The sequence below is a fragment of the Ursus arctos genome, unplaced genomic scaffold (genome assembly GCF_023065955.2).
Source record: "Ursus arctos isolate Adak ecotype North America unplaced genomic scaffold, UrsArc2.0 scaffold_26, whole genome shotgun sequence".
Lineage (NCBI taxonomy): Eukaryota > Metazoa > Chordata > Mammalia > Carnivora > Ursidae > Ursus > Ursus arctos.
In genome coordinates, this window is record NW_026622941.1 from 39744573 (window position 1) to 40017720 (window position 273148).

Sequence of the window (273148 nt, forward strand, 5' to 3'; positions counted from 1 at the left end):
TTTCAAGCACACATAGAACATTCTCCAGAATAGATCATATGTTAGGACATAAAATAAGTGTTCAATAAATTTACAATAATTCAAATTAAAAAAATTCAAATCATGCAAACTATGTTCTCTGAGTACAGTAGAATTAAATTAGAAATCGACAACAGAGAGAAATATGGGAAATCCCCAAGTATTTGGAAATTAAGCAGATTTCTAAATAGTCTGTGGGTTGAAGAAGATACCACCAGGGAAACTTAAAAATATTTTGAACTGAGTAAAAGTGAAAACACAACATACCAAAATTTATGGAATGCAGATAAGAAATGCTTTGAGGGAGACCTATGTCAGAAAAGAAAAAAGTTTCAAATCGATAACCTAAGTTTCTGCCTTAGAGAGTAAAAAATTAAAAATTAAAAAAAAGAAAGTAAAAAATAAGAAGAAGAGCAACTAAACCCAAGGCAAGCAGAAAAGGGGAAATAAAGATTAGAGCAGAAATCAATAAAATAAAAAACAGAAAAACAATACAGAAAATCAATGAACCAAAAGTTGGTTCTTTGAAAAGAGCAACAAACTTTTTGTTAGATTTACCAAGGAAAAAGGGAGAGAGGAGACACAAATTACCAATATCTGGAATAAAAAACATCAGTATCTACCATATAAGAATTAAAATATTGTAAGGGTATATTATGAACAACTTTATACCAATAAGACAATTTAAATGAAATAGAAAAATTCCTAGGAAGACAAAAATTACCAATACCAATTCAAAAGAAAGAAAATCTGAGTAAGACTTACATCAAGTAAAAAAATGAATTAATATTCCAAAATCTTTCCACCAGCAAGGGCCCAGTCCCAGATGGTTTCACTTGGGAATCCTATTAAATATTTAAAGAAGAAATAATACCAATATTGGACAAACAATTTCAGAAAATCAAGCAAGCAAGGACTACTTCCCAATTCATTTTATAAGGCTAGTATTATCCTGATACCAAAGCCAAAGACACTACAAGAAAAGAAAACTACACTTCAATATACTTTATGAATATTGATGTAAAAATCCTCAACAAAATACTAGCAAATTGAATCCAGCAACATATGAAAAGGATTATGTACCATTGCCAAATAGGACTTGTAGCAGGAATTCACTGTTGAATGAAAATCCTAAAATCAATTAATGTAATACATCATATTAGTAGGATAAAGAACAAAACCCACATGATCATCTTAATACACGAGGAAGAAATATTTGACAAAATCCAACCCATTCATGATTAAAAACTCTCAACAAACTAGAAATAGAAGGGAACTTCCTTAACCTGATAAAGGACATCTACCAAAAACCCGCAGTTAACATCCTGTGTTTATCAGCCGATGCCTGGCTAAAGAAAATATACTATATTCATGCTACAACATGGACGGCACTGGAGGAGATAATGCTTAGTGAAATAAGTCAAGCAGAGAAAGACAACTATCATATGATTTCTCTCATCTATGGAACATAAGGACTAGGATGATCGGTAGGGGAAGAAAGGGATAAAGAAAGGGGGGGTATTCAGAAGGGGGAATGAAACATGAGAGACTATGGACTATGAGAAACAAACTGAGGGCTACAGAGGGGAGGGGGGTGGGGGAATGGGATAGACCGGTGATGGGTAGTAAGGAGGGCACATATTGCATGGTGCACTGGGTGTTATACACAACTAATGAATCATCGAGCCTTACATCGAAAACCGGGGATGTTCTGTATGGTGACTAACATAATATAATAAAAAATCATTATTAATAAAAAAAAAATATATATATACTATATTCATATAGTGGACTATTTTTCAGCAGTAAGAAAGAATGTAACACTGATACATCTGCAACTTGGATTAACCTCAAACACATGCTAAGGGAAAGAAGCCAGGTGCAAAAGGTTATATATATTATATGATTCTATTGATATGAAATGTCCAGAAAAGGAAAATTTATAGAGATGGAAAACAGATCAGTGGTTACATTGGGTAGAGAGCAAGCTTGACTGGACTGTATGTCCGTGATGGGCTGGCATTTGCTGAAGGAAATGATGGCAGCCATCACCGAGACAGCGACCATAGGTGGGAAGCCATGAGAAGGCTTTAAGGAGAGAAGTGTAATGATTTGACTTTTTACCAGGATCATTCTGGCTGCTGTGCCAGGAGAAGACAGGAGATAGTCGGGAGGAGTAGAAGAGGCAGAGACAGTGACACTGGTCCAAAGTGGCTGTAGTGGGGAGAGTGAAAAGTGGTCATTCCATAGATCTATTTTAAAGGTAGAGCAGTTAGGATTTGCTGATACATTGATGGGAGTGATAGAAAAACAAGAGCCAATGACAACTCCCAGTTTGGGGGTCCAGGCTGCTAGAAGAATGGAGTTGTCATTGTCTGAGATGGGCAAGTGGGGGGAACATGTTTAGGCAGAAAGAGTAGGAGCTAAGGTTTAGGAATCTATTAGATATCCAAGCAGAGAAGGCCCCCAGGCAGTTGGATATACAGGTCTGGAATTCTGGAAAGCATTCCAAGTTGGAGACATATGTATGCATCAGTGTATGGAAGTATATAAACCAAGAGATGGATGAGATCAACAAAGGAGCTGGTGGATAGGAATGAGACCTTGAGCCCCTGACATTAAGAGTGTAGGAGAACCAATAGGAGACAACAGTGGAGACTGAGAAAGGGACCAGGAAGAAAACCAGAAGGGTCCTGGAAACCTCGTGAAGAAAGTGGAGAAGTGCTTCACAGTGATGAACAGTGTCAAATGATGCTGATAGGTTCCATAAGATGAGAACTTGAGAAATGACCATTGAATTTGGGGATGTGGAGGTCATGGGCAACCTTGACAAGTGCAGTGTTGGAGAAGGGGTGAGGCTTAAGGCTGATTCTGATGGGTTCGAGGAATTGGGGGGAGAAAAACTAGAGGCAGTGATTGTAGATCCTTCTTTGCTTTCAAGATGAGGAGAAAAATGGGACAGTAGCCACAGGCAGAAGTGAAATCAAGAGAGGTTGTTTTGGAGATGGAAGAATATGTCTTTATACTAAAAGAAAACAATGAATGGAGGGGGGAAGTTGAGGCAGGAGACAGAAAAGAGAATCACTAGACTACTGACCTTGGGTAGGCAAAGGTGGGACATAATATCCAAGCGGAAAGGCTGGCCTTGAATAAGAGCATGGACAGGTTAGTAGCTAGAAGACAGGCGAGAATACGTGGGTTAAGTCACAAACAGGTAGACTGTTAAGAAAGGTCATCCCAAATTTGAAATAGGCAAACAGGATTACTGGGTATCTTTTTAGTGAGGAGCTGTGCTCTGGCCAACAGGCCCTCTGGGGATCAGCTGATTTTAGTGGGCTAGGTATCTTTACTTTACTTTCTGTTTACTGTTGATGAAGATATTTTGCAATTCTGTTTCTACAGAAAACTTAGAACAATGCAAACAGTTCTTGTGTGACAGAAATGCAAATTACTTTTGTCCTGTGGAAAGGAGAACCTCATAGGTTCTGGGTTTGTTTTGCTTTGTTTTTTGCCTTGCAGGGTATTAACCGTTTTTGCGTCTAACCGAGCAGTCTTATTCTAATATTTATAGACAGACATGTTTCCCGATGAAATATATCAACTCCTGTTCCTCAAATGTTCTTTGCACCAGCTTTATCAGGTTTTATTTTGTTTGTTTGTTTGTTTCTCAGTTAATAAATCATACCATATGTTTATTCTATATTTGTATGAGTCATAATTTTAACTTTTTGAAAATTATATTTTAACAATTGGTGGGGGCTTGTAGACAGTCTCTTCTGATTGCATCTATTTTCTCAGGTTGCCAAGTCATGAACTGTGAGTGGGAATGGGGAGGAAATTTGGGGGGTTTGAGGACTGTGAAGAAGATATCAAAAGACTTCTCAGAGAGTGGGAAGGTGAAGAGACTAAGGGAAATACATTGTGACTGCTGAGCACCGTAAGGCCCACTGGAGGTTCATCGTCATGAATTTTAAATGGCTCTGTCTGCATGCCACAGCCATGCCTGCAAGCATGGGGTAGGCAGGGTTAGATTTAATCGGGTTTGAGGTTTTGCTGAGTGAGCACAACAAAGAAAATGGAGCAAGGGAGTTGCAGGTGTAAGCAAGAGTATAATTATAGTGATGGGCTATGAAAGGAGAGATGGGAGGACACAAGGGGGTAAAGGACAGTAAAAAGGTGGAAGGGTCAATGGCTTGTCAGTCCCACTAAAGAAGCATTGTTGGAATTGGCTTTCTCTTGCTGGAAAAGTGGAGGTGGTGGCTGGATACTGGGATGCTTAAAATTGAAATCGCGATGGGGGTGCAGTATGTGGGGTGGGGACGCTTATTAGAGCTAAGAAGTGGATGGGAGGATAGAAAGAAAAGCACAAGTGTGAATAAAGGAGAAGAGATAGAGGATAGTAACTCGAGCAGGAAGTGACACTATGGTGGTTTAGTCCTCATTTGTGCAGACAAAGAGCAAAGGGTCAAGAGAAGGGGTTAATTTATAAAGCAAGATCCTAGGGGCTGTGAGCAGGAATAAAAACTAGGGCACAAGTTCGTCGGATTCATACTAATAAAATTGGAGGAGACCCTAATGAGAAGAGGGAGGATAATATCAGCAACAAGAAAGAAACAGACATTTTGTTGAGGATGGGATCAAAGCTGTTGGAGCTCAGGTGAGATCCCTTAATCCTATCACTAAATTAGGAATCTAGGTTATCTGCTATGAGTGCACAGGTAAGAGTAGATTAGGAGTTTAAAAGATAGAGAAGAGATTGGGAGCAGCTGGTATGCCTTGGGAAATGAGTAAAAGAGATGCGTAAAAGAAATCATACAGCAGTGTGGGGCAGAGAGGGATGTGAGAAGTTCAAGTCTTTGAGGAAGTTGAGAGATTATCTGAATTTCCTGTGTCTCCGTAAATGTGGAAAACACAATGAGCTACTTATATGGTTTAATGTTTATGATTTACATGGATTACAAGGTTGATCACATAGAAATTTTACTAGTGTTTGCCACGACAGACCCTACAGCAATGGTGCCTTCAAGTCTCTTGAGCTCCAGATCCCCATCCTTACTACTTACTAGTTACTTAACTAGCCCTCGCAATTTGCGTATTTCAAAGGTATCCAGAACTCTCTACTGGAAAGCCAAACCCAATCTTACTTCAGCCTTACATCAAAAATATAAACAGAAGTAACCCCCCACCTCCTCTGGTATTTCCTATCATGATTACCAGCCCAGGCTCCAGTGATAGAAAACTCAAAGCCTTTTCATGTCCCTCACTTCCCCCGATCCAGTTAGACAGCAATTTCTACACTGTGACTACCTCTCAAAGCTTGCTCCTCCTCCTATTAGGATTGCTTGCAAACTGTCCAAAATCTCAGGAGATGCCAAACTGGGACGTGGGGGAATGAGGCAGAGTGGTCATGGTCCCCCTCCAGCCACAGAGGGAACCAGCTCTCCCAGGTCAGGGTCGCACACACGCACACACACGCGCACACACACATAGGCTCCGATGGGCGTCCGGTCTCCAGCTACAGGTTTCGCAGGAGCACGGTCTGTGGCCCCACGTCAGCGCTTGGGGCCTTGTTTTAAACTACATCACGTACTAGACTGCTTTCCTCAAGGTGATTTTGTTTGGGTCTTGGGGTCCTTTTCTGTCGCTGGGCTATTGTCAGCCCCTTCTTGTCTACCCAGACTGGATTCCCTAATATAGAAATTTGAGGATCCAGGGGCACCTGGCTGGCTCAGTCGGTAGAGCATGCGGTTATTGATCTCGTCAGGGCTATGAGTTTGAGCCCCATGTTGGATGTAGAGAGTACTTAAAAATAAAATCTTTAAAAAAATTTTCTTTGAGAATCTGGGTCGGCAGTTTTGGTCCCTTCCCACCGTGAGATCCTTATGCATATTGATTCACTCCCTCCTTCAGTTCCCCCCGTGGATGCCTAATCGGCATCTCACACTCACCATGTCCATGGCCAGCCCCGATCTCCCTTCTTCTCATCACCCTCGAACCTGCTCTTCCCGAAGTGTTCCTCATCTTAGTATCCACTCCATTTTCCCAGTTGTTCAGTCCCAAACCCTTGGAGTCATTCTTGATTCTTCTTTTTCTAACAACCCACATCTAATCGACCAGAAACTCTTCTCCTGTTTAGAATCCAGACACTTCTCACCATCTCCTGTGCTACCACCCTGAGCTCCTGCCCAGGTTATTATTGGGGCCACTTAACTTGTTGCCTGCTTCCGTTTTTACCTTTCTACAGTCTATTCAAAGCACAGAGGCCAGAGAGACCCTGTTAAAGTCCTAATCGTGCCATGACTTGCTTAGACCCCTCCGACAACTTCCAGTCTCACCCAGAGAAAAAGCCAAATTCCTGACATGGCCTCTAAGGACCTAGACAATCTGTGCCCCACTCTGTCTCTGACTTTATCTTCTATTGCTTTTTTCCCTCACTCACACTGCTTTAGCCATTGCCTCAGCCTAGACTGCTCTTCTCCCGGACACCTACGTGGCTCAGTCCTTCCTCCACATCCGAAAGACCTTTACCACTTCAGGTAGAAGTGTGCTCCTCATTACTCCCTAGCCTTCTCACTTGGCTTTATTTTCCTGCCAACATTGTGTCTCTTCCCCAAAGACAATATGAACTCCATGAGGGGCTTTATCTTGTCCTCAGCTTCTAGTGCAGTGCCTAGGACATACTAGAGACCAAACAGATATTTATTGAAGAAAAGAAAGAATGATGTAACTTCGCATTTCTAGATGCTCTTTATGTTTTCAGAGCACTATATAAAATGACTGCATTATATAATGAATCTTTAGAGGCTATCCACTCAGTCCGTGATGCTATAACTAGTATCCAGATCTCCCAAATCGCAATCCAGTGATCTGTTTAGAAGGCTGGTTAGAGAGCAGGTATTATCCTCACACTGCAGGTGGGGAAACTCAGACACAATACAGCTAGGGACCTTGCCAAAGGCCATGCTGTTTAACCACACTAGAAACCAGAATTCCCAGTTCCTAGTAGTTGTAATGGCTCTGAGAGTTTACACTCTTGTCACTGACGAGTCATAAAGTCCTTATTTCAATATTTTGTGTTTTTTTTTTAAGATTTTATTTATTTATTCGACAGAGATAGAGACAGCCAGCGAGAGAGGAACACAAGCGGGGGAGTGGGAGAGGAAGAAGCAGGCTCATAGCAGAGGAGCCTGATGTGGGGCTCGATCCCAGAACGCCGGGATCACGCCCTGAGCCGAAGGCAGACGCTTAACCGCTGTGCCACCCAGGTGCCCCTCAATATTTTGTTATTCCTATCTTTACTTTCCTAACCCCCGCGCCCCCCACCCCCGGTCTTTCCTTGTGTGTTTTATTCTGTCCCGGTGTCTGGAGGTCAGAACGACTCTCTTGCTCGCTGAGCAAGTAACCACTACTGTCCCTGACCCTGGACTTGGTCTTCTTTTGGCTTCCTTGACCGTGTGCCTGGGGTTAGGCTGCGTCGTTGCTCAGGCTGCTCCAGCGAAGTACCATAGACTGAGCGGCTGACAAGCAACAGAAATGTATTCCACAGTTCCGTTGGCTGAAGGCCGAGTCCTGCCTGCCAGCCTGGCTGCGTTCTGGGGAGGACCCTTTTCTGGGTTGCAGGCTACCATTTTATTGCTGTGTCCTCACATAACAAGAGAGCTCTCAGGGGTCCTTTGATAAGGGCACTAATCCCATTCACGAGGACTCCACCTCATGACCTGATTACCTTCAAAAGCCCCACCGCCTGGGGCTCCTGGGTGGCTCAGAGGGTTAAGCATCTGCCTTTAGCTCAGGTCTTGATCCCAGGGTCCTGGGATCGAGTGTGACGTGGCGTCGGGCTCTTGCTCACTGAGGAGCCTGCTTCTTCCTCTGCCTCTGCCATTCCCTCTGCTTGTACTCTCTGGCGCTCTCTCTCTCGCTCTCTCTCTGTCAAATAAATAAATAAATAAATAAATAAATAAAATCTTAAAAAAAAAAAAAGCTCCACCTCCTATTTCCATCACGGTGGAGCTTAGGGTTTCAGTATATGAATTTGGGGGCCCGCAAACATTCAGTTCGTTGCAGGCTGTCTGGGCCCTGATCAGAGACTTTGAACCACCTCCCCAAACCCCTCACGCAATTGAGCAAACTAGCATCAAGGGAACAGGTTTCATACTTGTTAAGCGACCTACATTCCAGGTTAATTTTTTTTTCCCTCGAAACACCTTTAGTTTACTACCAGTCATTTCACGCATAGTAAAGGGGAAGAGCATTCTGAATGTAAAATTTCTTTGTTTTGAGCACAAAGAATTCTTTCCTTCTCTTTTTCTTTTCCCACAATACATAACCCGGGCTCTGTCCCTTGGGTTTGGTACAAATAAACCAAGCTGCTGAAGGAACAGGGTAAGCAAGTTCATTTTTGTAGTTACGGGCTGTTCCACATAATTCATTTACAAGGTCAGGGACCACAACTTGCCAAAACAAAGAAGGATGTAATCCTTCTAGAACTCTCGATCTAGCAGAAAGAAGTAGACCTTTTGCGGTTTCTAAATAGCTTATATTCCTGACTCTATAGGAACGAAATATGCTGGGGGGGTAAGGAGAAAAGTACGTGAACTAGAAGGTCAAAATAGCAAAGTGCTCTAAGAGTAAAGGCGGTGAGCACAGGCCCACATATATCAGAACTCTGTACTAGGGGGCGCCTGGGTGGCACAGCGGTTAAGCGCCTGCCTTCGGCTCAGGGCGTGATCCCGGCATTATGGGATCGAGCCCTGCATCAGGCTCCTCCGCTATGAGCCTGCTTCCTCCTCTCCCACTCCCCCTGCTTGTGTTCCCTCTCTCGCTGGCTGTCTCTCTCTCTCTGTCAAATAAATAAATAAAATCTTTAAAAAAAAAAAAAAAAAGAACTCTGTACCAGGCTTCACTGTGTCTTGTGATTGAAAGGTTTGGGGATCATTCCAGGTTTGGATGATTTGGGGAAATAAACATGTAATTAAAGTTGTAGATATAAAAGTGGTTCTATAGTCATGTTTTTGGAGAGAAAACAGTTGTTCAGAAATGAGAGTCTTAAAACCGACCTCCCGAGGAAAGGGATGAAGATCCCAGAGAGGAAGGCCGGACTGAAGGCAGTGTGGGCCAGTGTGTGACTTTAGATAAGTTATTTAATCCCGTGAGCCTCAGTTTCCTCTTCTATAAAATGGAGGTAACAAGCATTCCTACCTCATAGGATTGTCGTGAAGAATAAACAAGTTAAAGCATGTAAACTTCTCCGTCTGGAGATGAAAACCCAGAATGCTGACACTGGTGATGCTGGGGAAGGGGGGCAGTAAAGGAGTTGGGGATTTTTATAACCCAAGAAATAAAAGGATTGGGAAAGAATGAGTTGATTGGGATCGGAGGGCTAGGAGGTAACCCTTTCATCGCCCTGAAAGGCTGAATTGGGAGGAGAAGCCAGGCTGGGCTTTTGGGCTCTGGTTGGCTGTGGGGAGAAGGTTCGGCCTGAAGCCAGAGAATGAACCAAGCTCTGAGATGGGGTCGGGGGAGACCTTGTTATGCCTGGAGTAAAACAACTAAGAGAAATGGCCTGGTTTGGACTAGTGTGGAAGTAGGGGCAGTCCACGCAGTGTGCGTGTACCTGTTTAACGACCAACCGGGAGTGGGGTGAGAGCCTCATTTGTAGTGTTCACTGATTTATTTCCACGGTGTAAATACAACCACCACGGCTGATTTCAAGCTCCCCACGTGATGTCCAGCTGGTTCACAAAAATCCTGAAACTCTAACGATTGGCTCTGGCAGACCAGTGAGTAGGGGGACTAGCACAAAAGCATAAGGGGTTCAGATGACGAAGAAGTCCACTGACTTGAAGAGGGCTGAATGCTTTCAGCCGAGTTAGGCTAACCAGCTGAATAACAGGAGACTGATTCATCTTTAAGGTTTCCAACTGTACAAGTCATTAGCGCACCTAAGAATGGTTGGCTCTGTGTCCCGGGAGGAGGGGGAGTGGGCAGGTCGAGAGAGACCAGGAGAAGGAAAAGGGGAAAGATTATCCTGAGAGTCACAGTCTCTAAGTAAAGCCCTTAACTCTCTCAGCTGCTGGCAAGAAGTTACCATCTCAAGGAAAGAAAACTCTCAGGAGCCTTCCACTTTGGGCTGCCTGGGTCCTTTTTAGGTACATGAATAAATACAATTATTAAATAAACACTACTATAAATAGAGAAGATTTCCAGACTCCAGGATATAGTCCACTTACTAGAATAATAATGTAGAAAATTGAAGAATTTCAGTATAGCAGCTCCTTTTAATCTTCTGCAAGAGAATTTAACCTGTCTGGCCTAAAGGGATGGGGGCAGGGCAGGAACAGAGGGAAGGGTTACTCATTACAGGAAAGATTAGAAAGAGCTTGAGGTAAGTGGGCTTGGCTGTAGTCCACGGAGTGGAAGTATTGGGGAAGGACAACGTCCTCGGTTGTTTTAGTTAGTCACGGGGAGGAAACAAGTCTGAAGTACTGTATGTTTATGGAATGTAAAGCAGATTAGAGCAGGCCAAATGACACGTCTGTGGAAAGGAAATGTGAAGTTTCAGAAATGAAAGCCAGTCTTCTCTGGTAGCGTCCTGGAGCCCTGATGAAGGGGAAGAAGTCCAAAACACAGCTCTGGCCACAGGGGAGGAGGACTTTGCAAGAACGTGTAAGAAAGTTATAAAGGTTGCAGACATGTTCAGGATAAAGAGCAGTAAGTGAAAGCTAAAACAAATCTAAGAATTATTTTCCCCATAAAAGAAAACAACATATTAGCTAGAAGATAACCCACCCTTCTGTATTTACAAGGGGGTGAAAAAAGAAAAAGTCTCAGAATACAGAGGTTTAAAATAGGCTTGTAGGGGCAGCTGGGTAACTCAGTCGGTTAAGCGTCTGCCTTTGGCTCAGGTCGTGATCCTGGGGTCCTGGGATCGAGTCCATTGAGCAGGGAGCCCACTTCCTCCCCTGCCCCTCCCCCTACTCCTGTATGCTCTCTCAATCTCTCTCTCTCAAATAAATAAATAAATAAATAAAATCTTAAAAAATAAAACATCCTTGTAAAGAAGGTGGTTGAACTTAACTGCAAGGAGTCCCAGCTGTCCTTTAGAGGTCTTAAAAGTAGGACAAAGTCTCCTTTTTCTTGCTGTATCAGTAGTAGCCCTGTCTTTTCTAGGACTTCCTTTCCTTGTGAACTAGTGCCAGTAACAGGCTAACGAAGGGCCTAGAAACAAAAGAGGCAACTGTCATTTAGGTATTTATTCTGAGTTCCACCTCTCGTGGTCTAGGGGAAGTTATTTCAATCTCAGGACCTTATTTCCCACGGTTCTATAATAAATCCCTTTGTTAACACCTTATCTTTGAAAACTCCAAGGCACTATTGCAGTAGAAAATATCTTATTGTAAATTGCTATCGAGCACAATATATCCATACCATTATTATTGTAACATGTAATTTGTAACTGAACACAAATACACTCTTTAGCATTACTGGCATCTTAGCATAGAAAACGGGAGTTAGACTGATAAGGTTCAGTTTCCCCTGAATTCTTTCTGCTTTACTCATGTTCCGTGGACATATTACATGACAGTGAGCCAGAGGAGGTCTGCCACTTCTTTCTCTAATGCACTGTAAGGCCCCAGCAAACGTCCCATCTGCAAGTATTTATCTAATGTACTGGTGATTCTTAGAAGAACCTGACCGAATGAAGCATTTTTTTCAACTTTGCTCAGTTTGGAACAGCTCATATGTACAGCAGGAGGCTCAAGTCACATTATCACGGAACGTCAGGACTGGAAAAGGCCTTAGAGATGAAACTGGCCAATCCCCTCATAATGCGCGTGCGAACTGGGCGCCCAACGAGGAGAAGGAAAGCCCCTCCAAAGTTCTATCGCCAAAAATGGCAGGGCAGCGGCTCTCTGTTAATAATAACTCAACATGTTTGTGGTGAATTCTAGAGAATTTCAACTAGAAAGCAAAACTGGCTTCTGCCTCTTCTCACTCAGTAATTTTTAGACCCATAAAGACCTGTTTACATAAAGGTTAAATTTTTAACTGTGCACTCAGGAAAGAGATTTTTTTCCCCTCCAAAACAATCCAGCAGGGGGCACACACTTAAATAGGGATCCCAATGCTTAAAATGATTCTAAAATGCAAGAGGATGCACCTTCATCTCTAATTTTGTCCTCGGCCACCATCACCTCCAACACCGACAGCTACAGACTTTAGTGCGTTGCTGTGTGTATATGCCGTGTGTTGTTTTAGCTCATTTAGTCCTCACAACAGTGTCTCCCACCTCTAACTTACACATTATCCCCATTTTATAAGGGAGGAGATTTAGAGAGATTACAGAATTTGCTTTAGGACCCACAGCTAGAAAGCAAAAACAAAAAGCAGACTCCAAATCAAAGTAGTCAGGACTGCAAAGCCCTTAAACATACTAAAGTTCTTCCGGGGCTATCTGCTTGACTATGAGTTGGTAGAGAGGGAGAAGAAACATAGTTTGTTAATGAATTATATGAGAAACAATCTAAAAATAAAATGCCTATTATTTTTAATTTTTTAAAAAGATTTTATTTATTTGTCAGAGAGAGAGAGTGAGCACAAGCAGGGGGAGTGGTGGGCAGAGGGAGAAGCAGGCTTCTCACCGAGCAAGGAGCCCAATGCCCGATCCCAGGATCCTCAGATCATGACCTGAGCGGAAGGCAGATGCTTAACCGCCTGAGCCACCCAGGCGTCCCAAAATGCCTATTATTTTTAAATTGCCAGACTGAGCTGTTCTCATTAGGATTACCGATGACCTCCCTGTAGCTAAATTTATTGGTCATTTTTGAGTTTGCCGCTTTGTGGACCTATCCATGGCATTTGACCCTGCTAATCAACCCTTTTTCCTTGTTTCCAGGACCTCACTCTCTTGGGTTTCCTCCTAACTTGCTGGCTGCTCCTTTTCAGTGTCTTTCACTGGTTCTTTCTTTTTTCCCAGAGCTTAGAACTTGGTCCTCTTCTCTTGTGTTTCTACAGTCACTCCAGTCACATCTCACCCAATGTCATGACTTAAGGATGGCATTTAGATGTCTATCTCTACCCAGCTCTCTCTCCTTGGAGATCCAGACTCTCATATCCATCTGTGTCCTGGGCATCTCCACCTCCACATGGACATCAACATCTCGACTTAATGTGACCAAAACCAACCCTTGATATCAACACCCTCCAAGCCTACCCCTTTCTCAGTCTTTTCCCTCTGTTGATGGCACATCCATCTCACTCATTCAGGCTAAAAACTAGATTAATCCTTGGCTTCTCTTTCCCTCACATGTGAACCTTTGGCCCTATCTATAGAATGTAGGCAACTCTAACCACTTTTCACTAATTCCTCTGCTACCACTCTGGTCAGAGTCTTCTCCTGATCATCTCCTAAAAGGATTAAGGCAATGAGTTATAATATTAAGATGCTTTCTTGTTTCTACCTGTGCCCTACTATAATCTATTCTCAACACAACAACCAAAGAACCAAAGTGATGTTTTAAGGAAAGGCTATTAGATCATGTTGCTCCTGTGTCTTCAACCCTACATTAGCTCCCCATGTCAGAGTAAAAGCCACCGGACGTGCAGTGGCTTGCAAGAAGCCGTAAGGTCTGGATCTTGTTTCCTCTCCAGGCTCATCCTCTACTATTCATCTTTTCCAGCCAAGCTGGCCTCCCTGCTCTTCCTTCCAGGAACACTAAGGGCTCACTCTTGCTTGGGGGGGTGGGGGTAGGGGGTCCTGTGTCCAGCTGCTCACTCTTAGCCACCTGGCTAACCCCTCACGACCTTCAAGTCTTTGTTCAAATCTCAGGTATCATTAAGGCTAACCCCCCAGTCATCTTGTTTATATTGCAACCCCTCTCCCACTCCACCCTCTCAGCACTCTCATTCCACTTTGCTCAGTATTTTCCTATAGCCGTCCTATGCATTCTTCACCTTGTAATGAATTTTATGATTTACTTATTTACTGTGTTCATTGTTTCTCTTTCTTCCTATTCCTCCTAGGACATACGCTCTATGAGGCAGAGATCTGTCAATTTTGTTCACATGCATATTCCCAAGAACTCAGAAACCGTGCTGAATTTATTTGTGGAGTGAATAAAAAAGTTGAAATGCTTTACTAATTAAGACTAAAATATTTAGCAACAGACCACGATGCTAGTTATTCCAACTTTCAAAATATCTTGCCACACAATAGGTGCTCAATAAACATTTGATGATGGAATGGTGGTACTGTGAAATGGAGTCTCTGCGCACATTTCCACAGCATTCGCTTTGTGTGTATGAGTTGGGGTGTATCTTGAGTTCTGCTTATTTTGTACCCAAAACCCATTTTTCCTTTCATTTTGACTTTTTCTACTTCAGAAAAAAGCCCTATAACTTCTATTCTGTAGAGCAGTCACTTTTGTTCTCTTAATATTTCCATACACTCTATCACCCCGAGAGGGTGAAGAGCTAAGATAACACGATGAAGTTGCAAAGAAAGAAAAACAACTGAAATAAAGGCTGCTTCTGAGAAATAAACCTTTGCAGAGACGGTCAGTGCGGTATATTGACCATGACGCTGTACAAGGTAATGAGGACTTACGGGCAACTCCATTACTCCAGCTGTGTGACCTTAAACTAGTTTAATTCCTCATAGTCCTCGTTTCCTCATCTGTAAAATAGGGATAACTCACAGGGTTTGTCGTAAGGATGAAATGTGATTGATAGAGTGTGAAATTCCAACTGCTCGGAATAGTAAGCAATCAAAAATCGAAGCTATTATAACGAACCGATAAAACTGCGTTTGCACCAACTGGAAGGAGACTGTTGTTAGGGACAAAAGGTTCATCTAAAGGAAGGTAGGAAAACGAGAAAAGAGAATACGGGCTTCAAGCCAGCTGGTGGTAATTAAGAGCTGGAACAGGGAGCAAGGCCTTCTCTCTCCGGAATCCCTCAGCCGCGAGAGAAGCCGGCGCCAGGGCTCTGCAAGAGGGAACGGGCGGCCTCGCAGACCCGCGGGCGGCTGGCAGGCCCGGCCTCACCGGGAGGTGTGCGGCGGGGACTGGCTGTCGGTCTCGCGGTCCGCCGCTCGAGGGTCTGGAGACCCCGGGGCGGGGCGGGGCGCTCTGCGGGAGGGGCTGCGCTCCCTGCACCGGCCCGTTTCCCGCTGCGCCTTTGCCCACCTGACGCCCCCCCAACACCCGTCACCTCCCCCGGAACCCACTGAGAACCCGGCAGATGCTTCGCTTTCCTTTTCCTTTCAATCGCCGTCTCCACTCTCGCCGCCCCAGCCGCCCTTCCCTGGCCCCAGGATGTCTCCTCCCTTCCTGGATCTGGATCCTTCCGAAGAGTTTGGTTTGAACTTTTGAACCCACCAATCAGCGCCGCGCGGCCCTCCTCTCTCCGCGGGCCGGTGCAACCTGGCGTCGGGCCAGGGGCCGCAGGCTGGGAGGCGGGGCCGCAGCGGCCGGGGCGGGGTCAGGGGCCCGCCCCCCTGGCCACGTGGCCGGGGAGGGGTATATAGGGTCCCTCGGGGGCGGGCCTGTCTCTTACCACTTCTCCCCCGGACTCCTTGGTAGTCTGTTAGCGGGAGAACCTTGTCGTCGTCCCCTCGCCTCCTTCAGCCCCTCGGAACCCTATAAGTTTCAGTCATGGTGAGTGGGGGTCCCCGGGACGTGGCGTGGGGGCTGAGAACAGTCTGAAGGGGCGGTGGAACCCGGGTGCACGTGGGGCCGCGTTCCGGACGCCTCCCAGGAAACTGGCTTCTGATGGCCAGGCTGGGAAAGCCGAGTTCACCGGCAAACTTTTCAGGCTCGTAAACGCGGCCAGGACACTGCCTTTGGGGGAAGTGGAAAGCCCTCCAGATCCTAGTGAGAGGGCATCGCCCCAGGGCCCACCACAGCCGAAGGCAGACCAGGGAGCCTTCACATTGGCCCCCAAGGACCTTGTGAAAACTAAAAATCCCTCCCCTCCATTTCCCTAAATGACCTCACCTTCCCAGTGCCTTATGCAGTCCGGTCCCGAAGGTGCATCCACTCCCTGGCGCCCCCTCTCCGGCGCCCGGTGACTCCCTGCTGAGTCACCTGTGGCTGGTCCCTGGGGAAAGCTTCCAATTGCATCAATCCACCTGAAGGATGTAGGCAGCCTGCTCCTTTTAAGGGAATTATTAACCGTCACCTTGTCTAATTTTGCAATTCTCATGTTAATGTAGTGGGATGTTTATAGCTGAAGCTTTGTACTTAGGCCAGGTTTTTAAAAACGATAGTCCCTAAAAAGATGTTTTCTTATAAAACCGCTGAGTAAACAAGTACCAACAGTGTGTTCTTACAGAAGGTCTGTTAGAGGTCTACCCAAAGTAAATCATGTTTTTAAGCTCGTATTTGTGTATCAAAGGTTTCAAAATAGTATCTTCAAAGAAAAGGGGATACAGTGAACAGACCAGTCACCCTCTTCAGAGACCACCACAGTTGTCAAAACTAAGTCTTGCTGTAACAGATTGAGTTCTTTTCAGCAAGGGAGGTGGAAAGATACTGGTAAGACTGTGGTTCAGAAAATAAGGGGGCTTTTTAAAGAAGGGCAGGAGAGCAACAGCAGCAGACGGATTTAGGCAAACACTGGCTAGATTAATAGTTTTTTACTAGAGGCAGTGGCTGCTTATCTAGTGAAAGCTAGACTAAGTGAGTCCATCGCCTGTGTCTCACTTCATCTCTCAAGTGACCAGGGGAGAGTGGAGGGCAAGCAGTGGCCATGGTCTAAACGAGAAAGCAGTTAAGACTGTTGGACAGTGAAAGTTGTTTGGGGCTCAAAAGTTAGTAGAAGAAACGCTTTGTTAGAATGAAAGGCTTTCTCAAATACTGGATCTCCTTGGGCCTGGAGCTGTCATGGACCGATTCTCTCTCCAGCTTTCCTGGGCTGTAGAGTTTCCAAAGTCCAGTTAAAGGTAAACATGATGCAATGGTAAATAGTCATAGGTTCATTAGAACAACCAACTCCCCTTTCTCCCACAGCCCTAGAGCTGGGCGAGTAGACACAGGTAATAATGAGCCCAGTGATGTGGTCAGGAGACCATGGGTGTTTTATGAGGAGTGTAGGTGGGAAGGAGGGGACCATAAGTCAAAGGTTGTGGGTGATTGGGGTTTTTATTATCTCAGGTTATGAAACTAAGCCCTTTGAAATCTTAGTGGTGTTGAGTTTTCTCTAACTAGTTTCCTGTTAGCAGCTTTTAAAAACTTGAAACCTTGTTATTTGGGGAAAATGTAAAAGGTAGGTATTTGTCAGTATTTTGAAAGTCCTCTGCTAGTCTGCAGAGTAGCTCATCTGACATACGGTGAAATACAGTAAACCCCCATTTTTTGTTTTCCTTTTAAATCTGGAGGCCTAGCTTCTATGTTCACGGCCTATTTTACTATGCAGGAATGCGTTTGGAAACTTACAAACGATCTTGTTCATCAAGGAAAGGAAAACATTTTCCCAATATCATTAAATACTTGACACCATACACTTTTTCCCACAGTGCCAGAGATAGAAGTGTGCATGTTTCGGTAGGAAACAATTTCTTAAGCTATTAGTCAAGCCTTGTTGACACTTCTCTGGCTTTTATTTCGATGTGTCTCCAACCCTCCCTACTCAAGATGTGTTGATAGTGAAGGAAAAAATGTTCTTCCTTAAGATTAAGTTCTTCCACAGGGTTAAAAAGCTGCCTCTGACCACAGTTTTTAAACTACAGCTAAGTGCTGCTTATCTGGCATTTTCTCCATGAGTCATATGGCTGTAGTTTGCTGGTTTAAACTGGTTTTAAAGGGAGAAGTAGAAGCTCTTGTCTTTCAAAGAATAGGATTAAAGAGGGACAAGAATGAGCTCAACAGTTACACAATCCCAAAATGAATCAGAGCTGCGGAGGGGAATTTTGCATGCCTTGAAGGGATCAGCAGGCGTGTTTCCCAGGAGCTGGGGGAAATGTATTGCTATAGACCGGCTTCTGTCTTTCTGAAATAGTAGAAACCTGACCTTCAATATCTAACACGACTACAAAGCCAGGGTCTGATCTCTGTCTTGCCTAGTAGTTCATTAACATATCTTTGGTTTTGCAAAGCATTTTCTCTGAATTAGTCAGCAAAGGCTCTTGCTTTTGAAATAAACCTTGGGCAGGAGTGACTTCCAGAAAGGTGATTATCTATCCTGAAGGTTAATTAGTCACTTAGGTGTGAATCATTCCTAAATGTCCCATCTGATCTATACTATTCTGGTATTTTCCTTTCTTCCCGCAGCGTGAGTGCATCTCCATCCACGTCGGCCAGGCTGGTGTCCAGATCGGCAATGCCTGCTGGGAGCTCTATTGCCTGGAACACGGCATTCAGCCCGATGGCCAGATGCCAAGTGACAAGACCATCGGGGGAGGAGATGACTCCTTCAACACCTTCTTCAGTGAGACGGGCGCTGGCAAGCATGTGCCCAGGGCCGTGTTTGTAGACTTGGAACCCACAGTCATTGGTGAGTTGGCTTCAGTAACCCCAGTGAGCGCCCGAGGGTCCGGGACAGGGGGTCTGTCTTGAGGCTCCATGGACACCCTGGGGTCGAGCAGGCTTGTGCAGGCGGTGAGTGATGGGCGGCTGCTTTGTTTTCCTTTTCCAGATGAAGTTCGCACTGGCACCTACCGCCAGCTCTTCCACCCTGAGCAGCTCATCACAGGCAAGGAAGATGCTGCCAACAACTACGCCCGTGGGCACTACACCATTGGCAAGGAGATCATTGACCTCGTCTTGGACCGAATCCGGAAGCTGGTAAACAGTGTTTAATTTTAAGTGGGGTGTGAGTTTCTCTTATAGCTTTAAGAGAGACCAAACTATAAGAATCCTTCTTTGCACCCTGAAATGAGCCATTGAGTGCTCACTAAGTAACCAGATTTTAAACCAGATGGTCCTGGGTTATGCAACAACTGTTCGGGGCAGGGTTAAGTTCTCCATTGCCTATTTCTAAGTCTAACAAAGCAGACTTGGGCAATTGCTCAAGGCAGTTAGGGTGATTTACCTAAAGTCAAGGTGAGGACCAGGGAGCCTTTTAACATTTTTGATATTTAACACCATTAAACATCCTTGTTCATATTAATCAGCTTCCCTATTTCAAGCTTAGATGCCCCTTTTTAGGTCATCTTAGTCACATTGAGTGAGTAGGTGGTGGACTGTGACGTGTACTTATTGATCAAAGTCCTAAACACACACACACACACACACACACTGGATATATATTATATATTACATATATATTGGATTACATTATGTTTGGTACCTTATATTAATATAGGAAGTTCAGAGCACAAGAAGCCAGTATAACACTGACTAGAAATGGCAGACACTGGAAACTTTCAACAACACTGAAAGTGGAATCAAGGGAGCTCCCTTATTACAGAAGCTAGTGTCACTGAAAATTGGAAAGTATTGAAATCTAATCACGGAAAGCAGTAGGCTTTCTTTTCCACTAGAGCTCAGGGCCATGTGGAGTGGCACTGTGTCAGAAAAATCTTAGGCAACAGTATTCACATCAGTAAAGTTGGTAAGTGTTTTGTTTGGATCATTCTAATTAAGAGTCTGGCAATCAGATGACTCTTTGCTCCTCAGGCATGTGGGCAGCTTGTAAGTAATTAACCAAAAATCAAGAATAAAAGCTTGGGTAGAGTAGCTTGTCAGGAAAGTCACATTCTAAGCCTGGCCACAACTGGTCTAGTTTAAAAAGAATGGCCTTGCATCATTCACAGCTTCAGACTTTTCCAGATGTTTATCGTAGTCTTCCTAGCAAAATTGGGGTGATGGTTCCTGCATTCACAAATCAAGCTTCAGCTACAAGCACTGACTTGGAAATCAGGACCTGCCTTTAGGGACAAATAAACCTAGTAAAACCCATCGAGGGCTCTGGAGTAAAGTTGATTGACTACCAGAACAACTGTATTCGTCCTTGGTGTTACTACTGTGTCCACAGGAGGCTTAGTGATTTAATTGGTACTGTGAGTCTGCCGTGTTCATTGATCCCATTCGGAGTATGGACCCGCAGGAGAAGTAAACTGAGGGATTGGCAGAGAATTCCACAAATCTCAGCACTTTGGAGAAGTGAGGATTGTCAGCAGGAAACTTTGGAAAGTGAAAATCATCCTTTCACAGAATGGCGGTTTGTTAACCAGAATGGCGCAGTTAAGCGGTAGAAAGCCCCAGTGACGTTAGGTCTCATGGAACTGTGGCAGCATGTCACCTTTTGCAAATCAGCAGGCTTTCCGATAACTAGTGTTTACTGTGTCAAGCACTATTCCAAGTACTCACTTAGGTTACTGTTCTCCATTAATAAATGAGAAAACTGAGATTGGGAAATAAACGTGGTCGAAGCCACACACAGCAAGAAACTGGTAGAGCCGGATCCGGACCCAGCCTGACTCCTAACACCAGGGCGTTGGAACTTGGCTGTTCTGTCCTCTCCCAGCTCGGAAGGCAGCTGCCAGATCTTTCTAAGACCTCTGTTGTACGGGGCTGGGGGTCCCAGGCCTGCCCTTGGTAGCTCTCCAGCTGGAGAAGTTGCCCTTGCCGGCGGTCACAGCAAGGGCACCAGCGGTTGCCCTCCCAGTGACTCAGACTTGGACCTTGCATCCAGTCCAGACCTCATGATCCCTCTGCAGAAATGAAAACAGTTCATTTTTAAATAGCTGTTTAGCAGATTCCACACCCCCCCAGAAACTGTGAAAAGTTTCTCTGAATTTTAGCACTTAGAAGCTCGTTACAATTGCTCTCTTAGCAAATATTGCTCAGAAGATTAAAAAAAAAATCTCGATCAGGGGCGCCTGGCTGGCTCAGCCAGAAGAATGTGCAACTCTTGATCTCAGGGTTGTGAGTTTGAGCCCCACATTGAGTGTAGTGGTTACTTAAATAAAAACTTGAAAAATTTTTTTTAAAAAATCTCAGTCAGTGTAATTATGGATTCAAAGAAGTCATTGCAATTTTCACCAAGGCTAAAATTAAAACGTTTCTTTTGCAGGCTGACCAGTGCACAGGTCTTCAGGGCTTCTTGGTGTTCCACAGCTTTGGAGGGGGAACTGGTTCCGGGTTCACCTCCCTGCTGATGGAACGTCTCTCTGTCGATTATGGCAAGAAGTCCAAGCTGGAGTTCTCCATTTACCCAGCCCCCCAGGTTTCCACAGCTGTAGTTGAGCCCTACAACTCCATCCTCACTACCCACACCACCCTGGAGCACTCTGATTGTGCCTTCATGGTAGACAACGAGGCCATCTATGACATCTGTCGTAGAAACCTCGATATTGAACGCCCAACCTACACTAACCTTAACCGCCTTATTAGCCAGATTGTGTCCTCCATCACTGCTTCCCTCAGATTTGATGGAGCCCTGAATGTTGATCTGACAGAATTCCAGACCAACCTGGTGCCCTATCCCCGCATCCACTTCCCTCTGGCCACCTATGCCCCTGTCATCTCTGCTGAGAAAGCCTACCATGAACAGCTTTCTGTAGCAGAGATCACCAACGCATGCTTTGAGCCAGCCAACCAGATGGTGAAATGTGACCCTCGCCATGGTAAATACATGGCTTGCTGCCTGTTGTACCGTGGCGACGTGGTTCCCAAAGATGTCAATGCTGCCATTGCCACCATCAAGACCAAGCGCAGCATCCAGTTCGTGGACTGGTGCCCCACTGGCTTCAAAGTGGGCATTAATTACCAGCCTCCCACTGTGGTACCTGGCGGAGACCTGGCCAAAGTCCAGCGGGCTGTGTGTATGCTGAGCAACACCACAGCCATCGCTGAGGCCTGGGCTCGCCTGGACCACAAGTTTGACCTGATGTATGCCAAGCGTGCCTTTGTTCACTGGTATGTGGGGGAGGGCATGGAGGAAGGAGAGTTTTCTGAGGCCCGTGAGGACATGGCTGCCCTGGAGAAGGATTATGAGGAGGTTGGAGCCGATAGTGCTGAGGGAGAGGATGAGGGTGAAGAGTATTAACCTGTCTGCTCTGATTTTACACTCTGTTGTCTTGGGACTGTCTTATTTCTGTTCTGGAAGCTGTCTGTTGTGGCCCTAACTTGTCAATAAAAGTGATGTTTCTATTTTAAATGTCAGGCTGGCTTCTGTATCACAGTAAATACTAGCCCCACTTAATTTAAGGCCAATTGGGTTTGGAGGGGGCTGGCAGAGGACCGACCCAGTCATTTGATGGGCACCGCAGGTGCTCTCTGCGCCAGGCACGGTGCTCAGTGGTTTGTCTGTTTCACTGAAGACCCGGATTGATGAGCGGTGATACGTTCCTATCGTAAGCGAGGCAACGGCGTCAGATTGGGCCAGTGTTCCTCCAGCTTCAGTGTGGATATGAATCACGTGTCGATAATAAGATGTCGATCCGAATCTATAGGTTTGAAGGGGAGCTTTAGACACTGCATTTTTTAACAAGCTTCCAGCTCCTGCTCTCGGTCTGCTGGGACTACATGTGAAGTAGCAAGGGGTTAGGTGACCTGGTAGACGGCGGAGCCAAGATTCAAGGAACCAGCCAGGCTACTGAAACTATTGCTGTCAGGGTTTAATGACGTATTACAGTCAGGTGGGGTGGGAAGGGCTGGGATTGTGCTGATTTATTCCATACTTAGCCAAACCCTACAATGGCAAGTAAGATTGCACTCGAAGTTACTGCTTGGAGAAAGTGGAGCTGGCTGAGACACAATTGCAGTAGTCACAAGTTGTTACAGTATTGGTACTTGACCCAGTTTGTGTCCTGGGGAATATAGCTGCAGCAAGAAAGGAAGGAAAATGGAATGATGTGTGTGTGTAGGAAAGCTTGGAGAGGGAAGATCCCCTAATTTGGACCCTCTTCCAAGTACGTGTGAGAAGCGGGGTGGTTCTTGATGAGGTGAGGGTGGGGGAAGGCGAGGCATGAATGCGCGGCCGGACGTCAGTGGTGGTCATGGGTACTCAGGGACCAGTAGCGTAGCTGGTAAGGTGGAACTGAGCAATGGAAAGGGCTGGGCCTCGGGCAGAAGGGAGGAACCAGTTTTGGTGCTTGGATCCCGCCTGAACGGGAATGCAACACAAGTAGTAGGAGATGGGGACCGGTACAGAGCTGCAGATGTGTTCGCCTTCGCTCCATGACTGACCGTATTTTGTTGGGACAACATGCCCTTCCCTCTTTTCCCACTGGTGTCTTCACCCCTGAGTCTCTGAGGAAAGCATCTAAAAAAACATGCACGTTCCATGTGGGAGCACAGTACTGCCTCGTGCCCAAGGTGCTTCAACTCACTACCGGGGAGGTTCTTACAGCTTCCATCGTTAGAGCCGCCGCGGTCTTCCACAGGGCAAGGTCCAGCCCAGCCCCATCCTTGAGCACGAAGGCAGCTATTGCCACTTACCAGATGGGCCGGATTCCTCCTGCAGCCAGGCCATGGGCGTCTGGGATGAAAATGAACCTCGGAAAGGTCAGGCAGCCCAGCCACCAGAGGGGCACCTGGAGATTTTCCCAATTTAGGAGATCTGCCAGTTGCTGCTGTTCGAGCCCTGGAGGACCCTGGGCACTCACATGCGAGAAGGAGTGGATACATCACCCCGCTTCAGCCGAGCGTGACACCCCGTGGTACCGGAGAGGTCCATTCGCTAAGCCAGCATTTCCCAAGCACAGTGCCCTGAGAATGGTGTTTAGGGGTTGCTAAGTGTAATCTCTCAGTCTTCAAACAAGCTGGTGAAACCTGAAGATAGCCTGGAACCCCTGGGGCCAATCACCCCTGACCAGGAACGACCCCTCCAGTGACCTCAGTAAGCCTTTACAGATAAATTATTTTCTGCATGTGCCAAGATGTGAAAAATGTTGGGAACCTTTAAGCAGCCACAGTGGTGTGGGGGTGAAAGAAGGTGAGAGAAGAATTTGGTTGAGAAAAAATATTCCAGTGGAACAGAGCCCCGGGGAATTGGAAGAGCAAAGTGCCAGTGGTTGGGGAGGGATCTGTCCTTGCAATGATTTTTTTTTTCCCCTCCTGTGTCGGTGAGAGAGTGAATAGAAGTTAGCCTGCAGCAAGAACAAATATACCCCAAGGTCTAGGGCAACGCTTTGTGGCTGACAATCATCTGATCTGCCCTTGAGCACAAATGGAAAGTCTGGACTCAGAACGGCTGCCATGGCTGATGCTGCTGAGACTTGATGGGGATAAATGGAGAAAGGCTAAGAGTGCAGGCTTCGAGATTGTCTGGGGCCCCAACTTCTGGCTGTGTGGACAGAGGGCTTAGGTTGCCCTCAGCTGACCCGAGCAGAGGAGCAATCTGCTGCTGCCCCTGGAGGCTGCTGGCCACAGAGGGCCCCGGGGGCCCAGGCCTGGTTGCTTTGAGCTGGGGTGAGGAGCGAATGGCCGGGAGGGACATGTGCGGGCTGTCTACTTACTGTTCTGCATTTGGGAAGCAGGCCGCAAAGGCCTCTCCTCCAGTGGGAACCTGTCAGACAGCCCCGTGCTGGTGCAGAGGTGGCCAGGTGGGATCCTCTTGCAGAGAGCCTGTCTTCAGGCCTCTGACGTCTGGAAGGTGTGCGGCCACTCCGAGTGGGGTTGTGGGAGGAACGGGAGGCTCCGTCAGGGTAGGAGTGTTTCATGATCTTCGCAACGCCCCTGGAGATGATGTTGTTACAGCATTTCCACAGCTGAGGAAGTTGAAACTCAGCTAAAATCCCTAGCATAAGGCTACGGATCGAGTGGTCAAATGGAAATTTGACTCCAGAGCTCCAATTCCAAAGCCCTGGCTCACTCCACTCTGCCAAGTAGTCTCCCAAGAGGGGACAAGGGCCACATCTTGGGTCTTGTGGGGCCTGAGGCCCGCCAGAGGCCAGCCCTTGCAGGGAGCCTTTGCACGGAGCCCTGGGCGGAGCCACGGCCACTCTCGATTGTCAGATCATTTTCTAGGAGCCGCTTTCCCAGGCCCAGTGGCAGCAGGATGATCCAGAATGGCACTGGTTCCCACAGTCCAGGCTGTGGCTTCTCCAGTGAAGGGGCTTTTTTGGTCCAGGCCTCTCTCTGAGCCCAGCGAATCCATGCTCGGCTCGTGGACAGACAGTGTCTTTGCAGCGTAGTGCTACCACCGGCCTGGACTCCTGCCGACAAGACACCAGCCCCCGTGCGGACGGGGCAGCTCCCGCCCAGAGCACCGGGGCCAGGACGGTCAGCTCTTGTCAGCCAAGGCCACAAGGTGAAGCCGGCAGAGACGACCCCGGCGGGGGGCTCCTGGAGCCCAGTGCCTGGGCAGCACAAGGTGAAGGGAATACAGCCCCTGCGTGCTGGGGTGGAGAAAGTTCCCACCTTTTCCCGCATGGAGGAAGTCCTCTTTGCTGAATCTTATTAGCCTGTCACTGTCCCATTCGTTCAAGAGCCTGGGGTCTCTGACTTTGTCAGTCCTGAGCGGGCTCTGGGAAAACGGTTTTTTCCTCCTCCACCGTTCCCTCCGGGTCTGCAGCAGGAGGGAGACACCCAGCAACAGCGACCCTCTCCAGAGGCTCATCTCTTGAGTCATACATAATACAGAGAATGCTTTTAAACACCTGTCTCACCACCAGAAGGTTTCTTTTTCATTCTCTTCCACGTGAGGACAGAATGTAAAGCTATCCTAATTACACCGGAGTCTTGTCTATACTCATGCATTAGTCTAATTCGCTGAGGGTGTGTAGGTGGGTGAAATTCAGTGTCATTGCTGTCACCCTTCGCCTCCCTCCCCACACTCTGTTCTTACCAGATACCTCATTTGGCTCACAGGAGATGTCTAGCCTGACAGTAAGCTAATACTAAAATGCCCTTGGCAAAGGTAATCACAGCCAGTTACACGTTACAACGATCATTTCCATTTTTCAGTTGCACTCGTTCAGTGTTTTTGGAGAATCTAATTGGTGCGAGTCACTGGGATACCGTAGGGATTCCATGTAGCCTTCTTGTCCCCCCTTCCCCTCCCCACTGTAGAGACAGAGCACAGAGGCGCAACCTTAATTCGAGGCAGCATGGGTCCCACGTCTGAAGACACTGTCGCACGCGGCAGCCACGGTCACGCAGCCCAGCTGGCGGATTTACCTGCCCACGCAGCCTGGCTCTGTTCAGGTGTCAGGCCCCGTGGGCGTCGGGGAAGCGGGGTCTCTCCACCACCAGGGTGAATCAGTCCAAGCTGGTGAAGGTGATTCCCGTTCTCTCGCCAGGGATTGGTGAGGGAACCGGCACGCGACGCAGTGACGGAGATGAGAGGTGAGGTAACGTCTGCTGGTTGGGGGGCGGGGGGAAGAGGCTCTTAGAAAAATGTCCTTGCTCTTGAAAAGGAATGCAGGGAAAGGAGCTTCTGTCTTGCAATACTTGCCTCTTATTGCGTGAGGACATGCTGCCCGATGGTGCTGCAGTCAGTCGGCTTACGACCGTGAGGGGACAAACAAGAGGACAAAAGCTGTCGCTCTGGGTGTGACAGAGCAGAAAGAGGAAAAGAACCTGGGTGTTTGGTGGGCTGTGGAGCCCCTGAATTAACCTTGAAACTTCTCTGCCTCTTGTTTTCTCATTATGGGAGATTGAAAATCCCCTTGGGTTTGTTTTTTTGTTTTTTTCATTTTTTTAAATTTAAATTCAATTAACTAACATATAGTGTATTATTGGTTTCTGAGGTAGAGGTCGTGATTCATCAGCCTTATATAACACCCAGTGCTCATTACATCACGTGCCCTCCTTAATGCCCATCACCCAGTTACCCCATCCTCTCACCCCCTCCCCTCCAGCACCCCTCAGTTTGTTTCCTATGATTCAGGTTTGTCTCCGTCTCTGGTTTCATATTGTTTTATTTTTTCTTCTTTTCCCCTATGATCCTCTGTTTTGTTTCTTAAATTCTACATACGAGTGAGATCATATGATAATTGTCTTTCTCTGATTGACTTATTTCACTTAACATAATACCCTCCAGTTCCATCCACATCATTGCAAACGGCAAGATTTCATTTTTCTGATGGCTGAGTAATATTCCATTGTGTATATTTACCACATCTTTATCCATTCATCTGTCGATGGACATCTGGGCTCTTTCCATAGTTTGGCTATTGTGGACATTGCTGCTATAAACATTGGGGGGCAGGTGCCCCATCAGATCACTACATTTGTATCTTTGGGGTAAATACCCCAAATTGCTGGGTCATAGGGTAGCTCTAGTTTCAACTTTTTGAGGAACCTCCACACAGTTTTCCAGAGTGACTGTACCAGCTTGTATTCCCATCAACAGTGTAAGAGGGGTCCCCTTTCTCCACATCCTCACCAACATCCGTCGTTTCCTGACTTGTTAATTGTAGCCATTCTGACTGGTGTGAGGTGGTATCTCATTGTGGTTTTGATTTGTATTTCCCTGATGCCGAGTGATGTGGAGCATTTTTTCGTGTGTCTGTTGGCCATTTGTATGTCTTCTTTGGAGAAATGTCTGTTCATGTCTTCTGCCCGTTTCTTGATTGGATTATTTGTTCTTTGGGGGTTGAGTTTGATAAGTTCTTTACAGATTTTGGATACTAGCTCTTTATCTGATAAGACATTTGCAAATATCCTCTCCCACTGGTTGTCTTTTGGTTTTATCAACTATTTCCTTTGCTGCGCAAAAACTTTTTATCTGGGGGCGCCTGGGTGGCGCAGTCCTTAAGCGTCTGCCTTCGGCTCGGGGCGTGATCCCAGCGTTCTGGGATCGAGCCCCAACTCAGGCTCCTCTGCTAGGAGCCTGCTTCTTCCTCTCCCACTCCCCCTGCTTGTGTTCCCTCTCTAGCTGGCTGTCTCTGTCAAATAAATAAATAAATAAAATCTTTAAAAAAAAAAAAACAAACTTTTTATCTGGATGAAGTCCCAATAGCTCATTTTTGCCTTTGTTTCTCTTGCCTTTGGAGACGTGTCTAGCAAGAAGTTGCTGCGGCCGAGGTCACAGAGGTTGCGGCCTATGTTCTTCTCTAGGATTTTGATGGATTCCTGTCTCACATTTAGGTCTTGAAAATCCCCTTATTGTTTAGGACATTCTGAGTTGGGTTTTGTATTGCTTCCTGCCAAAAGCATACTATCTCATATAACAGGGTGCCGGGCTGGCTCGGTCGGTGGGCATGCAACTCTTGATCTTGGGGTTGTAAGTTTGAGCCCCATGTTGGGTATGGAGCCTATTTAAAATAAAATTTTTTTAAAAACCTTATACAATAGTTCATAGAAACTTTTGGTAAAATCATTAATAATAAAAATATTAAGGTCCTTTTAAATGTGTATGTCCTCTTTTCCACCGCAAACATAGCCCTGGGAGGACAAAGATTCTCTGTCCGTCTTCCTTTTGTCAGCTTCTGGCCTTCCTCCGCCGGCAGTTCCTGGTCAGCCGAGCTGACTGCTTCTTCCTTTCAGTCTTCTCAGGAGTCTTGGCTGATCTTAGGTCATAAATTGAAAGCACACAGAGAACATCTACCTGTTTGAAAAAGGTACCTTCTCCCCTCTTACAGGCAAGTGTGAACGGAGCCGTTGTCTGATTTGCTGGTGGTGTTGAAGGGCCAGGAGGCCCCCTCCGGGAGAATCCCCTCCCCCCCCCCCAAGCCTAGCCAGGGGATTCTGACCCCAGGGCAGTTCCAAATCTCCCAGAGCCTAAGCAGCTTTGAGCATGACTCTTTTTTTTTTTTTTAAGATTTTATTTGAGAAAGAGAGAGAAAGAGAGCACGTGTGTGCCCAAGCAGTGGGGAGGGGAACAGGGACAACCAGACTCCCAGTGAGTGCGGCTCAATCCCAGAACCCTGGGATCATGACCTGAGCCCAAGGCGGACACTTAACCGACTGAGCCACCCAGGTGTCGGAGCTTGACTCTTGAGACAAGAACCAAACCGGATTCTGCAGGCTCCGGGGTATGACTAGGGATCTCTCCACTGCTCAGTTCCCTGCGTGGCGGCCCTTGGATCCTTGAGAGGAAAAAGCCTGCGAGGTTGTCTCTCCTTCTCTGACCTACTTGGTTTCCGGACTCTTTCTCCCTTCTCTCCTCTCTACCCCACTCCTCACCTTCTCATCTCTCCACTTCTATTTCTCCCTTCCCTCAGTCTCCCACTTATCTCCCCCTTTCCCCATCTCCACGTTCTCCACCTTCCGTCCTTCCAGCCAGACAGGAGGACAGCAGTGCGCTGCAGAGAGCGTTCCCTTAAGGGGTGCAAGTGTTTCTTCCTCTTCCTCTGCCTTGTCCCCTCCCTCCTCCTCCTCTGCCTCCTCCTCCCCTTCTTCTTCTCCTTCTTCTTCTTCCTCCTCCCCCTCTTCTTCTTCTCCTCCTTCTTCCTCTTCCTCTTCTTCCTCTTCTTTTTTGTGTGCAAGTAACATTTTATTTCTTCCCCTGGTTGCTAGTAACGTTGCTGTACATTTTTTGTGAAAATTCACCTTGCCACGCTGGGAGAACTTCTAACAGACACTGACAATGGCCCTATCCGGCTGGGAGAGGATGCGCCCGCTCCCCTCCTGGAGCTCAGGACCGGCTGGGCCCGGCTGTCAGGTGAGTGTCTGCTTGGCCCGCAGGCAGACGGCAGGCAGGGCAGTGTGTAGGGTAGCAGACTCTTTGAACTTGACCGTTCAGTTGTCGCCAGGCCTCTCCCCACAGGAAGTAGGGTGAGATGGATGGCAGAGTGTCATGATTATGGAAAGGAGGCTCCAGGCAGCTGGCCTGGTGTGCAGGAACCCCTGTCCTGGCTCCTTTCAGGGGCATGCATGTGCTCCAGCCTGTGCCTGGTCAGAGAGGGGGCAACCAGGGCTCCTCTAACAGAGGCCATGAGCCAGGGTCCCACCTCTTCACAGCCCATGGAATTGTTAAGTACTGCCTCCCACCACAGCATCTTCTTTAGCAAAGTAGGGGGAGGAGTGCCTGGGGTCCCAGAGTTTCCTGCTCTAACCTTCTGCGGGACCAGCTAAAGCTCATAGACATTGTATGGAGGGAGGGAGTCTGCCAGGTGGGCCAAGTCCACACCTCCTCTCGGGCAATCGGAATCAACAGAGAGTTGGGGTGTAGGGAGGACATCACTGCCCTCCTTGGACTCCCTGACTGTGGTCTCCTCCGAAAGTGGATCCTTCAGCTGCAGATGGGACCACACGTGTGTTCCAGCTCCGGCACCAGCCCAAGACAGGTTGCCCCTGCTTTCCCCGTCCCTTCCCCTCTCTGTGTAGGGACTGCTGCTCCTTCTCAGCCAGAGGATCTCGGCACATCACCCTGTGAAGAAAGAGCTTCAGGCTCCTGGGGAGCAGTGCTCTGGGACCCACCGTGATCATTAAGGAATGTTTCTTTTATTCCCTGAGTCCCCTACTCAACAACCTGTATGCTTGGGAAAAATGTCAGAGATCATTTAAACCAACCCCTTTCTTTAACCATGTGGACAGCACGGCCCAGTGACTGGCCCAGGCCTGGGACCAGGTTTCTTGATTTGTGGTTAGGTGCTCTTTCCTTGCAACGTGAGCCATCTTGCGCGTAAACCCCTCTGCCTAGCTTTCCCACCCTCCGTAAACCAGTCCCACCTGCTCAGGATGCCCACAGCCTTCCCACAAACCTCTTCGGCCCTAGCCTTACTAAGGAGCTATTGTTCTCCATCATGTTCCCTACCGTTTAGCCATCCAAATCCTGGCCCATCCCTCAAGGCCTTAGCATTGACTTAGCACCGAATGTTCTCACTGATCTGCTGTTGGACCAGAGCATCAGGCTTGTTCAAGACTACAGGGCTCATTATCTGCTGGCCCAGGAAGAATGCCTGCCATGACCTCCTTCATCCTTTCCCATGGGGTGGCCCTGCCTCCTCCCCAGGCAGGGACCTACTGACCACTGAATGACCTACCAATTGTAAACTGACTGAAAAGCATCGAGCCCATGGGGGAGCTGCTAGGAAATGGGGTATGTTCAGGAGACCCCATGCACCCATGTTTGATTGGCAAGGCCAACTCCATGTGGAGGCCATAGGCTGAGAGGACGGAAGTTTCTGCTCCAGGATCTCTGTGGAGACAACATTCTCTGCCTCGGAATGGGGAGAAGCTCTCATCAGGCACAGTCTCTTCCAAGAGACCTGCAGGATCAAGTGGAGGCCACGGCGAGAGGCCCAGTTTCTATTCTGACAAGCGGTATGACTTAACTGCAAGTGACCCTTCTTGGTCTCACTCACCCAGTAGCTGGAGCCCCTGCCTCCACCACAACAGCACCAAAGACAGTGGGACTGACCTGCTAGAAAGAAGGTCTGGGTCGTCACGACACTTCACTCTTCAGGGTGCTCCTGTGGGCACCTGCCAAGAACAAGAACATTCCCTTACACAACCCTATTCCCATCTTCACACCTAAAAACAGAATAATCATTCCATAGCCTATAACACACAAATTATTACGGTAGCGCTTTTCCCCCCTTCAAATCCGGGATCCAGTCTAGGTGTATACATTGCATTTAGTTGTTGCATATCTTGGTCTCCTTTTTTGTCTAGAACAATCTCCCACTGTGGTGGGTTGTGGCGGCCCATTAAAAAGATATGTCAACATCCAGGAACCTGTGGACATGACTTTATTTGAAAGAAGGGTCTTGGCAAAATGTAGTTCAGGATCTTGAGATCATCCTGGATTAACAGGGTCCTCAATCCAATGACAAGTGTCTTTATAAGACAGAAAAGAGAAGACATAGACACAGAGGAGAAGGCCGTGTGAAGACAGAGGCAGAGATTAGAGATGCAGCCACAAGCCAGTGAACCCCGGGAGCCACCAGAAGCTGGAAGAGACGAGGAAGGATTCTCCCCTGGAGCCTTTGGAGGTAGAGGCCTGCCAACGTCCTGATTTTGGACTTCCAGCCTCCAAAACTGTGCGAATGAACTTCTGTTGTTTTAAGCCACCGAGTTTGTGGTAATTTCTTATGACATCCCTATGAAATTAAAATGCCCGTCTTTTAAAAAAAAAAAATGACACTGACTTTTTTGGGATGTCTGGGTGGCTTCGTTGGTTAAGCGTCTGCCTTCGGCTCAGGTCATGACCCCAGGGTCCTGGGATGGAGTCTGGCATCAGGCGCCTTGCTCAGCGGGAAGCCTGCTTCTCCCTCTGCCCCTCCCCCGGCTTGTGCTCTCTCCCTCTCAAATAAATAAAACCTCTAAAGAAAAATGACACTGACTTTTTAAAGAGTCTAGGAATTGTTTTACTATAGAACGTCCCGATTCTGAAATTGTCTTCAGATTGACCTTTTAAAGTCATAAATCAGATCAAGTCATTCCCCTGCTTAAAACCCTCCAATGGCTTTTCATTGCATTAAAATAAAATAAGCTATAAACTCTTTACTCTGATTTACAAAGCCCTCCGTGCCCTGACTCCTTCCCACGCCTCTAACCTCCCCTTTCCCTCTCTCCTCCTCACCCACCTTGCTCCAACCTCACCGACCTTTCTCTAACTCCACAGGCGTGCGGAGCTCATCCCAGCCTTACTCCTACGCTCTGGCTCTCCCCTCTGCCCAGGTGACAACCAAATAGAATTCTTGATCTTTGATCCCAGATTGGGGGAAATAGCTAGGAAGGATGTTATTGGGACAATTGGGGGAATTCTAAGAGGACTGTATATTAGATAATATTGTTCTAGCAATGTTAAATTTCTTGAGTGGGTTAATAGTACTGTAGGAAAATGTCTTTGTTTTTAGGAGACATGCTGAAGTGTTTGGTGGTGAAATATCATGATGCCTGAAACTTACTTTCAAAGGAATTGTGGCAAAATATTAACAACTGGTAAGGCCAGGAGAGGGTATAGTGGTGTTTACAGCGGGCTTCTTTCACCTTTCTCTGAGTTTGAAACTCTTCAAAATAAAATGGGGGGAAAGATGGACAATTTAAAGAAAAAAACTTAATCCTGGAATACTCAAATTTTTGTGTGCACTAAAAATCATCTAGGAAGTTTGTTAAAATGCAGATTCTAGAAGATTCAGAAGAGCTGGGCGGGGCTCTGGAATCTACTTTTTAACAGTTCCTCGGGTGACTCTGTCAAGTCATCAGGCCACACCGTGAGAAGGAAATTCACTTAGCATTCCATGTCCATAAGCTGCTCTCCTGTTCTCCAGCTGAGGAGGAGCTGGTTGGAAAGGTCAGGAAGGCAGGCAGAGATGTGATTTTATGGGGCAGGACTGGAGATTGGGAACATAGTAGAAGATGAGGAGGCTGGGGGTGGTGTTTGAAGGCAAAGAACAGAGTTTGCCCTGCTTCCCTGGCTTTTTGATTGGGGGTGGGAGCTGCTGGGGCGGAATGGAGGAGGCTTCTAGAGATCAGGTGCAGAATGGAATCAGGGCTCTGAACTCCTAATGCCAATGTTGCTGTTCTATTTTACACACCCTTTTGAATTTTTCTCAGCTGTAGAAAGAAGGTCAAATAATGGTGAATCCCCCAAATTTCAATGTTCCGTGAACCTTGAGTCTTAGATGTATTCAGACGGCAGAATGTCATTCTAGCTTCTGACCAGAAGGTGGCAGCAACATACCTCTCTTTATTTTCCGGACCACCTGTCATGGGAAAGATTTTTTTTTTTTTTTTTTCAGGTGCCTCAGCGTTCCCTTCAGTTTAATCAACACTTATTTGACCTAGATCCTATGCTATACTCCCCAGACACTACGGTGACTAAGACCTGATCCCTGCCCTTAAAGATCATATTGTCAGGAATGGGGGAGTCAGACTTATAAACAGATTAGTGCTAGTTTACTAGCTGTGTGGCCTTGGGCAAGTTGCTTAACCTCTCTGGGCCTCAGTTTTTTCAACTGTAGAACGGGGATCATAATAGTACCCATGTTGTAGGGTGACTAGGAGAATTAAAAGTGATAACATGTGTAAAATGTATGCCACATAGGAAATGTTAGCTATTACTATATGATAGAGTGAGAAAAGTGATGGGATGGGAAAGATACCCAGAGTGCCCCCTAACTGGGAGGAGTGGAGCCTCCAGATGGAGATAACGGGGAAGGGATTCCACTCTGGTGCAGCCGCTCAGTCCGTGAGGACCCTGCAGCTGGACCAGCCTGGGAGAGAACCCCCTCTGAGAAGCGTGTAGCTGGAATCCTCCCGGCTGAGGCTCATCTTGGCGCCTACGCGGCCAGAGCCCAGAACATCAGCAGCGCCTGACCCACCAGGATGTGCCTTCCTGCCGAGGGAGCCACTATTAGCTTGCTGTGCGACCTCACACAGGCAACTTTGTCCCTCTGAGCCTCGAGTTCTACCTAAGTGATGGGGAAAGGAGCCCACAGAACCACGCGACGGTGCCGAGTTCCACATCTGCACGCTGCGGAGCCTGCTGCATAGTCAGCCAGTTCAGGGGCAACAGGACTTGGAGCTAGGGGTGGAAGGGGTGCACTAGGAAGGCAAAGAGATCTTGAGGATGACGTTGGACTTTCCCCAGGATGTGGACTGGTGGTCGAGCCAGTCCTAGACCTCCGAAGGGCAGGGGGACCCCAGCTGACACTTAGTTACAAGTAATTAGGGCTATGGCATGTCTCCTCTGTGGCTCAGTTTCCTCCCCGTCATCACATGGCAGGGGAAGAAGGCCATCAACAGTGCTGAGCACCTGCTATGAGCCTCATGACAGGCTAATTACCGCATGGACAAGTAGTACACGAAGTACTTAGCTCTCACTTAGATGTCGCAACAGGGATGAGGGAGGTGTCATTATCCCTATTTTACAGATGAAGAAACTGAAGCTCAGAGAGGACAAGTGAGTTGCCCAGGGTCACACAGCTCAGAAGTGCCCAGGCTGGTGGCCTGATCTCTTCTTGCATGACCTTTTCCTTCATTCGACCTTAGCCTCCATTGCCCACTCCCTTAAAAACACCCTGGAAATCTTGCCATTCATAAATATCCCGGCTCCAGAATCACAAATCCATGCATCTTGCTCTCCGAAAACAACTTCCTGCCCTCTCGGTGCCTCTTTCAATTCCTCTGTACTAGGACTGTTCTTTGGCCTTGCCTGGGAGGCCAGCTATGGACCTCTTTACTCTCCCAATCTCCCACCCTCTCTTGCCCGCACGCCCCTTCCTCATCCAGCTTTGAGTCCACGGCCTGGCATTCGGTAGCAGACTTGCCAGTGACCTAAGCTTCATTGCTCGCCTTCCTTGCAAACCTCTGAATGCATCTAACTGTCATTTCACTCCAAGCCTTCACCAGAGCAGTGTGTGTGTGTGTGTGTGTGTGTGTGTGTGTGTGATAATAATACTGGCTAACACTTAACAGCACATACTATGTGCCAAGCACTAAGTGCCTCACATATTAGAACTCAGCTAATCCTCCAACGCGATGAGATAGGTACATCCTTACTGCTCCATTTATGGATAAAGAAAACGGAGTGAACGGAGGTGAAATCACTCACCCAGACCCAAAAGCACACAGCTAATTAAATTGAGGAGCCATGATCAAATGCAGGCGGTCTGTCCAGAGTCCGTGTCTTCATCGTACCTTGAGGAAAGATCAGCCAGGCAGTACCTGGCTCCTTCCACCCTGGGTCCAGAACCGCTCTCAGCCACTAGCGGGGACGATCCAGAAGAAGTCCAGATCCTCACTGTGTTCGGCAGCTGACAACATCATCGGGGAGAGTAATGATAATGGTAAAACTGACTTACATTTCAGCCATTATCATATGTGTCTTAAGTATTTAATCCTCCCACCAGCAGTATGAGGTAGAAGTTTTGATTATCCACATTTTCCTGGGGGACATGGAAGGACATTATAACAAGCCTATATTCCTACAACCCAGAATGTTGGAGTCAGATGGGAAGCTTGGCAGCTGGATACCAGAGCCCCGGCTCTTAACTGTGACCCTTTTCTACCTTTCTTCTGGCCTCTAGGTCTCCCAGGCCCGGCTCTTTCTGAGTAAGGGGGAGGAGTCTTCTCTGACTTGCTAGCAGGCCTGGTTCCCCCACCCAGGCCCTGGCCTCACTCCCTCCGCAGCTCCCAGAGCCCTGCTAAGGAGGCCCTGGTCCCCTCTCCTCTGAGGCACCTGGGTGGTGAGCTGGGAGCTTAAGCAGCGAAGGGCTGGGAACTCCACCTGGAACTGCCTGGGCCCAGCCCAAGGGGCCTCTACTCGACTTCCAAAGGCCCAGATCTACCAGCAGCTCCCTATAAAGACAGAGCCTGGGAAGGACCAGCTCAGACTCCCAGTTTGCTCCCTATGGACAGCAGACAGAGACGGGGCAGGGCCTAGGCTGGGGTCAATGGGGCTCCAGGCCAATGGCAGCTGGGGCTCAGAGCCTAGGGCTGTGGCAGAAAGCACCAAAGCTTCCCCGGCATCCCCCCCGACACACACATACACACACAGCTGCCAAGCCCCTACCCTCAGCCCAGGCTGGACCCCACCCCTCCCCACTCCTAGAAGTCAGGGGGACAGGCCCAGGTTTACCCACCCTGTCTCCTCTCTCCCATCCTCCCTCTTCCCATTCCCCTGGCAACCAAACCAGACCCATCAAGGAGAAGGACCTGGCAGCTGTGCAGGGAGAGACTAATGGCCCGGAAGGAAGGAGGGGCCTGGAGGGGAGAGAAGGAAGGCGGTAGGGATGTGAGCAGGCGGGCGGGCGTTGGCCCATCTCAGAGGACACACAAAGGAGGGGAGGTTCCTCTGCCCTGCAATGCTGAGGAGCTGGCTGGCCAAGGAGCCGCCCTCCTTGCCCCCTCACCCAGAGATCCAGCCAGGAGTCCCAAACCTGCTTCCCCAGATGCCCAGCTCTGGTCCTCAGGGCCTGAGGTGGACCTGTCCGTGCTGGAAAGCCCTGGAGTCCCCGGCGGCAGCAGCCCCATGGCTCGTGGCAAACCCAACGGGCCTCAGCACCGGCTCCTGCAGACCACCCGAGCTGCCTCTGCCCACTCCGGGGCGGCCCGTGCCTGAGTTCTGGAAGCCGCAGCCATGCAAAGGCCAGACGTCAGCCTCCCGATAGCTGGGGGGGGCGGGGGGCAGGAAGGGCTGCGTGGTTGTGCATGTGTGGTGTGTGCACGTAGGTGATGTGGTGCAATTACGCATACACATCTGTTCGTGTGCACAGGCTCGTGGGTCTGCTTTGGGGCCTTCTCTCTCTTCCCTCAGTCCCGGGACCAGGAGCGATGGGCACTTTCTCCTTCCCCATCTCTTCCCCCTCAGCCCCACCCATCCCTGGGTACCTGCAACTCCTCAATACTGGTGACGGGTTCCTGCCAGTCCGCTCCTCTCAGCCTTGGCAGCAGCTGCCGCCCCCCAGCCCCCTCCCCTTCCTACCTCGGGACTCGCTTGGGTTCCCGTAAGGCCCATGACTGAGCAGCAGTTGGTTGGGGGAAGGGAGACTCCAGGAAAGCCAGACAGCGTTCAACTGGCTCATTCTGCTCAGCCTCTGGCAGGGCACGACCCTCCCGAGTGGGACCCAGAGCTGGGCCCGGGCACCCTCAGCCCCCTCCGCCGGGCCCATCTGTGGGGGCCTGCTGTAGGTCCAGGTTTGGGAGCTGTGTCTTTAAGGCTGAGACATCAGCAGGCAACCCCCTGGCCAAGTGTCCAGAGGAGGGGGAGGGGAAATGGCCAGTCCATTAGCGGCAGGGCTGGCGCCAGGCAGCAGACCTCCACAGGGCCCTGGGGATTACGGAGAGATCAGCCCCTCCCCACCCCCCTTAGCTCCCTCTGCCCTCCTGTTCCCCTTTTTTCCCTGGGTGTGGTAACAGAGGGGTAGCTGACAGCAGGTAAACGCGGGGCCTAGCCTTCAAGGGACAAGTGGGGGCACAGGCCCTGGGGCCTAAGCCAGGCCAACTCTCCATCTACCAAGGCCATGTCCTCCCCACTCAGGTGCCAGAAGCCTGCCCTTTAACCTCCAGTCCTCCTGTACCCCCAGTTTTGTCTTGTTTTGTTTTGTTTTTTTTACTGAGGTGTAACTGACCCAACATTCTATTAATTTCATGTGGACAATGTAATGATTCTACATTTGTACATCTCCGATTTTAACAGCTCTTTCAGGCAGGAACCCCAGGTCCAGTCAGGCCCTCGCACCCTAGGCTCCAGCTCTGGATGCTTGCTGGAAGGTGCTGACCCCCAACCCAGGCCTGCCGGTGGTCGCCAGGCCTGCTCCCTTCCCCGCCAGGAACAGCGGGAATCAAGTCGGCAGGGCGCCAACAACCGTGGAGGGAGGGTGCGGCTCTCCTGCTGCTCCGCAGGGGTGGGGCGTCCCCCTCCCCACATAGACCCGCCGTCAGGCCAGTGGGAGGAGCTGCCCGTGCCCCCCCTGAGCCCGCAGGGCTATAAAGCCGCCTCGCAGCGGTCTGCAGCTCCTTCCCAGCTCCCGGACCAGTTCTGCCAGCGGTGAGTGCCTATCCTCGGCCACCATGAGCCACCCGTCGGGCCTCCGGGCCAGCGTCACTTCCACCTCCTACCGCCGCACCTTCGGGCCACCGCCCTCACTGTCCCCCGGGGCCTACTCCTACGCATCCAGCTCCCGCTTCTCGAGCAGTCGCCTGCTGGGCTCGGCGTCCACCGGCTCCTCCGTGCGCCTGGGCAGCTTCCGCGGCCCCCGGGCGGGCGCGGGCGCCCTCCTGCGCCTGCCCTCGGAGCGCCTCGACTTTTCCATGGCCGAGGCCCTCAACCAGGAGTTCCTGGCCACGCGCAGCAACGAGAAGCAGGAGCTGCAGGAGCTCAACGACCGCTTCGCCAACTTCATCGAGAAGGTGCGCTTCCTGGAGCAGCAGAACGCGGCCTTGCGCGGGGAGCTGAACCAGGCCCGGGGCCAGGAGCCGGCGCGCGCCGACCAGCTGTGCCAGCAGGAGCTGCGCGAGCTGCGGAGGGAGCTAGAGCTGCTGGGCCGCGAGCGCGACCGGGTGCAGGTGGAGCGCGACGGGCTGGCGGAGGACCTGGCGGCGCTCAAGCAGAGGTCAGGGGGCAGCGCCGGGGCTGGGCGGCGGGCCGTCGAGGAGGGAGTGGCTCCCCTCCGCTACCAGGCGTGTGCAGGGAGCAGGCTCTCCCGCGGGCTCTCACCGCCTCCCCCGCCCTCCCCCTACCACTTTGCTGCCTCTCTGGGGAGGGGAGAGGTGGGGAGGGAGGAGTTACTATGCCCTGTGTATAAAGGGGTCCCGTCTCAGCTCCCAGCCCGTTAGAGAGAAAGTGGGCGAGTCCACTGGGCAGTTTGAAGACCCCTCCTCAGAGTCCTGGACAGTAGCAGCCTCTAACCTAGACCCTGGGGTGCGCGGGGCTGATGGTTGGGCGGTGGCCCTGCAACTGTCTCTGCCCATTCTTCTTGCCAGGCTGGAGGAGGAGACGCGCAAGAGGGAGGATGCGGAGCACAACCTCGTGCTCTTCCGCAAGGTGAGCCCGGGCCCCATGTCAGCTCAGTCTCCCCACGTCTACCCCCGCCTGCGTATCTAGGGTGGCATGTGTGGGCGCGAGGAGGCGACCAGAAGCCTCCAGAGACGGGCAGGGAGGGTCTGGCCCTTCCTCGGCCTGAGCAGCCCCTCCCGGCTCTTGAACCCCCACTGCCACCCCCTTAAGGACGTGGACGACGCCACCCTGTCCCGCCTGGAACTAGAGCGCAAGATTGAGTCGCTGATGGATGAGATTGAGTTCCTCAAGAAGCTGCATGAGGAGGTAGGTGGACCAAGTGTCAGGGGGAGGCTTCGAAGGTTGCAGGTGGTCTCGTTGGAGCTGGACGGCAGGCGCTGGAGAAAACTGGCGAACGCAGCTGGGGAAGAGAGGTGAGATTCGCTGGGTAGACGCAGCCCCTCAACCCCCCTCTACAGGTGGTTTGACTCCCACCCCTGCGCCACCTGGTGGCGAGCGGCGGAGCTGCACCCCCGTAACTTGGCCGCTGGCTCGGAGCGTATGGGGCGCAGGCCGCGTAGTCTTATGCGCGCTGCGCTCCCTGGCGCCCCCTTCTGTTTATTCGAGTGTTTCTTCTCTTTTCGGTGCGTGAACTGCGCGGCCCGCGTGGGATCCGCGCTGCAATCCCGACAACTTGTTGTCCTGGGCGGCAGGAGCTGCGAGACCTGCAGGTGAGCGTGGAGAGCCAGCAGGTGCAGCAGGTCGAGGTGGAGGCCACCGTGAAGCCTGAGCTGACGGCGGCGCTGAGGGACATCCGCGCTCAGTATGAGAGCATCGCGGCGAAGAACCTGCAGGAGGCGGAGGAGTGGTACAAGTCCAAGGTGCGAGAGCCCGGGAGGGTGAGGGAGGCTCTGGGCGAGTGGGGCGCGGCGGGGAGCGTGCGTCCCGCCAGCTCACGGCCGTGTGGCCTCGCGCGCCGCAGTACGCGGACCTGTCCGACGCCGCCAACCGGAACCACGAGGCCCTGCGTCAGGCCAAGCAGGAGATGAACGAGTCTCGACGCCAGATACAGAGCCTGACTTGTGAGGTGGACGGGCTGCGCGGCACGGTGAGTACCAGACTTCGCGCCCAGGCCCGGGGAGTGGGGGATGAAGGCTGTTCCCCCAGTGACCCCCTGCGGCCCCCTAGAACGAGGCGCTGCTCAGACAACTTCGGGAGCTGGAGGAGCAGTTTGCCTTGGAGGCGGGCGGGTACCAGGCGGGCGCCGCGAGGCTCGAGGAGGAGCTGCGACAGCTAAAGGAGGAGATGGCGCGGCACCTGCGCGAGTACCAGGAGCTCCTCAACGTCAAGATGGCCCTGGACATCGAGATCGCCACCTACCGCAAGCTGCTGGAGGGCGAGGAGAGCAGGTGGGGGGCAGGGCTGCTGGAGGGTGGGGGGGTAAGGATGGTAGGGGTTGGGCGTGCAGGAAAGGGGCGGGACCCCGGGCAGAGTCGCTGACCATTTGCTCCGCTCCCAGGATCTCCGTGCCAGTCCATTCTTTTGCATCCTTAAGTATAAAGACGACTGGTGAGTCTCCCACGCCCGGCTTTCAACCTGCCTGTCCCCTTGTCCACTTCTGCCCCGACCAGACTCTTGCTGTGCCTCTGCTCGGGGATCGAGTCTGTCCATGAACAGCTGGGTCCTAGTCTAGACCCACCCCTGCTCCTCCTGCCCTGCTGCTCCCCTCCCCTCATAGAGGAGAGTGAGGGCTTGAAGGAGAGACCCCCCCAGCCTCCTGTCTTCCACCCCTTCATCCCACTTTTTGCAGTGCCTGACGTGGAGCCTGCCCAGGACAGCCACAGCAGGAAGATGGTTCTGATCAAGACCATCGAGACCCGGAATGGGGAGGTGAGAGGGACACTCGAGCCCAGGACCCCATCATTGCCCATAGTATTTCTGAGTCCCAGCCTGGCTGCAGCTGATTTTAGAGTTTTGCAGGTTATGGTCTTCGGGCGGGAGGGAGACGGGGCGATAGAGAAGGGGGATGGATAGTCAGCTGGTTTTACTGGAGGAGGAGACAGCATACCCCAAAGGAGATCGGAGGGGGGTGGTGCCCACTGATTTGTGCCCTTCACATGCCTTGCCCCCAGCAGGTGGTCACTGAGTCCCAGAAGGAGCAGCGCAGTGAGCTGGACAAGTCTTCTACTCACAGCTACTGAACCCGTCGGTCCAGAGCTCCCTGACCCTGCCCGAGGCCTACTCCAAGTCCCAGACCCTACCACCAGTACTGAACTAGTCCTCTCTTGCTCTGCATGTGTCTAGGGGGTGGCACAAGTCACCCCTTCCCTGGCCTGTGGCTAAGCCCTACCCAGCCAGCAGTAGGTGGCCCTTCTATCCCTGCCCTGACACGTATATATGACCTGTATGTTCCCCTTATCGAGTCCTAGTAAGAGGCCAGTGATCCCCAGATCGAGTCTACTCCTGCCATTATCCCATGACCAGTGGAGTGGGCCAGGGTCTGAGTTTCACTTTTGAATCAAATAAAACCGCTATGAGGAGAAACCACTCCAGTGCATTTGTGTCTGTGGAAGTGGGGGTGCCTGGGGGGAGGGGGCTCAGCAGTATTTTCCCCTTGTCTCTAGTCATTTCTTTCCTGCAACCCATATCTTGGCATCCGTGATTCCTACCTATCCTGCTAGTTCTACGTCCACTCCTTCTCAACGGCTGTTTGCCAGGGGCAGCCCCGAATGTCTCGGTGCTTTCTGGATGTGCCATAGGCCCCTCAAACGCAACACGTCCAAAACAGAACTCCTCTCCCTCTTCACCTGTCATCATGTTCTTTCTCCAAGGTTCCCACTCTAGAAGAAGGCACCACTGAGGACTTCTGCCAAATTAGAACACCTCATCTTCTACCCCTTTTCTTCACCTACCCCCCAATTCTGTTAATTCTACTTTTTAACTTTTTCAAGTCTGTCTCGTTCTCCCCATCCCCACTGCCGCCACCCTCGTCCAGGCCACCATCATCGTTTGCCTGGGTTCATTATCTCCCTCACTGGTCTCTTGCCCCTGGCCTAGCCCCGCCACCCACCTAAGCCTACTTGACACACTTGGCCAGCAAATCAGATTCTGCCACCGTCACTCCCCACCCTGCTGGAAAATGCCTACTCTACAATGCCCTCCAACTCCACTCCATCCTGCCTTTGCCTTCAAGTCAAAATCCACTTCGGAGTTTGTTTACAATAATCATTTTCACTCAATTATTGTGCTACATGCAGGGAATAAGCCAGAGTCCCTGCTCTCAAGGAGCAACCAGTCTGGGGTAGGGGCCAGAGACCGACAAGCAGGTCCTTCCAGCTGTGTGAAAAGCGCTGTGACTGGGAAAGAAGGTAACATTGTGGGGACATGAGGAAGAGCGTCCAACCCAGCCTTGGGGTAAAGGCACAGCTTCCCAAAGGTGGCCCCGTCGCGCGGAGCGGTGAAACGAGCAAGAGTTACTCAGGTGAAGCAGGGAGGGGGGAGGCCTTTCTAGGCAGCTAAGTCAGGACGTGAGAGAGAGCCAGTGTGCGAACCGGAAGTACTTCTATCATTCTGGAATGTAGGACAGAGAGGAGGAACGGCACCGAGGTTGGGAAGATGGCATGAGCACTGGGTCGTGCAGGACCTCACGTCCGTATGAAGGCTTTCTGAATGCATCCCAAGGAAAAGGGAAAAAACAGGGCTTCATTAGGAGGGTCAAGCATTCAAATGTGCGTTTTAGAAAGAGCACTCCCGCTGTGGGTGCAGAAGCCATTAGGAGGCGGAGAACGGGGTCAGAGGCTGTTGGAGTGAAACAAGCAAGAGGCGATAGTGAGCAAAAAAGTGGGGAGATTTGAGAAATATTCAGGGACGGACGCTGTAACACCTAAGGAGACCTCGCCCCCGGGGGCGGAAGGGAAATAAATAGCAAAGAGGACCCAAGGTTTTGGCTTGAGTGAGGCAGATGGTGGATCTTTCACAGAAACAGCTAAGGCTAGAGGAGGGGAGAAGGGGGTCCAGACAACAGTCCGTTTTAGGCCTCCTGAGTGTGAGATGCTATGGCACAGTCAAGAGGAAGGGCTGGCTGGTGGGTGGATCCACAGGTCTGGAGTTGAGGTGTGATGGGACACTTTGAGATACTGAATCTCAGGCCGCTATCTGCTGCAAGTAACATAATATCTCATTTTTTAAGAAAAAGAAAGAAATAGCTCGTGTAGCAAGGAGCCAGAGGTAGGCAGGCTCTGAGGGCTGTTGATTCAGTAGTTCAACGATGTCATAAAGGACTTAGATTCTGTCCAAGGTTCTACTGAGCCTTCCTCCTTGAAACTTTGTCCTTGGGCTAGTTCTCCTCATGGTCCCAAGATGGCTGCCAGCAGCTACTGGGTGATGCTTCCCTCTTCACATCCAGTGGAGGGAAGAGAAAAACCTCCTCTGGGTATGAGAAACAAGTCCTTTCCTTGAGACTGTCGGGCTAAGGCCACTGGTGTGCCCAATCCTGGAGGAATAGCAGTTGCCAGGGAAAGCTACTGATTGGCTTGGCCTCATCATCCGATACGGAGTGGACGCTGAGAATCAACCACAGTGTCCATTGCGAATATTGTTCAGGCTTCCCACCACCATTGCCCTTCACACACAGGTGCACATGTACACACATGGCTTATCCCCCTTGCTTTCTCTCCCTTTCTCTCATTCAGTGGCACTTATTACTTCAGAAGAGAAATATCACTACAGAAAAAAACAGACAAAAGCTTTGGAGTTTCAAATGTTTAGGTTTTCAAGTGAGCACAATTTTAAGTTTGGCAGCTTTCACATCAGAGTCTGAGGCCTGTGTTTTGTACCGGATATAAAGAAGCGAGACTGAGCTGAAGAGAAGGGCGCGGGACCTCCCCACTGTCCCACAGAGGAAACGTGAAACGACCCAAGAACAGTGTATAAAGTGAGAACAGAGAAGGGCCTTGGGGAGACTCCTAGACGAGCAGTGGGAGAGGATCTTGAGAATGAAGTTGTAGAGGGAGACGAGGACAGTGTGGCCTCGGGAAGGCAAGGCAAGAGAAAGCTCTCAGGGGGAGCAGCAGGCAGGCCGTGCCAGAGGACGCTGGGAGCACGGATTGGAAAACAGTTGGAAAATCTGGGCTCTATCATCAAGGGAGAAGTTGGAGACCTCAGGAAGGGCCCTTCAGGGCAGGGCGGGGCGGGAGACAAAACACTGCCCCTTGAAGAGTGAATGAACCCAGATGAGGGAGCAGAGAGCGCACCATTCTCTGGAGGTAACTTGAGGAAAGAAAATAAAAGAACTGGAGCAAAGGAAGACCTGCATTTGAGAAGTGAAATTTTGGAGAAAGGCCAAGCAAGACCAATAATTTTCAAACTGTGGGTCATGAAACATTGTGATATGAATTACTGGGTCAAGACCAACATTTAAAAAGAAAAAGAATAGAAAGTGTTAGGGTTTGGTGAAACTTTTCAATGTATTTATATACATGTGTATTGGCTTGTCATATAAAATGCATTTTTTTAAAATCTTGGATTGTGGCAAGAAAACCCCCAAAAAACAGACTTCAACATGTTTAAATGCTGGGGAGAATTGGAAAGAATCAAGTTGTCATGGGGGGACCCAGTCTCCTATTGAAATGACACAAACTCAGACTTGGCTGTGATTGAAGAGTTTTAGGACAACTCCAAATCCAATTCTAACCAAGGGGGATCGGATGTTAACCTCAGGAAGACAGGGCTGGGATTTGATCGTAATTAAGAAAGCTTATACCACATTGATTTTTTTGTAGTCAGTTTGCTGGAAGCACGGAGATAGCTCCCATGGCATCTATTAAGAAGGTCATCTGAAAAGCAAGGAGGCGCCCACATTTATTTAGTAGCTCCTAAAAGGCACCAGATGTGGCGGGCACGTGGGCAGGAGTGCTGGACCCCGGGGAGGTGGCCACTATTGCAGCAGGGATCATTCCTGAGGGGTGATTTCCACCTGCAGTGGGTGGAAAGAGCTCTGTTATCTGCATTGCAAAGAGCAGAGACTAACCAGACATCTCAGGCAAAGGGGAGTGAATTGTGAGCTTGCACCTGGAAACGAGGGGACTGAGAATTGCAGCTACTGGGGGTGGAGTGGGAGCGGCTTCACAGGAACCCAGAAACGTGTGCGTGACCTGGCCTTCCAGGAAGAATGGACTCTGCAGCCCCCCAGGCCCCACCGAGCCTGAGAAGTGACAGAAAGGCCCCTCGGCAGCAGGAAAACACTGCTCCCTGATGGAGGGTCCTACTGCTTCTGCGGCTCCTGTCACCATGAGCGAACGCCCTCATCCTCCACCCTGGCTTTTGCTTCTCATAGTTCCTTCTTACTCATGGCTTCAGTGGTCCTATGGCTTCCAGGGCCTAATAGCCATGGCATGCTGACTTCTGGGGCTCTCTTTGGTTCTGCTTTCACTTCCTTTCACAGAAGATGCCCACTTTACTACCCTTAGCAGATTAATTGATATTTCCCATTCCCTCTGTGAGACAGACCAACAAATGTCCAAAACACTGAGCTCTTGGGGCCGAAAGGCTGCTCTCGCCCCCTGTGCACTTCCGCTCCCACCGATTAACAAATGGTGATAAATGAGTGACAATTGTTGTCTGTATTTGTTCCTAAACCTGTTTTGTCACATAATCCCACAGTTTAAGCAAATGTTTTTTTTAACTCATCAAAGAATGTGAAAAGTACCATTTTTATTTTAACAGTAGCATGGTGATTAAGAATCTGCATTTAAATCTTGGATCTTGGAGCACCTGGGTGGCTCAGATGGTCGGGCGTCTCCCTTCGGCTCAGGCCATGATCCCGGGGTCCTGGGATCGGGCCCTGCATCAGGCTCCCTGCTCGGCGGACAGCCTGCTTCTCCCTCTCCCTCTACTGTTCCCCCTGCTTGTGCTCTCTCGCTCTGTCAAAAGGATAAATAAAATCTTTAAAAAAAATCTTGAATCTTTACTTGCTAGATGCGTGAAAGATCTACCTAGTGTCTTTCTCTGGGAAAGATACTTGGCCTGTCTTTGCCTCAGTTTCCTCATCTGTAAAATGGAGACAACTACAGCAAGCTAATTCACAGGATTGTTGTGAAGCATAAATGAGATGATTCATGCAGGGTTGAACGGTCTTGGCCATACCGTGGGCAGGAGAACGAGGGGGCATGGTTCAGAGTATGGCCTCCCAGATGGCTTCCCTCAGCAAGGTGGCCTGGGACGGTTCTAAATTATAAACCAAGGATCGCAGCTGAGTTATTCTTCCATCGTATAAACATCACAGTGGTTTTTTTCCATTTTAAGGGGACAGCTTGATACTGCACAGCTTCATACTGTCTTAATTTCCTATTACTGTTGCAACAAATTACCACAAACATAGTGGCTTAAAACAACACACTTATTATCTTCCAGTGCTGGCGGTTAGAAGTCTAAAATGGGATGACAGAGCTGTGTTCCCAGTGGAAACTCTAGAGAAGCCTTATTCAGCTTCTAAAGACTGTCCACATTCGGTGGCCTGTGGCCCTCTTCCATCTTCAAAGCCAGCGACCCCCTCACTGATCCCTGCTTGCCTCTGGTAAGGATCCTTGTCATTACATGGGGCACACCCAGACAATCCAGCATCATCGCCCCATCTCAAAACCTCTCATTTACACCATTAACGTCCCTTTGCCATGTAAGAAAATAGTCAACAGGTTGTGGGCATTGGGATGCAGACAGGGGAAGGCGTTGTTACGCTTACCACGGTCTGCCCTCTGGCTTCCAAATATTCATGTTGGTCTCATCTACAAAATATATTCACCCCCTTTCCGGGTTCCCCAAAATCTCAACCCGTTACAGCGTCAGCTGAAGGGCAAACTCTCATCGAGATGTCATCAGCTCAGAAGTCTCAAATCTCATCACTTCACATCTACGTTAAGTGTGGGTGAGATTCTGGGTATAATGGACCCTGGGGGGTGGGGGGAACTCCTCTCCCTCCGTGGACTTGTGACACTGGAAAACAAATAATCTGTTTCCTAAGATACAACGGTGGGACAGGCAGAAGGAAAGAGCCACAGACATTCCCATCCAGAAAGGGAGAACTGGAAAGGAAAAAGGAGGTTGTGAAGCAAATTTAAAATCCACCTGGCAAAACAACATAAGGTTTCAAGGCCTAGGAATGCTCTTCCGTGCCCCCCCCCCCCCGACCCCGGCCTTGCTTTCCGGCTTCACTGTCTGGCCTTGGAATCAGCATTCCTCTCAAGTGTGTTTTCAGCTTTTCGTTTCCCGGGTGTAGAGTCTGGGGTGGGGGGTCCAACGGCTCTCTTCCGTTTTACCCTCTCTCTGGCTCTTTCAGCACAAGCTGCCGGTATCTCTGTTTACAAGGCGTTCTCGAGAACCGTGTGGATCTCCCGTGTTTGGCTCTGGGATTCCCTCCATTGAACAAGAGACGCCTCCGCCGGTCTTTTTCGACAATCCCATTTCTATGCTTGGTTTCTGCTGACGTGGCTGAGGAATCCGTGGGTCCCAGGGCTAATCTCTCCAAAGGGGCCTCCGTGTGAGTGAGCACTCTGACCTTTGATCCTTCCTAGGCCCTGGCAGGAGATGGTCCAGGGACTTCCCCGGATTTCTCCTCAGGGCACGCCGCCCTCCCAGCGAATGGCCTCATTTCAGCACTGTTTGCAATCTGGGTAGGCTGACAATTTCTAAAATACCAGTTCTGACACCTTTTTTTTGCCTCTTTCCTCTCAGATTTTACGATAAGCAAGAAAAAAAATCCAGCCACGCCTTCCACACCTGGCAACACAGATTAAAAACCCCAGCTCGCCCTCACAAAGTCTGCTTTCCACATAAATGTCAAGCACAATTCTGCTAAGCTTTCTGCTGCTGTATGAAAAATACCTCCTTTCCTCCGACCATCAATAACATACTCCTCATTGCCTTCTGAGCCTTTGATGCCACAGCCCCTTTCGCGGCCGTATTTCACCCAACCGTCTGTTCCTGGTGAGGTAGGTATTCTGTTCCGTGCTCGCTCCACCCCCCCCCCCCAGCCCTCCCTAGCAAATTGCAACATTCCTATTTCTGCTAACAGTCTATTCGAGGCAAGCTGGGCTTCTCCTATCATCCTCCTCAGAGTTATTCCAGACTCTACCCATTACCTAATTCCAAAGGCATGTCCACACTCTCAGGTACCGGTTTCAATAGCACCCATTTCCAGATCCCCAAACCTGCATCGGTCAGGGTTCAACCAGAGATGCAGAACCAGCAGGAGATACATGTTAAGAGATCTGTGGCAGGGAACTAGACCACACGATTGTGGGGGGCTTGCCGGGCAGGTTCAAAGGCTGTAGGGCAGGCCAGGAGGCAGGGGGGACTGCCGCCTTCCTGCACAGGTGGGAGCTGCGCCCACGGGTCCCCCAGGTGGAACGTCATGTTCGTCAAGGAAGCCCCAGCTCTGCCCCGAAGGCCTTGCAGCTGATCAAATCCGGCTAACCCAGCTGATCCAGGATAATCTCCCTTAAAGTTCACTGATTGTGGATTTAATCACATCTAGAAACCTTCACAAGAATGCCTACACTCGTGTTTGGGGACCGTAGCCCAAGCCAGGTCAACACACAAAACTGACCGTCGAACATCCGAATCCCTAGATTAGACAGAAAACATGTATCAACAAATGAACAAATACTTAGCTGCACCCTAAAATAAATAAACAAACAAAAAGAATTCTTAGTGGTCCCAAAATCAAGAAATCGAGATAATTCCCCCCCCACAAAGGTCCTGTTTTATTGTTTTCAGAATAGTCTCAGAAGTCCTCAAAGAATGAAAACTCCCACAAATAACCGAATGTGGGTATTCATAGCAGCACCACTCATAGTAGCCAAAAGGTGGAAAAAATGAGAATGTTCATCAGCCGATGAATGGATAAAGAAAACGGGGTCTATCCACTCAGCGATAAAAAGGAGAGGAGTGCTTATATATGCCACGAAAGGGATGAACGTTGGAGACGTTATGCTAGATGGAAAAAGCGAGACCCAATAGGCCACATATAGACGATTCCATGGATAGGACGGATCTGGAATAGGGAGACACAAAGCAATTGGTGGTTGCCAGGGAGTGAGGGGAGGGGAGAATGAAGAGTAACTACGTAATGGGTATGAGATTTCCTTTTTTTTTTTAAGATTTTTTATTTATTTATTTGACACACAGAGAGCCAGCCAGCGAGAGAGGGAACACAAGCAGGGGGAGTGGGAGAGGAAGAAGCAGGCTCCCAGCGGAGGAGCCCGATGTGGGGCTCGATCCCAGAACGCTGGGAGCACGCCCTGAGCCGAAGGCAGACGCTTAATGACTGAGCCACCCAGGCTCCCCGTGTCCCAGAGAAATTCTTGAACAGGTTCACAGGGGACCATTTAAGAAGACAATTTTCTAGCACTGTTCATAGAAGTGGGGAATGGGTAAGTAAAGTGTGAGGGATGTCTATCATGGAATCCTGTGCAATTGTTGCAAGCAACGAACTAGATTAAGTACAACAATAAGGATGGATCCTAGAAACAGAGTTGGCTGAGAAAAAGTAAAGCCAAAATCATAGGGTAATGCCACTTATGCGAATTAAAAACATAGCCTAGGGGCGCCTGGGTAGCGCAGTCGTTAAGCGTCTGCCTTCGGCTCAGGGCATAACGGCGTTATGGGATCGAGCCCCACATCAGGCTCCTCGGCTGGGAGCCTGCTTCTTCCTCTCCCACTCCCCCTGCTTGTGTTCCCTCTCTCGCTGGCTGTCTCTCTGTCAAATGAATAAATAAAATCTTTAAAAAAAAACCCAAAACATATAGCCTAAACAAACTGTAGTAGATTGAATAATGACCCACTCCCCAAGATGGCCATGTCCTAATCCCCTGAATCTGTGATTATTACTTTGTATGGCAAAAGGGATTTTACAGATGTGACTAAGGACCTTGAGATGAAGAGGTTATATTGGATTATATGGGTCACCCGATGTTATCACAAGGGTCCTCATAAAAGAGAAGCAAGAGATCACTGTGAGTAGTCGATGTGATGACAGAAGCAGAGGTTAGAGTGAGGGAAGAGGAGGCCACAAGCTAAGGAATTCTGGCAGCCCTTAGAAGCTGGAAAAGGAAAGAAATGGGCTCGCCCCTGAAGCCTCCAGGAGGCGCTCTGCCAACACCTCGATTTTAGACTTTTGATCTCCAGATCCATAAAAGAACAAACGGGCGCTGTTTTAAGCCACTACATTTGCAACAATTTGTTACAGCCGCATTAGGAAACTCATCTACAACCTTACGTGTTTTGTAAGCACACATTCATAGTCAAGAACTTCTACCAGTCACATTAGAGTGCTGTCTATAGGGCAGAGGAATAGGAAAGAAATAAGGGGTATGTGTGACAGAATAAAACGAGAGAGGTGGCTCGCATCTCCCAGAGGTCTAGCGAAGACAAACAGAAGGAGGTCGCTCTGACCGCTATGCAGAACACAGGTTGGGTGCTCTGATAGGCATGGCAGAGTTTCTGGACGTTGGCTCTTTTAAAGACTTCTCTGATACGAAAATCAGTCTCCCTTGTACCTTGATTCTGTGAAGGTGATGCCCTGAGGAGCAGGCATAAATATTTTGGTCATTGAAAGGTGTATCCTCTTGGTAAATCACTCCGTTTCTCTTATGAATTTGATTAGTATGAGTCAGCTCCTAGATCTACGCTGGGTAGCCTGACAAACTCACGTTTCCAGGTTTGTGGAGCTGAGGACCAGACCTGCGTTGTCCTGACTACCTTAAACTCCTGTAAAGTCACTATACAGCCAACCTCCATCCTGGCACCTCTCCGTCTTTCAGACTTTGGCCTTCTTTCTCCCTATACCCCAGACACCTAGCTAAGGGCTTTACCCACAGGAGGTGCACAATGCTCGTTAGTATCCATCCCTGTGGGTCTAGTGGCTAGACTCTGGCACCTTCACAGTGCCTGTCAGTGGAAGGAGGGGACTTTCTTTCCCTCAACTGCAACCATCTTTCTAGTTTTATTTCCTACTCTTTCCTACATTCCCTCTACCCCTAAGAGCTCACTATTCTCTGAACACTCCATGTTCTCCCACGGTTTTTTGTTTTGTTTTGTCTTTGTAGAACAGCCTTCTCTCTTTTAAAGAGGAAGTTCAAATAACACTTCTTGGAGGTCTTCTCTCACTTCATGCATTCATTTGATCAATTATTCATCCCTCCATTGACTCATTCAACAAATACTGAGCACTTTACAAGGCAGGCACAAAGGAAGGCATTGAAAATATGATGGTAAGCCAAAAATAAAAGGTCATCACCCTCATGGAGGTCTAGCAGGGGATCAAATTTAATAAACACAATGTATTATGTTCACATTGATGAATAATCAATTGCCAACTGAGACACATGCTCTGAAGAAACAGTGTTCTCTGAGACCACGGAACCAAGGAATCTTTTTTAAAATGAGGGCGGGTTGTGAGTAGAGGGGTTCAAGGAAGGCCTCTAAAGGAAGTAACAGTGAGTATCAATTTGGAGGATGAATAGGCAAAGTGGAAGCAACACAGGCATTCCAGACAGAGAGACTAGAGGGAACGGGAGGAGTTGGAGGAATTGAAGGAGGCCATGAAGTTGGGAGAGCAGAGAGTAAGATGGGGAGTGTGAGTGAGGAACTGTCAAGGCACAGTGGTAACATGACCAGATTTGCAATTTTGGAAAGATTACTCTAGCTGCTGTATGGTGAATGTATTCAAGTGGAGAGCAAGAGAGAATGGCGGGTGGGACACTCCTGCAATCCTCTAGGTGAGATTAGGGTGGATTAGGGTGGTGGTAATGAAGAGGAAAACATGAATTGCAAAGACATGAAAAGTAGTAAGAGGGAAAGAGGTTTTAAGGGGAGGGAAAGAGGAGCTGGAGAATAACTCCTGGTTCTTGGCTTGAGTAATGGAATTGGCGGTAGTCAGGGAGAAAATCTACCGGATCCTGTACACTTGAAACCATCGCCCAGTTTCCCAACATCCATTAGAGGTCACCACCCCATTGTAACCAGGGTATTCTAGGTTCCCTCAGTTTCACACCCCTGCCTGCCAATAACAGGCAGGTGACACCCCTCTCCCCAGTCCTCCAGGCCTGTTCTGCTGAATGAATAAGACTGTTTGAGTCTTCTTTCTTATCTGCAAAATGGAGACCACACCTCACCGGGTTGTGAGGCTCCTGTGAGAAAAAGATGGTTTGTTTATTTACGATTTATTTATTTACCCAGAGAAAGTGGCGGGGCAGGGGCTGCAGAGAGGAAGGAGAGGGAATTTCAAGAGGACTTTCCACTGAGTGCAGAGCCCCACGTGGGGCTCGATCTCACAACCCTGAGATCATGATCTGAGCAAAAATCAACAGTGGAGGCTTAACCAACTGAGCCACCCAAGTGCCCAAAGATGGTTTCTTTTTATTTTTATTATTGTTAGCCTCAGTTCTATTCCCTCCAGCCCTCTGTCCGTTTGGAGGCACCTTCCTCCTCCCAGGCACAAAGTGCAGAAGACGTTTCCTATACGTGTCTGGAACTGCGTCCCCAGCGTTTCAGCCGCTCTCTGGTCAGAGTCGGGTCTGGGGATCCCACCAGCCTCCAACACCGTTAGCCTCTTTCAGGACCGCCAGCCCTTCTCACAAACCCGCGAGACGAAGCCCTCTTCTAGCAGTCCCGAGACCTCGCGAGAGTAGGCAACGCCCGTTGTGGCTGGGACTCGGAGCGCCACGCCTTCCCCGGCCTCTGAACGCCCTCCTCCTTTCCCTTTCCCCGCCTCCCACCCCGCGCTCCGCTCTCGGATTGGCTGACTGAGTCGGGTCAGTTTTTTCCTGGCCAGAAAGCGGCTCGACAACTAGTCCTTCTTCTGGCCCCGCCTCCGAAGCCTGTGGATTGGACTGCTCAGCCAGGTGTCACGCGCCTCCGCCGGAGCGCGGAAGAGCCAATCAGGCGCTCGGCGTATTTTACAAACTGGGGAAGTAGCTGCAGCTGAAGCCAGTCAAGAAAAAGCGAATGAAGTGGTAGTGAGCCCGAGTGGTTCCGAGGAAGGTGCGGCACGGAGATCTTGGAGGGAATGGCGGCTGCGGGGCTCACAGGGAGGAGAGGCAGCTCGGGGTCTTGGAGCGAAAGAGTAGGATCGGGGTGCCTGGAGGGAGCGGCTTCCTGGAGCGGCCTTGGAAGCATCAGGTCTTCTAGGCACATGGGTTTGGGCGGAGGTGAGGGCTTCAGGAATGTCAGAACTCAAGCTCCGAACTGGCCGACCTTTGATCTCAGGTCCTGCTTTCCTCCCCATCTCAGTTGTAGCAGTCATGACCACCCTCCAAGCCACGAAGAATCCTGTCCTCAGGGGTGTATCTCCTACCCCTAGCAAGATTCCCGTACGCTCTCAGAGACGCCCGCCTCTCCCCACAGTCAAACCCTGCGCCCTGGACCAGGAGAACCAAGACCCAAAGGTAAGAGGGGACTGGTGGGTGAAGACAGTAGCTGCAAGCAGACAGCCCATACCACCAATGCACCCCAAAGCTGAGCCCCAGTTTTTGTGCTCCCCTCCCCCAGAGATTGGTGCAGAAGCTCAGCCTCGACTCAGCAGGCCCCGGTCCAAAAGTCACACATCAAACAGAGAAATCAGAGAGATCAGTGGGGAGCACTCAGCTCCAGAACCCCTTGGAGGAACTGAGGCCTAGCCCTGGGGGACAAAATGTGGGGCCTACGTGCCCTCCCCAGACAGGTACCTGTTGGAGGCTTGAAAACACGCAGCCTCCTTGTGTGGGCTTGGGGGAGTGGCTGGGTGCGGTGGGGTTTGGGACCTTTCCACTACTCTGGTCTTCTGCTGACTGTAAGAGTCCTGGACTCTGCTCCTGGACAACTCTCTACCCCTAGAGGTCCTCGCATTCTTTCAACAAAATGGTATCTCTTCTAAAGCCTTTTCCAGCTCCCTCAGTCCCAATCAATTGCTCTGTGTTCTCATACTTGGCAGCATTTCTTTCATAGCGTGTCTGTGCTTTGGCTCCAGCCTGTCACCTCTCTATAGTTTGATGGTAACTTCTTGAGAATGGGGGCTGTCTCCTTCATCTCTGAGCCCCAGTGCCTAGAATAGTGTCTTACATAAAGTAAAGTTCTATGAACTTTGGTGAGCTGAATTCGATAATATGGGTCTCTTCAGCTCACTCGTGATCCTCAAGGTGACCAGGCTTCAGCCCCTGGCCCCCTCAGCCTTCCTCCTTCTTACCTTTCCTTCTCCTCTTCTCTTGCAGAGGCTCCAGGGACCATAGAGTTTGTGGCTGACCCTGCAGCCCTGGCCACCATCCTCTCAGGTGAGGGGGTGAAGAGCTGTCGCCTAGGGCGCCAGCCCAGTCTGGCTCAGAGAGTGCTGATTCGAGGGAGCCAGGGAGGCACCATCCGTAGGGGCCAGGTAATAAGACAGGGTATGAGGAAATCAGGCTGGTGTGGACTGAGGAGGGAATCCTGAGCCTGTGCTGATAGCCTCATTTGTGGTGTCAGGGTGCCCGGGCCTCTGCATATTTAGCCCCTAGAACCCCTGCCCACCGACTGGACCCTGCCAGGGCTTCCTGCTTCTCGAGGCTGGAGGGACCAGGACCCCGAGGCCGGACCTTGTGTTCTCAGAGGCTAGAGGCTCTGGTGAGTGCCCTGAGGGGCTGATGCTCAGTGTTTCTGTGAGCTCCTTCCTGGGACAGAGCTGGCCCTTAGCGGGGAAGAGACCTCCTGACGAGCCAGAGCGGTTGTGGGGGTTGATGGGGCTGATGGTGAGGCCTGAAGGTTTGTGGCCCACCTCTGACTCTGCTGTTTTCTCTTGCTCCCATGGGTCAGATTCAACCTTCAGGACCTTCCTTTCACCCCTCTGCTCACCCCAGTTTCCAGGAGCTAAGAAGAGTGACAGGTGGCAGCAGCCGGTGAGGAGAAGAGGATCATTTGGAAAAGAATGATCCAATGTCTGATATAGGGGTCCCTCAGAGCTAGAGTTTTCTGGTAGCTTTAAGACTTTCCAGCAACCAAGGAGGGGAAGGGGAAAATTGTAACTGCCCAGGGTGAATCCTTGGAATAGGGTTCAGGCCTCCTCAGCCAGGCCTCAGTATGACATCAGTTTTTTTCAGGTTGTGGGGGAAGAAGGAACAGAAATGAGAAAAGCTGTCTCTTTTGTTTAGTGGCTAGAGCATAGACTGGGGCAACAAATGGGATTTGGGTTTGACTCCTGACTCTTAGCACTTACTAGACTGAGCTTGCCTGAACCCCCAAGCCTCTGTTTCTTTAATCTGTCCAATGAAGATAACGTTTGTATCATTAGAGGTGGTTGTGCAAAGACTTAAATGAGATGACATTTGTAAAGCACTTAGCAAAGTGCCCAGCTCATATTCAGTACGCAGTGACTGCTAGCTGCTGTCCTTATTGTCGTCAGGACTTCAGTGAGCCAGAACTCAGGATTGCTCCTGGAGACCCCAGTCCAGTCCGGTGAGTGTGTCTGGCCACAGGGAGAAAACAGGGGCAGATGGGCTGCCTGAAGTTGGGAGCAAGACAGGAGAAAGCTCAGCAGGTGGGGGTGTGGGGCTCAAGGGGAGGGCCACATCAGAAGGAGCCGCAACGGAAGGGACCTTGATAGGCCAGAGGTTGCCCAGTTGCACTTGGGTCAAAGGAGGTGGTCCCCACTTCCACCCTTTCTCTGCCACTTCCTATAAGATTTACCTTCCACTCACTGTTCTGTCCTCAGCTCTAAGAGCCATCATCACACCCCTTGCCCGCTTGGGGTGTTCAGATTAATAAGTGATTACTGAGATAGTGCTGGGCTCCAAGGGGATGTGGAATAGGTGCCCACCCCTGATGGTACAGTGGGGGCCGTCAAACTGGCATCCCCTCTTTGGAGGTTGCGAAACCCTGTGCCAGACGTTGGTGTATGTTCGAGCACTACAACAAACTTCCTGTCTCCTCCTAGCTCCCTCTCTCCCTGAAGGAGAACATGAGGTTTCTACTCGCTCAGATGAAGGAGGAGGGGGCCCCCTAGGTCTGGCCCAGCGGGTACCATTAAGAGAGATAACCCACACCAGGGTGAGATGAGGCCCTTCTGGGATGGGGGGAGGGAGGGGAGATGTTTGGGAGAATTCTCTGGCACTGGCCAGCATGGAGGATTGTGGGTGGGCCTCGGGATGTTAACTGAGTCTGTGTTTGCCCCATGGGCTCAAGTCCTGAGTAGGACTAGTCTCTGCTTAGCAGCTGTCTGGAGCCTGGCGCTGAGAGGTCACAGTCTGGTATATATTTGTATCGCACATCAGATCAGTGCTGGGAGGGAGACAGATCTGACATTCATTGACTGCACAAGTGTTTATTGACCAGTTACTGTGTACCAAGTAGTACTCCAGGTTCTGGATACACAGTAGCAAATAAGTTTACGTTCTAGAAGGGGGAGACCAAAATAATAATAATAATAAAAAATAAATAATAATAATAATAAACAAACCCATATGTAAAACATATAGCCTGTCAGTTGGTGATGAGTGAAAAGAAAGTAGACCCTGAAGGGGGTGTGGAAGTAGGGGAGGGGTATTGCAATTTCATTGAGAAGATGACATTTAAGTGAAGACCATAAGGAGTTGGGGAAGTGAATGGAGCAGATATCTGGGGGAAGAATGTTCCAGGCCAATTGAAATGCAGATGCAAAGGCCTTGAATAAGGAGGACAACAGGAAGTGAGGGTCAGGTGATGGCAAGATCTGACTGGGGAAGGATTTACAAATCAGCTTGAGGCCTCAGCTCTTCCCTGGAATCCGTGGAAAGCCATGGGGAGGGATGATGAACAAGGGAGAGACAGAATTTGACTAGGTCTTAAAGGAATCCCACCGGCTGCTGTAATGAGGAGATGTGGGAACGCAGAGGCAGAGCAATCACTCATCCACCTTGTTCCTCCCCACAGGACAGCAACGCCTCCCACCCGATACCCTCCCCTGGCCGTGCGGTGCCACCTTCCATCACCCATCCATCACCCTTTGGACGGGCTCAGCGTGTACCGTCTCCTAGCCCCTCAGCTCCAGTTTGTATCCAGTACTCCGGGGGGCTGGGTGAGGGCAGAACGTTCTGGCTGGGGTCCCTGCCAGGTCTGGATTTTGCTCCTGTTCAGCAACCCCCTCTCTCCCCAGGCCTCGTATTCCGTCTTGCGACGTCTTGCCATGCGCCCCAAAACCCAGTTCACACCCATCTTATCGGCCCCCAGAGTTCAGCAGGTAAGAGAGAGCAGGGGAGGTAGCTGACCTAGGCCAGGGCGGGGGAGGAAGGGAATGGACGTGTACAGGGAGAGTTACAATGTCTCCCTTCTGTCCCAGGCCCAGGGTTTGAGGGGCCTCTCCCCTCAGTCGTGCCCTGAAGAGCCTGCCCTGCCCTGGGTAAGTATCTGAAGTCTTTCCCTGCTGAGATCCCGGCAGACTGAGGCCAGTGGGCTTTCTGGAAAAGCTACCAACTCTCCAACTCCCCGTGCTCCCCTGCTGCCCTCCTAATCTAAGTTCAGGGCCTCTCAACTAACCGGACCCCTTCCTCGTGAGGGTGGGATCAGACCGATCTTCTTCCTGCCCCACACGGGCTTCCTCACACAGCCCCTCTCCTCTCCCGTGGCAGGAGCAGATTGCAGTCCGATTATTTGACCAGGAGAGTTGTATAAGGGTGCAGGAGGGGCCGGGGAAAGCCCCTGTGGCAACTCCCCACCCCGGTACAACCCCCAAGCTCCAGGAGCTGAAGATGCAGGTGGGTGTGTGGGGGCAGCAGCTTTGATGCCTGATTGACAGAGGAGAGGAGAGGATGGGAGCCGGGCAGTGTGGGTGGAGGCTTGAACCCCCACCTTGACATCACCCTGGGTTCTCGTCTCCTCCCCACAGCGCATCAATATCCTGCAGCAGCTGTTGCGAGAGGAGGTAGAAGGGCTCACTGGGGACAAGTGTGCCCCCCTTAATGGAGGCTCCTCTCTGGATATGGTTGAACTTCAGCCCCTGCTGGCTGAGATTTCTAGAACCTTGAGTGCCCCAGAGCAGAATTCAGGGGCCTTACACCTTCCCGGACTGTCACAGCGCTCGGAGCTACCAGAGCCCTGTCTTCCAGCGGAGGGTGGGGAAGCGCAGCCCTGCCCAGGAGCAAAGCTGGGGCTAGCTCAGCCCTGCCCTCCAGCAGAGCCAGGGCCCCCAGAGTCCAGCCCTAGGAGGGAGCCTGGGATACCAGAACCCTCTGCCCAGGAACAGCCTGAGGTATCAGAGCCCTGCCCTCCAGTAGAGCCCGGATGCCTGCAGGCAGACTCCCACAGGCAGGCTGGACTCCTCGAGCCCTCCCCTAGGATAGAGCCGGGGGCATCAGAGGCCGGCTCCCTGGAACCTAGAAGTGCAGAGTCCAGCCCGCAGCCCTGCTGCAGTCCGTGGGCTCCAGCGACCACTAGTCTGATCTTCTCCTCCCAACGCCCGCTTTGTGCCAACCCCCCTATTCACTCACTCCAGTCTCAGAGGCCCCCAACAGGCCAGGCAGGTAAGGAGTGGGTCAGAAGGGATTACGAACAAAGGAGGTCCTCATCTCCCACCGGGAGCGGGACCCCTACTTTGCCCCAGGTGGTCCCAGGCTTTCTTTTCCCCACCTACCCTGCCCCAGCCTGGCGCTCCTTCGGAAAGAAGGGAGGGCTTGCACCTCAAGCTCCGGGCTCCTACTTGGCTTGGCCCCTGGTGGGGGAGTGGGAAAGGGCCGTACATGGTGGGAGTATAGGACTCCAGAGCCTGCCCTGAAGTCTCTGGCCCTCGGCCCTCAGGTCCCAGCAATCTTGCCCCTCGAACCCTGGCCCTGAGGCAGCGCCTCAAAGCATGTCTGACTGCCATCCACTCCTTCCACGAGGCCCGTCTGGATGATGAGTGTGCCTTCTACACCAGCCGAGCCCCACCCTCGGGCCCCACCCGGGTCTGCACCAACCCGGTGGCCACGTTACTTGAATGGCAGGATGCCCTGGTGAGCCCCCCATTCGCAGCCAGGCTGTGCCTGCACAGCGCGCCTGTGGAAAAGAGGGTGGTGCGTGTGCTGGGGAGGGGCGGGGGCGGAGGGCCAGCCTCTGCTCCTTTGCAGGGGTCATTGGGGAAGGGTTGGCTACCGTGTCAAGGATGGCTGGGCTGTGACAGTCTTTTCTCTCTCCAGTGTTTTATTCCAGTTGGTTCTGCTGCCCCGCAGGACCCTCTGTCATGATGCATCCACTCCTGCCTTGCCTTGCTCCTTCCTTTAGCCCGTATTTATTGTCCACCCCATGCCCTCCACCCTTCAATAAAGTTTCTCAAGTGTCCCAATGCCTGTTTCCCTCTGGGCTGATCTAGGCCAGCTACAGCTGTTGCTCTCCGGTTGCCCACACGGTGGCAGTGTCCTCCAGCTTTCGAGGCAGGCCCTGGGCTCTCAGGATCCCAGGCTCCCTCACCTAGAAGCTGTCCTGAAGAGACATCCCACTCCTGCCTACCCGCCCCTCAGCAAGCTCTAGGAGAGAGAGAGAGAGAGAGAGAGAGAGAGAGAGAGTGTGTGTGTGTGTGTGTGTGTGTGTGTGTGTGTTGGCGGTGTGGGGGATGGCAAATCTGGACCTTTGTGGACGTGCTCTTCTTACTATTTGAGATCAGTGTCCCTCCCAGGAGCCATCAGCAACTCCCTCCTCCCCTAGAGCTCTTCTTACAGCCCCCCTGCATCAGACAGTGAGCAGAAAGCACCAGGCCCCCCGTTTCTGTGCAATCCCCCCTTGTTAGTGTCATGCTGGCCGTTGTTTCCCTACAGGAGGCTCTCCGGAAGCTGATACCCTCCCTTGCCATATCAGAGTAGAGGCCCTGGGCTACTCCCCTCCTCTTCCCCCCAGAGACAGGCCTTGCCGGGTAATAAGTAAACCTTTGCCTCTGGGAGACAGTGATAGGGCCAGAGTCCTTGAGAGGAGTGAGGGAAAGGGTCAGCCATTCTCCCCCGTTCTGGGCACCAAGGTCAGAAGCACACACATTCTTCAACTTCACTTTATTGGAAGAGGCAACAGCAGCTGTAGCCCCAGGGTCTAGGCAGGATGGGGGTGAAATAGGGACTGTACAGAGTGAGTTTTAAATGCTACGAAAGACTTCACTGGTTCCTCCAGTTCACAAGAAGGCTGCTAGGCCGGAGCCTGGAGCCTGAAAATGGAGATGAAGGGAGGAGAGGATGGCGAGAGAAAGTTGTGGTGACAGGGGACAAGTGCCAGAAAAACGTTTCCTCTCCTCCCACCTTAGATGGGCTCCTGTTTCTACTCTCCACCCCCGCGCACACACGGCCACCACCAAATGCCCGGGCTTCCTTTCTGCTCACAGCTCCGGATCAGCAAAGCTGTTCCCCAGCCCCCCCGCAGTAGAGAGGGCCCGACCTCTGCCCCTCTCGGGTCAGCTTTCACAGGCGTGCACTCTGACCCCCGGGGCGGGGGGGGGCCCTTCCCGAGCCGCTCTGCTGCTCCTCAGCCCGGCTTCCTCCTCTCCCCAGCCACTTCGACCCCGGAGCGTGGAGAGTCCACCCCGCAAGGCCGCCTCGGGAGCGGGAGGGTCCGCCCAGCAGCCAGGCTCTCAAAGGAGGGAGTGGCGCCTTGGGTGGGGTCGGCGGAAGGTGGGTGAAGAGGGGAGCGGAGGCGAAGGGCGAGCGGGGGCGCGGGGGCTGGGGCCCTGCTCAGTCTGGGTAGATGATGAAGCCCGAGAAGGTGCTGTACTTATTGGTGTTACCGCCGTGCACCTTCCCGCCGTCCAGCTTGATGAAGACTTCGTCGCCCACGTCCAGGTGCAGGATGACGCTGTTGCTGGCGTAGTCGTAGTTCTGGTCCGCGTCCTGAGCAATGGCGCTGGCCCGGACCTAGCGGGGAGGACAGAACAACCCACTCAGCCTCTGTGCGGAGCTGCGGTGGCCAGAAGCGTTGGGGGGAGTAGGTGCAGCTGGGCCTGGGAAGGCGGCGCGAGGGGAGCAGGCTGCAGGGGCTGGGCGGTGAGGTGGGACAGGGAGAGGGCAGGAGATCGCTGAGCTTCCCAGGCACTGCCATTCACTAGCTGTGCGACTCGACAGGTTTCACGCCTTTGAGCTATAAGATGGGAGGTAATAATAGAGCCGACCTCCTAAGGTTGTTAGGATTGCATGAGTTGTTACACGTGAAGTGTGTTAGAACAGCGTTTTGCACCTAGAAAACGCTATATAGGGTTTGCTATTATTATCATTTAAACAACAAAATTAGCCTGTAGGATAATTTCTAAGATTTTGAACCCGCTCTGACGTCCACAACTTCCATTCCCTTCCCTCAGTGATAGGGCACAGGTGTGTCTGTAGCATGCAAGCAAGGGTGCCGGCCACGGGAAGGTGCAATGATGCATTCTTGCCTCTGGGTGCCCTTTCCCCTTCTACCGCTCACTGGCGCCACGACATGGGGGTCGCCTTCCGCCCCAACAGGTAATCCCTTCTTCCCTCTGGCTTCGCTGCTGGTCGCCATGGGCCGCCAGCCCCTTCCCCAACCCCCCTCTTCCTGTCCCACAGGGGCTGGTTATTAACTCATTAATTATTCATCATTATTCTAATCACTATTTACCGTCCCTAGGGCCGCAGCGCCCGCGCCGCGGAATACAGAGTGGGAGCCGCGCGGCCCCCGCCCCTCGGAAACCGGCACACTCTAGACAGACACTCGCCCCCTCCCCCTGCTCACAGATACCCTGCATAGACCACACACACCTACTCAGTGCCACATGCAGATAGACACTGCTCTATTCTCACACCTTCACACCCCGCACCCACAGACACACTCGCATCACGCACGCACACTCTCACTCCCTTACACACATACAGCTCTCACTCCCATACAGACACATACACTCTTTCCGTGGGCTCCTGGGGCGGCCCTGCTGGGAGGAGACCCCAGTGCAGTGCCTTCTAGTCCTGGAGGTGCCGCAGCCGTAGCAGGACCGGGTTCGGACCTCCAGGACCAGGTTCGGACCTCCAGGACCAGCAGGCCTGGTGCGCCACGATCAACATCACCCTATGGTGCGGGGCATTCAGAGGTCACCGCTTAGCCCCAGTCTTACACCCTGCAGCTTGTGAGGCCTCAGCGCCTGCCCCAACCCCCACCCCTGCGGCCTCTCGTTTCCTCTCTGCATGCCCCGGTTCTCCAGCTGAGTCCTTGGAGCTGTTCTCCCAAGCCAAGGTGGCAATGACTCCAACTCTGACCACAGAGGCAGGGAGCAGCAGAACCTGGAGGCCAGAGGTTGCCAGGGAAGATGTGGGGCCTACAGAACCAGGTCGGGGTCCAAAGCTTCTGCTTTATCTGTCCTTTGCCTCTTTTCCCCTCCAAATCCCTTTCATCATGCTGCCTGGCTGGACCGTGAACTGCCACACGATTTCCACCTTTGCCTACCGACTCTGTATTAGCTAAGGGTAAGGCTAGCTCTAGAATTGGTCCCAGGCCCTGGGCAAGTGTTGTCGTTTTTACCTTTTACTCGAAAATCCAAGCTGAATGCCCCCATGGGAGAACAGCTGCTGACTGCCCATTGCCAGAGACCTGGATTCCATTCTAATTCGAAGGAGCCAGATTCCAGGTAACTCACCCACCCTGAGGCTGGGAAACCGGAATGCCAAAAGGGCTGCCTCGGAAGAGAGGGTGGCCCAAGACAGGACAAGAAAAGACACTAACTGGCAGGGTGAGACACCAAAGTTTTGGTGTAGGGTTGCCTATAGTTGGAACGCGAGGTTAGCAGCTGTAGAGACATTAAGCTTCGAGTCCTGAGTTCTGAGTCTGACACCATTCCTAATGCTCAGTGAGACCCTGGCCCTGGGCAGGTCATTTCCTTTCTCTGGCCCCAATTCCTCTTCGGCTAAATGAAACAATTTATAAGTTCTTGGCAGCCTGGCGTTTCTGGACTCAGTGACGCTTTGGGGGGAGGGGTTCGAATGCAGCCCTCGGTTGCAATGAGTGCAGGGAGATTTAGAAAGCTACGGGGTCCGCTCTGGGCCTCGGTGGGGGAGGGGCACCTCACCTGTCCATTCTTCATCAGGTCGGCCCACATGCTGGTGCCGTCGCCGCCGCGCATGAGCACATGGTAAGCGAAGAAGTAGACACCTGGCATGGGGCAGGTAAACTTGCCGCTGGCCGCCTCGTAAGCGTTCCCCACGTTGGTCACCACGTCGTCGAAGCGCAGCACCTCATAACCTTCGTGTGGCCGCCGCAGACCCGCGTAGAAGGCAATGCGAGGCACGTAGCCGGCAGGGGGCGCCACCCCGCCAGGGCCGGGGCCGGGAGGACCCGGTGGACCGGGCCTGCCCGGCTCTCCTGGAGGCCCTCTGGGACCTGGGGGTCCTGGAGGCCCTCTCAGACCTGCCTTCCCGCGCCGGCCCACCTCTCCCTTGGCGCCCGGAGGGAAGGGGGGCACGGAGGCGGGCGCGCCGTCGGGTCCAGGGCCTCTCGGCCCGTGTGGGTCGCATACCATGCGGCAGCGACCCAGCATCTCATAGTGCGCCGGCCCGCGGGAGCTGTGCACCAGCAGCGGAATGGCCACCAGCAGCAGCAGCACCATGGCCACCCCGACGGCCGCGCCCGCCACCCGCTTGCGGCGGCTCAGCCGCGACGCGGCCAGGGCCAGCAGATCCTCCTCACTCTTGGGCGCAATGGCGGCGGAGGCCCGGGGCTTTCCGCGGGCCCCGGAGGCGGTGGCCGGGCCCGGGCCTGGGTCGGGACCCCCCCGACGGCTGCGCCCGGCCCCCCCGCCCCTTCGGGCTCCCGCCTCAGCGGTGCCGTTCCCCAACCCTGCCGTCAAGGCGGAGGTCCCCCCCGTGGGTTGGGCCAGGGGGCTCCCGACGGTTCAAAACCCGTGGTCCTCTATTACCCTCCTGTTCAGCCTAACGTTCCCGGGCGCCTGAAATCAGCGGCTTCTCGGACGGCCGGTTTCTTACAGATCTAGGATGCCTGCTCTCCAGACAGCTGCTTTCTCAAGGATGGCGGCGCCTAGGTCCCCGGCTACCCAGACGGATCGCTCCCGGCCGGAGCGGGGGACTACTCTCAGCGCTCTGGACGTCCCGGGCTCGGCGCTGCGGGTGGCGCCCACCGGACGCGACCTCCTCATAGGTTTGCGCTCTGGCTTTTGGAGAGCACTGACGCACCTTTCTACACCAGCCGCGGCCCCAGCCCCTGCGAGAGCCCTGGCCCCGCGTTTCTCTCCAGCTAGAGCTCTCCCTCTCTGCGTCCCTAACCTTCCTCCCCTCCCTCCCGGGGCGGCAGTGCGGGTGGTGTGAGCCGCTGCGCGGCCAGAGCCTCTATAAGCGGCCCGGGGCGGAGCGACCCCTGGCGCCCAGAGTGGGAAGCGCGGGGGCGGGGCAGGCAGAGGCCCCCACACGCGTCCCCCCAGCTTCTCTGTTCCTGCCTGTTCTGAGCCGATTCTGCAGGGATTCACTGCCCCCACCCTATCCTTACTTTCACCCCACCCTGAGTTTGGTATTCCCAGAACCCGGAGGAAGCCAGAAATAGATATGGGATAAAAAGGGGTCGACATACACACTCAGAAAGAAGACAGAGGTGGATTCCAGAGCTAAAAACGCACCCCCCCATACCAAAAGAAAAGCCCACAAACAAGAAGGGAGATAAAAGATAGAAATTCGCCACCCCACGCTCCTCAGTGCCGTGACCCAATAACATATGGTAAAGGCTTCAACGGGTACATGTTGGCCTGAACTGGAAAAGGCAAATTCCCAGCCACCCCTACCCTCGACCCCCAGTGTTGGGGGGCGCAGAGCAGCAGAGAGGGTGAGGGAACAAGAGTGAAAACAGATCAGCCTGGGGGAGTGAGCAGGAAACCGACAGGAAAGCAGAGAAGGAGCGACAGAGAAATCAAAGAGACAGAAAGCCAGATAGAGACGCAGAGACAGAGACAAAGCTTCGAAAAGAGACTAACTGACAGGCCCAGAGGGGGAGAGGGAGAGACAGAGACAGAGAGAGAGAGACAAGAGCCGAGACAGGTTGACAGATCGAGAGAGAAATGTAAATGGCGCGCTGCAGAGAGACACCCAGGTCCGTGTTCGGACTCCAATGTGACATATCAACTGTGGGGAAGATGCGGGGGCGGGGCGGTTCTTCTAACAGAGTGGTAGGCTCTGGTCTGTGCATTGTGACAGTGTGCTGGCAAGTGTGGCTGAGGCCATGGGACCCTGGCCTTGTGTGTTTCTGGGTGAGTGGGATTGTGGATTGTGTGTTGTCTGTGTGTGTGTGTGTGTGTGTGTGTGTGTGTGCTGTTTGAAGGGAGCTTTTTGTATTTGGCTTCCTCTTAGCCCTTAAATGTGGGGCCCCATGAAAGCCATCTCTCCTGTCTTAGGACTGAAGAGTAGAGAATCTACTGGGGAGAAAGAGTCAGAAAGCAGCTTCGGTCTCTCACTTGCCCTGCCTGTCCAGCCCAGGACCACCCCTGCCACAGTCCCAGAACTTGTCCAGCCCCAGCATCTCTGCCTCCTTCCCCTTCCCAAAAATCTGTGGTTAGATGGAAACCCAAAGAGGTTGGACCCCACATAGTAAATGTTTGCGTGAGGGATTTGAAGTTGGTTATGCAAATTAACGCAACTAAAATGCAGATTAAATGCTGGGCACCGTCCTGTGAGAGGTGACTGTTTCTGTCATTCCGAGTGACCAAGAGGGGACACAAGCTTTGATAGATCCCTCTCTTTGAGGGGTCAGGGTCCAGGGAAAAAAGCTAGTGGCTGCATCCTTCCTTAGGGCCTGGCACCTCTGGAGGAAATTTCTTGCTCCCAAGGGACCCCAGGGCCAGAGATTTGGAAAAGGGGCTCCGGGACTGGCAAAAGTGGGGATGTTTGGAGACCCTGGAGGTGGACAGCTGCAAAGGACCTCTTATTGACTAGGTTAAGCCAGGACTGTAATATATAGGAATAAGTTGTGCAAGATGGAGGGCACAGGGCACTCCAGGGCATGATTATTGGATGGAAGGTGATTCCCCTCATCTCGTTTTCTGTACCCCTTTCCTGCATCTCCCAGCCCATAATGGTGCAGGAAGAAAGAGGTTGCTGAGGCTCGGCCGGTGTGGAGGGAGGCCCCTACATGCTTGAAAGGGTTGGGAGAGAAAGGATTGGCAGTCAGTGGGGGAGGGGCCTCCTCCTCCAACCATAAATACAAATTTTATTCAAGGTCTTTGTCGCCATTTGTCTTCCTCGGGGGGCTGAGGGCCCTGTCGGCCCCATGCATGTCTAATTCCGGAACTGCTCCCCCAGGCTGGATGATGGATGGATCAGAGAGGAGAGAGCAGGCCAGGGCTCACGCTGGCCTACCCTGCCCGATCCTCAAGCCCCATCGTCCCCAGGTCCTGCCACCCTTCTCCTTCCTCCTCCCCCCTCCCCTACCCTCCCTCCACTGACCAGAGGCCCTCGTTGCTCAGCCCCATTCCCCACCCCACTCTCCTACTCACCGAGGCCCTCTTTTTGAGCCCCTCACCTCAGCCCCTTTCAGGTCCCAGCCCTCTTCTGTCTGGAGCGTCCCTTCTCCTCCCGTCCCCAGCCCAGGCTGTGAGCTGCGGTGACCAGCAGGGCTGCAGGCGGCAGCGGGTCTGTGTGGTGGGGGGAGCAGGCTTGGCTCACAGGGAGCTGAGGGGCCAGCTCCATGAATTTATTCATGTTCTGTTGCTCTTTCCCCACGCTCTGGAATGAAGCTGCCAGCTCACCAGGTCCTTATTGCTTCCCCTGCAGCTGTCACATTCGGCGGACGAGGGACCTGGGTAGGGTCAAGGCCAGCAAGTGCTCCTGGGGCCAGAAGCCAAGTGTCTGGGCTCAAGAAGAAATGCTGAGGCCCAGGCTGGGGTGGTCTGGGATGATTTATCCAGAGCTCCCCAGGCAGCCAAACTGGGAGGCCCCAGGGAGGTGGTGTGGTTGGGAACCGAAAGTAGGCAGAGAACGGTGTGCTGCAGGCCGGGGCAAGGGCAGTGGAGGTGGGGACGAGTCTGATGGGGGAAGGGGAGGGGAAGGAGGGCCTTTAAAGAGTCCCCTATACTCACCTCTTTAAAAGCACAGCCCGGGGTGCCTGGCTGGCTCAGTCGGAGGAGCATGGGACTCTTGATCTTGGAAATGTGAGTTCAAGTTCCCCCCCTTTGGGCATAGAACTTACTTAAAAAAAAAAAAAGTAAAATAAAAGCACAGCCCAATCTGAATCCTACCTTAACCTCCACCCGTGACTCTGCACTAACCCTGATCCTAATCCCAAATTATACACTTGACTCCTCTCCAATCCTGAAATGAATCCTAACTCCATAACCTGAGCCTAAATGGAACACATCTCTTGTTTGTCTTGTCCCGGAACCCAGGGGTCTCCCAAGAATTTCCCCCAGAGCTTACAGCCAGGTGTGTGTCAGAGTTCTGAGGACCAGACTTTGGATTAGCATGTGATTAGCATATGATTTGCATGTGATATATGCTTTCTACTCTGACGAAGTTTTTGTGTTAAAATTTTATGAAGTCTAGTGGAAAGGTCCTGGCTCCTTAAAGCTTCTCTCTTTTTGTTCCTTCTCCCACACTCCTTGTCACTGACCCAGACCCCCTCAAGGGAGGAAGAGGAGTGAGGAGATGAGCAATAGAGGGCTCCTGGGAGGAAAGATCCTAGCAGTGTGACCTGTCCCTGTCACTAGCAGGGGAACCTCCACAAGCCTCAGTTTACTCATTTGTAAGAGGAGAGAAACCAGATGGCTGATGTCACATTCTGATCTAAGAAAGCACTTTTGTTTGCTTGCACTCTCTCCTTCCTCACTTTTTGGGGTAATACATAGTGTGGCCCTCACCCTCTCACACACACTGGCTTCCAGCTTCCACATGTAAGAACGCACAGAACTGGAAACAGCCTGGGCTGCCTGGTACCAGACCCCTGGTATGAAGAGAAAGGAACTTTGCCCGCCTGAGAGGACAGGGGATAACATGGAAAGGGAAATCATATAATTGAGTGTTTGCTATACTCTAGGGCTTTTTAATGCAAGTTCTTACTGAATCCTCACAGCACCCCTGAGAGGTGAATATATCGTCTCCATTTTTACAGATGAGGAAGCGGCCCGGAAAGGAGCAGTGGCTTGTCCTGTACCACCCTGTAAGCGGCAGGCCTAGAACTAGAGTTCTGATCTCAGTGCCCTGGAGGAGACAGGTGAAGATGAAGACAGTGGAAGGGGAGAGAAGCTGGGCAGGAGCAAGGCTCGAGATTTGAACGGGTCTTGGAGGAGATCTATGTGTGTGAGGCCAACAGGGCAGGGCCTTGATTCAGCGTCGCTGGTCCCCCACCCCAGGGCTGTGGAGCCTGACACACAGCAGGTGCTCAATTGTTAGCTAACGGTCGGGCGAAGTTCGCCGCTGATAGGAGCTGTTCAGAAGGAAGAGGAGTGGGCAGAGAATGGGGATGGAGAAGGAAACGAAACGAATCGGAGGAAAATTGTTTTCAAGAAGCGAAAGGGAGGAAAGCAGGCCGGGGCAGACGGGTGGCACTCAGAGCCCTCTCCTTCTCCCACCACCGGTGGGAAAACAGTCTCGGTCCAAGGTCCCACTCACACTTGGCCCCATTGCGCGGAGGGTCGGCAGGCCTCAGCCGCGGGGCGAGAGGGCCAATGCGCCACCGGGCCTAGGGCTGCCGCTCCTCCCAGCACCGCAGCTCCATTCAGCCTAGGGTTCAAAGGGCGGCGCTAGCGCCCACTGGGCTGAGGACAGGCTCCTGGCTCCCACGGGGAGGGGGCAGAGGCTGTTTCCAAGGTGTTTGTCAGGCAAGATCGCGTTGCTGACTTACTTCCGCAGCCCTTGACCCCTGGCCAGGTGCGTCTCCTCGCCCTAGCCTCCCTCTCCGCCTCCTTTTGCCCCCTCCCCGCCCCCACCATCCGCCCGCTCCAGCCTCCAGTTAATGAAATGTGGCGAGCGGCCGCACAGACAGCTGTCAGACCCCTCATTTCTCCGCCGGGATATTGGATCCGCGCTGGGAGACCGACAGGTGAGCAGAGGAGGGGGTGTGCGGGGGGCCGAGGGAGGGGCGCCAGCTGGCGAGAGCCGGGAGCCCAGGAGGCAGCGCCGAGCTCGAAGCCTCGAGGGCAAGGCTAAGCGGGGTCGGCCCTAGGATGCTCTTTTTCCTCGCGGCTCTTTCCTCTTCTCCAACAAGCAGGAGACTTAACAAGCCCCATGTCCGCCGCGCCCGGACCCGGGTCCACCAGGGACACCTGGTCCTGCACCCTAGGCGGGCCTGGCTACAGCGTGCGGCGCGCGCAGCGGCTCTGAGTCGGCGGCCGCCGGCCGGTGCTTCCTCCCACCTCCTTCCATCCCTTCCTTCTTGCTCCCCCTCCTTCCCGCGCTCCCTCCCCGGCGGCCGCGGCCTTTATTAGGGATTCCGCGGCTGTCGGTCCCGCCATCCATCCTGTCCGCCGGCAATTAGGCGGCCAGACAAAGAGCAGCTTCGGATGGATGAGGGTCCCGGCGGATCGGAAATGTGAAGGGTCAGCGCTGCCGCCCGCGGCGCACCCCGCTCCCCCCTCCGCATAATCACCGGCCGCCCGTCACTCAGCCGGCCGCCCGGGGAGCTCCGGGGCCCGGGCTGGGGAGAGGGCGGGGGTGGGACTACAGCCTAGGCGCCTAGGGCAAGGCTAGGGCGGACCTGCAACAGGGGCGCCTCCTGCGGGAGAACCGAGGGCTGAGGGAGTCCGGAGGCACCTGCTGAAGAGAGAGGGCAGAATATGGCCCCGGGCGTGACCTGAAGGAGGGCTGGGGGACCGCTGCATTGGGGGCTTCCAGTGCGGAAGCAGGGATCTAGCTGCAGAGAAGAGGGTGGTGGGCCAGGCGCCCCCTGCTGGGAGACTGGGGGACGAAGCCCTAAAGGCCTCCGGTCTGTGCAAGTGAAACTGCGCCCAAGACGAGCTTTCCTAGGGAAACTGAGGGTCTGTAGCCTGGTGCGCCTCCTATCGGAATAGAGTGATACTGCGCTCCAATTTCCCATCTCTTAAGTGAAATCCAACCCACCCACATCAAATCCAAAAAAGCTCCAAGGCTAGGCGAACCCGCACGCAGCCGAGAGGAAGTTCAAGGAGTCCGGGTTTAACTGCGGATTCTTTGGCGCTAGCTCCCAGCTGACAAATCAACATCTCAATCTGACAATTAGTGGTCGAGGTGCGGGGAGAGGGGCTCTCGCCGCCTGGGCCGCTTAACCCTCCCGGCGGGCGGCAGAGAGGTGGGCGGTGGCTGGCAGTGATGAACGACTCCGGGGGGGCCCGGGGCCCGGAGCGCGCATTCATTACTCGACTGACAGGCGGACGGCGGGCCGGGCGAACAGCGAGTGGACGTGCCCAGAAAGAGGCCAGTGGCAGGAGGGAGAGTAAGGGAGGTGTTTAATAGCCCCACCAACCGGTCAGCTCCCGGTTTTTTGCCTCCACCCTGGTACTTGACTTCCTTGAGCTTGGCCTCTCAGCCGTTGGAGCTGGCTCTGCTTGTAGAATTTGGGGAGCGGGGGCAGAAACCTAAGCCCTCTCCCTGGGTCTTGATTTAAGGTCTAACGTCAAGAAAGTGCGTAGCCAGGCCTTAGGACTGGGCGCTTGAGGCTGACCTGGGAGGAACTGTGCATGTCTGTGCACACAGAGGTGGTGTGTGTGACAGGGATTGAGGAGTGTGAATCACACGTGGAAGTCAGTGACAGTGTGGGTCAGTTTTAGGAATGTGTCGACCTGATTTTGTCAGTGGTGGTGTGTGTTGTGTGTGTCTGAGGATCAGCTGCAGCCTCTCCCTCCGTTTCTGTGCTGCCCCCCCCCCACTTGCTGTCAGCTCTCTCTCCCGTTCTGTAGGAAATGGCAGTGTGCACAGTGACAGCTGAGGTACGCTGCTGGGGTGGGGGGATAGATGTTAACCATGAGGATGCTGGTCTGGACAAGTGCTCCTTTCCGTCATCTCCACCCCAAACATCACCCCTTCCCCAACCTCCCTGAAAGTAAAGGATGCTTTTTCCAAAGCCTGGAGACCCAGTTGCTGAGTCCTGGGGAAGGAAGCGGTTACTGGAGTTTTCTCTAGTTCCTCTAGTAGGTCCACACCCCTACATATACACAGTCTTCATCACATAGGATGTGATCTCCAACACATCTTACCTCCCCGGGCTGGTGGTGGTCAGAGAGGAGGAGGTGGATCTCAGGCAGGGGTCAGACCATCAGACCTCCAAGAGAGCCTACCTCTTTGGGGCCTGGGCTAGTGGCCCCTGGGACCCTTATCTTTTGGACCTCAGGTCTAGTTACTAGTTGACACCTTGGGAGAATAATGCTAATTCTAGTCTGATTCCTCTCTCTAATAAATCTCTTTCTTCTCCTGGCTTTGTCCTCCCCCACTCTCAAACACACCAAAAGGTTAAGCCTGACTTCTTTCCCAGTCCTGAATCTCCTGAGTCTATAGGGCGGAGTTGGGGGTGATTCTGGATCTCTGGTTTCCTGTTTTGTTCAATGTGTCTTTCAGCCACCTGCCCTTTGCCTTGCTCTTCTTCATTGCTAGGGTATCTCTTGGAGCCTCTAGATCTTTCTCTCTGCACCTCTCCCTGTGTCCATGTTTAGGGATCTCCTCCAAATTTCTCTCCCTACATTTTGGGGTATGTCTTTGTTCCTCTGTGGCTTCTCCGTTTGGGAATACGCCAATGCAACGGTGCGGCCCATGGGAATGGGAAAAGGAGCAGGGCTTCCTTCTTGCCCCCATCTAGAGGCGACTGCAACCCAAGGATGGCCACGACCGGGTCGCTTCTCATTCAGGGCACAAGCACCTGGTCGATGCCCCGCTGTCCGCCCCCACCCCCGCAGCCGCCGTCCTCCAGCCTCCCCCCTCCAACCCCTCCGCCCGCCTGGAAAAGGCAAATTTGACATTTTTAAATCCCGAGCCTTAGAGGGATCGATGCGGCCCGGGGGCCCCGCCCGGGGTCGATATTCCTGATTGGGAAGCGGCCGCTGCACGGAGCCCGCGTGTAAATCACCCGTACTGGGGGAGGGGGCACCGGAGCCAACCGCGTCCCAGGCGCGCGGAGCCAGGCGGGGTCCCGGCCCAGGCCGACCCTAAGGCAATGGAATGAGGAGACCGACAGGCCTCAGAGACCGGGAGACAGATCCGCCCAGGGGTTCTCCCCCCTCCCCGGCCCAGCTCTGCCAACTCTGCGGGCCGGCTCCGGTCTCGCTTCAGCGGCCGCCACCCTCCGTTGCCCCTGGAGCCGCAGGGGAGGCCGGTGTCGGAGCCAGCCATGCGGCGGCTCCTCTCAGGCCGCTCCCGCGGGGCCTGGGCTTCGGCGGCGGCTGTCACGAAGCCGACAGGCCGGGCGGGCCGGCAGGGGCGGGTGGCAGGGGAGAGGTGCGGGGGGGGGGGGGGGAGGAAGGCTGGCGCGGCTCTGGCTCACAGTGGGCGCGCAACAGATGTTTGCGCAATTGAGGGACAAGGTGGCGTGGGGGCACCGAGCGACTGGAGGGCGCGGGTGGGGCAAGGGGTGGCCTAGACCTGTGGGGGGTGGGAGTCTGGCCCTCCAGCGGGAGCGAGCAGGCATCCGAGGGGGCTCTGGGGACCGCTAGCTGGGATAGACCCCTTCCCGCTGTGACCCGGGTATCAAGAACAAAAGAGAATCGGTGAGCAGGGAAGTTTGGGCCCCACCTACAACGGCCTTGGCGGCCCCTGCCCTCCAATCTTCACAGTTCTCTTTTGGGGAAACCGAGGCAGCCGAGGCTGAGAAGGGCCAGGAAGGTTAAAAGCGGGGCCGGCAGCGAGTCTGGAGCACCGACCAGAGTTCCCGCGTGGGTCTCTGGATTCACCTGTCCGCCCCGGGTCAGCTGGTGGGTAGAGACTACGCCACGTCCCCCACCGCAGTTCAGACCTTCCCCTCCCGCTTCGGCTTGTCAAATCCCCCACTCCCCACCCCGCGCCAGTTTATAGAACAACAATTTGGGGAAAACAATCCGGGCCGAGTGACGGCCCCGTAATTGTGACAAAGTGAGTGCGGGCGGCTGGAGAGAGCGCTAGGGCGGGAGCGCGGCGGGGCGAGGCGGAGGCAGGGGCGCCTCCTGCCCGCCCCGCCGCCCTCTCGTTCTCATTCCGGTCACCTCCCATCCCTCTCCTTGACTCTTCTCCAATTCTTCTTCTCCCGGCCCCTCGCGCCTCCCTTCGCTTGTTCCTCCATCGCTCTTCCTTTTCCTCTCGGTAACGGCTCTTCTCCCGCCCCCACCCCGACAGCCCCTCCCCCCCGGTGCACTTTTTCTTCCCTCACTTCTCCCTCTCTCCTCCGCCCTCCACTCGTTTCTCCATCTTTTCCGCGCACTCCTGTCGCCCTTGGGCCCCTGGCTGCCACCGCACGATCCGCTTCTCTCCCTGCCCAGCCCTCGCTTCCTGAGACGGAACGCTGAGCCGGGTCCCCGACCACCACTCTCTGGGAGGCCAGCGCCGCCCAGCAGTCCTGGGTTCCTCCGGCCTCAGAGCTGGCGGCGCGCAGCGGCCCAGGGGCCAGGCGGCCTACCCCTTCCCTCCGGTTCCGCCGCTGCCTCCCCCACCCCGCTTCCAGCACCGGGAGCGAGTTTGTTTGTCCAGCGGCGGCCGCCGCCGCCCGAGCTGTTTGCCGAGCTTAGCGCGCCGCCTCGCAGAGCGGGCCCAATTAAGTCTCATTCATTATTCAGCGCTCTGTCCGCCCCCGTCCCCCCAGCCGGCGGCTCCAGCGTCGCTTTGGGGCCCCTCCCAGCCCTGGCCCCGCAGTGAGCCCTAAGGCGCCTTAGGCGAGCCGCTTCCCTCCCCCGGCCGGGGTAAGGGCGGAGGGGCTGGCGGTGTGGAGGAACAGAAGCACTCTGTCCGCTACGCGGAGGAGACGAGCGTGGGGGCCACCAGGGCCACCCCACCCCCAAGTCAAGGCTGGGGAACCTTGGAGATCCAAGCCTTTCCTCTACAGAGGAGGAAACAGACCCCAGAAGCGGCGTGACTTGGCCAAGGTCACGTAGCAGAACCAGGATTGGAGCCCAGGGCACTGAAGCGAAGGCATCTTTCATCCCAGCTCCTTGCCAGCATCGAAGTGGGAGGAAGGCAGACTGCTCTGGTGCTGCGGCCTCGCGCTCGCTCTGCTCTCCCGGTGGGACGTCCTTCACCCCATATCCCTTTTGGCTATTGTTTCTGCCTCTTGCCCGTAGACCTCAGGATACAGCGGACTTGGGCTCCCGCTAGATCTGGAGGCCCCTCAGGTCTCAGGCTCAGGTCTAGATGTAATCCCCCCGAGTGACAGGCCTGGAGGTGGGGCAGATGAGGCAAACTCGGGGTCTGGAGGTCCTCTCTGAGGCCTCTCCGTGGGTGAGTCAGCCTTAGAGGCATTGGAAGTGGAGCCATCCAAGGCAGTCTTGAAAGACAACGGAGTAGGAAGAGAGTGCACCCTGAGGTGAGGCACAAGTCACCCTATCATCTGTAGGGGTGGCAAGGGGAGATCGAGGCCTATTTTTGCGTTTATAGGGAACCGCTCTGGGCTGCTTTGCCCCGGCAACTGGACAAGGTGAGTCTGGGGACCCGCCCGGCCCCGCCCTTCCGTAAGCGGCAGCGCCACCTGGTGGCGGCGGTGCCGCGGTGCAGGCGCCCTGGGCCTGGACCTTTGAGCCCGGGGAGGCTGGATGCGCCCTGAAAGCCTTACACCGAGTTTTCCCGAAAGGGCGGGCGAGAGGAGCCAGAGGCTGAAAGGTGATCCCGAAGAGGCCGGGGCGGGGTGGGGGTGCTTAGGGAGGGGCCTGACCCGGACGGCCCCACTTCCGTGACACAGTAAACACAGAAAGACAAAGTCCATTTGGATGCAAGTGGGAGCGGAGTGAGAGGGGCCATTTTGACTCTGTAGTCAAAGGAAATGACTGGTCTGACGGGGTCTGGGAGCCGGAGTACCCAGGTACAGCCGCCCACCCTGGGACTAGCGGGTAACTGGCTGGTGGTCTTGAGGCCTACTTCGCGTGGCGGGGAGACACTGGCAGGCACACGTTGGCATCTGGCTTGATGTTCTGGGTGTTCATCGGGCCTCTTTGTAGAGACTTTGTAGAGACTTCAAGTCCGCCTTTGCGGGGTCAAAATGCTAGTTTTCCAGAGCGGTTTAAGTGGAGGGACCTCAGGACCTCTTTTAAGTGTGACTTGTGCGAAGATCGCGCGGCCCGGAGAGGTGGGAAGGCTGGAGAGGGGCTGAAACCTTGACCATGTGTCTGAGGGCACCCATAATGTGAAGTTGAGGAGCGCTGGGAGGGGCAAGGGACTTTCAAAATTTGTAGGAACTGTAGAAGGGCATTCTGTTCACTCCTGTGCACTCCACTCCCCCATAAGTCATTCCAGGAATCAGTGGTCTGAAACTTAAGCTGCTGCTTTTCTGTCCGTGTGCGGCGTTCTACATCAGCTGAAAGCATTTAAAAACATTTTTCTCTCCTAAATTTGGAGTTGCTATGCTTGTAAAAACAAAAACAAAAACAAAAACAAAAACAAAAACAAATGAGAGGCCAGACCAAACGGTATGGGAGAATCTGCATTTCAGGGACACTCAGGCAGATCTGCACTTGATTATTATTGGAAGGAGAAATGGTTTACTGGGTTGGGACCTGGATGTACTCTTACCACTGCTTTTTTCCATCTCTTAGGGTCTAAGGATAACTCTGGGACCATGACAGCCATGATTTTCACAGATGACCCCAGATTTCTGCCTTCTGGGCAATGTCAGGTGCCACTGAACTTGATCTGACACCCTTTCCCTAGAGGATGGCCAAGGGGCTCTTGGTGACCTATGCCCTCTGGGCTGTGGGGGGCCCTGCTGGACTCCACCACCTGTACCTGGGGCGGGACAGTCATGCGCTGCTCTGGATGCTTACCCTAGGGGGTGGTGGGCTGGGCTGGCTCTGGGAATTCTGGAAGCTCCCAAGCTTTGTAGCCCAGGCCAACAGAACCCAGCGGCAGAGGCAGAGCTCGGGAGGGAGGATACCCCCTCTGAGTCTTATTCGCTTTGTCGCCCAGATGACAGTGGGCATCTATTTTGGCCTGGTGGCTCTCATTAGCCTTTCTTTCATGGCCAACTTCTATATCGTGGGCCTCCCACTGGCAGTTGGCTTAGGGGTCTTGCTGGTGGCTGCTGTTGGCAACCAGACCTCAGACTTTAAGAATACTCTAGGGGCAGCATTTCTTACTTCCCCTCTCTTCTATGGCCGCCCCATAGCCATCCTGCCCATTAGCTTGGCTGCCAGCATTACAGCCCAGAAGCACCGCCGCTATAAAGCTTCAGTTGGGTCGGAGACGCTCAGTGTTCGGCTCTATCGTCTGGGCTTGGCTTACCTGGCTTTCACAGGCCCGCTAGCCTACAGCGCCGTTTGCAACACAGCTGCCACCCTGAGCTATGTGGCAGAAACCCTTGGCTCCTTCTTGAGTTGGTTCAGCTTCTTCCCCCTCCTTGGCCCCCTCATGGAGTCTGTCCTCCTTCTGCCTTACCGCGCCTGGAGGCTGCTGGTGGGGGATCCTGGCTTCAGCAGTGGCTACTTGCAGGAGTGGGAGAAGCTCTATGAGTTTGTTAGCAGTTTTCAGAATGAGAAGCGTCAGCTGGCTTACCAGGTAAGGCTTTGTTCCCTCTCATTCCTGGGCGGGACAGCTCTGGGTATTAGGCTAAGCCTGATTGGAAATGATGCCCCCTTATGTGGAAGTGCTGTTTTCATGTCTGCTGGGTCGGGCCCTAGAAGGGTGTCTTGGTTTCTTTGGGCTTCTGTGTGCCATGGGTGACAGTACAGAGGATCTAATAGTGAGTGGGAAAGGATACATATATATTGTTTACTTTCATTGAGATATATATAAAGTGAATAAGTTTTATGTATACATCTATGTAACCACCACTCAAATCAAATATAGAATATATCCAGCACTAAGAAGTTCCCCTTGCTTCCCTCAGAGGGAATCTCTGTTCTGACTTCTGTTATCATAGATGAGTTTTGCCCATTCTTGAACTTCATAAAAATGGAATCATTCAGTATGTACTCTTTTATGTCTGACTTCTTTCTTTATAAAATTAATTGATTTTTATTTTATTTCTATTTATGTTTTTTCTTTTTAAGTAGTCTCCACTCCCATCATGGGGCTTGAACTTACAACCCTGACATCAAGAGTCACATGTTCTACCAACTGAGCCAGCTAGATACCCCATGTCTGACTCTTTCATTCAACATTATGGTTGAGATTTATTCACACTGTTGCATGCAGTATAATTAAATACTGTTACAGTTATAAATTGTTTCCATTGTTATATGGTATCCCATTGTATGAATATACTACACATTCACTCTATAGTTAATGAATATTTGGCTTAGTTCCAGTTTGGGACCATTCTGATCAAGTTGCTGTGAACAGTCTTATACATGTCTTTGGTGGATTTATTTGCTTATTTCTCTTGCAAGGAAGAGACCTTGTCAGGGATGTGAAGTCCTAGGTTAGAAAATGGGCAACTGTGATTCAAGGAAAATCTTGGTTCTTGCCATGAGATCCAGGCTAGCCCATGTTTCAAAAGACTGGTGTTCTAATCTGAGGCTATGGGCCTTTCTCTCAGGCAAGTAGAAGCCAACTCCAGTTTAGCAAGGAAGCAGGAGAGACCCAGGTGCTCTGAAACTTAGGGAATCCTAATTTGTCAGCTTCTGTTTCCCTAAGGTTTTGAATCTCTCAGAGGGGGCAACGAATGAAGAAATACATCAAAGATACCGGGAGCTGGTGAAGATCTGGCACCCTGACCACAACCTGCACTGGACCCAGGAGGCTCAGAGGCATTTCCTGGAGATTCAGGCTGCGTATGAAGTCCTGAGCCAGCCCAGAAAGCCCGGGGGATCCTGGAGGTGAGAAGAAATTTCCCCTTGGGGATGGACTCTTTCTGGCAGAGCCAAGCAGCTTGTCCCAGTCCAGTTTTGCCCACTTGGGTCATCCCGATAGCGTTAAAGAAACTGTCTGCTTGCAGTGGGGATGAGAACAACTTAAAGGGGTAAGAAAGCCTTTGTGGTAGAAGAGTGTATTTATGTTGCAAATTTCTGAATTCTCGTTGTTGTATTCCTGACAATTTCTTCTTAAAATCAGATAGTGAAATGAAAGGCATAATATAAAACCAATAAAATATCTTTTAGAGAATATAGTACCATGCCCCACCCTGGTATGTTGATGAGTGATGGAGGAAGGTTGTTTATCAATTTCATTTCTTCCCTTCCCTTCCCTTCCCTTCCCTTCCCTTCCCTTCCCTTCCCTCCCCTCCCCTCCCCTCCCCTCCCCTCCCCTTCCCTCCCCTCCCCTCCCCCTCCCTTCTTTTTTCTTTCTTTTCTCTCTCTCTCTCTCTCTCTCTCTTTCCTTCCTTCCTTCCTTCCTTCCTTCCTTCCTTCCTTCCTTCCTTCCTTCCTGTGCAAAGCACTGAGTTAGGAGATCGAAGGAAAAATATGAAGGTTCTATTTCATAAGCTGTCCTATGACAGTAGGGATTCGATCTATTCTACAGATTACAAATGGGTAAGAGAGGGGTTAAATTTAAATATTTCAGAAAAATATCTTAATTCCATATATAGGAGAGCTTTACTAGGAGCTACCCCCCCCCCCCGCAGGAACTAGCTGCTGTGGGGTGGGAGTAGTACCCCCATCACAAATGCTTCTGCTTGATGAAGTATTGTAGAGAGCCCTCAGATTTTACATGGGTGGTTGGACTGGCTGAATTCTCAGGCGTCCCCAGAACTTGGGCTATGACTCTGAGCTACATACTCTGCTGTTAGGAGCTTATAGTCTGGTGGGGGATATAACATATATAATATACACGGATATCAAAGTTCTCCTCCTTCAGTGTTTTGAACTCAGTGTCATAAGAAGTATAAACAGAGCACACTGGAACACTGGAGAAGGGACAGATGACATTGTTTTATGGGGACTCATGGGAAAATTCATGATTTTATATCTCATGTGCCTTTATAGGGACTTTGGGGAAACCCTAGGGAACCAGCAGCTTGAGCATCTCAAGAGGGTCTTATTTCATTCCTATGTAACCAGCCAAGTGTGGAAGAAACAGTCTAGGATGCACAGGGACACCGGAGAACCGAACTATGATGTTAAAATTATATACCTTTACTCCAGGTTTCTCACTCTTCTTTTGTGTTTGTGTACATTCCTCAAGCTTTTTTCCCCTTTTTTTTCCCCCTGGAAGTTAACTCTGAGCGGTGTATATATATTTTTTAAAAGTAGAATTCTTTTGGCTACTATTCCTTGCAGATTAAAACAAAACATGGTCTGATCAATGGAGAAGAATGAAATTTGTAGATTTTTTTCCTTTGTATTCATATATTAAAAAAATTAAAAAATTTTTGCCAATGAATTTATATGCCATGATTTTAAGACAAAATTAACTTTTACACCTTTTTAAAGTTGCCAAAAATTGATATACACTTCTTCTGAAAAACACTTATAATTTGTCAGATTATCACATGGAATTTTAATGAGGCATTGTTGTGGGCTATTGATTACTAACTTATTAACATGATATGTAGTACTATTTCTGCAAAATGTAAATATATTAAAAATAGTCTATAAGGAAAAAGAGACAAAAGAATGATTAAGGGCTTTACTTGATTTGGAAAATTATTTTACTGTTCTCAAATTTTATTGTGAGCTTTTGTTACAAAAATATGGCTATATTTTAACTTATTCAACTAGGAACTATCAATGAGCAGTTTCTGTTGTTTCAACATGAGCAATGCTACAATAAACATCTTTAAATGTGTGTATTGGTGCTTTTTGTTTTCTTTTCTTTTTTTTTTTTTTGAAAGATTTTATTTATTTATTTGACAGAGAGAGAGACAGCCAGCGAGAGAGGGAACACAAGCAGGGGGAGTGGGAGAGGAAGAAGCAGGCTCATAGCGGAGGAGCCTGATGTGGGGCTCGATCCCAGAACGCTGGGATCACGCCCTGAGCCGAAGGCAGACGCTTAACGACTGAGCCACCCAGGCGTCCCTGCTTTTTGTTTTCTTGATGCTAGATTCCAATAAGCGATAATGTAGGGTCAAACAGAATGTATGTTTTATTTTATTTTTAAAGTTTTATTTATTCATTTGAGAGAGAGAGAGAGAGAGAGACAGCATGAGCAGGGGGAGGGGCAGAGGGAAAATCAGACTCCCTGCTGAGTGCTGACTTGGGGCTTGAGCCCAGGACCCTGAGATCATGACCTGAGCTGGTCAGACACTTAACTGACTGAGCCACCCAGGCACCCCCAGGATGTATATTTTAAATTTTCATTGATATTGTATCAGGTTATTTCTGGAAAAGATTATAGCAATTTACACTTCCACCAGCAATGTAAGAAACTGGCCCTTTCCTTGTAACTGGAATGGACTGTTATGACTTTTAAATTTTTGCCAAGAGGAATAGTATTTGATAACTTTAATTTGTCTTTCCCTGACTCCTAGTAACTATAAGTTTGGCATCTTCTTCAAATTTTTCTCGGCTACTTGCATTTCATCTTCATTGAATGCCTGAATGCATTCTCTCCCTCTTTAAAAAAAAAAAAGTCCTACTTGTCTTTATGACATCTGTTTTGTTGGTATCCTTGCTTGTTAGCAACCTTAGCCCTTCATCATAGGTGTTATAGATATTTTCCCCCAGTCTATGATTTGTCTTTTGACTTTAAGCATAGGTTTTGGAATCAGAAGGATTACTGTTAGGATTTGGATCTGGTTCCATGATTTTCTAGCTGTTTGTGATCCTGGGCTTCTTTAGTCTCTGAGAGCCTTAGTTCCCCCTAAAAATTGAGATAATAGTATGTACTTTTTTTTTTTTTAATTAAGTAGGCACCATGCCCAATTGGGGCTTGAACTCACGACCTTGAGATTAAGAGTCGCATGCTCTACTGACTGAGCCAGCCAGGAGCCCCCATAAAATGTACTTTTTTTTTCTTCTAAGATTTCATTTAAATTCAAGTTAAACAATAGTATATACTTTTAAAGGATTGCTGGGATAACGAAGCTACCATATGTAGAATGAGCAACCACAATTTTACTATAACACTTTAGCCTTTTCAGCCCACGTAAGGAAATAGGGCTTGAGTGTCTAGGGAGTTAACTGTTACGGAATGAAGGTTATACTTGTAAGGCTGAATTTTCGTAGAGTGTATTAGTGTATTTTCTATTTTTAAAAAATTTTCCTCTTGATTTCCTGCAAATCACTGTAAAGCTTACAGATGACGGTTAGAAAGAAATAAGACTGATGGATTGGTTGTGCTGTGGTGGTAGGGTTGCCAGTGGTCCCTCTCCCTCATCTATTCTCTCCTAGACTCTCTCTTGTTTTATAATTAAGAAATATTTCAGCCTCTTTTAGCTGTTTATGGGGAACCAGGGAAGTGGTTTGGGTTTGGCTGTTCTTAGACTGCAGTTTTAAAATGGGTTCGGGATGCCTGGGTGGCTCAGACGGTTAAGCGTCTGCCTTTGGCTCAGGTCCTAATCCCAGAGTCCTTGCTCAGCAGGGAGCCTGCTTCTCCCTCTGCCTGCCGCTCCCCCTGCTTGTGCTCTCTCTCTCTCTGACAAATAAATAAATAAATAAAAATCTTCAAAAAAATAAAAAATAAAATGGGGCTGAGCTCATCTGGGCCAGTTGTGATTGCAGAAGTCCTCAGAATGAGACAACTCCGAGGGTAAGATGAATCTCTGAGAAGGAGCTGGGAAACTGCTTGTAAGATGGCCCTTTTCACTTGCAGATTCTCCTTGCAGAAATCTCTCCTCATCCTTTGGCAGATTCATTTCCATTAGGGAGGCTATTCCCAGCCTCTGGAGTCTCAGTCCTTCTATGCAGAAAAGAGAGGTATTTATACTTTCTGAGGTACTCCAGCATGGCGATCTCACACCCAGCTCTTAGCCAGGCCACATTGGTCACTTTAGTGTGGTTTGGTTTTGCGCAGGAGACATTTTTGTGGGTATGGGCTGGGGCACCAGGTGAGAAGTGAGAAAGAGGTTAAAGAATGTTAACCTCTTAGTAGGAAAGACTGGTGAAACCATATTTGAATTTCATCTTCCTTCCCAAAGCAACTGACATAGCGAAAATCAGCTGAAAGTAGAAATTCATTATAAAATAATTATATATTTATATAAACCTAAGACATTAGGAAGTGTGAGGTCTTCCTTATTCTCTACCTGAGTAGATTTAATGAAATCCAATTATTTCATATTCTCCCATTCCCACAAATAAAAAAATGTATAGACCCTTTAAAGAGTTGGAAGGGAATCGAGAAAGCCTGTATGCCAAGTACTCATTCAGTGCAGAATCTTGAGAACGGCTTTCCTCAAAGATTTCCGTTTCAGCTTTTGCTTCAGTTGGAAATCTGCTCCCTGTTTCACCTTTTGGGCATCCTTAATTGTTAAGTTCTTTTATTGGACTGAAATTTGCTTCCCTGTAATTTCCTTCTAGAACTGCTATCTCTTGTTATAAAGAACAAAACCCAACAAAAAACCCATTCTTGATAAAAACCTGCCCTTCATCTCCTATCCCTCTAAATTTTCCCTTTCCCGGCTTAAACATTGCCTTGTTTGCAGAAGCGCTGTAATTTGGTAGAAAGAGACAGATGGAGAAGTGAGGAGATGGGCTGCTCCCTCCATCTCTTATGGGACCAGCCTGCTGCTTTCTCTGGACCTCAGTGTTTCCTTTGTAATATGAGGAAGCCAGACTTAGATGACCTTTGAGATTGCTTTCCACACTGGATGCTGGGTTCTCAACTTTTCAGCTGAGGCTTGTGCTAAGTGGTTCTGTTTTGTCATCTTCTGTCTGCCCTCTTGCGGACACTGTCTTGGGGAGAAAAGAAAATATTAAATTTCTTGAAGAACAATATAATGGCCACCCACCCCCTCCCACATAAAAGAATTCACCTATATTAAACTGTTTTCATATATTCATGTTCCCTTCTAGTCTTCATCCATAAATGTACATAATTAATTTTTACATGATTGAATCATATCAAGGACACAATTTGGTATTGCTTTTTCCCCTGACTGAATCGTACGCATTTTGTATGTTATTATGAAGGCGTATATATGTGTGTGTGTATATATATATATATATATTACTATGAGACATACATATATTTAATTGAGATGTAATTCACATACCATAAAATTCATCCTTTTAACGTATACAGTTTGGTCATTTTTAGTATATTCATAAGGTTGTGTAACCATCACCACTAGCTAATTCCAGATGTTTTTGCCTTCCCCAAAACAAACCCCATACCCATTAGTGATCACTCTCCGTTCTCCCCTCCCCCAGCCTCTAGCAATCACCAGTACTTTCTGTCTCTGTAGGTTTGCCTATCCTGGACACGTTATACAAAAGGAATCATACAATGTCTCCTTTTGTGTCTGGATTTTTTTCACTTAGCATAGTGTTTTCAAGATTCATCCATGTTGTAGCATGCATTATCATTCTATGTTTCTTGTTTTATTTTTTCAAATAGCATATCATTATATTTTAATGCTGCATAATATTCCATTTTTGGGAGACATTTAGCTATTAATATATATATTTGTTGTTACAAGGAATTCTGCATTGATACCTTGATGTTTCTAATTCATCTATTCTCTTGAATTATTTCAGAATAAATTCCCATGGGTGGGATTACTGGGTCAAAGGGTATGAACATTTTTATGGCTCTTGTCAATATTGCTCTTAAATTGTGCCCAGAACTAAATGCAATTCTCAGATGTGTTCAGACAGAACGGGGTACTGTGGGGCTATTAAGTTCTCAAGGTCTGGACAGTATATCATCCTTTAAATCAAGCAGTCTAAGAATTTATTAGCTTTTTTTGGTTGCTCATTGAGCTTAGAGCCAACTAAGGCCCTTAGATCTTTTCCTAGGCACTGTGTCTTAGAGATGCTTGCATCTACTCTAGGACCTGGGAGACTTTTGAAGACTCCCTGACCTGAATTTAGTATTTCTTTGCTTTCTCTTTTCTTTACCAGTAGGTGGTCCTAACAAGCGAGCCGGAGCTTTGGGTTTATTGCAGTCTTAGCTGAGAGCTGCAGATGGCGCCTTAAGGCTGTCGCAAGGGTCAAATAGGGCCCTTCCCTTTTTTTAAGGATCTGGTGGTGGTACCTCTTCAGCGGGTTCATTACCATAATTCAGCCCTCCCCTTTTGTTGGGAAGGAAAGAGCAGGGTGGATTTGGGTGTTATTCAGCGTAAGCTCCCAATGAAACCTGTTTTCTAAATGTCATTTGCTCTCCTGGGGACTCTGGGGCAGTCTGTCTCCAAGCTTTGCTTGGACACACATTTCCTGCCACTGAGTTTTTGGCTTCTGAAGTTCACACCCCGAGAAGCTGAGTATTTGGTTTCTCTTCATGTTCCTTGGCATCTTTCTCTTGGTCACCGTAGAAGATTGAAACATGTTCAACTACCCGGATTTGTTCATTTGTTTTGTGAAGATGGGTTTTGAACCACAAAAGCGAAAACTTTGCAGAGGGTCCTGCGGAAAGGGATTTCATTTCAATACTTTGTTGCTCTCTTTATTTTCATTTTCCTTTTCTTCCCAGTTCTCTCCTTTCTCCTCACCTCTCATCCGCCCTTTCCATAGCCCAAATTTGCTTATTTGCAGACTATTACAACTATTATAACTTTTAGCATCACTTTTGATTTTTCTGGATCTAAACGTCACTGACAAGTTTCAACAGTGCCCTGTGTGGGAAAGTTGGAAGGGAATCATTTTAAATCCATTCGGTGCCCAACCTTAGTCCCATTTCTGGGCTGGGAAAAGTTGTGAGGAACATTGTCCTCTGGGTAGTAGCTGAGTTATCACAAGAGCCTGGCTTTAAAGCACCACCTGAAGGGACATTTTTCCTAGGCTGGATAGGTCAGGCACCTTTCAGATGAAGTAGTATAAAGAAAGGAACGGGAGGGGTATGGGGGAGAGGGGGAAATATAAATGTCTTCTATTCATATATTTCCAAGGCACAGATCTGAGGGCCAGTGAGGCTCATTGTTACTCCTTTACCTCTTCCTTCATATCCATAACCACCAGTTTGGACTTGGCTTCTCCTGATACTTTCTCCTTTTCACTCCTGGGGTCCATGGCAGAGAGTGTAAACTTACTGCTCTTCTGTGTAATTTGGATTGGCAAGCAAATCGCTGCTCCATCCGGGCACACGGTGCCATATTATTTATATTCAGTGATTGGGAATTCATTGCCTCTCAGCAGTTGACTTTTCTCGCACAGCCAAGAGACTGATCATTTTAGACCCATCTCCCTTCCAACTCTAATTCTTTTCCATCAGTGCGTTCCTTGTTCTCATGGCCATGCCTTTGCTAATGTCACCCTTCTTCCCTGTAATTATTTTTCCTCTCTGCTAATCCAAATCTTTACACTTCTTTTACATTCAGCTTAAGGTTTATCCCTAAATGATGCCTTCACTGATTAATTCCATCTCCAGTAATCTTTCCCCCTTGAGTTCCTTCAGCATTCCTGTCTAGTTTGGGTCGTTCTATCAAGCATTTTCTTACATGTTGCCATATAATCATTCTCTGTCTCCTGTTTGTAAGTCTTGTCTCCTTAACTATAGCAAAGACCCTTGAGGGCAGGGACTGTCTACTCCCCATGCAAATAACAGGACATTTAACAGTGCAAACAACAGGACATGTTATTTAACAATTAAAATTTTTCTCATTTGTTACATGGGGATATGATGCCTACATCACAGGGATGTTGAGACAATCAAATGAGACAATGTGTTGAGAATGATTTATAAACCATAAAACATTTTACAGAGGGTAGGCATTATCATTTTTAAAAATATTTTATCTCTTTATTTGAGAGAGAGCACGAGAGAGAGAGAGAGAGAGAGAGAGAGAGCGCACCAGCACACAAGCAGGGGGAGGGGCAGAGAGGGGGAGAAGCAGGCCCCCTGCTGAGCAGGGAGCCCAGGACCCTGGGATCATGACCTGAGCCGAAGGCAGACGCTTAACTACTGAGCCACCCAGGTGCCCCAGCATTATCAATTTTTAAAACAATGGTGACAGGCTGTACAAATGAAAGAGCATGCTGAAATTCCATTAATGAACTTACAGTAAAGCAGTATTAGTTATAGGTCTCATACATAGAAACAAAGTGACTAAAGATCAAATTTGGGGCCCCTGGCTTAGTTGGTAATCCATGCGACGCTTGATCTCAGGGTTGTAAATTCCAGCCCCCTGTTGGGTGGAGAGATTACTTAAAAAATAAAATCTTTTGGGGTATCTGGGTGGTTGGGCGACCTATTTTGATTTTGGCTCAGGTCGTGATCTCAGGGTCATGAGATTGAGCCCTGTGTGGGGCTCTGCACTCAGTGTGGAGTCTGCTTGGGATTCTTTCTCAAAATAAGTAAGTAAATAAAATCTTAAAAAAAAATAAAATCTTAACTTTTATTTTTTAAAGATTTATTTATATATTTTTTAAAAGATTTTGTTTATTTATTTGAGAGAGAGAGCGAGAGCACAGAGGGAAAGTGAGAGGGAGAAGCAGACTCCCTGCTGAGCAGAGAGCCTTGACTTGGGGCTTAATCCCAGGACCCTGAGATCATGACCTGAGCCAAAGGCTGGTGCCTACCCGACTGAGCCACCCAGGTGCCCTGATTTACTTATTATTTTATTTTTTTTTTAAAGATTTTATTTATTTATTTAACACAGATAGAGACAGCCAGCGAGAGAGGGAACACAAGCAGGGGGAGTGGGAGAGGAAGAAGCAGGCTCATAGCGGAGGAGCCTGATGTGGGGCTCGATCCCACGACTCCGGAATCACGCCCTGAGCCGAAGGCAGACGCTTAACCGCTGTGCCACCCAGGCGCCCCTATTTATTATTTTAGAGAGGGTGAAAGAGAATGAGTGTGGTGCGGCAGGGAGGGACAGAGGGAGAGGGAGAGAGAGAATCTCAAGCAGACTCCCCACTCCGCACTTGCAAGTGACACAAGGCTCCATCTCAAGGCCCTGGGATTATGACCTGAGCTGAAATGAAGAGTTGGATGCCCAACTGACTGAACCACTCAGGTGCCCCACCTTTTTTTTTTTTAATAAAATCTTTTTTAAAAAGGTCAAATTCAAGTTTTTAATGAACTTATAATGCACTTTTGCTGAACTGAGTGTTTCAAATATGAGTTTTTGTTTTGACATTGCCACTAATTTTGTGATGTAACAATTCAACCTTTGATAATTTAAGGCCAGCCCCAGCCACAAACATCTGATACACAACTGAATTTGTCCGTGTGACTCATGTCGTTGGACTGCAGTTTTATTACCTGTAAAATGAGAAATGCTAACCTAATCAAACTGCTTCAATAGGACTTTATTTTTTAAAAAGATTTTATTTATTTATTTATTTATTTATTTATTTGACAGAGAGTGAGAGACCACAATCAGGGGGAGCAGCAGAGGGAGAGGAAGAAGCAGGCTCCCCGCTGAGCAAGGAACCTGATGTGGGGCTCCATCCCAGGACCCCAAGATCATGACCTGAGCCGAGGGCAGCTGCTTAACCGACTGAGCCACCCAGGTGCCCCTTAATAGAACTTTAGAAAATGAATGCTCAAAGAAACATGACTCCCATACAGAAAGTTTCCTTGGAGGAAGTTTCCTTGGGGGAGAGCTGTGTACTATATAGTGCATTCACTTAGCTCTTAACAAAGCACATTACCATATTAAATACTCTGGAAAGTAAAGAAACCAGTTTAACTTTATTTTACCCAGTGTTTCCCAAATTTATTTGGAACTGGGATAGTTTTTTCAGATTCATTTAGCTTTCCATGAAACTAATTTTCTAAGACACACAGTTTGGACTGCCTACGTGAATATTCTTAGGTGTTAGAGGTGGGGTAATCAAAGGGAAAAGTACACCCTTCTGGCATGTTCTCTGGTGATCTTTGTGCCTATTGTGGTTTGGAGCTTCAAAGTTAGCCAACAGAAACTTCTAAAAGATCATGTCCCTTACTTACAGTCATTAATTACCGTCTTCAAGATGATGAGTGAAATTTTTGTGTCTCTCAGACTAAATTCAACCTTGTTTTCCTAATAAAAATATAGAATTTAGCAATCAATCCCTTCAGATACAAAAAGTCAACTCAAACAAGCATATGAGAAAAATTCCGATCTCTAGAATCTATTTGAAACGTATCAGATTAGGTTTTATCAATATTTGCAAAATATATCTGCCAAGGGGAAGATTATGTCATGATTTATCTTTAGTTCTAATTTTGCCACTAAGTCATTAGGTAACCTGGGATAAATTAATTCCCTTAAGGCTGAACCGAGACATATGGGTGTTATTTCAAAATGATCTTTTGTAATCCTTAGCAGTTACTTTAATCATTTCAAAAATTTGGTTGTTTTTTCATTTTCTTCAAAGTATGTCACAAATATTATATGTTGAATTTATTACAGCATTTCTTGTCCTCCAATATAATTAGTGATAGACTTTAAATAATTTGTAATCATTTCAAAGCAGGCAATTATCACTTTGTTTTCTTGTGAAATATGGCATATGAAATAGAAAATGTATATGTAAAGAACAATGATAAAATTAATCTTTATAACTCAGGTCCAAAAGATATTTTTGAAGCATTTATTCAGTGTCTTTTTGGAGAGATAGAGTACGGCATGAAGAATGGGTGAAGGCAGTCCATGAGTTGCGGGATCCCTCTTGCAAACCTCACTTAGCAAGTCATATATGTGACCCACCCTCCTTGAAAGACCATTATTTTTTGAGTAAAATTCTTTTTTGCAAAGAAATTTGTTCCAAATGAAAGAACAGAACAAGGTCATGGCTAGGAAAAACAAACAAATAAACGCACAAAATTCTTTTTTCAAGGCACCTACTGCCTCCCCAGGGACTTAGCAAAATGTTCCTTTCAACCACATTCAGAACTCTCCCTAGAGACCTGGTAAATATAATATTCTTCATAGCGTTAGATTTCCAGGGATGTTTTGACAGCTCTCGTAGATTGGGCCTAGGTATGCTCCTTAATTCACCTCCCTTCCACATATCTACATATGGGATACCACATAAAAAAACTGTCTCCCATTAGACCACTGGTGCTCTTAGGTAAGGCATCAAATGTCTTTCCCAACACTATAAGATTTCCAAGAATAGACTTTATTTTCCTCCCAAAGAAACTACATTGGTTTTGCACCAACAACAGGCCCAATAATGAAGGTGTTTCCTGAGCAACTTTTGGTAGGTGAAATCTGTCATTATGGAAAAGATCTTAAATCCTATTGGTTCAGGTCCCATTCTTCCGCATGAAGTTTCCCATTAACCAGGGCCATATCATCCCGTCTCTACTCTGTATGGGAAGGAAGGGAAACTGTGGAAGAATTAGTCATTGATTCCTGTGTTCCTACACCACTTTGCACTTTTCTGTTTCAACACTTACTACATGCTATTTTAGTTAATTATTTAATAGCTTCTATCCTCCTTTACAATTGGATACTCTCCTTGGGGATAATCTTGTTTTATTCTTCTTTGTAAGTGACCCAAAACTTAGAACAATGCCTACCACTCATTGGGTACTTATGAATTTCGTGAATGAAAAGAGAGCCGATATTTGGACAGTTTGCTTCTATTTGAATCTTTGAGAAAAGATTCAGTAGTAAGCGACATATGGTGTAGCGCCCCAAGTAGCTGGTTGACCTTGTCTTCTGTTTCTTTAGATCTGTAAATGATATGGTTGGATTAGATCAGGCATTATTAACCAGGGGTCAGTGGGGTCCAGGGTATTTTTGACTCTCCAACCTCATGCAAAGTTAAACACAAAGGACCAGATAACTTCAGAGAGATCCTACTCCATTACAGGTACTGGGTCTTCAATAGCGAAAGCGTGGAAAACAAACTTGTGCCTGTGGTGTCTAGCTGTACACACTCATGTACACTTTCGGGCTTGTCGCCGATGCCTATCCAGGGCCCCTTATGCTTTGGCCTCAAAAGCTAAGAACATGGGGACAGATTCCGATGAATCTTTTCAACGTTAACTGTCTAAATCCCCAAGCCTCTGGCCGCTCCTAATCGACCACTGAGCAGTGGACGGTGGGGTGAGTACTTCACACATGCCCGACACTGGCTAGAGAGATGCGCCAATATTAGAGATGGTTCTGGCCCTGGGGAGGCTGGCAATCTGATCACGAAGCCAGAAGAGATTATTTAACAGAAAGATTCACTGGCGGCCCGACTGCCCACAGCCGCATGGAGGGATGCAGACAGCTGAGCAGACCAGAAAACCGACTCAGAAGTGGGCTTGGGCAGTGCGTCTGGCGGCGTGGTAGAGAACGCTCAAGTGGTTCCAGAGGTTATCCTGCCCCCGACCCCGCACCGGCCTCTACGGACTCCCAGGGAGCTGAGCGGCCGCGAAGTCCGGATGTCTGGGATATTCCCCGAAGTCGGTGGCTCTGAAATGGCCTTTTGGAGTCAAACTTGGGTCAGGAAAAAGGGAAAGGAGAAAGTGCTGGAAAGTCCTCGGGGAGGAGTCGTGAGCGGCGAGAGGGAAGGCTGCTTGAGACACCCCGTACTTCCTGGGACCTAGAGATTAAAGCCCCTCGCGACGTTCCCCTCGAGGCGTCTGCCTTCGGCAATCTCCGGGGAAGTTTCGGCTCTTTCCGGCAGTTCCAGCTCGGGCCCTCCACTCCCCGGGCGCGCCGTTCCCCTCTCCTCACGCCGCCCCGCTCTCTGGGCCTGGGCTGTTGTGCACGTGGGCACGAGCTCTTGTCTCACCCGTCCCCACTCCCACCTAGTTTGTTCCTGACCCCCTCCTCCAATCCCTACTCTTCCTCTTTATTCCCAATTGCCGGCGACGCCCGAGCTCCCTCAACTCAGGCGCGCAACCCGGCGGGCGGTGCGAGGCGCGAGGGACTGGGTCACGAGAGGAGCGGTAACCCGACAGGCTGGAGCCCGCCTCCCGCCCCACGCCTCTCCACTCGCAGGTCCCCGGCGCGCGGGCCGCCTCGCGCCCGGGCCTTCGCGTGCCGGTTGGCTGCAACGGCCTCGAGCTCGGCGCGCCGGGTTCGCGCCGGCGCGAGCACGCGCCCTGTGCGCTGGCTGGCTGGCGCGCACGCGCCCGAGCGGGCTCCGGGGCGGGGCGAACAGCGCGAGCCCCGGCGAGGTCGGTGTGGATCCGCTGGCACTCCGGCCCCCAGCCGCGGCTGCGATCCCCAGCCCGCCGCCCGGCCGGAGCGGGGAAAGGGGCGGTGGGGGCGGGGCGGCGTCCGGCTCTGGGAGAGCTGGGGGAGGAGCGCGGCGGCGACGGCGGCCGCTCTAGAAGAGGAGGAGAAGGAGGCGGAGGAGCTCCTTTCCTCTTCTCAGACCCTGGAGCGTCCGGGACGCAGAGCCCGGAACTGGGGGGACGCGGCGACTGCGGGGCCCCCGGGTAGGTGAGGCTGAGGGTACTGGGTGGAGGGGTTGGTGGGGGAGAAGGGGGGCACAGAGGTGCAAGAGAGCGGGCTTGAGGGAGGGCACGGGGGAGGAGGTAGTTGTTGGGGGTTGGGGTGTGGAGAGGAGGGGGACTTGAGCCCTTTGGGACCTAGAGTACCCAGATGGTGAAAGGCTTCTGGGGTCAGTTGGGCGGACCGAAGCGCAAGGGTCCGAGTTGGGGGGTTTCCAGAGGCACAGGCCAGGGAAACAATGGAGTAAGGGGAGATTCTGGTGTGAGCGTGTGTGGGGTATTGGATTTTGAGAAACAACGAGAGATCGAAAAGAATGAAAGAATGGGTCATTTGGGATGAGAAGTACAATGAATTGGGAATGCAGTGGGGATGCTTAAGGTCATCTGCGTGGGTGTCCGAGGTCCTCAGGATTTGGGGGCAAAGTGGGATTTGAAAAAAAGAGAAAGGCATTTTTGGAATGGGGGGAGGACGGAAAAGAAAATAAGGTAAAGGGTAGCAGAGAAATAAAATAGATGTGGTTTGGGCTTGAATTAAAGTGGAAGGGTAGACCTTGAGAGTATAGGGTAGGTGGACTAGAGTGGCATCTTTCTCCTAATTTATCCAGGATGATTGGGTCTTTTGGAAGATGGATCTTTCTCAGGCTGGTGCCTCTGCTGAGCAGTACAAGCTATTCTTTTAATGATTCGGTTATCATTTATAGTCCATTTCATTGATGAAGCACGGCTGTAGAATTTATTTCTCCTATGTTCATCAGGTTACTGTATGTAATTTACCTGTGGTTAATGAAGCAGGGGAGAACATATCAGCAACAGTAGGCGTCTTGCGTTGAGTTAGGTCAGTGATAATGCAGAGTTCAGGGTGTTTGGGAGGAGAACCAAGAGTTTCTTTTCATTTAGAATAAAAAGTGATGAATAGCCTTGATAAAATCGAAGTTATCTATACTTTGTTAGAATTGCAGTTTCTCAGAAATGTTCATGTACCATCTGCTACTGGTTTTATGCTCCTGGGAGAGTTTGGGTTCTGCCTCAAGAAATTCTTGATGCTGATATCAAATTATCAGGCTGCCTTATACTCTCCAGTCTGAATAAAGGTGATTTGAAAATACTGTGAGAAAGTATTTCTGGGGTTATGATCTTTGCGTTGATCTCCTTGATACTTGGATTTCCAGACCAAATATTGAATGGCACTAGACACAAGATTGCTGATTTTGAAATTGTAGTTACCATTAAGTGTTCATAAACAGTCAGTGTTAATCTTTTTATTTGTTGGTTATTAAGTTTTGCTGACTCACCTAAGATTTCTGGGAATTTATCCATTTATATTTCTGGCTGGATCTTGGATGGTAGCATTAGACTACTTTATAAAGGTCCAAAAATAATGATCTATATTGTCACTTTTCTTATATCTTACAAAAACTGAACAAAGCAAGCAGTGTCTTCATTAGAGATAATGTAGCTCTTTATTGACTTCTTACAGTGGACTAGGCAAGGTGCTAAGTTTGTTCTGCATGCGTTATCTCATTTAACTTAATCCTCATGGTTATCTCCTATTTTATAATTATGAGGCTAAATAATTTACCAGGGTCACAGAGCTAGTAAATAAAGCCACATTCAGACCCAGCTCTGTTTGACGCCTTCTTTAAATCTTCACTGCCTGGTTGTTGTACCTACTATATCCCTCTTCCTAATCTTGGTTGTAGTACGAGCATCAAGAATTGGTTGAAACTTGGGTCTGATATGATAATGGTGGTTTATTTTATTTATTTATTTTAAAAGATTTTATTTATTTGAGAGAGAGGAGGGGAAGAGAGGGAGCCCGACTGGGGGCTGGATCGCAGGATCCCTGGGATCATTACCCGAGCTGAAGGCAGATGCTTAACCCACTGAGCCACCCAGGCACCCTGATAATGGCGATTTAGATGAGTATTGGGTTAGAGGGCTACATCTGTAGAGTTTATAAATGTTTATTGCTCCTGTGATTTAACAGATCTTCTGGGGTCCAGATAATAGAGCTAGTCTTGCTAAGGGTTTGATCTGTGAACACAGATCAATTAATTTTCCGTTTAGTCTAGTGTGCTGCTGAGTGCTGTGCCTAGGTGGCGCTCTTCCTTATAGAAGTCAAGGCAGCCAGTTGTGGAGTCAGAACCAATTAACTCTGGAAAACAATCGAAAACTGCAGAGAGCTCTAGTGCACTTCCAAGCACCTGTTGAGTCCACAGTTGGTACGGGCTTTATCTCTAAATATAGGCAGGATCCTCTTAGAAACCAGGAGTGAAACAAGTAGAACTGAGAGAAACAGCTGGGGCCTGAGGGAGGAGCCATAGGTTGCTGGCCAAAACATCAGCATAGTCTTCCGGGGTTGATCCAGGAGTGGCAAAGGGCCTCAGATACTAGTGCATGACAGGAAGGCAGGGAGTTTTTATTTGTTGAGCATTTATGTATTCTAGGCACTGAGCTCAGTGTTTTATATATATCACTTCATAAGATCTTCAAACAACCCTTATAAGGTAGATGTAAGCATTATCCCTATTTTTCAGATGAAGCTCAGAAAGGTTAGGTAACTTGTACAAATCACTTAATAAAAGTAGTGAAGGAGGGGCGCCTGGGTGGCTCAGTCGTTAAGCGTCTGCCTTTAAGCTCAGGGCGTGATCCCGGGGTCCTGGGATCGAGCCCCGCATCGGGCTCCTCTGCTGGAAGCCTGCTTCTCCCTCTTATACTCCCTCTGCTTGTGTTCCCTCTTTCGCTGGCTGTCTCTCTCTCTGTCAAATAAATAAATAAAATCTTAAAAAAAAAAAGTAGTGAAGGAAGATTGTATATACTATTACTGTTGTTGTTATTATTATTGCTGCTTGCTGTTTCTTATATTAGAGCTATAATATTAAACTTGGGAACTTTAAGTCTCTCTTTAGGCTCCACTGGGCTTCTTGTTAAAAGTACAGCTGATTATTTCAATCTTGTTATTTCCATTGGAGACTGGAGGGAAGAGCTTGGTTTTTTCTGATTTAATTGTTGGGAAGGGGAGCCCATTCATTATTTAGTGAATGACCTCTTGTAGAATATAACTGATCTTTCTCTGTTGCTTGGTATAAATCTGTAGCAACATGAAAATGGCATGTCCATCCCTCCTATTCTGAGGTCTTGACTTTCAGGTAAGTCATCTAGGCTCTGGAGGATGACGGTGAAGCATGCCTGTTACAGACTCTTACCACTTTTCTTGATATATTTTTGCCACAAAGGTTTGACTATCATTCTTGCTCAGTTACTTTTAAAAAGTTGTGGTAAAATACAAATAACATTAGATTTGCCATTTAAACCATTAAGTACAGTGGTGTTAAGTACATTCACATTGTTATGTGGCCATCACTACCATCCATCTCCAGAACAGTTTAATCTTCCCACACTGAAACTATCAAACAGTAACTCCCCATTCCTCTCTTCCCTCAGCCATTCCCCTTTTTGTCTCTATGAATGTGACTACTTTAGGGATCTCATATAAGTAAAATAATAGTATTTGACCATTTGTGCCTGGCTTATTTCACTTAGCGTGATGTCTTCACGGTTCATCAATATTTTAGCTTGTGTCAGAATTTCGTGCCTTTTTAAGGACTGAATGATATTCCATTGTAAGGGTGTACCACCTTTTGTTTATCCGTTTAGACACTTGGGTCGTTTCCACCCTTTGGCTGTTGTGAATAGTGCTGCTGGGAGCGTTGGCGTATAAGCGTCTGTTTGAGTTCTTGCTTTCCGTTCTTTTGGATGTGTACTAAGAAGTGGGATTTCTGGGTCATATGGTAATTCTGTTTAATTTTTTTGAGGAAGTGTTGTTACTTTTAAAGATCTATTTATTTATTTATTTATTTGGGGGGGAGAGAGTGCACAAGTTGGGGGAGGGACAGAGGGAAAGAATCTTCAAGCAGACATCTGCTGAGTGTGGAGCCTGACTCAGGGCTCCATCTCATAACCCTGAGATCATGACCTGAGCCGAAATCAAGAGTCGGACGCTTAACCAACTGAGCCACCCAGGCGTGCCCTGTGAGGAATTGTTACTTTTAAATGGTGGTTTTATTTGTGTTCACCTGAAGGTAGCACTTGGCCTTATGTTTGAGGGATGATGTTTCCTCTACTGACTTTTTCTGTACTGTTCGTAGGACACTTGTACTGGAAGTGACTCAAAAGGAAATGATTTACCTAGTTTTCACGGCTCTCTCTTAGCTTCTGCCTATTTATATTTATGTATCATGACATCTGGCAAGCACATTAAAATACATGTCAACGTAGCAATAAAGTACTTTTGAAAATCTTCCAGACAGTTCAGCTGATGAAGAAAATGGGAGTATCTGTTCTAAAGTGTGAAATATATCCAGGGGCGCCTGGGTGGCTCAGTCGTTAAGCGTCTGCCTTCGGCTCAGGGTGTGATCCTGGGGTCCTGGGATCGAGCCCCGCATCGGGCTCCTCCGCTGGGAGCCTGCTTCTTCCTCTCCCACTGCCCCTGCCTGTGTTCCCTCTCTCGCTGGCTCTCTCTCTCTCTGTCAAATAAATAAATAAATAAATCTTTAAAAAGAAAAAGTGTGAAATATATCCAAAGTGGAAGAAACCATTTGTTACATATAGATCTTTCCAGTCATCCCTGTAAATGTGTGGATAATCATATTAAAAACATTATCTGGGGGCGCCTGGGTGGCTCAGTCGTTAAGCATCTGCCTTCGGCCCAGGGTGTGATCCCAGAGTCCTGGGATCGAGTCCCACATCAGGCTCCTCCGCTGGGAGCCTGCTTCTTCCTCTCCCACTCCCCTGCTTGTGTTCCTTCTCTCGCTGGCTGTCTCTCTGTCTGTCAAATAAATAATAAATCTTTAAAAAAAAACCCAAACATTATCTGTATGTGTATTTGAAAAATGTGTCAGTAGTGTAGAGCATTTTCAGTTCATTTTGCTGCCTTTGGAATCCAGGGTACTTTTTTCATTTAAAAGTGTTTTGCATGTGTGTGCTGCTGGTTACTGCTTAATCTCGTGCATCCCTTCATTCACTGAAAAAAGTTTGAGTGCCTGCTATGTGCTTTAAATATTTGAAGAAGGTAGCTGTAGTGCAGGAAGTAAAATTGGCTCAAGTCATTTATTTGGCTCTCTCTCTCTCTCTATATGAGTTCTATAGTACCAAGTGTAGTACATTGAAATAGCTGCAGACTGACAGTGAACTGTCTCTTAGGATAGGTCTACCTCCCAATTCATTTTTTCTTTTCTTTTTTTTTTTTTTTTAAAGATTTTATTTATTTATTCGACAGAGATAGAGACAGCCAGCAAGAGAGGGAACACAAGCAGGGGGAGTGGGAGAGGAAGAAGCAGGCTCATAGTGGAGGAGCCTGATGTGGGGCTCGATCCCAGAACGCCACAATCACGCCCTGAGCCGAAGGCAGACACTTAACCGCTGTGCCACCCAGGCGCCCCTCAATTCATTTTTTCTAAATGTCACAAAGAGGGCAATTATCCCGTCATCTTGCTTCTTGAGATTATTGTGTTACAAAGGGACTTCGGGCTCACATGCCATTTTCTGGAAGCTTCGTAAGTAAAAGAGCCCTCACTTACCTTGGAGGTAGTCTTTTGGTTCTGAAATACAGTTGGCCCTTGAACAAAGTGGGAGTTAGGGACACTGACCCCTGTGCGGTGGAAAATTTGTGTGTAACTTTGGACTTTCCAAACACTTAACTGTGTATTATATATTGTATTCTTTTAATAAAGTAGCTAGAGAAAAGAAAATATTAAGAAGGCCATAAGGAAGAACAAATACATTTACAGTACTATATTTATAAAAAAAAATCCATGTATAAGTGGATACATGAAGTTCAAACCCGTGTTGTTCAAGGGTCACTGTATTTCTAAAGATTTAAAGTTTGTAAACACCTTATATTTAAGTTACTGGATATTAAGGATTGGTCAGAGGCCAGCATTTTGCTCTCCATGTTCAAGTCTACCATGGTGGTGTGTAGGGGTGGGTGAAATATACATCTTCTAGATTCGGCAGGATTTGAGGATATAGCCGTTAGCTTAAAGGCAACTTCTGCAGTCATGGTCCTATGACTAATTTGTGGTTAGGGGTTACATAGTGATTCGTGTTGGTTCAAACCCTAAATGACAACGTTGGATTACTGGTAAAGGGGATTTTTTATATTACTTAATTAGTAAAATAACGTGATTACTAGTTGTGGGGGGGAGAGAGAGAGAGAGAGAGAGAGAGAGAGTGTGTGTTCTTCTTTAAAATTGGCTAAAGGATATTGGGCCTGAGGAAAAGATTTATGATGAGGCCATTATATGATTTAGATGAGTCATGAGAGGTGAGTGAAGACAGTGCCAATGATGTTACCTCCCACTGACCTGTAAAGGACTGGAAAGACCAATGTGCACAGCTTGCAGTCTCTCCTCTCTTGAGTACGTGTGGTATGTCCAGTAGTAAATTATTTGCTGCTGTTTTAAGGCTACCATCAGTAGTAGAGCAATACTTGTCTTTAAATTATCCTCTTGGGGCGCACCTGGGTGGCTCAGTTGGGTAAGTGTCTGCCATCGGTTCAGGTCATGATCTCAGGGTCCTGGGATCGAACCCCAGCTCCCTGCTTAGCAGAGAGTCAGCTTTTCCTTCTCCCTCTGCCCCTCCTCTCTCCCGACTCGTACTTGCTTACTCTCTCTCTCTCTCTCAAATAAATAAATAAATCTTAAAAAAAATTTATCCATTTGGTCTCTTATATGTGTCAATGTGGTCAGCTCACTGCTGGCTCTTCCTGGTTATCTTCTGTTAACATTGATTTGAAATGTGCAGTCGTGTGTAGTGGCAGTGACTCTTCTGCTTACTTTGTTTGGTCATCCTCTTAATCTTTATAGTAAATTGCCTTCATTGCCTACCTGCATATCCTGCATAGTCCTCAGCATAAGGATGTCATCATGAGAAGCTCTTTCATATTTGATGAAAGCAGTGACATGTGTCTATAACTAAGATGGAATTACATGAAGCTAAGGTACGGTACCTGAATGGCAAGTGATACAGAACGACCACAGACTAAATCAGCTATAGCTTAGATGCAAGCCTGATGTTTTGTTATATCTTACTGGTCAGTACACACTAGGTTTCTTGAGATGGTTATCTAATTCCTTCTGACAGTGCTTTACACAAGGCTTAGTTGGGTAGTCTTTTTCATCTCTGTCACTATGCCAATGTTGTATTTTATGTTGGTTTTTAAAAGTCGATATTTGGGGCGCCTGGGTGGCTCAGTCGGTTAAATGTCTGCCTCTTGATTTTGGCTTGGGTCGTGATCTCAGGGTTGTGAGATCGAGCCCCACGTTGGGACTCCACACTGAGCATGCAGCCTGCTTGGGATTCTCTCTCTCCTTTTACCTCTTCCAGTCCCCCGTCCCCTCCTCCTCTGCCCCCCACTCTCATGCGTGGGCTCTCTCTCTAAAAAATAATAATAAAATAAATAAATTAGAAGTTGATATTTGACATTTGTCATTTGTCTGCCTGCCAATACATAATGTTATGATCCTATAAGTTAGACTGCAAGGTATTATTATTGATGTTATGATAATTTGGAAGCACAGGAAGCAGTGCAACAACAGTGATTACCAAATTTGTTTAGGCATCTAACCTGAAGAAGTAGAAAAAGCTCCTGAAAATGAAGGGATGTTTGGTAACTTCATCATGATTACTTGTTACCTGAAATCTTAATAATTATTTAAGATTAGAATTATATTTAATTTTTACATGATTACGTTTTTGATTGGGCGGTAAAGCTGAGAACACGTGATCCTTTCACACTCTCCTGGCTAATTATTTCCACTGTGAAACAGCCCTGAGCATATTATTAAACTTGGCAGCTGAACTGTCTGATGCCTGAGATGTGGATCTACGGAATGGTGTTGGTTATGATCAGGCTAATACTGATAATTATAATATTTCCGTGTTGTATTATTTTTCTTTTAATTTCTTATTAAAATAGGGAAGCTGTATAACATGTTTGTTAAGAGAGCAAACCTGTTAGTTTTATCACGTAGGAGTTGCTAATATAATATGATTATAGATAGCTGGGCATAAAATTAATTGTTGGTGAGAGGGGGTATAGTCTGTCAACATTAAAAAAAAAAAGAAAGATCACAAATCTGGCACACAGATCTGGCTGCGAATCTCTGTTCCTCTACCCTCTGGGACTTGGTCATCTTGTAATTTCTCTGAGCCTGTGTTTCTGAATTTGTAAAATTGGTGCAGTAGTAATCCCATGACAACAGAGTTCTCATGAGTGTTGAATATTTTTAGGTGAAATTCACGTAACATAAAATTAACCCTTTAAAGTATACGGTTCAATGATATTTAGTACATCACAGTGTTGTACAGCTATCACCTTATGTACTTCCAGAACTTTTGCCTCACCCCCAAAGGAGACCTTGTACCCATTAAGCAGTCACTCTTCATTCTCCTCTGGCTGTATCTCTTGGTAACCATCAATGTGCTTTTTGTCTCCATGAATTGACCTATTCTGGATATATTTTTTTTAATTTTTAAAAAATTTTTAAAAGATTTTATTTATTTATTTGACAGAGAGAGAGACAGCCAGCGAGAGAGGGAACACAAGCAGGGGGAGTGGGAGAGGAAGAAGCAGGCTCATAGCGGAGGAGCCTGATGTGGGGCTCGATCCCAGAACGCTGGGATCACGCCCTGAGCCGAAGGCAGACGCTTAACGACTGAGCCACCCAGGCGCCCCAGGTTTATAGTATTTTATTTCAGTATGTCATGATTTGGAGTGGGGCAGAAGCTTTAGGCAGAACATACCGAAAACTGTATGTAAGTCTAAATTTGGTTATTTTCTTGGGAAAGGTAGCAAAGGGAAGTGTATGCTTTCAGGGACTGGTGATTACTCAGATCCCCACCAAGGCGCACTCCCCCTGTACTCCCAAGCTTTATTCCTATGTGCTGTAGCTCTGAACCCTCCTATCTTTTTGATTGCCTCTGTGCCTTTGCCATTCCATAAACGCTGCCTGGAATGCTTTCTAAATAAATCCATTGGTGACTCTCCTAAGTCTCTCAGGCAGACTAAACACCCCTTCTTTTGAGCTTTGAAATCTGTTACATACTTTCATAATAACACTTGGCATAGTGTACTTTAAAAAATGCACATTAATTTTTTCTTTTCTTTTTTTTTTTTTGAGAAAGAGAGAGAGAGAGACAGTGAGTGAGTGGGGGACAGGGGCAGAGGGAGAGAGAGAATCCCAAACAGGCTCCATGCCCAGCACAGAGCCCAATGCTGGGCTCGATCTCACGACCCTGAGATCATGACCCCGGCTGAAATCAAGAGTTGGATGCTTAACGACTGAGCCACCCAGGCACTCCCTAAAAAAATGCACGTTAAATTTTTAAAAATTTGTTAAATTTTAAACAAAATGAAACAGTACAGAGGTAAGTGGTGAAAACAGTTTCTCTAGTTCTCTTCCTCAAAGGCCATCACTGATAATACTTTTTTTTATATATCCTTTCAGAGTTTTTCTGGGCTGACACAAGACTTTTTATAATATATGAAATGCTTACTTACCTCCTTATTTTTTTATTGTAGAGTAGATTAGAAGTATTGATAAAAATTCAAGTATTATAGAAATATACAGACCAAAAAATGAAAGGTCCCTTTATTTTGATCCTTAATCTTGTCCTTACTAAGGAATAACTCTCCTCTTCAAGAACATTCCCCTCACCAGAGGCAGTCCTGTCGTAAGCCTATTGAGTACTCTTTCGAGTAGTTCCCATTTACATTTATGTACTTATATAAAAATTATTTTAGGTATGCGTTATTTTTATGTTATTTTATATATTCTATAACTTAATATATCTTGGAGATTTTTTTCACATTATATACAGATCCATTTTATTCTGTATGGTGTTTATTCTGTAATATGCATTTTATGTAATCATTTTTCAATTGATGGATATATATGTGTGTGTGTCCCTTGCAGTTTTTTTTTTCAAATTTTATTTATTTGAGAGAGAGAGAGAGTGTGTGTGAGCACAAACAAGGGGAAGGGGCAGAGGGAGAAGCCGACTCCTCGCTGAGCAGGGTGCTGGATACGGGGCTTGATCCCAGGACCCTGAGATCATGACCCGAGTCAAAGACTGATGCTTAACTGACTGAGCCACCCAGGTGCCCCTGCCTTGCCATTTTCTAACAATGCTTCAGTGAACACTTTTTAAATAAATTTCTTGTTAGATCTATGTGAGGGTTTCTCTGGGTTGCTAGAAGTGAAATGCTGGGTGAAAGGGTATAAAAGGGTATATTCTTCTAAAAATTTTGGTGAATACTGCCAAACTGCTTTAAAAAAAAAAACTTTTTGGTTTAAATAATTTTAGGTTTGCCGAAGAGTAGATAGTACAGAAGGCTCCCATATACTCTTCCCCCAGCTTCCCCTAATGTTAACATCTGTCATAACCATAGTACATTTATCAAAACTAAGAAATTAACATTGGTACAATAGCATTAAATTATATAAACGATTTGGGTTTCCTCAGTTTTTCCACTAATGTCCTAAAAAGTTCTAGGATCCAATCCAAGATCCCACGTTGCAGTTAGCCAGCATGTCTCTTTATAGTGTCCTGCAATCTGTGGCAGTGTCTGCTTTTTTTTCTTGTCTTTTTCACTGTCTTGACACTTTGAAGAGTACTGGTCAGGCATTTTGTAGAACATCCCTAAATATATGTTTGATGTTTTCTGATACTCAAAGGTTATGGGTTTTGGGTAAGAATACCACAGAGGTGATGGGCCTTTCTCATTGCATCGTATGGTGGGGGATAGACGATATCAACATGTCTTATTATTGGTGATGTTAACCTTGATGACTTGATAAAGGTGGTGTCTGCCAGGTTTCTGCACTGGAAAATTTCTGCTTTTCTCTTGAGGAGAATTAAGTTCCATCTCCTGGAGGGAGAAATATCAAAGAATTTGGACACATGTTTAAACCTCCACAGTCATAAAAAAATATTTTATGGAGATACTTTGAGACTATCCAAATATACCGTTTCTCTTTAAAAGTTCCACCTATTAATTTTAGCATTCCTCAGTGGATCTTGCCTAAAGCAGTTATTACTGTGGTATTGAAATGGTTATTTTCTATTTCTCTCATTACTTCTACATTTATTAATTAGAAATTTTCTGTAAGGAGACATGTACTTTGTTCCCATTTATTTATTTGATTTAATTGCATCATCATGGACTCAGGAATTTATTCTTTGGATTATAACATTATTTACTTTGTCGCTCACTAAATTACTTAAAAAAACCTTCCAAATTATACTCCTACCAGTAGTCGTAGATAATGAGCTTAGACACTTACAACTTTGGCTGTTATCTGACAAATGAAAGCATTTTCCCCCCTGATTAAACATGAGGTTGAGTATGTTTTATGTGTTTATTGACTGTATTTCTTTGTGAATTGTCTTTTTATGTACTTTGCTCATTTTTAAATTGGGTTTTTGGTTTGTTTTGTGGAAGTTTTTTACACTCTGGATATTGCTCTGTTAAATATAATTTCTTTTTCTTTTTGAGAAGAAAATGTTTTCTTTCTCTCTTTCTCTTTTAAAGATTTTATTTAGGGAGAGCCTTATTCTCCCTCTCCACTGAGCAGGGAGCCTGAGGCGGGGCTGCATCCCAGGACCCTGGGATCATGACCTGAGCGGAAGACAGAGGCTTAACTGACTGAGCCACCCAGGCGCCCCTCCTTCTCTCTCTTTTAAATTACAAAAGTAATATGTTTATTGTAAAACGTTTAAAGTGAATAGCAAAAGTCTTCTCACCCTCTCTTCACTCTCATTCCCCATGCATATTACCTTTCTTAGCTCACAGGCTAACAGTTTGGTATTTTTCCTTCCAGAACTTTTTCTGTAGAGCAGAAACATATATGTATGTATGTGTTGTGTGTGTGTGCAAATGTGTATGTACATACAAAAGCATACACTTGATAAAAATGGAATCATAGAATATTCTTCAGTTTTGCTTTTATCATACATTTAATAAATTATGGAATCCTAATGTGTTGAAATGTATGTTTCATTGTCTTTCAATAAATTACAGGCTCCTTTGTACAGAGACTATGATTCTTCCCACTCTAACGGAATAATTTTTCTGGGGGCTCCTGGGTGGCTCATCCGGTTAAGTGTCCAACTCTGGGATATCATCAGCCCAGGTCTTGATCTCAGGGTTGTGAGTTTAAGCCCTGTGTTGGGCTCCACGCTGGGCATAAAGCCTACTTAAAAAAGAAAAAAATGAAGGTATTCTTTTTCCTGTGTAAATGACACCATTTATTCATTTGCTCATGCTAGAGACATTTCATTTCTTTAACAAAATTTAATGAATGTCTGACACACAGGAGTGAACTGAGGATAAAAATCCTTGCCTTATATTTTAGTAGGGGAAGGCAGATACTAACCAAAGGAGTAGAATGTTTAGTATTTAAGTTGGTGATAATTGGTATTGAAAACACCCCCAAAATAAAAAAACAAGAAAGGAGATAAGGGACACTCTGTAAGCATGTGACTCTGTGTGTGTGTGTGTGTGTGTGTGTGTGTGTGCGTGTGTGTGTGTGTGTGTGTGTGTGACAGACAGACACTGAAGGTGGTAGGGAAGGCCTTGTTGAGAAAGTAATATTTTAGCAAAGACTTAAAAGTCATCTTTGATTCCCTTCTCTTCCTCATACCTCACATCAGGCCCATATCCAAATCTTATTGGTTACGTCTTCAAAATATATCCCAGACCCACCCATCAAGTAGGGGGATTGATTTGGTAGAAGTTTGCGCAAGTTTTCTTTTGACTGTTGTAATACTCTTAGTGAATTAGGGATCAGAGTGCTCAGCTGAGCGTGGGGGTGGGGAGGAAATGATGGAGGTTTGTTGAGGGAGGGGAAGGTGTGAATGTTTGGGAGAGTGGGAGAATGGCTGCATCAGGGAAGTAGTGTATGATTTCCAGGTGGCATTAAGGGCCCTTAGGCATGTGGTCATGAATTTAAAGTGAGATGAGTATGTGTTTTTTTCTTTCAGCCATATTGAGCTGCAGGGGTGTGTGTTTGGAGTGGATTTAACCTGAGAAAGATTTTTACCAAGATAGTGGAATAAAACATGAGAGGGTCAAGGAAATAGAGCATATATGCAAGGAACTGATTATGATAATATACTGGCTTAAATTGTGGAATTTAAACTGGGTAAGCAGGAAAAGGAGGATGTGGAGTAGTTAAAACCTGGTGAAAAGATGGTAGAATCAGTGAATCGAAGGTCGAATTGAGATCAAAAGATGTTGGAATTGGGGTACATGAGAGACAGAGCTATAAAGATTGTAGGTCATGGTCAGGCAGTAGGATACAAAAATAGAGATCATGGAGGCATCATGCATGGGTGAAAGACAAGATCATTGGAACCAAGGAATTCAGAGACATGGGGTATTAGAAAGATCATGTTTGTGAAATCACTGAGACTTAAGATAGGATCTGTGTTGTGGAGAGTCAGAGTGTTCGGGTTTTCCAGAGAAAACCCATAGGATCGATGTCTCTCTCTCTCTCTCATCTGTATCTTTATATCTGCATTCATATCTGTATCTGTCTAGAATGGGATTTATTATAAGGATTGGTTCACACAATTATGAGAGCTGAGAAGTCCCATGATCTGATGTCTGCAAGCTGGGGACCCAGGAAAGTCGGTGGTGTAAATTCCAGTCCAAGACCCAAGGCCTGAGAACTAGGAACACCACTAGCGTTAAGTCCCAGTCCGAGGGCAGAAGACTGATAGGTAGTTTAGTTCAGCAGTCAGGCAGAGAGAGAAGGAATTCTTTCTTCCTCTACCTCTTTATTCTATTCAGGCCTTCGATGGATTGGATGATACCCACCCACATTGGGGAGGGCCATCTGCTTAACGGAGTCTACCACTTCATATGCTAATCTCATCTGAAACACCCTCACAGACACATCCAGGTGTGGTCTTTACCCACATATCTGGGTATATCTGGGTACCCCATGATCCAGTCAAGCCGACACATAAAATTAGCCATTACAGCCAGGTGAGGGGTTATAGAGTTTTCACATGATAATTCAGAGTGGAGGGGTTTTTTAGGCAAAAGGGAAGGAGACTGATTTAGAAGCGTCAGTGAGGAGCATAGAGGACACTTTCCTTACCCCCGGGTCCAATATGGTTTGAAAGGTGTGGGAAAGAGAACTTCCACCACTTGAGGGCTGCGAGGGAAATATGGCCTCACAGGAGAACCAGGTTTTAATTAGAGTAAGAAGTTGAAGGAAATGTTGAGAGTAGAAGTTGAAAATGTAGTGGAAGAGTTTCAAAATTTGGAGAGAGGTGTGGCACATAGGGACAGAGCAGGGGATGTGTAGAACTGTGTGGGGGTTGAATATGGGAGATGAGAGGTCTGAAAGTCTGGGGCTTCTTTTGATGGACCACATAAACAGATAAAGTAAATGAAGAGATTAGGACTGATAGCAGGCGGATTCTGAGCTAAGGGTGTGAGTGTTGGGAGGGAAGGAAGGGCAAAGAGTCCTGGATCCTAGGGAAGAGCATGCTTATTTTAAATTTTAATTAGTTTTTAAAATGAAAATTGTATTTAAGGTGTATATCATGATGTTTCGATATACATATAGACAGTGTAATGATTACCATAGTCACTACCATTTTCTCATATAATTACCTTTTGTGTGTGTGTGTATGGGATGCGAAAACCTGAAATCTTCTCCCTTAGCAAATTTCTAGTATTCAGTAGGGTGTTATTAACTCTAATCATCATACTGTACATTAGATCTCTGGGCTTATTCATCCTATAAACTGCAACTTTGTACCCTTAGACCAGTATCCCCCCCCCCCCCCATCCTTCCTGCCCCTGGTAACCACCATTCTACTCTCTGTTTCTATGTATTTGACTTCTTTAGATTCCACGTAGAAGTGAGATCATGCAGGGTTTTTCGTTTCTGGCTTATCCCTTAACATAATGTCCTTCAGGTTCATCCATGTTGTTGTAAGTGGCAGGATCTCAGGAAGGACATTTTTGTTCCAAGTACTTACACCCTCTTTTTAAACATCTGTGCATGTCAGGGAGGGATATCTCACTCCAGAAGTAAGTAGTTTTCTTGTGATGAACCCTGTGGACTTTCTTCTGATGACTATGTGTTAATGATTTTTGCTTTATTTTATTATTATTATTTTTTAAAGATTTTATTTATTTATTCGACAGAGATAGAGACAGCCAGCGAGAGAGGGAACACAAGCAGGGGGAGTGGGAGAGGAAGAAGCAGGCTCATAGTGGAGGAGCCTGATGTGGGGCTCAATCCCACAACGCCGGAATCGCGCCCTGAGCCGAAGGCAGACGCTTAACGGCTGTGCCACCCAGGCGCCCCTAATGATTTTTGCTTTAAATCTTATTGTGTCTGCTATTAATAATATTGAGATTTCTTTTGATTAATATTTGTGTAGTATATGTTTTAATTTCACAAATTTCTGGCTAACTTTGCTTTAAGTGTATCTTGGTAATCTGTACATAGTTGGATTTTTTAAAAAATCAATCAGATAGTCTGTCTTTGGATAAGTGTAAGCTTTTCTTATTTAGTGTGATTACTGATAGTTTTAGACTTACTTCTGCCATTTTAGTTTATTTTTTTAACCATGCTTCTTATTTAGTTTCTGTTACATATATGTAGAGAGAGCCCTTTTTCCTTTTTTTTTTTTTTAATTTTATTTATTTTTTGAAAGAAAGAGAGAAAACACGGGTGGGGAGGGGTAGAGGGACAAGCAGACTCCTTGCCCAGCGGTGAGCCCGACACAAGGGCTCGATCCCAGGACCCCGAGACCACAACCTGAGCTGAAGTCAGACGCTCAACCAACCAAGCCGCCCAGGTACCCCGAGAGCCCTTTTTTCTTTTATTGATTTTGAAGTTGAACATTGTATTTCTCTTTTTAGTAATTAACCCTTAAAATTTTAACATGCAGACATACTGCTCTCTAAAATTAATATCCCTGCCTTTCTGAATAATACAAGAACCTTGGAATGCCTTAAATCACATTCCTTCTATCTCCCCCCCCCCAATCTGTTTTTATTGTTTGGTATTTTGGTTTTACTTTAAATCTTGCTTACCGTAAAGTATTTCAAATGCACAGATTAAAAATAAAGAATAATATAGAAACATCTATGCTCTGTCTCATCTTATGCCAATTTGCTTCATATCTTTTTTTTCAAATTGACTTATTTTACTGTGGAAGTTTTCAACATTCCACACTTGTAGAAAGAATATAATGAATTCCCATGTATCCTCATCTAGCTTCAGCAATTATCAACATTTTTTCCATTCTTAGTATCATCTATCCTTCCCACTCCCTTCTTTTCATCAGTGGGTTTGGATACTGTCATGATCCATTCTCTTCTAAAAGTTTTCCATGAGTCTTTTATCTAATGGTTTTTGCAGCCACCGATGATTGTTGCCTAGATCCATTCTTTCATTAAGGCTTACAAAATAGCGATTTTCTAATGCTGTTATTATTCTGTATTTATGCGCTGGAATCCTTCTATAAAGTGGAATTTTCCTTCATTAACTCTTTGATTACTCTGAAATAAGGTTTATACAGAAGAGGCAGAATAAATGCTTTGGTTCTTTCTTTTCATCAATATTTAGAATAATGAAATGTGTTAGTTCCTACTAACCTCCAAAAGTGACCAATGAGTTTTTTTGTGTTTTAGAGTATGATTATGGTCAGTGGATTTTTATGTATTTGATGTATTTCAGGCACTATAGACATTAATCTTATTGGTGTTCACGTTGTCCTATCTTAGTGTGGTGGGACCCATTTAAGTTGACTCCTGTGTTCTTTTAATGAGACCCTGATAGTTGTTGGATAGCTTTCTTGCTTTTAGGCACAAGAAAATATCCCAGTTTCATGTTTATTTCCTTCTATAAACCTGGAATCAGCCATTTCTCTAACAAGTCCTAATTTCTTTATTGGGAAATGTTATTTAAAGACCACAATTTGGGCATCAGATTTTATTTTGAAAGATTTTATTTATTTGACAGAGATTGCGAGAAAGCACAAGTGGGGGAATGGGAGGAACAGTTGAGGGAGAGGGAGAAGCAGGCTCCCTGCTGAGCAGGGAACCTGACGTGGGGCTTGATCCTAGGACCCTGAGATCATGACCTGAGCCGAAGGCAGACCCTTAACCATCTGAGCCATCCAGGTGCCCAGATTTTTTTTTTTTTAAAGTATGCTCCATGCTCAGTGTGGAACCCAGCATGGTGCTCAAATTCATGACCATGAGATCAAGACCTGAGCTGGAGCAAGAGTCAGATGCTCAACAGACTAAGCCACCCAGCATGCCGTAGATTTTTATTTTTTTTTAAAGATTTAATTTATTCATTTGACAGAGAGCACAAGCAAGGGGAGCGGCAGGCAGAGGGAGAGGGAGAAGCAGGCTCCCTGCTGAGCAGGGAGCCAGATGTGGGGCTTGATCCCAGGATGACCTGAGCTGAAGGCAGACACCCAACTGATTGAGCCACCCAGCCCCCCTGATTTTAATTAATTAATTAATTTTTATTTTTTCAAAGATTTTATTTATTTATCCAACAGAGAGAATGAGAGAGCACAAGCAGGGGGGAGCAGCAGAGGGAGAGGGGGAAGCAGGCCCCCTGCTGAGCAAAGAGCCTGATGAAGGACTCGATCCCAGGACCCCAGGATCATGACTCAAGCAGAAGGCAAATGCTTAACTGACTGAGCCACCCAGGTGCCCCCAGATTTTTTTTTAAAGAAAACATGGCAGTTATGTTGCCCTCTTTTCCCCAGAGGTAGCTACTATAACATATTCAGTGACAGTCTCTTGCATGGTTTTAAAATTTTTACTATGTATATGTACACAAACTATAAAGAAGAGTATTTCATTGGTTCTAAGATGCATATTTCCCCAACTCCCCATTTAATCTTTGCATTTGTGATGTATTTTTACAACTGATTATAGTTTAACTAGAGAGTTTTTTCTTGGTGGTTTGTCAGATAATAATGTGTCTTATCTGTGGCTTCTTAGAAGGAAAACAGTGTTTTAATTTTTAAATTTTATAAATGCAGCATCATAGTGTGCTTATCTTTTGGCAGTTTGTTTTTGTTGCTCAGCATGGTTTTTGAGATTTGTTCCTTGTTAATAAATGTAGCTCTAGTTTATTTTAAGTTTTCTGTAGGTGTTCAGTTACATTTTATTTTTTTAATTTTTTAAAAGATTTTTTTATTTGAGAGGGAGAGCACATGTGTTTGCAAGTGGGGGGGGGAGGGGAAGAGGGAGAGGGAGAGAGAATCCCAAGTAGACTCCCTGCAGAGCCCTACACTACACAGGGCACTATCTCACAACCCTGAGATCGTGACCTGAGCTGAAATCAAGAGTCAGACACTTAACCGACTGAGCCGCTGAGGCGCCCCAAGTTTGTTTGTTTTTAAGATTTTATTTATTTGAGAGAGAGAGCGAGCACAATAAGAGGGAGGGGCAGAGGGAGAAGGAGAGGGACAAGCAGATTCCCCGTGGAGTGGGGACCCCGACATGGGGTTCCATTCCAGGACCCCAAGATGCTTAACCGACTGAGCCACTCCGGTGCCCCTCCCCTTTTTTTAACCAATATTTAACCATCACAAATAATGTTGTAATGTGAACCTTCTACATGTTTCCTTATCCTGATGAGTGAGAGTAGAGTTTCTGGGTCTTAAGTTTTATGCATGTTCAACTTTATAGATATCATCAAAATGCTTTCCAAAGAGGTTGTTTCAATTTATGCACTCATCAGTAGTATATAGAATTCATTTTGCTCTATGACAATCCTGAATTTTATTGGGTCTTTATAACTTTTGCTGATCTTATGAGTGTCATACTATTTTATGTTTTAATTTGCCCTTCCTCCACTGTTAGTGAGTTTGAACATATTTCAATTTGTTTTTTGTCTTTTAAGTTTCCTCTCTTGTGTATTATTTGTTAATTGTCATGGCTTATTTTTCTATTGAGTTGTTTGTTTTTGCTTTAAACTGACTGATAAGTATTCTTTTTTTTTTTTTTTTTAAAGATTTTATTTATTTATGTGACAGAGAGACAGCCAGTGAGAGAGGGAACACAGCAGGGGAGTGAGAGAGGAAGAAGCAGGCTCCCAGCGGAGGAGCCCGATGTGGGACTCGATCCCGGAACGCCGGGATCACGCCCTGAGCCGAAGGCAGACGCTTTAACGACTGCGCTACCCAGGCGCCCCTTAATACATTTGGATTCTAATCCTTTGTAGTTGTATGCATTGCAAGTGTTCTTCTGATCTGTGGCTCTGTCTTGTTTTTTATGAGCCAACTGTATACCGTTGGTTTGAGGTGTAATTGACATAGAATAAACTAATATATTTACAGTGGACAATTTGATGAATTCTGACATACACTGTGAAACTATCATCAGGGTCAAGAAAATGAACGTTATCTATAACCCCCCAAAGTTTTCTCGTTTCCTTTGGCATGCCCTCTCCTCCACTTCCCTTGCCCCCCAGCCCCCATGCAATCACTAATTTGCTTTCTGTCACTAGTTTAGTTTGTATCTTCTATTTTAAGTAAATGGAATCCTGTATATGCAAGTGAATATGATAAATGGATATCCAGATGGAGATGGACGTTAGGTAATACGGGTAATATGGAGCTCAGTTGAAAAGGTCTATTTCTGTACTATTCCCTACAATTTCAATTAAACAACCCGTTTTGGTTTTTTTTTTTTTAAATCTTAGGCTGTTTCAGTATGCTTTGTGTTCAGTCCTTCTTGCAGAGCTGTTCTTCCCTTTGTTTTTGTCCTTTCTCGTTATTCTGCCCTTGCCAGATAGACTCAAGGGCTTCCTACCTTCTGACCTCAGCTTTTTTCCCCCATGTCCACATACATTTTCCTGTCTCCTCTGTTTTTCTCAAAGATTATTTAATTTTTTTCTTTTATTTAGGTTTTAGGATTCATTTTTGTCAAAGTTATATGTGTGTATAGTGTGTAGAAGGAAATAGTTCTGTAAAATTTGTTTTAAAAAAAGCTCTTTTCCTCATTTATTTCACTTTCCTGAGAGACACTTTTAGCTTTTTTAGTTAACACTTTTTTTTGTATTTATTTCTATTTCTGTAAATAATATGCTTGTATTGCTATTTTGGTACTATCAGTTGTAAGATGCATCACTATTTTATGTACTACTAAAAAAAGAAAATAGGCCCAGGATGGGTAGTCTCTACAAGGCCCTACGTAAAGCTGGAAACTACATGAAAATGTAAATGAGAAATAAACCCACCACACAGAAAGTGACAGAAGGCATGTCTCAGTCCTGGTGTTGTGTAGGAGGGGGAAAAACTTTCTTGGATATTTGAACTGGTTCTCAGTTGGAATTCACACCAGATACTCAAGTGGCACAAAACACTCAAGCAGAGATTTTAATTAAAGGTTGTTTGGGGTTCGTAGTGTCATAGGTGCTTTGAAGAAATATAACAGCTGAAAGATGTCATCAGTTGCTTCTGGATTTCAGAGATGTTAAAAGATGGGGGAAAAGCCATTTTAGAATCAGTGGAATATGGTACCATGTACTAGACACTGTTCTTTCTCAGTGCTAGAGAGGTAACTGTGAAGAGAAGAAATGTCCCTATCCTCACTGAGCTGACGTTCTGGAAAGGGTAATGTTCGGACAAAATAAGAATACGTGTGGTATGCCAGATGTTACAGCTATATAAATAGGATGAAAACTGAACATTGATCATCGGATTTAGCAATTTGGTAGTTGTTGCTGAACTTGATAGGAGAGGATTTGGTGGAATAATCAGGAAATAAAAGCCCATTGGGGTGATTTTGAAAGAGAAAGGGAAGAGAGGAATTTGAAGACAGTAGGGATAGACAGCTTCTTCTAGGAGTTCTGCTGTCATGGAGAGCAGAGAAATGGATACATAACTGGAGGGGAAATTGGGGTTAAAGAGCTGTCTTTTATTTTTTTTATTTTTATTTTTTTAAGATTTTTTATTTATTTATTTGACAGAGATAGAGACAGCCAGCGAGAGAGGGAACACAAGCAGGGGGAGTGGGAGAGGAAGAAGCAGGCTCATAGAGGAGGAGCCTGATGTGGGGCTCGATCCCAGAACGCTGGGATCACGCCCTGAGCCGAAGGCAGATGCTTAACCGCTGTGCCACCCAGGCGCCCCAAAGAGCTGTCTTTTAAAATGGAAGAAATAATTGTACACCTGAAACAGCTATCATGTTATGTATCAATTATACCTCAGTAAAAAAAAAAAAATAAAGTGGGAGAATTAAGAATGTGTTTATATAATGCTGATGGAGAGGGTCCATAGAGAAGGAAGCAGTGCTGATGTAGAGGTGGGGATGGGGAAATGCTGGGCACTGGGATCTGGTATCCGAGTGGAGGTATTGGCCTTAGACAGGAGCGGTTGGTTCATCCACAGTAAATAACAGGGAAGACATGGCAAACAGGAACTCATGCTGGTAGTGGTAGTGAGTGCTTCCTGTTTCACTGAGAAAATGGAAGGAAGGGCAGCAGCCAGGAGTGAAGATGGAGAGGAGGTGTTGATGGCTTGAGGAGAGAGGAAATGACATGAAATGGACCTATAGGGAAGTGGGAGAATGAATGGATAAGGCAGAAGTCGTAGGATTGTCATGTTGAGCTAAGACACCATTTGAAGTTAGTGATTGTGAATGTTAAGTGAGATTGTTTAGTATGGATGTGTGAGTATGTGTTTTTGTTTTTTTTCATTTCAAAGCCACATTTAGCTTCATGGTATAGGCAAAGAGTAGTGAGACAATTGTATTTTTTTTTTTAATATGTTGTTAGGGAAAACTTCAAATACACAAAATAGAGCCATCATGTACTCATCACACAGCATCAGTAGATAGTAACTAGTGGCCAATCTTGTTGTATCTGTACACTTACCTCCTTCCAGCCTTCCATATTATTTTGAAGCAACTCCAGATATCATATTTTATGCACAAATATTTCATATTTCTAAGAGATATGGATGCTTGCAAAAAATACCATTACCATACCAAAAATTTTAAGAATTCCTTAATATCCAGTTTCCTGGCAGTTTTTAAATTTCCATTTGTCTCTGGAATGTCCTGAAGTGTTTAGTTGTTTGACAGGGAGTTCTATTTAATAAGGGTGGATGTTCTGTCAGGCAAGTATGATGAAATGAGGGAGGGGGCAGGACACTTGAGGTGTGTGCGAGAGAGTGGACCTCAATCTAAACTATTAATGGACTTTGAACTCTAAACTAAGGCAGGAGATGAAGACCTGAGAGCAGAGTGGAATCAATGGTTTGTAAGTCCTGGTGGGGTCAAAGTATTGTTGGAGTTGGGGTGCTAGAGGGAGCAGCCTGAAAAGAGGGAGTGGTGATTGGAGGGTGGGGTGCAGATGAAGTAGAGATTATGGAGGGATTATAGTTACTGTGTTGGCAAGTTCTAGGACAGGATATTGATTGAGGGAGTGAGTGGCTACAGTAGGGTAGAGGGCAGGTTGTTTGCGCATGAGGAGGTCAAGAAACTGAGAAGGCCAAATATCACAACAGTCATCTAGGTGAGTGAGTGAAGCGCTTGGAAGTATGACAGGCCAGTGAGATAGGAACGAAAATCTGGGAGGCTTGAGAAGAAGTGGTCCAGGCATAGCCAGACGAATGCAACAGAGGGGTGGAAGGTGGTGGCATCATCTGACAGGAAGCTTTTTTAGGAAGGAAGAAAGGGGAATAATCTGGAAGCAGAGGTGAGGGACAACATGAATACCTGTCTCTTCTGCCCCAGGCCCAGTAGTATAAGGGGTGTGGGAGAGGAGCAAACACTGGTAGGACTGTAGGGAGAGCAGTGGCCTCAGAGCAACTTGATTTCAGTTGGAGCAGAAATTGAGGAGGAGTAGGAGAGGGGAGCAGTTCATGAAAGGGGATATACTTAGCCATATGGGAAAGAGAGTTTAGGGATTTGGAATGACCCCAGAGTCCTGGCATTCTTGTGAGTGACCTAAAGAAGGAGAGATCATAATGAGATTAGTCTTGATGTCTCAGGCAAATTGTAGTGTAAGCAGATGAGGGATGGAGGTGTGGCAAGAAGCTCCAGAGTAAAGGGCTCCTTCACTTCTCCTGCCGGTGCTGGTGTAGAAGCTGGGGGCAGGCAGGGGAGCTGCAGCTCCATTACTTGCTCTCTACTCCTGGGGCCTAAGTGGTCTACAGTGAGAAGCTGTTAATGCAGCCAGTCAAAAACTAGAATTTCCTGTTCTGTTCCCTGTTGATTACATGCTCTGCCTCTATTTTTTTCCCATTCTTATCGAAAACTTAGAGTACATCATTTACATGTTTTTAGTACCCTATTCTTAAATATCCTAGATATTCTGGAAGCTGTTAAATGATGCTGTTACTAGCTTCCTGGGGAAATGACAGCAAGATTACAATAAGGAATTAGGGATGCTCACCATCAGGGTTGAAAAGGTAAAGGAGGGAAGAGGTTTCAGGGAGAGTTAGCTTTAGATTTCTTAAATCTGGCCTAGGAAACAGAGTTAGAAGAGGGAAAGAGTTTGACCTGTGTCCTGGGAGGGGAGAGTAAAGTGCTGTCTGGAAGGAGGGAATCTGCCCAAGGATCTGTGGTTTGTTTTGTTTTATTTATTTGAGACAGAGCCCAAGGGAGTCTGGGTGGGAGGGCCAGAGAGAGAGGGGGAGAGAGAATCTTAAGCAGGCTCCATGCCCAGCGGAGATCCTGTCATGGGCTCGATCTCACGAACCTGAGATCATGACCTGAGCTGAAGTCAAGAGTTGAACACTCAACCAACTAAACCACCCAAGTGCCTGCAAGGATTTGTGTTTTAAAAGGTTCTTGAAAGAGCTGTTGCTGGATGGGAAACTCAACTATTGTGAGATTCATTCATTTCAGTCACTATGTATAAGCACTTACTATGTGCGAGGCCCTGGGCTAGATGTTCAGGATATCATGCTGAGCATGTAGAAGGGTTCCCATTGACATGGATTTACAATCTAGCAAGAAAGACAGTTAAACCAGAATTAATAATAATAATAATAATAATTAATAATTTAATGCGAATGCTTTGTAGTGAGGGTTCTTTGGAAGCCTGTAGTAAAAGCATCAGGTTAGTCTCAGATCAGGTAGGGAGGGGAAGAGTGCGGGTTTTGGAGTTAGTGACATGGGAGCAGAGACCTAAAAGATGAGATGCAGTAAGCGAGGCAAAGAGAATGGGGAGGAGAGTTACCTGTCCAGCCGCCACAGCTCGACTATCTGTGTCTCTCCAACTTCCAAACCTTTCTTACCCAGGAAATAGGGAACAGAATCATCAGTTCTGATCACCATATTCACCCCCAATATTCCTGTACAGCAGGGGTTGACAGACTGCTGTTCAGAGGTCAACTGTGGCCTGCTACCTGCTTTTGAATGGCTGGCAAGTTAAGAATGGTTAGCAATTCAAACTGCAAGCCAAGAATAGTGGCAAAATTCAAACCCAGATATCTTAATTCAAAGTCTGTGTTCATTCCACTGATCACATTATATTATAATTAGTTGTTTATATTTCCATCCCTCAAGAAGAGACTTGAACTTGTGACAGGTTGCTTTTTCTTATAGCCATCATTTCCAGCACAGGGTGACTCCAAAATAAATGTTTATTCAGTGACTTTCATGTAAGTAATTTCATTTGCTCCCTTGTAACAAATCCGATGAGAATAGCACATCAGATTTTCAAATAATTGATATTAACTCTTTTTTTTTTTTTTAAAGATTTTATTTATTTATTGGACAGAGATAGAGACAGCCAGTGAGAGAGGGAACACAAGCAGGGGGAGTGGGAGAGAAAGAAGCAGGCTCATAGCAGAAGAGCCCGATATGGGGCTTGATCCCATAACGCCAGGATCACGCCCTGAGCCGAAGGCAGACGCTCAACCGCTGTGCCACCCAGGCGCCCCTATATTAACTCTTATATACCATTCCCCCCACCAGCTTTTTTTTTTTTTTAAGTTTATTTATTTAAGTAGTCTCCACACCCAGCATGGGGCTTGAACTCCTGACCCCAAGATCAAGTCACATGCTCTACTGACTGAGCCACCCATTTGTTTGTTTCATTCATTTATTTTTTGTTTAAAGATTTTATATAAGAGTGAGCGAAAGTGATCACAGAGTGAGAGGGAGAAACAGACTTGCCGCTGAGCGGAGAGCCTGATGCAGGGTTTGATGCCAGGACCCTGAGACCACGACCTGAGCCGAAGGCAGACGCTTAGCCAACTGAGCCACCCAGGTGCCTCCCCACCCTTTTTAAAAGATTTTATTTATGTGTCAGAGAGCCAGAGAGAGCATAAGCAGGGGGAGTGGCAGGCCGAAGGAGAAGCAGGCTCCCTGCTGAGCAAGGAGCCCAGTGTGGAACTCAGTCCCAGGACCCTGGTTCATAACCTGAGCCAAAGGCTGATGCTTAACCAACTAATCCACACAGGCATTCCCATTTCTTCCATTTATAATAGCAATATTTTAAAAAATGTATGATATTATTGAAAAATTGATTTCATGAAATATAACTAAAGATAATTAGAAATATTTTGTGCTATAACAAAAGGGCTTCAGGGACTACTGACTTACATTTCTGTACAGCTCTTCGTTCCTATAGTAAATAATCTTAGAATGCTAGATATTTCTAGGTTTTGTCAGCTTTTTGTAATATCTATTCCTTGGTCAGCTATCAGTTATAGCTGCTTTCCCCCTGCTTTAAATTTGTTGCTTCTGTCTTTTATAGATTCAGAACCTAGAAATCTAATCTTATTAGAACTGTATATAAAGTAGGAGCAGATAGTCTTGAGGATAATACTTGTGAGTAAAGTGAAAAGTGAGGTGGTTTTGTTCTTAAGGATTTTGTACCTGTTGGGAAGATTGAACATACTGGGAATAGTCATAATGGGAGAGTATGTTAACTTCAAACTTGTATGCCCTATTGCCTACTTAACGTCTCCACGTGGATGTCTGATATGCATCTCAAACTTCATGTTTCCCCCAGGCTTCTTCCCACAGCCATCTGCATATTAGGACATAAAAACTATCCTTCCAGTTACTTGAGCCTAAAACCTGAGAATCATCCTTGATGCCTCTGTCTCTGTAACATCTCACATCTGATCATGTTTTACCTTCAGAATACGTACTGAGTCTGATCACCATATCTGCTGCTACCACCAAGACTCAAACTGCTATCTTCCCTTTCCTGGATTATTATTGCATTTAGCCTTCTGACTGACTCCCCTGCTTCTGCCCTTGTTTCTATACAGTCTGTTCTCAACAGACATCCAGAGTGATCCTCTAAAAAGTCAAATTAGGTTGTCACTCCTTTTGCTCAATACCTTCCCGTGGCTTTCCATCTCAGAATAAAAGACAAAGTTCTGACAGTGGCCTAAAAGACTGTAGAGTCTGTTCTCAGTTTACCTCTCTGGCCTAATTACTATGAACCTTTCCTCTGCTCACGTCCCTTCAGCCACAGTGACATCTTTGCTGTTTTTCTAAGATGCCAGGTTGTTCCTTCTTTAAAGCCTTTATACTTCCTGTTATCTCTTCCTGAAATGCTTCTCCTATGTTGGTAGCATGGCTTTTCCTCTTTTTTCTTTAGGAGTAAGGCTGAAATGTCACCATATCAGTGAGGCCCTGGCTCTCTTGATTTCCTTTACCCTGCTTTATTTTTCTTCATAGCATTTGTTAGCATGCGAAAGGCTGTGTGCATCTGCATGTGTAATTAATTAATTTCAACTTTAAATTTTTTGGAAGATTTTATTTATTTGCGAAAGAGCTAGAGAGCAAGAGAGAGTGAGAGAGAGCACGAGCAGGGAGACGGTCAGAGGGAGAGGGAGAAGCAGACTCCCCACTTAGCAGGGAGCCCGAAGCAGGGCTCCATCCCAGGACCCCGGGATCATGACTTGAGCCAAAGGCAGATGCTGAACCGACTGAGCCACCCAGGAGCCCTTAATTTTAATTTTAAAGATATGTTTCACTGCTGTCTCCCCATAGGTTTAGAATAGGGACTGGTAAGCCAGAAATGGCCAGCTGCCTGTTCTTGTAAATAAACTTGAATTAGAACACAGCCATGCTCATTCATTAGTATATTGTCTGTGGCTGCTTTCACACTCCAACAGCAGAATTGAGTATTGTGACAGAGACCATATGGACTGTAAAGCCTACAGTATTTGCTGCCTGGTCCTTTATTAAAAATTTTTGTTTGCTGACCCTTGGGCTAGAACAATATCTGGCACATAGTAGGCGACTGAATGAATATAAAGTAAATGCTAAGTGGCAGGGTACAAACTGTAGATTGGTGGTGAGGATATGGGTTAATATTTCAAAAGTTATTAGATTTTAATAATTAGGATAATTTGGGACTATGTCAACCATAATAACTTATTCAAGCTGAAGTTCTTGAATATTGCAGGCATTACTACATGATAGCGGAGATAGGCCAGCTTTTTGAAGGCTACACCTAAATTGGAGATGATAGTGTTCCAAAGGCACAAGACGCTTTTAAATATCAGCTTTTATATGGTGTTACAGAAAGAATTCTAAATAATGAGTTGATGGTAGTTGTCGGTTGCATGCTGTGAAAAGCATGAACCTTAATAAATGTATACAGTTCTCAATCACTTATGCTAAAGGATGGACATATAGAATAGATAATAATACATTGGGTTTGACTTTGGAATACATTTTTGGATTGCAATGGATTAACTATTCCAGGTACTTCTAATAGTGTATTTAAGTAGTACAGTAAGATTAAATTGCAAAACCCAGCTCAGAAGAATCTGGAAAATTGTATTGCTTCTGGCATTCTGTCTTTGTCCAAATCTTACCTTTTTATTTTATTTATTTTTATTTTTTTATTTTTTATTTTGAGAGAGAGAGAGAGCGTGTGCGAGTGATGGGGGGGGCAGAGGGAGAGAGATAATCTAAGCAGGCTCCACACCCAGCACAGAGCCAGACACAGGGCTCGACTTCACAACCCTGAGATCATGACCTGACCTAAAATCAAGAGTTGAATGCTTAACTGACTGAGCCACCAGGAGCTCCCCAAATCTTACCTTTTTAAAAGCTGCATCCAGGGGATAAATAATATCGGTCATGCAAAGCACCCGTGTGGAGAGGTGGAGAAGATTTTAGAAGTATTCTAGTTTTATTAATTTATTATTATTTTTTAAAGATCTTATTTGTCAGAGAGAGTGAGCACAAGCAGGGGGAGAAGCAGGCTCCCCACGGAGTGAGGAGCCCAATGTGGGACTTGATCCCTCAACCCTGGGATCATGACCTGAGCTGAAGGCAGATGCTTAATCGACTGAGCCACCCAGACGTCCTGGTATTCTAGTTTTAAAAGGCCTTTACTGTTAATTGAGCTGAGTATAAAGAAGGAATGTTGGAGTTTATAATACATGCTTAGCAAACAAATATAATTTAAGCAAATGATAAAGAATTATGGAATCAGGGCTGGAAGAAACTTCATTCAATACATATTTGAATGCACCATAGCCACTTTATTAGACTGGGTTACAGAGGTATTGAATAAGATAGAGTTGTTGCCCTCATGAGACTTAATGTCTAATCCTCTTTCCCAGTTTCCACCTCACCTCATTTTATGTTGTATATTGGAATCTAAAGCTTGAGAGAGCAAGTACTTTCCCCAGGGTTGTGTAGATTGTTACTGGTGGAATGGAACTAGAATGCAACTTTCTTATATGGGAGATTAAGGCAAAATACTGATTCATTTATGCACAGTTTTGAGTGCTCACTAATCTGTTTATCCCTGTACTAGGTACTGGAAGATGGGGTGGTAAGTAGAAGGGCACATTTTTTTGATGTAGAGCTTAAAAGGAATTTTTTTGGGGTGGGGGGGAATCCAGAATGTTTTCCACTATGTTACATTATACTATTTACAGACTTTAATCTCAGAGGAAGGTTAGGAGCTCTCAAATACTGATTCTTCAGTGTGACTGAGTTCAGTAAGTGTAGTGTTTTTCTGACACCCAAAGTCAGTTTCATTGAAGGACTGGGACCTTTGCATGAGGAAGGAAGAATGAAGTAGTTATGGATTCTCTGTGGGAAGTGACCTTTATTTATTTCACAATTTGTTTAGGGCCTCAACTTTCGCCCTATGAGTAAGAAAGAGCCTTTTTTCTTTTCAGTGGCTGTGCTATCAGGACCCAGAACCCAGGCTGATGTTTAGAATCAGCCATATTGTGGGTTAAATAGACTTTTGCACACTGACCTTCTCTTCCCTTTTAGTTACCCAGACTTTGGGTGTATGTAATACTCGGTGGTCGAAGAATCGCATCTAAAGCAGAACACATATTTTATTCTTTAAAATTTCTTCTCCGGCTCATTGTGATTATATTTGATTTTTTCTTCTCAGTGCTTGCTTGGTAGAAAAATCAAACATTTGACAGTCTACGGAAGAGCGAGAAAAGGTTAATTAAACTGCTGCTAAATAATTTAGGATGTTTTAGTTATTTGGTGGCATAGATGATTAAGGCTTTTTTCCTTAAAATGTCTAGTTGGGAATGCTTTTACAATGGAGAATTTTCAGAGTAAGTTATGTTCACCTCAGGCCTCCTTCCTCTTTCTGTTCCAGAGTATCTTCTTCCACTCTGCTGGGGCCAATTAGTTCTTGGCTCAGTTGTTTTAGTTTCTCTGTAGAAGGTGAGCTTAACCATGTTTATAATCTGTGAATATTAAGTTCTCTGCCAGTGATCTAAAACACATTGAATTGGGTATCTTCAAATGCAGATGATTTATTTTCTCCGAATTTAGATCATAGCATTTAAAAATGAGAAGACCTGGGGCGCCTGGGTGGCTTAGTCGGCTGAGTGTCTGACTGTTGATTTTGGATCAGGTCATGATCTTCAGAGTCGTGAAATCAGGCTTAGTGCTCAGCAGAGTCTGCTTGAGATTCTCTCTCCTTCTGCCTCTGCCCCTCCCCATGCTTGTGGTACATACGTAAATAAATAAATACATAAATAAATAAAATCTTTAAAAAATATGCCTCTTTTTTAAAAAATGAAGAGACCGGGGTGCCTGGGTGGCTCAGTCATTAAGCGTCTGCCTTTGGTCCAGGGTGTGATCCGTGAGATCGAACCCCACATCGGGCTCCCTGCTCCACTGGGAGCCTGCTTCTTCCTCTCCCTGCTTGTGTTCCCTCTCTCGCTGGCTGTCTCTCTCTCTGTCAAATAAATAAAATCTTAAAAAAAAAAAAAAGAAGAGACCTTAGAAATAGTGGTTATTATATATTAGTGATGATTACTCTAGTTCTGTTGCAGTTAAAACCACATTTTAAGACACTACAAATTAGTGCTATGTTGTAGAGGAGGTAGTATGACTACCAGTCTCAAATTACTTAATCATTTCAAAAATATTTGTAAAATAACTGAAATAATATGCTAGTAAGAAACAGACTGTGTGTATAAGTATAGGTGATTTCAAATAACACTTAAAGCTAGAATGGCATACAATTTGAAACTTAATTGTCACATTGTAATCGTGTGTGTGTTAAATCAATCATAAAATATCTTTTACCATGATCAAATCAAATATTTCAATGGGTGTTGGAGAGAAGCAGGAGGAACTAGAAGAGCTGAAGAGGATGCTTGATGTCATTTGGTTCGTATATATAGCAAGGCAGGCTAAGTTTGACCTTCCAGCATTTCAGGCTGGGGTCTTCAGGCATGCTGTTGAAGTTATCTATTGCCAAGGAACAAAACCACTTCAAACCTGGCACAAAATTCTCAAGGTTCTGGGTGTTGACTAGACTTATCTAAGTGATTCTTATACAAGTTCTTTCATGCACTTGTAGTCTAATGGGCCTTGTGTTCTCGCCTTCTAGACTCACAGGTCTGGTACTTGAGCAGGGAAGTCCAAATAACTAGGATCTGGGATCACTATCTCTATTTCTGTGTAGTCCCAGCATAGGGACTTCGTAGTAGCGAGAGTTCTTACATGGAGGCTTAGGGCTCCAAAAGCACTTGTTCTGAATAAGAGAGCCAGAAGGGAGGGGTATTGTCTTTTATGACCTAAATTCAGAATCCATGTCATTTCTACTGCATTTTATTCATTAGAAGTGAGTCATTAAGGCCAACCCATACTCAAGGGAAAGGGAATTAGACTCCACCTCTTTCTGGGAAGAGTGTCAAGAATATGCAGACATATTTCAAAGCCACTTTGGTTGTTCTTCTGACCACAAATTATTTACATTTCTCCCAAGTGCAAAATACACTTACCACTTCTCAGAGGGTTTTTTTTTTTAATATGGAACACTTTATTTTATTAAATATGGAACATCATTAAATATGGAACACCATTATTTTAAATATGGAACACTTCACGAATTTGAGAATTTGCATGTCATCCTTGTGTGGGGGCCATGCTAACCTTCTCATGCGAGCACAGAGGGGTCTGACCTGATATGTCGTCATGCTCAGGCTTGAAGTCTGGGATCTTGTCATCTAAATCAGATCCAGGTGCAGGTTAGGCTGTTTGGATGTTGTTCCTTGCATATAGCTCCCTGTGTACCATTACTTTCACTTTGAAGACCTGTAAGCTAAAGAGATATATTATCTCTCCCTAGTCCACCCAATATACAACAGTAGACAGGCGTAAGATAACCAGGATGACACTTCTGTTAAAAAATAAAGAAAAATGTAAGGAACACAGTAGTTGTTGTTCCACAGCAAATCTGAAATCCAGCCAGGCCCATATCGTCACTTCTGTGACTAGGGCTCAGCTATATTGCCTAGGAACCATCCTTCGTAGCTCTTGGTTTTGCCCTCTGAATTAGCCTTCCTTTTCCATAAAATGTATCCTTTGTTTGCAGCTGCGTAATTTCCTAAACCATATTGTTTGAGCATGAAGGGGATGTTTGCCCCCAAAACGTCTTTTTATTTTGTACTGTCTTTTTAAGTCCAAGATGACAATGTTTCTCAACATAGAATTCTCTGTGAATCTTTTTGAGGGGTTCACTCTGTTAGACAAAAGCCACACTTACACAATGATATAAGCCTTTCTCTACCTTAGGCTCTGTAGAAGAGGAAAAAGTTTTCCTTGACCTCTTAAGATCCCTGGCTGGGTCTGAAAATTAAATTGACAAAGATTAAAAGGATACACATTTATTTCACGTAAGTTTTCTGTGACACGGGAACCTTTATTAGTAAATGAAGACCTGAAGAAGTATTTATTTTTTAAGTTTTTATTAAATTCCAGTTAAAAAAATTCCAGTTAGTTAACATACAGTGTACTGTTAGTTTCAGTATAGTGATTCAGCACTTGTATACATCACCCAGGGCTCATCACGAGTGCCCTCCTTCATCCCCATCACCTATTTCCCCCATTCTCCCACCCACCTCTCCTCTGGTAACCATTGGTTTGTTTTCTATAGTTAAGAGGCTGTTTCTTGGTTTGCCTCTCTCTGTTTTTTCCCCCTATGCTCATTTGTTTTGTTTCTTAAATTCCACATATGAGTGAAGTCATATGGTATTTGTCTTTCTTGGAGTGACTTATTTCACTTAGCTTAATGATCTCTAGCTCCATCCACATCGTTGCAAATGGCAAGATTTCTTTCTTTTTTATGGCTGAGAAATATTCCATTGTGTGTGTGTGTGTGTGTGTGTGTGTGTGTGTGTACTACAATTTCTTTATCCATTCATCTATCGATAGACACTTGGGCTGTTTCCGTAGTTTGGCTATTGTAGATAATGCTTCTATAAACATTGGGGTGCATGTATCCCTTTGAATTAGTATTTTTGTATTCTTTTCTTTTCCTCTGAGATTTTAGTTATGTTTTTATTTTTTTGCTTGCTTCCTAGGACTTTGTTTTTTAATTTAAATTCAATTAACAGGGGCGCCTGTGTGGCTCAGTCGTTAAGCGTCTGCCTTTAAGCTCAGGGCGTGATCCCGGGGTCCTGGGATTGAGCCCCACATCAGGCTCATACGCTGGAAGCCTGCTTCTTCCTCTCCCATTCCCCCTGCTTGTGTTCCCTCTCTCTCTGTCAAATAAATAAATAAACTCTTAAAAAAAATAAATTCAATTAACATATAGTATATTATTAGTTTCAGAGGTAGAGGTCAGTGATTCATCAGTCTTCTAATACCCAGTGCTCATTACATCACATGCCCTCCTTAATGTCCATCACCCATCCCCTCGCCCTTCTCCCCCCCAGCAGCCCTGTTTGTTTCCTATGATGAAGAATCTCTTATGGTTTGTCTCCCTCTCTGATTTCATCTTGTTTTATTTTTCCCTCTCTTCCCCTATGATCCTCTGTTTAGTTTCTTAAATTCCACATATGAGTGAGATCATATAATTGTCTTTCTCTGATTGACTTATTTTGCTTAGCATAACATCCATCCATGATATATATATATATATATATATTTTAAGATTTTATTTATTTATTGACAGAGAGAGACAGCCAGTGAAAGAGGGAACACAAGCAGGGGGAGTGGGAGAGGAAGAAGCAGGCTCCCAGCGGGGGAGCCCGATGCGGGGCTCGATCCCAGAACCCCGGGATCATGCCCTGAGCTGAAAGCAGATGCTTAACGACTGAGCCACCCAGGCGCCCCCATCCATGGTATTTTTGTATTCTTTGGTTAAATATCTAGTGGTGTAGTTGCTGGATTGTAGGGTAGTTCTATTTTTAACCTGAAGAAATGTTTAAACCTGAGTATTTTTATGCTAGATTTGATGAAGAGTGGGCAGTTGTGGAGAAATGTGATAAGACAAAGAGTATGAGGAAAGTATAGTAAACTCGGGGAAATTTAGCAAGGCCTATTTGTTAAGGATTCTTCTCTATGTCCCTTTGCCTTTGGAGATAGGAATGCTCCCTTCTTCCAGGTACAGGGAGGGCACCATGAGAGTTTTATGACCCTTCCACGGGAGAAGAGCAGGAGAAAGGTCAGAACGACCTTCCTGCTTCTGCCATTTTCTCAAGCTCCTTCAGGTTAAAATATTCAATATGTCAATGTACCTTATTTTGGGGTAGCATTTTCTGACCCCTCTCAGCTCCATTTAAGGTTTTTGTGGGACAACACCTTTAAGATTCTTAGAAGGCTTTTTGTTTGAAAGGAATTCTAAGGCACCACCTTAAGTTAAATCTCTTTGGAGTCTATACTAGGGTTGGTCAACTATTGCCAGTGAGCCAAGATTTGCTTTTACATTTTTACAGGGTTGTAAAAAAAAAAGAATGTTCAATGGGGATTGTATGTGGCCCTTAAAGTCTACAATATTTATCTTTTCCTTTATAGAAAAAGTTTGCTAATCCTTGGTCTAAACAAAAGTTTAATCTTTAGGCCATGTGTCCCTGACACTGCCTTGGATTTGCTCTTTCTCCAGAGGGTATTTCCTAATTTTTTAAAAAAGATTTTATTTATTTGTCAGAGAGAGAGATAGCGAGAGAGCACAAGCAGGGAGAGCGGCAGGCAGAGAGAGAAGTAGCCCAATGATGTGGGGCTTGATCCCAGGACCCTGGGACCATGACCTGAGCGGAAGGCAGATGCTTAATCGACTGAACCACCCAGGCACCCCTTGGACATTTCTTAATTTGAGAAATGCTTGCTATATGAAAGTAAGAAACAGTTTTATTTTTGGACCTAGCAGGTCCTGACTCCTTTATATTTCCTCTTTATTTTTTGAAAATTATGTAATTCCTCCTTTTTCTCATCTCTCTCTACCTGTACTTTATGATACTTAGCTGAAAAAAACCTTTTGATATTCTGCCTGGAAATTTGCTTACCCATACGCATATTTATCAGTTCATTGGTTTTATTTTCTATTTTCAACATTATTTCAGTGACAGCTTTGTTAAACTTTCCACTTACCTAATGGGATTTTCCTTTCCTTCAGCTTTCAGTAACACTTTTATCACTTTCTTTTAAGCCAAGGATGGGAAACTATTCTGTCAAGGGCCAGATAATACACATTTTAGGCTTTGAGGGCCATATGGTCACTGGCACACCTACTTAACTTTGCTGTTGTAGTGAGAAGGCACCTGCAGGCAATATGTAAATGAATGGGTGTGGCTGTGGTTCAGTAAAACTTCATTTACCAAAGCAGGTAGCAGGTTGAATTTTGCTGGTAGATTGTAGTTTGCTGACCCCTGTTTTAAGTCTTTAATAGACAGCTTTCTTGAGGCTTTTCCTAACAGTGACATTAAGACCCTTTCAGGCTCTCACTAACACTTTCAGCCACTTCTTGGCTTTTTCCTGCCATCTAATCCTGAAGCCAAACATTTACATTTTTTGGAAGCAACCCTATAACCAAAATCTGCTTTGGTTTTCTGCTGTGTAAGTACATCATCGCAAACCTAGCGGTATGAAACAACAATCCTTTCTTTTTTCTTTTTTTTTTTTTAATCTTTTATGGTTCTGGTGTTTGAACTTGGCTAGGCAGTTTCTTCTCCGGGCTTTTCATGAGGATGCAATCAGATGATAGCTGGGGCTGGAATCATTTAAAAGGCTTCCTCTCTTACACAGTTGGAGGCAGATGGTACTTGGGTCTGGAGTCATCTCCAAGAATTCCTCATTCACGTATCAGGTGGCTGGGCTGGGAAGACTCAACCAGCTGACACTTCTTGGACATCTCTGTACCCCTGTGACACCTTGTCCCGTACTGTGTCCAGCATGAGGGCTTTAGGGTAGCTGGATATCTTAGATGGTGATCCCGGAGTCCAAAGTTCCCTGTCCTCAGAGAGTGCCAGGCAGAAGTTTTATCACCTTTTATGACCTAACTTCTGAGGTTACTCAGTGTCACTTCTAGTTCATTTTCTTCACGGGGAGGAAAATTAGACTCTATGTTTGATGGAGTAGGGTCGAAGAATGTATGAACATGTTTTAAAACACAAAACGTCCCACACATACACCTATAAAAAAGTTTTGGAAGCTAGAATATAGGAGGTTATACTTTGCTAGAGCAGGCTTTCTTTTCCCTGTTCATGGGGTAGAGGTAGGAGATCACCTCCTTCATTTAATGTTCAGGAATGGACCTGTGCGGGATTCCTTTGTGGCTCAGTTGCTTAAGCGTCTGCTGTTGTCTCAGGTTATGATCCCAGAGTCCTGGGATCGAGTCCTGCATCCGGCTCCCTGCTCAAGCGGAGAGCCTGCTTCTCACTCTGCCTGCCGCTCCCCTGCTGTGCTCTCTCTCTCTCTGACAAATAAATAAACGAAAAAAAATTTTTTTAAAAAGCTTTTATTTATTTATTTGACAGAGAGAGAGAGAGCACAAGTAGGGGGCAGCGGCAGAGAGAGAGGGAGAAGCAGGCTCCCTGCCAAGCAGGGAGCCTGATGCGGGAATCGATCCCAGGACCCTGGGATCACGACCTGAGCGGAAGGCAGATGCTTAACGACTGAGCCACCCAGGTGCCCCTAATTAAATGAAATCTTAAAAAAAAAAAAAGAATGGAGGTGTGGAAGAGCTGTGGAAGGAGACTTCACAGCAACAAACACCTCTTTTCTGTAGAGAAAGAAACAAATAAGTCTTTTCTTTTAGAGATAGATCCTGGAAGCTTTGGGCTTGGCATTCTTTTTCCTTTTGTATGAGAGTAGGCATAATGGTGCTTCCATCCCAAAAGAGAAAACAAAAGAAACAAAGAAGAAAAACTATCAAACTGTAGAAAATTCTACCATTTATAGATTTGTTTGAATCTCCTGGTAACATTTTTATAAGGGTTAAAGAATAGGTGTGCCTGTTTGTCATTCCAATTTCATTTGAATTAGTTTAGCCAGCTTTCTTCAGGCTGGCAGGGAAAATTTTCTAAGGGAATTTGAAAAGTGGGTAGGTGATAGAAATGATTTTAAATTTGAGGACTCTGGAGCAAGTGGTAAAGCAGATTATAAGAGACTTCGAGGGGTGCCTGGGTGGCTCAGGCAGTTAAGTGTCTGCCTTTGGCTCAGGCTATGATCCCAAGGCCCTGGGATTGAGCCCCACATCTGGCTTCCTGCTCAGTGGGGAGCCTGCTTCTCCCTTTCCTCCCTGCTTGTTCTCTATCTCTGTCTCTCTCTCTCAAATAAATAAAATCTTAAAAAAGAGAGAGAGAGAGAGACTTCGAATAGCTTTAAAGAATGGTCTCTAGAACTGCTCTACTGCCTGCCCCCATCTGAAAAGATTTTGCTCACTTTATACAGTGATCTGGCTCCGGAGGTAAAATATTCAGAAAAGTTGGGGTATTTTATGGTATGTGTTTGTAGAGGCTATTGTGTTATTTTTTTCCCTTTTTTCCTTTTCTCACTAGATGAAAGGAGGATGGCAGTGAATATATTTTGCTGTATTTATTTATGGTTGAACAGCCAATGTGAATATTGCATTTTTGTGTTCTTTCCATTTTGTTTTCTTTTTCTTTCCCTTTTGCTTCTTTCTTCACCTTTCTCTCTGGATTTGTACATCATGAGAGATTCACCCAAATTCTCCAATGATCTGAAAGAAGAAGATAGCTTAGTGAATAGGAAGTTGTTATAGAATTAGCTGCCTGCCATACTCTTCCCACTTCTGGAGAAGATATGCCTATATTTAATCATTTACCTGTTTTATTTTTCTTGGTTTCCAGATTTATATACGTTGTTGAATTGAGGGTAGAGAGAAAAAGCTTTTATCTTAAATGATTCAGCTGTTTTTTAAAAAAGATTTTTTAAAAATTTATTTGACAGAGAGAGACACAGCAAGAGAGGGAACACAAGCAGGGGGAGTGGGAGAGGGAGAAGCAGGCTTCCCGCTGACCAGGGAGCCCAATGCGGGGCTCAGTCCCAGGACCCTGGGATCATGACCTGAGCCGAAGGCAGACGCTTAACGACTGAGCCACCCAGGTGCCCCTCAGCTATTTTTTTTACTTGGTACTTGAAAGATACTTTTACAAAGCTTTAATAGAATCCTCTAAACAGATGCCAGTTGGTGGTGGTATAAGAACCTTCAGAAGAGTCAGGAAAGAAAATTTTGGAATGAGTTACATTCGCAAGAAGGAGGACAATAATACATACCTATCTTGAACTCCTGAAAATGTAGACTTCTCACTATAGTCCTTTAACTTCAGTTGCAACTTGGAAGAGGCAACATCTCCTTTTGGGATTAGCCTTCTATAACTCTTTCACTTGTCTTGTTTTTTTGCATTCCCTTTTTTCCCCTAGTTGGCACATATTACCAAATGAAAGGTACCTGTTGGTTAGGAGGGTGTAGAGGTGAGGAGAAGAAAGAGTTAGTTTTTCATGCTTTTAAATCTGCTAATATTACTTAACTAATCTCAACTAGATGAAAACTTATCTTTTAAAATATTTAATGCATGATATGCTGCATGCATTATGCATTAATTTTGAGAATTATAATATAGTAGCATGGATTTATGAATGACATGGACAGCAAATTATTTCCAACCTAAATTGCACTGTTCATTTTTGGACAAAATAATTACTTGCTAGAGCAATATTTTTCTGGCATGTTATAAGCCAAGAGAGTAGTTTGAAAAGATCTGAATGAATGCTGAGTATAAAGGTTTTTGGTACAAGTTGATTTTACTCTTTCTTTCCTCAGTGTCAGGGGATTAGTGTGATCCTACGTGAGGAAAAAACCTGCTTTGTGAAATCGTAATTCCATAGAGACTGGTAGTATTAGAGATATTTTTAATTTGGGTCTTAGAAAGTCAGAAGATCTGTGCATTAATACACCTTTTCCTAATGTATTAATGAGTTCAAAACATGTCGTTGATTTAATGCTTAGTTTGGGTATTGATTTCTGGTTTTGTCTTTTTAAGCTGCATGTATATATTTGAATCCAGTTAGTTTTTATTTAATCATTCTGTCCTTTAATGCAACACACACCAATAGAAGACAACTATTATTTTGAAAACGACAGATGTAGTTAATATTTTTCTGATTGTACAGACGTTGACTGGCAAAAATTTTTTTTGGATTAGAAAAAGCATTGTCAAATGTAGATTTTTAGTTCAGTGTGAAAATGTACCATCTATTTTATTGGTGACTAATTAACAAAAATAGTTCAGACAAAAGATTCTAAGTATTTCTGAAGTGATGAAGCTTCTGTTTTTTAGACAGTGCTGTATTTACACTATGCATCAGGGGAAAAAGTCAATATCATTCAAATAATTTTTTTGTCAGTTATAGGGTCTTTCAAGAATGACCAACTTTAACAATGACTGGTTCTTACAGTCTTAAAATTTCAGGACAGAGAAGCAACAAGGCATGTTTTGTCTGGCCTTCCTTAAATATATAAATGTGAGTAAAAAGGCTACTTCCCTTCCTTGAGCTTTTGCGTTAGAATGTTCATTTTCCACGGTATCTACTACATATTGTATGAAATTCATTATTAAAGGATTAAAAATTAGGCAAATCATGATTTTTCACACAAATATAAAATGCGCACATGTAAAAGATCTTATTTAACTTGTTAATTAATTGGAGAACCTGTAAGATGCTCAAAGTGGTTCAAAGAAGAATTCAAGTACCACACATACATATATAGGATCAAGAACGCTGAAATGAATTTACAGATTGAGGCAAAACTGGCTTCATTTTACAGGGACATGAGGGAAATCATTCTTCCCTCCCTCCACTAGACAGAATTTATTTGCATATGCATGGACAAGAATCCTTGGCATTGCTATCCATTATCTACAACTTAGAGTAGTAGCTCCAAGATCCTGAAGGACACAGATAATACAGAATCAGTTATCTAGGAAGGCTGCACATTACACAATGCCTGGCTTGCCATTGAAGATGCCTGGTGATCTTTTTGATCCATTTCGGTCTTTTGCAGTTTGTCATCAAAGAACAAAAATAAATGGGTCTGTATTCTAGTTTTTGACAACAATTCTATGTCTGTTAGTATTAGGGCTTCACTGTTATTCCTTGTAAATAAAGTCAGTTTTCAAAATGAAAGAAAATTAAGTTATTCTTAGGTTGTCCTTTTCTGATATTTTGATCAACATTAGAGTACTTCCTTAGGTTAGTGTTGGATTTTGGACTTTTAAAAATTGAGGCGTAATGACATGTAACCTTATATGAGTTCCAAGTGTACAACATGATTTGATATATTTATATAGTCTGCAAAATGATCACCACAATAAGTGTAGTTACCCAGTATCACCATACAAATTAAAAAATATTTTTTTTCCCTGTGATGAGAACTTTTAAGATTTGTTCTCTTAGCAAGTTTCAAATATGTGCTACAATATTTTGACTATAGTGAATTTTGAACTTTTTACAGATACTTAAATTTTAGCTCCAAGTGGTTAGGTAGTAAGTCCTATGACTACCGAGTGCCTAATATTTTGTAGAATTTCAATAAATATAGAACAGTAGTAATAATTTGAAGGGAGGTAGAACTCACCTGCCCTATATAGTTTTTATTTATTTATTTGTTTGTTTGTTTGTTTGTTTATTTATTTATTTATTTATTTATTTATTTATTTTAATAAGATTTTATTTATTTGAGTGAGAGAGAAAGAGTGAGATCATGAGCAGGGAGGAAGAGTAGAGGGAGAAGCAGGCTCCCCCCTGAGCTGGGAGCTCATTGTGGGACCCGGTCCCAGGACCCTGGGATCATGACGTGAGCTGAAGGTAGACACTTAAATGACTGAGCTACCCAGGCACCCCTAGTTTTTAGTTTTTTTAGAAAGATATGTATGTATGTATTTATTTATTTGATAGAGTGCACATGCTCCTGAGTGGGGGGTGAGGGGGTGGGGGGTTTGAAGCAGGACAGGGCTTGATCCCAGAACCCTGAGATCATGACTTGAGCCAAAGGCAGACACTTAACTGACTGAGCCACCCGGGCATCCTTTTATTATGGTTCTTAAAGGTACATATTAATTTATTACAACTCTAGCAACTTCTCATTCTAAATACTTTTTACTTGGGTAGTTGACCCCACAGAGGGGAGGGCGTGGAATTGGCATTATCTACTCCAAATTCATGCTAATTTAACTGGACCTTTTCAGCCTCGTGACTTTTTATTCCCTTGCACATTCCTGATTTTGAAGCAGCGGTGTGGTATAGTGGAAAGAAATAGCACTTGTAGTCTCATAGGCCTGGGTTTGAATCACTACCGCTCCACTTACCAGCTGTTAGATTTGGGAAACTCTCACAATCTCAAATTCTTCAATTAAATGAATAATAAATACTAAACAGGATTATATGGAATTTATATATAAAGGCTGTAACAGCGCCTGGCACTGGTAGGCGATAAATGTTAGTTTTCTTATCTCTTCCTGTCAAGCCCTCCTGCTCTCTCTTCTGTTTCCATTACTAAAATAATTAGTCATTTGGTGTGACCTTCCTCATCTTCCTTCTATCTCTGTATTTCTTTTTGTCTTTTGTTTCAGAAATGTGTTTGTTTTATCTCACAAGGATGTTGTGAGGATTAAAGAAGATAATGTGCATGAAATTGTTTAGTGCATATCCTAGAACATATTAGGCATTAAATAGATTAATTGAATCTGAATGTAAGGTTAATTTTACTTCTGATATTTTTTACTTCTACAAGTACTACCCTTCTCCTCAGTATGTGTGATTGTCTCTTCTTTCAATAAGTATTCCCTGTTTTTTGGGAAAAACCTCTTTTGCTTGGCCTTGCCAGAACTCTGGCTAGTACCCTATTTCTTTCATTCCTTTATTATCACACTTCTCAGCTGAATAGATAAGGGGTTGGCCTCCGCTTTCCCACCACCTGCTCTTACCTTAAACCCCTGCATTCTGATATACCATAATTTTCTCCTGCGTCTAAAGCAGCACCCTCCCATGCAAGCTCCCACAAGGCTTAAATGTAGTAGGCATTCAATGAATATTAGTTGAAGAATGAATGAAATGAAAAGCCTTTGAGTATTAATACTGAGAGCTCTCTAATACTTTCAATCATGGGTTTTAAGGAAATCTGGTAAGAAACTATTATACATGAATTCAATTTAACTGGATGCCCGTGTATAATGTGCATTTTATTGTTTTTCCGAGACCCCATGGTTTGTATCAGATTCGGAAAGAAATTTTAAATATTGTGTTTTAGAGGAAGTTTAACTCTGTCAAAAGTAAAACAACAGTAAAATCAGCAATTCACTGAAGTAGTAATTAGTAAAAATTTACTGTGCACACACCAAAAAGACAGTTTGCAAACTGGGAGCACTCAAACCAAAGCATGGAATTGAGGCTCAGAGATATATTATTATAAAGCAGCTTATATAGTATGAAGGCAATGAATATTCTTTATAGTGATTGGTTATAATATTAGAATTTTTTCAAATGAAAGGGAATTGGTTAGCGGTTACCTCATATCAATTTTGGGGAACTATTTAAGTTTTGCTTTTGATTTATGGAGGCATAACCAAGAAATGACCCAGGTCAAGTTAACCTTGCTTGTTTTGCAAAATAAGCTAAATTAAACTTTGCTTGTGTGACTAACTGGTTTTGTCTGCTCAGGGAGTTTTCAAGTCTGGTCTCCATGTGTGTTTGATTTTAATAATTCCCTCCCTTTTTGGTTATTCTCTCAGCAGGCTAAGAACATGACCAACCAGTAGTGTTAGTCTCTAGGGGCGCCTGGGTGGCTCTGTTGTTAAGCATCTGCCTTCGGCCCAGGGCGCCCCTGAGATCGAGCCCCGCGTCAGGCTCCCTGCTCTGTTGGGATCCTGCTTCTTCCTCTCCCACTCCTCCTGCTTGAGTACCCTCTCGTTGGCTGTGTCTCTCTCTGTCAAATAAATAAATAAAATCTTAAAAAAAAAAAAAAAGTAGTGTTAGTCTCAGTTACCGGTGTTGATGTAGTCAGGCCAAAGAGTCACATATTCACTGTTTCCATTAAATGAGTCACCAGGCTGGATGACCACGTAGTCACCATCTTCGTCATTTATGCTACTGCTGATTTCATCCAGTTGCTTGATCTTTATGGATACTATTTGGTGTACAAATGGCTGCTGACAGGCATTTGAACTGGAGAGCATACAACATACGAGGGAGGCTTAATGTAATGACTAGAAGGAGAAAAACAGCCAAGGATTGAAAAATTCCTGGGAGCCAGGCTTTAACAGGTCTGTGGAAGAGGTGTCACTTATTTGATGAAAAAATTTTATCAGGTATTTAAGATCCTTTACATTTTGGATAACAGTTCCTGATTTATCAACATAGAAACAACATTTCTTACCAATTCTAGCACGTGCACCTCCTTGTTGAGCAGTGAGGGCATCAAGGACTATCCTGTTTTGGAGTACCACTGGAGATAAACCATATATTTCAGATTGTACTGCTTTAAGAGCAGTTAGGGTATTGTTAAAGCTTTTTTTTTTTTTTTAATAGTTGCAGAAATACTAAAAAGCGATTTTTCTAATTCAGTAAGTCTCAATTGAGGAAAAAATATTCTGACAAACACGAAAACCAGAGCTTTTTTCAATTCAAAAGAACATGGGAAGCTCACTTATGAGGAGTTACTTCATGTATAAACGATCCTAAGTTTGTAATCTGGCTAGCATTCAAGGAGTCATATTTAATCATTTGGGGTCTAAAATATGCTATACCACACCATCCAGACCATTTGGGTGGGAAACCTTTGTATATTGTGTTATTAACACAGAGGGTGAATTACTCAGTATTGTTAAGAGAGTTAGGGTGGATCCCATGACCCACCAATCAGGGGCAACATGGATGTCATGGTTATTCTTTGTCATGTAGGCATCAGTGCACTCCCATCTTGAATGGCTGTGGCTTAAATTTAGATAGGAACATAAAACATTCCTATGGATTTGGCTTAACAGTCCATCATGTTTTTGTTGATAAAGGATTGATTTCCTTGGGGCGCCTGGGTGGCTCAGTCGGTTAAGGGTCCTGGGATCGAGTCCTGCATCAGTCTCCTTGCTCAGCAGGAAGCCTGCTTCTCCCTCTCCCTCTGCCTGCCACTCCCCCTGCTTGTGCTCTCTCTCTCTGTCAAATAAATAAATAAAATCTTAAAAAAAAAATGATCAATTTCCTATCCAGTGGTGTCTTAAATATTGGTTTATCCAGTAAGTGAAACTGTTACTTTATATAATGGGGTTATGGAGGCATTCCATTTGCCTATAGATTTTTTTCATTGAACTCGTGTACAGCTTCAGTAATTTCTTTGATGAAATAATTAAAGGTATCAAAAAAGAAGAAATATTTAAGGTATCATCATTCTCTAATTTTAAATCTGGGTCATTATATTTAGGAGTCTAGTCTCCTTCATCTGAGTCAAACCAAAGGGTCTGATTACAGAGTGAGTCTGGAACATGCCCCAAATCAGGTCCAGTACCATTAAGGTTCTCTATGCATAGGAAGAGGTTACCAACAATGAAGTTTACAGTGGTTATGGGCCAGGCTTTGACTTCTAAGGCTTCTTCCCAGGGTCAGATTAATGGCCATAAGTATTAGTTAATTAAACAGCCATAAGTATTAGTTAAATGGCCAAGGGAAGGCTATCAGACCTTTTCCTTTTTTTTTTTTTTTTTTTTTTAAGATTTTACTTATTGGACGGAGAGAGACACAGCGAGAGAGGGAACACCAGCAGGGGGGGTGGGAGAGGGAGAAGCAGGCTTCCCGCTGAACAGGGAGCCTGATGCAGGGCTCGATCCCAGGACCCTGAGATCATGACCTGAGCTGAAGGCAGACACTTAATGACTGAGCCACCCAGGCGCCCCAATCAAGCCTTTTCCTAAAACCATTTCCTGAATTAGTCTTTCAGGCGTATATAGAAGCTGATTCTAATATTAATTGGGAGTCTTCCTGAGCATTTATTTGTTTATTTAAAGATTTTTATTTATTTGAGAGAGAGAAAGTGAGAGAGAGCACGAGAGTGGGGAAAGGGGCAGAGAAAGAAGCAGACTTCTCACTGAGCAGGGAGCCCAATGTGGGGCTTGATTCCAGGACCCTGAGATCATGACCTGAGCCAAAGGCAGATGCTTAACTGACTGAGCCACCCAGGCGCCCCCTTCCTGAGCATAAATGGCTGCATAACCAACAATCATTTTGATTCATAAAAGAAAGTATTTGTTGGATGGATGGTGGACTTTAGTGGGTGTTTAGTGTGGGTGGGGAAAATTTCCAACGTAAAGAGAAACTTAAATTTAAATGTTTTGAATTAATTTGCAAGGTACTAATACACAACGATTGTTATGTATTAAGTCCTAGAAATGAATAAGAATTCTGCCAAATCTTGTTCTGTGATCTTGGGCAGAGGCATCTATGCCGTGCTGTTATTTGCTTCAGGGAAAGACTTTCTCCTGGAAATCCTTCGTTTTTAGACAAGTTCAAGAGTTGGGGGAACTCTATTTAATTGAGTGTCATGGACGCATGTTCAATATCCTGTAATTTAACTGCTATTTGGGAAGTTAAGGGCCTTGGTTGGGCCCTTTCCATTGAGATTCAGTTGCTGTTTTTCACTGATGTCTCTTCCAAAACACCCATCTATGGGTTCCAGAGTATGGGGGAACAAAGTCATCATTGGGTGGAGGGTCTCTAAAAACTTCCTTGACCTAATGAAAATAAGTTTTTGAATATTGTATTAGTGCTTCACAGTTTTGGGTCATATTAGAATTTACATGGGCAGGATGTGCATGGGGTCCTATCATCAAGAGCATGGGTCATCCAGTGATGATTTTATAAGGTATCCATTTGGTTTCCCGAAAAGATGTTGACCTTGAAGTCATAATGTCTAAGAGTAACACTTTAGGCCATGATAATGCTGTGGTTTCAGTCAGTTTTGCCAGTTTGCATTTCAGAATACCATTGGTACGTTCAGCTTTCCCTGAAGACTGAGGATGATATGGACAATGATAGTGCCACAATGTCTGAATAACCTTAACTGTTTTACAATTTGTCCAGTGAAGTGAGTGCCTTGATTGCTTGAAAGTTTGCTTAGAATTCCCCATAGTAGGAAAACATTTTCTTTTTCTTATTCTTAATATTTTATTTATTTTTTAAAGATTTTATGTATGTATTTATTTGAGAGAGAGCACAAGAAGGGGGGAGCAGCAGGCAGAGGGAGAGGGAGAAGCAGGCTCCCTGCCAAGCAGAGAGCCTGATGTGGGACTCCATCCCAGGACCCTGGGATCATAACCTGAGCTGAAGGCAGAGGCTTAGCCAACTGAGCCACCAGGTGCCCCTCTTTTTCTTTTCTTCTTCTTTTTAAAAAAGATTTATATATTAATTTATTTAAGAAAGAGAGCATGCCTGCGCATGAGCGGGGGGAGGGGCAGAGGGAAAGGGAGAGAATCTCAGGCAGACTCCTTGTTGAGTGCAAAGCCCAACACAGGGCTCCATCTCACTACCCTGAGATCATGACCTGAGCTGAAATCAAGAGTTGGAAACTTAACCAACTGAGCCACCCAGGCGCTCCTGGGAAACATTTTTTAATGATTTCTTTACTCCAGTAGCAGCATCAGCTTTCTGACAGGATAACTTCAGTCCATCTAGAAAATAGATATATCGTAACAGGTACATATTGATAATCCATAGAAGAAGACAATTCAGTGAAATCCAATTATAAATGGTCTAATTGTCTGGATGGTGGGGGAGCAAACCCCAAAGCTACTTTAGTAGTTTTACTTGGATTATATAGTTAACAGGTTAAGCACTGATTATAAACCTGTTATGCCAATTTAGAACAATCACACCACCAATATTTTTTCATAATTTGGGTCATTTTGTCAATTCCATTGTGGATAGTTAGGTGCTCGTAAGAGTGGCAGTTTGAGAAATTCAGGAAGCACCAGGCAGCCATCTGGGCCTTTCCAGGATTCTCTTTTTTCATGAAACTCGCATCCTTTATTGGTGCCATTTTTATTTTCTATTATCTGACACAAGTTTCTGTCTGTTATACAACTTGTCACAAGTAATGTGATTTGGATCTATCTTAGAAAGTTTATTTAAATTACAGAGTTTTGGTACATTAGGAATTTCTTGAATTAACAGCCTTAGCATGAAAGTTAATCATAACATTTCCCTGATATTCGGTGTGTGATTGGTGGGTCTGAGCCTCAGTTGTGATAATAGCAATTTGTGAAGGTAATAACAGTGCAGAGAAGAAATCAGCAACCCGAGGTCCATTTTTTATAGGTGTATCATTTGATGTTAAAAATCCTTTGTTTTCAGGGGCGCCTGGGTGGCGAAGTCGTTAAGCGTCTGCCTTCGGCTCAGGGCGTGATCCCAGCGTTCTGGGATCGAGCCCCACATCAGGCTCCTCCTCTATGAGCCTGCTTCTTCCTCTCCCACTCCCCCTGCTTGTGTTCTCTCTCTCACTGGCTGTCTCTGTCAAATAAATAAATAAAAAATCTTAAAAAAAATCCTTTGTTTTCAGAGCATGCTAAAGTCATGGACTGGTCCAAAAATATACCTACTGTCATTGTAAATATTTGCAGTTTTTGTTTTTGCTAATTCACATGCTCAAGTGAGGACAAATAATTCTGCAGGTTCGTCTGAGTTAAACTGAGGAAGGACTCTTTCTGATAATTCATATCGAGTAGTTGCATTATATCCAGCTTGATATTTCCCTTCAGAATTTTTTGGCATAAGAGCCATCAACATAGAGTACTAAATCTGGATTGGCTAAAGGAGTTTCTTATAAATTTGATCTAGGAATCAGATTTTGAGAGACCAATTCAATGCAATTATTAGTTTTTTCTTTATTAGGTAAGGGTAGAAGGATAGGAGGATTTAAGGAGTTGCAGTGAAGGAGGCACAGATGTGAAGGACACAGGAATAGAATCCTATAACATGTTAGTCTACTAGCTAAGAAATGCTGAGTTCGCTCAGTTAAAATTTGTATATCATGAGGAACTTGCAGATTTAAAATATTTCTTTGAACACGTTCTGAAGAGGATTCTACAATTTTAACAGCTGCAGCAACTGCCTGTGAACGATTTGGATATGCCCTGGTTACCGGGTCCAGTTGTAAACTATAAGCTACAGGTCTAGTTTTTCTTCCATGTTCTTGAGTAAGGACTCCCAGTGTCAACATTCATAAACAATGTGAAAGGTTTGGTATAGTTAGGGAACCCAGTGCAGGCTTGTAAGGGTAGTTTGATTTCAGTAAAGGCTTCCTCATATTTTGTTTCCTAAGGAAGTTGTTCCTGAGTATTACTTTTAGTTCATAGAGTGGAGAGGCCAATAAGGAAGAGTGAGGGATTGGTAATATCCTGCAAGTCCAAGGAGGCCTCTGAGAGTAGTCTCTTAATCATAGGTCTGGAGTGATTTTGGATGCTACTTACTCTTTCTGGAAACAGAAAGATTCCTTTTCCTGTTAAATCATGACCAAGGTAATGTACCTTTTCTTGTGAAAACTGAAGTTTATCTCAAGAGGCCATATGGCCCTTATAAGCTAGCTGTTGCAGTAGATATTTTGAGTCAATTTCAGTTCTCTCTGGATGAAGAGCAAAGAAGTAGTAAATCTTCTACATACTGAATCAGGGTAGAATTTCTTGGAAATTGTAGTGTATATAAATCCTGGTGTAGAACTTGTGAGAAATGTGAGGGGGCCTCAGTGATTCCTTGAGGCATAACTATCCAAGTATATTGTTGATTTTTCCAAACAAATATTGACGTTCCTTACCTACCAGGATACTAAAGAAGGCGGGGTGTAGATCTGCAACCATAAACCATTCAGAATTGGTTGAAACGTTGACAGTAGAGTGGTTGGGTACTACAGGAAGCCTTGGAATAACAGTTTTATTTATAGCTCTAAGATCTTGTACAGATCTCTGTCCTTGGCCCTGGGGCTTTTTTATGGGTAGTATTGGAAAGAACCGGTGCAGGGAATAATTAGTCTTTTATTTATTTATTTATTTTTATTTTTATTTTTTATTAGTCCTTGATTTATTAAATCATCTGTTTGGGGGATGAGTCCTTGTATGGCTTAGGGTTTTAAGGGATAGTGGGGGCAATTTTGGAAGAATTTTTGAAGAATCAACGTGAATTTTAATAGGGAAGCACTCTTAGTTTTTCCTGGATCTGTGGAAGAAGAGGCCCATAGGATGTTAAGGGCTTCAGAAAGGTCTGCAGTACTTGCTTCATAATGGAGTTTGTTAGCTTCTTCAGGACAATTAATTTGGGCTTATAGAACATATAACATTTTGGGGTCTGTTGAGTCTGGAAATTCTAAGGTTATTTCTCCTGAGACAAAATATATTTGGTCTTCTAATTTAGAAAGTAGATCTCTTCCCAGGAGATTTAGAAGAGCACTGTCACATAAGAAAAAGGCATGATGTTCAGAGAAGGGGCCAAGGGTAAAGCTGTGGGCTCTGATAAAAGAACCTTTTGAACTTGATTGGATACTGCCACCACCAAAACATTCTCATTACTTTGAGGAAGTTCTTGATGTATCATGGTGGAGTTTAAAGTGGAAGGTGTCTACTGACACAATACAGTTTTCTCCATTTATTTCAGATTTCATTTCACCCTGATGATTCATGGGAATTACTGGGAGTAGCTTACTGGGCAGTGCCTTAGAGCCCCATCAATGTTGATTATTAACTTGAGGATTTGAAGGTTGAGTGTTCTCTTTTCTTGGATAATTAGGTTGTTTGAGGGGACAGTCCCTTTATCAGTGTCCTTTCTGTTTACAGTTATGACAAGTATGCTTGTCAACAGGGGCAAAAATTATTCTAAAGTTAGTTCTGTAGTTGTAATTGTAGGGTCATGAGTTTATTTGCTTGATAACCCTTTTTCTGTTCCAAAATTCTTTCAAAATGCTCAGCAAAATGTTGGAGCTCAGAAAGGAGAGGAATCTTCCATTCTAATTTGTTTCTTTAATAAATCATTAAGCTCAGGGAAAAGTGCATTAACAAAATGAACAGACAAGGTAATGTTAGCTTCAGAGTTCTTAAGACAAGAATGCTATCTAAATATTTCTTCTAAGCGAATTTGAAAGTCTGCAATTGATTTATTTCTTTTCTATTTACAGGAGTGTATTAAGGCTCAGTCTGTTCTCACAGGAAAAACCCTGGTATAGCTTCAAGGAGCAATTGACCTACTTTTCTCTCTTTTTATTCCATCTTTTCAGGTTTACTTGGTAGGGTCTTCAAAGTCATCTTTTTTTTTTTTTTTTTTTTTTTTTTTTTTGTGGTCCTCAAGGTCTTCAGAAGGGCCTTTCCAGTCTGCTGCATGGAGCCACCTTTGAGTGTCTCCTGGACTTAGCATTGTGTGAACGAATTGATACAAATCCAAGAGCCCAGGTCATGAGCCCAAGAAGTATCTTAAATTTTTCTGTAAATTTAGTTTGATTCTTCTCTGGGTCTGGGAAATTGTTTATAATGGTTCAGAGCTCAGCTTCAAACCAGAGTTTAAATTCTTCTGTGTATGGGACCCCTGGTTCATGGTAAGATATTACTCAGAAGGGCATTGGGAGCCTAGGAAGTTTGAGGAAAAGGGTAAAAGATCAAATAGATTGTTAGAATCAGGATTGGCACAGAGGGGTTATTTGGAGGGTTATTCCCTTCTTTAGACTCAGGGCTTTAGTCATAAGTTTTTCATGTCTTATTGTAATGAATCTTAGGCTGTTTTGAGTCATTCTGCCTTCTCAAGTTCTTTGTAAACCAATCAAAGAATGCATTTCATTGCTTTTGGGGGATTTGGGATCCCCTCTTTTTTAATGGGTACCCCTAAAATGGATCTTTTTTTTTTTTAAATGGTAGTCTCCCCAAAATAGCCTTTACAATTAGAAATGATCCTTTGTGAAGTCCCATTTTTTCAGAAAGTCTCAAGACTCTGTTATCTAGTGGGAATATGTATAAGAGGGAGGAGTTTTTTAAGGGAGGAGAAAAAGAGAATTTAGACTAGTTGGAACCCATCTCTGCCTTTAGAGTATCTGAAGCAAATAATCTATAGGAGCCTGGTAATTTTATCATTGCCTAAAGCCCAAGGAATCATGCTTTTTATAGATAGGAGGGTAGCTTACCAAAAAGCTTCAAGAGAGACAGAAAGCAAATGTGCACAATAAAGTTGGAGAGCTCAGAACTCAGAGAGTGGAGTTCAGATCCTAGAGAGACTTAACTAAGAACTCTGTAGTCTGCGGGAAATCAGACAATGCACCGTGCTCTGTGGGTACCAGCATGTGGTTTGCTCACCAGCCTCAGGGCGGGGGGGCGGTCTTTGGCTAAAGATCCCACTTCTGACACCATTAACCATCAAAAGTTCATAAAAAAAACCAATAAAAGGAACAAATCACTGAAGTAGTACTTAGTAAAAGTTTATTGTGCACATACTAAAAAAGACAGTTTGCAGACTGGGAGCACTCAGATCCGAACATGGAATGAGGCTCAGAGGCATATTGGTTTTTTGTTTTGTTTTGTTTTTCTTAAGATTTTATTTATTTATTTGACAGAGGGAAAGAGAGTGAGAGTGCGCACAAAGGGAGAGGGAGAGGGAGAAGAAGACCCCCCACTGAGAAGGGAGCCTGATGCAGGGACTCGATCCCAGGACCCTGGGATCATGACCTGAGCCAAAGGCAGACGCTTAACTGACTGAGCCACCCAGGTGCCCCATCAGAGGCATATTGTTATAAAGCAGCTTATATAGTATGAACACAGTGAATGTTTGTTCTTTACAGTGATTGGTTATGATATTGAATTTTCTTAAAGGGATTTGGTTAGTGGCTACCTTATATCAATTTTGGGTAACAGTCTAAGTTTTGCTTATGATTTTCAGAGGTATAACCAAGAAGTGGTCTAGGTTAAGTTACAAAAAAAAAAAAAATTAAAGTCTGCTTATATGACTGACTAGTTTTGTCTGCTGAGGGAATTTTTAAGTCTGATCTTCGTTTGTGTTTTAACAACTCTCAAGTCAAATTTTAGCAAAAGTATCTTCTATTTCTCCTACTGAGAGAACACAGACCATTGTTTTTCCAGTTGGTTCCTGAGCCCCAGGTGGTCCCTTCAGCAGCCATCTTCTTCTAAGACCTCTATTACATTAACCAGACTATGCTGGGATAGGGTAACTGTGCTGCCCTTTTGGTTAATGATAGTAGCTAATATGGCACCAGGGGCATACTCTTTTTCCCCCCATAGGATTATTGTTTATTTTTATTTTTAATTTTAATTTATTTAAAATCAATCAATATAGTGTAGTATTAGTTTCAGAGGTAGAGTTTAGTGATTCATTTTGTTTGGTTGCATATAACACCCAGTATTCATTACATAAAGTCCCCTCCTTAATGCCCATCACCCAATTATCCCTTCCCCCTACCAACCTCCCCTCCAGCAACCCTCAGTTTATTTTCTAGAGTCAGGGTCTCTTATGGTTTGTCCTCTCTCAATTTTCATCTTATTTTATTTTTCCTTCCCTTCCCCTATGTTCATCTGTTTTGTTTCTTAAATTCCCATATGAATGAAATCATATGGTATTTCTTTCTCTGACTGACTTATTTCGCTTAACATAATACCCTCTAGTTCCATCCACGTGGTTGCCAATGGCAAGATTTCATTCTTTTTGATGGCTGAGTAATATTCCATCATATATATATGTGTGTGTGTGTGTACAGACACACACACACACACACACCCCACATCATCTTTATCTCTTCATCTGTCGTTAGACATCTGAGCTCTTTCCATATTTTTTGACTATTGTGGACATTGCTACTATAAACTTTGGGGTGCATGTGCCCCTTTGAATCACTGTGTTTGCATTTTTTGGATAAATACCTACTAGTGCAATTGCTGAGTCATAGGGTAGATCTGTTTAACTTTTTGAGGAACCTCCATACTGTTTTCCAGAGTGGCTGCAGCAGTTTGCATTCCCACCAACAGAGTAAGAGGGTTCCCCTTTTCTTCGCATACTTGCCAACATCTCTCATTTCCTGAGTTGTTAATTTTAGCCGTCCTGACTGGTGTGAGGTGATATCTTACGGTGGTTTTGATTTGTATTTCATGCTGAGTGATGTTGAGCATTTTTTCATGTGTCTGTTGGCCATTTGGATATCTTTGGAAAAATGTCTGTTCATGTGTTCTGCCCATTTCTTGACTGGATTATTTGTTCTTCGGGTGTTGAGTTTGATAAGTTCTTTATAGATTTTGTATACTAGCCCTTTATCTGATAAGACCTTTGAAAATATCTTCTCCCGTTCCGTAGTTGCCTTTTAGTTTTGTTGACTATTTCCTTTGCTGTGCAAAAGCTTTTTATCTTGATGAAGTCTCAATAGTTTATTTTTGCTTTTGTTTCTCTTGCCTTTGGAGATGTCTAGCAAGATGTTGCTGTGGCCAAGGTCAAAGGTGTTTCTGCCTGTGTTCTCCTCTAGGATTTTGATGGATTCTTATCTCATATTTAAGTTTTTTTGTTCATTTTGAGTTAATTTTTGTGTATGGTGAAAGAAAGTGGTCCAGTTTCATTCTTCTGCATGTGGCTGTCCAATTTTCCCAACACCATTTGTTGAAGAAACTTTTTTCCATTGGATAGTCTTTCCTACTTTGTTGAAGATTAGTTGACCATAGAGTTGAGGGTCCATTTCTGGGTTCTCTATTCTGTTCTTGATCTATGTGTCTGTTTTTGTGCCAGTACCATACTGTCTGGATGATTGCATCTTTGTAGTAGAGCTTGAAGCCCCTTTGAATCACTGTGTTTGCATTTTTTGGATAAATACCTACTAGTGCAATTGCTGAGTCATAGGGTAGATCTGTTTAACTTTTTGAGGAACCTCCATACTGTTTTCCAGAGTGGTAACCAAAGCCTCCAGCTTTGGTTTTCTTTTTCAGTGTTCCTTTGGCTATTCGGGGTCTTTTCTGGTTCCATACGAATTTTAGAATTGTTTGTTCCAGCTCTATGAAAAATGCTGATGGCATTTTGATAGGGATTGCCTTGAATATGTAGATTGCTTTGAGTAGCATAGCCATTTTAACAATATTTGTTCTTCCAATCCATGAACATGGAATGTTTTTCTAACTCTTGGTATCTTCCTCCATTTCTTTCATCAGTGTTCTATAGTTTTCAGAGTACAGGTCCTTCACCTCTTTGGTTAGGTTCATTCCTAGGTATCTTACGGTTTTTGGTGCAATTATAAATGGAATCAATTCCTTGATTTCTCTTTCTTCTGCCTTGTTAGTGTATAGAAATGCAACTGACTTCTATGCATTGATTTTATATCCTGCAACTTTGCTGAACTCCTGTATCGGTTCTAGCAATTTTGGGGTGGAGTCTTTTGGGTTTTCTGCCTAGAGTACCATGTTGTCTGTGAGGAGTGAGAGTTTGACTTCTTTGCTGATTTGGATGCCTTTTGTTTCTTTTTGTTGTCTGGTTGCTGAGGCTTGGGGCTTAAGTGTACGATGTTGAATACCAGTGATGAGAGTGGACATCCCTGTGGTGTTCCTGACCTTAGGGGAAAAGCTCTCCGTTTTTCCCCATTGAGGATGATACTTGCTGTGGGTTTTTCATATATGACTTTTATGATATTGAGGTATGTTCCTACTATCCCTATATGCAGAGAGTTTTTATCAAGAAAGGATGCTGTAGAGGCACCTGGGTGGCTCAGTCAGTTAAGCATTTGCCTTCAGCTCGGGTCATGATCCCAGGGTCCTGCGATCAAGCCCCGGGTCAGGCTCTCTGCTCAGCAGGGAGTCTGCTTCTCCCTCTCCCTCTGCCTGCCTCTCCACCTGCTTGTGCTCTCTCTCTGTCAGATAAATAAGTAAAATCTTAAAAAAAAAAAAAAAAGGGATGCTGTATTTTGTCAAATGCTTTTTCTGAATCTGTTGAGAGGACCATGTGGTTCTTGTCCTCTTGTCCTTTCTTTTACTAATGTGGTGTATCACACTGATTTGCAGATGTTGAACCATTCCTGCAGCCCAGGAATAAATCCCACTTGGTCGTGGTGAATAATCCTTTTAATATACTGTTGGATCCTTTTAGTTAGTATCTTGGTAAGAATTTTTGCATCCATGTTCATCAGAGATATTGGTCTGTAATTCTCCTTTTTGGTGGGGTCTTTGGTTTTGGGATCAAGGTAATGCTGGCCTCATAGAATGAGTTTTGAAGTTTTCCTTCCATTTCTATTTTTTAAAACAGTTTCAGAAGAATAGGTATTCATTCTTCTTTAAATGTTTGGTAGAATTCCACTGGTAGGCCATCTGGTCCTGGACTCTTGTTTGTTGAGAGTTTTGATTACTGCTTCAGTTTCTTTTCTGGTTATGGATCTGCTCAGGTTTCCTATTTCTTCCGGTTTCAGTTTTGGTAGTTCATATGTTTCTAGGAATGCATTCATTTCTTCCAGATTGCCTAATTTGTTGGCATATAATTGCTCATAATCTCGTATAATTGTTTGTATTTGGTGTTGGTTGTGATTTCTCCTCTTTCATTCATGATTTTATTTGCGTTCTTTCTCTTTTCCTTTTGATAAGTCTGGCTAGGGGTTTATCAATCTTATTAATTCTTTCAAAGAACCATCTCTTAGTTTCATTGGTCTGTTCTAACATTTTTTTTATTTCTGTATAATTGATTTCTGCTCTAATCTTTACTATTTCTCTTCTCCTGTTGGATTTAGCCTCTTAAAAATAAAATCTTTAAAAAATTGTTGTTACCTGAATTTTCAAATGTATTGACATGAGGTTTTGTGTATTTTTGTCTTACATTTTTAATGTCTGTGAGATCTATACTGATTCTTTTTAAAAATTCCCAATATTGGTATTTGTGCTTTAGTTTTTTCCTGGACAAGTATTTCTGGAGGTTTTTTGCTGGGTCATTAAATGATTTTTCTCCCATGATTTTTTTTCTTATTGCACTAAAATTTTGAAAAATACGGTAACATACACATAACATAAAAGTGGCCATTTTAACCACTTAAAAATGTACAGTTTAGTGGTGTTAAGTACATTCACACTGTTGTACAACCATCACCACTGTCCATCTCCAGAACTTTTTCATCTTCCCAAACTGAAACTTTGTACCTATTAAACACTAAAACCATTCCACTCACCCCACAGCCCTGGCGACTATCATTCTACTTTCTCTCTATGAATTTGACTAGTCTAAGTATTTTATATATGTAGAATCACACAGTATTTGTCTTTTTGTGATTGACTTATTTCACTTACAGTAATGCCATCAAGGTTCATTCATGTTGCAGCATGTGTCAAATTTCCTTCCTTTTTAAGGCTGAATAATAGTCCATCTTTCATATTTTTTTTTTAATTTCAAGTATGGGCACATAGTAATTCATATTAAATACTTACTGATTGATCAGTTAATATATTTTTTAAGTTAGCAGGGGTATTAGAAATCACTTTTTCTATATGCATGGAATCTCCTTTTATGGATTAGAATCCGTGAATAAAGTTGCCCTTAATTGCCTTGTTTTGTTTTTGCCTAATAGCTGCCTCCATTCCCTTGAGCTACTTGCACATCTGTGCTTTGGGGAGATGGGAGGAATGGTTTCCGTGTATTGGGGGGTGGGTGGGATGAAATGATCAGTATTGTTTAAAACCATTACTGAAAAGTTTATACAGCTGAGGATAATTTGACTTGATTGAGTTTGGGTTACAGCCACCTGCACGAGGAGGAGAGTACAGACAACTCTAACCACCCAGCTAGCAGTGAAACGGGAAGAGATAAACAGATATGTATTCCTACTCTACTCCTTTCGAGTCCCCTCTACTCCCACACTTACAGCTGCCACTGATGACTAATGTTAAGCAATTTGGAGGGTCCTGTGTCTTTTAATAGTAGTAAAGAGGAGTGGTGGTATCATATGGTTTCTGATTTTCCACTTAGAATGTATTTTAAATTTCCAGAAATTTGGGATGCCTGGCAGTTGGAAGAGCATGCAGCTCTTGATCTCAGGGTCATGAGTTTGAGCCCCACATTGGGTGTAGAGATTACTTAAATAAACAAACTTAAAAAAAATTTCCAGAAATTCTGTTTTGTTCCAATATCCAATTCTATGTTGTTTCAAATTGAGGTTTTAATTTTTTTAAAAAAGGACTTTACCTTTTTTTCTAAATGAAAATTTCATTTTCCGAAATAAAATTTATGGTGATCAGGCCTTATAATTATGAGAGAGTTTTTAGATTAGAGTGACATATTGATTAGAAAGTTAGTGCCAATGAATAGACCTTTGTTAAGAAAACAGACTTATGGAGAGGTTTTACATTCACTTTTTTGACCTGAGAATATCATTTTTATTTTTAATTATTTTTTAGAATATGTCAGTGTATTATTTTGGGTCTCCTTTTTCATATTCATTTATAAAGCTATTGAGAAAGATATTTATTGGCAAACTGATGACATTGTAGAAGAGGTTATTTTCTTGCAACCAAAACCCTTTAAAAATCAGAAAAAAATATTTTTATTTAGAACTTCCCATTTTCTTGTTTTTGTTTGGTTATCATTATGCAGGTCTAGAGAGTTAGTGTTTGTACAGGGTTCTTATTGATGCATTTTTTTTCTTTTCTTTTCTTTTTTATATTTTATTGGTTTACTTTTAGAGAGAGAGCGCACAAGTAGGGAAAAGAGCAGAGGGAGAGGGAGAAAGAGAATCCCAAGTAGACTCCATGCTGAGTGGAGAGCCAGATTCGGGGCTTGATCCCATGACCCTGAGATCATGACTTGAGTTGAAACCAAGAGTCGGCTCCTTAACCTACTGCAGCACCCAGGTGCCCCTTGACACATTTCTTGAATCTGTTAATTGGGTTACTGAGTTGAAATAAATATTTAGATTCAGCTGAGTGTTTTCAGTTTTGATTTAATTTACTGGAAAGGGGTCATTAAAAATTTTCAAAGAGATATGTTTATACAGTTACAGTGTCAAAATATTAAAAGGTAGACTGAAAACTCTTAGTTTCCTATTTTTTTCAGTTTCCATTCTTCAATGGGTCATCACTGTTCCAAGTTTCTTTTTATCCTTCCTTTCAGATATACAATATTTATGTATGTGCAATACAGTATAAATATAGTCTTCTCCATCACATTCATTTAATAATATTTTTTACTATAATAATAATAATTTTAAAAAAACAGTCCCTAACCCTCTCTCCAGGCCATTCCTATTTCTAGCTTTCCATGGATATTCATTAGCATTTCTTCTGGTATTAACCTCTGTATATCTGAATAACATGCTTATACTGACTTTTTAGTCTTTTCAGGGGCAATCCTATTATGGAAGATGAGGATTTAGTTTTTATATTTTCTTCCCTCCTCACCTGTCCTCCCTTTTCCTCTGGTTTTGTTGATAGATAGATTTTATAACAATCTATTTTAAATTTAAGCTAATTATAAGTACTTTCATATATAGCCCAGTTAATCCTTTGTTAGTCCTTTTAATGCTTGCCAGTGTGTAAAGTTACATACCCACTCTCTTTAGAGTGCTTCAGATCATTCCAATTTCCGAATTGCACATCATCCAAATTTAATGGCGTTACCATTCCAAGGCTCTAACTATACCTGTAATTATGACCTATTGCTTTTAAACCCATAGTATTAGTAAAGTTCCCATTTGTTTCTTAAGTTACTTGTATAAGCTAGATTCTTGGAACCTTTTAGTTTTAGGGGACACATCTTTCATTGCAGCTAATGTCCGCCAATGCTTATTGAGTGGTTTTCAGTAAGTATTAGGCATCGTGCTAGTGCTACATCTGTATGAACTCATTTAAGCCCTGTAACAGCCTGGTGAGGAAGCTGCTAGCATTACTCGCGTTTTGCCATTGAAGAAGGTGAGAGGTGGAGAAGGTTAAGCAGCTTGCTTGAAGTCATTCAGCTGGGAAGTGGTGGAGCTATGACAGAAACCCAGGCGGTCTGGCTTTAGAGACTTCGCTTCCCCACTGCTGCGCTGCTGTGTAACGATGCACTCACCCTCAGCAGCGGAGCGTGTGCTCCAGTTGCTTTTCCACTAGCGGCGGCGGATTGTGCCAGTCCACCCATGTTTAACGTTTCTCGTGTTTTGTGTTTGTTTTTTCCAAATTACTATATTTCTGAAAATTTTATAAAAATAAATTTATTTTTAATTGTGGTAAAAAATAATATAAAATTCACCATCTTAACCATTTTTAAATCTATGTTAGTACCGCTAAGTATATTCACATAGTTGTACAAGAGATCTCCAGAAATTTTTCATCGTGCAAAACTGAAACTCTGTACCTACTAAACAGCAATGTCTCCTTTCCCTCTTTCTCCCTCCCTTGGCAACCACCGTTCTACTTTCTGTTTCTATGAATTTGACTACTTTAGATACCTCACGTAAGTGGAATCGTACAATATTTGTCTTTTTTGTGACTGATGTTGCATTTAGCATAATGTCCCCAGTCATCCGTGTTGTGGCATGTTGACAGGATTTCCTTCTTCTTCTTCTTTTTTTAAGTTTTCTTTTTTTTAAGCAGTCCCTACACCCAACATGGGTTTTAAACTCCTGACCTCAAGAACAAGAGTCACACCCTGTTCCGACTGAGCCAGCCAGGCGCCCCAGGATTTCCTTCTCTTTAAAGGCTGAATAATATTCCGTTTTGTGCGTTCGCCACATTTTGTTTATTCGTCCATCGGTGGACATTTGGATTGCTTCCACCTCTTGGCTATTATGAATAGTGTTATAATGAATATGGGTATACAAATATCTCTTTGATATGTTGCTTTCAGTCCTTTCGGATGTATACCCAGAGGTGGAATTGCTGGATGATAATGGTAGTTCTGTTTTTAATTTTTTGAGGAACCTCCATACTGTTTCTGTAATAGCTGCACTATTTTACATTCACATCAATAGTGAACGAGTGCTCCCATTTCTCCACATCTTTGCCAACACTGATTTTCTGGGTTTTTTTTTTGTTTGTTTTGGTAGCAGCATTCAAATGGGTGTGAGATGATATCTCAGTGTGGTTTTGATTTGTATTTCTCTAACGATGAGTGATGTTAAGTATCTTTTCATATGCTTGTTGGCCATTTGTTTATCTTCTTTGGAGAAATGCCTATTCAAGTCCTTTGACCATTTTTAAATTAGGTTACTTGTTTTGTGTTGTTAAGTTGTAGGTGTTTTTAAAATATATTCTGAATATTAACTGCTTAGCAAATATATGACTTGCAAATATTTTCTCCCATTGTATAGGTTTCCTTTTCACTGTTGATTATTTACTTTGATGTACAGAAGTTTTTAAGTTTGGTGTAGTTCCATTTGTCTGCTTTTGCTTTTTTTTTTTTTGACTGTGCTCTGGATGTCATACATAGGAGGTCATTGCCAAATCCCATATCATGAAGCCTTTCCTCTGTGTTTTTTTCTTCCAGGAGTTTAGTTAGGTCTTATGTTTAGCTTTTTAATTCATCTGAGTTTATTTTTGTTAATATGGTGTAAAGTAAGGGCCCAATTTCACTCTTTTGTATATAGATACCCAGTTTCCCCGGCACCATTTGTTGAATAGTGTACTTTCCCCATTGAATGATCTTGGTACCCTTGTTAAAAATCATTTGACCGTATATAAGAATTTATTTCTCCGCTCCCTATTCTCTTCCATTGGTCTACATGTTCGTCTTTATGCCAATACCACTGTTTTGAATATTGTAGCTTTGTAATGTGTTTTGAGATCAGGAGTGATTTTTCTTTTTTAAGATTGTTGTGGCTGTTTGAAGTCTATTTCTGAACTTGAAAATATATATGCAAAATGTAATCTTTGTCATTTTAACCATTCATAAGTGTACAAATCAGTGGCATTAAATACATTTACAGTGTTGTATATCACCACTATCCCCAAACTGTTTTTCATCATCTCCCAGAAATACTTTGTATACCCATTAAACAATAATTCTCCCTTTTCTTCTTCCCCCTAGTTTCTGGTAACCTCTGTTGTACTTTCTCTATTTCTCATCCCTTTTTAACCCATGCTCCCATTCTGATGAATATGAAAACCTTGTGCCCTCTTTTGTTGTGATTTGAAGTGAAAAATGAATATAACAGTAAGTCAAAGTAATAGGTTTTAAAACTGTACATGTCAGTCCTCTCCCATTTCTCCACCTTGAGAGGCATTGTGCTGTACAGGGTGCCTGCAAACCAGCAGCATGTGTTTCTGTTGCTGGTACTAGGGGTGTCGTCTGTGACAGTGGACTTCTTTAGATCAAAACTAACAAGATGAAATCTGGTTTGTTGGTTTTCTTAGCTTTAAGCTGTAGCTAATCCAAGACTGACCATTTTGAATTTGCTTTACTATTTAATAAGCAGCAATAAATTAATATAAACACCCAGATTTAATATTTTAAATTTTCTTTGACAACTAGTTTTCCCACATTTCAAAGTAATTAATATGATATTCCATACGTTTTATTCGCATTTTGGAAAAACGCTTGACTGGATGTTTTTGTTTTGTTTTAAGATGGTGTGGGAGGGGGAGCAGAGGGGGAGGGAGAGAGAGAATCTTAAACAGGCTCCACGCCCAGCACAGAGCCCGACCTCAAGACCCTGAGATCATGACCTGAGCCAAAATCAAGAGTCAGACGCTTAACCCACTGAGCCCTTGATTGAATGGTTTCTTATGTATAAATGACTGGCTTGGTCAAGAATATTCTTTGGGTTTTTCTTCTAGTTTTTATAGAAAAAAATTTTTATGTTTTTGGGGTTGTTGTAAGGTAAAATACACAAATCTTAAGAGTAAAGCTCAATGAATTTTTACATATGTGTGCACCCATGTGAGTACCACCTGGGTTAAGATATAGAACATCTTCCTTCTCAGCAAGTTCCCTCATGGTTGTTTTCAAAGGGATACCCTCCTTCCAGAAGTAACCATTATTCTGATTTCTGTCACCAGATACTATTTTTGCCTGGTCTTACGCTTCATATAAATGAAATCATATGGTATATACTCTCTTTGGGTTTGGTTTCTTTGCTTAATGTAATTCCTATGAAATATATCTATGTTGTATATAGTAATGGTTTATTATTTTTTTCTTATTGGTGAGTAGTATTCTGTTTTATTAATGTACTAAAATGTGTATATTTTCTTTTTTCCATTTTGGGGCTATTATGAATACAGCTGCTGTTGATGTTCTTCCTTATAGACATATTTACTTATTTCCTTGGGTATATAAGCCTAGGAGTGAAATTGCTGGGTCATAGGGTAAATTAGTTAGTGATTTAAATTAGTTAGTGATTTCCAGACAGTTTTCCAGTGTTTGTACCATTTTACATTCCTACCGGCAATATGTGAGAGTTCTAATTGGTCCACATCCTTACCAAACTTGGTATTGTCTGTTTTCAATTTTAGTCATTCCACTGTAATTCTTTTTTCTCTTTTTTTAAGAGTTTTTTTTCTTTTTAATGTATTAGAGAGAGAGAGAGAATGCACAAGCAGGGAAGAGGGGCAGAGGGAGAGGGAGAAGCAGGCTTCCGGCTCCCTGCTGAGCTGGGAGCCTGATGTGGGACTCAATCCCGGGACCCTGAGGTCATGACCTGAGCTGAAGGCAGAGGCTTAACAGACTGAGCCACCCAGGTGCCCTCCATTGTAATTCTTATTTTGCATTTCTCTGATGAGTAATAACATTAAATCTGTTTTTAAAGTAAACCTTTAAATATAATACATACAGGAAAATGCACACATTGTAAATGTACAGCCTAATGAATTGCTTATTAAAAAGTAAACTTGCCCACGTAAGTGTCATGGTCACGGTACTCTTCATTCAGCCAACAAACTTACTGCATATCTGCTGCATGTCAGGTATAGTTCTAGGCCCAGAGATACAAAGAATGATCAAGATAGGGATGCCTGGGTGGCTCATGTCAATGCAAATGGTAGGTAGTCATCCTTTCTGATGGCTGAGTAGTATTCCATTATATATATGAACCACATCTTTATCCATTCATCTTTTGAAGAGCTCTAGGGGCCACCTGCATTTCCTGCCTCATGGCCCCTTTCAAAGCCAGTAATGACAGGTCAGACTCTTCTCACACTTTAGATCTCTCTAACATTTCCTTCTTTCACATTTCTCAGATGTATCTTTCTTTTTTATTTTTAAACATCTTATTTATTTATTTGAGAGCGAGTGTGTGGGTGCAGGGGAGGAACTGAAGGAGAGACAGAATCTCAAGCACACTCCGACTGAGCGTAGAGCCTGATGTGGGGCCCAGTCTCACCATCCTAAGATCATGACCTGAGCCAAAATCAAGAGTCCGAGGCTTAACTGACTGAGCCACCCAGGTGTCCTTCATAGATATATCTTTCTGAAATCCAGCCAAAGAAATTTCTCCCCTTCTAAGGGCTCATGCAGTTAGATTGGGCCCACCTGGATAATCTAGGTTCATTTCCTTATTTTAAAGTCTGTGACCTTAATTACATCTGCAAAGTCCCTTCACAGCAGTACTTGGATTATATTTGGTAGAATAACTAAGGGACAGGAATCTTGGGGAGATGGCTTTAGAATTCTGCTTATTACATAGGCCTTATAAAATTAATTGGGAGTGTTCTTTCCTCTACTTTCTAAAAGAATTTGTGGAGAATTAATATTTCTTTTTTAAATGCTTGATAGAAGTTCTCTGGCCTTGTGCTTTTGAGAATGAAACAGCCCTGGATGATCTAACCTTTATGGGTCCGTATTTCTCCTCCAGAAAATAAATAGAACAAAGTCACCACTCTTACAATAATGGGAGGAAAACTCAGTAGAAACTCAACAACTCTTTTTCACTGAGAAGTACCTGATGTATATTTGTTTAATAAAGACTGAGTTGTCTATACACTAAGCCAATTTAAGAATGTGATCTGTAACTTGCCGTCTTAATTACGTGGAGAAAAAGTGAATGGGATTATTAATGCTGTGAAAAGCAACAGTGACCTACCTACTAAGTGCCAAGATAAAGATAATTAATCTGGTCAATTAAAAAGAAATATATAATTTAAAATGCAGAGGCTTCCAGGTGGTGAGTTAGTCTCTTAGTTGCCTGCTGTGGACATTATAAAATGCATCTTAACTTATCATAGTCTACTTTAATACTAGTTTAATTCTATAGGTTAGCTCCCCCCCGTCCTTTGTCAATTGTTTCTATATATGTTACATCTATATTTATTATAAATAAATACAGTATTGTTATTACTGCTTTATACAATCTTTTAAAGAAATTAAGAGAAGAAAATAAAATGTATTTATTCAATCTTTTATATTTACCAATATATTTACTTTTTCCAGTGCTCTTTATTTCTTTGTTTAGATTTAGGTTACTATCTGGTGTCATTTTCTTTCAGCCTGTGAGATTTTCTTTCGTATTTTTTGTAAGTCAGGTTTGCCAGCAATGGATTCCTAAGTCATTGGGGGTATCTTTCTTTCACTATCGTTTTTTTTCACCTTCATTTTAATTTTTTTTCCTTCCCCCCCAACCACCTTCATTTTTAAAAGATGGTTTTGCTGAATATAGAATTCTTGCTTGACAATTTTTTCTCTCACTATTTTGAATATGTCATTTCACTACCTTCTGACTTTTCCTTGTTTCTGATAAGAAATTAGCAACTGGTTATATTATTGCTTCCTGGTAAATGTGCTGTTTTTTGTTTTTTTTTTTTCTTGCTTCCTTCAAGATTTTCTGTTTCAGGTTTTCATCATTTTCACTACATGTCTAGGTATGGATCTGTTTGTATTTATTGTAGTTGTGGTTCATTGAGCTTCTTGAGTCTGTAGATGATTATTTTTCTTTATTTTTTAGAGTGAGAGGAAGAGGAAGAGAGAGAATCTTTTTTAAGATTTTATTTATTTGACAGAGAGAGAGGGGCAGAGGGAGAAATAGGCTCCCCGCTGAGCAGGGAGCCGATGTGGGGCTCGATTGACCTGAGCCAAAGGCAGATGCTTAATCAGCTGAGCCACCCAGACACCCCAAGGAGAGAGAGAGAATCTTAAGCAGGCTCCCTGCCCACCGTGGAGTCTGATGCAGGCTGGATCTCAAGAGTCTGAGATTATGACCAGAGCTGAAATCAAGAGTCAAACACTTAACCACCTGAGCCACCCAGGAGCCCTGTAGATTAATTTTTTAAAAAACATCAGTTTGCGGGGCACTTGGGTGGCTCAGTCAGTTAGGTGTCTGACTCTTGATTTCAGCTCAGGTCTTGATCTCAGGACCAAGCCCCGCATTGGGCTCCACACTGGGCATGAAGCCTACTTTAAAAAAAAATCAGTTAGCATTGTTTTTGGTCATTATGTCTGTCCTTTCTCTCCACTTCTGGAACTCCTAATTTGTGTTTGTTGTTATACTCAATGTTGTTCCATAGGTCTCTGGGACTTTGTTTTTCTTTATTCTTTTCTCTCTTCAGATTAGGTATCAGTTTTTCTGATATTTTTTTCTTCTATGTCAGTGTTCAACTCTAGAATTTCTGTTGCCTCTTTTTTAATGATTTCTATTTTTTTGTTGACATTTTCTGTTTGTTTGAGGCATTGATTTCATATTTTTCTTTAGTCCTTCAAAGCAGTTTGAAGATTTTGTTTGTTTAGTTTGTCATTTGGACCTACTCAGAGACATTTTCAATTCCATGACAGTTTCTTTCTTTCTTTTTTTTTTTAAAGATTTTATTTATTTATTCAACAGAGATAGAGACAGCCAGCGAGAGAGGGAACACAAGCAGGGGGAGCGGGAGAGGAAGAAGCAGGCTCCCAGCAGAGGAGCCTGATGTGGGGCTCGATCGCATAACTCCAGGATCACGCCCTGAGCCGAAGGCAGACGCTCAACTGCTGTGCCACCCAGGCGCCCCCATGTCTCATAAATTTTTGTTGAAACTAGACATTTTACATAATAAATTGTAGCAACTTTGGATTCTGATTTGTTTTTCCCTTGGAGGGTTGTTCTGTTTTGTTGCCTGGCCTAAATCTGTGGAATGTTTTTCCCAAGTGTGTGGCTACTAATATCTGCTCAGCATTTTGTGCTTTTTAATTTGCTTTTATTTTTAAGTCTGTCTTCCTGGAATCACACCTGTATCTGTATAGCTTAGTGGTCAGTTAGCCACTTGTCAAAGATTGAGGTGTAGGGCTTCCACTCTCTGCCAGTAGATCTTTGTGGGTGAAGGGCGCTCCTTCAAAATTCAGACATTTTAAAAGTCTGGTCAGACTTACTTTCCACGGGGCCCTGTCATGTTTTCTTTTCCTGTTTTTATAAGCTCCTGGTGGGTCCTCTCTGGTCTCTCCAGTATGGATGTGTGAGCACTTATCCTTTATAGTCTTGTTTCCAGATTTCCCTTTAAATTCTGTCTAGTCTGCTGGCCCATTGCTTGTACTAACGATGACAGCATCCTCATGGCTTATTCATTTGCCACCAAGAATACACATTGTTACTGATGATGAAGGGTGTGGAATTCTATGCTTTGCTTCAAATCAAGTCAGCCCTCTCTGTGAGTGAAGCTGCTGGTTTTTATGGCTTTCCCTGCCGTGGTAGAACTACCTTCCCCACTGACCTGGGGGTGATGGGAACCGCCTTGGGCAATAGTGCCACAGATTCCTGCTCTTCTTACCCCACATTCAGTAGTTTTTCATGAATAACCACAGAGAAAGTAGCAGTTGAGAACAGACCTGAAGGAGGTGAGGAATTACTTCATGTAGATATCTAAAGATGAACATTCCTGGCAGAGGGGACGCCTTAAGGGCCTGAAGGTGAGAACATACCTAGGGTATAAAAGGGACAGTAAAGAGGCCAGTGCGGCTAGAATGGAGTACCAGAGGGGGAGAGTAGTGGGAAATTATGTCAGAGAGGTAAAGAGAGGCAGATAAGACCTTTTGGGCCACTCACTGTAAGGACTCTGGCTTTTCCTTTGGATGAAATGGGGAGCTGCTGGAGGGCTTTGAGCAGCAGAGTTGAGACAGTTCATGTTATAATTTTAAAAGCAGCCTTAGTGAAATGGAAGCTGAAGTGTGGCAGGATAGAAGACTCAGTATGCCAGTTAAGAGAATATTACAGTCCTGATGATAGCAATGCAGAGGAGAAATGATTGTGGCTTAGATGAGGGTAGTAGCAGGAGAGGTAGTGAGAAGTGGTCCAGTTCCTTCTGGTAGATTGGAGGTGGGCAGTGAACAGATTCAGATCCCTATTTCAAGGGAATTTTCCTGCATAGTAGCTATGAATGCTTTTTTTTTTGTTTCCTTTATTGAATTCTATATTTTTTGAGTCCCTATATTGATTCTAATTATGCTCAGATTGGATCATTTTAATGTTCTAATATTATTTTCTAATTGCAGTCTTTTTTTTTTCTTCTGATGGCTTTCCTCCATTCCATTCATTCTGTTTTTATCTTTTTTTAAATTTTTTTATTTTTTATTTTTTAAGAAGGCTCCATGCCCAATGTACAGCCCAATGCAGGCCTTGAATTCACAACGCTGAGATCAAGACCTGAGCTGAGATCAAGAGTCGAACGCTTAACCGACTGAGCCGCCCAGGTGCCCCTCATCCTCTTTTCTTGTAAGCTGAGGACATGAGGGTAGAGAAGAGCTTGTCATTGAAGAGTTTAATTCTTTGTGATAGATCTATCTAAATTCTGTTCTTTCTTCTAAAATCTCATAAAGTGTTGGGGCACGTGGGTGGCTCAGTTGGTTAAGTATCTGCCGTCAGCTCAGGTCATGATCTCAGGATCCTGGGATAGAGCCCAGTGTCAGGCTCCCTGTTCAGCAGGGAGCCTGCTTCTCCCTTTCCCTCTGCCCCTCCACCCACTTGTTCTCTCTCTCTCTCAAATAAGTAAATGAAATCTAAAAAAATAAAATAAAATCTCGTAAGTGTTTTCTATCAGATCCACTCTATCCAGTGGTAAATTCCATGTAATTCCATAGGCTGTGGCTGTTTTTCCCGATTTGGCTCAATTCTCTGAAAGTTAGTAAGCCCCAGAGGGTCAGCCTGTCTTTCCTCAAGTCCCATAGTGGGAACCTGACTTATACTCTTGGGAGTATAATTGATATAACATACTAGTTTCAGGTGTACAGTCTAATAACTCAGTATTTGTATATATTGCAAAATGATCACCACAGTTAGTCCAGTTAACACCTCTCACTATACAAAATTTTTTTTCTTGTGATGAGAACTTTCAAGATCCACTTTCCTAGCTACTTTCAAATATGGAATGTGGTATGAACTAGTCACCTTGTTGTATGTGACATCCCTTGACTTACTCATCTTATAGCTGGAAATTTGAATCTTTTGCCCCCTTCACCCATTTTTTCTACTCCCCCTTCCTCAGGTAATCACCAATCTATTCTCTGTATCCACGGAGACTCTTATTCCTTGGTGGATTTTTTTTTTTTTTTTAACTTTACCAGGGCTGTCTACTTATTCCTTCATTCTCCTCCATTCATATTAGAAAGTATTTCACATAAGGTTGCTCTCATTTCCTTCTTGGGTTGAATCTTGTAAAATGTTTTTCCTGTCAGCTGTCCAGATAGAAGAGTCCTTTGATCATGCTTTCTTTACCCAGAAATCTTGGTCATGTATTTTTTAAAGTTCAGTAATATATGGGAAAGAATAGCATTTGTATCTTTACAGCTTGCTTCCTGCACTACTGACTAATCGAAATTTTGCTGTTTCCAGTTTTTCTTATTAAAATTCCTTTGTGCTTTCCCCATTCACCCACCCCCTTCCCCAGTTTTCTTGCAGCTGTATTTGAGCTGGGAAACTTGAAGAGAGGTTAGATACAGGAAATCCTAGAGGCAGAAAAAAGACCCTTGATTTGGGGAGGAAGAGCAGGTGGTAAGAAAGATCTAATGGAGTGTTAAGAGATAATAATTTACTTTGTGAAGCAGAGTTGGGGATGAGATTTTTGAGATAGATACAAAAGGTAAGAGTAAGACAGCTTCTTTCTGAACTAAGATGGTCTGATTTTAAGATTAAAGTTTTTTTTTCTTTTAATTCCCATATCGTTAACATACACTGTTACATTAGTTTCAGGTGTACTATAGAGTCATTCAACGATTCCATACAACACAAGGTGCTCTTCACAAGTGCCCTCCTTAATCCCCATCCCCTATTTCATCTGTCCCCCCATCCACCTCCCCTCTGGTAACTGGCAGTTTGTTCTCTATAGCTCAGAGTTTGTTTCTTGGTTGGGTCTCTTTCTCTAAGATTAAAGTTTCTTACGAAGCAAAATATTGCTTTTTATGACTATGACTACATTCTTTCTAGAGTACCTTCCTTTTAATAGGTAGTTTTGTTTAGAAAAAATACAAAGTTAAACCTGTGGGTATCTGTTGGAAATTTTGTACAGATAGCTGTTGCTGTAATAGTGAATGTGTTTGTGTGTTTTCCCTCCAGAATCTCCCTGGAGAATGAGACATGAATGTCTGCAATGATATTTCCTGACAAGAAGTTGATACAAGAGAAGGAAAGGAGATCAACAGCTACTGAGCAGAATTTCAGATAACCACGATTTGGTATTTATCACCTCCAACTACAGACTTCCGTTGCCTACTTTTAAATCAGAGATAACTACGGTCAGAACCCAGACAAGACAAAAGGATACTTTTCATCTGTATTTTTTGAGATCAAAGAAACCACAATGTCTAGGAAACAAAACCAGAAGGGTAAGATTACATGTGGGCATAAATTGTTAAAAGCATAGTTGTGGAATAATGATCTATATATTTTTAAAAGGTTCTCTTAATGTTATATTTTCCCTCACCCAGTGCAGTACTACTGATAGGTACAATTTATCTCTTTGTCTTGACTGCAGTTAATTTTAGAAGAGTATAGAACATTCACAACTTTATCTGTTGTCTCTTTAATTATCTAAGTATTTGTGGATGTTAGATTATAGTTTTGTGTGTTACTGGTTTGGGAATTCATGTAACAATTGCTTTTCTGCCTTTATGAACATTAAATTGGAATATATTTGCAGCAAAGCCAACTGCATCTAGAAAATGCACTCTGGAGTGTGAACATATGTTAGGGGGCATGGTGGGAGATAACTTACTGCAGGATATTCTATATCCTGTGAGTTGATGTTTTTTTCATTGGAGACAGGAAATGAAGCAAGAGTAAATGTTTCCAGTTTTAGATTCCTTCTTTAGCTTTCCTTCCGGGATTATTACTCTAGCTTCTTGTCTAAAGTAAAATGTAAGATGCAAAGAATCAAGAAATACCGAGAATAGTTAGAAGAAAGGCAAAGACAATGAAGACTCTAAAAGCACTTTTTCACCTTTCTTAGAACAGCTGCAAAAATGCAAAGGGACAAATGCAGCAGTAGCACTACAACTATTATACATAACTGGAATATATTTGTTGAAAGAATGACCGTAGCTATCCTGGCTTTTTTCCCCTCATTGAATTTAATTTTCAATTTAAAGTTAATGTTCTTTAATTCGAAACAGAGCTGTAGATCCAGGTGTCAGGTGTTAAATACGAAGGGAAATGCTTTTAAACTTCATTTTGACTTGGTAGTTCACAAACCTCATTTTAAGAAAATAACGTACCGGAGCTGCTTGTGGTTCTGAAAGCATGTGGTTACTATACTCATTGTATAGTAAATCCGTATAAAGGAAACTGAGTTCTAAGGAATGGTTAGATTACTAAAGAACTGTTTTATAGAATGAGATTATCAACGGACAAGTTTTTATAACCAAAGTTTGTCTCTTCTTAGTCATCATGATTCAGTTTGCTTTCTTCCCAGTTATGTTTCAAACACTGAGTATCTGTTTTCCTCCTACAAAGGGAAAATGCTATAGTAAAAATAGGACTCCAGACTTTAAAATAAAACAATTCCATCTAAAAAGTTTAGCATTTAGTTTTTCCTTAAAAAATTAACTTAAGCCAATTGCTTCGACCTTGTTAAAACGAGTCTTTGTTTAATTCATGTCTGTATTTTGCCAGAGCTCTAAGAAGGATTCATTGCTTTTTGTAATTGGTACTTAATTACTAAAATATGAATTTGAATTTTTGACCATATCATAGGCATTAAGTGCTGACAAATTTCTATTTGAATATAGCCTGGATTTACATGTAGTTGGAAACAAAAGTTGTTAGGACTTTCTCTGAACTAAATCTATATGTATAATCTAGTTGAACAAAAAAAAGCACAAAGTACTTATAAAAGCTTGGAGGGAAGCATTTAGTCTCTCACTGTTAAGTATGATGTTAGTTGTAGGGTTTTCCTGGATGCCCTTTATCAGTTTGAGGAAGTTCCTTTCTATTCCTGTTTTGCTGAGTTTTCACATGAACGGGTGTTGGGATTTTTGGCAAATGTTTTTTCTGCATTTATTTCAGTCCTCCCCAAACAGGGACGATTTTGCCCCTTGGGGATATTTGCCAATGTGTGGAGACATTTTTGTAGGTCACAACTTGCGGGCAAGGTGCTACTGGCATCTAGTGGGTATAGCTCGAGGGTGCGGTAAACGTCCTGCAGTGCACAAAACAGCCCTCCACAACAAAGACTGCCTGGGCCAGAGGTCAGTGCTGCTGAGGAAACCCCGATCTATTCATATCATCATGTGATTTTTGTCCTTTATTAATATAGAATATTAATTAATTTTCAGATGATAAACAATTCTGCATTCCTGGTATTAAATCCCATTGAGGGGGCACCTGGGTGGCTCTGTTGGTTAAGCCTCTGCCTTCGGCTCAGGTTCTGATCCCAGGGTCCTGGGATTGAGTCCCTCATCGGGCTCCTTGCTCTTCGGGGAACCTGCTTCTCCCTCTGCCTCTGCCTCTCTCTCTGTGTCTCTCAGGAATAAAATAAATAAATAAATCCCATTTGGTCATATTGTACGATCCCTTTTTTATGTTACTGGTTTCTGTTGGCTAATATTTTGGTACAGTTTTTAAAACTTACATTCATGAGGGATATCAGTCTGTAGTTTTCTGTTCTTGTGATGTATTTGTCTGGTATATGATTTGTCCTGGAATGTGCCCTGTATGCTTGAAAAGAACGTGTACTGATCTGTTGTTGGGAGAGTGTTCTCTATATGTTAGGTCAAGTTGGGTGATCGTGGTGTAAGCCATCTATATCCTAATTTGCCGTTCAGTTGTTCTGTCATTTACTAAGAGAAAAGTAGTGAATCTTCAGCTACAGTTGTTGAATTGTGTATTTTTCCTTTCTGTTTTGTCAGCTTTTAATTTACATATTTTGGGACTCTGTTATTAAGTATACATACATTTATAATTGTTTTATCTTCTTGATATATTGATTTTCTTATGAAATATTCTTTCTCTCTAGGAATATGTCTTTGAAGTTTTAATTTTTCTGATATTAATATAGCAATCCCAGCTCTTTTATACTTACTGTTTTCAGGAATTATCTTTTTCATCCTCTCTTTTTTTTGGTGGGGGGTGGTGCTGAAACCCTCATCCTTTGCTTCCAGTCTGTTTGTGTTTTGAGCTAAGAGGTGTCTCTCGTAGACGCCATATAGTTGGATCTTGCCTTTTTATTCAGTCTAACAGCTCTACATTTTGATTAGTCCATTCAGCAGTTAATGTATTTATCAGCATGATTTGGTTTATGCCTGCTATTTGCTGTTTTCTACATATTATTTTTGGTTCCTCTTCTACTGCTTTATTGCCTTCTTTTTAATATATTTTTGTATTTTATATATTATATATTTATATTTTATACTTCTTAGTGTATTAATTCCTCTGATTTTTAAAAAAACTATTTCTTAAATAGTTATTTTATTAGTGGCTGTTCTAGGATTGCAATATGCATCTTTAACTTGTTACAAGCTACTTCTGGATAATACTGACTTAATTCCAGTAAAATATAGTAGCTTTGTTCCAATATAGCCTTGTTTCCTCTCCCCTGCTTTTGTACTACTATTTCATATATATCACATCCGTATATAACCACAACAATATGTTGTTATCATTGTTGTTTTAAGCAATCTTACGTTTTTTGAAGAAATTTGGAGAAAAGAGAAAAAATATATGTAGTCTTTATATTTACCCAAATATTTACCATTTTGAGTACTCTTAATTCCTTCCTCTGGATTTGAGTTACTGTCTGGTTTTATTTCCTTTCAGCCTGAATGATTTAGTTTTTCTTTTCTTTTTTTTTTTTTTTTGTAGTTTTTATTTTGTTATATTAGTCACCATACAGTACATCCCAGTTTTTTTTTGTTTTGTTTTTAAGATTTTATTTATTTATTCGACAGAGATAGAGACAGCCAGCGAGAGAGGGAACACAAGCAGGGGGAGTAGGAGAGAAAGAAGCAGGCTCATAGCAGAAGAGCCTGATGTGGGGCTCGATCCCATAACGCCAGGATCACGCCCTGAGCCGAAGGCAGACGCTTAACCGCTGTGCCACCCAGGCGCCCCGACATCCCAGTTTTTGATGCAATGTTCCATGATTCATTATTTGCGTATAACACCCAGTGCTCCATGCAATATGTGTCCTCCTTAATACCCATCACCGGCCTATCCCAATCCCCTACCCCCTTCCCCTCTGAAGCCCTCAGTTTGTTTCCCAGAGTCCACAGTCTCTCATGGTTCATTCCCCCTTCTGTTTACCCCCCCTTCATTCTTCACTTCCTTCTCCTACCGATCTTCCTATTTCTTATGTTCCATAAATGAGTGAAACCATATGATAATTGTCTTTCTCCGCTTGACTTATTTCACTTAGCATAATCTCCTCCAGTCCCGTCCATGTTGCTGCAAATGTTGTGTAATCGTTCTTTCTGATGGCTGAGTAATATTCCATTGTATATATGGACCACATCTTCTTAATCCATCTTCTTAATAATTCAACAGAAGGGCATCTCGGCTCCTTCCACGATTTAGCTATTGTGGACAATGCTGCTATGAACATTGGGGTGCATATGGCCCTTCTCTTCACTGTGTCTGTATCTTTGGGGTAAATACCCAGTAGTGCAATTGCTGGATCATAGGGTAGCTCAATTTTTAACTTTTTTTTTTTTTTTTAAGATTTTATTTATTTATGTGACAGAAAGACAGCCAGCGAGAGAGGGAACATAGCAGGGGAGAGGGAGAGGAAGAAGCAGGCTCCCAGCCGAGGAGCCCAATGTGGGACTCGATCCGGGAACGCCAGGATCATGCCCTGAGCTGAAGGCAGACGCTTAACGACTGCACTACCCAGGTGCCCCTCAATTTTTAACTTTTTAAGGGACCTCCACACTGTTTTCCAAAGTGGCTAGTATCCAAGATCTACAAAGAGCTTCTCAAACTCAATACACATGAAACAATCAAATAAAAAAATGGGCAGAAGATATGAACAGATACTTTTCCAATGAAGACATACAAATGGCTAATAGACACATGAAAAAAATGTTCAAAATCATTAGCCATCAGGGAAATTCAAATCAAAACCACCTTGAGATACCACCTTACACCAGTTAGAATGGCAAAAATTGACAAGGCAGGAAACAACAAATGTTGGAGAGGATGTGGAGAAAGGGGATCCCTCTTACACTGTTGGTAGGATTTAGTTTTTCTTGTGCACAAGTCTGACAGGAATGGATTCTTTTAGACTTTTTTTCTTTTTTTTAATCTGGATGTCTTTATCTTCATTTCTGAAGGATTGTTTTGCTGGCTATAGAGTTTGGCACTTAGAACATGCTTTTCCACTGAATATGTCGTATTGTTGTTCCTCTGTGATGAATCATTTTTTCTTGTTGTCAAGATTTTCTCTTTGTCTTTAGCAGTTTGATGCAATTTAGTATGGATTCCTTGGGAATTTCATCAAATGTTTGCCATTATTTCATCAAAAAAATTTTTTTTCCTGCTCCTTTCGCTCTCTCCTCCCCTGCTAGGAATCCTGTGATGTATATATTGGTAAGCTTAATGTTATCCCACAGGTGACTGAGGAACATTTTTCTTTTTTCTTCAAAAAATTTTTTTCATATTCTTCTTCCTTTATTTAGATTAATTCCTGTTGCTCTCTTCAAGTTCACTGGTTTTTTTCTTCTGCTATCTCAAATTTGCTATTAAGCCTATCTGGTGACTTTTTCATTTGGGTATTATATTTTCAATTAGAATTTCTTTTTAGTTTTACCTTACAGTTTCTATTTCTCTATTGAGATTCTCTGTTTGTTAAGTCACTATGACTATATTTTCCTTTAACTCCTCGAATACGTTTGTATTAGTTGTTTTGAAGTTTTTGTTGGTTAAGTCCACCAACTTGTGGACCCACTCAGAGGCGGTTTCTATTGATTGGTGTTTTTCCTATGTATGAATCTTTCTTTCTTTCTTGGCTTTTTTTTAAGTGGATAATTAAGGTAATATATTAACTCCAGATTCTTAACTTATTTGCTTGAGGTATTTTAAAAATAATTAGCCTGGACATAAACTGAGGCATCTACCTCTCTACTTGTCCCATGTGTACATCACAAGTGTATCTGCACAATTTTTTATTTTTTATTTATTTTTTATTTTTATTTTATTTTTTTTAAAAGATTTTATTTATTTATTCGACAGAGATAGAGACAGCCAGCGAGAGAGGGAACACAAGCAGGGGGAGTGGGAGAGGAAGAAGCAGGCTCATAGTGGAAGAGCCTGATGTGGGGCTCGATCCCATAACGCCGGGATCACGCCCTGAGCCGAAGGCAGACGCTTAACCGCTGAGCCACCCAGGTGCCCCTGCACAATTTTTTAAATTCTAATTTTTATTTTTTATTTTTACTTTTTAGGGATTGTCCCTGAGTCTGCAATGCTTATTGGTCAGCCAGTGATTTGGACTGGCTGATGCATAGCTTTTATCCTCTGCTAATTGAACTATGTGTGTTGAGGAGGACATTCAAAATTTAGGCGGTTCTTAAGTTTGTTTTCACTTTTACTTTCCACTGGCCTCTTGGGTTTCCCCGTGCATGTGCATAGTTTCTCATTTAGCTAGGGATGTGTAGAGAACTCATCTAGCTTTTCTATGGTTCTTTCATTTCCAGGATTTCCCTTTAAATTTCCTATTCGTTTATCACTCACCTAACCAAGACTCCAACTTCAGGCTAGCGAAGCAGCAAGTTTAAAAAAATTTTTTTCTGAGTTCTCCACTTGAGCTGAGAGAGCTATGGAGTTTTGCCCTCCTCTCTAGTTAGCCTTCTTTGGCAATAAAGCTGCTGATTTTTATGGCTAGCCCTGCCCTGGTAAAGCTCTTGTTCTCCACGGAGCTGGAGATATGAATGGGAGCAGACCTAGGCAAGAAGGGTAGAGACTTCATTGTTCTTACTTAAGGCTTTAGCAGTTTCTCAATAATTTGTTGTGGCCTTTGATTGATTTCCAGAGCCCTGAGATGGTTGTTTTTGACAGTTTTGTTCAGTTTAATACTTGTGTTTTAAGGAGAGGACTTGCCCAACTTCTTCCCACCACCCTCAAGCCCAGTTTTATTGTTTTTATAAAGCACTTGTCCTCAAAGATTAGAAATTAAAACAATAAAAACAACTAGTACTTTATACCTGGTGGTTTGAATAGGTCTGAATTAAATAGTGACTACAGGGGGCAGGTCTTTAGACATTAAGTAGCCTACTGGTTCATGTGGCTTACTAGTTAATAGGGAAAAATGCTTCTGCCAAAAAATCTCTTGTGGGCCTTACCCTTGGATTACTTGAACTGTTTGTCGGGCACCCCACTGTTGAAAATCAAATAAGAGAACTTTTGAGTAGAACCCATAGCAGATATTTGGGAACCTATTAGGTTCATGATATAAATTTATAGCGGGGTAATTACTTACAACTTTTTACCTTTTCCTGACTGATGTCTGAATTTAGCACTAGATAAAAGGAAACCAGTTCTGGGGGTAATCCAAGGTTGTGAATAGGTTTAGTTCTGATTCCCACAGACACTAATGATCCTAATTTTCTCTCTAAATAGTCTTTAGAAACTAGAGAAGGGGGCGCCTGGGTAGCGCAGTCGTTAAGCGTCTGCCTTCAGCTCAGGGCGTGATCCCGGCGTTCCGGGATCGAGTCCCACATCGGGCTCCTCCGCTGGGAGCCTGCTTCTTCCTCTCCCACTCCCCCTGCTTGTGTTCCCTCTCTCGCTGGCTGTCTCTGTGTCAAATAAATAAATAAAATCTTTAAAAAAAAAAAAAAAGAAAAAAAAAAAAAAGAAACTAGAGAAGGATGAGACCAAACGATTGTAATTTTTAAAATTTTAGGAGCCCTGCTTTGGGTCAAGTAATATCTTTCTCTCAAACTTGACTGTATCTCAGAATCATCGTGGAAATTTAAAAAAATATATATTATTTTTTAATCACTATCTCTGGGGATGGTACACAGACTCTAAAAAAAAAAACAGATTTGCTAATATTTTTCTAGACATAAAAACCGTGTTTGCCTGTAAGTGTCTAACAATATTTATGAAGTTATAATGATAAGGGCAAGTTCACAAGTATTGTCCTTTTTTTGTTGACTTCATTTTGCACTTAACTTTAGTTCTCTCTCTTCCTCTTTTCCCACTTGTGAAACTATTCAGCTACAAAACACCTTCACGTCTGATCTTTAAACCTCTGAAACATTAAAATAGCTGACTTAAATTACATAGCTGATCATGCACGACTAGTTTCTCTGTCTCAGTACTGTGCTATTGCTTAATTGCTTCACTACTTTTTGTTTCGTATGGATCTACCTAAATGTTTCTCTCTTCCTTTCTTCCGCCCTCCCCAACTTTTTTTCATTTCACAAAACAGAAACTCTGTATCCAATAACTCCCTACTCTCCCTTATCCTGATCCCTGGAAACTCCCATCCTACCTTCTGTTTTCTGTTTCTCTGAATTTGACTACTCTTGATAACTCATACAAGTGGAATCATATAGTATTTGTCTTTTATGACTGTCTTGTTTCACGAAGGATAATGTGTTCAGAGTTAATCCATGTTGTGAATCCATGTCAGAATTTCCTTCCTTTTTAAAGCTGAATAACGTTCCATTGTATGTATTATCACATTTTGTTTATTTATCTGTGGATGGGCACTTGGGTTGTTTCCACTTTCTGAATATTGTAAATAATACTGCTGTGAACATGGGTGCGCAGATAACCTTTTGAAATCCCTGCTCTCACTTCTTTTGGGTTTATAGCCAAGAGTGGAATTGCCGGATTAATGGTAATTCTGTTTAATTTTGTGAGAACTGCCATTTTGTTTTTGGTAGCAGATGTACCATTTTATGTCCCCACCAGCAGTACACAGGGTTCTAGCTTGTTTACATCTTCCCCAACACTTGTTGTTTTGTTTGCTTTTTCAATAGCTATCCTAATGGATGTGAGGACTTCCTTTGAAAGAGAAGAGCTACAACCTGTTTTTATTTTTAAATTTTAATTTAAAAAACCCTTTTTTGTGGAACACTTCATGAATTTGCATGTCATCCTTGTGTGGGGGCCATGCCAATCTTCTCTGTACCATTCCAATTTTAGTATATGTGCTACCGACGTGAGCGCTACAAACTGTTTTTATAAAGTCATAGAATTTTTAAATTTAAAGGAACCTTAATAACTGTCAGAACTAACCTCTATTCTTTGTACGTCCCACTTCATCAGTGATACCTACAAACATTCACTGTATGCCTGTCTTTCTTTTCCTATTAGACTCTGAGCCTGCTGGGATAATAATTGGGTTTTATTCTTGTATGTTTTTCCAACAACTAGCTCATTACCTTGATACGCTGTAGATTGTCTAGAAACAAATGATGTTAGTTTATAATTTTAAAAATACGTCAGATTTTTTCTTTTTTAAAATTAAATTTTTTAATTGAAGTATAGTTGACACACATTGTTCCATTAGTTTCAGGTGTACAACATAGTGATTTGAAAACTATATATAATGCTATATGTTCACCACAGGTGTAGCTACCATCTGTCACCATCTTCAGATGGGGAGGTTATCCTGGATCATCCAGGTGAGCCCTAGATGGCAGTCACAAGTATCCTTGTAAGGGGGAGGCAGAAGAAGGTTTCAGATAGAAGAGAGGGCGTTATGTAACGATGAGGGCAGAGATTGGAGTGATGTGGCAAGCCAAGGAATGCCTACACCTACCAGCAAGTGGAAAAGGCAAGGAACAGATTCTCCTCTAGAGCTCGTAGAGGGAGTGTGGCCTTGCTGTTACCTTGATTTCAGCCCAGCGATACTGGTTTTGGACTTCTAGGCTTTAGAACTATGACAGAATAAATGTCTGTTGTTTGAGCTACCAAGTTTGTGGTAATTTATTGTAACAGCCATGGGAAATTAATACAGAACCAAAGCAAGTCTTTGGGCCTTTTAGGTTCATTGTTCTCAACCACATTCTTTTTGTTGAAAGTCATTTACTCACTCTAAATAGACTTTTTTAATGTCATCTCTTTTTAGAAATTCAATAAAGAGGATATTTTATTTTAGGCTCTAGCTGACTGTTCTACAAAAGGTAACTGGAAATAATAGGCCATATATTTCTCTCTTTTTTCTTTTAGGGGTAAAATATCTAATGTATCTAAAATATCTAATATAAGTTGGGAAACAAGTAAGTAAATGTGGCTTATTTTTCTACTCCGGACAATTAAAAAAATAGGTTATTCTTAGAACCAGTTTAAGTTGTTTCTTTACTACTCATTTATCTGCTTACTACAAAAAAAAAAAAAAATCCCCCCACGTTTTTCAAATGTGTATTGTTTTGAAAATTAGTCCAGAAGGGTTTGTTTGGTGCATGCAAGAATCCGTTAGACCAAAGATAGGGAAGGTAAACATTTTGAAGGGAGAATAACATAGACAGGCAATTACTTGGGTGAAGCAAATAGGATAGAGCAGCTGAAAAGCTGAATGGTGACAAATTCCTGGAGCCAGGAAGACAGTGATTGATGTCCAGGGCCTTCTGGTGTATGAGTGGGGACTAGTGACCATCCCTCCTTGCTCTGCGGTAGGATCCCAAGAAACTGAGTCCTAGTAGTAAAGATGAGTGGAAAAAGACTTGCCTTTGTAGGAATTGCAACTTAGTTTCAAATTATTTCAGTACCTGAAATTAGTTTGAGGTAACATATGGGCCCTGGGACAAGTAAACAGATTCTCTTTGGAAATCTTCACAGATTACTCTCATTATCAGTTTTTTAAATAGGTTATTTAGTACACAATGAAAAAATAATTAGAAACCTGAGGGGAGGGGCGCCTGGGTGGCTCAGCCATTAAGTGTCTGCCTTCTGCTCAGGTCATGATCCCAGGGTCTTGGGATCGAGCCCCGCATCAGGCTCCCTGCTCTAGGGAGCCTTCTTCTCCCTCTCCCACTCCCTTGCTTGTATTCCCTCTCTCGCTGTCTCTCTCTGTCAAATAAATAAATAAAATGTTAAAAAAAAGAAAAAGAAACCTGAGGGGATGAAACAATAAGAATATGGAACAAGAAACATTAGATAGTAGAACAAATATACAGGAGATCAAAATATTGAAGTTACCACATTTAAAATAACTACTCTTCAAAAAATAAAAATAAAAAAATAAAATATTCTTAAAAGGTTCAAGGAAATAAAGACAACGTGGGGAAATTCAACAGATAACTGGCAAACTATTTTGTAATGCATATATTAGACCAGAAAAATGCAGTAATTGAAACTATGAACTCAATGTATGGTTTTAAAAACAGGGGCACCTTGGTGGCTCAGTTGGTTAAGCATCTACCTTTGGCTCTGGTCTTGATCCTGGGGTCCTGGGATTGAGCCCTGAATTGGGCTCCTTGCTCAGCAGGGAGTCTGCTTCTCCCTCTCCCTCTCCCTCTGCCCCTCCCCCTGCTTATGCTCATTCTCTCTCTCTCAAATAAACAAATAAATAAAATCTTTAAAAAAATAAAATGAAAACAGATTGATAGTATCTGAGAAGAATCAGTGAACTGCATTATAAATTAGAAGAAACTAAATCATGCATGGAAATTCAAAAGATTAGGAAATACAGAAAAGGAGGTGAAAGACCTAGAGGCAACAGAGATTAGGTATGTCATACGTGTAATGGGAACTCCAGAAGAAAAAGAATAAGGAAGAGTATTTGAGGAGATACTGTTGATAACTTCCCAAAATTCATGAAAACCATCAAGCCACAGATTCAGGAAGTACTACAAATCACAAGCAGAATAAATATAAAGAAATCCACACCTCATAACATCATAGTAAAATTTCTAGGAAACAAAGAAAATATAGCAGCCAGAGGAAGAAAATGTACAATTTTGAGGGTGCCTGGGTCGGTCAGTTGGTTAAGCATCTGCCTTCGGCTCAGGTGATGATCCTGGGGTCCTACGATCGAGCCCCGCATTGGGCTCCCTTCTCAGCGGTGAGCCTGCTTCTCCCTCTCCCTTTGCCGTTCCCCCCGCTTGTGCTCTCTGTCAGGTAAATAAATAAAATCTTAAAAAAAAATTTTTTTTTGGAAGGATCACAGACTTAGAGCTAACTTCTCAACAGGAACAATAGAGGTCAGAGGACAGTAGGGTGATATCTTTAAAGGTCTGAATAAAAATAACTGCTAGTCTGCAATTCTACATACATCATATACAGTGAAAATATCCTTCTAGAATGAAGCAGAAATAAGCACAATTTTAAAAAACAACAAAACACAAAAATAAAACCAAAAAGAAGTCATCACCATTGGAACCCCACTGAAAAAATCCTAAAGGTATTCCGAATACAGAAGAAAGATGACCCACTTGGACGGTTGGAGATGCAAGAAGGCATGAATAGCAAAGCAAACCGCAAATACATGGTCAAGTCTAAATGAATATTGATTGTATAAAACAATAGGAATGTTTTATTAGGGGGCGCCTGGGTGGCACAGCGGTTAAGCGTCTGCCTTCGGCTCAGGGCGTGATCCTGGCGTTCTGGTATCAAGCCCCACATCAGGCTCCTCCGCTGGGAGCCTGCTTCTTCCTCTCCCACTCCCCCTGCTGTGTTCCCTCTCTCGCTGGCTGTCTCTCTCTCTGTCAAATAAATAAATAAATAAATAAAATCTTAAAAAAAAAAAAAAAGAATGTTTTATTAGGATTTGAAAACACATAGAGAGGACGCCTGGGTGGCTCAGTCGGTTAAGCATCTGCCTTCGGCTCAGGTCATGATGCCAGGGTCCTGGGATCAAGTCCTGCATCGGTCTCCCTGCTCAACAGGAGTCAGCTTCTCCCTCTCCCTCTGCCCCTCCCCCTGCTTGTGCTCGCTTTCTCTCTCTCGCAAAAATAAATTAAAAAATACATCTTTCATTAAAAAAAAACAAACCCACACACAAAAAGAGAATGATGGGGTGCCTGGGTAGCTTAGTTGAGTGAGTGTCCAACTCTTGGTTTCGGCTCAAGTCATGAACTCATGGGCTGTGAGATCAAGCCCCATGTCTTGTTGGGCTCCCTGCTCAGTGCAGAGTCTACTTGAAGATTCTCTCCCTCTGCCCCTCCGCTGACTCTCTCTCTCTCTCTCTCTCTCACTCTCAAATAAATAACTTTTAAAAAACACGGAGAATTAGCATGCATGGTGGTCATGGCTTATAAGTTAGGAGGGACATAAGCTCCCTTGCTTTATCAAGGAAGAGGGGTAAAACTGCCAATTAATAGTAGAATTTTGCAAGTCAAAAATAGATGTTATAATCTCCAGGGAAGCTATTAAATTAAAAAAATAGTCACTACATGCTGCAACATGGATAAACCTGAAGAACATTATGCTAAGTGAAATAAGCTAGTCATAAAAATACAAATATCGGATTCCACTTACAGAAGGTATCTTCAGTAGTCAAAGTCACAGAAAGTAGAATGGTGATTGTTAGGAGTTGGGTGTTATGGGGTATAATGGGCTATGGGGAGTTGTTGTTTAATAGATACAGAGTTTTAATTTTGTAAGATGAAAAAGTTCTGGAGAGTAGTTGTATAATAATGTGACTAAACACGACTGAACTATATACACTTAGAAATGGTTAAGATGGTAAGTTTTATGCTGTGCTTTTTTTTTTTTTTACCAGAATAAAAAAAGAGAGAGACTAAACAAAAGAAAACTGTTCTGAATGTGGATATATTAATATTCAGCAAAGTAGACTTTAAGGCAAAAAAGCATGATTAGGGATAAAGGAGGGGCACTTCATAATGATAAACCATTTAATTTAACAAAAATAATTTTAATGATAGATTTAGATTTTTAAAAATTTTTATTTATTTGAGAGAGAGAGTACAGGCAGGGGGAGGGAGAAGCCGACTCTCTGTGGAGCAGGGAGCCTGATATAGGGCTTGATCCCAGGACCCTGAGATCAAGACCCTAGCCTAAGGCAGATGCTTAACGGACTGAGCCACCCAGGCACTCTTCTAATAACGGGTTTAAAACAAAGATTGACAGAAGTAAAAGGAGAGAAATATATAATTATAGTAGGAGATTTTAATACAGCTGTCTTAGTAACTGATAAAGCAATTAGATGAGGAATTAATAAGGATATAAAATACTTGAATGATATGACCAGCAAATGTGATATAATTGTCATAATTAGAACAGTATATCCTAACAACTAAGTCTATATATATATTTTTTATTTATTTATTTATTTATTTATTTATTTATTTATTTATTTATTTATTTCTTCTTTTTTTGTTTGTTTTTTTTAAAGTAAGCTACTGCCCAGCATGGAGCCCAATGCAGGGCTTGAACTCAAGACCATGAGATCAAGACCTGAACTGAGATCAAGAGTTGGACACTCAACTGACTGAGCCACCCAGACACCCCTGTTTATTACTTCTTAAGTGCATCTAGAACATTTTCAAAAATTAAGCACATACTGGGCCATACAGCAAATTACCACCATTTTTAGAGAATTAAAATCATACAGATTGTTATTTGACCATAGTGAACTTAAGCTAGTTATCCAAAAGTTAATTAGAAAGTCTCCAAATATTTAGGTATGACAAAATATACATCTAAATAACAGTTGGATAAAAAAAAAATCAAAATAGAAATTAGAAAATATTTTAAATAGAACAATAATAGAAATTTATACAAAGAACTTATAACATGCAGCTAAAACCATGTTTAGAGGGATTTTTATTTTTTATTTTTTTTTTAAAGATTTTATTTATTTACTTGACAGAGATAGAGACAGCCAGCGAGAGAGGGAACACAAACAGGTGGAGTGGGAGAGGAAGAAGCAGGCTCATATCGGAGCAGCCTGATGTGGGGCTCGATCCCATAACGCCAGGATCACGCCCTGAGCCGAAGGCAGACGCTTAACCGCGGTGCCACCCAGGCGCCCCTAGAGGGATTTTTAAAGTTTTTTAGCTTTAAATGTATGTACAAGAAAAAGAAGATAGGCTACCAATGAGTGAGCTAAGTTCTAAGTAAGTTAGGAAAAAAAACAGAAAATCAAATCCTCCCAAAAATGTAGAAGAGAGGAAATAAAATGATTCTTGAATAGTGGGACTCTAATATTTATGATATCTCTCCCTTTTCCTTGCTTTATCGTAGTTGTTAGTTCTCCAGTTGTCTAGAGGTAATAAAGCAGAAGAGTTAACTATGTGAGGTGATGAATGTGTTAATTGTTTTGGTCTTGGTCATTATTCCAACAATAGATATGTATAGCAGCTCATTACATTGTACACTTTAATTATATATAATTATATTTGTCAATTTCTCAGTAAGGTTGGGAGGGGGAAAAAAGTGATGAAGCAAACATTTTGGTCTTGTTTTCTGGTCTCAAAGGAAAAGGTCTTAGCATTCACCATTACGTTGATGTTTGCCGTATGGTTTTTGTAGATGCCCTACATAGAAAGCCCACAAAATGTAAACTATTAGAATTAGTGATTTTAACAATGTCGCTGGATATAAAATCATTCTACAAAAATCAGTCACACTTATACCAGCAGTAAGTCATTAGAAAATGAAATTTAGGGGCGCCTGGGTGGCACAGCGGTTGAGCGTCTGCCTTCGGCTCAGGGTGTGATCCCGGTGTTGTGGGATCGAGCCCCACATCAGGCTCCTCTGATATGAGCCTGCTTCTTCCTCTCCCACTCCCCCTGCTTGTGTTCCCTCTCTCGCTGGCTGTCTCTATCTCTGTCAAATAAATAAATAAAATCTTAAAAAAAAATAAAAATAAATAAAAAATTAAAAAAAAAAGAAAATGAAATTTAAAAACAGATGCCATTTACAATTATACCAAAAATATAACATAGAAATAAATTCAATGAAATATAGGTAACAACACTATTAAAAAATGATAAAGCATCATTGGAAGAAATGAAAGAACACTTAAATCAAAGGGTATACCATATTCATGGATTGGAAGACTCAATATTTTGAAGACAACTGTCCTCCGAAATGGATTTATAGATTTAATGCAATCCTCATAAAAACCCCCAACATTATTTTTTTAAGTTTATTGATTTTTTTTTTTTTTTTTAGTAATCTCTACACCCAACGTGGGGCTCAGACTCACAACCCCAAGATCAAGAGTTGCATGATTTTCTGACCGAGCCAGCCAGGCACCCCCCCCAACCAATGTTATTTTTTGTGCAAATTGACAAAGTGATTCTGAAATGTATATGATAATGCAAAGATCCAAGAATAGCTGAAGAATTCTTAACAACATGGTCAGTAAACTCGTTGAATTCGATACCAAGAGTTATCGTAAAGCTACACTAATGAAGACAATATGGTATTACCATAAGACAGAAATACAGACAAATGAAACAGAGAGGCCAGAAACAGAGCTATTCATGTATGGAGATTTTATTTACCTAAAAGGTAATACTGCAGAGCTTTGAGGAAAAGGTGATCTTTTTTCACTTTGAAATCCATATGGAAAAAAATAACTCTTTCCTTTACTTCATACCTGTAAAGCAATTCACGGTTTAGGTTATAGACCTAAATGTGAAAGGTAAAATAATAATGCTTATAAAGGATAATTTAGAAGAATATCTTTAAGACCTCAGAGAAGGAAGGATTCTTTCTTTTTAAACCTTTTTTCCTTAATAGCATTTTTAAAATGTCTCAATGGAGTTTGTTTTTAAGAGCAGTTTTAGGTTTACAGCAAAGTGGAGGAGAAGGTACAGATTTCCTATATATCTCCTACCCCCAAACATAGGTAGCCTCCCCCATTATCCATATCCTCCACCAGAGTGACACATTTGCTACAATGGGTAAACCTACATTGACACATTATTATCACCCAAAGTCTATAGTTTACATTAGGATTCTCTCTTGGTGTTGTACGTTTTTTGGATTTGGACAAATGTTTAATGACATGTATCCACTATTATAGTATCATACAGAGTAGTTTCACTTCTCTAAAAATCCTCTCTGCTCTGCTTATTAATCTTTCAGTCCGTTTAACCCCTGGCAACTACCTTTTACTGTTGCTATAGTTTTGCCTTTTCCAGAATGTCATATAGCTGGAATCATACAGTATGTAGCCTTTTCACATTGACTTCTTTCAATTAGTAATAAGCATTTAAGTTTCCTCTATGTCTTTTCATGGCTTGTTAGCTAGTTTCTTTTTAGCACTGAATAGCATTCCATTGTATGGATGTACCACAGTATATGTATCCATTCATCTACTGAAGGACATCTTAGTTGGTTCCAATTTTTGGCAGTTATAAATAGAGTTGATATGGGTATTAAGGAGGGCATGTGTTATGATGAGCACTGGGTGTTATATGCAACTAATGAATCGTTGAACACTACATCAAAAACTAATGATGTCCTATACAGGGGCTAACTGAACATAATAATAATAAAAGATAGATAGATAGATAGATAGATAGATAGAGAGTTGATATAAACATCCATGTGCAGGTTTTTGTGTGGGCATAAATTTTCATCTCCTTTGTGTAAATACCAAAAAGAGTGATTGCTGGATCTCATGGTAAGTTCTGTAAGAAACTGCTGAACTGTCTTCCAAAGTGCCTGTACCATTTTGCTTTTTTACCAGCAATGGATGAGAGTTTCTGTTGTTCCACATCCTTGCTAGCAGTTAGTGTTGTCAGTGTTCTGGATGTGGGCCATTCTAAGAGATGTGTAGTGGTATTTCATTGTTTTTTTTTTTTAATTTTTTAAAAAATATTTTATTTATTTATTTGACAGAGAGAGAGACAGCCAGCGAGAGAGGGAACACAGGCAGGGGGAGTGGGAGAGGAAGAAGCAGGCCCCAGCAGAGGAGCCTGATGTGGGGCTCGATCCCAGGACCCCGGGATCACGCCCTGAGCCAAAGGCAGATGCTTAACGACTGAGCCACCCAGGCGCCCCGATTGTTTTAATTTACATTTCCTTCACGACATATGACGTGAAGCATATTTTTATATGCTTGTTTGCCATCTCTGTACTCTTCTTTGGTGAGATGTCTGTTAAGATCTTAGGCCCATTTTAAATTGTGTTGTTTCTTATTGTTGAATTTCAAGAATTCTTTGGGGGCGCCTGGGTGGCACAGCGGTTAAATAAATAAAAAAAAATTTTTTTTTAAAGATTTATTTATTTATTTATTCGACAGAGACAGAGACAGCCAGCGAGAGAGGGAACACAAGCAGGGGGAGTGGGAGAGGAAGAAGCAGGCTCACAGCGGAGGAGCCTGATGTGGGGCTCGATCCCACAACGCCGGGATCACGCCCTGAGCCGAAGGCAGACGCTTAACCGCTGTGCCACCCAGGCGCCCCTTAAAGATTTTATTTATTTATTTGACAGAGACAGCCAGCGACAGAGGGAACACAAGCAGGGGGAGTGGGAGAGGAAGAAGCAGGCTCCTAGCGGAGGAGCCTGATGTGGGACTCGATCTGAGAACGCTGGGATCACGCCATGAGCCAAAGGCAGACGCTTAACGACCGCCACCCAGGCGCAAATAAATAAAATCTTAAAAAAAAAAAAAAAAAGAGCTCTTTGTATATATTGAGTAATAGTCCTTTATCAGATGTCTTTTGGAAATATTTTCTCCTAGTCTGTGGCTTGTCTTTTCATTCTCTTGACAGTGTCTTTTACAGAGCAGGCAGTTTTAATTTTAATGAAATCCAGCTTATCAAGTCTTCCTTTCATGGATTGTGCCTTTGGTGTTACATCTAAAAAGTCATTATAAAACCCAAGGTTATCTAGATTTTATCCTATGTTATCTTCCAAGATATAGTTTTGCAGTTTACACTTAGGTCTGTGATCCATTTGGTGTTAATTTTTGTGAAGGATGTAAAGTCTGTATCTCGATTCATTTTTTGCATGTGGATGTCTGGTGGTTCTAGCACCATTGTCGTAAAGACTTTCTTACATCCGTTGTATTGCCTTTGTTCCTTTGTCAAAGATCAGTTGCCTTAAATATGTGTCAGTCTATTTCTGGGCTTTCTGTTCTGTCCCATTGATTTTTTTGTCTGTTTTTTTCACCAATACTACACTGCCTTGATTACTGTAGCTCTATAATGTGTCTCGAATTCATGTAGTGTCAGTTCAACATTGTTCTCCTTCAATATTGTATTGACTATTCTGTGTCTTTTGCCTTTCCATATATATTTTTGAATCACTTTGTTGATATCCAAAAATAAGTTGGTGGAATTTTGGTTGGGATTGCATTTACTCTATAGACTAAGTTGGGAGGAACTGACATCTTGACAATATTGAGTCTTTCAATCTACAAACATAGAATGTCTCTCATTTATTTAGTGCTTTCCTTTTTTTTCTTAGAGTTTTATAGTTTTACTCATATAGGTCTTATGCATATTTTGTTAGATTTACATGTAGGTATTTCATTTTGGGGGTGCTAATGTAAATGGTATTGTGTTTTTCATTTCAAATTCAAAACACTTCTTTGTTGTTTTTATATGGGAAAGTGATTGACTTTTTTTTATATTAGCCTTGTATCCTGCAACCTTGCTATAATCACTTAAAAATTCCAGGAGTTTTTAATAACGTTTATTTTTTTAACTTGTTATTGAAAATTTTAAGCTTATGAAAAATGGAATAATACAATGGACTCCCAAATACTCATAACTCAAGTCCAATAATTAACAACACATGGCCATTCTTTTTTGTCTATACTTTAATCCACCCCCAGTGGATTATTTTGAAGCAAGTTTCTGACATCATCTCAGGGAAAGAGATTTTGGTAGACATAAAAAGCACTGATCATAAAGGAGAAGAATTAGTGTCAGTGCAGTAATACATTAAAATTAAGAACTAGGGACGCCTGGGTGCTCAGTCAGTTAAGCATCTGCCTTCAGCTCAGGTCATGATCCCAGGATCTGGGATGGAGTCCCACATGGGGCTCGCTGCTCAGAGGGGAGTGTACTTCTCCCTCTCCCTGCCGCTCCCCCTGCTTGTGTGCACGTGCGCATGTTCTCTCTCTCTGACAAATAAATAAATAAAATCTTTTTAAAAAATTAAGAACTTCTCTTTATCAAAAGTCACAGTTAAGAGAGTTAACAGGCAAGGCACGGAATGGGCGAAGAAATTTGTATCATGTTTAAATGATAGAGAACGACTACAGATAATAAGGAAAAGACAATTCTCCCTCCAAAAACTGGGCAAGAGTAGGAAAGAGAATAACGGTTAATAACATACTGTAAAGGCACTCAGTCTCTTTACAAATAAGCGAAATGCAAATTGAAACAATGAGATACTATTACTCTTGCACTGGAATGGCTAAAATTGAAATGATTAACAATACCAAAAGTGTGAGTATATGGAGTAATAGAAACTTTCAAAAACTGCTAGTGGAAGGTTTAAATTGGTACAACTACTTTGAGAAGCTGTTGGACATATGTACTAGAATTGAAGATATGCATACCTATGACTTAGTTCTGTTCTTGAGTATTCAATAGAAATGCATTCCCAGGTACACCAGGAGCTTTGTACAAGAATATTCAAAACAGCATTGTTTATGTTGGCCAAAAACTAGAAGCAACCCAATTGTCCATCATTTGTCTAGCAGAAAGCCCAACTGTTTGTCCATCAGTTGTGTAGCAGAATAAACAATGACGTAATCATACAATGAAATGTTATTCAAGGAAAATGGACAAACTACATTTACTTGCAAAAATATGCATGAATCTTACGCAGTGTTGAGCAAAACAATCCATGCACCAGAAATAAAATACGTACAGAATTATTCCTTTTATAATAAGATAAAAGTAAAACCATACCATAATATTTAGGTATATCTCCTTCAGTGGTATCAGCTATGAAGAAAAGAAGTTTGGAGGATGGTCCTTTTGGTGAATGGGGAGAGATAATATGAGAGGGGGATATGAGGAAGACTTCTGGGGTACTAGCAGTTTTATTTCTTAACCTGGGTAGTAGTATTTGAGTGCTTGTTTTGTGATAAATTATTAAGATGTGATACTTTATGTGTGTGTGCGCACTATAAATGTGTTATATTTCACAATGAAAATTTTCACTTTTTTTTCTAAGATTTATTTATTTATTTGAGAGAGAGTGACTGCAGGTGGGGGAGAGGGCATGGGGAGAGGAGAGAGAATCTCAAGCAGACTCTGTGCTGAATGTGGAGCCTGATGTGGGCTTGATCTCACAACCCTGAGATCATGACCTGAGCCGAAATCAAGAGTTGGATGCTTGGGGCGCCTGGGTGACACAGAGGTTAAGCGTTTGCCTTCGGCTCAGGGCGTGATCCCGGAGTTCTGGGATCGAGCCCCACGTCAGGCTCTTCCGCTATTAGCCTGCTTCTTCCTCTCCCACTCCCCCTGCTTGTGTTCCCTCTCTTGCTGGCTGTCTCTCTCTCTGTCGAATAAATAAATAAAATCTTAAAAAAAAAAAAAAAAGAGTTGGATGCTTAATCCACTGAACCACCCAGGCACCCCCACAGTAAAAAATTTTTTTAAAAAAATGTTTTATTAGGACAAAATGAGCTTAAGTGTGTTTTAGTTAATGTATGTCTTACCTTCACAAGTGTAACACTTAAAAGCTAGTATCTGCATTGTGGTAATTGTAACAATTATTTGGAAATAGAAATATTTGTAATCATAGTAGATAACTGATACATAATTTTTCCAGTTTTAAGAAAGAAGAAGCAGACAGATTTAATTCTTACTTGCATGAAGGCTAATGAATAGAGTGACAGATTTTGAAGTGCTGTGTGGTTTTATGAGACAGGTTTGTTTTGTTAGAGATAGATTATGCAATTAGGATTACCTGTTCATTTCTGTACTTTGAAGCACAGAGATTGAGATGGGCTGGAAAAGGAAGATATTCACTGGTTTACAGTGCTAGAAGAAACATCCAATGACAAAAGAATATCTCTCAGATCTAATTGAAATTAGTTCTACATATGAAATGAAACACACTGTTTAAAAAATTATTTCCTTCTCCTCACTCTCCGGATTCTCAGGAATTCTACCAGCTAGTCTATACTGAGCTTAGTAATTAAAGATTTGTTTGCCTTGTAAGTATCATAGTTCTTTAATATTTTAATTTCATTGACTTATTGGAATTGAGTTTCTTTCCTAAAATAGCTGCTAGAATTCTTTTTTTTTTTTTTAAGATTTTATTTATTTATTTGACAGAGAGAGAGCACAAGCCGGGGGGAGTGGCAGGTGGAGGGAAAGGGAGAAGCAGACTCCCCGCTGAGCAGCGAGCCCCATGTGGGACTCCATCCCAGGACCCTGGGATCATGACCTGAGCCGAAGGCAGACACTTAACTGACTCCGAAGGCAGACACTTAACTGACTGAGCCACCCAGGCACCCCAAGCTGGTAGAATTCTTGAGAATCTGAAGGACAGTGAGGAGTAGGATCTAATTTTTTTTTTTAATGGTACATTCAGTTAACCCAATCCATCCTAAGTCCAGAACTATGGCATATATTGTATAATATACAGGAATTAACAATCTCATTGAGTAGAGAAATTTTATTGAAATCTAAAAATGAGGGTTTGACTTGTAAGAGAGACAGAAAATAGGCCCCCCCTTTTTATTTTAACTTTATTTATTTATTTGACAGAGTGAGAGCACAAGCAGGGGAAGTGGCAGGCAGAGGGAGAAGCAGGCTCCCCGCTGAGCAGGGAACCTGCTGCAGGACTCAGTCCGAGGACCCTGGGATCATGACCCGAGCAGAAGGCAGACACTTACCCGACTGAGCCACCCAAGCGCCCCAGAAAATAGGCCCTTGGTAGCTAAAACTGTGTTTTTCTTTAGACTCAAGTGACCAGCTCACACAGAGGCATTTTATAAGACTTGATTCATTTGCAGACTGATTTTCTGGTTTTTAGATTATCCAGAATCCTTGCTTTCTCTTTTTTCTCCTGTTTTTACTGGCTGTTCATCTTTTAACCACATCACAATTTATTTTTTTTCTTTTAAAGATTTTATTTATTTGAGAGAGAGAGAGAAAGAGACAGCATGAGTGGGAGGGGAAGATGGGAAGGGAGAAGCTCTCAAGCAGACTCCATGCTAAGCGCGGAGCCCCATATAGGGCTCAGTCCTGCAACCCTGAGATCATGACCTGAGCTGAAACCAAGAATCAGCTCCCAACCAACTGCGCCACCCAGGTGCTCCACAATTTATTTTTACCTTTCCCTAAAAGCAGGGAGAGATTAGCAAGTAGAAACATAAAACTCTTGAGAGTCTTTCTCGCTACTTGGAAATAAAGATTTAACTACATATTTAATTTTTATTCTATTTTAGTGCCCCATTCCATTAAAAATTAGTTTGCAAGTTGGCTGTAAATAGATATCAAAATAATCATCATGTGGCTTCATAATTTTTTAAAGTAACTATTTGAATTCATGTAATCTCTGGAACTATATACAAGATATTGTAAGTAAGACATTAGTTCAGAGATGATCTAGAATCAGCAAAGAATGTGTAGTGATCTTAGTAATTGAGGATTTATGTGTGTTCTTTTTAAAAAATCATAGTTCTCAAATGCTTTAATTTTTTTAATTTATGAAATTGAGTTTTTTTTCCCTGGAAAAGCTGGTAGAATTCCTGAGACTCTGAAGGACAAGAAGGAGTAAGAAAGAATTTTTTTTAAGCTATGCATTTAATTTCATATGTGGGAGAACTAATTCCAAACTAATGGAAGATGGCATTGAGACAGAAGAGGTTGAGCATTAAAATCAATATCATTGCCTCCTGGCGGTTCTCTAGAGTACATTACTAAAAAGGTTTTCGAAAGGTGGATAGAATTTCCTATCTAATCACCATTCACGGAGGAATGTATTATTTGAACCAGTAAACCTTTTAAACAAGACCCTCAAGAATTCTTGGAACTTAAAAAAAAGCTTATTCTGTTGCACTTGATGGAAATCTAGGAACATCTATTGGTGAGAGTAAGGTAGGCTTTAATTGCTTGTTAATAAAAATCCCGACTTTCCGGCAAGCTCTACCTGGAAAAATCAAAACTCATTCTAGAAGTTTAGAAATTTCCCAGTGTAACTGTTTTGTCCTTTAAGAAGAGGCACAACATCCTTCAGAATGTAGTTGAAGAAGCACTCAAAGGGGCAAAGTAAAGAAAAAAATTAATCAGCTGTTAAGGCCAAATGACAAATGATGGAAAATAAAGCAGGAAAATAAAAGGCCACTTCCTTTCATTGAAGACCCACTTAGCAGATCGGTAGTTGAAGTGTGGATTTTTCTGAACATGTATAACATAGCAGTAGTCATCTGAGATGCCTAGGAAGGCCTATTGCTAAAACTGTAAGTCTGTATCCTTGCAGTCTACTGAGAAGATTTTTGTGGTTGGCCATCAGCAACCAAGGTGGAAACTTTTTTTTAAGATTTATTTATTTATTTATTTATTTGAGAGAGAGAGAATGTGCACACTCATGAGCCAGGGGAGGGGCAGATGGAAAGGGAGAAGCAGACTCCCCGTTGAGCAGGGAGCTTGACGCGGGACTTGATCCCAGGATTCTGGGATCATGACCTGAGTCGAAGGCAGATGCTTAAGTGACTGAGCCACCCAGGCGCCCCGCACAAATACATTTTAAAGAAATTTCTGATTGGGGTGCCTGGGTGACTCAGTTGGTTAAGCATCTACCTTCAGCTCAGGTCTTGATCCCAGGGTCCTGGGATCGAGTCCCACATCGGGCTCCTTGCTCAGCGGGGAGTCTGCTTCTCCCTCTGCCTGCCTCTCCCCCTGCTTGTGTTCTCTCTCTCCATCCCCTCTCACTCTCTGACAAATAAATAAATCTTTAAAAAATTTTTCTGATTAAAAAAGATGTTAAGAAAACAGCATTTTTTCTTATGTAAATTTTAAAATGTAGGGATCCCTTACTGAGATTTCAAATTAATTCCTACAATAAATATTTGGTAAACACCTACCATGAACCAAGTTAGGCATTGAGGATACACTGGTGAACAAGACTTCTATGGTTTCTGCTCTCTTAGAGTTTTATAGTCTAGTGCCAGAGATCAGTAAAAAAAAAATCATCTCAATAGGATAGCAACTGTGCATTAGTTTATTAAATTGCACAGTACTGTATACATATACTAGCCCCCCACAATAAACTACTATGAGGTGGGGATTTTTAAAAGCTCTACTACTTAGGGTCCTAAAAGGTTTAGCAGAGCTAATATTATGAACACACAGTAAGGCTCTTTGAAAGTACTGAAGTGAATTCAATCTGATTATGAACAGGTTGTCTACATTGTTGGAAAAGCCTATCCCCCAAATTCCAGGTTGCTTACAGTAGAGAGAAGTATAGAGGGGACTCAAACCCAGGCATGGATTCTTATAGGAGCTACTGAATTTGTATCTTAGAATTTAACAACTAAAAATTTATGATTTTAGATTGTTTATATGTTTTTCCATTAACATAGATGATGGCAAATTACTGTACTATCCCTTCTGACAAGTGAATAGAAAGATGGAATTATAATCCCTGCCAGAATACTTTAATTTTACATTGATGAGAAAAATCAGTCATGGTACCATTTCTTACTCAAAGTCACACAATAAGAACCCTACAGCAGAATCAAGGACAGAGTCCAAGCTTAATGCCATTCAACCTTAGTGCTGAACTCCCCAATCATACTAGTTCTCAAGTTGCCATTATTTTAACAGTACCTTGATATATCACCTTTCTTCTAAGGATCTCGGGTTCTTGTTATTGCTGACTGATATTCCTTACACATGCATAAAACAAGCTGGATAACAAAATTGTTCATATTTCACCATGGTCAAAGAGAGGTCATAGAGGTAAGATCCTCCAATTAAACGCAAGTAAGCCCACAGGTGAGAAAGCCTAGATGTGCAGATAACCTAACAAGCGTGATGATCGCTTATCATATTTTCTCAAGTGTATCAACTTCCTCTTAAAAATTAAAAGGTAGACAGACTCAGGAGAAGAGTAAGTGCCAATTCTTACAGAAATGTATCTCACGAACAATTAAATAACCTAAGGTTCTCCTTTAGCCTAAACACAGCCAATCAGTACTCAACAACCTAAAAGAAAATAACCAGTTTCTTGAAGCTGTTTTTTCTCATGACAGTTTTGAGAATAATCCACACATAAATCACCAATAAAATGGCAAGTGGAGTTCAGTTTCTTCATGTGCCCTAATGACAAATACGGGGACAGGGGAAGAAAGTTACCATCACAGACATGAATAGCTAAAGTTCAGAATGTATTCACAACTTTGAAACTGAAGAGGTCACCAACTTCAGTTTCTTAGGTCATAATTTTCTCTTCTGCCAGTTTACCACCTAAGCTTGGAAGAATTATGACTGTTTTTGTAAGAAAAAGGATATATATAAAAAAAAGAAAATGTGTAAATAAGAATCAGGCTTGGAAGGGGAGCAAATCCTAGATGGGAAATTTAGAAAAACAACTGTCAAAATGCCATTTTGTAAGATGTCTAGTACAGACGGGTATAGCCTTCTGAAATGCTAACACTCTTTTATATTTATTTCTTTAAAAGTTATTTAAGAAACTTCCATCTTGGGATGCCTGGGTGGCTCAGTCAGTTAAGCGTCTGTCTTCGGCTCGAGTCATGATCCCAGAGTCCTGGGATCAAGTCCCGGCTCCCTGCTCAGTGGGGAGTCTGCCTCTCCCTCTCCCTCTGTCCCTCCCCCCACTCCTGCTCTCACACGCATTGTCTCTCTCAAATAAATAAAATCTTTAAAAAATTAAAAAAAATTATTTGTGGTAAAACTTATATAAGATTTACCATTTTAACCATTTCTAAGTGTACAGTTAAGTGGCATTACGTATACTCACATTCTCTGCAACCATCACCACTGTTTATCTCCACAACTTTTTCATCTTGCCGCACTGAAACTCTGTACCTATTAAACAACTCGCCGTTTCCTTCTTCCCCCCAGCCCCTAGCAACCACCACCCTACTTTCTGTATTAATTTGACTATTCTAGGTACATCATATGAATAGATTCATATAGTATTTGTCATTTTGTGACTGACTGAATTTACTTAGCTTGATATTGTCAAGGTTCACCCATATTGTAGCATATGTCAGAATTTTCTTCCTTTTTAATGCTGAATAATATTCCTTTGTGTGTGTGCATACATAAACACAACATTTTCTTTATCCATTCATCTATTGATGGACACTTAAGAGTTGTTTCTATATCTTGGCTATTGTGAATAATTCTGCTATAGACATAGATATATAAATATTTGTTTAGGTTGCTGCTTTCAGTTCTCTTATGTATATACTCAGAAGTGGAATTGCTTGGTCTTGTAATAATTCTGTGTTTAATTATTTAAGGAACCACAATCCATATAGCTTTCCACAGCAGCTATACCATTTGACGTTCCCACCAGCAGGGTATGAGGATTCCTATTTCTCCATGTGCTTGTCGACACTTGTTCTCTTTCTCTCTTTCCCTTCCTCTCTCCCTCTTTCTTTTGTCGATGGTCATTCTGATAGGTGTGAATATAATCAGAACTTTCATCCAAATGAATTATAAAACATTCAATAAAATACAGCCTTCAGGTTAAATTATAAATTATCAACAGAATCAGACCTTGTTTCAAAGTTTGTTAAGATATGTGTATTGAAAATACATGTTCAGTTCCAAAGAAGACTTACAGATAGATGGTCAACAGGTACATGAAAAGGTGCTCAACCTACTCTAGGTATCTACCCCAGAGATACAAATGCAGTGATCCAAAGGGGCACCTGCACCCCGATGTTCATAGCAGCAATGTCCACAATAGCCGAACTGTGGAAAGAGCCCAGATGTCCATCGACAGATGCATGGGTAAAGAAGATGTGATATATTTATACAATAGCATACTATTCAGCCATCAAAAAAAATGCAGTCTTGCCATTTGCAACGATGTGGATGGAACTAGAGGGTATTATGCTAAGGGAAATAAGTCAAACAGAAAGAAGATTATCATGTGATCTCACTCGTGGAATTTAAGAAACTAAAAAGAAGATCATAGGGGAAGAGAAGGACAATGAAACAAGACAAAATCAGAGAGGGAGACAAACTATAAGAGACTCTTAATCATAGGAAATTGAAGGCTGCTGGAGGGGAGGGGGTGAGGGGTTGGGGTAACTGGGTGGTGGACATTAAAGAGGGCATGTGATGTAATGAGCGCTGGATTTTATATAAGACTGATGAGTCACTGAAATCTACCTCTGAAACTAATAATACTGTATATGTTAATTAATTGAATTTAAATTAAAAATTTATTGGGAAAAAAGAAAAAGTGCTCAACATTACTAATCATCAAGGAAATGCAATCAAAACTACAATGCGATAACACCTCACACATGTTAGAATGGTTATTATCAAAAAGACAAGAAATAACGAGTGTTGGGGCACCTGGGTGGCTCAGTCAGTTAAGCATCTGCCTTCAACTCAGGTCATGATCCCAGGATCCTGGGATCACGCCCCACCTCAGACTCCCTGCTCAGCAGGGAGTCAGCTGCTCTCTCTCCCTCTGCCCCGCCCCCTCCCCCAGCTCATGCTTTCTCTCTCTCTCTCTCTCAAATAAATAAATAAAGTCTATTTAAAAAAAAAAGAACAAGTGTTGGCTAGGATGTGGAAAGAAGGAAACCCTCACATACTTTTGGTGGGAATGTAAATTGGTATAGCGACTATGGAAAACAGTATGGAAATTCCTTAAGAAATTAAAGATAGGCTTACCACATGATCCAGCAATTCCACTTTTGGGTAGTTATCCCCCCAAAACAAAAACACTAACTTAAAAAGATATATGCACTCCCATGTTTATTGCCTTATTATTTACAATAGCGAAGATATCAACCGTTTAGCGGCCTATCCTGGATGGATTAAGAAAACGTGCACACACACACACACACATAATGGAATATCATTTAACCATAAAAAGAAGGAAATCTTCCCATTTGGACGATATGGACGGACCTTGTGGGCATTATGTCAAGTGAATGTCAGAGAAAGACAAATATCCTATGATCTCACTTATATGTGAAATCTTATAAAACAAAATAAAACCAAGCTCATAGATATGGAGAACAGATTGGTGTTTACCAGAGAGGAGGGGGAGTGAAATGGGCAAAGGGGGTCAAAAAGTAGACTTCTAGTTATAAAAAAAATAAGTCATGGGGATGTAATATACAGCATGTTAACGTAGTTAATCTGTGTTGCATGTTTGTAGGTTGCTAAGAGAGTGGATCTTAGAGTTCTTCTCACAAGAAAAAAAATTTGTAGCTATGTATGGTGACAGATGTTAACTACAGTTATTGTGGTGATCATTTCTCAATATATATAAATAGTGAACCACTATGTTGTATGTCAGTTACACCTCAGTTAAGAAAAAACTTGTTCAAGTTTGGTGTAACACATGGTATTATCAGACTCAGATATTTCTGTGTCATTCTCAGTGTCTAAAACAACTTTTGTCTGATTTTTGAAGCCAGCAAAAACAATAACAAAGCCTGCAGTATTTGCAAATATGTCAGTGATACTGTAAATAACATACTTTTTCCAAAATGTTCCTAAATGTGTGCTATTTGAAATAATTCCAAGGAACTTCTGAGGTGGTTCCTAATAGAGTGAAATAAATGGTAAGGAAGTTCAGAATTCTTTGTATCCTTTATGAGTTTTGTGTGAGAGTAGTATTTAACTGAATTGTTCTTTAAAGATGTATTTCTTGGAATGCCTGGGTGGCTCAGTCAGTTAAGCGTCTGCCTTTGGCTCAGGTCATGATCCCAGGGTCCTGGGATCGAGTCCCATATCAGCTCCTTGCTCAGGGAGGAGCCTGCTTCTCCCTCTGCCTGTCGCTCCCCCTGCTTTGTGTGCTTGTTCACTCGCTCTCTCTCTGACAAGTAAATAAATAAGATCTTTTTTAAAAATAAAATAAAATAAAAAATAGATTTCTTGCTGAGTATACACGCTCTCTATCATAGGATAGATATCAATGGTTGAGATCCTGCCTCATTTCCTACCAGTGGAATTAAGTAAATCTTAGGCTTTCTTTGCATGAAAAAATAAGAAAATTGTTAAATTACTAAATATTATTGATGGGAACTAAAAATGACCTTATCTGTAATGCTGAGAGGCCCTTAAGCACCAGTTCATTGAAGCAAGGTTTTGAATGTTGAGTTGTTTAAGTTAAAAGAGGCAATATTAGCTGGTGAGTAGGCAAGTTAAGATGTTGAATTATTGCTTTACCTTTTTGATGAACTTACGATTTAGAGTATAAATATGAAATTGGCATTTGTGCCATGGGAGGCTGACCTGTATACACTACCTCAATGGCTCTCTTGCTCTTGGGCTTCTAGTTGGGTTTGGCCGTTAGGCAGGCAGCATAAGCAGGAGATCAGAGGCAGGGAGGAGAGTGAGGTAGTGGTTTTATTTCCCAGACTTTCCCTGAGGGAGGTCACTGTGGGCTTACCTTGTCCTTCGACCAAAGGTCATAGCTATGGTCCTGTGGCCCTCTCCATACCAGAGGAAACAGAGATGAAAGAGCCTTGTGTCTCTGGGTTCCAGGAATTGCTTTCTCCTTCTACCTCGTTAAAACCTCAGAGTAGCAGGGTACATTGCTGTTATTAGCCAAGGGTACTGCACTGTATGTATCTTTTGGTTTCCCTACTCCTTACTAGGACCTTTGAAAACAGTCCCTTTATTAAACTCTCCTCAGATTTCCCAATTTGAGCGTGCCATTTGTTTCCTACTGGGATCCTGACTGCTTTATGTATTTTTAATCATTATCCTAACCTGTATGTATGTCAGATAAACCCTAGTAATACTTATGCTAATTTGGGGGGCAACAGCTGAAGGTGTTTACAGAACTAACCTTTGTTTTCCTTGTACTTTATCTAATGTGTTGTTAAAGGAAAAAAATAAAGTGTTAGGTGATGTGTAAGAAGCTAGTAATACTAATTGTTCATTTAAATACAAACCCCAAAACAAATAAATACAGACCCCAAAATGCTGTTTTGCTTCCACCTTAAAAGAGGTTGATGGTTTGATTCTTTAATAAGATTGTTGACATCCTTTGTATCATCTCCTTGCTCATTAATTTGTCTTTAGGGGAAAGTACTTGTAACACCCAAGTGAAATCGTTCGGCTAACCTATAGCAATTGAGTAGGTTGCTGGATAGTATTTTGACTGCACAGGATTTTCAAAACTGTGTCTTTTTTCAGTTAATAAAGATAATTGAGAGTTAACCATATTATGTAGTTATCTGGAAAACTCAGACTTAAATACTGAGTTCGTTTTAAGCGCAACCTAATTTTTAATTTAGGTAACTGTCTGAAAACTGCAGTATTACAGAGGTTAAGTCTAAATTAATTCACGGTTTTGGGGTGCCTGGGTGCCTCAGTCAGTTAAGCATCTGCCTTCGGCTCAGGTCATGATCCCCAGCGTCCTGGGATTGAGTCCCCCATCTGGCTCCCTGCTCATTGGGGATTCTGCTTCTCCCTCTGCCCCTCCCCCTGCTCCTGCTCTCTCTCTCTCTGTGCGTTCCCGTGCTCGCTTGCTCTCTCTCTCAAATAAATAAAATCTTAAAAAAAATTAATTCACGGTTGTATTGGCAACTGGCAATCACAGTTTCTCTTGGAATGACATTGACTCTATTCATATCCTCTTTTCCACTTTTAGTACCAAAATGTTGTTACCATTCTAACTTATGAATTACCAGTCTTCCATAGGAACTAGGAAGTACTTGAAAACCCAGGGTTAAGCTATAAAAGAGTCTTTATTATATTTTTAAATTGAAGTATAGCTGACACACACTGTTACATTAGTTTCAGGTGTACAACATAGTGATTTGACAAGTCTATACATTATGCTATGCTCACCACAAGTGTAGCTCCTATCTGTCACCATGCAGTGCTATTACAGTACCATTGACTATTCCCTATGCTGTATCTTTTATCCCTGAAAAGAGGCTTTAATTGAAACACATTTATAATAATAGCAAAAGAATTTGGAAAGTATACTAGAATATTACTGTATTTTTTATACCCCTGTCTTATTCTGTTCTAGCTGCCATAATAGACTGAGTAGCTTCTTAACAACAGAAATTTATTTCTCACAGTTCTGCGAGGCTGGAAGTCTGAGATCAGAGTGCTAGCGTAGTCAGCTGAGGGCCCTCTTCTGGGTTGCAGACTACTTCTCATTTTGTCCTCCCACAGTGGCAGGGGCTGGAGAACTCCATGGGGTCTCTTTTATAATAGCACTAATCCCATCATGAGGACTCCAGTCTCATGACCTAGTCACCTCTCAAAGGTCCCACTGCTAATAATACCATCATATAATACTAACACTTAAGGATTTCAACATATGAATTTAGTGCTGGGTGGTGGCAGGCGGGAGTGGGAGGTGGACACACAAACATTTAAACCATAGCAACCTCTTTTCTTAAAATTTCTCCTTTTGCTTGCTTTGTTGAAATTCTAACCCCCAAGCTCTTCCCAAGTATGGCGCATGGATCAGCAGCGTTGATACCGCTGGAGAGTACAGATCTCAGGCCACAAGCCAAACTACTGAATCAGAACCTACATTTTAACCTAAGATTCCCCAGATAATAAGTATCCACATCAGAATTTCAGAAGTACTCTAACCATTTCCTGCCATTGCATCTCATTAGATTAAAACAAATTGTCAAGTGTTAAAGCTGAGATAATTTATGGATTACATAGTCACAGGTAAAGAAATTGATTACATTTGCAGATAGCCTTTTCTTTATAAGCACAAGGAAGCCAAACTCTTTTTTGTAATCCGTCGCATTACACTGTTTTCCCATGTTGTGCCCGTGGTGTCAGCTCAGGTACATTGCTTTGTCAAGCAATATGTTGGGGATATAAACATGAATGTGTTCAGGGATTTTGATAGTCTAGGAACGTGTGTGGTGCAGTCTAGAAGATGGTAATTAGTTTCATGTGTTGTTATTAATAATGGTATAGAAGCTCTCATATTCACATTTTCAGATTCATTAGTGTTAAATTTTACCTTGGGGAACTATTTACTAGCAATATTTCTAAAGGGCCTTTTAAATTAGGATAGTTAACAAAGATGTCAAGGATTACTGGACAGTCTAATATAGTTGATGTATTTAGTGTCTTTCTGTGGCTCTTGATGATTTCTATTAAAATCAAAATTTTATAATTTTAACTCAAGTGTAGTTATCAGTTATATATAGAATAGAATTTACAAAATAGCAACTAAATTGTTAATTGTTTATGAGAGGAAAGCAGCTGGTATGGCGCTTCCATTTGGGGGATGGATCACGTGTTAGTTTTGGATCGTGTTGAATATATTTTTTCCTTCTTATTCTTGCAGATACATCAGGATTCATTTTTGATTTGCAGTCCAATACTGTATTGGCCCAGGGAGGAGCTTTTGAGAACATGAAAGAGAAGGTATGACTAGTTACTACGGATAGTAAGCTCGAATGTCAGTAAAATTTAGATGCTAATACAATCAGTGGCTACACAAACAAGTGAAGTATGATTTTGTTTGCATAACTAATGTCATAAATATTAGTTACTATTATAACCAATAATATATATATGGCTAAGTGTGTATCTCATCTGGCAGCATTCTTTAAGGAATAACCTGAGTAGGGTCTTTCCATTCATTTGGAGAGTTCAGAACAAGAAGAGAAATAGATCTTCCAAGTAACATTCCTCTGGAAGAAAACCAGGTGTTTTTAGTAATATAACCCTTAATGAGTTTTACTGAGAAAAACAAAAGCTTTATGTGCTTTCTCTGTTTTATTAAGAAAGGTATATTGTTGATTATGGAGTCACAGATACACTATATTGGTTGAATAATATAAACACTTTCACATTTTAAATTATCAGAATCTTACTTTTATCATAGAATCTGTAAGTTTTGCCCAAAGTCCATTTTATAGTGATCAGTACTAAGTTTTTTGCTCATGTCAAAAATGTATATTATAAATTAGCCCTCTTTGGATTATACCTTATATACCTTCCCACTTTGTATGGTTTTAAACCTTATCATTGTTCAGGTAAGCCTGAAGCAAAAAAGGGGTAGAATGATATAAAAGCAAATGTGCTAAAGAAGACTTAGGTTCCAGTACAGATTCTGCTTATTACTTAGACAATATACTTTTATTTCTCTTCATATATAAAAATACTTCCTTTTTAAGCAGTATGGCTGACTAAAGAACCTGGAAACATTCCTGTTATAAAATTCTTAGAAATACAGAATGAAAAATAACATACATCATTTAAAATGCATACCGTAACATAACAAGTAAAGGATATCCCTAGGGACCAAAAATATAGAGGGCACTAAAAACCAGAGTGGTAGGCCTGAGCTAGGTAACTCTGATGTGTTTTGCCAGTCTCAATAAAAGTTGGGTTTTACCACACAGGGCCCTGAAGCCCAAGGCTCGTCCTGGGTTAGGATTTGGGGCTAAGGTCTTATATAAAGTTGAGATCCTAAAAATATTTCACCTTCGGGGAAAGGGTGAACTGCAACAAATCTTCCCACTGACATCTGAACAATTCAGTATTCTGTACATGTTTAGAGGGATATTGTAAAAGACAAAAAGAATTGCAAATCTTTCATTGTATTCAGTGTTTTATCATTAGTAATATTATGTTTTAGTTTATTAGTAATATTTTTTGAATATTATAGAATTAAGCAAATTAGTAAAAACTTTTAGTGTACAGAAAATAGATACATGTTTAAAATTAAGAAAAAGCCTTTTAATGTTATATTTGAATTGAAGGTGTTATGAACTCATGTTGTAAAAAACAAAATCTCCTAGCTCTGTCCACTGAAAAAAAACCTAGAAATAATGACTACCCAGTAACAATAAACGCATCCAGCTCTTAGATCTTGGTTTCTAGGTGCTACTCCCTACCAAAAAGAGCCGGGTTTGCTTGGAGAAATAGCCAATTTCACATTATGCAGTGAGGTAAGAAATGAAAATTGTAAGGATTGGAAAGGAAGAAAAAAACTTGTTATTTATAGACAATACAGTTATTTTCTGTCTACATAGAAAAACCAAGAAAGCAAGAAATTATAAGAATTCATCAAGGTTGCTGAATATTAAATTGATATACAAAAATGAAAACAGAATATGCAGATTTTCTCAAATTGCCCAGAGCAGTGGTGGGTAGGGGGAGAATGGGTGAAATAGATAAAAGTTATTAGGAGTATACTTACCTTGATGAGTACTAAGAAATGTATAGAATTGTTGAATCATTATGTTGTAATTAATATCACAGGGTATGTTAATTATCCTTGAATTAAAAAAAAAAAAACCTTAGGAATAAATCCAACAAAATTGCCATATCTATTTTATTTTATTTTATTTTATTTTATTTTATTAAAAAAATTTTTTTAAGATTTATTTTAGAGCATGCAGGAACAGGGGGAGGGGCATGAGAGAGGAAGAGAGAGAACCTTCAGCAGACTCCCCACTAAGCACAAGCCTGCTGGTGGGGGTAGATCCCACAACCTGAGACCATATCCGCATCTGCAATCGAGAGTCCTCCAACTCAACCAACCGAGCCACCCAGGTGCTCCTTGGCATATCTATTTTAAAGAACAACTTGGTGCTATGTAACGAATTTGTAAATGCCCTAATATTCAAGAATTCTAGTGGTAATACACAACAGACACGTTCTGTCACTATTCACAGAAGATGTGATTTTTTTCTTTTTTAATTGTTTACAATGTGATGAACATCGTTTTAAGCTTTGAAGATTCAGCAGCAATAAACATAGGAATGTTCATGCCAGCATTTTTCATAATAGCCAACATTGGAAACAATGTAAATGGTCATCAACAGGAGAATGAATAAATTGGCTATACTCATACAGTGTTATGTAGCAGTTAAAATAAATAAGAGATGCATTTATCAATGCACAAAAAAATCGTAAAGAACGATGTTATGTGAAGAAAGCAAATTGAGAGTGCCTGGGTAGTGCAGTGGTTAAGCGACTGCCTTGGGCTCAGGGCGTGATCCTGGCGTTCTGGGATCGAGCCCCACATCAGGCTCCTCCGCTGGGAGCCTGCTTCTTCCTCTCCCACTCCCCCTGCTTGTGTTCCCTCTCTCGCTGGCTGTCTCTCTGTCACATAAATAAATAAAATCTTTAAAAAAAAAAGAAAAAAGAAAAAAGAAAATTGAATATAGATATGTATAATATATTTATGTAAGGCAAAACAATAGTATATATTACCTATGGATATATACATCATAAAAGTGCAAAAACATGTATCAAGATAATGCCAAATTCAAGGCAGAAATCTCTGTGAAGAGGTGGGGGATGCGATTTATGAGGGACTTCATGGGGGCCTCCATTGCCATCTATTTTATTGTATTAAACCAATTATCACGTAGCTGGTGTTCGCTATGTTTTGTATGCCTGAAACAGTTTATGATAACTTAAATTATAGTGTTATTATACAATTAAATGTTATGAAGTAAAAAAATTTTTTTGAAGTAAAAATGTTTTGAAAAATACTACTGAAAAATGTAAGTTGTTACTGTTGGTGCTTCATTAAACTTTCTACCTTTCCCCACAGTAGGCTAAGATGAGGAAATATTGATGCTAAAATAATACCTGAGACCTAATTAAACCAGCCTTTCTTGAAATGAAGTCTAGCACACACCTTCTACTTCTAGGAATGTGCTGCTTTTCTAGGTTTTGAAATTAATTTTTTTATGTGCTGTTATCACTCGTCCATTAATCATTCCCAGTGAGATGGCTGTATGTACTCTCACTGACACTAAAGAGTGATCCATATCATTTTTTCCGTTACTCTCTGTAATAGGCATCAGTTGCCAACTGACGGACTGATGCTAGAATTAAATGATCCTGTCATTTTTTCCAGATAAATGCGGTGCGTGCAATAGTTCCCAATAAGAGCAATAATGAAATCATCCTGGTTTTGCAGCACTTTGATAATTGTGTGGACAAAACAGTACAAGCGTTCATGGAAGGTAATCCTTGTTCAGTTTTTAAATAAGTTTGCGTTTGTTCAAATAGAAGTTGCTTCGGACTTCTGTAACATTCATACAGCAGTCTGGTGTTTCATAGATGATATAGCAGACCCCATGGTAACCTGGCTTTTTTTTTTTTAAGATACCTCTTTCAGCCCTAGAAGTAATTCATTCATAAACTGTATGATATCTTAGAATAAAACACAAGCTGAGAAAACTCCATCAGTTTACTCAGAATGTTCTCTATTGGCTTTAAGAACAAATTGTGTGGCTAGTGGTATAAGGGACTTGATTGGAATTGGGTTGAGTAAGAATTTAAGAAACTTCTAGGGACAAAGCAGTGACCCAGCGAGTGGCCCAGCACCAGATGACAAATTCAGGGATTCAGCATTCTCTTCCAGGCTCCTGTACCATTTCGTTTGGTTTCCGGCGAGTGACTCAAATGTAAGGGTTTCAGTTTCCTTATCTAACATATAGAAGAATGGTGTGTTTAGCCAAGCTTTCAGTTTATAGAGTTGAGGAATGTTTTATAAACTTCTTTCCACATTGAAACTTGAGAAAAACTTTGCCTGAAGCTATTGCTTCATTGAACAGCAGCACCAGATTAGGTCTTCCTGTTTCTATTCTTCTGAATCTATCAGTGTATAAGAAACAGACCAAATACTGGAAGTTTTTTCTTTATCAACATCTGTTTTCTTTATGATATTAGTATTTGGGTCTAGGGTAGTGTCCAGCTCTCTCTAAAACAACATAGCCACGGTGGTATGTGATCTTCTAGAGGGGAGGGGATGGCGTATTTGGACTGAAACCAGTTATCTTTATATTTAATCTAAATATAAATAAATAAAAGAATCTTCAAAATGTTCAGGCTACATTACTCTCTTCTTAGAAGAACTTACCAAGGAAATTACATGGAGAATGGACAGGTATTCCTAAGTATAATGTGATTGTCTTATTACATTAGCTCAGAGACTTGAACCTTAACCTTTCCCTATTAGGAACTTTGGAAATTGCTCCGCAATTACAAAATGCAGGAACACTAATTCCTGGTTGACCATGCATGTGATTGGAGAGAAAATCTCTCATTGGTTTCTTTTACAGGTAGTGCCAGTGAAGTACTCAAAGAATGGACAGTAACAGGCAAGAAAAAGGTAAAAATGAATTAAATTTGAAAGCATGATATTGGCATTTGTATTATTTAAAAAACTTTAGGCCCTGCAAAAATATTTGAAAGAAAAGATTTACATGTGCCACTTCACTTCATCTGGTTTAAAAAAGTCTTCAGTGATACTGAAACACAGCTGTGACCGTAGAATGCCACACAGTCTCTTCCATGTGATTTCAGGTTTGAACTCACAACCCTGAGGTTGAGAGTCACATGCTCTGCAGACTGAGCCAGCCAGGCGCCTCTCTGCTCACTTTTCTTCAATAGTTTTTCTTTCTGTTCCTCAGACTTGACAATTTCCATTCTCCAGTCTTCAAGTTCACTGATTTTTTTTCTTTTGTCTGATGAAATCTGCCTTTCAATCCCTTTAGTGAATTTTAAAAATTCACTCTACTTTTCAGCTCCAATATTTCTTTATTTAATTTCTTTTAGGTTTTCTATCTCTTTATTGATTCTTCCATTTTGTTCATACTTTGCTTTCTTGGTTTTCTCCATATCTTCTTGTAGTTTCTTGAGCAACTTTAAGACAGTTATTTTAAGTTTTTATTTAAATTCCAGTTAGTTAACATACAGTGTAATATAAGTTTCAGATGTGCAATATAGTGATTCGACACTTTCTTACAACACTTGGTGCTCATCACAAGTGTCCTCCTTCACCCCATCACCTCTTTCACCCCCCCCCAGCCTCCCCTCTAGTGACCAGCAGTTTGTTCTCTGTAGTTAAGGGTAAGACAGTTGTTTTAGTCTTTAATGTATCTGCCAAGAGATCTTTTTCAAGGCCAGTTTCTGTTGATTTTTTTTCCCTTTAAATAGGGCATACTTGTTTTTTGTGTGATTTTTGTGCCTTGGGATTTTTTGTTGAAAACTGGACATTTGAATCTAACAATATGGTAACTTTGGAAATCAGATTCCCCCCTTCCTCAGGGTTTGCTTATTTTTTTGTTATTATTAGTTTTCTGGGGCACTGCTCTTTCTATTCCCCTGGAAGTCACTCAGCCAAAGAGGTGGGGCTTGCAACAACAGGAGGAGGTGCAGAAACAATGGATGGCTGCCTGTTTGTCTGCACGTCTGTGATCAAAAGCAGCAATCAGTGATCAGAGCACAGATCCCCAATATTTGGAGGGGGTGGGGTTCTTTTTGTTTACCCTGGCTCCCATAATTTGTGCAAGCTGCTCCAAGAACAGGTGCACAGCTGCCTGTCCCCTAAGGTAACTGCTTCTATACTAGGAGCTGATACTAACTGAAATTAACCACAGTTTACTGTCCAGGTCTTCACCTGCAAATTGCCAGCCTTCAGTAGACTCGAGAGCTCCAACATAGTTATATCAGGCAGATTCTGCCAGTGTTATTGTTGTCGAGGGAGAAAGATTACTGGTGCTTCCTCCTCTGTCATCTTCCCAGAATCCTCTGCAGTGCACTTTTAATTTATGTCTCTTATTAGACTGAGGTTACACTTCATTCCATATGTTTCTATCCTATAACATTTTTTTCTATTGGGTTATTGTTTTCTTTGGTTTTTGTTAGAACTCTGTATAAATTTAGTTTTTTGTATAGAAGTTGGACATATTTTTTCACGTTTTAAGATTTATGTTTTGATTTTGCTTATGGTGGGTTTTACCATGCATTAATTTTTATATTTATGTGTTTGAGTTCATCCAAAGCATTTTACATAGTTATTTTAGTAGCTCAACATATACAAAATGTGTTCAATTTCTGGAAGAGCATATGAGAAATTGGTAATGTTGTTTATCTGTGGGTAACTAGAATTACCTCTTTGGATTGTGGGGGTCTTCTTTTCTTTTCTTTTTTTCAAATCTTTAATAATCATTAGAACAAAAAGAAGAAAAGCAAACCCAAGCCTGCAGCAGAACCAAGTAACAGTATCCCAGATTCCAGTAAATCGGTTTCCATTCAAGAGGAACAGTCTGTGGCTTCTTCAGAGAAAGGTGGTATTAATGGTTACCATGTCAACGGTGCCATCAATGATACTGAGTCTGTGGACTCTCTCAGTGAGGGTATGGAGATACTTTCAATAGATGCCAGAGAATTGGAAGATCCTGAGTCTGCCACAACAGATATGCTGGATAGAACGGGTGAGTTTATTAACAGGTCTTTGAAAAGTTGCATTCTGTTGAAAAATACAAGGGCTTCCTTGAGAAAGCAATCAATAAATTACATTTAGTTTTCGTCTTTTACTTTTTAGCTTTCGTTGGCCTTTTATGTGAAAGAGTTGATTCTTGGACAACAGGGTTTGGACTGTGTCGGTCCACCTGTATGTGGGTTTTGTTTTTTTTTTTTTTTTCCAAAAAATAACACTACAGTACTGTAAATATATTTTCTCTTCCTGATGATTTTCTTTTCTTTTTTTTTTTTTAAAGATTTTTATTTATTTATTTATTTGACAGAGAGAGAGAGACAGCCAGCAAGAGAGGGGGAACACAAGCAGGGGGAGTGGGAGAGGAAGAGGCAGGCTCCCAGCGGAGCAGGGAGCCTGATGTGGGGCTCGATCCCAGAACGCTGGGATCACGCCCTGAGCCGAAGGCAGATGCTTAATGACTGAGCCACCCAGGCACCCCTCCTGATGATTTTCTTAATAACATCTTCTTTAGCTTACTTTATTGTAAGAATACAGGATATAATACATATAAAGTACAAAATATGTGTTTATCAACTTATTGGTAAGGCTTCTGGCCAACAGTAGGCTATTAAGTTTTATGATAGTCAAAGTTATATACAGATTTTCAGCTGGGGGGGGTCAGCGTCCCAATGCCCACATTGTTTAAGAGTCAACTGTAATTATCAAAGGCCAAGAAAACTATAATTTTTATTCCATTGTCTCATATTTTAATTTTAGTTTAAGTCAGTCTTGTGGAAATCTTCTAAATGAATAATCCCTTAGTAGTTAGAGATCACAGAAGGTAACCTTAAGATTTCTTTAATTGCATACTTACTAAGAAAATGGTGATGATGAGTTGATGTTGATGGTATTATTCTAAGACTCAACACACTGAGGAATATATAATAATAACTGTAATCCCATGGCTTTCATGGGAAGTGGACTATCGGTTTTTATAGTCCCACATTTGTTTTCTAGTAAAGATTTTAGATTAGTGTTAGTTGTAAATTCACATATCTTGCACATTTTTTTGTTTTATTAACCATTTTGATGAATGCTGGGAAGATATTGGGAATATCTTTTATTTTTTAAAAATATTTATTTATTTATTTGATAGAGAGGGAGCACACATGTAGGGGACGAGCAGAGAGAGAGGGAAAGAGAAACCTAAGCAGACTCTGTGCTGCGCGTGGAGCCCGCCATGGGGCTCGATCTCACAACCCTGAGATTAGGCCCAAGAGCCAGATGCTTAGCCGACTGTGCAACCTAGGCACCCCGCGAGTATCTCTTTTAAAATTGTTTTTTTAATTACTTGTTTGTTAATCCATTTCCCGTTGCTCTGTTGCTGCTGGCCTTATTAACGTAATGACAATTTAAGAATTATTCTGTATTTCTTAGATGTTCTTTTATTGATTAGTTTGCTCACACAAAAAGACTTAGAGAAAGATATAGCACCTATGCTGACCTCAAACAAACCGAAGGTAGTCAGTGGCTTTCTTCTTGTATTCTGAGCTGGCGCTCTTATTTCCTAACTCTTTGCCCTTTTCTTAAAACTTTTAAAATTCATCGTTCCCTGGAACAGGGTAAAACTCTTTTGTCCCCAACGTAACTTACAGAAGCTATCAGGAATTAGTACTATTGACTCTCTTCACTTCCTCGTGCCCAGAGCTACCGAACTACAGGGAACAAGCCAGCTTATCTAGCGACGGGTGAACACAGCTTGTCACCCTCATTCAGGATGCAGCCAGATGCTGCTCATAGCCTCGTCCAACTGCTTCTGCTCTTTGTTCTATTTTGTCAGTTGTTTTTGTTCACAGCCTTTAAGAGGCATAGTTTTGCCTGAAACATTTTTACCTTTCCTATTTGTTTATACTTAAGCCTGCTTGATTGATTTACCCCTAAATTTTACTCTAAAATCCTGGCTTCTTTCTTTGACAGGGTCCACGCTGGAGAATGGGATCTCTGATTTTGAACCCAAGTCTTTGACTATGCAGTCTACTCAGAATTCTCAACAAAATAGGAATGCTGCCAAAACTCTTTCAAGACCTACCACAGCACCTCAGTTTTCAAATCTGGGGATGGAAGATGTTCCACTCTCCTCCACCAACAAAAAGCTAGGTAAATCAGAAGCCTACCTTTGAGAGAAAACAAAAAAAAAAATCTGTTTTTGGCTAGCGAGGGCAGATTATCTCCTGGTTCCCACAGATAAGGTGTAGCAGGTAGCTCCAATGGTAGCAGGTAATACATTTTCTGTTTTTTTAGGCAGTAACTACCCCTCTAACTCCAGATGCGCGGTTGGAGTTTGATAGTGTTCCAGATGCTGTACAGTCTTGTTACAGTGACGGATCCTTCTAGTGAATGAAAGTCAAACTCTACTGGTCAGGATGACTTTTCTGCTAACATTAACTTGTTTCTTTTATTTGCTTTACTGCGACATTTTTGTACCGTTTCCTTCAGTTTTATCTCCTGGTTGACTTAACAGTAAAAAGCTCTGCCATCTCTGACATGACATTTTTAAAAAAATATTTTCATTTCTCTTCACAACTGCGTGCTCTTAGTAATATCTGTCAGACTCTAGCTTTAAACAAGATCATTTCCTCTTAAGTAAGTACTCAGTATTGACTGGTGGTAGCTCTTTGCTTTTTTTTTTTTTAACTGTAATAATCATTTAAGTAATCAGCCGATAATTAAACGGGTGGAGATGATAGCCTCTTTGAGTGTCATACATCTAAGCGAGGTGGTCTTCTCCACTAAACAAATGAAACATAGAAACATAAAAGACACTTGTAACCTGTAGCTCTTTATTGAATTATTTATTTCACCTGAGCTAAATTTAATTAGGGAAGCTTTCCTTTTAAATCTAACATAACCCTCAGCTTGGTGCAGAAAAGCACATCAAAAATATTCAGTCAGACTTTACAAAGAAAAGGACGAGGCTTGAAAGCTTTTAAGTAGATTTGGAAGGAAATCAACAGGAATTTAAATAAAAAATGGAAAATCTCTATCTCGGCACATTATAGACTTCTTAGATCCATGATTCCACCTATCAGTTGCATGTATAACTTTGACATTGGTGAATATGGAAATATTGAAAGGCGAATGTGAGTACCCACGCACCACATTTCTGTATAGAAATATAGCGTGTGTTGGGTAGGTAAATATATTTCATCTTTATCTACAAAGTTGGCTTATCCGCATATAATGCTTCAAACTGTACTACAGAGAGAATTTTATTAATTTTGTAATGTCTACATGGTGAATTATATTCTGCTGAATCCTGTCACTTAGAGAGTTTTGAAGCTTTGGTACCTATTCAAATACTTTTTTAGCCTTTTTTCTCACCGTGTTTTATTTCATTTTGGATGGTTTCTGAAGTTGCTATCCTTAAATTCATTAATCTTTTTGTTTTCAACAGCTTCTAATCTGCTGTCAGTCCCATCCAGACATTGTCTTTGACTCATCTCTAGAGGTTCCGTTGGAGTTTTTTTAAAGTATCATCCATGTCTCTCCTCAACATGTTTGTGCTTTCCTCTGCCTTCTCGAACATATGGTAGCTGATCATATTAGCTGTTTTGATGTTCTTATTTACTTCATTCTGCATCTGTGACATTTCTGCATCTGCTTCTATTAGTTGATTTTTCTCTTCGCTTTGGGTCATATTTGTCTGCCTCTTTGCATGCCTAGTAATTTTTTCTTGGATGCCAGACATGTGAATTTTTCTTTGTTGTTATTTTTTTCTTTGTTGATATTTTTTTTTTAAAGATTTTATTTATTTATTTGACAGAGATAGAGACAGCCAGCGAGAGAGGAAACACAAGCAGGGGGAGTGGGAGAGGAAGAAGCAGGCTCATAGCGGAGGAGCCTGATGTGGGGCTCGATCCCATAACGCCGGGATCACGCCCTGAGCCGAAGGCAGACGCTTAACCGCTGTGCCACCCAGGCGCCCCTCTTTGTTGATATTTTTGTGTTTTATTTAAGTATTCTTTTTTTTAAAGATTTTATTTATTTGAGAGAGAAGAGAGAGAGAGCACAAGCAGGGGGAGTGGCAGAGGGGAAGGGAGAAGCAGACTTCCTGCTGAGCAGGGTGCCCAACTCGGGGCTCCATCCCAGGATCCTGGGATCATGACCTGAGCCGAAGGCAGACGCTTAACTGACTGAGCCCCCCAGGCACCCTATTTAAGTATTCTTATGAGTTGTTCTGGACCGTTATTTGGTAACAGTTTGAGGCTTGCTCTAAGCTTTGGTAGGTGGAACTGGAGCGGCCTTTAGAGATACTTTGGCCTCATTACTGAGGCCGTGCCCTTCCAAGTGTTCTACTGGTGCCCCATCCTGGCTGGCGTGAACATGAGCTGTTGGTGGTCTGGGTGAGGTCTGGGGGTGGTTCTGCCTGTTTCTTTCCAGTGGTTCTTTTTCCTATCTCAGTAGTTTCCTCATACCAGTGCATTCAGAATCCTCTGTAGGTCTCTGTACCATTTTCTCATCTTTGTGTAGCTCTCTCCTCTCCAGTCTGCTGCCCTTAGAATTGTAGCCACCTTGGCCTCCCCAGTCCTCAACTCTGTCCCCTCAATTCAGGATTAGGATTTCTCCCCCTTGTGCTGCAGCCTGGAAACTCTTGTGGCAGTAAGTTGGGGCAGTATAGGCCTCATTTCGTTTCTGTTTTCTCAGGCAAAAAGTACTGCCTTAATGTCTTTTTTATGAAAACCAAGTTTCATATGTTTTGTCTGTGTGTATGTGTTTAGTTGTTTAAGACAGGAGGATAAATCCACCTCCCATTACTCCATCTTGGCCAGGATACCTTTTTTTTTTTTTTTTTTAATCTATGGAAACATCAATTTTTTGTCGAGGAGGGTGGCCACTTAGGAACATTCTTCGTCCACGTAACATTGATACTTTACATGCGTGGGTATTCATATCTACCTTTCAAGTTACCTGTGCTCCTTTTTTATATTAATTGTTGGGGGTTTTTTTCCCCCCAAGGTTCCAATATTGAAAAATCTGTGAAAGACCTCCAGCGCTGCACAGTGTCTCTTGCACGGTATCGAGTCGTAGTTAAAGAAGAAATGGATGCTTCCATTAAGAAAATGAAACAGGCTTTTGCTGAATTGCAGAGCTGGTAAGTTAAGTTGCTTTTGATCACTTATGAAGATGGTCAGCCACTCACCGGGTTCTTTAATTCCTGACTCTTAACTGCTCTGTATAGTAGGGAGAAACTTAGAAGTCCTATGGTATATTTAGCTTTTTGCTTCATTCAACTCCTTTTGGTCACAGTGTGGGAAAGGGTGGTATAGAGAACTCATGTTCTAGGAATGGGCCAGAGGTCGAGAGTGTTCAGAAAGGGACAAATAATTATAGAATAGATCATGAGTCCTTACTTTAGGGTCTGGCTCTTAAACCAGAAACCTGCAACAAATGACATCATGTTTTTGAACAAAGTTGTGAAGTAAAAAAGCTCTGTTTTTGCTTTCCTACCTCCTGTCATCCTTCCTAATGCACCCTGCCCGAATTGTCTCTTCTGTGCCTTATTATTAGTCATTGACTTGTTTTAATTTTGTGTTTTTCAAACTGTGTTCTAAAAAATACTCATATCTTAAAATATGTTAGTATGTGTTCTGTAGGGGAAATAGGGTTTGGTAGTTAAAGAGATTTGAAACTACTTTTTAAAACATTTTACTACTAGACTTCTTAAGTGCTTTCCCAATGCTGATGTGCACTGTGAATCTGCAAGAGGAAGTTATACTAAGCTATTTCTCGAGGGTATTTGATTATAAAATCTTTCGGGGGGAGAAATATATTCTAATGTTTTTGAACACTGAAGCTGTTTTAACTATCATATATTAAGGTGCTAACTGATACTGAAACCATAACTCCTTTCTGGGGAGGTATTTGTATTTTATAAGGGACTTTTTTGAAAATAGAAAAGCTCTGAGGACCAAATTCAGTAAAGTGGTGGAAAGATAAGCAGCTAGGTTGATGTTTGGGGATTTAAGACTGTGTCTACTCTGCTTCTTTGTTAAACCAACCAAGATGTGAAATGTGAGAGGAAGGGTTCATGAATACAGAGAACCTACCCCACTCTTCCTCTCAACCCTCCATCTGTTTTCTTGCCTTCATAAACTTGGTGTGGTCACTTCATGCCACAGGAAACGAGACAGAGGGGATGTAGATAGCCTCAATCCTCCTGTGAAATTGAAGAGGGGGTGAATTAACGAAGATATAGAATAAAGCCTCCAAAAAGCTGCTGACACCTACTTTATCATTTGCAAAATGTAGAATGGTCCACTAAATCATCATAACCAAAAAGTACTTTTAAGATAGATAATTCGTCTGCTAGTCTACCCACGCTTTGTCCCAAATCCTGAGTTTTCCCCCTCCGGTTTTATAGCTAGAAACTTAATGTCATATCTTCTGTTTTTCTGTTTTTCTTTTTTTTTTTTTTTTTAAAGATTTTATTTATTTATTTATTTGACAGGGAGAGAGACAGCTAGCGAGAGAGGGAACACAAGCAGGGGGAGTGGGAGAGGAAGAAGCAGGCTCCCAGCGGAGGAGCCCGATGTGGGGCCCGATCCCAGGACTCCAGGGATCATACCCTGAGCCGAACGCAGATGCTTAACGACTGAGCCACCCAGGCGCCCCATGTAGCTTCTGTTTTTCTTACATACATGTTTACTTCAGCCAGATTGTCTCAAGACTTAACATTCACATTTCCTCTTCCACATAATTGTTAATGCCACTTTCCTATCCTAATATGTTCGTCTGTATCTTTATACTTCTGTAAATCTAACCAGTTCTCCCAAACTTAAATTAAGCTGCAACTTCTTCTGGAAATATTTCTAGGTAATTGGTTTCTACTCTTTCTGAACCTTGTGGGAGGAAACATCATGCCCTTTGCCCTGGAGTATTATCATGTCAGATATTATTGACTCATTTTGAAAAGAATAAAGAGCTAAGAGTAGGTCATCACAGCTTTGCTTTGATAAGCCTCTGGTCTCCATGATTGTTTAGCTTACTGATTACTTAGCCACAGGATCTGATTCTATTCAGAACCAGCCTGAACCAGGAAACACAGTTCCGGGAGAGAGATTTGTGAGTTCCTGTTGACTTGGAACTCAGCCAGGGGGAGCCTCCTTCAATAAATGACAAATGAAATAGTTTCCTGCCTGGGACTGTGTATTTAGGATTGATTAGCAGACGTGGCAACCAAGTCAGTTTACCTTGAGGAAAGAGATTTACCTGCCCTTTCCTGCTGGTGCCCTTCTCTCTGGCTGATTGGGTTTTATACTACCTTGTTCCAGTGCCCCTTGTAGTTGCTACTTCAAGACATAATTGGCAGGTGAGCTAACTCCATTTGGCACCGAACCAGAGCTTGGAGTTAATGTCACTTAGGAAGCCATTTTTTGGTATTGGTTATAGTATGAAAGAAAAGCAAAGCATTTTAACGAATTTGCAACAGTAAGATTACATTACCCCTGATGGGGCACTAGGGGAATTATATAGATAACTACTTTCATTTTGGGGCCAAATGAAAGCTGACACATACCTGTAGGAAGGTAAAATCAGAGGCTTTCAGGTATATAAAACTTAAAATCTGTTTTTTGTGATCCAGTAATAATCATCTCTAGACCCAAGTTTACTTTTCTTGTTCATTCATAAAATTTGTCTGACTTACATTGTTGGAGCTATTAGTTGACTTAAGTTAAAGGCTACTAAGGAAAAAGATATGGAATGGAACATGAAGCTAAAGTAGATAAATTAGGGGCGCCTGGGTGGCTCTGTCGTTAAGCGTCTGCCTTCGGCTCAGGGCGTGATCCCGGCGTTCTGGGATCGAGCCCTGCATCGGGCTCCTCTGCTGGGAGCCTGCTTCTTCCTCTCCCACTCCCCCTGCCTGTGTTCCCTCTCTCGCTGGCTGTCTCTCTCTGTCAAATAAATAAATAAAACCTTTTTTAAAAAAATAAAGTAGATAAATTATTTTGGACAGTTGTCCTATAATATGTTGGTGAAAATGCCAACAGGAAACACACTCAACTTGCATTTTAAATAAAAACTTCTATTTTATTGAAAGTCAAAAGATACTCATTTAAAAGGAGAAAATGCATAAGAAATCTGAAATTCTGCAACACATAAAGTCAGTCTAAGCTTATGCTTAAGATTGAAATTTTTCTAGCTCAGTCCTCATTCATCTTAGAAAAGTTCCTTTTATTTGAGCTTCCCTTTCCCTCTCATATTAAGCTACCTAAGCTTACCTAAGGCTTGTAGATGTTTAAATCTAAAGTCCATATAAAGATGGTGGAAACTTAGGTATCATTTTATGAACCAAAGCATTTTTAAAAATGTCTAAAAAGCATAGAAATAAAGGAGTGGGCTAATGTAACAATGTGTTATCAAAACATGTCCACAGCACTCTAGCTTTAAATTATTCTTCAGTTTTTGCATGTTTAGTACATTGATACCTTATTTCTATTAGTACTTGGCCTGCATGGCTTTTGCTATTCTTTAATTTAAAATTTTAACTCTAACCATCTGTGAAAAGAACTAGTAACCTATGAAAATTACAGTTTACCAAACATATTCAGTCCTATTATATGATTTATTTATCTGGATTTCTATCCTGAAAAGTAGGGATTTTAAATTCAACTTCACTGCTTAAAAGGGATTCGAGTCTTAGGTTAAGCAATTTGTCTAACATGACATCATTAAGTTGCAGACTCAGTGTTTGAATCTGTGGGTTCTGACTCCCAGTAACCTGTGATTGTCATCGCATCTATCATTGATAGCCCATTTCTCACTAAAGCTTGGGAAGAATGCTAGAGACTTGGTACTCGTCACATATATTATTTCCGTCTCAGCTTTTATAAAGGCTATGTAACAGAGGAAACTTAGGGACTAAGGAGTTTTGTCATTATGGAACAAGGTTAGAATGAGAAGGACCAAGATTTTGACTGAGCCTATAAAAGCCTTTATAAGTATTTTTTTTAGTTCAATAAAATAAATCTATAAGGAGGAATATTCCATCCAAATCTTACGTTGTAATTCAGAAGCCCTAAATCACTCTTCTTAAGTCACAACTTGGAATGACTTGTGATTCACATATCCTTCAGGTCGTATCCTAGTTGTGGGGAAGGTATGAAGATTGTGGGAAAGGTAACTATGGAGTGGAGTCAATTAGAAAAGATTTCTAAGTGACACCTGGGTGGCTCAGTCGGTTAAGCATCTGCCTTCGGCTCAGGTCGTGATCTCAGGGTCCTGGGATCGAGCCCCACATCTGGCTCCCTGGTCAGCAGAGAGTCTGCTTCTCCCTCTGCCTCTGCCCCTCTTCCCCGCTTGTTCTTGCTCTCTCTCTCAAAAAAAAAATTTTTTTTAAAGAAAGAAAAGAAAATATTTCTAAAAGGAAACGAATCATTTTTAAGCCTTGAAAGACAGATAGGATTTACATTGGCAGAAAGGATGGGACTAGGACACTGCTTTTAGGAGGCCTGAGCTAAGCAAAGGCAAGGAAGAAGCCACATAGGGACTCCACATTGTGCAGCTCCAGCTGGGGGGGGGCAGTAGTTGAAAGTAATAAGGGATGAAATCAGAGACCAAGGTAAAACGAGAGCATTTGATGAAGGAATCTGAATTTTGTGTTTCTTTTTTTTTTTTTAAGGTTCCATCATTCCTTCTTATGTTTACTGTATTTCCCATCATTATAACCGTTTCTAAAAATAGGAGTAAAAGTCCTGTAACTCTGCCAACTTAACACAGAATTAATTTTCTATTTTCTGTGTTCCCTTGTGTTGCCCATCTACATGCCTACATAATCTTAATAATTGTAATCATAGGGAGCATAATTTTGGAACATATTCTTTTCATTTCAAGTTATATTTGATTCATCTCTCTGTAACTGCCTACACTCTGCTAGTGTGTGTGCGTGTTCATTTAAGAATTTCTAGACAATGGATCTGGAAAGTATAGTGATTTACCAAAGTTAATATGAAAGCATTTTTACTAAGTAGCTATTCTGCTGAAACTGAGGAATCAAGAGGAGTACCAAAATTAGAATAATAATTGCTGCCGTTTATTGAGCCGTTATCGTACGTCGGAAGCTTGTGTGCACGTATCTCTAATCCGTATGAGATTGTACGGTATCCCTGTGCATTATGCTCCTTTTATAGATGAGAAAAGATGGGCACAGAAAAAAATGATCCACCCAGAGTCATACTTGGTATTCAGTGACACTTTTCTATTCTACCCTGCTTCCTTTTTCTGTGTCTTACCAGGTATCTGTGTTTGCCTTTATTTTTCAGTCTTTGCCTTCCTAGGCTACACCTGTCTCACTTTAGACGTTGCTATCATAATTTGAGAGAGAGGATAAAAAATAAATAAAAACACAACCGTACTGTTCGACATGAGGAGTTAGTCAGCTGCTGGCTAGATGGCCTAACACTCTAACCATTTTTCCTTACCAACCAGAAACTTGAATAATAAACTCCTTGGTAATCCAGATTGCTGCTGGTTCTTTTTTTCCTAAATATATTGTAAAATATAATCAAGTTATACGGTCTGTAGTGTTACTTCAGAATTGGGATACTTTTTACCACTGGAAAAGAACAGAAAGAAAAGTTATCCACTGAGAAAACCCGTTCCAAACGAACAGCTTATGTTCACATCCTCACTTCTTTAAAGCTACTTCAGACTGTTGAAATACGAAATTGCATGTCTACGTGCTTCGTAAAAGACTCCTGACAAAAAGAGGAACCCACCAAAATTTTCATAAGATCCAAATTGGATTTAGTAAGCTAGTTCTTTCAGTGAATTTTTCCTCTTTTGTTCAGCTCAGTACGATGACCTGACTACCTCCCCGGGTTGTTTTCGTTTTGAGCCTGCATGTGTGTACCATACCCCACCAAGGCCAGTGCTTGGGAATATGGGGTTCTGCAAAACCTATGAAACATTAATTTTCTGGTAATAAAAACTACTGACAGTTCTCTCTCTTGATGGTTTTTATGAGAAGAGGGAAGTGTCTTCGGAGAAAGAAAGGTGTTTGCTTTGGCTTTGCTTGGATTTCTGCTTTGATTGGCTAGTGGAGTTAGAATAAACAAGTTTTAGGTTTTCAGCAAATATCATCAACTACAAATATTTTCTAACATTATCAAGTGGTTTAGAGTATTGTCCCTTAAAATAATTAGCTGCGGAATTTCCAGAGATGTGTTTCTATTATAACATTGTTTTCTAATGTAACAACCATAAGCAAATGATAGTTAACAACTTTTTGGCACCAAGGAATACCGAAGGCGATAGCTAGAATCAATAATCTACATGTTAAATATATTAATCAAAGGGCTCGCTTCAAATGGTGGGCATACGATATATCTGAGAGATATGAATGGTAATACTACAGGGAAAACGGTTCCGAGCAACTAAATACATAAAAGCTTTAGAATAAATTGAGCAAATGGGAAGATAGTAAAAAGTCTTGGTAAGGAGGAAAGGAGATACAGAACCTCAGACGTTTACCAGTCTTTTCCCTTAGTAACAGTGATAAGTCATCTAAAACCATTTTTCATGATTGAAGAAAAGATACGGAAGTTCTCTACACTGTTAATGAGGCTTGGGCTTAATAAGACCTACTGTCTTTCTGAATAAACTTCCAGCTGTATTTAGCTGAATTTCATTAGCGGTTCCAGAATCCAGTGTATCAGATGCCTATTGGGGTGTGTTTCCATTCAGGAGGACCTTGAGAGAACAGTTGCAGACTTAGTGCCCTCATGTATTGGCAGGAGCAAGGTAACAAAGTCCGACCTTCTGAGTGAGCCTTTCATCGCTCTGTCAGAGGCCTCATTGCTTGCAGTTATGGCCTCTAAAAACTGGTACCTCAAACCACAGGTACTTTTGAATCTCTTGGCCACAGATCTATTCAGGGACTACCGTTTAGCTTAGGAACAGATGAAAAACTTGAGCTGAAGTTTCCATATTGTTAGAAAGCTCTATTAAAATAAACTATAGTTTTTAATTGTAAAAAAAAAAAAGCTTCTGCTATTTATCTTTATGCTTAAACATACTTTCCACTTTTGAACTCTTCCCACCTTCTCTATGTATTTGGTAATGCACGTATTTCCCCAACTTTTTTCCTTCAAGTTTGTATTTATTTATTTATTTGACAGAGTGTGCACGCACGTGAGGGCAAGAGAGCACAAGCAGGGGCAGCAGCAGAAGGAGAGGGAGGAGCAGGCTCCCCACGGAGCAGGGAGCCCGAAGTGGGGCTAGACTTGGGGCTCAGTTCCAGGACCCTGGGATCATGACCTGAGCCACACAGGTGCCCCTCCCCAACTTTTTATTATGAAAACTTCCAAAGATACAAAAAAGATGAAAGGATAGTACTCTGTGTGTGTGTGTGTGTGTGTGTGTGTGTGTGTGTGTGTTGTGTTGTTTTGGTGGAACCATTTGGAAGTTGCAGGCATCATGACGTGACATGACATCTCTAAACGCTTTAGCACGGATGTGTGTGTGTGTGTGTTGTGTTGTTTTGGTGGAACCATTTGGAAGTTGCAGGCATCATGACGTGACATGACATCTCTAAACGCTTTAGCACGGATGACCTAAAAACATGGTCATTCTACACAATTGCAACACATTAGGTGATGTACTTTTAATAAGAAAGTTGTTATTATATTGTTTTGTGTCAGTCTCAGCCTATCTGTGGTGATGCTCTCAGCTAGGAATGCCTGGGGGCACTCACCTGGGTCCCACCTTACTTGTGATAAGCCCGTATTTGAGCTAATATTGTGACTGGATCAGCCCTGGTGGTTCTACGATTGCCAGACACACATCAGCAACAGCCGTAGGGGATCTTTGAAAAAACCACAAGGTTTATTACTTATATGTCCTAGAGGGCACACGGCATGCCCAGGGTCACACAGCAAGGTGTGCAGAAACAGAGCACAGGTTGGGGTTGACAGTGGGTTGCCTCAGGTTTTTGGTGGGTTCACTCTTTATTGGTGAATGTAAAACATAAGAGCAAGAATTAAAGAGTGGGAAGGGAAATGTAGGGCCATGCAAGATATGTGGGTCACTCAGGGCTTTGAAAAGAGGAACTTCATGTGTGGGGCAGCCTGGCTATGTCATGTAGCTGCAGTCTGTTTATTTGAGATGTCTTTGAAATGGAGGTCTAGGCAATCAAAAGCTTAATTTCAGGCACTTAAATTACAATGAGAAAAACTAACTGTTGGGCATTTATAGTTTAACATTTATTCATTTTTATATTTTAAAGACTTGTGAAAATTTTAAAGAAAATCGGAATTTTCATCAGGCTTTTTTTCTGAGAAGTATCCCAACAGCCTCGGTTAATCAGTAGATTCCTCCGTTTAATTCTTGGCTGACATCACAGGACCTCTTAATAAGTGTTATCAGTAGATGGTAAGACATTACACACAGCAAACAAGGAATAGAAGCGCTTACTGCTTTTCAGTGGGGGTTTTTGGCATGAAAAAGTTAAACTTTTTTTAATGGCGTGGTCAGATGGTTGTCCATGCAGCTGCCTCTGCATTTCTTATGCTCACCAGTGAGTCAGTTGAAAAACAGAGTTTATTTAAATGGATACTAGTCATTCCTGCAGGGGGAAAAAAAAAGCCAACACGAGGTACTTCGTAGCTCCCACTGCCGCAGAGAAAAGTCTGATTGTGATGGTGCGGAACTTTTTTCTTGCTAAACGTGTCACATGACATTCTACTTTTTCATAATAAAGATTGTAAGCTGCAGAAAGCTTACTTGTTTGCTGAAGTCTTTAAATAAATATTTTACAAGCCTTGCCAGAGACAAATTTGTCATCTGGTGGACACAGTGTCTGCATCTTAAGGTGATTCAGCAGCAGAAAAGAGGTGGTGTCAAAATTGAGGCCTGGCAGCTCCTGTCTCCATTGTGCTTTCGTTTTGCTTTTAGGTATTCCAAATGCTGCTAGAGTTCGTGGAGCAAAATATTGCCAAGGTGTGGGAAGGGCTTTCTTAGCAGAGTACTGCTACCCTACAATAGTTGCATCTTCTCTCCAGTCTGGTGCTTTTGGATTAATACGCCAACCAAATTTGTTTCATTGCAAGTCTGTTTATTCACATCGTGAGTAATGATGATCACACCTGTGTTGTCTGGCACTTCACTATAAAGGATTTTGCTCCTTGAGGGGATGACCCTGCCTTATCCTTTTTTTTTTGTATACCTCACACTGTAGTCTCTGTATTAACTACTTTGTGCTGAAATCACTACATATTGAGCTAAATTGAATCAGTATTCATACATATGTATACATTTTTATTGTGTGTGTGTGTTTATGTATGTGTGTGACTAGTTTTACAATCAGAGACAAGAGTACAACTTTTATTAACCCTATAGATATATTCCTTTTCAAAAAGGGGAAATCATCGGGGCGCCTGGATGGCTCAGGGGCGCCTGGGTGGCTCAGTCGTTAAGCGTCTGCCTTCAGCTCAGGGCGTGATCCCGGCGTTACAGAATCGAGCCCCGCATCGGGCTCCTCCACTGGAAGCCTGCTTCTTCCTCTACCACTCCCCCTGCTTGTGTTGCCTCTCTCTCTGGCTGTCTCTCTCTGTCAAATAAATAAATAAATAAATAAATAAATAAATAAATAAAATCTTAAAAAACAAAAAGGGGAAATCAGAATGAATAGCAAATTTGAAGAGAGTTGGAATATTTCATGTCTACGTAGGTATTAAATTTTAGATTTTTTTTCACCACTGATAAAACCGATATGGTAAGGAAAATTACTTGGTATCCGGAGGTTGAAGACTAGGGCAGAGTATTGCCTCTCTATACGTTGAAGGCGGTGGGCTCTTTTATAAGGACATAGAAAGCTTTATGTGGGGGCGCCTGGGTGGCACAGCGGTTAAGCGTCTGCCTTCGGCTCAGGGCGTGATCCCGGCGTTATGGGATCGAGCCCCACATCAGGCTCTTCAGCTATGAGCCTGCTTCTTCCTCTCCCACTCCCCTGCTTGTGTTCCCTCTCTCGCTGGCTGTCTCTATCTCTGTCGAATAAATAAATAAAATCTTAAAAAAAAAAAAAAGCTTTATGTGCCTACAAACCATTTACATTTGCAGTGGAGAAAATTCTAATTATTCATTTAATACTCTGTTTCTGTAAAAAGCCTACCAGAAACCTTCGATTTCCTCTTTTCTGGATTACTGTTAAATGTTGACCTGAAACCAGCGCAATGTATATATATCTTTTAATTACTTTGTCTTCTAAAGACTAAAGCACCAGAAATGAAACAAATGAGCAAAGGGGGAAAAATAGAGAGAGGAAGGGAGAGGCAAACCAAGAAACAGACTCTGAACTCTAGAGAGCAAACTGATGGTTACCAGAGGGGAGGTGCGGAGGAGGGGAGCTAAATGGGTGATGGGGGTGAAGGAATGCCCTTGATGTATGGGAAGCACCGGATGTATGGGAAGCACCGGATGTAATGGGAAGCACCGGATGACGTATGGAAGTGTTGAATCACTATATTGTACACCTACGACTAATATAACACTGTATGTGAACTCACTGGAATTTAAATAAAAAACTTTAAAAAATAGATTAAAGTGCCAGTGACTTAGTACAACTTTGGTAAAATGTTGAGAATATACAGATCCTTATTGTGAATACATTAACCATGCCCTAGAAGAGGTATTGCCTGTCAACTGTATTTGAAGCAAAGCTGCCCCATTTTATAGACCAAATAAAATTATGTGAGCCCGAATGTGGAAATCCGTAACTTTAAGGACTTTCGCTTTAGCGCAAGTTGAGTGGGAAGTGTTCTGTAGCTTGCTACTGCCACCTACTGGTTCTCAATTCTGGGACTTCGGCTGTAATACATAGAAATAAAAGGAAAATTAGGTCTGTTTATTGGAATCCTCAAATATTCTTTGCTGAGGGCGAGACAGAATTTTTATGTGGTCCACCCAGGGTTTACTTTGTAGTATGCTTTTAGTGAACAAACTCCGCAGTCTCTCTCCACTGTTAACAATGTGCTATTTCTGTTGGAGTTTCTGACAAACCTTTTTTCCCTTTGTCATCTTTTCCCAGTTTAATGGATCGAGAAGTGGCGTTGCTGGCTGAAATGGACAAAGTGAAAGCTGAAGCAAGTAAGACTGATCTGTAGTTAAAGCTATTACCACTTAGTAGGGATCTGCCTTTCAACCCTCATAACAAAGCTCACTATAAATGCCACTAGAAGAGTTTATGTATTTACTTAAACAATCTTGAGCAGTTGTACTGCCCTGGCGTATGAATCCTTTCAGGTGAAACAACTTTACAAGAACCTGGTTTTTTAATATTTTTGAATTTGAATATTTTGAATGTAAAATTCAGTGTGTAAGGGACTGCCTCATGGTATCTGCCACCACAGCATCAGCTTAGGAAAATAAAGTATCCTTGCAGGTGCCTGGGTTTTGTTTTATTTTGTTTTTAGCTTCCAGTGATTGAACAATTCTACTAGGTTTTTTTCTACTTGTCAAAAAATGTTTGGCATCATCAGAGAAAACTTCACGGTTACTTACACATTAGTGTAAACATTATTGTCATTACCTGTCACCGAGCTTTTTTTGTTTTCTCAATTTTAGAACAGTCTTCACTCAGTGTCTGTGACCATTATGTAGGGGAATTCAATGAAATGAGGTTTTAGGATATCATGACTAGGGTTCCTCGAATGCTTACTAAAAGATTCTGGAAGAACAGAGTCTAACTTGGGTAATCGGTGGGGTTTTTGTAGCAATGAACCAGAGACCTGTTTTTTGTCATTTCTGTTAAAGGTTAGGTAGAAGACACACAGCTGTATGGAGAACAGGGAATGTCAGTTGCAGCTTCTGCAATGGCATTGGATGTGGGGCTTTGAAAGCTGCGGGTTTACCTTCATGTGTCCAATGCTGGATTTGTAATTAGGAGGGTTGTTTCTTTTAACCTGCTCTTAAACTGGTAAGAATGGAAATAGGTTGAGATGATGACTCAGAATTAAATCATTTGTGTTTATGGTCATGGGCCAGAGGAGGCACGGAGCTGAGTTCAGTTTTGAGCTGAAATGTTGAACAGGTACTCTCCACTGTTTTTCAGAGGTGAGATTTCATTTAAATCGAGGGGTATATCCTGAAATCTCTAAATGTGACAATTTCGGTCCATTCATGTACCTATGTGTCCTATTTTGAAGGTGAAGTTTCAGATAAAACTAGTGAGAAGACATAGTCCTTACTTTTTGAGAAGGTACTTTTTAAAAACAGAACTTTTATAGAAAAGTCCAAGCATATTTCAAAGAGAGAGGCTAATATAATTAACCGCCATCATCCAGTTTCAACTAATTATCAATTCATGACCAATCTCATTTTATCAAATTAAGAGCTAGCTAGTTTTACTTAATTTCATCAATTGTATATCTGTATCTCCTTTCTCTCATGCTAAAAATCCTGGTTCTCTCTCTCTTTTTTTTTTTTTTTTTAAGATTTTTACTTATTTGACAGAGAGCATGCACAAGCAGGGGGAGTGGCAGGCAGGGAGAGGGAGAAGCAGGCTCCTCACCGTGTAGAGAGCCTGACACGGGCTCGATCCCAGGACTGCAGGATCATGACCTGTGCTGAAGGCAGACACTCCACTGACTGAGCCACCCAGGCGCCCCAAGAAACAGTTATTGTTGCAGTGCCCTTCCACAGACACTTAATACGACAGAATCTTTGGTTAGGGGCAGCTGGGGCAACCAGACTGGTCAGATTGATTACATAAACTTTGTCGCTCCGATTTTCTGCTTTGGCGTACAGCAGGCTGGTGGAGGTAAATCCAGGTGTCCCCTTACACACTCTTGGACCTTCAGCCTCTGCAGCGATTGCACAGTCCTCTTCCACAAGTTACACTCCTGCCCACGGAGCCCCTTCTCCTGCAGCCCACCCTGCTGCGGGGGCTCATCCTGCCTGGGCAGTGCGGCTGCTCCGCGAGGGTCATCCAGAGCCTTCTGGCTGCACTGGTGACCATGCTCCCTCTGGGTTTCCAAGCCAACTCTCCCTAGTCTTCTCCTTTCTCTGACCAGCCCTCCTCCGTCTCCTTCTCTGCTCCTCCTCCCCCTGCCCTTCCGCCCTCAAGCCTCCACTCTTTCCCCTCCACATTCCTCTGGACCATCTCCCTCCTGTTTGAAACCCTCCCACCAGCCCCCCATGACCATGAGGACACACAGGAACCTTTTCTTCCTGTGCCCTAGAAGACTGCATGCCTGATTCCCGTCCCCTTACCAGTCTCCTACGCGTCACCTTTAAAAAATCCTGGTTCTCAATGTCACTAAATGTGATTACTCATTTACCAGTACTATCAAGAAGGTGCTTCTTTTTCTTTTTTACACGTAATCATTTTATTAATTTATATGTTCACAGTACTTCCCAGTTTAGAGTTTTTTCACTCATTCGTCTGTGATCTTCACATTAACCTTATGAGGTAATTGGGTTTTCCTATTTTTGTTTTCATTTAGTAAACGAAGAAACTAGTCCTTTGGAAAAGCTGTGACTGTCCCGAGTTATGTAATTGGGTCCTCTGATATGTGTGGAGATCTTGACACATTTCCTCCATGTTAAGATCTATGCTTTTGTCTTAGAATCCTAGAGTGTGGGAACTGAGAAGCAGGTGAATTTGGCAGACAGGTTTTATGTTGGGAGCCAGATCAAGTAGATCATCTGTAACTGTTGGGCCTTGGTGTCACGAAACTTTTGTCGGCACATTCCTCACTTATTGGAAAGTGTGTTCTTACTGATTTACCTGCCATGGGTAGGGGTACCGCATGGATGGCATACATGGGGCAATCAGGCTCAGTAAAATTGCTAAAGACATTCAGCTCTCTGGACTACCTGATGTAGCTCTTGGAAAATTCTGTTTATTTTCTAACACAAATTTGGCTAATTTCTAAGTAGGTTACAGGATTCTATGTAAAACAGTTAGGAACTGAGTTTGACTGCATGCAACAGAGTGGCCTAAATAAAAGTTCATTTGTCTCTCATGAGATGAAAGGTCCAGAGGTAAGTGATCAGGGTTGGCAGGACATCTCCAAAATGACACGAGGAACCCAGGCTTCTTTGTCTTTGTACCCAGGCATCCTTAGAGTGTGCTTATGGTCAAAATATACCTCCCAAGGCTCCAGCTGAGGAGAGGCAAAAATGCTATCTGCTGACCAAGACTCCTTTAAAGAGTTGTCCTGTAAACCCCGCCCCGTGAGTTCGGCTTAGATCTCAGTGACCAAACCATGTGATAACATAACCAAGTCATGTGATAACATGATTATCGCATCTGTAGCAAAGCCAAGAAATGTAGATTCTTACCTGAGCAGATGGTACCCAAAACACTGGCCTTCCAGTAGGAAGAAAAGGAGAATGGATATGCAGTGGCTCCCAGTCTTTGCCACAGCCCACCCCTCAGCTACCCGACATCCTTCTTTTTTAAAAAATGGGAACTCACTCACCTCCTCCTCAATGGCAACACTTCCGAAGACTCATCTAGTTCGTATCTTCAGCTGAAAGTCCAGGACTGCTGGGTAACTTCAGATCTTTCAGTTCAGGTCTGAATGTGGCATGTCGTGGTCTGGGGTCCCCTAAGTTAAAAGTTAAATGCCCCCTCCTCCAATGTAATACAGATAGAGAAAGAAGAGGATAATTATAGTAAAAAAAAATACCACCTGGAAAAGCAGTGATCTGATCTTACTGGACAGGTATAGCAGAGTCCCTGCCCTTCTAATAGAGAAAGTTCCTTGGTTCATATGGCAGCTCCTACTTCTCCTTCTGCTGGAGGATTTCTTTGGCTCACGTCCTCTGAAGCCCCTGGTTCTCCACTCTGAGAAATTTTTTTTTCCCCAGTGTTGTCTGTGGCCGTATCTATATATCCAGGAGCGTGCCAAAGAATATACTTCTTACAAAGCTGTAAACAATCTAAATTCCCACCGTTAGGGGACTTGGTGAATAGAGATGGTACAGCCACATGGTAGAATGCAGTGTGGCTGTTAACCAGTGAGGGAGAGCCCGCGTATTGATAGTGAATGCACTGTGAGATGTGTTAAGTAAAAATAGCCAAGGTAAGGGGAAGGACCATGTGTATGATATGCTCCCATTCGTGAAGAGAGGGAAGAGGGAGAGAGGTGTGCTGTGTGTGCCTAGAATACATTTGGAAGGATGCATAAGAAATTTTTAACATTGGTCTCTATTGGGGAGGGAACTACAAAGTCAGAAATAGGAGGGACACTTTTACTTTTCATCTTCTACCCATTTATTCTAAGTGAATTTTTTTTTTTTTACCCTGGGTATATATTTCTAATTCATATGTTTCTTGATAAAAAGAATTTTTTTTGACTGGGAAGAGGAGAAGGAGAAATGACAAATGATTTATGAGTCTTTATGATTCATAAAAAGTGTTTACCATTTAACTGGCTTCAGAGTCCCTCAAGAAGGTGGAAACTGGACCTTTGGTATTTTCATTTTCTGGATGGGTGGGCAGCTAAGCCGTTGGCTGTCCAAATACATACTGGGAGGCCCATATTTCCAATTCTTCTTTATCCTATTTAGCAGAACATAAGAGTCATACTCTTTTTCTCCACAGTGGAAATTTTGCTCAGCCGACAAAAGAAAGCCGAACTTCTAAAGAAGATGACTGATGTGGCTGTTCGAATGTCAGAGGAGCAATTGGTTGAGCTCAGAGCTGATATCAAGGTAAAACTTCCTTCTCCTTCCTGCCTTTCTTCTTACCCTCGGGGACTGAAGCAGCAGATCTCCATAATTCATGGCCATATCTAATATATTGAACTCAAGATCTTCCCTTCTCAAACCTGGCCCTCTGCCATGTTCCCTTTCTCTGTAAGTGGTACTGTCATCTATCCAGGTGTCCAATCTGGAAACCTCAGGAAATTTCTCCTTTCCCACATTAAATCTATCAGCAGACCCTGACCATTTGACCTCCTACTAAATCTCAGCTCTGATCTTTTCTCCTTGTCTCCCACCACCGTCATGGTCAAGCCACTGTTATCTCTCATTTGGACTTTTGTCATAGCCTCTTAACTGATCCCACCCACCCACTTTGTCCGTGCCCCACCTTCCCCAGCCCTCCATCACTGTTCCTCGCACCACAGTAACCTACTTCAAACCTTCCCCTGCTTTTAGGATAGAGATTGTAATCCTTAACGTGGCCTCTAGGGCTCTGCATGGTCTGGCTGTGCCACCATTTCATTTCACTCCATGCCCCTCCTTGTTCTCTATACTCTGGCCATCTTAGCGTCTCCTTTCCACAAATGTATCCTGTTCCCTCCTGCTGGAGGGCTACTGCATATGCTTTTCGATCTGTACAAAACACACCGCCCACCCACTCCCAGCACACAGATCACTCATGACCTACTCATGCTTCCTGACTTCCCTGTCATATCCCCTGTTTTGTGCCTTCCTAGCATAAAGGGTTCATTTGACTGGTCTGTCTTCCTAGCCAGATGGTAAACTTTATGATGGCAGGAACTGGCGCGTCTCCAGCGCCTAGCACAGTGCCTTGGCACATAGTAGTTATTCAGTAAATATTTAAATAGTTGCAACCATTCTGATTTTATAAGAGAAAATGAGCAGTTCGAGATGATGATTATATTGTAATCTAATGTTTATAACAATGACCGAGGTTCAACACTCATACATTTTACATTCTTATACAAAGAACAGTGTTTCTGAGACAAGGGTGGAAATGTGAAAGAGGTTGAGGTGTTCTTGGGTAGTCGTGGACGCTGGCTTTCTAAATGATGGCCTTTAACCCGTGAGCTATGGGAACAGGGAGAGTTGGCCGCCCCTCGTCCTGACCCTTAACCTCCGCTCTTTCTGACACGTGAGATGTCCTGCCATCTCTAAGAGGAACACTTGGCGCCGAGGCTGTTTCTCAGTCTTTGCAGGGTAAAAACAGGTGGAAGGTCATCGAAGCCGACCTAGGTATCCTTGTCCCCATTCCGACCCAGCCTTTCACTCCCTCCCGCTTCGACCCTACTGGGGTGAAATAGCAGAACAGTCCCATATGAGATTAGTGCTTCTATTGGCTAGAACCACGTTACTGAAAGTTATAGAAAGTCGTCTTCGCGTTGATGCCAGTCAGTCTCATTCAACTTTCTGGAGAAGCCGGAAACCCCTTTGGAAATAGATGAGAGTTCTGGCTCTCACAGGCTTCATCTGTTCTCCTTCCCACGTGGTTAAAAAGCTGCTAGAAATATTTCTGCAGGCTGACTAAGGATCTGTTTCTCTCCACGTTTTCAGTGTACTGAAGTGGGTGCTGTGCAATTTAAATGTCTTATTTCCAGATCATCTTATTTCCGTCATTCCTGTTATGTCTCTGGCTCAACAAACCCTAGAATTTGTTTCAGAATTACTCTCCCACTGAGATTACATGTCTGAAGGCTGTATGTCACAGAGGTTCATGCTTTCCTACGCCGCGTGTACTCTGAAGCCTTAGGACATCAAAGCCCAGAGGGGATTTTGATGTCTCTTTTCCCATTTACTGCTTCTCGATCCATCCCAAGGTTCTGGTGCATTTGATTGTACCCTTGAAAATCCAAGGTGGAATTAGTCCGCCTGCTAGAGGGCTGCTCTGAGGGGTTCAGTTCCGGTAACTTATATCTAGGCCTTTAACTTAACTTTTTCACCTCCTTTTCATCTGGAAAAAAAAAAAAAAAAAGATCCCAGGCTACCTTGGAGATTGTTTACTGAAAGACACCCCCAGAAGCACTTTATTCCCGACATATTTCTAGTCCCACAGTCGCTAGTTAGTTTTGACCCAAAGGGTGGGTTACTTCTCAGCTCAGTCCGCTTAAAAGGATTAAATTACTTGCAGCACAAACCCTTCTCATTTGCAAAGTTGGCTTTTCACATGAATGATTTTCCATCTCAGGAAGTTGTGCCCATTCTGAGGACTGTAACAAATCCCGCTTCATACAGGGATGAAGCGCGTTTCCTAAGGAAGTTGCTGTCAGAGAACACCAAGCCATCTATTTACCTGGAATCGTTGCTGTGACGGAGGAGCATTTTTGCTGCCTCTGCTTCTGTATAAAATGGAACAATGTGGAGAGTAGCCAATAGTGGAAAGAGGGGCCTCTACACTGTGAACTTTTTCTTCTATCTCTACAATTTATTTCTCTTGATTATACCTAATGGGCTTTGGCCATCATGGAGCATTTCATAAAGCCCCCCAATAGATTTCTCTTTGGGCCTTAAGAAAATGACTGGATTTCGCCAGTCATCCCGCATAGGTAATATGATGGCCATTTTGCAAAATGTGAAGCAGTAAAAAGAAGGCAGCGGGAACTCACTGTTTCATCTCTGTATAGCAGGCTGGTTTCCGCTTGTCTCACCACTTGTCTCACCTGGAGGCTTTCCTTTGTCCTTTCTCCAGCACTTTGTTAGTGAGCGTAAATACGATGAGGATCTGGGACGAGTAGCCCGGTTCACCTGTGATGTAGAGACCCTGAAGAAGGACATTGAGTCGTTTGGACAAGGTAAGATGGTAAGGGATTCTGGGCGCTGGAGATGGTGCTGGGAAGACCCTGCTCGTCAGAGACTGAAGTTGTGGCTTCTCCACTGATTCGTCTTTAGTGCCTCTTGTGTTTTTGTTTGCTTGTTTTTGTGAGAAGTAATTCTGACATACTTAGGAAGTCACCGGATACAGAGTCTTGGAGCTCAGATGGGTGGTTTCCAGCTCCCTAAATTTGCAATGTTAGGAGGCTCTGGAGTCGGACCAAGCTTGAATCGTTGCCTTTATGATAACTCCTAGAGCTTCATTTCACTCCTCTCCCAAATGGAGATAACAATATCTGCCTGGCCTGCCCAGGACAGGTGCTTAAATAATGGCCGCAAGGGGACGGGGAGGCCTCCCCCAACTTGAGAGCTTATAGGAACACATCCGTCAAACACTGAGCTCGGCGCCTTTGTTCTTTCTGTGTCAGTATAATAGTGAAAGGTTGGACCGAGAGCAGTGACTGTGAGCTCAGCATCAGTCCAGGCTTAAAACCAAGAAAAAAATGTAAGAGGTAGTTTTAAGTCATTGAATTCTGACAAAATTTGAAGTGAAAATATTCCTATTTTTCAGATACATTGGTATTTTGAATTTGGGGTTATTTTTTGCAGAAAGAACCTTGGGAAGAAGATACATGTTTGTTATAAAAACTAGTTCTGTTCATGTTTAATCTTGATTATTTATATCTTGCATCATACAGATTTTTTTTTAAAAAGGATTTAGCTTTTTATTTACCTTTTTCTTTCTTTGTGAAGTCAGTCCCTCAGAATGTTCCTGCATAGGAAACTGAACATATGGCCCATACTATTGTTCCTCGGCTTAGTCAGCGGCTGGAGCCGTAGCCAGGAGTTTAGTAGGAAATACTGAGAAGTCATTAGTTGGTGGGGGAACGATCATTCCGATCTTACACTGTTCTCCTGTCTCTGAGAGTTCCTTTACAAAGCAGTGGGGACTCACTAACTGGAATTTAAATAAAAACTTGGAAAAAAAAAAAAACCCAAAAAACAAAGCAGTGGGGATTTGGAAGCAGTGGAAGAAGAGGGCAGAAGGAAGCTTTTGCTTCCTGTTACCCATTTTATAAGCTTACCTTTACAAGTACTCAGGTACACAGCTCTTTATCTCAAAGTGCTTATTGTGCAATGGAGAAATCGGGAAAACCTTACCCGTCATGCTCTTCCGTCCTGTGACAACATACTTCTCATGTTTTCGTTCAGTGTCCCATCCAAAGAACAGCTATTCCACCAGGTCCCGGTGTAGCTCAGTCACGTCCGTGTCCTTGAGTAGCCCGTGTGGTGCCTCTGCTGCTTCCTCTTCCACCTGTGCCTCTGCTCCCAGCCTTACAAGTGCTAACAAGAAAAACTCGGCACCGGGAGAGACCCCTGCAGCCGCAGCCAACCCCAGTGGCCGGCCCTTCCAGCCTCACCGAGAGGTAACCCAGCTTCCCCCCTCAGCCAGTTACGGAGAAAAGTTACCAGATTGTCACCGTTTAAACGCTGACAGCTCAGTACATTACCTTCCTCTCTTGATGCCCGTTCCACACCTATTTTGAATCCCTCCAGCCCGTGAGTTCCAGAGAGAGCATTGGGTACGTATGTTCCAAACCACCGGCTAGCTTAGGTTTCCTGTTGCCAAGACTGCTGCCTTTCCGAAGTTGGCGGCAGTCCTAGCTGTTGCAGGTAGTATTGCCTGGTAATTAGTCCCCGGGGAGTCATGCCCCCATCTCGAGGTAGCGGCGGGCTCCGCAGAGCGCGTCTGAAGCAGCAGCCCTCTAGAAGCACAGCGCGGAGTAGCGCAGGGACCGAGACCGGGAAGCTGGTGGGGGGGGGGGGGACACCAGGAAGCCGAAGCATAATCTGTAGTTTCCTTTCCTGGCTTGAAGAAGATACACAAGAGCAATCCAAGGCTGTGCTGAACTGGGGTTACACTGGAAGCGGAGGATGAAAATAAAACCCCATCCCGTAAGCCTTCCGGGTTGTAATGTGAAAGATGTCCGAAGTGTCCCAGCAGCAGGATTTAGTCTGTGGCTGGTGATGTATAGCAAAGCAGATGATAATGATGTTTGCTGTTCCAGGTGTTCATTATCTTTACAAATGGCTTGTGATCTGCAGAGTTCAGCCGTGTGATAAGATGCTTGCCCAGTTGAGGGTTGGAACAGCCCAAAGAATGTTCTTTTCTTCCTTCTTAGCTTTCTTCTTGTGCCCAGCCAAAGAAAAGTGAACTCCTCTCCAGTGGAGAGCCTAGGGGTGAAAGGTGGGGCAAACGTAGTGAAGGATTTTGTAATTCTGGTGTAGTGGCTGGGTTGGATTGGCTGACACAATTCTGGGGGTCTTGAGAGAGAACTGAGTCCCGCGCGTGGGATCCCACAATTTAGGCTCTCAGAATACTCCTGTAAGCTGAACTGGAATAGACCGGGCGCCATAATGCCAGAGTGCTCTGAACATTCTATTCTTCTCTCCTCAGGTATTGCCAGGGAACAGACGAGGAGGACAAGGCTACAGGCCGCAAGGCCAAAAGTCCAATGACCCCGTGAACCAAGGGCGACATGACAGTGTGGGTCGTTACAGAAATAGTTCATGGTATTCATCTGGTTCCAGGTATCAGAGCGCTCCATCCCAGGCATCAGGAAACATTAGTGAACGGGGCCAGACCCACTCTGCAGGGACCAATGGAACTGGAGCCAGCATGGAGCCCAGCCCACCCAAGCCCTCGTTCAAAAAGGGGCTCCCCCAGCGCAAACCTAGGACCTCTCAGCTTGGTGCTGTGAACTCTTGAGGGCAGTTCCAGTTGGCCTCTCCTCTACCCCACGCAATTCAACTTGGTAACTGGACTTATTAGGAAACTTATAGTTAGATGTAATAACAAAGAAGTTTACGCATATCACTTTTTATGCCATTCTAAATATTTTTGGTTTCTTCTCTCCTGGTTTCCTCTCTACCATTTTTGGAGGGGAAGCTGTTTTTTCCCTTGACCTTTCCCAATGATATGGATTGATTCTGATTGGTCATTTCCACCTGGAATCACAGGCCACTGAGGCCCAGGTTTCCCGAGGGTCAGCAGTGCCCTTCCCGGTGCGCGGGACCTTTCAGTTGCCTGAAGAGACCTTCCTCGGCACCTCCCTCCAGTTCAGGCTCTCAGGAGGAGGTGGGTCAGAGCTAGTCCAGCTGCTCTTCCGTCTAAGCAGAAGCCACACATTCCCATCAGGTGCCCCCTACACGACAGTGGGACCAGGAAAGGCAGTGAGGGGATTGTGTCCTGCACTGAATTAGCCAGAGAAGGGGACATTTAATTGGTGGAAAGAACACTAGAAAATGTTTGAGAATCTGCCTCTGCTCCCAGAACGTGCCTGAGATTGACACTCAGATCAGGGTTTCCGTCTCCTGCTTGGCACTGTAGCTTAGCCCGCGGTCTCTTCAGAATGCCCAAAGCCTTGTTTTCCTATCACCTTAGACTGCAGTCCGGTCTAGGGAAGTCTGTGGGAGAGGAGCATTTAATTAAAAAAGTCTTTCTTTGTTTCAATGTTTGAAGGTTTTTGTTGTTATTGTTCTCCCTTGTTCCTGAATCCTCTTCTGATCCTCAACCACATTTATAGCAATATAATTAGTGTTGATCTAAGATGTTGCCCATCAAAAAATTGCCGCGGTCTTTATAGTTGAATAAATAAAAACAACTGCGTAAATGTTCCCGCCTTTGTTTCACAGCAACAAATGCCTTCATTTCATTATCCGGTTTTCCTTGGGCCTCGTGGGGTAGAAGTCACTCGGGCAGCGTGTTCGGGGCTTAAATGAGGGTGGCTGATTCCTAAGTCATTTGTCCACCGCTTAGCTTCGGAAGCAGATGAACATGTGAAGGCCGGCGTGAGCAAATGCAGCTGTTCCTCGTGGGAAAGGATTCGTCGTACAGGGAACGGTGACTTTCCAAAAGAAGCTTGCCAGTTGAGAAAAACCACAGCTGCCAGCAGCTCTCCCAGGCAGCCCCTCTCCTCCACTGCCTGCCCCTTGACGGGAGTAGTGAATGTGACGGTATAATTGAGCGCCGGCCTGTAGCAGTGGCACTGGGGCCAGACCCCTCCACCCCGCACCGCCTCCAGCATCTATGATTGAATAACAGCCGAGCATTTTCCTTCTCCCGAGTCTGAAGTCCGGACCGTGAGCGGCAGTGGTGCAGAACTTAGCCGCCTCAGGGCTTCCCTTGGCTCTTCGGCTGCAGCTGAGCTGCCGGGGTTCAGGTTGGTTGAACAGATTGAGAGAGAGAGAGAGAGAGAGAGAGAGTGTGTGTGTGTGTGTGTGTGTGTGTGTGTGTCTTTCAATAAAGAAAATAGTAGTCAAGGAATACTGGGAAGCCATTTTCTAAAGGGCTCATCACCTCATTTTGGGGAATTTGCCCAACACCACCACCAGCCTGCTGGGTGTCAGGGAAAAGCCCTCCTTTTCTGATTAATTGCTTCCCTCTACTTGATAGAAAATCCAGAGATTGAAATGACCTTGAAGGATTACGAGGTCTATCCCTGTATCCAGGCAAGATTGTATTTAACCTCCCAGGCGGATGGGAGGCTACGTGTGTGTCAAAACCACCTTGAAGAGGGACACCGGGCTGGCTAGTCGGTAGAGCATGTGACTCTTGATCTCAGGGTCATGGTGCCCGGGTGGCTAAGTTGGTTGGGCCTCGTCCGACCCTTGGTTTCGGCTCAGGTCGTGATCGCGTGGGTTGTAGGATCAGGCCCACGTTGGGCTCCTCGCTCAGCGGGGAGTCTGCCTGGGGATTCTCTCCCTCTGCGCCTCTGCCCACTCCCCACCCCCCAAATAAATAAACAAATAAATAAATCTTTTTTTCTAAAGAAAGTATACAATTTAGTATTTCCATGTCAGTATTCATAAATATATCTTGTTCTTTCTATGGCTACATATATCCCGTTGTATAAACTTAACATAATTAACCAGTCCCTAATGATGATTTTCAGGTTTTGTTAGTATAATGAGCATCTTATAATACATATATAATTTTTATTTGTGAGAGTGTATCTTCAGGATAGATTCCTAGGATGGAGTTGCTGGGCCATATAGTTATTGAAAAGGCCCTCTTAAAGATGCATGGGTTTACATACTCTCACCAACAATGTTTAGGGGTGCTTTGTACAGTTGCTAAGCTGGAAGCTAAGGAGAGGTAAAGTAAACTACAGTCCTCCAAGGGGCTGACACCCCAGCTGGGGCAACGGACACATTGAATAAAATAATAGTGTTGCATGAAAGAGTCCCCCCCCCCCCCCCCCCGCCCCGGCCCGGGTGTGAGTACCGTGGAGGAAGCACTACGCTGACGGCTGGGGCCTGTGCTTACGGTGGGACTACACCAAGGAATGGCCAGGCCTTTGTTCAGTGGCTGATAGATAGGGTGACATATTTCAGAATCCTAAGCCAGGGTACAGTCATGTGAGTACCAATGTATGTATGGGGAAAAGCAAGATAAACTCTCTTAGGTTGGGAGTGACCTGGAGAAGCCAGCCAGCAGTCATGATTACCAGTCTGTGAACGAACCTGTACTTTTGGAGATCAAGGAAGTAATGACGTGATGCCCCCTAGAAATTCTGCCATTTGACCTAATGAGATGAGGATCTGTCTTACCTGATTTATAGGGTCTCTTGTCTTCCTGGTAGGGATTCTATCCATAAAGTAGCACACTTTATGGAAGAAAAAGTTGTTCAGATCAGTGCACATTTGGAGTTCGGCCATCAGGAAGCTGTTGTGTCACTGTTCCGGCCAGTTCTGAGTACCAGCGCGAGTCCTGGTCGCCAGAACAACGTAACTGTTCAGTCAGTCAAGCTCGCCTTCTGGTTGCATTAGCCACCCGAGCACATTCTTTCCTTCCTTCAAACACCGAGGTGCTTACTGTGTGCTGGGCCCTGCACTGAGTTCTGAGCCAAAGATAAACGGTTCCAGCTTTTTCCACAGCCACTGTGCAGGTGAAGGAAACAGAGCTCTTAGCTCTTCTTCAAACTTTTGGAAGCTGTTGGTGGCTACGCGGTGTGGTGGAGTGGAAAGACCCAGGACTTTGGAGACCCATACCTGGATTTTAATTCTGGCTTCCCAACTTGCTAGCTATGTGACCGACTAGCCTTGGGCCATAATGTCACATCTTTGAGGCCCTTCCCGACTGGAGAGCGGACACAGTGGCGACTGCGCCATGGAGAGGCGGGAGGAGGTGGCTAGCACCCTGGCGGCTAAGCTAACCGGTGACAAATGGAGCGTCCACTCTCCAGAACTCCTTTGCTTTTCTGTCTCTCCTGCCCTGTTACAAAGTGTGTGAAAGACTTCCCCTATCTCCCGCCGGACAGACTTATTAAAAAAGGTAAAAAAAGAATGACTCCGTTATCCTATCTTGTCTAGCTTTTCTCCTGCGTGCCTATCCCCCCAGCACGGTGAGCTCTGTACCCCTCTTGTCCGTCTGCCATACACCTGTCAGAGCAGCCCACCGTCCCCTCCCCTTTCTGAGCCCTGGGTGGGGGAGGGGGGTGTGCAGGCCAGAGGCTGATGGCGGGAGTGAGGCCGCAGCTGGGGCTGCCCAGGGGAGAGCCAGCGAACATTCTTTCCGTCCAGGTGCTGAGGCAGCTTTGTTACCTGCTCTGCTCCCCACTCAGGGGGAGACGCTCTCTGACGATCTTACTGGGAACTCACCCACCATCACTACCACCAGTACCACTGTTCCCCAGCCCGCCCGCCCCTTCATTGCCGTCAAAACAGCAGGAACAAATACCACCCACTCCGATTCCTCAGGGAAAAGTCAGGTCTCCTTTTTATGTCTCTCTTCAACTTAACCCAGTTAGGCTTTCTCTATAACTTGATTTCAAACAAACCCGTTTTCTGGTGTTGCTAGAACACGCAGATTGAGACTGAGACTTCTCAGACTCACGCCCTTGCCCGCCACAGGCAGGGCTGCGGCAGACGCCCCTCCCCGCCGGGCTGGGGAGCCAGCAGTCGACTGGCCTAGCTCCCCATGGTTCGAGGGCCGGCTTGCTGTGCACTGTGGGCCCTCACGACAGGTCACTATCTGAGCACTCATCAGAGTGACCATACCGTCCCCTTTGAAGAGGCCGTTTGCCCAAGGACAGGACAAAGCGCTCCAGCAAGGTGGCAGACTAACAAACTGTCTTGATTCAGACCTGGTTCCTCCACTTAGTAGCCTCATGAAGCACAGCAGCTGCCATATCTAAATAAAACCATGTATCTTCCAGGATTCCCTCGTTTGAAAATGTATTCTGGGGGTGCTGGGTGGCTCAGTTGGTTAAGCGTCTGCCTTCGGCTCAGGTCATGATCCTGGGATCAAGTGCCTTATCGGGCTTCCTGCTCAGCGGGGAGTCTGCTTCTCCCTCTCTCATCGCCCCCCCCTTGTGCTCCCTCTCACACTGTGTCTCTGTCAAATGGATAAATCTTTAAAAAAAAAAGAAAGAAAATGTATTATGGTTTTACTCACACTAGCTAGGATCTTCCACTAACAGAAACGGAATGACCTAGAATGAGATAGCCAAGGAGTGGCCAAGTACTGGAAGCCTCAAAATTTTCCAAAATGTTTGTTTGTTTTGGTGGAGATGGGAAACCTTCAGTGAGCCTTCCTCCTGAGCTCATTTCTGTGTTCCCAGCACCCATGGCCAGGGCAAGCACTAGGGGACTTCGATGACAGTCCCAACCACCTACTAAGCTCATCTCAACAATCCTTTGAGGAGAGATCATTTCACAAACGAACGGATGCTCTTGGAGATTAACACCCACCCCACTCCTACCCCGTCAAAGGTCATCAGTGGCAGAACCAGAATTCTAATCCAGACTTGGAAACCTGAGATTTTCCCACTGCTCAATACGGCCTTGGAAGCAGATCCTGGCCACGTTGGCTGAGAGAGCCAGGCTGGAAACAGACCTGGGGACCTCCCGAAAGGAGGGAGAGAGTGGGAAGAGGGGAGGAGAGGGGAGGGGCCCCTGGGCTCTGTTCCTCGACAGCCACCTGCTTTCACCCCCTGCGCACAGTGACTGACTCCGCCTGCGCTTTGGGGGGCGGGGTGCTTTTTCCATCCTTTGTGTCTTGAGCGGTTTTTCCCTTGCTTTGCTCTTCCCTTCTCTCTCTCCTAGTTCCTTTTGTAGATAATACTCCCACAGGCCTCCCACGGCAGCTCCAAAATGCAGCCTCCTGAGTTTCTTCTTTTTGATAATGGCTTTGAGCTGTGTCTGAACAGGGCTCCCTCAACCTTCCCCTCCCTGTGACTCCCCACCATGGCCTAATGAGTCAAGAGTTGGGGGAATGGAAGAGGAAGAGGGCTTACTGTGCTCCCCGACCTCCCAATACCCCTGTTCACTTCTCAGCTCCTCCCCAACCCCCATCTCACCATCTCCTAGATGTGGGTCCCCACCCCTCAAAGTATATGTATGGTGGGGGGGGTATGGAAGGAGGAGGCAAGGAATCTGTTACTGTTAGCTGAGGGGGCCTATGGGCCAAGTCTGGAAGGAAGACCCTAGAGACTAGGTGAAGTGGAAGAGGGAGGAGAGCAGGAGGCCCTATGCCCGAACACTTACTGGCCTCTCGGTCAAAAGGGCACCTTAAATCAGGTCGGACTGAAGGACTTGGGCAGTGTCCACACCCCCACCCCATACAGTCCCACAAATTCTTTGAAGGGCAGTGGGGGAAGGGGTTTAAAGACCAAAACATTATAGTTTCATTCTGGTATAAGAGTGATCGTAACATTCAATAAAGGTTAGTGTATTTTCTAGTATATTTGGGACCAGGACACTAAAACAGTGATTCAGGCGTTGTGCCCGGAGCTGGGGAGGAGGCAGTGCATCTTAGATATTTAACCTCTCTGCCTCAATCTTTTCATCTGTAAATTGGCAATTATAACAGTAACTTCTTCATAGAGTTATGATGAACATTAACCCAGCAGAGCACTTAGCACCGTGCTTGGCCCAAAGTTAATGCTCAGTAAACATAAACTATAATTCTTTGCAGCACCCCACATTCCATCTACCCCCTCCTCACTCTGACCCGAGGTGTCTGCTCTGGGTTTGTCTTAATATCTAAACCATTGTCTTTAATAACCAAGGTCAGCCTACGCTGATAAGCTGGAAGCCTGAAAATCTGAACGCTTAAATGGGTGACTGGAGGGCCACCTGGATCTGGCACCCAGCCCTGGATAACCGGTCCTTGGGAGCATCCACACAGCTGGGCTGCGGTTCTTTCTGGGTCCCCGGTGGGAGATGGCTGTGCTATCTGGCCCCGGGGATGGAAGGCTGTCAGGGTTGGAACCCTAGTTCTGTCAATTACCAACTTGGTTACCCTGAGCAAAGTCCCTCCCCCTCTCCCATTCTTTCTCTCGCTCTCTCTCTCTGCCTCTGTTTCTTCATTTGTGAATGGAGTGTAAGTATATCTACCTTGCTTATTTCCCAGGAACCCTATGAAATTCAAAATCAGATTACAAATATTTACATGATGCAAATGCCGGGGGCTGTTCTAAGTCCTTTACTCATAATCTTCCCAACAACCCTCTGAGCTAGTTATCATTTATTATCATCCCCATTTCACAAAGGAGAAAATGGGGTCCCAAGAGAAAAATCACACAGCAAGTGGCAGGACTGTTGTCAGACCAAGTTGGGTGCTTTCATCCACTACCTTGTCTGGTCTCCCAGTGAGCTGACAGCTAAACTGCACCCTCTCCTAGTAGAATGTTCTGACAGAGTGGAGGGCACTTTGATGGGCTTGGGGGAGGGCTGACTTCGCGTGGGGAGCATGGTCTGCAGGTTCCTTGGGGTAGTTCTTGGGAGCAGGATTCCAGGATTCAGAGGACTTGGGGAGGAGGACACTTCCTCCCTTTTCTCCCAAAGCACCAGCTCATTTAAATACAGGTGTCTGGGGCTTTGGCCCTCGTTGCTGACGGAGGTGTGGGTGGGGCAGGTGACACTCCTTTCTTTCCGATGCTGGTGGCTGTGGCTGTAGCTGTGTCTCCTAGAGTGGTGGGGGTGCTGGGCCTCCCGCTTCACTCGGGGAACAAATTGCTGTTTTGGCCGCGGCGTCTCCTCTGGGCGCGGGCGGTAGCCGCGCTCGCTGGCAAATCGTGGGAGGGAGGAGGAGCGGCGCTGGCAGAGCGAGGCCGGGGGACCGACGCAGCGCGGAGACAAGCTACAGACTGCCGCCCCGGCCCGGCACCACCCCGCCCCGCCCGGGCCCTTCCCCCCCCTCCCCGGAGGGGGTCCCTGCGGCCAGCGCTCCCCCTCCAGCGCGGAGCCCAGTTCCCCGGCCCTGGAGGGGGTGGGGCAGCGGAGGCTGCGTCCTTCTCACTCCCCGCTCGCAGGGACCCACACGCACGGGCTTAGGAAGTTCTCCCAGTGTCTGACGTCCTACCCGTCCCCTGTGCTTGCAACCTGACCCTCTGGAGCAGCCTGAGAGGCCAAAGGTGACAAATAATAGAAATACAGGGGCGGGACCAAGGACCTAGGGCTACTCCCCACCCTCCCACACCCTTTACACACACACACACACACACACGCACACACACGCACACGCACACGCACACTCACAACGGCGCTCACGGAGAGCGCCTCAACATTCCTTCCAGGGCTACCCATACGCCAGGTTCCTGACAGCTCCTGCCTGCAGCTGCACCTCCCAGTGATGAGGGTCAAGTTGAGCGGAGAAAGGCCTGGATGCCCACAGGCTGTGTTTAGACACCATCCTCCTCATCCCCTTTTAGACTTTCCTGTACAGTTGGGGCCCCTCTTGGGGCCTCAACCTCCGCTAACTACCGGCCTCCCCCACCTCCGCCCGGTGGCTCAGCCCCCTTTCCCACTACATTTTTCCTCGGCGAAAGCGTCTTCTAAAACAACCCCCCCCCCCCCGCCGCTCACCCCCCGCCGGAGCTCTCCTCTGGTCCCTCCGGGGGAGGAGAGTCTGCGAGGCTCTGTGCGAACCCCCATGCTGCAGAGAAAGACGCCTCGCCCCTGCGCTGAGTCAGCCCGCGCGGGACCAGGCGCTCGCTGGTCTTCTCCGAGGGGCGGGCGGGGCGGCTTGGGGCGGCTCGGGCGGCCGCCACGGCGGGGAGTAGGGGGGCCGCCGCCTCCCCTGCCCCCACCGAGGTCCCGAGGGGAGGGGATCCCTAGGCGCGAGGCCTGTCCCTTTAAGGAGGCGGCCCTGCCTGGGTGTGCCCGTCTCCATGGTTACCCCGGTGCAGGCGGCGGGCGCCGGAGGGAGGGAGGGAGGCTGCCGCCTCTCCCCGACAGACGGAGGGAGCTGCGGGAACCCGGCGCCGAGCGGAGCCCAAGCGGGACCCGACCCGCAGCCGAAACGGGAGCCGCTGCCGCTGCTGCCGCCGCGAGCGGAAGGTGCGGAGAGCGCCGCGGGAGCCGAGCCGGGAGCCCGGGATCCGTGGGCGGCCAGGACGCGAGAGGCCGCGCGCCATGCTCCGGGCCCCGACGGCGGGGACGCCCCCTCGCGCACCGGCTGCTGGCCGGGCCTGCGAACCCGGGGTGGGCTTCGGCCTCCGACGGCTGCGCTAGGGGGCGCGGGGCCCGGCGGGGGGCGGCCGAGCTGGGCGCCCTCCCCCGGTGCTGAGCCCCCGCGCCCCGGAGGGATGGGGCGGGCGGCTACGGCCACCTAAGATGCCGGCCATGCGGGGACTCCTGGCGCCGCAGAACACCTTCCTGGACACCATCGCCACGCGCTTCGACGGCACGCGTGAGTCTGACCTTCGCCCCGTTGGCTCCCAGAGAAGCAGTTTCTTGCCAGGGTTCCCGCAGGTCCCGCACCCCGACATCTCGGCCTGGCGCCCTCTGTTCTCACCCTCCCTCCCCAACGCCCCGCTTTTGGCCGGGACCACCATCTCCTTTCAGACGCCGTTTCTCAAAGATTCGGGGTCCACTCTGCCCCAGGTTAGGCAAAACGGCCGGAAGTCTCCGGGTTTGGGGCCCAGGATGCCATTTGTTGGCGAGGGCGCGAACCCCGACCTAGTCGGTCTAACTCAGCCCATCCCTGTGTCTGGCGCTATCCTACAGACTACCATGGAAGTGGCGGGGTGGGGGTTGAGGCAGAGGAGCGGTGTTCAGGGACACCCAGAGGGTTTAAAAGACGGATTTAGAAAAGAGGTTTGCAAAAAGGAGAGAGAGTAGGCGGGATTAGGAGCGCACTGTTAGTCCAAGCTCACCTCACCGCCTAAACTCACCAGCCTAAACCCACAGAGCCCCTCTAGACCCAAAAACCTAGATTTGGGGACTCCCCCCAAGACTGGGGAAGTTTGGAGTAGGTGACCAGGGCTTCTGGATCCTGGGTTCCCAGGGCTCTGAACACAGGGAAAGTGGTGCAAACCCCCTCCCTCCTTCTCCTCCCTCATACTCATCCCAGTGGGGCTTCCCAGCTCTCTGCCTATGGTCCTCATGGTCTTGCAGTTCCTGATAGGGGGTGGGAGCTCATCACTGAGCACCCCCTCCACACACACACACACACACTGGCTTCTCCATCTGCTTTGCCCTGCGCTTGGCTTCTGCAGCCTGCTGATTCAGTGCCCCCCACTCCCCAATACATTCCTGGCTCCAGGCTGTGCAGTTCAGCTTCCATTCTTACACCCCCATTCTCCATCACATTCACTAATTCCTGACCAGGTCCGGCAGCTGGGGTTTGCACAGGGAGTGCGGAATGGGTGGTGGCCTGGACCGCCTCCCATCCAGGTGGGTCCCAGTGAGAGGAGCCAGACAGCCACCCTGGGTACCTAGCTGGTGAGTGAAGCTGGCAGAGGTAGGAGTAGGGCTGAGGCGGCCTCGAGCCGGTCGTGCAGTCCTCCCCTAGGCATCGGCCATTCTACCCCTTACCCCAAGCTGCTCAGGACACAGTCCAGAGGACACAGTTCCCACACAGGGCTGCGTTCGCCAGCCTCCGGGTTCACGTGTGGATTCCTGAGTGCACACATACACACACTGGTAGGAGTGGGCTCTCTACATAGGTGACACACTGATTCCTGTTTGTAATCAGTGCCTGTCCTAACCCCCGGTTTGCGCGCGCTTGCGCACACACACACACACGCACGCACTGGGTTCTTGGGTTTTGTGACACCCGCCCTTTGGCTGCAGGCGTGTAGGAAAGGAGGGGTGGCAGACCCTGGGCCCCTTCACCCCATGCCTCCTCTGAGAGGTGCTCTCTTGCAGACAGTAACTTCGTGCTGGGCAACGCCCAGGTGGCGGGGCTCTTCCCCGTGGTCTACTGCTCTGATGGCTTCTGCGACCTCACGGGTTTCTCCCGGGCCGAGGTCATGCAGCGGGGCTGCGCCTGCTCCTTCCTCTATGGGCCAGACACCAGTGAGCTTGTCCGCCAACAGATCCGCAAGGCCCTGGATGAGCACAAGGAGTTCAAGGCTGAGCTGATCCTGTACCGGAAGAGCGGTGAGGGGCCACCTGGCCAGCCCACCTCACTTTTGAGGTCTCCCCCAGCCTGGCATCCACGCCATCTACTGTCCCTGTGTTCCATCCCCATCATCTCCATCTCCCCATCTCACCCCATCTTCCCACTTACCCATTGCCTTCTCCACCGCGTCCACTGCCCCTGGCTTCTCTCCTCCATCCTCACCTCAGCCTCTACTCAATTTCCGATCTTGGGTTTCTCACCTGAACAGAAAAATGTCCCCGTCTCAGCAGGACAGATCTATGGACACACATGTCTGATGGTCATCTCTGCTCTCCTTCGCCTTCCCCGACCCTGTTCCATCAAACCCTGTCCTAAATGGAGCCAGGCTGCCCCTCCCCTCCCAGGAAAGCCCTGATCCTGCCTGTGTCTTGGCCAGGGCTGGCAGTGGGACCTCTGTCACCTCGGGCAAGGTGGCGAATAGGAGCTGGGCTGAGTCTGTCTTTGTGCCCAGGGCTCCCATTCTGGTGTCTCCTGGATGTGATACCCATAAAGAATGAGAAAGGGGAGGTGGCCCTCTTCCTGGTCTCTCACAAGGATATCAGTGACACCAAGAACCGAGGGGGCCCCGACAACTGGAAGGAGACAGGTGGGTGCCTGCGGGGCTGTTGATTTAGCTGCTGTGGTGTTGGGTACCTCCGGCCTGGGGGGGGGGCTTGGCACCCAGCTTGGGGTTGTGGGTCCCCCTACCGTCTTGCATTCATTAACTCCCGCTTTGCTGGGTGAGAGGCCGGGGCTGCTCTCATTTCCACATGCCCAGGAAAGCTTGTTTCCAAATAGACCAGTTGAGACAAAGTTAGAGTTTTAAAGTCCATTTTACTAAGAAACTGAAAGCAGCAAACTCCACTAGTGCCGGTGAGGTACCATTTTCTGACCAAGTAGTGGGGCTGAGCGCAGACCCACGTGGTACCTGTCCCTGCACAGACCTGACTGGGAGCCCTGACCAAAGCCCGCTTTGGGTCCCTGGGGTCTTTCCCCTCTTGTATCCTCCAAGGGCTGGCAGAGGCCTTTGACCAGCTCAGAAAGCTGTCATCAGAAGCTGGCTGCCACTGGGGATGCCAGGGGTACTCTCCACTCCTCATCCCCAGCCCTGGGAACCACCTCCTTACTCTTCTCTCAGGCCTTTCCCTATGGAAATCCTCTCCTGCCTTTGCCTTGATCCAGGCCTCCTCCTGCTGGAAGCAGGCATGGGGGGGGGTGTCTATAAGCACCCACAGGACTGCCCATGCTGGGGCTGGCGAGTGCCCCCTGGAAATGAGGATGCTCGAGCCCTCAACTCTAAGCAGACTAACTGGTCCGTGAGTTAGACCAGCTCATGGGCCAGCAACTGGTGTCCTACACCCAAAAGCCTGGCTGGGGTGTGCGGGCACTCCCCCCATCATCCTCATGGGCCCCTCCTTTGCAGGTGGTGGCCGGCGCCGGTATGGTCGGGCAGGCGCCAAAGGCTTCAATGCCAACCGGCGGCGGAGCCGGGCTGTGCTCTACCACCTGTCGGGGCACCTGCAGAAACAGCCCAAGGGCAAGCACAAGCTCAATAAGGTGGATTGCGCACAAGGGTGTGTGTTTGGGGGCAGGGGAGGGGCAAGCTGAGGAGATGGGGCGGGGAACTAAGCCCACCAGAGAGAGGATGCCCAGGGGACAGCCCAGGCGCCACCAGTACTTTGGGGGTTGTGACTGAGGGAGGGAAGGAATGTCAGATGCCTGATCCATCAAAGATACAGTCTTGGCCCTGGTGTCAGGTGGGCCTTGGATCAATGTTGGCTCCTCCCTCAAGCAGTGGAGTGACCTCAGCTAAGTCAGTGGCCTCCCCGATCCTCAGTCTTCTGATCTATAACGTGGGGACTGGAATGCCTACGTCAGAGGTAGCTTTGAGTATGTGGGGAGAGAAAGGAGGTGCATGCCTGTCCCAGACCCTATCCAAACTCAGCCTCTGCCAATTTCCTGTCCTCCCGGCCGGACCTGCCCTGCCCTGCCTCACTCAGGGGGTATTTGGGGAGAAGCCAAACTTGCCCGAGTACAAAGTAGCCGCCATCCGAAAGTCTCCTTTCATCCTGCTGCACTGTGGGGCACTGAGGGCCACTTGGGACGGCTTCATCCTGCTCGCCACCCTCTACGTGGCTGTCACCGTGCCCTACAGTGTGTGTGTGAGCACAGCCCGGGAGCCCAGCGCTGCCCGCAGTGCCCCCAGCGTCTGTGATCTGGCCGTGGAGGTCCTCTTCATTCTTGGTACGTGCGCCCTGTGCCTCCCACCCCACCCTGTGCCGGGCACCCCTCGGGTTCTGATGGGGAGAGTCTACATGGTTTCTGTGCCTGCCGACAAGTGTCCCCTGTGTCCTCCCCCTGTTTGTGACCTGTGGGCTTTGAAATCAAACCTAGGTTCCAAACATGTCTCTACTGCTAATGGGTTATAGGACCCTGAGCTGGTCATCGCCTCTCCAAGCCTCAGTTTCTCCCTCCATCAAATAGTCACAACAATGTCCACCCTTTAGAGTTCTGTGAGAAGTAAGATGGTCCGGGGCCCAGGACAGTGTCCGATACCGAGCAGGCGCCCGGTAAGGTGTGGCTCCTCCCCCATCCCATGCTGAGTCCCACCCGGACTTCCTGCAGACATCGTGCTGAATTTCCGCACCACGTTCGTGTCCAAGTCGGGCCAGGTGGTGTTTGCCCCAAAGTCCATTTGCCTCCACTACGTCACCACCTGGTTCCTGCTGGACGTCATCGCGGCGCTGCCCTTTGACCTGCTACATGCCTTCAAGGTCAACGTGGTCAGTGCGGCAGGGCTGGGCGGGCCGCGGGGCGGGCTGCGTGGGGCCGGCCCTGGGGTGACCTCCCCGTGTCCCCCCACCTCAGTACTTTGGGGCGCACCTGCTGAAGACGGTGCGGCTGCTGCGGCTGCTGCGGCTGCTGCCGAGGCTGGACCGCTACTCACAATACAGCGCCGTGGTGCTCACGCTGCTCATGGCCGTGTTCGCCCTGCTCGCGCACTGGGTGGCCTGCGTCTGGTTCTACATCGGCCAGCGCGAGATCGAGAGCAGCGCCTCGGAGCTGCCGGAGATCGGTACTGGAGGCTTCGGGGCGCGGGGGCGCGCGCGTGTGCGTGTGTGCCAGAGGAGCGTGTCTACTCGAGTGTGTGTCTGGCAGGGAGACGTGAGTCCAAGCGTGTGTGTGTGCTCTCATACGAGGAGCCAGGGCCATGTGTGCAAGTCCGCCTCTACTTGTGTTTCCGGGGCTTTCGGGCAAGCGGGGATGTGTTTGTGCACGCCCGCTGTGAGTGTGACGGAGCCGCCAGCTTGAGGCAGTCCTGTTCTTGGGCAGTTGGGCCTAGTGGGTGGTGAAGGCCTGGTGGGATGCCCGGAGGAGTCCTGTTCACGCCTCGTGGCCTCCTTGTGGCCTTAGCTTTCGTCGCATTCTGCAGGCCCCCAGCCAGCTGAGAACCGCACCCCTCTCAGCAGAAAGCCGCTGCCCTCCTGGGTTCCTGGGATGCCTGGTGCTGTCCCATCACCCGCTCGGAATCTCCCCCCCCCCTCACCTTGCCTGCTGAGGCCCTTCCCCGCTCTTGGTACCTCTAGGCCCGGCTCTCTCAGCTGCTTCTCTGCCCTCCCCCAGGCCTAAAATGCAGCCTTTCTCTGCGCCCCGCTGGTGTCTTCACTCTCCTTCACTTCACCTCCACTTCCACTCCTCCCTCCGTTCGCCTCCCACTCACATCTTAACTCCTGCCAGGAAGGCTCCCACCCCCATCTCTCCACCCAGAATGGCAACTGGCAGGTCACAGGGACCTTCTGGGGCCAAACCGTCATCTCCTTGAAGTCCTATGGCATCCAACCCTGCTACCCACACTCCTTTGAGATGCTCTACTTCTCTGCCCTGAGCAACACGGCCCTCACCAGCCTCCTCTGCCTCGGCCCGTCTCTTCCCCTCACCTTGTGCCCTGTGACCCCACTGGAGCCCCTACACCGTCTCAGCTTCCCTCCGACCCCTAACTCCAAACCATTCCGTTCCAGCCTGTTCTAATTCTTCATACCCCGAGGCTCTGAAACCGAACACACCTTCTTCCTCCCATGCCCTCCAGCCTTCTGGTGGCTTCCCAGGAACTGGCCTGTAGTGCCTGTTCCAGTCAGTGGGCAACAGGCCAGCTGCTCAACTGGCCTTGCATGACCATCTGCTCCTTGCTGGGGTCATCAGGAGCGCAGGTGGGCCCTAGAAACGTGCTCTGATCAGTTCCCAGGGACGAGGAGGCTCCCGTGAATCCTCTCTCCCTCGCCAAGCCCATGGAGGCTGGTGTGGGGCCCAGAGGCCCACTTGGATATTCCCCAAAGCTCTAGTTGCCGAGCAGGGAACCCGGATGCTCTAGGCAGTGTCAGCTCCTTGGCACCTGCCCTTCCCAGAGGGAGGCTGTGCAGGAGGTGGCTCTGGGGTCGGATGGCCGCCCAGCAAACACAGGCAGTGCGCTGGAGGATAGATAACGGTAATGCAGGACCCTGATCCCCAAGTGGGCTGAGACACCAAATCCCCGGGTCAGGTCGCTCCCAAACGGGAGCCAGATGCTCCGAGCCATGTGGCTCCTTTGCTCCGATCCCCTTACAGGAGCTGCTCAGCTGACATGAAGAATATCTTTGGTTCCCGGAGGGGCTCTGAGTCCCACCATGGAGCACATGGGCAAGTGGGAGGCAGGCTGTTCTGCAGACATGTTCATTCTTACACCCTTGAACCCTAAGCTTTCGAGGGATTTAATTCTATTTTGGGCTAATACTAGCTCACATTAGGGGAGTTTCCAAGTCCTTCGCATCATCACCTCCTCCTTTCTCCAGAGAAACTACTCCCCAGCTGGGTCAGAGCCACACCCAGACCTCCCAGAGGGCAGCCTAGGAAGGGATGTCTGGAGGGGGAGTGGCATCCCCTCCTGGCCCAGCTCTGCAGGGAGGCGCCTTCCCTGGGCTTCCCTGCCTTAGTTGTGCTGCTTCTCTGGCCATGGTGTGGACACAGAGTCCCTTCCCGCGATTCCCATTAGCCCAGGGGAGATGGGCTGGATTTTCAAAAGATGGTGCTAAATACTGAGGGAGACCACTCAGGGCATTTCTCAGTATGAAAGCCCCCAGCCCCCAGCACAGCCTCCCCACACCACCAGCTCCAGGAGCTGCCGGTGCCCCACAGCCAAAACAGAGAAGAGAGCTCCCCTGCTACCTTCCCCTCATCCTCCTGCTTCTCACCCCTTGCCCCCCACCCTCCTTACCTGGCAACTGGCTTCAGGTCAGGGGCCCAACTGAATAGTGGCTGAAGAGTTTTGCACACTCCCGTGCATCCTCGCAGCACACCCCAAGTTACAGGAGGGCGAGTCCTCACCTTGGCTTAGGCCTTAACATATCTTCCCAAATTCCTTAGCCGAGAATTTGACGCCCCCAGTGTGAACCCCACATTCTAGCTAAGCGGAGCTATTTGCCTGCACTTGTCTCCATCTCTAGGGTTGGCCCGCGATGGCCTTTCTCTAGATCAGGAACAACCTTCTCTCAGTTTCTTTGAATCAAAACTCTACCTATCCTCTGAGACCAGGCACCAATTGTCCCCTCTTTCGGGAAGCCCTCTAGCCCTAACCCATAGCGTGTGGGTTTGAGCCCCATCCTGTGGCACTGAGGCCCGCCTTTGTGAGATTGCTGAAGGCAGCTCCCGGGCTGAGGAGGGGCCTGGAGATCTTGGGCAGCGGTGTGTGTAAGGTGGTAGGGAGAGTGCGGAGCAGGGAGGCTGGGTGTGTCCAGGTGGGAGGGGCAGAATGCGTGCAGAGAGTGCGAGTGTGGAGAGCCTGAGGGCCTGCGCCCCCCTCTGCACTTGCCCTCGGTGTCTCCACTCTAGATCTGCCCTCTCCCCTGACCCCCAGCTCTGCTAGGACCCCTGGGACCTCTGTGGAACCCAGGAACCCCCATCCAACACCCGAGAATTCCCACAACCTTCCAGCTGGGCTCCGAGGGACTCTGAGCTCCTGAGAGACCCCAGTACACAGCCCCACTTCCTGCCAAGGCCAGGCCAGAGAACGCGGCATTGACGCTGGCCCATGTCTGCGTGTGTGCTCACTCGGCGTGTGCAGTGCTGCCTGTCTGCCTGGGGCCTTTGAGTGTGCTCACCTGTGCGCTCGTGCTCACCGCTCCGACCTGCGTGCCCGAGTGCGAGCGCCTGTGTACCCTTGTCTCTCTCCCAAGTGCGCAAGGGCTTTTTCTGTGTCAGTGGCTGTGGCTGTGCACCTGTGAATGTGCTCACACGTGTGTGTCCTCGTTCTCTCGACTGTGCGGAGCCCGTCTGGGGCCTTGATGGTGCGTTTGCACGCCACGTCAGCGTGCCTGAGAACGCGTCCATGGGGTTGGGTGGCTTGTGTGGTTGTGGGGACAGGTGAGGGTGAAGCGGCTTTCAGAGCAGGCAAGCTGAGAGAAAGAGCGAGAGCAGTCTGGGTGGACGGGGTAGAGGAGGTGGCCTCCAGCTGGGCCTGTTTCCTGGGAGTCGGGGGCCTCAGGGAAGAGGCTGTGGTGCTCCTTGCTCCTTTCATGGCACAACGGACCCGGCTGGGGAGATGACAGCCTCATCCTCACGTGCTTGTCTTGCTGAGGGTGGAGGGGGTGGACACGGTTGCGCGGGACTGGCAGAGGGGGCAAGAGGCAGGAAGCCATGGGGTGGGTCTGCATCCACGTGTCCCCCGCGGAGGGGGAGGGGCGGGGAGGAGCGGGCGCACCTGGGCCTGCAGTGCAGGGGCGCGGCCCGCCGGCTGAGGCCCGCCCCGTCCCCTCCCCCAGGCTGGCTGCAGGAGCTGGCCCGCCGACTGGAGACCCCCTACTACCTGGTGGGCCAGAGCCCAGCTGCAGGCAACAGCTCCGGCCAGAACGACAGCTGTAGCAGCGTCAGCGGGGAGGCCAACAGGACCGGCCTGGAGCTCCTGGGCGGCCCCTCGCTGCGCAGCGCCTACATCACCTCCCTCTACTTCGCGCTCAGCAGCCTCACCAGCGTGGGCTTCGGCAACGTGTCCGCCAACACGGACACGGAGAAGATCTTCTCCATCTGCACCATGCTCATTGGCGGTGAGGCCCGCGACTCTCCCGGCCTCCGGGGCCCACTCTCAGACCTCTGGCCCCCGGGGGTCCCCACGCCCCCCTCCCCAGGGTCCCCAGGTCCTTCCTGGGGTCCTTCCGCTTTGGGGGCCCCGAGGAACGCAGAACCAGGGCCAGGGGAGCCCCTTGGCCGTAGGGCTCCGAGCCGCACAGTGGCCAGTGCCTGGCCCAGGGGCCTGTGGGGGCGGGGGGAGAGGACAGATGTGCCCAGCGCGGCGTCAGGCCGGACCTGGAGGTGACCCCCTCTCGCCACCCTCCCCAGCCCTGATGCACGCGGTGGTGTTTGGGAACGTGACGGCCATCATCCAGCGCATGTACGCCCGCCGCTTTCTGTACCACAGCCGCACGCGTGACCTGCGCGACTACATCCGCATCCACCGCATCCCCAAGCCCCTCAAGCAGCGCATGCTCGAGTACTTCCAGGCGACCTGGGCCGTGAACAACGGTATCGACACCACCGAGGTGCGCAGGCCTCCTGGGCTGGCCCTTCCAGCCTTCGCTCCTTCGAGGAGTATGTGCTTGGCCTCAAGTCCCCAGGAGTGGGCTGGGGTGCAAGGATCGCGGAATTTCGGCTTCCGCGCTCCCCGGGGGGGACAGTAGTACGTACGGGGCGAAGGGCGGGCAAGAAGGCTTGGAGGCCTTTCTCCGCCCTCGCTAGGCCTGGAGGCTCTGCTCCCTGACGTCAGTTGTGGGCCGGGAGGAGGAAAGCTGAGCGGCTCTGGGCGGCCTGAAGTGATTGGGAGGGAGGCAGAGGCGGCGCCCCTCCCTGACCGTACCCCGTGTGGAGCCTCCCCTTGCTGCCGGGGGAGGGAAAGGAGCTGGCTGGGGGCTGCCTTCCGTTCCGCCACCACGGACCTCCCCACGCCCCCCCCCCCCAACCGCAGCTGCTGCAGAGCCTCCCGGACGAGCTCCGCGCGGACATCGCCATGCACCTGCACAAGGAGGTTCTGCAGCTGCCCCTATTTGAGGCCGCGAGCCGTGGCTGCCTGCGGGCACTGTCCCTGGCCCTGCGGCCCGCCTTCTGCACGCCTGGCGAGTACCTCATCCACCAAGGGGACGCTCTCCAGGCCCTCTACTTCGTCTGCTCCGGCTCCATGGAGGTGCTCAAAGGCGGCACTGTACTGGCCATCCTAGGTGTGTGTGGGGGGAGAGGACGCAGGGCCTTGCGGGAGGCGGGTGGAACCGGGGGCCCCCTCAGCAGAAACACCGAGAGAGGACACAGGCAAGGCGGCCCCGGGAGAAACAGCCAGGACGGAGTAGGAGTAGCCATGGAGCCCCGGGCAGAGCTCACAGCGGACCCAGTGACCAGCAGGTGGCAACACAAGGAGGGGGAAACTATCCTGCAGGTGAGCAAGGCTCCCTGAGTGATGCAGGACCACCAGCCGGGGGGGTGGGAGGGGGTGGGAGGATCGGCATTTCCAGGCGAGGAGGAAAATCGGACACCGAGGATGGCAGCGCTGGAGAGCGTGCTCGGGCGGGGCTGCGAGGGGGCAGTGAGGGCTGGCCTGGCAGGGCCCGTCCACCGGCGCTGGAGAGAGGGCTGCTGTGCTTTCCTAGGGCCGGTCACAGAGCAGGCCCAGGGCCCCGAGGGGTGACGGCAGGGCTCAGACTCTGCCTGCACACTTCCCTCCGTGGCAAAAAGAGGTGGAGACGGGCCAAGTCCCTGGACAAGGAAGAAGCGATTGCAGTTGTGGAATGGACGTCATAACAGTGTGGATCCTAAGAGTCTCACAGCTGGGCTGGCCCTGAGGCTCTTCCGCTCACACAGACCTCACAAACCGACGGCAGAGGCACTGGTGTGGTGCCGGTTTTGTGTGGAAGGAGCAGGAGGCTTGGAGGGGTTCATGAGTTGGCAGGAGGGGTTAGAACCTAGTCCACCAACCCTAAACCTCAGGCTTCATTCACTCTGCTCTCAGGCGCTTTGCTCGAGGGAGAGCCGTGTCCCGAAGAAAGGGCACGATTTCAGGGTGGCAGGACGCGCACACGACGAGGCTTTAGGAAGGCGCGTGCAGGCGCTCTGGGAAACAGGGCTGCGCGGCTCCCCAGCGGTGGGAGGCTCTCAGCGGTGATCCCAGCAGGTGGGAACTCTACGATCTGCTTGGGGAATGGGGGCCTGGCCCAGGAGCTGGAAGGGAGGTGAATCCTCGGCCAAGGGCTCGAAGACTCACTGCGCAGAAGGCTGGCCCCTGGAGGGGCTGAGGTTTGTCACTAGCCTGGAGAATTAAGACCGGCAGCCGGTAGCTACTGTGTGTCCTTCGCCCCTCCCTTGAGTGATCTTCCGATGGGAGAAGAAATACCATCAAGGGGTCTTGGAAGTAAGACAGGCCAGAGGCCAGAGGCTGCCACGCCTTTCACTTTGAGTCTTTAGTGAGTTTGGCTTCCGGACCTAGATGCCTCTTACGCCAGGACTTCGAGCAGATGGAATCATGGCCGCTCACGTATGGCTGGCATTCCTTAAGAAATGAGGGGGAACCGGAGAGATTCAGAAGGGCAAACAGATTTTGACAATCGCAGACTGGTCAAGACTGTCGAGCGGATTATTAAACAGATGGTTTTCAGCTCAGAGCCGAGGAAGCAGGGAGGCTGGGAGCTGGCATCGGTCCTGCAAGCACGTCTCTTCACTGATGCCAGGCACCAGGTTGCAGAATAATCATGTTCACCATTAAGACGGAGCCTCAGGAATGGCCCCACCTTCGCCCCAGGCCCTTGCCTCACTGCCTGTGTCCCCAGCACTGGGATTTTGCCACCTTTGAGCCATCCCGTCCCTGCCCATATGCTCCAGATGAACGGTTTCCGCTGCTGACCTGACGGGTCTGGATGCCCGGGTGCATGCCTGGTTCCCCACCAGCCGGCGTTCTGCTTTGCCTTCACCCCCGCCCCCCGCCTGCGTCCTTAGCTGAACGTCCAGCGGCTTCCCGCCTGCTGCTGGCCGCCGAGGCTCACCGTGCCGCGAGCGGGCCAATTCCGGCTCCACCTCCATGTGTGAACGGACGCTACGCAGGCACAGTCAGCTGTGGGGCAGGAGGCAGGAGAGAGGTGGACCGGGGTGTCGGCGCCAGGAAGACCCACGGGGCCGGAGAGCTGAGCTGGAGCGTGCAGCCGAGAGACGGCCTGGAGAGCGAGCGGTCTCTGGTCTGGGACCCGTGGCACGGAGCTCTGTCATCAGTCCTGCACTGTTTCTCGATTCTGTCTCACCTTTTGGATGAAGACAAAAAGTACACACTTCTCCCATTTCCAGATGACACACGCAAGGAGAGAGCTCAGTCATCAGACGAGCACACTGAGATCCGAACAGCTCTCGGAAAGAACCCGAAGGGTGGCCCCAAACCAAGAAAATACGATTTAACAGCGATGCCTTCTACACTTAAGTTTGAGTGAAAGTCCATGAACATTTACAGGAGTCTGCTAAGCTCTGTTCTGCCGGCAGCAGGAGGCGGCCCGCGGCGGGGGCGGCCGATCCATCTTCTTCCTCGAGGGTGAGGAACGGTGTTCCGATCGTGCGAACTCCGACAGGGGCTGAGCTGCCTCGGGAGGGCAGTGAGGGCTCTGCCGCGGCGCCCGCAGCATGCCAGCCCTGCTGGGAGCCGTGTGTGGGGACTCTTGTCCGGAGGACGAGGAAGGAAATGAACTTTGATTGGTCGCCTCCGTGTCAGGCACTTCACCTATACTAACTCGTTTAATCCTCCATGTCCCTGATGGGAGACACCCTAGTTCCTTGATTCTAAGAGGAACGTTTTTCCCTACAACTTTACAGCTCCGAGATCGGGATGCAGACTCTGATGCCATTTTACAATGTTCTCAGCCAGGTGGCAGCCTCAGCTGGGTGGTGGGAAAACCCTCCAATGACACCTTCTGGTAAGATCCAGAAAGCACCCGACTCAGTTCAACACAGAATCTGTCCTGCAAGCACCAGGGCTCAGGGAGAGGAAGTAATGTGGCCGCCGGACGTCACTGCGCCCCGTGGGGCACTAACCTCCGCTTCCTGGACGAGCCCCACCTGAACCACCTGTGAGGCTTGAAAAATACCGGATTGTGGGGTCTCCTGTAGATACGATGATTCCGTAGGTAGAGATGGGGCCTGGGAGAGATGGGTTCGGAGCTACAGGCAGCCTGGGAACAACGAGAATTGGTGACAGCTCAGCTGTCTCAGAGCTAAAATTCCAATGGGTCCAGCTCGGTGGCTTTGATCCCAGACGTGCTTGAGCACCTGGGTCTCCATGCTTTTCACTCCAAGGCGGTCTGAGAAGCCGGAGGCAGGCAGCCGGGCTCGGCTAGGGCCTGGGCGCCTCCGCTGCTCTCTGTGCCGGCTCGCCGGGCCCCACTGAGCTCACAGGGCCAGCTCGCTGCCTCTGCTGGACTCCCCGTCCGGGGCTGAGGGGCGGGGCTCGCTGACCTCTGCTTCCGCTTCCCAGGGAAGGGTGATCTGATTGGCTGCGAGCTGCCCCGGCGGGAGCAGGTGGTCAAGGCCAATGCCGATGTCAAGGGGCTGACCTACTGCGTCCTACAGTGTCTACAGCTGGCTGGGCTGCACGAGAGCCTCGCACTGTACCCCGAGTTTGCCCCACGCTTCAGCCGGGGCCTCCGAGGGGAGCTCAGCTACAACCTGGGTGCCGGTGGAGGCCCTGCAGAGGTGAGGGCACTGGGAATGTGTGCAGACGGAGCCGGGGTGCCAGGGGCCTGCGGAGGTGGGCTGAGGCTGGGCTTTCGGAGGCACTGTGATAGCCTGGTGTTAACAGCCGCACATGCTATGGGGGGGTCTATACTCTCCCGGCTCCTGTCCCTTCACAGCCACACTGTCCTTTAGATCCCAGCCCAGCTGTGCTGCACCAGCCCTCCTGGCTGTCCCTGGCCCGTCCGAGCCAGCCTGGGATGGAGGCCCAGGGCCACACACGAGGGCTGGGACCCCTGGGGAGGGCCAGGCACTAGGCCTCTGGGCCGCCTCTGAGACGAGCCCTGTGACTCCCCCTTGCTTCTTCACCATGAGAGAGAACTGCTCTGAGGGTCTTTGAATTTTCCTGGCTTATATCGCTAATTCCAAACCTGTGTTTAGCACGGTGTTCTCCTGGATAGTTTGGTTAGTCCGAGGGACCCCATAGAGGGGTGGTGTATCCACACTTGGCTAGAATTTTGAGAGGCAGCAAATCCCTTCAGGGCTTGGTGGCTTTGTGGTGGCAGCAGAAAAGCAGCCCCCCCCCCCCCTACACACCTGAGCCTCTTCCCCCTGCGGGTGGGAGACACCGGGCATTGAGCTTAACGAAGACGGCTCCTTCTAGGGAGGGGAGGTCGGGGTGGGGCAGGCGAGTGGGGCACAGGAGGGGCTATCCGTGCCGCTTCCCTGTCCCCCACTGGCCCCAGGTGGACACCAGCTCCCTGAGTGGCGACAACACCCTTATGTCCACGCTGGAGGAGAAGGAGACAGACGGGGAGCAGGGCCCCACAGCCTCCCCCGCCCCCGCTGATGAGCCTTCCAGCCCCTTGCTGTCCCCTGGCTGCACGTCGTCCTCCTCAGCTGCTAAGCTGCTGTCCCCACGCCAGACGGCACCCCGGCCCAGGCTAAGGGGCAGAGGACGGCCGGGCAGGGCAGGGGCTTCGCAGGCTGAGGCTGGCCCCTCTCTCCACCCTCGAAGCTTAGAGGGTCTGCAGCTGCCCTCTGTGCCATGGAACGTACCCCCGGATCTGAGCCCCAGGTAAGCAGGCCCTGGGCCACTGTACTCTGGCAGAGATGGTGGGGATAGGGCTGGGGACTCGGCCGGACACATTCCTCCCCTGGGTGCCCACCATTCCATCCTAACCCATTCCTGCCTCCTCCAGGAGTCCTTCTTGGACTCCACCTTCCTGTGGCACCCACCATTTGGTGCCCGGCCATTCACTGCTTTGAATTCCTGGTGTGTCGGGTCGCCCTAGCAAAACCACAAGCTCCTAGGGAAAGGGACCAAGGGTTACCTGTCCCAGGCCCTGAGCTCCAGGCTCCTGCGGCTTGTGTGTGTGGCCGCCGGGTGCTGCAGTGGTGGCCTGTGGACTGATGTGTCGCCCTGGCACCTGTGTCTGCAGGGTAGTAGATGGCATTGAGGATGGCTGCGGCTCCGACCAGCCCAAGTTCTCCTTCCGCGTGGGGCAGTCTGGCCCGGAGTGCAGCAGCAGCCCCTCCCCTGGGCCAGGTACTGGAGCCCGGGTCCCAGGGGCTTGCGGGCAGGTTGGCAGGGCTGCCTCTTGGCCCTGTGAACCTCTGAGAAGCTGGCAGTGTCTAGCCTTCTTGCCCTCTTACCCTTCTCAGCCTACGCGTTTGGGCAGGGCTGTTCGGTGGTGAAGGCCAGCACCTTGCAGTCAGAAGGCAGCTGGGGACGGGGTTTGGATCCCCGTGGTCAGCTCCCCAGCAGCAGGCTCTTGGTTTCTGCCCCAGCTTCTGGTCTGTAATACGGTGGTTGTGCGGCTTAGATCAGAGGCTGTTGCTAAGACCCTGCGGAGGACAGAGGGCTGGGGGGCTAAGCAGGGTTGTAAGTGGTCCCCAGCCAGGCCACGCAGCCCTGAGAGTGGACCAGGGAAGGAGCTCCCGGGAGTGGTCGGGTGTCTGGAGGACAGGCACAAAGAGCAGCTTCCCGAGGGGGGAGCGCAGGGCAGCGTGCCCAAGGTCCCCGGGTGGTTTGGGCAGAATCCTGCAACTGGGGAAGGCTGGAAGTGGCCACTGCTGGCGTCGGGTCCTGCCAGGCCGGTGCGGTCTGTGCTAACTGGGGCAGAGGCCTGGACCCCGTGCTGTCTCCTCTTCCTGGTGCCGGCTGGTAACCCCGTCCTGCTGTTTGCAGAGAATGGCCTGCTCACTGTCCCCCTCGGGCCTGATGAGGCAAGGAACACGGACACGCTGGACAAGCTGCGGCAGGCGGTGGGTGAGGGGCGAGCCGGAGGCAGGGAGGGCAGGGGGTGGGCGCTGCTGTGGTGTGAGGTCCAGACTCCTCTAACTTCGCGCTCTGTCCTCCTCCCTCGCTCCCCAAAGGTGACAGAGTTGTCAGAGCAGGTGCTGCAGATGCGGGAGGGCCTGCAGTCACTTCGCCAGGCTGTGCAGCAAGTGCTGGCACCCCATGGCGAGGGCCCTTGCCCTCGGGCGTCAGCAGAGGGGCCGTGTCTCGCTGGTGCCTCTGGGCTCCTGCAGCCTCTGTGTGTGGACACCGGGACGTCCTCCTACTGCCTGCAGCCCCCAGCTGGCTCTGTCTTGAGTGGGACCTGGCCCCACCCTCGCCCAGGGCCCCCTCCCCTCGTGGCACCCTGGCCCTGGGGCCCCCCAGCATCTCAGAGCTCCCCTTGGCCTCGGGCCACAGCTTTCTGGACCTCCACCTCTGAGTCAGAGCCCCCGGGCTCAGGAGAACTCTGCCCCGAGCCCAGCACCCCTGGCTCACCACCTCCTGAGGAAGGGGCTAGGACTGGGCCCCCCGAGCCCACGAACCAGGCCGAGGCTGCTAGCACTGGAGAGCCCCCGCCAGGGTCAGGGGGCCTGGCCTTGCCCTGGGAACCCCATAGCCTGGAGATGGTGCTTATTGGCTGTCATGGCTCTGGCACAGTCCAGTGGACCCAGGAAGAAGGCACAGGGGTCTGACCGCCAGCCCCAGAACTCAGTGTTGCCAGACATGCTGCCATCCACTGCCCTGCCCGAACTCGGGGCGGAGGAAGGGTGGCAGCCACCCCCCGGGACTCCGTGCTGCTCACCGGCTCAGGGCAGGGAGCCTGAGAATTAAAGAGGGCCTGGCCCCCGACTCTCAGAGTGGGCCGGAGCCTCAGGGGCAGGCCCCAGGCTGGGAATCTCTGGGCCCCTCCTTGGCCTACTCCTCTGTCTCCCTCTGCAGAATGGGCGACAGAGGCCTGAGGCCAAGGAAGGATTCTGCCATCCCCTGCATGTGCCCCTGCCTCACCAGTCCCATTTTTTATATTAAAAAATAATAATAAAAGGAGCTACTTTGGAACTTGGTGCTTTTTATTTACAAAAGAAAAATAATAAAGGAAAAGTCTGAAGCTAATCAGCTGGAGACAAAGGGGCAGAGGTGGGAATCTGAGGGAACGAGGAGGGTGGCCTGCAGAGAGAGGAGAAGGGGAGGGGCTCTGGCTCTAAGGAAGCCGGAGGGTTCCAGCCTCTAGGGGCTTCCCGAGGACCAGCCCTGCCTTCCCACAGAGGCTCAGATCAATGGGCCAGCAGCTGGGTCTCCTCCTGCCCACTGTGGTTTTTCCAGGAGCCTGAGTTCCCAGCTCCAAGGGGCTGGAATGGCAGGGGAAACTGAGGCCAGAGAGAGCACATGGGTCCTGCCACCACTCCTCACTGTGGCGTGATCTTGGCAGCCTCGGCCCGAATGAGGGCAATGAGGTCCTGGTTGATGAGGAAGACGAATCTCAGGCTGGCAATCTGCGGGCGGGAGAGAAGAGTGGCTTGGGCACAGAGGTGGGACTGGGGGCCAGGCCCACATCCTGGCTCCCCACGGCCCTGGTCTCACCCTGACCTCCCCGCCTCCCTCATAGCTCACCTCCACCACGGAGTTGTTGCTGAGGCGCCATTTGGAGCCACACAGCACAGGCCGCCCGTCAATGTAGATGGGCCGCCGACCCTCATTGGCGATGAAGAAATCACCGTTATTTTTCAGCTTGATGACACCTGTGGGGGTGGAGAGGCGAAGGCGGATGAGGAGGCAGGGAAGGCCAGAAGAGGGCCTCAAGTTCCCACCCACTCTGCTTCCCAGGGACAGGCTAGAAGGCGCCCATGACTCCCAAGTTAGGGATCCTGAAATGCCAGCTGCTCGGCCCCAGCTGCTCTGCGAGGGTTCCCATGGAGACCGAGCCACAGGGCTGGAGGGCAGCGAGAGGCTGGAGGGACCCTCGCACTGCTTCCTGCTGGTACCTTGCTTCCGGGAGATCTTCCAGGCCGGACCCTCCAGAGACAGGTCCACATCGATCTGGTTATCCTTGGTGGCTCTGCCCAGGGTGATCTGGGGAAATGGGGCGGGTGAGGGCTGGGACCTGAGCAATGGGTCTACACAGGCCAGGGAAAGATGAGACATCAGGGACCGGGCACAGAAAGGTCAGCGAGGGCAAGACCGGAAGAGGAGGGTGGCCTGCGGACGCAGACGGGCCCGCCTTACCTCTCGGGAGCGCATCAGGTACCGCACCATGCGGCCCCGCAGCACGGCCAGCGTCTGGTTGTCGAAGTCGGGAGAGCTCATGCCTGGGGGAGGAGCGGCCGCCTCAGGCAGAGCCCAGCCCTCAGGGCCGCGGGCCGAAGGCAGGGAGCCGGGGGCTCAGGGCGGGCCAAGGGAGCGGGAGCGCGGCCCTCATGGCCCCTCCTCACCTGTGATGCTGTCCACCAGCACCTGCCACTTATGCAGCTCCTGCTCCAGCTGCCGGATCTCTCGTTTCTGGCGCCGGTCGGCCACGGTCAGCTCTGGGGCGAGGTGGGGCGGTAAGGAGGGACACTCTGCGGTCACCAGCACTTTGTCCTGGTCCTCTGTGCCGGCACGAGCTTCTACCCCTAACCGTCCCCCCCAGGGTACACTCACCATGTTCTAGGACCTCATCGCGCATGTCCCTGTGGGGGAGAAGGACGAATCAGGATCCACTTCCAGCTCACCTGCCGTTACCAACAGGGGCTACTTGGCTCATTCGGGGGCGCCTCAGTCCCTCAGCGGAGGAACCCAGGCTGCTGCTCCTCTGGCCTCGGACTGGCCTCCTTCTCCGGGTGGTGAGGGGGGCTCAGCAAGGAGACCAGGGGACAGGCAGATCGTGAAGCTGAGCGTGTGCTGGGCTCAGTTCTCTGCAGCAGGAGGGAGGGCCCCGCGGCCCGGGGTGCTCTGTTCCCGGGAGACACTCCACTCTGTACCCTGCCTGGGGCCCCAGCCACTCACTTGAGCTTACTGTCATCAATCAGGTCCTCTGCGTCGGAAAAGTTGAGCACTTGGTCCCCCTTGGGCAGCGGCTGCACTGAACAAAGGACGGAGAGACGGTCAGCGCCACTGCTTCGCCCTACCCCACGCTGCGGCCGCGACTGAGCTAAGGGGACCAATGGCAGACTGGGCCTGCAGGGACAGCTCTGCGCCGAGGTCGACAGGTAACAGAGCACAAGCCAGTTCAGGCTGCGAGCTAATTTGACACGAAGTGCTCCTGACATTAGCTAAGGGCAGAGACGATTCTAGAAAGAAAAGGGAATTAAAGCTGACTTCTTGCGTTTGTCAGAGCGCACAGGCTCTCCCGTCGCCGTGCACAAAGGAGGGCGGGCACTGCTGTTAGCCCCCCGCACTCGTGCCGAGACGCCCACAGGAAGGAGGGCTCGCTACGGGACTCAGGTTTAGGGCAGACCCAGGATTCAAGCTCTGCTTTCCTGATGCCAAATCCAAACTGCTCCTCTATCACATCGTACGCTGCCCAACATTTTCTGCCACACTCGGCGACAGGCAGAGGCACATGCCCCTCACGGATGTGCCGGCAGAGGCCGCCACGCCTCCTGTCAGCGGCTTTCAAACTGCGGGTCATGACGTCTTAAGGGTCACAAAATGAGTTGTCATTTTTTCCAAAAATATGAAGTGGAACAGAATATTACAGTCCATCAGATACGTGGAGGACGGTTTCATGAAAGTTTTTCAGGTTTTTTTTCTGATCAAACTATAAAGGGACTGGGGCCCCCTAACTCGCAGAACTTCTGCCAGCTGCTCCCAGGACTGCGGTGTGGTTCGGTGGCAGCGCGCAGTGGCCAGTGCCCAGGTTCCCCACCGGCTGAGGAGTCTGTCAGCCCCGGGGGTGTCGTCACTGCCTGCCAGGGAAGTGAGGGGGCTGCACAGGAGCCACAAATGCTCCATCCCCCCAACTCCCTGAGATCAGACCGTGTGGGAGACACAGGACTGGGTCCCCCCCGCCCCAGCTCCTCCCCGCCACAGCTGCCTAAAATCCCACTAACCTAATACTCAACAGACCTGAGAGCTAAGCAGCGCGTATGCCCTGTTCTTCGGGCCTCCCAGCACCAGCCAGCCAAGGAGAAGTCCAATACCCACTGACAAGACTCGTGAGGAGAAAAATTCAATCTCTAAGTTACACGAAATAACTTTCAAAGCAGCTAGCTCTAACAGCAAAAGTAGACTTGACCAGCGCCCACCCTCTCTGTAGAAAGTGACACCTGAGCCTGAGGCAGAGGCACAGAGATGGAAGTTGCAGGAATAAAGAGAGCTCCCCACTAAAATCAGAGATCCTCAGGAAGAAAAGACGGGGCCCTCCCTGACAAGATTTCCTAAAATCCTCTTGCAGGAGTATCTTTTCATAACCAGGAGCAGGAGGACCCAGGGAGTAGGGGGAGGGCATAGGCACAGCCTCATTTCCAGAACAGCGTGAACAACTCGAGACGCTGACGGGCAACACCGTCCAGAAGCGAGAGTAGAGTGTCTGTACTAGGACATACGACAAAGGCTGACCCTAAGTCCCAAAGAGAACGGAGGAATTACAAAACGCAGTTTAGTCAGCTGACCTTCCCAGTACCTGTCGTCGGGAGTGAGAGCCTGCTGGTGAGGGAGGGGAAGCAGAGGGCCTTCGGGCCCCTGGACAGGAGGAAGGCAGAGGGTTTGGGTGTGAAGGCCCAGTGGGGATTTCCGAATGGCTCCAAAGCAGGGAGAAGGAACGAGAAGGAATGTGGAGAGAGGGAAGCGGCAAAAAGACTTAGAAATAGGTACCATGTCTAGGACAGTAGGATCTCTAGGGAGGGAAACGGGGAAGGATAAGCAGTGAAGGGAACTTTCACATTTTACTCATGTTTCGACGTCATTTGTGGAGAATGTGTTATTTACGTAATGGGAAAAGATGTCAAAAACGACAACAAAACCAGAAGTGGGACACAACTCTGCCATTTGGACGTTTTGCTCGGGATTCCAGGCAAGGCCACCCTTACCATGCCGCTGAGTATTATTCTAGCCGCTTTCCTTCCTTCTGGAAGGCAGTGGTTTTACTGCAAAGAGAGGTGCAAGACGCTGGGGGCCGCTGAGGGATCCGTTACCGGGCACCTGAGGGCGGCCGTGCCCAGACCGCCTCACTCACACGCAGCACACCGACCCTGCCAGCTCCCGGAGCCAGTTACCTGTCTGGTCCTCCAGAAGGTAATACTGCTTCATGAGCTGCCAGTGGGCCTGCAAAGCCTTGGCAGTACGGGCCAGGTAGAAGGCATCAGGGTGTCTGTGCAGCAGGTCCTGGAACGTCTCCAAGGTGGGCTGGCTGGTCTGGAGGGCGAGGAGCCTGGTCTCAGCATCTGGGTTTTCTCATTCTCGTCTCTGCCTTCCCATCCCCACCCCCTGTCCCCACTAGGAGCTGGAAGAAGAGTGAACCAGTCTTGGCTCTTCCTGAGGACCCCATCCACAGTGGCCCGTGCAGATGTACGAGCACCCGCAGGGCATGTTTCCAGGCAATAGGGCCTCCCCACATCAGCAGTCTTCCCCGTGGTCAGGCCCCTTCCCTGCCCCACGGCCTTACCGATCCCACTTTGCTCAGCAGCTGTTCCTCAGCCTTGCTAAACAAGGCCTTGCTCTGGATGGCAGCAATGGCTTCTGGGTGCAGCTGTCTCATGGCTTGGCAGGCCAGCCTGGGGGGCGCGGTGAGAAAGAGGGCAGGGTTGAAGCGAGGGTGTCTAGCAATCTGGGATTCCTGCAGGTCTTTGAGATCCAGAACTAGAGGCCAGGCCCTCAAGAGGAAGAGCCCAAGGCTTTGCGCAGCGCCTGGGGCCTCATGGGTTTGTTGAAAGCACAGCACAGGCAACTCAGCTGAGTCTCCAGCGTTTACGCCCTGGAAGAGACTCAAAGGCACAGCCCGCAGAGGCCAGCCGAGGGAGACCCTGCCACCGGCTGCGGCTCCTTCCCCAAGACCTTCCTCTTTACTTGGCCAAAGCTGCCACCCACTGCCTACCACATCCTCTTTCCAAAACTGAGCCCCGCCCACTTCCTGGCCTGTCGGGGCCCAGGCTACAGCTTCAGTGGTGCTAGGGACTGGGAGCAGAAGACGGGTGCCGAGCATCCGACCAACTCTGACGACGGCAAGCCAAGCGGCTGAGGAGGAAGACGGCACACTGCACGGCACACAGGCTTACTTGGAACTTGGGACTTTTAGGGGCCTTCGTGTTCTTTTGTTCCAATTCCCTCTTACGGAGGAAGAAATTATGGAAGGTCGGTGCGGACAGGGTGGGACGTGACCTGCCCCAAACCACAATGCACACAGTGGTGGGACCGGGGCTCCTGGCATCCACTCGGGTGTTTTCTCCCATGCTGCTTCATCGGCTTCCAGATCCCCTTGCTGCTGGCATCAAGCCAGGACCAGCAGGGTTGGCAGCAGGAAGAAGCTTCCTTCCCGAGCCTGGCTGGTTTCAGTATCATCCCAGAGGATGCAAGGTCCCATGAGCCCTGCCTCCCAGGCCCCTCCCTTGGGCCCTCGTATAATTCTGCTGTTCCAGGAGCCAGGCTCCTGGTGCTCCTAGTAGCTCCCTGCTGCTGGAGCCAGCCCCACTCACTTGGAGATGACAGGATCGTAGAGCAGGGCGTACCAGCGCTCCTGGACCTCCCGAAGGGTGAAGCGGCAGCTGAACTTCACGCCCAGGTGGACCGATGTCAGGTCGTTGGTCTGCAAGGCCCGAGATGGGTTGGCCCCAGCCTTAGAGCTGGGAAGAACTCTTCGCTCGCTTCCCCCAGGAGGCTGCTGGGCTACTTTGGGGGCCGGGGACCGCGGGCTGCGGGCAGGGGGATGTGCAACCTGCGGTTGTACCTGCAGTACAGCGTTGATGAGCAAGAGGTCATCCGCGGGCTTCCAGCGGCCCAAATCCTTGGTCACCTGAAGCGGCTGTTTGCTCTTCTTCACACGCTTGGTGAGTCCGGGGGTTGGGGCTGGGCTGGGCGGCACAGGAGTGCTAGGGGCCTTGGACACCTGGGCAGAGGACAGGAAGAGAATGAACTCAAAGCTGACATCGGGGGAGCTCGGGCTTCGGGCCTCAAGCTTCCTATACCGCGTGTGGTGGCCCCAGTCCCACCCGACCATAAGCAACACCCACAGGAGCTCGGCTTTCCAGCCCCCCACCCCCGAAGTACTTCTGCATGGTCCTTGACCTTACAGGGTCTTCTCTTTGCTGGTGGCACCCTCAACCCCAGAGTGGAGGGCGGGTGGGGAGGATACCAGGAAACCACTCTGACTGGTACGGTGTCTAGGGCCAGAGCAATGCCACCTGGGGGTTATTTTTACACCCAGCAATGCTGGGAACAGGCTGTCTGCTCCCAGAATAGATGCACGCTCTATGCCTCCCACACAGAATGTGATACAGGACGCACTGACAGGGTGTGTGTGTGTGGAGGGGGGGTGCGGCAAGAAAGGGGGAGTAGGGAGAAGAGATGGGCTCCCACAAGGGAGGCAGCTGAGGTTGGGGCTGGGGCCACTGGAATTTCTCACAGGTCTCCTCTGCAGGGCTCTTGCGAGCTGGCAAAGGTGGTGGGGAAATACAGAATCTGGCCCCCGCCCCCTTGCAATCGCTCACCTTCTTCTTCTCACTGGAGGAAGGTTCACTCCCTGAACAGCGCCCTGGTTCCACCCCACTGGCCCCCTTCGCCCGGGTAGAGGACTTAGCCAGGCTGCTCTCCACCAGCTCGTCATCAAACTTCTTCCTCTTAATGAACCTGCGAGAATCCTGCTCAGTGAGCACCCCTCGCCCCCCTCGTACCCACTCACACATACCCCAGCCTCGGAGACAGCGCAGGGTCCCGGCTGGGTGCTAACTGCCCCAGCACAGCAGACGGGCACGGAGCTGCTACGCTCTTCCCCTCTGAGATGACAGGGTACCGCACCGCCAAGATTTCACATCGAAGACCCAAAACCTCCCTAGCCCACGTCCCACAGAGGGGGACCTGGCGGGAAAAGCACAAAGCTCTGCCAATACTTAGGCCCCAGAGGGGCTCAGGTAGCCATTCCGACAGTGGCAAAGGCATGCAGCACTGAATGCCCTTGCCCAGGCCCTGGCCCTTTGAACCCTTACTACCTGGAGGAGCTTCTCCGTTTAGGGATGGTGCCCAAGGCCTGAGAGGAAGCCCGCTTCTGCCCTGCCAGCGACTCCTCATCCTCTGAGCGGCTGGCAGTGCCTGATGCCATCAGAGATGAATCTAGCAGCCCCTGAGAATCTAGGAAAAAAGAAGTGGTGAACTCAGGTCTCCTAAGTGCCTAGCAGAGCCCTGAGCCTCTGAACGCGGGACCCCTCCTCTGCCCCTCTCCCCCCCCCGACCCTCTACCATCCCTCCTGGCCCTTCCCCTGCTTCCTTGACATTTGAGGTTTTATGGTGGGAGCTCCTTGGCCATCCAGATCCCATCTGGGCTCAGACCTGGCCCAGACCTTCCACGCTGGGCAGTTCTCCCGGTGCCACGTGTCATGTCGTGCAGCACATGGTGCTCAGGTCAGACTGGTGATGCCGACACACCGGGCTCTGGGCATAACTGCTCCCTCTGCCATCAAAACGCAGCTGTGCCAAAGAGCAGCAGCTCAACAGCAAGTCCGTCAACTGCGGCCTCTGCCGAGAGGTACGTGGGTGGTGCTGGCCCAGGGGGAGGTGGCAATGCCCAGCCAGGACGAAAAGACACACGTGCCAGGCACGGGGTGGAATCAGCAGATGCTTGGCGCCTGAGCGTTTGGGGAGCTGGCCCGGCCTCATACTACCTTTGTCCATCCTCTTACAGTCCCAAAGCCACTGGTTCCAAACCACAGGGCTAGGAGGAAGGGTCCCACAGGCTCATCCAAGGATTCTGACCAGGTGAGCTTAGAGGCTGAGAGGAGATTCTGCAAAGGAGAAATGAGGCTCCCTGAGGCACAGGTTTTCAACGGGCCAGCCTCACCTCCTTATACTGGAGCAGCTCCCCCAGGATCCCATAAGCTAGGAAAGACACAAGGAGAAGAGACCCAAGGCTCTATTCTGCCAATATGATGCTGATAAACCAACAGCTTTCTAAAGGTCACCAGCATCTTTGAGAACGTAAAAGCTATGCACTCCAGAAAAATGTACAAACACATAGCATTTTAGGGGGTCCACGGACCTCTACTATTCTACTCAGAGTCGCTAGGTGAAGGGCCTCAATTATAAACCAGCAGGAAACAAGGGATTACTGGCCCACTCAGTTCAGTAGTACCCCCTTGCCCTTCCAAGCCAAAGCAGGGAAACTGGAGATAGAACTCCAATTAGTCCATCTCTCTCTCTCTCTCTCTTTTTTTTTCCCATTTGCAGCTTTGGCTGAAGATTTAGTGGGTGGTACCGCGTGGAAGCTAAAAAACGCGGTATGGGAACTGAGCAAGTATCAACCGCCCTGGGGCGCCTGCTCCTAACCCCGGGAGAACTCAGGTACCGGGGACTCTCTGGGGCGTGCCGCTAGCGGGCCCCGCCCCCTCAGACCAGGGTGGCTCTCCGCACAGCTTTCCCGCCCTGCCCCCAGGTACGCCAGTCGCGCCGCTCGGCTCTGTAGGATACCGCTGGATATTTTGACACCTGGGGAGCAGGTGAAGGGCCTGATTCCGCGGACTGACTGAGACTAGGTCTGCACCCCCTCCCTTCCCCCGCCCTCACTCTCCCCCGAGTGCACACCCAAGGTGGGGGATTAGTGCAGGTCTGTTTCTGGAGTTCGGGATGAGACTGGTGAAGTCAGCCCTGCAACTCAACAGCAAAGCACCGAGTGCACCCCGATGCTTTCGCAGCCCTGGTTTAAGCCCCACGGGCTGGTGGCGAGGGAGGGGGAGTAACTCCCAGGCCAAGTCTCACCCCACCTTCGGCTTGCCACCTTTGCGCATGCGTAACATCTCGGACCAGATTCTGGTCCGGTCCGGCCCACGCATGCGCAGATTTTCGGGGCGCTACCGGGGCGGGGCCGCAAACATTGTGGGGGGTCTTCCCCCGCGGCACTCTGGAAAACTCCATTTCGCCCCAAACTACTCAGAACCCTCGGAAGCGAACCGCGAGGTCTCACCATTCCTAGGCTGCCAGCTCCAACAATTTCTCCGCGGCGACGGCAGCAGCCGCAGGGCCAAACCCGGCTTCCGTGAAGCACATCTACTTCCGGGTCTGCGAACCAGGGGCTGCGCGATCCCTTCCGGTTCGCCCCGGGACCGTGACGGAGGGGGCGTGGTCACGGCCGGGACTGGATCACCTTTTGCTAATGACCAAAGTGAAAGGTTTTCCCAACTGGGACCACACAGCGGGAAACATCAGGGATTATAGGCCCCAGAAAGATTACTCGCTTGGAGAGAGTGATTAAAGGGAAAGGCGAGATTTGGAACGAGATAGGCTGAGGGGCGGGTCTGGAGGTAGGGAGGAGCCGGGGACTCAACTTTGCCTTCTGAATTCTCAAGGGATATGGGAATCTTTGCTAGTTCAAGAGCGATTGTGCATTGTTTGATCCTGCCAGGGATTTTAGAGAAATTACTCTGTGTTGGGCTCAGTGCTAGGCACAACACGGAGAGATGATGTGGAGCTCGCTCCAGCAGAGAGGTTTGGCGTACCGAGGGCGGGGACGTTGATGTCTAAGGAATGGATGGAAGGTCGTGGGTCCGGTTCCTAGAGGGTAGAGGCCCTGAGGAAGGCCAGTGTCAGCCACATCCCACCAGGACTACTGGAAGCAGTTGTGGACCCTGATAGGTAAGAAAGAAGTGCCGAGGAAAATGCCCTGGGGGGAAGCTTGGGATGGGACATTGCCAGTGGATGCAAGTGTCAGAGGGGAGGCTAGCCCTCTGGCCCTGACAGTGTATGATAGCCCTCTGCTTCAAAAGCCCCCACCTCATTTACTGGCCTGTGATTTTTACTTAATGAGTAATAACCAATTTTGTCTTCCCTGGAAGACTGAGTTCTGATAAGAGGTGTGTAGACTGTATGAGGTATCGAGATATCATATGGTATCTATAGTAGATGAGAGTTATCAGGGAGGTTTCTAAGGAGAGGACAGTTGAGCTGAGATCTGACAGCTGATAGGAGGTCAATCATGCAAAGAGCTTGGGTACGATGACCTAGTAAGAGGGGACAGCATAACTGCAAAGCAGAAATGAATTTGGTGAGTTTGAGGAACAGGAAGGAGCCCAGTATGGCTGGAGAAGGATGATCCCTCAAAAAGAGGGAAGGAGATGAAGATAGAGGTCATCAGGGGCAGATCCCGTTAGCCGCTGTAGTTCATGCTATGGATTTGGGCCTTTCTTCCTAATGCTTTGGAAAGCTCTTAAAGGATTACAAGTGAAGGCATTCTTGCTGTGATATGATTTAATTTTTAAGATGATCCCTCTGGCTGTTTGTGGAGAAGGATTGTAAAAGAGGAAGCAGAGAGTCAGATAAGAGGCTACCTTGCAGCAATCCAGGTGAGAGGTAAGTCCAGATGGTTAGCTGGGTTGCAGGGGCAGTGGAGATGGACAGAAACAGTGACTTTGATGTACTTTTTGGAGCTTGAACCACAAGGACTTGCTGATGGATTGGATATGGGATATGAGGGAAAGGGAAGATTCAAGGATAAGACCTAGCTAGGTCTTTGGCCTGAGTAGCTGGGTGGATGCTGGAGCCCCCTTTAGAATATATCTAGAATATATCTAGAATCTGGCTTGTCCACTCTCTCCTGACCCAAGTCCCCTTGATGCAGGCTGGCTGGGCCTGAAGACCCAGAGGAGATCCCGCAGGACCAGCCAAGAGGATCCTTGGCTTTGCGCAGGATAGAAATCAAATGCAGCTGAGAAGAAGTGAGAGCAGTTTATTAAAGATAAAGAGTGCAGATGTGGACATAGCATCCGGGAGACTCAGAAAGCAAAGAGTGAATCTCTTCCTTGCTTGGGGCCTGGGGTTTTTACTGGGGATGGTGGTCTGGTATTCCTGCATCCAGGAACAAAGGCAAGTGTTTAGGCATCTTCCGTAGGTTACTTATACCCTGGAGCTAGGGGTCTTGATGAGTCAGTGGTCTTGGAGAGTGTTCATGACATCCCCCCAGTCACTCCTTAGATGTTATCTGTTGTGCTGAAAGACTCCAAAGAAATCATTAAGTTCTTGACCTTTACAAGGAGGGTGGTGTCTCTCCAATCAGAGCCTCCCTCCCCCGAATGTGGGGTGACCCATTGGGTGGAAGCCAGAGGAGTGGCACAGGCAGAGGAAGGGATTCACCCAAGGCAGAACAAAAGAGATAAAGGTTGATTGAATACACTGCAAGCAAGGGAGCAGCGGGCAGGACAGCAGAGGAGAGACCTTCTGCGACGAGGCAGTGGGGGGGGGTGTACTGTATTTAAAGGGGGAAGATGAGGAGATATGGGGATGTATGGAATTTCCCCTTTTTTGATAACTCTGCCTGGTTGTAAGTAGCCCATTGGTTAGTTAGGGCCTGTAGATATTTTGAGGTGGATCACCTGGTAGGCCTGTCTGTATTCAGCCAGGCGGTCGCTGTGGACCCTTTTTACATTCCCTTGCTCAAGCCTGTTGCCTAAAAGTGGCCTCTCCAAGGAGGACATACGTTGTCTGTTCTATATGCACGTGTAAGGCAGGGGTGCAGGTCCTAGCAAGAATAGAAGCAGGAAATGGTGCAAAAGTAATTTTCACGGGGTCCCTTTAGTTTCCCTGTCTCACCCTGGATCCATCATCTCTCACCTGGACCATTGCAGGAGCTGCCTATCTGGTCTCCCCACTTTTAGCCTCCCTGCCCCTCCTCCAATTTCCAGGTGCTATGGTATTCTTATTAAAATGGAAATCCACTCATGTCAAGCCTCTGTTCAAAATCCTCCGTCTTCGTTGGGTACAACTCCTGGTCTAGCCTTGTTACTCTGACCTCATCTGCTCCTCTCACTTGCCCTTTTTAAAATTTTGTTCCCCATCCCTTGCACTCTCTGCCCCTTCCCTGCTTTGTTTTTCTTCTTGATATGAGAAACAAAGGCAAAAGATGAAAAAAATCAAATGTCCTTTCTACTTACGGCTCATTGACAAGTCCTTGAAACAGGCAGAGTGAACTTCCTCTAGGAACTCAGCTGCCTCCCGTTAATGCTTTGCTAAGGGCAGAAGGCGATCTTAGCTTAACATTATCCTGACACCGTAGGATCCTGCGATTCTACTTTAAACATAGAGAAATTCCTTTGGAAACTTCCTTTATGTCTGCCCCCCAAGGTATATGTTACAATCATTCTCCAAGCATGTGGCCCACTGATAGACATCTGAAGGGTCTCAAGACTGAGGGTTTACTAAACAGTAGTAAATGACCGCTCAAGGTCTTGGAAACCTTGTTTCCAAAATTCCTTAGAGACTTTATGCTGTCCCTAGCCCCCTCCCAACTTGAAAGTATATAATTAGTCACCCGTCACAACCCCCGTGCAGCTCCTTCTGCCCATGGGTCCTGTTCCTCTCCTTTAATAAAACCACCTGTTGGCACCGAAGACGTCTCAGGAATTCTTTGTAGACCATTGACTCCGAACCCCAACATTTCACATCATTCTTAGCCCTTATCTTCTAATGCGTGTTATAATTTTTCCCCCATTTCTTGTATGTCTCCCGACAGTAGAATGTAAACTCTGTTAGGGCAGGGTTTTTTGTCTATTTTGCTCACTGCTATAGTAGGTACTTAACAAATATTTATTGACTGTGTTAAATAAACTCACAGCAAAGGAGAAATCTGTGGCGGGAACACCTCGTGTGGGGGTAGACAGGAAGAGTTCTGCTTAGACATGTTAAGTTTGAGATGCCTGGGAGGTATTTTGGTGGAAGTGTTGAGTGGAAAGGCGGACACACTAGTCCAGTCGGGAAGAGGCCTAGCCTGGAGGTACGCATGAGGGAATCATCGTCGTGAAGATCAGATGTTGGCTAAGGAAGAACGTAGAGAATGAGGAAGGTCCAAGGCCAGTGCCTGGGGCTCTCCAATGTTTGAGGTGAGGTTTGAGGAGGAGCCAGCAAAGGAACACAAAGAAAGATTATGGATAAGAAGAAAAGTAGCATGAATGGTCCAGTCCCCAGTTAACTGTCCCTGGCTCCAGAATAGTCTTTCACAGTCTAGCCTTCTTCCCTGGTTTGCAATGGAGACCACACTCCTGATTTCTCCTGGATCTTTGTTCAGCTGCTCTGGGCCCCAGGCTGCTGCTCCTGGGGTTTAGAATATGGTGGCTAAAAACGCAGGCTCTGGAGTCAAACTGCCTGATTTTAAACCTCAGCTGTATCCCGTACCAGCTTGTGACCTTGAGCAAGTTACAGTTCTTGCCGCAGTTTCATCATCTTTCAGGAAATAGTAGTCTCCACTTCATAGGAGGGCTCTGAGGAGTAAATTACTATTCAAACAAGCAGATAGCACAGAGCAAGTGTTGAACACGCTAGCAGTTGGTACTGTTCTTAGGGCTTGGGTCTTGGTGTCACCTGCCAGGTCGTCAGTATAGGACCCAAACTGTGATGACACAGCCCGTCCCCACTCTGTCCACTAGAGAAGGTTCAGTTTCCCTCTCACCTAAAGCCGCCACCTTCTGGGCTCTCAGTCAGAGGACACAGGATCTTTCTGCTATTGGCTCAACTCTGTCATCTTAGGAAGTCGAGTTTAATAAAGCTGTTGACCAGCAAAAAGTTACCTTTCGATTCACAGTGCATTTTAAGTCACCATATACTTGATATCTGTACATATGTTCTTTTTTCCCCAAGGTAACTTCCATCTGCCAAGGAAGAGCCTCACACACAGACTGAGGGCTCCTGAAACAGCAGTCCCCAGGGCAGAGACCCACAGACACCCTGTGAAACACCCAACTTCATGAACATGACAAGGTTTACGCATCGCAGTCCAAAAGCCAGCATCGCACTTAGGGAGAAAACTAAATGATTCCCATTAAAGTTAGCTATGCCACAAGGATGGCCCCTGTGACGATTTTTATTTTATATTGCTTTGGAAGTACTAACCTACTTAATTACAAAAGAGAAAGGAACGAGGTCAAAAAACTGGAAAAGAGGTAAAATTATCATTATTTATTTATGAAGTGATAGCCTACCTGGAAAACTAAGGACATCAACTGCAAAACTGATACGAATGAGACATTTTAGCAAAGTAAATACAAGCTAATATATAAAAAGCCAGTGAACAACAACCAATTAAAAAATATAGGGGAATAAAATATATCCTTTACAATAGCAACCACAAAGTAAACTAACCAAGACTAATCTTAATAAATGTGTTACATCTAGGTGCCCAATACTAAAATGCTAGCAAAGGACACAAAAGGAGGCTTGAATAAATGACAAGGGTACAAAGATGACATAAAGATGTCAGCTCTCCATAAATTAATCTATAAATTTAACACATTCTAATAAAAATACCAACAGACTACATAATCTGAATATAAAGTTCATATGGAAATTTCTGCATCACGAATAGCCATGAACATTCTGAAAAAGAAGGTTAGTGAGAAATAGTTCTACCAAATATAAAACCATTAAAAGCTACAATAATTAAAACAGTAAAATCCAGGGGACACTAGCACATACGTGGGCAATTTGATCCAGAGAACCGAATTGAGAATCCAGTAATAGACTCTAGACATTTAAAATGTTAGTGTATGATAAAGATGGCGTTGTCTATCAGCAGGGAAAAATGGATTATACAATAAGTGGTATCGAAACAATTGTGTAACTGCCTGAAAAAAAAAGATGTATCTCTGCCTTGGTTTTTACACTAAAATAAATCCAAATGAATCAATTGTGTTTGAACAAATGCAAAAGGATACGACCATAGATGCGTGTCACAGTGGAGACAGCGTTTGTCAGAATAGCACAACATTTCCCAAAGCATAAAAAAAAAAATCGTCAACATGAAAATCTATAATTTCTGCAGAGCAAAAAACCACCATAAACAAAGACAAATGGTACACGGGGAAGTATCTGCAACTCCTATCCTAGACAAAGGGACCGATTTGCTTAATATATACAAAATCCCCTCAAATCAATATGAAAAGGACTAAAAATCCAATAGGAAAAATGGGATGGTTAACATACAAGGAAGATAAATGGCTCTTAGACATATGAAAAAATAGTCAGCCTCACAAGCAAATTGAAACTACATTTAGATATCATCTTTAAGCTACAGATTGGCAAATAAATCCAGCATCTGATACTATACCCCTGGCATGTTTGCAGGGAAATAGGCCCTCTTATATGTTACTGGCAGAATTATAAATTGTTGATACTTGTCAAAATTAAAAATGCACATAATTTCTGATCCAATATACCTGCACACATACAAGATAAAGTACGTACAAAGTTATCAACTATAGCATCGCTTAGAGTAGTGAAAGTTTACAAACATCTATCACTAGAAGACTAGTTAAACAAGTTATGGCCCGGGGCGCCTGGGTGGCACAGCGGTTAAGCGCCTGCCTTCAGCTCAGGGCGTGATCCTGGCGTTATGGGATCGAGCCCCACGTCAGGCTCCTCCGCTGGGAGCCTGCTTCTTCCTCTCCCACTCCCCCTGCTTGTGTTCCCTCTCTCGCTGGCTGTCTCTATCTCTGTCGAATAAATAAATAAAATCTTAAAAAAAAAAAAAAAACAAGTTATGGCCCAACCCTACAGTGGAATATCATACAGCCAGGCCGAAGAGCTGTCACAAAAATCTTTGCAGAACATGGTTAAACTCGTGAAGAGCCATTAAGGAATTTTTATAAGACCTGGATTTGAGAAAGATCTCTCTGGCCTAGTGTGGAACGTGGAATGCAAGAGTAAAACTACAGACAGGGAGGTCAGTCAGTGGCCTAAACTAGAGTGGTCACCAAAGACGAGACACATAAAATGTAGACTGGATAGGGCTTGGGGATAGACTGGGTGTAGAGGCGCAAGAGATGAGGCACTGAGGATACCCTGGTCTCCAGCGTTGGTGCTAGACGGATAGTGATGGTTATACAGTGATAGGGAGAGCAAGCGGAGTTGGTGTGAGTGGGAAGGAAAGAGGAGTTTTATTTGGATGACTTGAGCTAGAGGGGCTAGTGAGCAACCGGGTGACACATTCAGTTGGGTGTTTGGTGATACAGCTCTAGGACGCAGGAGAGAGGCTGGAATGACGGATAAATTTAGGAGTCATGATCATACAGCTCATGTTCAAAGCCGTAGGGGAGGATGAAGTCATTTGGGGACATCCTATGGTGTGAGGAAAGGAGAGAGTCCACGTACTGGAGCAACCCACACAGTACCCCGGCAGAAGCCAATGAGCTTCTAGAAGAGCCTCGGGAATGTAGGGAACATAGGAGGGAAACCAAATATCACAGGACAGAAGTCAAGGGAAGAATGTGGAAGCATTTTCGTGGTCTGTGTCTCTTACTTGATTATAAAGTCCTTGACATAAGCTGGTTTTATTTTTGTTTCCTCCCTGTCTGCTCCATCCCTATCTTCAATCAGTACAAGGTCTTGCACGTCATGGATACGTCTGTGAACAATTAAGGGCACAAATGAGTAAATCCAATCAAAGCTGGCTTTTATGCTACTTGGGTTGAGACCTTCGTTGTTGCTCCCCTAACTGGGTTTCCCTGCATCCACGGTGTAATGTCTCCGCATTGCCACAGCTGCCTCTCGAAAGCACAGACCTGGAACTACCACTCCTTGCATTGAAAATCATCAAGCCCACCCAAACTCAACCCCAATCTAGCTTAGCTCCTACAGCACCTGGCTTCTACCCAATGAACCACAGCCACAGGGACCACTTTCCGGCCCATAAGCATGGTCTAAGTAAGCTTCCAGTGTTCTATTCCCTTGGATTCCCCCTGCTTTCCCCATTCCTGCCACCCGTGGTAGTTCTACCCATCCTTCAACGTTCTGTTGAAATCCCACTTAGCCCTGAAGGCCCTTCCAGACCTTTGCTGCAAAGAACATCTCCTTCCCCTGCTCTCCATTTTACTTTGCACCTGTACTGCTGTATCACTTGCCCTGAACTGTGTTTGTTGGAGATGCCAGCTCCCCACCATTTGCTACTCTGTCTCCACACTGGAGTGTGAAGAGGGATTGTGTGCCAGGATCATCAGTACACGTCCAGCACTCAGTGCGGTACACTCAGTAATTGCTAAATGAGTGATAGATGGATGAGTGGACGGTGAGTCCTTGGCGCAGTATGAGGACCTAGTTCTATGTATTTGAGCACACCAGTGCTTTGCATATGGTCTGTGCCCTGTGTTTGCAGAAAGATCCTTGGAAGCTTGTTTTATTCATTTAATGCCCTCACTGCCTCGTGTAGAGCACAGCCCTGCAGTGGGTGCTCGATAAATGTTTAAGGACTCAATAAATACTCATTTAACTTGCTCTCAGAAGCCTCCAGAGAGGCCAATGGCTTTGGCAAACAATGTTTTGTATGTGCTTCCTGCCTTTGCAGGGCAGTGACAAGTGCGTCTTGTAAACACGGCGCTACTGAGGGACTGTGCAGTGTGGCCGACACACTAAATCAGGGCTGTTCCTGTGGTAAAGCGTTTAACACGAGGATGTGGCTCTCCGGGCAGAAACAGCCCAGAAGAAGCCTCTGAGGTAAGAGTAGGCAGGTCAACTAAGGAGGGACGGAATCACTCCGTAGGGAGAGTCTGACTCGGTTTCTGGGTGCACAGCGCTCTGTGCTGGGAGAAGCTACAGCTGTGAACACAAAGGGGCATCTGCTCTTCAAGCATCTAAGGTCTGGTGGGGCTGAGGATGGGCCTGTCACTAATCCCAGAATAAAGGCAAGGTTGACCAAGGCTGGGCGAGGCCTGAATAAAAGGGGTTTTAGGGGGGATTAGGAGGGGCTTCCTGGGGGGAGGGCATTTGAGCTCTCTTACTAAGCTTTCCTGAATGGGATGGGAATTGTAATAGCTTCTGACTGGTCTCCCCGCCTCCCCCTCCCAGCCTTCATCACTGTTCTCCTCACTGTAGCCAGAGCGATGCTTTTGTCTCCCACCAGTTTTGTTTTTTTTTAATTGAAGCGTAGGTGACGCACAATGTTACATTAGTTTCAGGTGTACCAGAGCCGTGCTCTTGAAGTGTCGCTCAGATGTCACTCATTTGCTCAAAATTCTGCAATGGTTCCCATTTCATTCAAAAGAAACATGGCTCCTGTTGGTTGAGAGTGAAAAAGAAGTCCTTACTGTGGCCTGCAAGGTGCTGATCTGTCCCCGGGTCCCCTCTCCCTCACCAGTCCTTCTCTTCTCCCACTCCCTCCCCTGGCGCCAGCGCCCTGGAGGCTTGCTGGCACTTGAGTTTGGCGGCCCGTTCCCTTGCCTGCATGCTCTTCTTACCCCATGGCTCGCATCTCTCCTCCTCAAGGCTACTCAAATGTCACCTCGGTGAGGCCTGATGTGACCTGTTTTAAATGGCAACCCCTTCATTGTGGTACCTTACCCTCTTGAAATGTGTGTTTCCCCATGGCATCTTTTACCATCTAACATACCGTGTATCGTATTACTTTTTAATTTCTTGTCTGTTTCTCCCCAGAGGAATGTGAACTCCATGAAATCACTTAAAAAAAAAAATCTATTTTTGTCAGTACTGTAGCCCTTATGCCTAGACCCGTGCCCAGTATTAAGTGGCCAACAGATTTTCTGTTGAATGAATGAATGAATGAATGCAGACATGATGTGGGTTTGAGGAAGTCTACAGGAAGGGCGTCCTGGCAGAGTTCCTAACAAACAGTTGCCTGAAGAATCATTTGCAAGGAAAGCTCTCTGAACTGCCGGGCTGAGGACCCTGCAGGGGTGGTCAGGGGAGGAGGAGGTGGCCTCCACCGAGGGAGAGGACTCCGGCCACCAGGAATTGTCTGCAGGATCCAGATGTGCAAGGTGAGTCAGGAGTCCCTTGTCTCTTTCCCCTACCTTTGCCGTACTTGCTCTCCACACTCAGCCGAGCACCTTCTCAGGGGAAGCCCACCAGCTTCACTTGTGTCCGTCTATCGGCAGTTCCCACTATTTTAAACCCAGCCCTCAGCCTCCAGGTCAGCAGAAGCCCTAAAAGAAGCTCTTTGCCGCCTCCTTGTGGTTCCTGTAGTAAAGGAACTTTCTTCTGGAAAGCGAGGCCACAGAAGGCAACATAGGGACTCTTGGAACAGGGGTGGTGGGGGAGGAAACCTGATTCTTCCTGATCCCATGGCAACTCTGAATTACTGGCGACTGTCCGCCTCTCACAGACGTTGCCACCAATGGCAATGACCTTGCACTCAGCAGAGCCCTGACAGGTGTCCCAACTGGACTCCGGCTTTGATTGTTCCAGGCCGGTCATGTTTGGGAAAAGGATTTGGAGCAACAGTCAGATCCCAGGGCCTACCTTGATGGGCACTGAGGCCAGTCAACTAGTACGTCTAGTGTCTACCTACTCTGCCTCCTTCCGATTCACAGCCAATCAACAGTCTTTGAGGGGTGCCGTGGCCACAGCCAGCTCAAGGTGGGGCGTGTGTAAAGAGGGGAGGGCCTGGGTGTGGCATGGGGTGGGGAGCACGGGCTGCAGGCTGTGAACTGGGCAGCTGGCGCCCGGAAGGATGCTGCGCACTTGCAGCCCATTGGGTTTTGCAGGTAACAGAAACCTGCCCGAGCTACTATCAGTCTCCAAATGGGGAAACGTTGTGCCGCGCTCCTAGGTTGTCTTGTGGACCTCTAGGCAGGGACACAGCCAGGCCTGGAACCATCTGGCTGAGTTTCTAATAAGACTCTTGTTTCTCTATATAATTCGTTTTACTTTCTGGTTTCTTTCTTTCTTTCTTTCTTTCTAGAGAGAGAGAGTACTACGTGGGGGTGGGGGCAGAGGGAGAGAGAGGGAGAGAATCTTAAGCTGACTCCCCACTGAGCACAGAGCGGGACCAGGGACTGGATCTCACAACCCTGAGATCATGACCTGAGCCAAAATTAAGAGTCAGACGCTCAATTGACTGAGCCACCCAGGCGCTGCATCTTTCTGATTACTTTCTAGATGTTCTCTGATCTGTGGTTTCAACAGTTTGTGATATGCTTAGTTATGTTTTTCTTCCCATTTATCCTGTTTGAGGTTCTCTGAGCTTCTTGGATCTGTGGTTTGTTGTCTTTTGTTAACTTGGGAGATTCTGGGGCGCCTGGGTAGCTCAGTTGTTAAGCATCTGCCTTCAGCTCAGGGCGTGATCCCGGCGTCTGGGATCGAGCCCCACATCAGGCTCCTCCGCTGGGAGCCTGCTTCTTCCTCTCCCACTCCCCCTGCTTGTGTTCCCTCTCTCACTGCCTGTCTCTCTCTGTCAAATAAATAAATAAAATCTGAAAAAACAAAAAAACAAAAAACTTGGGAGATTCTG

The 273148-nt window shown here is 45.8% G+C and overlaps 8 protein-coding genes, 1 long non-coding RNA gene and 1 other non-coding gene across 23 annotated transcripts; 7 read left to right on the forward strand and 3 right to left on the reverse strand.

Moving 5' to 3' along the window:
* The first annotated feature begins 15528 nt into the window (after positions 1–15528).
* Positions 15529–22119, forward strand: LOC113257654 (tubulin alpha-1C chain). Its single transcript, XM_026501960.4, has 4 exons — positions 15529–15674; positions 18288–18510; positions 18652–18800; positions 21034–22119. Exons 1-4 carry the CDS (start codon positions 15672–15674, stop codon positions 22006–22008), a joined length of 1350 nt encoding a protein of 449 aa, XP_026357745.1. The 5' UTR covers positions 15529–15671; the 3' UTR covers positions 22009–22119.
* Positions 22120–38238: 16119 nt separating this feature from the next.
* PRPH (peripherin) lies at positions 38239–41775 on the forward strand. Of its 2 annotated transcripts, none has more exons than XM_026501563.4 (9): positions 38239–38857; positions 39228–39288; positions 39472–39567; positions 39954–40121; positions 40223–40348; positions 40429–40649; positions 40760–40809; positions 41051–41130; positions 41373–41775. In XM_026501563.4, exons 1-9 carry the CDS (start codon positions 38316–38318, stop codon positions 41439–41441), a joined length of 1413 nt encoding a protein of 470 aa, XP_026357348.2. In that variant the 5' UTR covers positions 38239–38315; the 3' UTR covers positions 41442–41775. The 2 variants fall into 2 exon arrangements, with proteins under 2 accessions (XP_026357348.2, XP_026357349.2); XM_026501564.4 differs by having other exon boundaries at positions 41376–41775.
* An 11406-nt stretch (positions 41776–53181) lies between these two features.
* TROAP (trophinin associated protein) lies at positions 53182–59530 on the forward strand. Its single transcript, XM_026501958.3, has 15 exons — positions 53182–53277; positions 53527–53681; positions 53785–53956; positions 54483–54640; positions 54730–54867; positions 55057–55139; positions 55643–55695; positions 56174–56286; positions 57148–57264; positions 57371–57454; positions 57554–57613; positions 57843–57968; positions 58100–58733; positions 59008–59201; positions 59385–59530. The coding sequence occupies exons 2-15, from the start codon at positions 53538–53540 to the stop codon at positions 59430–59432; spliced, it is 2124 nt and encodes a 707-aa protein (XP_026357743.1). The 5' UTR covers positions 53182–53277; positions 53527–53537; the 3' UTR covers positions 59433–59530.
* A 1366-nt stretch (positions 59531–60896) lies between these two features.
* C1QL4 (complement C1q like 4) lies at positions 60897–63772 on the reverse strand. The gene is made up of 2 exons (XM_026501561.2): positions 63236–63772; positions 60897–61076 (listed from the first exon to the last, which is right to left on the reverse strand). Exons 1-2 carry the CDS (start codon positions 63770–63772, stop codon positions 60897–60899), a joined length of 717 nt encoding a protein of 238 aa, XP_026357346.1.
* Positions 63773–74986: 11214 nt separating this feature from the next.
* Positions 74987–88788, forward strand: DNAJC22 (DnaJ heat shock protein family (Hsp40) member C22). 4 transcript variants are annotated; one of them, XM_026501954.4, is made up of 4 exons: positions 74987–75099; positions 75830–76787; positions 77868–78049; positions 87574–88788. In XM_026501954.4, exons 2-4 carry the CDS (start codon positions 75948–75950, stop codon positions 87578–87580), a joined length of 1029 nt encoding a protein of 342 aa, XP_026357739.1. In that variant the 5' UTR covers positions 74987–75099; positions 75830–75947; the 3' UTR covers positions 87581–88788. The 4 variants fall into 4 exon arrangements, with proteins under 4 accessions (XP_026357739.1, XP_048072624.1, XP_026357741.1 ...); XM_048216667.2 differs by lacking the exon at positions 87574–88788 and adding an exon at positions 79157–79958; XM_026501956.4 differs by lacking the exon at positions 87574–88788 and having other exon boundaries at positions 77852–79958.
* Positions 88789–91282: 2494 nt separating this feature from the next.
* SPATS2 (spermatogenesis associated serine rich 2) lies at positions 91283–228099 on the forward strand. 2 transcript variants are annotated; one of them, XM_026501952.4, is made up of 13 exons: positions 91283–91587; positions 160772–161040; positions 194003–194082; positions 197540–197648; positions 198750–198799; positions 200645–200906; positions 202868–203047; positions 205907–206042; positions 216972–217030; positions 221496–221605; positions 224304–224406; positions 225638–225852; positions 226884–228099. In XM_026501952.4, exons 2-13 carry the CDS (start codon positions 161016–161018, stop codon positions 227193–227195), a joined length of 1641 nt encoding a protein of 546 aa, XP_026357737.1. In that variant the 5' UTR covers positions 91283–91587; positions 160772–161015; the 3' UTR covers positions 227196–228099. The 2 variants fall into 2 exon arrangements, with proteins under 2 accessions (XP_026357737.1, XP_026357736.1); XM_026501951.4 differs by having other exon boundaries at positions 91283–91583.
* LOC113258118 (U6 spliceosomal RNA) lies at positions 169716–169822 on the reverse strand. Its single transcript, XR_003317132.1, has one exon. It is a non-coding gene; the product is annotated as a U6 spliceosomal RNA (small nuclear RNA).
* A 7866-nt stretch (positions 228100–235965) lies between the features above and the next one.
* Positions 235966–252870, forward strand: KCNH3 (potassium voltage-gated channel subfamily H member 3). The gene is made up of 15 exons (XM_026501944.4): positions 235966–236123; positions 237584–237817; positions 238291–238425; positions 239242–239375; positions 239819–240062; positions 240444–240601; positions 240687–240894; positions 244610–244891; positions 245184–245383; positions 245806–246055; positions 249334–249551; positions 250277–250608; positions 250973–251079; positions 251722–251798; positions 251910–252870. The coding sequence occupies exons 1-15, from the start codon at positions 236048–236050 to the stop codon at positions 252504–252506; spliced, it is 3252 nt and encodes a 1083-aa protein (XP_026357729.3). The 5' UTR covers positions 235966–236047; the 3' UTR covers positions 252507–252870.
* MCRS1 (microspherule protein 1) lies at positions 252864–262047 on the reverse strand. Of its 8 annotated transcripts, none has more exons than XM_057318881.1 (15): positions 261893–262000; positions 260598–260717; positions 259929–260067; positions 259431–259569; positions 258671–258829; positions 258453–258529; positions 257393–257501; positions 257004–257142; positions 254794–254869; positions 254449–254477; positions 254241–254333; positions 254035–254117; positions 253794–253881; positions 253423–253550; positions 252864–253304 (listed from the first exon to the last, which is right to left on the reverse strand). In XM_057318881.1, the coding sequence occupies exons 2-15, from the start codon at positions 260605–260607 to the stop codon at positions 253218–253220; spliced, it is 1356 nt and encodes a 451-aa protein (XP_057174864.1). In that variant the 5' UTR covers positions 260608–260717; positions 261893–262000; the 3' UTR covers positions 252864–253217. The 8 variants fall into 8 exon arrangements, with proteins under 8 accessions (XP_057174864.1, XP_026357734.1, XP_057174863.1 ...); XM_026501949.3 differs by having other exon boundaries at positions 258420–258529; XM_057318880.1 differs by having other exon boundaries at positions 260266–260717.
* On the forward strand, positions 261143–269562 carry LOC130544873 (uncharacterized). Of its 2 annotated transcripts, XR_008961559.1 has the most exons (3): positions 261148–262560; positions 263185–263274; positions 266551–269562. It is a non-coding gene; the product is annotated as an uncharacterized LOC130544873 (long non-coding RNA). The 2 variants fall into 2 exon arrangements; XR_008961558.1 differs by lacking the exon at positions 266551–269562 and having other exon boundaries at positions 261143–262560; positions 263185–265307.
* The last annotated feature ends 3586 nt before the right edge of the window (positions 269563–273148 follow it).

Coding starts and splice junctions, on each gene's coding strand:
- KCNH3 (XM_026501944.4), top strand. CDS start 236,048: ATGCCGGCCATGCGGGGACTCCTGGCGCCGCAGAACACCTTCCTGGAC. Junction 237,818..238,290: donor GATCCTGTACCGGAAGAGCG/GTGAGGGGCCAC, acceptor CTTTGTGCCCAG/GGCTCCCATTCTGGTGTCTC. Junction 240,895..244,609: donor CTCGGAGCTGCCGGAGATCG/GTACTGGAGGCT, acceptor CCCCTCCCCCAG/GCTGGCTGCAGGAGCTGGCC.
- LOC113257654 (XM_026501960.4), top strand. Junction 18,511..18,651: donor CTTGGAACCCACAGTCATTG/GTGAGTTGGCTT, acceptor TTCCTTTTCCAG/ATGAAGTTCGCACTGGCACC. Junction 18,801..21,033: donor TGGACCGAATCCGGAAGCTG/GTAAACAGTGTT, acceptor TTTCTTTTGCAG/GCTGACCAGTGCACAGGTCT.
- MCRS1 (XM_044385489.3), bottom strand. CDS start 260,314: ATGACACGTGGCACCGGGAGAACTGCCCAGCGTGGAAGGTCTGGGCCA. Junction 259,570..259,928: donor AAACGGAGAAGCTCCTCCAG/GTAGTAAGGGTT, acceptor GGATTCTCGCAG/GTTCATTAAGAGGAAGAAGT. Junction 258,830..259,430: donor CCTCCAGTGAGAAGAAGAAG/GTGAGCGATTGC, acceptor TCCTCTGCCCAG/GTGTCCAAGGCCCCTAGCAC.
- SPATS2 (XM_026501952.4), top strand. CDS start 161,016: ATGTCTAGGAAACAAAACCAGAAGG. Junction 197,649..198,749: donor AGTACAAGCGTTCATGGAAG/GTAATCCTTGTT, acceptor TTTCTTTTACAG/GTAGTGCCAGTGAAGTACTC. Junction 221,606..224,303: donor AGCTCAGAGCTGATATCAAG/GTAAAACTTCCT, acceptor TCCTTTCTCCAG/CACTTTGTTAGTGAGCGTAA.
- TROAP (XM_026501958.3), top strand. CDS start 53,538: ATGACCACCCTCCAAGCCACGAAGAATCCTGTCCTCAGGGGTGTATCT. Junction 53,682..53,784: donor AGGAGAACCAAGACCCAAAG/GTAAGAGGGGAC, acceptor CCCCTCCCCCAG/AGATTGGTGCAGAAGCTCAG. Junction 54,641..54,729: donor GCACCATCCGTAGGGGCCAG/GTAATAAGACAG, acceptor TTGTGGTGTCAG/GGTGCCCGGGCCTCTGCATA.
- DNAJC22 (XM_048216667.2), top strand. CDS start 75,948: ATGGCCAAGGGGCTCTTGGTGACCTATGCCCTCTGGGCTGTGGGGGGC. Junction 76,788..77,867: donor AGCGTCAGCTGGCTTACCAG/GTAAGGCTTTGT, acceptor TGTTTCCCTAAG/GTTTTGAATCTCTCAGAGGG. Junction 78,050..79,156: donor AAGCCCGGGGGATCCTGGAG/GTGAGAAGAAAT, acceptor GTGCCTTTATAG/GGACTTTGGGGAAACCCTAG.
- PRPH (XM_026501563.4), top strand. CDS start 38,316: ATGAGCCACCCGTCGGGCCTCCGGGCCAGCGTCACTTCCACCTCCTAC. Junction 38,858..39,227: donor CTGGCGGCGCTCAAGCAGAG/GTCAGGGGGCAG, acceptor TCTTCTTGCCAG/GCTGGAGGAGGAGACGCGCA. Junction 40,349..40,428: donor TGGACGGGCTGCGCGGCACG/GTGAGTACCAGA, acceptor GCGGCCCCCTAG/AACGAGGCGCTGCTCAGACA.
- C1QL4 (XM_026501561.2), bottom strand. CDS start 63,772: ATGGTGCTGCTGCTGCTGGTGGCCATTCCGCTGCTGGTGCACAGCTCC. Junction 61,077..63,235: donor ACCTGATGAAGAATGGACAG/GTGAGGTGCCCC, acceptor CCTCCCCGCTAG/GTCCGGGCCAGCGCCATTGC.